The sequence below is a fragment of the Phoenix dactylifera genome, chromosome 5 (genome assembly GCF_051530095.1).
Source record: "Phoenix dactylifera cultivar Ajwa chromosome 5, Ajwa_hap1_PhDact_Kaust_v1.1, whole genome shotgun sequence".
NCBI classification, from domain to species: Eukaryota; Viridiplantae; Streptophyta; class Magnoliopsida; order Arecales; family Arecaceae; genus Phoenix; species Phoenix dactylifera.
Window position 1 is genome coordinate 1,110,693 of NC_143194.1, and position 213,282 is coordinate 1,323,974.

The window sequence follows — 213,282 nt, forward strand, 5'->3', positions numbered from 1 at the left end:
AGATGACTCCCATAGGGAGTCCTATGAGCTTTTCCTCATTTATTTATTTATTTATTTCAAATTCTCTTTCGAGCCAAATAGGTCTTGGGGCCGATTTGAGATTCCTAGGCCTATTTTAGTCTATTCATGCTGATCCAAATCTTCTAGGCTGGCCAATGATCCCGCCATCTGGTTAGGTGGGCCTTTAGGTGAAGCCTTACAATATCGATTATGAATTTCTATTTTTCATAACTATCTTATAGAGATATCTTGGAAAACCAGTTCATGTCTATGTGAGAAAATGGCCAAAATAGAACTACTTCTACAAAAAGTGGCAAAAATTGATCGAAAGGACTGGTGTGAGGTGTAAAAATCCAAACGTTTCAATAGAAAAGCGAAAGAGCATGAAAAAGTCCAAACTTTTTTCAATAAAAATAGTAGAAAAAATAGGAAAAGATTTAATGTTTTGCTCAAAAGCATGAAAAGTCCAAACCTTTTTCAATAAAAACACCAGAAAAATAGAAAGATTCAACGTTTTGCTCAAAATCAAGAAAAGTTCAAACTTTCTTTCATGAAAAACAATAGGAAAAAGCATAGAAAAATCCAAGTTTTTTCAATAAAACTAGCAAAAAATCATCAAAAAATCCTACCTTTAGAGTGTAAACAAAGGAAAAGGGGTAAGAAAATTAGAGGCCATTGGAGATCATACCATAGGCAGCTGGTACCTGTTTCCTGCTTGTTGTGCTCCATGAAGTCAGGGTTCCACTAGATGACACAGTGCATGGCAACGTATCCACTGGTGGTGAAGTCCAAGAGGGGGTTGAGCATCGCCATGCTAGGTAGTAAGCCCCGATCATCCTCTGTGGGTTCAGCATCCATAACTTCTCATCAAACGTGTCGCCATTGATGTTGTCCCCTTGTAGCTCGACAGCTTTTCCGTGTCCTTCTCCTCAAACAACCCCAACCTTAGCTTCGCAAACTACCCACCATCCTCCCCATCTAAAAAAGTGGGAAAAAAGACACCAAATGCATCAATTTTGCTCGATTAGCCTTGGTTTGGGGAGATCGAAGGCTAGGGTTTTAGATCTATGGTTTGGTGTTACCTTGATGACATGCATCTAAATGTCGAACATGAGGATGTCACCCATCTGGAGGAGAAGGATGCGAAAGCTGTCATGGATGTTGTTGGCGTTGAACTCCTTAAAACTCTTGGAACAATCGCCACCCTAGAGGAGAAAGGCCTTGCCAACGGTGGCCTCCATAAGGTGCTTCTCTAAGGGCTCGACCTCATGGACGAACACGATTTGTAGGAAGCTCTCGTTCGTGTGGAGCATGGACCAACACCTTCTTGTTTGGGTACTCCAGCAGCTATAGCACCTTCTTCGTCTGCCGGTTGTCCACCACCCACTTCATCTTGTTCTTCTCTTCTCTCTATGCTCTCTCATCCTCTCTTCTCTCTCCGCTCTCTCCTCTACTACCTCTTGATTAAACTCAACTAGATTGGGAAACCTATTTGGAAAGAAAGAAAGAGGAACGAAAGGAGTCATATGATCACCACGTGCTCTTCTTCTATTCGTGTCAAAACACAACTTCTCTTCTAATCTAACTGACATGGTCGATGCAACCATCCCAAACCATCCGGTTCGAGATGTATCAAACCATACCAGCAGCGGACCAGGACAATTCCGGCAAACAAAACAAGAAACTAGCGACGAAGGGAGGAGAAGGAAAGAGAGGAAACAAGAGAGAATGGGGGAGGGAGGGAGAGGGAGAGGAAAGAGGAGAGAGGAAGGTGGAGGCTAGCCAGTGGAGAGCCGTAGAGGGCTGAAGAGCCATGCGGAGGAGGCGTTGAAGGGGCTCCATCTCCGATTTTCCTGTTTCATTCGAAACAAGGATCCTGAAGGGGCCCTCTTTTTCTTTTTGCAATTTTTAAGTGTAGTCAGAAAGGAGTTTGCCGACTTTACTCAAAAAATTCCAAAAATAAAAGGGGGTGGCGCCCCTCTGAGCCCCTTGTTTCGAATGAAATAGGGGAACTAGAGGCGGAGCCCTTCCCTCGCCGGACTCCACCAACTTCCTTCTCTGTTCCTCCCTCTCTTTTCTTTCTCTCTCTCTTTTTCTCTCTTCCATTCTCCCTCTCCCCTGCCCCCTCTACTGTGTCGGTACAGGCCCGGACAGAGCCGTACCGTCGGGCAACCGATCCGGGCTCCAGTTCTGGTACAACAATCCTTGCTAGCCGATAAGGGTATTGATAGAATGTTGTGTCTAAATATCTCACATGACAATCACGCGTATATGGATCCTCATAGGGATGGGCGACTAGGCCAATTGCAACCAAAACCTAAGTTTTGAGGGCTAACCGAAAAAATTAAAACTTGTCGGGTGTGAGTGTAAATAGCAAAAAGTTAAAGGGTGTCTCCATAATTTTTTCCTTTCTTTAAAGCATGACATATCCATTGGAGTTGAAGAGTGCAAACCAAACAAGGAACATCCACCTTTACCCATGCTATGAGATGATCTTCGTGGAAGCCCAAGCAAAAAGGAATAACCCAGCCTTCAAACCTACTAAGCCCCAAGAAACCACATCGCAGGAATAATTCCAACATTGACCAGGGCAACACAACTTAAGAAAATCCGTCCCTCATGTGGGTATATATAAACCCCATGCATGGCCTCCATCTTCATTCAGAAACAAAGCAAAGGAGGACAACATGGAAACAAGAGCTGCCGCTGCTCAGCGTGTGTATGAAGATTTCGTCCCCTCACATGAGTTGATTCGAGAGGAAGGAGCCAATACCCTCGTCATCGAGCTCCCAGGCATGCCTTCTTCCTCTTCAACTCAATCAGTTGTCATCCTAGGTCCTTCAACGCAGTTAGAAAGTTGTAGAACTATTGCTACTTTTCTCATATAAGGTTGAATAAAGATATAAAGCTTTCATGATCTAGTTTACTTAATTTCTACATACAGTGATTTGGCTTCTAATAAAAATATTGCAAATTTAAAGTAGAAATCCTCATGGAATTCGAATAAGTCATGCCTAATATATAGTTGAAAATCTCCTTTCTGCATTAACTACAGGATTATGAATATGTTGTAACGCATCTTCCTTGTTTACTTGTAGAATTTAACAAAGAGCAAATCAGAGTTCAACTTGATAACTTTGGGAATCTGAGGATTAGTGGGGAGCGTCCTCTTGCAGACAATCGATGGAGTCGATTTCGCAAGAACTTCAAAATCCCAGAGGATTCCAATGCTAGCGAGATCCGAGCCAGGTTTGAGAAAGGGCGTCTCTATGTGAAATTAGCAAGGTTGATCACTGAAGCCAGCGTGAAAGATCAGCCTACACAAGTTCAGAAACCCAAGGAAAACCAGAAACCGATAGGCGAGCCGAAACCGAGTACTGCTGAGCCATATGATGTTCCGAAGAAACAACAAGATGAAACGAGACGCGGACCGACCTACATGAAACAAGATGCAAAGAAGGTGCGAAAGAAAGCGAAGGATCAAACCGAAGAGAAGAAAGGTAAGGAGAAGTTTACAAGTGAAGAGGGTGAGAAAGGTGGTGCAAAGACTGATGTCCCAAAGAAGAAGCATGCAGCTCCCAGCAGTGGCCAAAATAGGCTGGGGAAGTGGAAGCTTAAGGTAGGTGAATTGGGCTTAGGCTTCTACAAGCCTAGGCAGCCCATGGTTACTGTAACTGTGGCTGTTGTAGTCTTGGTAGGGGTGGGGTTGTACGTGATCTACAAACTCAGGAGTCCCATGGTGGAAGATGGCCACTGATCAGCTAACTAAGCTTTGCATGTTTCCACTGGGACATTGCAGGCATTTGTGATTTATTAAATATATATAATACCTGAAAAGAAAATAAAGTGATGAATTGTTGGCATTCTTTCTATTTGAAATGGGCTTGTGTATTCTGGAGAAATTTTGTGCATTGGATGAGATAATCCTAAAAACTTAGGTAGAGAAGGGATGGCATTGCAGATATTACATAAAATAGTTATCTCCTTAATATAAGATAATATGGTTGTGTCCAATCACCAGTAAATTGATAAGTATGATAATAGTCAATATAAGATGAAAAGGAACAACATCTAATTATCTATGAGACGATGAGCATAATCTTGTTAAGACTCCCTCTCAAGTGATCCATCCACAATTGCACGAGGGAGTAAGCATAACGAAGCTACATCCATCATTGATCTTGCCTTGTCAACAAAAAAAAATCTGTTATGTTCTTTTTCTTTGAAAAACGACCATATGGCACCCTCCTAACATAAATATAGTGATTGAGGGTGGGAGCAGGGAGATCTAGTGATTCAGGGTGGAAACAGGTTCAGAGGGGTGGATATATTGATCTAAAGACATCATTTTTTTTTTTTTGATGGAATGGGAGGTCCAACCACCCTTCATTACTTAATAAAATAATATGTACAAAGCTAGGTTCAGTTGCTAGAGAGCAGCAGCATCCAAGGAAGATTATGATAAGGGAAGATAGGGCCAGGGAAGAAGGATGAGAGGGATTTGATGGACTATACAACCACGTAAAAAATCCTTGTCCAGCTGTTTTAGTTTATTAAAATATCAATTTATTAAAATATCGAATTTGGTTTGATGATTACATATCATTATCTCAGTTAAGTTGTCTTAATTTTCATTCATATAATTGCAACTAAAGATTAATGGATGTCTGAAAGACATCAGACATCATTGGATAGCATGGAGATCAGACCAAAAAAAAAAGATCAAAAGGTAATTGAGAAAAGGATGGGATCAAATATCAGAAGGTAACTCTCGCATGTTTCTGCAGAAGAAATCTTCCATCAATTTCATCCTTCACAAAGCCCTCCACTCATTCTATCAAATGGAAAGTCATCTGTAATGAAAAATTTAAAGAGAGCTATCAAGCTGTTGCCAAGCTTCTCAATTACCTTGTGCCAAAACAAGGGACTTAGCTGTAATTATCCTGTTCTTATCTTCTTGTTTCTGAATGTTTTATTGAATCCGCGAAAGTTTGAAACTCTTTCAAAGTTCAAAAATCTGTAACTCTGAAACTTTTGTAATTTTGATTCTAGTAATAAAATCTAGGGGAGGTACTTCCCTTCCTCCATTTTCCCATCAGAAAAAAGCCATAAAATTTGCCAACTCAGAACATTATGGTTGAATTTTAGGAGAGGGCAATTTTTAACAATAGAAAGTTTTATAGGGATATTATGGGACAAGTTCATTTTGAGAATGGGAAAGCTTTTACATAATCATTAATACCCTTATACTACTTTTAGATTTTTTAGATTTTAAGAAATAAAGGACACAGCTATATGTTGTAATACGTATGCAGTTGACTTTTTAAGAAGAAAATTTGTATTTGAATTTTAATTATTATAAGATAAAAACATATAATGCAATGACATATAATGGATTAATATATGACTATCTAAATTCTATATATCAATTAAATTTTCTCCAATCTAAAGTAGTTTTTCTAAATGATGACCAAATGCAATGCATGGTGGGATTGCAATATTGAGAATACAAAGCTAGGCCCTAATTGTTTCATTGTAAATATTAAGTCATTGCTATCTTGACCATTTTATAGACATGGGCACATGGATGCATGCACAAACATATATTGTATGCCTCATCAATATATTCTCCCTTTTTTGTCTTAATCCAACATTTTCGTCCCCGTAATCTAATTTGTATGTTTTTCTAGGGAAAGCCCTAGCTCCAACCTTCTCTCAATATAGTGGAGATAGCGGAGAGACAATAAGTATGGAGGCCCAAGTAGATTGGGATATTCATTCCCATTCTTAATTATATAGTTAGTAGAAAAAATTACCAACTGGACTGTCTTTAATCACGAAACGTTGGCGGCTCATTTTGCAATATCTATACATGTGGTGCGAACCACAAATAATCTCGCATTAATGTGGCTTGTATCATGCATAGAAAACCATGATTTAAGAGATGATGAAAGTGGTCACTGTGTAGTCTCTCTTCACAAGTCCCTGGAAAGTATCTCCATTTTTTAAGAGTCTAAATGGACTCTATTGTGTCAAAATAGCCTTTTTCTTGCACTGTTAATACATTTAAAGCATTTTTTTTATTAAAAAAAATGTTCTTCCATCATGTGCAATGCACGTATCAAGGTCTAATGTTAATAATTTGAACAAATATCACCTAAAAATCTAGGCCTACTTTTTTGGCATCCAGTGCAGTGTAATTACTCTATGAAATCAGGTGGCTATGGGCGTGTCAAGCCAATACGAAGGCCTGTTTCCCTAGCCCTTGCTCCAGTGCAGATTGGTGCCCTAAATTTTGAGAGATAGATTGGACCAAAGTCCAATCCAATTTCTTAAGATAATGAAAAGGATAACAACAATGATGGCCTCCTAACTTTTATTATGCAGAAACTTGATAATTAATCAGTTGAATTTTCTGTAAGGTTTGATATATCTCACTTAATTAATTAGAATATTGCATGGAGATATAGGAGTCCCTCAGCAGTGACAGCATGCTCCAAAAAGAATTCAAATAGACGATCTCCAGAAGAGTGCAAAGAAGCCAAGGTAGTTCCTCCCATAGAAGTTTACAGCAAGCCATCCCCCAAAGAAAGGGACAAGGAATAATTATCCCTAAAGCAAAAGCCAGCTTAAGTGTCCTAGTGAGTCATATTCTGTATATAAGAACTCATGCATGTCCTCCCTTCCATTTGTTCAAGTGCTCCTCATCATTCCTCTCTAAGAAACCAAGATCGGAAGTCATGGAGGCTACATCGGATTCTCGTATTTACACAGAGGTCGATCCCCATTATCAGTGGCTTCAATGGGAGTTGTTCGACACCCTCCTCGTCGATGTCTCAGGCACGATTTCTCTATTCATTTGCATGAAAGATTTGTCACCATGTCTTACCCTTTCTTCAATTATAAATGTAGCATTGTTGAGCCTGTCACATAGAAATGAGGTCTAATTTAATTGCAAAATACATAGGTCTAATTTGACTCTGAAAATTCTACCTTCAAATAAATTAGCTCATTATGGTGTTTTTCCTATGAAGCAAAAACTAATTTTGGGTTATTCATAAGCATATTAAAATAAATTAATCTAGCATTTTATTCTATTAATAGAGAAAATATTAAATGATGATTTTCTATTTATCAAAAGTCATTATCATAAAAATGACCCGGATTATACTTTTACGCGAAGATCTTTTTAATCACAAAACAGACCTTTTAATCCATGGTATATAACTTCTTAACATGCATGACTGCTTCTTTACTTGGGACAAAGGATTCAAGAAGGAGAAATTAAAGGTCCAAGTTCACACATTAAGGAACCTGAGGATCAGTGGTGAGCGCCCGTTGGAAGGCAATCGATGGTGCCGCTTCCTGAAGAGCTTCCAACTCCCAAAGGACTGCAATGTGAGGATGATCGAAGCCATGATCGAAGAAGGAATTCTCAGCGTGGTAGTGCCGAAGCCAATGGCCAAAGACCACTTGTCGCAGCAAAGTTATGGGCATGCATACAAAGAACAAGATGCCAATGAGAGGCATTGGATACGAAATATTCTTGTGGCCATCATTGTTGTAGCAGGACTTGGGACATATGCAGGATATAAATTGAGGTGGTCATAAAAGAGACACATAACAAATGTAGTATGTGTCATAGATGCAAAAGGATGCTGCTAGAACTAAATGTTAAGACCATTGTCAATAAACCAATATTTCAATGATATTGTGTTCCAATGTATATCTAGGAAACAATCTCAGTAGATTAAGAGCAAGCACCAGCATTAGCACTAAGTTCGATGACATGATTATAATTTATATAATGGAAAGCAAAACAAAATGTGGTGTCAAAAATCTACTGAGATTTACTTCTTATTGGTAATTATATTGGTGTCCATATATGTGTTTTGCAACTATGAGTACTTAAATTTTATTTCACAATAAATTCTCATTGAAGGATGGGATTTTTTGTCTGTCAAGAAACAAAGTTGTGACAACCATCTGCTTAAACCTTTCCTTCACAAAATAAAGATAATAGAAATATCTTTTTAACACTCTTAAGAAATCATAGACTTAGGGCCATCAATCAATTTAATCCAACCCTTGTTTAGCGATAATTTGGTTCCCTCTCTTCATGAGACTAAACTTCGCTAGGATTTCCCATACTTCCATTTAGGATGCTTAAATACTCTGGATGCATGTATGTACATATGTATGTACGGATGGTATATACATATCGAGCGAAGAAAAGTTAGCTAAGCATATGTATTCATGAAATGTATTTTAACCTGTGTCTACACATGCATTCACACATGACGGCCAAAGTGAATTGGGTAGATCTTTTTTTTTTCAACCCAAATGACTTGGAGCTTGTTTGATTTGGTGTTGGATATGATCCCATGCAATTGAATCTTTAAAATTTACTCGAAATAAAATCTTGATCAGGCTCCAAAAAATTTACATCCTACTTGAACTCAACATGGACCCATCAAGTGCTGTTGAACATTAGACAATCAGACCCTAAGTCTAGGCTAATCCTCTTCCTCTTCCTCTTCTTCTTCGATCTAAGTTTAGGCTAATCCTCTTCCTCTCCTTCTCCGATCGTTGCCTGCAGTTGCCCTTCTCATCGATTTCCTCTCCCATCGCAGCTGCAACAGCACCGTTCTCCTCCTCTTCATCTATTATTTTTCCTCCAATCAACCACAAACGCCGCCTTCGTCGCCGCCAACTCCCCCTCAACCATAGCTCGCAGCCTGAGATAAGAGAGTTTATAAATTGGGATTAAATTCTAGATATGTTAAAACTCAACAAGATGATCACTGTATAGAAAGATTTTGTTGATGCACAAAGTGTTCGTGGGATTAATGATCAAGCGGAGCTTTTCTTAGATTCTCAAAAATTATTTTCACTACCTAATCATAATAAAACATCTGTCTGTAGACACTTACATAAACTAAAGTTCCTGAGCATTTCAAGCTCAGGAAGCGCAGCTATTCGAGTGAAGATGTTCCACAAAAGGGCATCAGTGTTCCCAAAAACAGCCTCTAAGAGCATTCGGAAATGCAAGATCCTTCTAGGTGTCAGCTGTGCAGGGTTTGCCAGATCTACAGTCTTCAAAATAGCAAGGGAGAGTGAGAAGCTGGACAGCATCTCTGCAACAAATCTTGCGAGGTTCATGAAGCGGTTTAACTCCATCTTCATCGAGCAGTATGTTGCTGCAAGCTCAGAAAAATCCATTGCTGGCAAATTCAGCATTGCGAAAAAAGCACTTGATAATGTGGCTGGGGTCCTCATGTAATTTTTTTCAAGTAGGTTTGACTGATGTTTCCTCTCTTCCTTTCCCGCCTCCCTTTGGTTGTGCAATGATCAGGCTATGTTATGTTGTTTCCGTTTTGATTTTCCTGAGAAGCTGTAAGTTGACTTGCGGGAATGCCGCTGAAGTGTTCCAGTGCAGTAGTTTAACTGTAAGAAGGAAATTTCTGAAATATTAGACATCAGCATTCCATGTTATGACCCACAGAAAGTTGAAAAAGGAGTTTTAATTGTTGAATGAATTCAGCTATAGCTAAAGAATATTTGCTATACAGAATTGAATTAACTTTTAATGTTAAAGTTTGGAACTTCTGAAGAAAAATGGAAGGCTAAAATCATTCAGATGACAGAAAATTAACCAAAAACCAAAAAGGAGGTCCTGATTGTACTTGTTCTCAAACATTTCTCAGGTAGAACTCTCAAGGTATGATTCACCGCTCCAGTTTATGATCACCATTGTGATACCGGTAGGAAACTGAAAGTTCAGATACTAGCAATGCTTGGTAAACAGAGACTACAGGCTCAAAGATTTACATTACTGTTATTTGGGTTGCAGAAGATACCAGCCCTTCATAAAGCTGCTCTCCTATCTCGGAGTCTTAGCGCAACATGTTTTAGGGCATTCCTCTTCGCATTCCAATTATGATGATATAATGGAATTGCCTCCAGGGCTGTCATCGTCCTTGATGCAACAATGATATATGGTATATAAGATAGAATCTCCATTTGAAAAATGCAGCGGTGAAGTATCTCCTACTCAAGATAGGTGAGCCCCCAGGTGGTTGTAGCATCTGAGCTTGATCTTTACTCCTGACAGATGAATATATCTACAAAAGAATTTCTTGACAAACATCGATGGGTGTTAACAGGTATCGTAGCTGCTTTATAAAGCAGGCAACTAAAAGGACATGGCTGCAAACATCCTCAGGTATGCGGAGAATTCAATAATAGAATGAGGAGAAAAAAAAGGGGAAGACTTGGTGCAATTTAAGATAGAATATCACAATAAAAAATCCCAACAAACTGAAAGATTTCAGCATATCACAATAACAAAAATCAGCAAAGACAGCATGAAAATGACCAAAGTCAACAAGTCTCTCAGAAGAATAAGCTTCAATTTATGGATCAGGAGACATGATAATCTTAACACAAGAACAAGAGCTGGGAGAGGGTGGATCTACCTTTGAGGCGTGATGTTTTGGTAAAGACAAAAAATAAGAGGAAGAACGATGATGGGATTCAGATGGAAGGAGTATATGAAAAGGTTAACCTTTATGCAACTCATGAATGATATATCAGCATCTCCAAATTACCAAAATTATCAATAGAAAATAACTTTTTAGGGGCAATACGGCTGATGGTATTTTGAAATATCTCATAAGATATCAGCTTGTTTAAATTACAAAATTTGTCGATAGAAAAATAACTTTTTAGAGGCAACTTGTGTCATTGTGCACAGGGAACAACTAGATAGTCCCTGGGAAAAAATTTGCCACCAATGAACTCAGAGATACTGCTTGTGCCATTTTTGCACTGAGAGAGAATCTGTTTCGCATTTAAGTAACAAACATTGCAGAACTTCAACTGCAACCATGTTGGATGGAGGATAAGGAGAGCTGCAGAGGCATGAGTTATGGGTGGCTTTAGTTTGTAAAGATACGGAGTTCCCAATCCCATACATTTAATTGGCAGCACCAGAGCTGAACCGAAGATAATTTATATCTAGAATAACATTAACTTTCACCAGAAGGTGAACCCATATTTTTTCTTGGAAATGGCTTTAGATTTTTCTTCCTTTCAGTTTCCCGGAGAATAAAGTAGTACATGATATAGGCATACAGCGGCCTCCGAAAGAAATACTAAACAGATAACATCATATCACTCATGAAAGAAATCCAATTTGCCACATTACCAAAATGAACATAACCATAGTTATTAGGAAGTTGGCACAACCTGATCATTCCTCTCAAGGTTAATCGCTGGACAACGCTCTACTTGGCACTAGCCAGCTGCTCCCTGAGGAGCTTGGCAGCAGAAACCATGTTGGTAAGGGCAGGCTTGACCTCAGTGTACTTGCGGGTCTTGAGCCCACAGTCAGGGTTAACCCATAAGATCTTGCTCTCAAGCACTGCCAGCATCTTGTTGATCCGGTCTGCAATCTCCTCTGCGGACGGGATCCTTGGTGAGTGGATGTCATACACCCCTGGGCCGATACCTGCGCCATATTTAACACCCTCACGGAACACCGAGAGGAGCTTCTCATCGGATCGCGAGTTCTCAATGGTGATCACATCAGCATCCATGTCAATGATTGAGTGGATGATATCGTTGAAGTTGGAGTAGCACATGTGGGTGTGAATCTATATAAAGAACAAAAATATTAGTGATTCAACAGCCATAAAATAGTTTGATGGTGCTTTGGCGATGTATTTGATCTTTATGGAAATCAGAACTAATGGAGGAAGAACCTGAGTTGGATCCTTGACACCACAGTTGGTGATCCTAAATGAGTGAACAGCCCAATCAAGATAGAAGGCCTGTTCAGACTTGCGGAGAGGCAACCCCTCCCTCAGAGCCGCTTCATCAATTTGGATGACCTGAACTCATTCAAACAATGGAAAGAAGTTGAGGAGAGAAGTTTCATATTAAAAGAAGTTGAGGAGAGAAGTTTCATATTATAGATATACTTCTTCGTATAGGAAAGAAGAACAAACCTTGATGCCTGCAGCTTCCAAATCTTCAACTTCCTTCTTGATAGCAAGAGCAATCTGATAGCAAGTCTCAGATCTAGTAGATAGCACGAGTTATGTGAGTTATAGTCACATGAGGGGTGGATCGAGCGGCATATAAACAAAGGCCTTGACAAACCATTAAGGGCTTGTGATAGGTATGAAGGTAATTGTACTTACCTTGGTTGGTCATTTCTCACGAAGGACCAGTTGAGGATTGTGACTGGACCAGTGAGCATTCCTTTCATTGGGCGTGAAGTCATGCTCTGGGCCATTGAAGACCAGAACACAGTCATGGGCCTGGGACGGCTCACATCACCATAGATGATGGGTGGCTTAACACATCGTGAACCATAAGACTGCACCCAACCATTAACCGTGAATGCAAAGCCAGATAACTGCTCCCCAAAGTACTCAACCATATCATTCCTCTGCAGAGTAACAACAAAGTTAAGAATTTAAGATGCATGCTTATCGTTCAGAAAATCAATTATAGCAGTTCTCCTAGCTGCATGTGTGTCTATTGGTGATTATATGTGATATAACAATGAGAAACGACAAAAGCTTTGTCTACATATACTATCAGAATATAAGCAATTCAAGCTCACCTCAGGCTCTCCATGGACGAGGACATCAATGTCAAGCTCCTCTTGCAGTTTGACAACCTTGTTTATTTCCTCTTTGATGGCATTCACATACTCCTCTTCAGAGATCCTGTAACAAATTATAATGATTAATTACGGTAAAAGTTATTTAAATGTAAATTCTTATTTAGAAATGACAAGAAATAGTTAGAGAGAGAGAGGGTTCTCTCTCCAAAAGACAAAGTTAGAGAGAACCCACTTGTTTGCCTTGTATTCACGGCGCACTCTTCGGAGATCCATTGTCTGAGGGAATGAACCAATAGTGGTGGTAGGAAGGATTGGAAGGTTAAGCTTCTGTTGTTGAGCATCCAATCTAGCACTAACATCTGTAGCTCGGCGGTGGTCGGATCCCTTCAGAGCAGCAGCCTGAGGATCCAGTGCCATGACCAAAATGGTAAGAAACACCTCTTCTCCAACAGTAGAAGTGAGATGCAGATGATCAGGAACTTACAGCTTTTTGAACTTCCTGGTTGGTCACCCTAGGTGATGATTTTCTGGAAGCCTGAGCAGCAGCATTTGCTGAGAAGAAAGCCTAGAAATTCAAACAAATGTTTAAAATGTTAAAAGAGTAAATAAAACAGCCCATACATGGAAAGAAAGATTAGAGTTATGAAAATGAAACAGGCTGTAGAAGTTCAGCTCCAGATATATCGATCATTTCTCACATTGAAAGGAAAGTGATGGGAGACAATACCTCGTCCTTGTGACCAGCCAATGCTTTAGCCAGTGCATTCACTTCAACCACTTTCTGTGCAGCAAAAGCCAGCCATGACTTGATTTCAGCATCCAACTTAGTCTCATTTACCAGATCAACAGCAGTATGCATGAGAGAGCAAGAAGTAGACACCACAAGTTTGTCTGCAGAAAAAAACAACAAAAAGATCATCAGCTTCATATGTAATGTATGATATTAAAAAATATATATAATTAAACAAAGGGACAGCTACCTTTGCCTACAATAGCCTCCAGATCATTAAGAGTATTGAGGGAGGCAGCTAGATCATTAGCCCAAATGTTCCTCCCATCCACAACTCCAGCAAAAAGATATTTGCCTGTGGGGAAACCTGAACTTTTTATCAAGTCTAGTGTCTTGGTTCCACGGACAAGATCAAAACCAAAACCAGAGATGCCATTCAAGGAAGTGATAGTCCTACAATAGTTAATGGTATTGGTTAAAAGTTTAAAAAAATTTAAAAAAAAATGTTCATTCAACAAAATTATGAGAACAAACTAACTTGTATGCCTCAGCAGGAACATCAGCAAAGTAGGTTTCAATAAGCACATTCAAACCAGAGAATGATGATTCTAGTTCTGAGTAGGCCTTAGTAAATGCTTCCAATTGGTGAGCATCAAGATCCATTACAAGTGTCGGCTCATCAAACTGGATCCATGAAGCACCTGCTGCTTTCAATTCAGCAATAACTTCCCTGGGCAATGATTGTATCATCAGTATAGACTGCTGGACGAAGCAGTAAAGAGCAATAAAAGACTGACACTGCCAGATGCATGTTTTGATCAATACTTATAGACAGGTAGGACATTTCCCAGAAGTGAGAGAGTGGAAAAGGCTTTTTCAACCCCTTTGGCTGGCTTTGAGAGCAACAAATATGTCACAGGTCCTATAAGCACTGGAATTGTATCAATTCCTAGCTGCATCAGAGAGAAAAAACAATAAATATAGGATATTTAACATGTCAAGCACATAAAACTTCTTCATTTTCTGATAGGAACATTCCCAGGAAAAAGAGTAAATGCCACCATACAAAAGCATTAAATCAAGCCATTTTTAGGCAATTTGATAAAAAGTGAGTTGACTGGGCCTAAGTTACCTGAATCTTGAGCAGGTGCGGGAGCAGATTCGGTTGCGGGTGCAAAAAAGCAGATACATCAAAAAAAGTTACAATGAGCGGGCACTTGGGAAGCAGGTCCACAGGCAAGATTATAGAGAGATTTCAAAGCAGGTGTGGTGTCACGAGAAGAAGTCCAGCTATTAAGAATGGATTTGATAGGTCAAAACATAGACACCTAAAAACATCATATATTTTTTAATTGCAGTAGATTGTCACAGGAAACCACATATTCAATCATATCTAATGCATTTTTGGAAGTGGAGCTCCCAAAATGAATATGAATATCTAGTCTCCACTATGATGCAACAAATAAACATAAAAAGGACTGTAATACAATTTTTATATAAGTGTCAATACACCTTGCAATTTATAAAAGCAATTTTCCATTTCTTATCAAATACTGATTTGCCAGCCACTGGAAAATCAGAGATTGCAGTCTTGAGTTTCAATTTCTTACAACAACATGAAGCTCTTAGTGTGAAATATGACGACATTTGGTATAGTTTCGAATAAGAATTGGTCATATCAACCCATACACGGATGAAGCTACGTAAATACACAGAACAAACCACAACAACCACTTTTCAGTGGGCCTTGCCTCATACAAGCAGGACCAACACGTCAAGGGGTTTTCTGTGGTTCATAGAATCATGGGGCACAGGCAGTTTTCAACTACATGCATGTTGTAGTACCATCACTCAGTGTCAAGATGGCTGAATCCAAAATATTTACATCTGGAGATTAAGAAGTATTAAAAAATGTTACATAAGAAAAATGTTGCTAATATATGGCATGTTATTGTGTTATTATTCGTAATTTAAAGTTGGTACAGATTAATATGCTGAATTGAACATATATATATATATATATATATATATATATATATATATGGAGAGCAGAAGTATTTAAAAAAATAGCATTAAAAAAGTTAGATAAGAAAATATTGATAATATATGGCATGTTAATTGTGTTATTGTTTCATAATTTTAAGTTAGTAGAGATTAATGGTCTAATTGAAAAAACTTATTTATTATCAACCAATAATTAGCATTAGCAGTGTAAATATATGGTATACTGGATGTAACTCATTATACGAAGTCAGAAACAGGTACTAGCTATATCTCTATTTCATGAAATTAAAAAAACGTTTCTTCATAAACCATGTTTGCAACAAAAGCACGGAAACAGACTGAACTAAGCCCAACAAAAATTGTTGATTTCCTTTTTCATCAGCTTACTTTGGACAAGTCCTCCCACCCAAAACCCAACAACAACAACTAGAGTTGTTCAAGTCAATGCAAAACCTAAAGATTACCAAGAGAATATTTTTTAATACGAAACAAGTAAAAGAATGGTTGACAGAATGTCATTCAACCTTAACAAGTATCTAAAATTCTAAACCATTAAGAACAGAAATTTATGGGAAGGATTAAAATAACAGCCTATCCAGAAGCATACCGCCTTTGCCTCCTTGTATTCAGACACCGCTTTGTGAGAAGCATAGGTGAACTTCGATACCGGGGACAATTCAGGGACAATAAAATGGCTGGATTAACATAGAACAATAAAAAATAATGCACAAGTTACGAAGAATTGAGGCTATGTGAAATAAAATGATCAACCTGGGACTTAAGATAGGTCAGATGACTTACTAGTTAGTGTCGAACCACTTGGTCATTTCCATGGCAGGTACTGAAGCATTTCCTCTAGCCATAGAAAAGTATGTGTCAAACCCAATCTCTCCACCACTCCATCCATATCTTTGAGGAACAGCACCAAGCATTGCTGTTGTATCAAGCACTTGATCGTAGTATGAAAAAGTGTTGCTCGGGATGTACTTGACCCCAGCATCGGACATCTGCTTCCAAATGGAGCACCTGAGATCTTGAGCAACTTTCTGCAAATCATCAGCACTGCTCTTTCCATCCCAAAAAGATTCCAGAGCAAACTTGAGCTGTCTCTTGGGCCCCATCCGAGGATACCCAACAACGTGTGACGCCATTTTTCTGGTCATGCAAATGGAAACAAAGATCAAATTAATTCTTAAAAGTAAAACACGCTTAGATCCATTAGGTATTATAGATTCTCTTCTACGTTATAAAGTAACTATCATTATAATCAACTGGGCAGTTCAAGCTTGGCATGCCAATGAGTGAATAAGATTGTCTAGGATACAATATCATAATTGAGAAAAGTCTACTTTTAAATGCTAGAAATGCTGTAGCAATGTGTAAACAGAAAGCAGAAAAATAAGAAAAGATGCCATAAAAAACAAAAGATATGTAATATTCAAGTAAGGATTGGCAGTTTCCTGATCGGAATATAGAAGTTTGCTTTACAAGAGTTAGGAAACGAAATGGAGATGAAGCTGAGCCTTTGGTTCAAAATACTCAAGGAAATAAACAAAGCGAGGTTCTTCTATCAGTAAGAAAAGTAAAAAGCAACTATACATGGTTTCTCATCAAATGAAAAAAAAAGCAACAAGTTATCTCCATTAAAGAAATCACAAGAAGTAAAGCTCAGTAGATCAAATCAAGCACAGTAGTGAAACATGAAACAATAGGTGATGCCAAATCCTTTTCAAATCTGAGGGTTAGGAATAAAAGTTATGAATTGAGATGACAAAGGCTAGCACGTAGTGGGATATGTTCCAAATAATAGATCAAACTGCACAGTCCACTAAACATAACGGATCCTCTAATCTATTAGGTACATGAAGTTATCAAGTAAAGTTGCGGAACAGGGTCCTAACAGTTAGATTTGTAGCTCTGAAAGCAACTCTAAATCGTACTCAGTGCCATAGCTACGGGTTACAGAACCTAGATCTATAACCATAAGATAGAATTATCGCATCAAATCCACCAGAAAGATCCAAATCTCTAAATCAATTTAGCAAAATTAATCACACTGAGGGAAGTTTCCAATTTCCTGGTCTCCGGACAAAAGACAATTTGTAATCAAACAAAAAAAGAATATCTACAGAAAAAGAAATAAAGATTATAAAGTAAAGATCAAGATCTATACTAGGATATCACATATCAACATAAAATCACCTCGATTTACACCCAAAAAACACAATTTTTACTTGAACCAAAAAAGTGGAAAACAAAAAAGGCTAAAAGGAAAGCAAAGACAGTATTAGATCAACAGACAGTATTAGATCAACAAAGTAGCACACTAGCCCACAAAAAAAAATTGAGAGAAAAAGCAAGTAAAGATCAGATCCAGCAAGATACGCGCTCCTCGGAGAGAAAAAGAACAACCTTTTTATCGGAGAAAAAACTAGCGAAAAAAAAAGGAGAAAAATTTGGAAATGGAGCAAACAACAGAAATAGATGGCAAACTCACCAACCAAAAAATTAAGAAAAAGAATCGTAAAAATAGTCAAGTTCATCAAAGTAAACCGAGATCCGATCCCTCCAAACACGCACTCAGACAGAGAGAGAGCGACAGAGAAAAGGGAGAGAGCGGTGAGGAGAGCGCAGGAAGTGGGCGTACCTTTGGAGGAGATGAAGCGGTCCCGAAGAGGAGGAGGAGGAGGAGCGGACGAGAAGAGAAAGAGAGCGGCGAGAGGAATGTCCGAAGGACGCGCGACGGCGAGTCGACGAGTTTTGGGGGCATTTATACGCAGAGAGAAGCGATTAATAAAATTGGAATTTCCGATAAATCCGAAACTTAATCAGTTATAACTATAAAATCAAAAATAGTATTATATGGATAAACCAAGCTAATAATATATTGATATAGTTACTTATTTTTAAAAAAAATTATAAATATTATATAGTACCAAATGGGATTATAAATAAAATAGATATTCAAATATTAATTAGATAATTATCTATCCAAATCTATATTTTTTTGTTTATGCAAATATGAATATTAATAAAATACTCATATTTATATTTATATTTAGATAAATTTAAATTAAAAAATATGTATGAATAGATATTTTTGGATCTAAAAAAATATTTATTTTCTCAATTACTGAGCTTAAAAAATTAAGTATAACAAATAGTTAGGTATAGTCTAATCAACAATCAATAAATTAGTGCTTCCATAAAGACTACTTTTTAAATCATTTTTGTTGGTAGATTTGTGGACCCATATTACTTCTTGCACTTAGGAACTCATGTTTTTCTCTTTTTTTTCTTTTTTTTTGTTGTAAATGATGTGAACCATAAAGAAAATTAGTAAGTGCGGACATAGAGAAAGCTAGATAGAAAAGTGAGTGATGGGGAGCAGCTCCAACCTTGGCACTAACTTGGCAAAAGGTTTAGGCCTATCGCTCATTCAACTAGTATTTGGGTACTCCCAATATCACGAATCTCAAAGCCTACAATAGCATAGATCACGATGGTGATCGAATGGTCAGGCACGACATTGAACAACCTGCTTGTCCAATGAGTGTCAGAGCTAAATCACCTTCGTCGCCTGAATGGTTCTATGGTCATCCTACATCTAAGCTACCTTCTCTTATGGTATCGAAAGAAAGAGTTCTAATCTTGTCCAATACATAATGGATTCGACGAAAAATTATACCCTACACTGTGTGCACCTTCAAGCACGGTTTAGAGGATTTAACTCCACCTTAGTATCGGATTAATTCCTTTCACCTACAGAAAAGAAAGAAAAAAAAAAAAATCTAGTTGCCATAAAGCAGTGTGACTCATTAATTGCATCAATTCTCTCTTGCTACATCAAAATGGAACAGATTTAATCATTAGTGACAATATTCTTAGTCACAGAAATGATAAGACTTCTCAAATGTAGATAGTGATACATCACTATCGTGCAAGTATTATCTGATTCACATGCAGTGATTGTGTTAACACTAGCAATTTAAGTGTGCCATTCATGGAGAGTCTGCATTCTTTGAACTATATCATAACTAATTACAATATTTGCATTTCAGCATTTGCTAAGGAAATGGAGTGGGAGTTGATGCATTACAAGTATTTACATTACAAATACAGAACAAACTGAATGGGAACTAATACATTACAAAGATTTACATTACAATATTTGCTAAAGAAACGTATAAATTACAAAAAGATAGAGTTTGGCCTTCATTTTAACCACCGAATAGAGTTTTGAGAACTCAACCAACCATGAGCAGTTCACTATCTTTCTTACATATTTAAAAGGTGGTTAGGCAGAGAGCTGCAATCCGTAGTGAACGGGTCTCCAACTTAAACTGCAGGCACTTTTCCTATGATGGCTCGCCAGTGTTCAACCATTCTTTATTATTTCTAAGATTTAATTGTAGAAGTTAGTAGGTCAATACAAGGATATTTTGGCCATCTCGTCACCTACTCACCTTATATATGAAAACTCCCTGAAATCTCCTCAAATAATTGTAGGGCTCATAAAACTTTATTGCGAGCAACAATAACTTTGCTACCAACTCTAATATCACTCCTACATGAACAAAGAAATGATGGCTTCATTCAATTTACCTGGCTTTGTACATATGGTAAGGGCATTTCCCTTGTTTTGCAGTGATGGAATGGGAACTAAACTTTCTTCTGCACCTTGACAAATTCTGAGATTGCTTAACAAAGATACATGTATAAGCATGCAAATCCTCATATGCTTGATCTTGACCACTCGCATGATGACCTTCGCTCTCTTTCTGATAGGAGGACTTTCTCTTTGGATGCTCAGTATGCTTCAAAAATTCTTTTGTGTAATTTGTTTGTTACATTCTCCTTTGTGCTATTGTTAACCTTCATCAGATAAGAGATTTTGCAAGAAAAAATAGATGCCTTTCTTCCCCGTACTTTCAAATCTTGAAAATTCCTACCAACTTCTTTTATACCATGCACTTCTAATTTTATGCCATGCTCATCTAACTAACATTTTTCTTGGAAGCTAACATGAGTAAAGCTTTCTTCCTCGATATTATAAATTATCTATTTGATATTTCATTCCATGCAATAAAATAAATATAAATTGTTATATTTATTATAAAAACAATAATATTTTGTAATATTATTAAATTTATTATAACATTAATATCATTATGATATAATAATATGATATTATTTTAGTATAAAATTATAACAGTAATATATTATTATTATTATTATTATTATTAATATAATATTTGAATAATATTGCATCATAATATAGCAATATTATATTATTATCATATAATATTGTATTATTATATTGTTATAATTATACTTATTATTATTATTATGATTATTATATAGTATTGTTATATTACATTATGTTGTTATTATTATTATACTATCAAAAAATATTACTATGAAAACTCTAAGTTTATAAATTATTTTTATATTTCAATCGTAGTTCACCAAGGTACCAAATGGCAATAAAATTGTTCATGTATCCCCAATCACAATAGCCAGATAAATGCTCTCCAATATTTCTCAATATCCATGTTACAAGCCCAATATGCTAAATAAGTTTCACAATAAGCATAATATCCACAATGATAATGGCTTGTGCCAATGTGTGGGTAATATGTATCATTTATATTTTTACCTAATTGCCATTATGGAATTTCTTACCACTGCCATTATGAAGAGGTGATGATGAGACTGGCATCATCCAAAGTGAAGGTTCTAGTGGTGGAGGTGGATCATAGCTCTAAAAGAATAGTCGTCTTGTTGAATTTTTTATTGGTAGGTCAACCTAAAGAGAAAGATTTATTTTAAAGCAGCATTAATGCAGGATGTGGCCTATAGTTTGTAGAATGATCCAAACAAAAATCCTGTTAACCATGTTTAAGTTGATTATATATATTATAAATATACTATGCAAGAAAATAAAACATCAAACATCTCGATATGATCAACAAGACATTTCACATAAGATTCGATTGACGATCACATTTAAATTATAATCCATAATCATATTTAAATTTTCAGACAGAAGTGGGGAAATCTGATGATGCGCTTTGAACTGGACCTGAGCTCATGTTGCCCTCCATCTTGCTATGACTACATCTAGGATGTCCTCCTCTAATTAAGCTTGGTTAAAACATGATGGAGCTTAGCTTGAAGCTAGTTTAAAGACTCATGGTTAGTTTCATCCAAGTATAAATAAACCAGAATCATCAAACTCCACTCAGCAAGGATCAAATTTGCAGTGGGCGTGTCTGCACTGTGCAACATATACTCTACATTACATTAACAATTATGTGCATCTCTATTCCTATAAAGACAAAAGAAATATTTACATTCACAAAAGATGTCTATGTCTCCACATATAAGCATATAAACAATTGTTGAATCCATAATCAAGGTTCGCTGGAGCTTGATTCAAGCTAGAGTTCATTTCTATTTGACAAAGATAATAATTGTTTAAGAAGGCTAGAGCTCAAACAAACTAACAATGATCTCAAATTTCAAGATCAAAATTAATTTAAAGTTAAGCTTTGATTAGACCTGGGCTTGATCGAGCTCAGGTTTGCTCCAAAATTCTAACCTTAACAACACCAGCATAATTTATTGTTATTAGCCATAGCAGAATACAAATAAGGCAACTGCATTGCTAATCCACCCTTTGATTAAATCCTTTCAAAAAATGAAGTTTTATTGTTCACGTCGTCATATCATATGTCATAATAAAAGTTTATAAAATATCGAGAAAATAATAATGGTCCCCAATAAAATCTCTATTAGAGGAGCGGCACGACTGCTTTAACATAATAATGAACATTACTCATATCCATGATCTAATTCTATATATACCTAAAAAAAAATAGTATAATGAAAACAAGCCCCAATCGGTCTCTCCCCATCCTTTATACTCCTTTTCCTTAAACACCAACTTCAGTGGATCTGGGTTCTTAAATAAGACACTTCGAAGATGCTCGAGCAGCGAGGAAATACACAAACAATATAGCATAGGGTATAGTGGGGAACAAAAAGCTTAAATCCAAATGCATTTCCCATTTTCAGAAAATATCTGCAACAACAAATTTTCTCCCATCTAGATAGCACTTTCGAACTCCATTGTGTTTCAATGGCATAATTACAAGCAACTCTCGTACAACAAAAAGATAAAACCGTTCCAAGTTTCTTCATCATGGGAAAGCAATATTCAAAGTAGTACAGCACAAGGGGGACTAGGAGACCATCTCATATAGGTACTTCATAGAACATTTGCAGTCTCAAGACAGGTCAATGTATAAATCACTCATGTTTCCTTGGATGGGAGGTTCTGTTGAATATTCTGCTGCCACTGAATTATCTGATGGCTCCCAGTAGATTTGCACCACCAAGCCTAGCTCCCTCCAATTGCTGTTTTGCATAATAAAAGATAATGACAATAAATAAAGCATATGCCAGATCAGCCTGCAATGCAACGGGTCGCTGCTGCTTTCCAACATTGGAACCTAATCAAGCTCATTTCTTCTTTGTTTTCTATTTTAGAGGAAAACGAGAAGAGTTATTTTATCTTTTCCTCCCCTCTGACTGGTTGGAATATATTTATGGTACAAAATTGGATGGAAAATTTTAAGAAACTATGGCTACAATTAATTGAAAGCCATCATTGTTTATCTTCTTCTATTTATTGATATTAATATTTGCAACTAACATTACATGAAAAACAATGAGGAAAAATACAGGATACACGACATATAACATTGATAATTTTAACTGTGACATGTATAAAAGCAACATGGAAAAGAGAATGCTGGGGAAAATGGGTATCATTATGAGATTACAGACGACACAAGCTTGTTACAGAGAGAAACCTATTGAAAATAAGCTGGTGAACTGCCTGCTATTGAATGGAATAGAGATCTAAGATCAAAATAAACAAAGGACCTTAGACATGTAAAGGCTAGGAAGGATGGATGACATTAGATAATTGGATGAAGATTCAGAAGCAAGAATTACAAAGATATGCATTAAAAGAAGGTGACTGTATCCAACAATGAAAAGATAGTTTGTCACCAATTAATCAGCATATATGCTTATTGCTATCTCATAGTGCGCATAGAGAAGTATTACAATAATGATTATCTGAAAGAGGAAAAATCATCTATATAGATCTCTACAATTTAAAGGACTTTTACTTTTTCAAGCCACTCCATGGTGCTATGCTAGGATACTGAGCATAGAATTACAAAATTTGAAGTAAAAGAAGGCTATCAAGGAGGCCCACAAGCATGTTTGTTAAAGAATGTGAACCGAAAGAGCTATGATAAATAGAACCAACATGCTTCGTGTCATTCACATGGGATGTGCATTATGGATCAAGAAATAGACCGCATACATTTCAAAATGTTTCCAACCAAATCTCTACCTGACATCAACCCTCTAAATGAGACTCATAATTTGTGGGCAAGGTAACTTTAGGCAGGATATGAGCCTGTTTTAAAACCTGCAAAGACCAATTACTTGTATGGTTCTCACCATCTTGTGCAGTTCAAAATCATGGTAGTAGGGAGGAACCATAATGTTCTCCTAGACTTGGAAAAAGTTTTAAATGAGCGAAAATGACACAATTTGGTACTTTGGTCATAGTTATATTGAATAAATAAGATTAAATAACTCTGTAAGTACCGAAAAAATGTATTGCATATGAAACTAATCACTGCATACTGAATCATGTATGTTTTCCAAATCAATATTATCATGCATAATTTTCTTGTTGCTAAATGAGAGAATGAAAAACACATTGGGTGCAGCAGCAGAAATGGTACAAGATCCATAGGCAACGGAGATAATTGGCAAATCTAGTGATATGTGCAAGGATTGGTCATGATGAGTTGAGAGAATTAAGCTACACCCGAGTTATCATTAAACGAATGCCTTGTTACTTTTGTTGCATGTGGATGTAGACTGAAAATGTTCAGTTGCTTGTGATAGAATATCTGTAGTTATCTTTGACTAGAAGAAATGCATACAAAATAAAGCAACCGGAAAAAACATCTCTAGAGACGAGTGCAATAATTAACAATGATGAGATCATGAGACTAGTGAGTTTTCAGCTGTAAACTTCAATTAGTGCCGTCATCATGCCTGAATCTCAATATGCTAGTTTGATGCGAAAAAAGGAAGTTGACTGTTAACATTATCAAAATGTCCCTTGAAATTTGTTATCTACAAGAATTGTTAATCAATAAAACAATTAGCAAAGATTAGCCACCACACCAAATTAATGAAGGAATTGGGGTGAATGTCTAAACTGATTAAGTAAATCAGGTATTCTGAAATCTATTTATTTAGTAAGCAATGGACAGAAATGGCAATCAAATGCAATTGACAGATTAAAGAGAAACTGAAGAAATTATTTGTTATATGAATTGCTGTACAAATTAAATTTAAGTACAAAGAGAGTTTTGGCAGCATACAAGCTGGACATATGGAACTTTACTAATTTAACGTATTCCATGTTAGACCATAATGGTTCCCTACATATTAACATAAGAATAGGATCCAATGCACCAGGGAATGTAATAAGTCATGAATTTGAATTACCAGTATAATTGTTTGTTCAAAGGGAAAGACTTCAGAATATCAGCATCATTTTTTTTTGGCATTCAAAACATTTGCAAGAGAAAAAGATACAATTGAACTTGTTGGATAACCTAACCCTAGATGTAATTCCAGAGGAAAGTGGTCGTGTCATCAGATCTCTCTGTCGAACCTAACTTACAGATCCTAATAGCCATGTACCAAAGTGCCAGTCAGCAAAACAAATCAGGTACCGTATATACCATCTCAGTCCCTTACCAGATGCAGCACTGGCACAGTACCAAATCTGTGCCAGTTCATGGCATGCCATGATGCTCGTGCATGCGAAGCACCAGCACAATACGTACCATTTTGCCATGCTGGCATGAAACCAGCACATGGTAATTCAATCCTTCCAAAAAACACAATGAATTAAATATTGGTGACTCAATATGATCGAGCATTTAGATCAAGAATTATAACTTACAGTATCACGTAAATCAACATCCCGCAAGTAAGCCCGTTGAAGATTTGCACCTTGCAAATTTGTACCATTCAGCTTTGCACCCTACAAGTCAGATGAAGATTGAAATATCAACCCATTTTTCATGAGAATCTAAACTACAGATAAGTAGTAATCATTTTGACAATATTTTGTTCTGATTGGTTGGCTTTTAAATTAGCAAAGATTCTCTTTTAGGTAAACAAATAAGTTTCAAAGTCCATGTCTTCCCTTAAAACGTCATGAAACAGTACTTAACAAATAAAGAAGATCATACTGGTAGAAACTCAAGGGCAGGGAGATGAAAACGACATGACAATGCACTGAGAATAACAACACATCTAAAGCCTAAAGGAGTATGTTTTGTCAGAAGATGAAGAACACCGGCAATTGAATTTATTAATTAGACCAAGGAAGCTGTAGTGGAGGCTTTTGCAAAATGGGCCAATTTTGTCATGGAATTTAGGATTAAGAAACAGATCATAAATACATGCTAGTAAAAGATCAGTAGAAGTTCAAACCGTTTAACACCTTTAGATATACCTCCATGAAATGTTCTCAACTGGTCATTGTTGTTCAATGCAGAGAAGGTTGACACGGGCTTTGCAGATATGCAATTGAAGGATTCCCAACTTGCAATTCCAAGGATCATACACAACTTGCTCAAGGAGGAAATGTTTTTTAAGCAAATTGGGAGAAATGTATGAGCAAAATTGAATCAAGGCCCCCTACAAACTATATGCGGCTGCTTTTATGAAGCGTCCCCTTCATTTGTCCCAAATGTCTGCATTCTTGGTCAATGATAGCTTTTCCAAATCTTAGGCTGAATTTCCATAAAGGATACATTAGCCTCCCCCACCACTTTTGTGACCCTTCAATACAAATCTGAGTTGTTATCCTCAGTGGGGCCTCTTCAAACTTTTCTGCTCACATTGATCCAGACTATACCATATAAATATGTTAAACTGACTCAACCCCAACATTAATGCACAAAGTACATTATTGCAAAAAATAAGTTCTCCAGATATAATGGTTTGTTTATATGTGTCATACATGTTTCATTATTTTGTACAACATTTCCTCTCCTTGTGACATGCTCAATGTACATATTAATTTTATGGAAATGCAGATGTTGATCAAATAAAGAACCCATTGGAAGATGCAACATCTCACCAATACACAGAAAAAATTGCACCTAGAATGCTTAGAAAGTCAAAGAAAAGAATTCTAGTATGAATAGAGCATAAATAATTAGGTTCTTTAGAAGAATAATCTTGGTCCCCAGCCATCTCCTTGTGTACATGAACAATAGCAAAATAAAATATTTTACCTTTAGATTGGCTCCTTCCAGATTAGCTCCTTTAAGATTGGCATCCGTAAGCTTTGCACTCTGAAGAATTTCAACAGTCAGATCATTACACTTTTGACAAAATCCAAGTCAGCAAACCACGAAAATTCATAAAGTGCAGATGCTGATAAATATGTAGTGGCAGATAATGGCAATTTAATTTGGGAGCATATTTTGGCTTATCAAGGATTCATTTTATGCTGAATTTTTATGAAGACACAGTTATTACCTAGATTAGATTATCTTGAACTTAGAGGTATATGCTTCATCAGATGATTCCAACTTTCCAAGGAGATAACTTAGTCTTTTAATTCATTTTAGTAAATTTACATGAATTTAAATGTAACTCTCGAAAATGTTTGGGAAGTGTTTGACTTCAGGAATGCTTAACAAGGTTACCATGCCTTTAGCGGTCAAATGACACCCAAGAGATGTAGTTTACTTTTTGGTTTGTTTAAGTTGTTTTATTATGGTTAGCACTTGAGATTATGGTTCACTGTTCTGAACCATACCACCTAGTACTAAGCATACCATACAATACCATACCAGAAGCAAATTGATACTCAATAGGGGGTGTATCGAGCATCAGTACCACGAACTGACCCATGCTGACACTATAGCAGCATGGTGCCGAGTATAGGTACTGACCAAACCATGCTTGGGATTGTTTCAAATTTAAGACAATGATTTAAAGAATTTTAAGAGTTCAATCTTTGTAAAAGCCTATCCACACAAGGTTTGTGCATAGATAATTTTGGTTATTGAAATATATTATTCATCAGTTTAGTTTTCTTATCTTGCTGAGACCAATAGTCCAGTTGGTGAGACTCAAAGAAACCATTTACTTGATAGTGTAACCTCTTTGAGGTCTTGTTCAAGATACGGTGAGGCATTGATTCTTGTCTGTGAAGAAAAGTTTGCATTTACAACTATTTTTTTAGCTATCCCATCGCATCTTCTTTAGCCATCCTTTCTCCCAATGACATAACAAAAAAAAAAAAAACATGCACGTTTTCCTTCTTTCATCCACCCACTTGTCTACAATATGGTTAGCTTTGGTGTTAGAGCTTCTCATTTCCATTGTGTCATACCATAGGCTAGAACATAAGATGAATTTATGATAAATCATCATTTGCTGATATTTTCATTCTTGTCTCACAAGCCTGTGATTTTGAGGAGTTTGATGGAGAGATCAAATTACAGTCCACACGCTGTATCTCACGATTGTCAGCTCAGTGATTCTCACATGAAGTATCCACTTTATGGAGTATGATTCATATCAAAATAGAGCTTAGCTCCTACCATTTCAAATTGTCACAAATGAAGATCTGAAAGTAGGATCAAGTGTTCAAAGCATGTTTGTTATCCAAAACGGATTATTCATGAAGTTTTGTAGGTCAAAAAAATTGTCAATGTTGATTTAGGGAAGAAAATATGGTTTTGTTTAGATCTTTTGGTTATCTCATAGAGATTGTAATGCTCTGATCAAAAGTGATGTTCCAATTGAATGTCCAATTAAAAAGACATCTTTTTGTATGCCAAAATTATACTAAAATGTAATTTTGTTGGTTCTATAATTGGAAGCATATATTACAGATCGCAAGAAGACAAGAAATAAACTCCTTTCCAACTGCAAATAAAAAATAAATAAATAAGGAAAACTTGATTCAAAAAGGAGCCCATGTAATAAGAAATAAATAAATATTGAATTGTTTGCATTCATATGTATGAATGGAAATAATTTTCATTCACCATCACAGTCAGCTAAACATCAAACTAACAGCTAACGTTAAAACCTCATGTTGTGCAATAAAATACAAGAGATCTTACAGAACGAAAAGGAATGATGTTGATCGTTTTGGTTATTATGGAGTCTTTCCATCAACAATTTGAAATACAGTCTAAAGACTCTAAAACAAAAATGCTGTGATAAAGTTCCACATGCCCATTTCTTACAAATATTACATATGCTTTAGGATACCTTAGCAGAATGGTACCTCAGCTGAATGAAATTTTACTGTGTTTTAATCGAATTAGTAAGCCATGAATAGTTTTTCCAGGGCATTAATCTTCACTATGTGACCAGGTTTAATCATATATAAGTTAACTGTTCATATAATTAACTTTCAAGACTTAAGTCCTTCATAAAACCCCACACTAACAGAGTCTATATAACATCAAATAATGTCAGTTTGCGAACAATATTCTTCTTCAGAAGAGTTCTGCAGTATTGGCAAGAGTTCATGAATTTAGTCAGTAATGATTCAAAACGTCTGGTTTTTTGTCTAATACCATCAAAGACTTGTCAAAGAAAGGTGCAATTATGCCTTAATTGTCTTCCTTCTATCTTACTTATCCTTTATCCCACAAAATAATAAGAAAACATCTGTTTACTTCTATGTTATAAGAAATCTCTTAGGCTATTCTAGATCATATTTCCACAGCAGATCTTTCAATGTTATGAAGGGATAACTAAAGCGACAGAACATAATAACCAAGTCTACGTGCCACAATAAAAATTGTACTTTACTGGTAGCAGCGCTGCTAGTGAGCCAAGCTGGACCAAGCAAATCCAAAATTTCAACAGGCCTGGCCATAACCCCAGCCCGAAGTATCAAGCCACATGCTGGCCCAATAGCAGCCCAAGCTGTTACAGACACAGGAAATTGAAGAAGCAATTAAATAATATAAAGAGATGCACTGACCTGTAAATGTGCGGAACGAAGATCAGCTTCACAGAAGCTACACTTTATCAAGCATGCATCTGCAGAATCATGGAACTTTTAGCACATATGCTCCTCCATACTTTCATAAGGTTCAGTCAGTTCTATGTTAAAATAATTGTAGCCAAGTTGGTTAGTAAGAAAACATCTTCACAATTAGAAAATAGCTTACTTTGGGTCTTTCAATATATGTTAATACAAACAAGATTGTAGAATATGTGCCAGAAGGTGCAAAAGCATTTATTTCTTATTTAACGTCCTCTAGCAGCTGATTTAGGCACAGTTTTTACAGATGGCAGTTTGGAAATGTCAAAAGTTAAAAATAGTCAAATACTAGAAAACAGAATAAAGAGCAGGGAGTTACAGACACTAAAATGGTTGTTATGGAAATTTCACCAAAGATATGTTAGTCTTTGGAGCATAACCACTGTAAAGTTATGAGAATGGACGTAAGACAAGCAAATACAAACAATAGACCAAACATGATAAATGGACATAATCAACAAACAAAATTAGCAAAAAGACGAAATAAATACTTAGGAAAATAATCAAAGATGACAAACAACCAACCTTGCAGATTTGCACTCTGAAGATTAGCTCTATCCAACACAACTCCACGAAGATTTGCCCCACTAAGCTCACATCTGTACTAGGAAGAACAAGTTCTTTTCAACAAAAAAGATGGATAATGTTGATCCAAAATAATTTTATATGCAGTATCTGTTTCTTTCAGAAAACTAGCCTCTCACCCTCCCAACCCTCACCCTAGAATCTTCTCTCTTCTACTCCAGGTGGTGGAAAGTGTAGATATGAACCTTAAGACCCTGACAAGCACTGGAGGCATAACATAATCCAAATTGTTGCCTGTGTGTGCCATTGTTTCTATATGTATCACCAAGAATAGAAGTGACCATTAATATCTGGATTGTTTGCATGGACAATGGTGTCATCCATATTTCCAATAAATAGCCAAAGAAATGTTTCTTTGTGTGTGAATAAGCACAAATGTACCATTTTATATACCAAATTACTGACAAAATATAACTTAAGCCCCATTTTCCAGTTGTGAGATATAAGAGCCACAATCAATCTTGTGCATGTCACTTGGAGCATATTAGTAGGACATCGGTGCCTCTTGGCATGTTCTCAGACAGAATCACTTGAAACAAGGGAAACCGTATCTCTGCAACATGCTCAGAACAGGCAAATAGGAAGTGAATGAAGCCCTCATTTTCTTATACAGATGTTTACGTGGGTCTGCCATATGTCAACACCATATAGAGCCTAACCATGATATTTCTAAGTAGCAACTAACTCAGTTATTTGTAAGCATTTTCCTTTTCTCATGCCATTGTATAATTTTTTCATGGAAGCGATGCCTAATGACATTCAATAGACAGTTCCAGGACTAGAGAATTTTGGAATTAGTCAATTCACCAACAAAAGCATATACAAGAGCAATTGAACCATATGCCAATGAATCAGGTTGAGAAACCACAAAAATCCATAAAAGGGACAATATAATAATATAAATAATTGCAGTAGGACACAAATTCACATATATAACATGTTTATATGGTTCATGGATGCAGTAATGAATGTACATACATTAAATATCGGAAAATAATTTTAACGTTAGTATATATAATCTTCTTCTTAAACTAACCATCATCAATGATTGAAAGTCCATCTCAAAAATAGTGGAAGGACTTGGTGGCAACAAGAAACCTACAAGTTGCTAGGTAAGCTAGGTATTGGGTTGGAACTGAGTATGAGAATATACGCCACAAACTTTAAAACTAATGTCCATGTGCTTCGTTTGTTTGTGAAAAAGGTTAATGATTGGAGAAGATGCCAAAGTCAACGAAGAAGCATTGCTGTTTACCTGAAACCTATGCTAAAGTGAGAGACAATTTCACCTGTTTACTCTTCTAGGAAACATGCAAATCTCTTGGAAGATGCAAAAGCAAGTATCAGGAAATGACCAGATCGATTAGAAGCTCAACATTGATATCAGCTTTGAGGTTAAGAGACTAGTTAATAATGAAGAAAAGAGAATAAGTATGGTCACTTGGATGTACCGAGAAGGAGAGTCACATAATGGATAGTTTGAGCACTGACAGTAAGATTCACTACATGAACTGATGCACAAAGATAGATGGTGAGATCATGAGTTCAACATGATCAGTGACCAAGAGGAGAGATCCTAAAAAGGGACATCATCAGTGGGATGAAGTTCAAGGAAGCTACATTAGGGCTGTCAAAAATGAGCCAATAGTTGGAATACGGGTGTACTGTGTGATAGTAGTATCTCATAGAGAGAGCCTTTGAGGCACATAAACAAGCAGAGCGGCCCAAAGTCTTTCGATCTCAAATTAACACCAAATATGCTATTTCTTATAAGAGCATCAGAGTATTATTATATAATTGATATTGAGCAGATGACTATATTTTCTTAAACTGCCCATCATAAAGTATAGAAGTACTGAGAAAGTCAACCATGAAGAGAAACCATGAAACCAGAAACATTTTTATTTTATACCCAACAGTCAAGTCCTCAGACTAATCAAAGTCCCAGGCCAAGGTAAAACCATGGCAATCAAACAAGCTTTGAAGGAGGCCACCAAGTCACCAAAGCATTTCTTGAGTATGAGGACCTATTTCCAATTGATGGGTACCTTCATGCAAGAATGTAAACAAGGTCACAAGTATGAGTCTCTAATTATATTGGTGTTGCTTGGCTAAGCAGACTTCCTGCTCCAGATTTTGAACAGCCGCTTAATACCACATGGCTTCTAAACAAGCAAGAATGGTTGCAGTAAAGGATCAAAACTGTTGGGAGTAGACTAAATCTAAAAAAGTAAGGAAATGCAACGGAAGATGCCTCATAGCTAGATAAGAAATGCTCATTAGTAATTCTAGGATCAACAGTGAGTAAAACGAAGAAGGAATTGGACCGGACTTCAGGGGAACATAAAGCCAATAAGCCAATATGAAGAAGTATCTCAATGTTGAAATCATGGTGTGCCGTACCGTACCGTACCATATCGGTTTGGTACCGGTACCGGTACCGGTACCAGTAGGGGTGGTGTACCAACCCTCGATACGTCAAAAAATCTCATACCATACCGTACCGATACTATGCTAGTGTGGCACCAGTACAGGGTCTGGTACCGATACGGCGAACCTTGGTTGAAATGAACTGGATAGGTACTGATTGAAAACATATCGTGGCCTTTGCACTAAGATATTAAAGTGTCACGCAAAAGACATAAAAATAGCATCCTCATGCTCATACTCATGTTGAAAGAACATGCCAAACAACTAAAGGCACGAGATTAGATACCCACAATGTGGAGAAGAAAGCTATGTACATCTAAAGTGCAAAAATGCACATGAACATAGATACCCACAATGTGGAGAAGAAAGAGCTATGTACATCTAAAGTGCAAAAATGCACATGAACAGGCAAATATGCACGAGCAATCAGGAAAGTCTGTTTCCAGCAGATAGTCATACTTCATGAATATACCATGTCGTGTTGTTCCCCGTTCTTTTTTTAAAATTCTTTTTGAGTTAATGGACATGATGGAATACCTCCGTTCATTATCAAAAGTTGAATGTTAGAATTATGCTCCATATCAGGAAGCTCAGTTATACAAAATTAAACATAAAATAAATATATTGGCAATTTGTTGACAAAGTATCTTACTCACGCAAATTTGCATCTTGAAAAATAGAACCTTCTGCTTCCGCATCCTATTTGGAAGATAAAAGAAGCCACATTAACATATACTAATGTATGATGCATAAAAGTAGATAAAATTATTTGCTAGAAACAAGTAGTTGGATTTTCTTTATCCAGCCACAAAAGTAAGATGAAAAATAGCTAGCCAGAAATGGGATTTGTCCTGAGTTGATTATAAAGACAAAGGTATAAAGCAAGGTTTGCCGTCTCGGTACCAGATCCCGTACCGGTGTCATACTAACACAGTATCTGTATGGTACGGTATGGAGTTTTTTTGGCATACTAAGTATCGGTACGCCACCCGTATTGGATACTGGTACCGACCCGGTACGGTATGCCCCGTACTGCCCAATTCGGGCCAATACGGCATACCATGGTATGAAGGCAGTGAAACAACTTAGTTTAGTACAATTTTTGGACAGCAAGAGAAGCTCGCACTGAAGGCAAAGGCATTTGACCCACAAACCAGGCTATTGAAACATCATTTTGTGGCAAAACTAGTATGTAAACAACCTACCCCAAATCTAGCTTTCCAGAGATTTGCATTTGAAAAGTTGGTATTCTGAATCCGTGCAAAACTGAAGTCAACAAATGATAGGTCCTGCAAAGCACCAAAACAAACAGTCTCATGTACATAAATATAGCTTCCTTTCAGAAGGGAACAGAAGAAAAGCTTGATTAAGCAATCAGCAATAAGAAATCATGGTAGCAGGTAATAGGCACTATTCTTGTTTCGCTATCATTGTATAAAGATTGCCGGAGCTAAAAATGAAAGAAGAAACTACAGCCTTCAAAAAATATATTATACATCTAGCCGCAAGGATTTGCACTCGTATTCAGATAGATAATGCCAAGCATGCAGCAAAGAATTCGAGGAATGCACCCTGACTGCCAGATTTATCAAACATCAGGCAAGTAAAACATCACAACATCCAAACTTGTTTTTCATCTTCGTTCAGAAAAGTATCAAACATTTTCTCGTATCAGGAAGAGGTATATCACCAAATTTGAAGAGTGGCTAGATCCCTATGAAGGGGAAAAAGAAGGTAAAAAGGTAACTATTTAGCTTAACAGTTTAAAGGTGCATCAGCTACCTGCTCAACAGTTTTAATCTTCATAGATCAAGCACAAAGTGTGAAGTCCTGATTCTCATTTTAAATATCTTTTCAAAGTGTAACTAAAACATAAGCTAAACTAGCATTTGGCCTGGTGATTGTCATGCAAATGCTTAACAACTTAGCACGAACATTTTATGTACATGAGTGACATCAGCAAGTAAGCCATTATAAGAAATTGATTAAAATTTGGATGATAACATCATGCTTCTATGCATTTTTAGAGCCTTCAAAATTAACAAGATCAAGTGAAAGCAGCGATGGAAGCAATGAGGAGGCACATACATTCCACAAAGTTGAATAATTATGTAACATTGTAACCAATGTTCGTTAAAATCTTACTAGTTTAGAAAGATTAAGACCAGAAAGATTCACGCCTCGAAATTTCACTCTCTCAGACTGAATGCATTTGATGATCTCTGTACGTGTTAATTCAGGTTCTGAGCCATCTTCATCCTTTTTCTTATTCAAATTTGTGTTTATATGGTCAACCAATCCCTGTAAAAATTTATGATAACACCTGTAAATAATCGAAGAAGGCTTGTTTTAACCACTACAAGCAACAAAGAATGCTGACAACCAGAAGCCAATAACCCACTTTGTCACAAGAAATGGAGAAAAACAGATTATTCCGGATATTTATGAAACATCAACGGACACTGAGCATGGCCTTTCTGATAATCTAATTTGTTAAATTTCAATAACAAATACTGCCACTTATGCATTTTGTCCTTTCAGATTAGGAGGCAGTAAGTGGCAACAGAATAATATAAATGGCATTTTCAAGGCACACAATTGAATCAAATCAATCTTTTCCCTGCTTTCTTAGTAGTAAGTAGTATAGTCCCTCTATTGAATATCAATGCTAGAGAAATTTTTCATAAACTTATACAGTTATATAATTTCTTAACATTCACACATAGTCCTGCTCTTTCCAGGTCAACCCAGGTTCTAGGCTTATGACGCATGCACTCGTTATAAGTTGATATTCCTTGTGTTCTTATTCTTTCACCTTAAGATCCCAAATGGGCAGTATAAAACTCATTATTCATGGCTCTGATACAATGATCTGCAATCAAACTTTTTGAATGCACATGTACGGGTCTGCCTTTCTTGCACACACTTGCACATACTAAAAGGAGGCAATCAGCAGCAATTGAAACTTATCTGCACTTGAGGGTGCATAATTAGTATTGATGGACAGGATTTAACTTGGGGGAAGTGGGATTTTAACATACATTTGGAATCACTCAAACTGATAATGCAACCTGAACATGCTTGTAAATCAAGCTATCGCTGTTAGATAACCCATACAAAGTGGCAGCTTCAAGAAATCATTACACAATAAAAACCTCAAATTGGATAGCTAAATGCCGGATGCCATTGGGAAGCATAGAAATCAAGGCTTGTTCCTTTGACGTAAGTGTGCACCTCACACCAGGGTTGTGAGGAAAAGATGGATCAGGCATCATCTAAGAAAAAGCCAAGGTGAATCAATCCATCTTAATTTTATCTTAAATATAATAACGATGATGTAAGCTAGGATTAATCCCTCTGTGCCGCTCAATGTTAAAGACTGAGGAAAAGATAATGAAACTTCAATCTGGAAGAAGAATTCTATGTAGAAGACTCTTATAGAGAATGATTTCAAAGATGGAATGTCCAAACTTTGCCAAGGTGGCCCTGCACTCTTGCAGTTTTCAATCGCCATCTGGGTTTGCAGAGTTTCTTGTAAAATTATAATGCATCATTTTCTATTTCATGGACGATAAGGAAAGAGTTTGGATAATCCAAAGATTCCCTCAGATCAAGAATTGCTATATGGGGGCACATCCATAAATATACATATATACAAAGAAATCATACAAAAATTGGTGCACAATTCAAATGCCCATCATCTACTAGATAACCTTAGTGCATCTATGTATGGATTCATCCGTGATGATTTCAGCACTGAAAGGACCTTGCTTTCTATTTGCTTTTCCGGATCGATCACGATCCAGCCATGTTCTATGTGTGTGCACATGGTCTTAGAACTCATCCATTTTCCAACAGGATTATGTATGCCATCTGGACTTCAAATCATTATTTTGGGCAACTAATAGAAATCACTTGACAGTAAGATTTCACAGCCTCTGAACTGCAAACCTTTAACCAACTGAAAAAATGGAGAATGTAACTTACAAGTAGCTGATAGTATTCAGCCTCCCGCAACAGCTCTTGATATTCTGAGTCTTTGAGCATGGGAATGACCCCATCTCTCAACCAATTCAGAATATGCCTGAAATGTTTCCCATCCCTATCAACAAATATTGTCCCCTGCAAGAATTCAGTATGATCAAAGAATAAAAGTAGGATTCAAATAATTGATAACATGATAGCAAGCCTGGAATGATTATCAATAAAACAACAAAAAATATATCTCCGAGAAATTAAAACTTTATGAAAGATGCAGCAGTGGATATAATTATAAGCTTACAAAGCCATCACAACTCATCAAACCACTAAAAGATTAATGTTTGCCACTTTTTGAAGCAGATCAAGAAAGTCCTGTAACACCATAATGGATGGATGGCAAAAAATTAACTAAGCAATAACAAGTCTTCATTTTGCAGAATAGCCACCATAAGGCAGAGATGTAAAACCTTAGTGAAGAAAAAGGCACAAAAGATACTTCTATTAGATTTCTAGACAAGAATAAAGAATGGTGTTTAAAATGCTGATCACCAAAATAATATTAATTTTATTTTTGTGGTTACTAATGGTAAAAGGACCAAAAGTAAATAAAAATGTTTATGAATATCAAGAAAAATGCTGCAGGCAGGTGGATGTTATCTACGTTGCTTTGCTTAATTCACCAATTCTCCTTGAATAAGTTAGGAGGATTTTTCGAAAGGCTCCATAATATTCTCCACTATTTCTAAAACATGATCAAGCTCTTTGCTCCATATCCATAATGCAATTACCGACATGAATACAGATCCATTAGATGACTACAAATATCCCCAAACTTTTGCAATCACTTAGGGATATTTATGCCCGGGACACTTAGACACATGGATATATTGTACTAGTATTTGATTGAACTGGTCAAGAAATGTTAGAGTATTTCCTAGTCATGAAAAATAATAGGGGTAATCGATTGTCAAAAATGACCATTATGTCAAGGTCAAATGTATCTTGAGAATTTAAATTAAGGAACCAAACATCATGAAGTGATCTAGGAGAATCATAAGACTCGATATGAACTACCTTGGCCACTATTGGTAGTGCTAGATAGGGTCTAAGAGCGAAATTTGTCACATTGGAAAACCGAATCACACGTCGAACTTCCGGAGGCCATAACTTCATCATACGGCATCCAATTGCGATAATCTTTTTTAAAAAAAATGGATAACTTTTCATGATCTACGATGTAACGCCACCCTCTAAAAGGGTGCGGCACAGCTAGCGATCATGTCTAAATTCCATCATTTGAGCTCCGAGTTGGGCTAGTTAAACCAATTTTTTTATGAGAAAGATTTTGACCGGGTGTATCTTCCAAACCAGGAAGAATTAGGCGGAGCGGCGAAAGCAAAATCAATATAGAAGTTAAGATCTTACTTCTGTAGAATATTAGCTTTTTCATATTTATTTTCACTAGTCATATCTATTTTAGGAAAGCTAGTCATGTTCGAACTAGAAAAGAAATCTAATCTAAATTAGCGAACCTCATTATTATAAATAGAGGCTATATATCTCAGTTTATGAATAATCAAAGAAAGAAAAGGGGACCTAGATCCTACCTTCGCTAAATTTTCTATTTCTTCTAATTTTTTTTTTGAGAGATTCGTTAAGCAAGTTAAGAGAATTCTTCTTTCTTCTCAATCAGATCAAATTGGTATTAGAGCTTTGGTCCTTTATATTTGTTAGGGTCTTAGTTTAAGGTCCAGATGCACGAGCGGTACAAGTAGATAGAAGAATGGCTCTCAGTGCTTGAAGTACATCGAAGGATGAAAGCAAGTATAGATGCTTCTACTTCGATGAATAATGAGATAAAGGAATGTCTCACACAACTAGAAAAAAAGATTTTCCAACTCATCGAAACCGTGTTTCAATTGGCATGCCTTCAACACAAGCACCAGCAACTCCTGTAGCAAAGCTGTCACCCATATCTAGAGACAAAGATCTATTTTCTAGCAAGGAGGATAAATAACCTGCGGGCACTCAGAATCCCCCTTTTCAACCTTTCAAAGTCGAAACTTGAATCAAGATTCATATATATAATGGAGGTGTCGACTTAGAGAAGATGGATAACTAGCTAGACTAATCAGAGATCCACTTTACTAAGTATGGATATACTAGTGTCCAAAAGATAGCTTTTACCCACTTCAAGCTTTCCAGCTATGCCCTTACTTGATGGAATTCGTACATGAGAAACAACGGCATCTCTAATTTGACGTGGAGCAAATCTACCAAATCGGCCATGAGGAGGATCAGTAAGTCAAGTGGCAACACCTGCGGCAGAAGCATAATCAATCTGTCCAAGACTACAATACTAAATTTCACAAGCAACGATGATCATGCAATCTTCATGAAATATGTCAGAGATCTCCACAAGAGCATTTGAAAGGAGCTGAAGCTCTTCAAAATTGAAGATATCGATGAAGGTAGCGCAAAAGCCATGAGAATCGAGTTACAATCGAAAAGGAAGAAGTCGAAGGATGAGGATTCCAAGAAAAAAGGGAAGGCAAACATCAATATGATTGAGGTTAAGGAGCTGCCTAAACTTAAGCAAGTAGATGCAAAATTAAGATTAATGGCGAGAAAACCTGAGACAGCAACCAAGGCAGATCCAAAAGCACAACAGAAATTCTTCCATCTAAATATTCGAGTTAAGCAGGTTAAGGAAATTCTTCCTTCTCCCCAATCAAATCATAACGAAGAAAAAAAAAGAATACTGCGCAACATAGAAAATACTGCTACAGTATATGATATACCTTAGTGCCTGTCATTTAATATCGATGTTAATACTTGTGTTTGGTACCTAAGCTTCATTAGCAGTAAACTTTTATCCTAAAACAATGTCACAGCTTTATATTAGAGGCACTCACCACACTTAATCGCAAGAGATACTTCTCATGGAAAAAAAGAAAAAAAAAAAGAAAAGGATTTCAAAAATTATGCTAGGCTATAGCTACACTATAGGAACCCAAAAAAGTGACAACTCCAGAATGTCATTAAGCGTAACTCAGCAGGCTGGACAATTTTACACCAAGCACTAACTGAATCTATAGAATAATGACATACAGAAGAGCTAAAAGAGATGCAAATAATCTTGTTTCAAAAGATCAAATAGTACCGTTTCAGAATCGCGAGAAACAGTATGTCGACCACTAAACATTGCTGCAATCATGGAATCAGGCTGACGCTGAGTAAGTGTATCAATTGTTGTTGCATATTTCTTCCCCCCTGCGAACGACAAAAAATGATATACTATAGAATATGAGTAAAAAGAAAATGGGGAAAAGAAGATGGCACAATGCAACCATCAAAATCCTGCAGATTTGTACATAACATGCCCAGAAAACAGAAAAAGAAAAGAAAAGAAACTCGATGGAGAGGAGAAAAAAGGAAGAGAAGTTTTTTTTCATTAAAAAATTAATTTACAAACTCATGATTGCTAAGTGCCATATAAGCACATACAAGGGTGTTTCATATCACCTGAACCTACTTCACTGACATGCCAGGTCAGCTTCCACATCCAAATAAACGGATAACAAATAAAGATGTGGGTAGAAATAGCATTAATCATTATGATTTTTGATGAATTATTATATTTGGTACTTCTCTCTGAGAATAAACCAAGCGAACAAGATCTGCATTAGCTTCTCAAGCATTTTTGTTTTAACTGGGTATACAATATTTGTTGCAACCAAGCTGATCTAATACTCGGTTAGGCAAAAAGAGATAAATAGAGAAACTAGAAGAAGGAGCATACCAAAATTTAGGTTCAACTCAAACTTACCTCTTACTCAAACCAATTTCATTTACTGCTTTTATCCTAGTCCTCCAAATAATATGCACTAGATCTACTAGGTATTAAAAGCCAATGGCTTCGAGATATCAACCCCAACTCCATTACTCATTTTAGTAATCTTTATCCTCACCCAACAAATTATTGTAAATTAACTTAAACTATCCACCTCACTACTTCATAAATGAATGGTAGAGAGAACCTCCTCTCATGGATCCGTATTAGAATTTAGAACCCATAAACTATTAGTGCGGAAGCCAGAGTCTGGCAGGTTGTGCCAACAAAATTAGACTGATCATTCAGTGGCCAATGTACCTCCCAGCTGAAGAAGTGAAAATCTTCCCAATTGCATCCTCAATCCAACTACCATTGCATAATCTTTGAATCTCGTCAGAATCGTTCTCAACACAGTCATCAATTTCATAGTTCCCCCAAAACCATTCACACTCATCAATCGTTGCCTCATGCAACCGTGACTTACCCAGAACTCCAAACGATAAATTTTTCCAGAAACAATAATTTTAAAAAAAATAAAGAGCCAAATCAGCTTAACGTCATTCTTATTCAATAGCTTGTATTGAAAAATTAGATTCTTAGGGTTCCCCAGCAACAATTGGTCCATTACAACCAACAAAAATCCAAAAAATATCAGGTAAGATTACACCTTGATTGAGGATTCAAGAAGTAGAACAGACGAATCGAAAGAAATTCATATTTCTCTTCAAAAATACATGATGAACTAATAGATTCTGAGGGCTCGTCTTCAACTTTTCTGGTCCATCAAAACCAAAAAAAATCCATAAAATTCACAAAAAAAAGGGGCAAGATTCTAAATTGGTTCGGTTTATAGGAGAGGAACATATAAATCGAAGAAAGTACAAATTAAATAGGAAAAATTCGAGAGATTCTGACCTATGTTGAGGAGGACCGGGGAGGGAGACCGTGGGAAGCTGGAGCTCATCGACGCCCGTTGCCTTCCCCTTTCCCTCCTCCGTGGACCCGAAGCAACTCACAGTGACCGGCAGTCGCTTTCTAGCTAATGGCTGAAGATTCCTAAACTACCCCGAGGATTTGATGTAAATAACGAAATTGCACCTCGTCGCTCCGGATGATGATGATTTAGGTGGCCCGCACCGTATCTTTTTTTATGCAAGAGACATTTTAGCCGTGGGAACTACATCTCGCGACCATGATGTTTCACAAGCATGGATCCCAGATAAATTCTGAATTAAGATTATTTTTCTAAAGTTTTTTCTATATATATATATATATATATTATATATATATATATATATATATATATATATTATATATATATATATATATATATATATGGATGTTAAAGTGTTAGGCTCCGTTTGAAAATTTAGAATTGAGGAGAAAGAAATAGAATGGAAGGGAAAGTTAAAAATTTTGATATTTGGAAGTTTTTTAGTGGAGGAAAAGAAAAAGAAAAGAAGAGAATAGGAGAAAAAATTTTGGACTCCAATTCTCTCCTTTCTTTCCTCCTATAAATGGAAGGATTTGGAGAGAGAAAAATCGGAACTTAATAAATTTTTTATAATACCTATTTTACCTTTAAATTAAAGAAATACCAAATTAAAAGGACAAATATATTCTAGGGCATCTTTTGTTTTAACCTTTCATATGTCATCTCCATCTCGATATACCCATATGCTGCACCTCTATAGAGCTCCATCTTTTGTTTTTTGGATTTCTTAGTCATATATAAATACCCAAGATTCCTCATCAAATCACCAATGAGGGACTAAAGTACATGCCGCGCAAGTTCTCACATACTCTCCTCGTTTAAGCTCTGAGTCCTCATAAGCTCGTGGAGACTGATCATGGGTCGATTGTAGTACTTATGATTAGATTTAAATAAGTTTGAACCCTCAGTCTAATGAAAACGTCAGGACTTGAACAGAAAAGTATGTGAAAATCCGTGCAGACGCATATTTAGTCCCATATTAGTTATTCGCCAAGACGATCATAAGTGGTTACAGGTATAACATAATCTTGACAAAATCAACCAAATTTAATCTAGCCCAATCCAACCTACAAGGCTAGTTGATGCAGGGCTCTCTATAGCTCGGTCCGAGTAACTCGTAACATATACTTCACAGTGCATGAGTCAAACTGTATCTCGCTATGTATTCTAGAACAACTGGACATGAATAAATACGGGTCTACCTACATTTACATATCCAATATAGAACTTTTAAGAATGGACTTTAAAACTTGAACCATTTTTAGAAAGGCAATAATTAAAATTTCTATTTAAACATTTGATCCTTTTTTAAAATGAAAATTAAAAATTTCCAATGTTTCTCGGATGAAGCTGTTTTTTATTGCTAGCAGTATGATATATGGATATGGTCGACTTCAAAAGAAGCAAGCTGAAATACATCACCATTAAGATGTTTTAAGCGTAGGAAGATGCGATGAATCCAAGATAATTTACTTCCTAGTAATGGGTGTAGTTCAAACCTCATCACACAATATAGTGAGGCTCTCTAATGAACAAGAAACCCAACAATGAAGAGAGGTTGGTCAAGTCAAAAAGGATTTTAAAAAAAGGTAGACAGAAACATTTGAAAGAAAGATGAAATCCAATATAGAAAAAATTAGCACCCAGCATGCATATAATCTTCCACAAAATACACTCAAAATGATTGCCATCATTGTCAAGATGATCATCATATAATAAATCATATTTTTCTGACTCAAACAAATCACCAAAAATTATGCAACGTAACACTGACAACAACTAAAATAGAAGGATTTATTGTTATTCTATTCCAACAAATTCGAGATCCTTAGAAAATCTATATCATGAATTTTAGACTCCAGTTGCTTAATAAGTACCAAGTGCTCTTACTTATTCTCTAGCTCCTGCTAGCAAATTCCAGATCCTTGTAAAATCTATATCATTAATTTCAAATCCAATTGCTTATAAGTACCACATGCTGTTACTTACTCTGTAATTTCTGTTAAAAGATGATCCATTAATGAAGTGGGATGAAGTGATAGATTTGGACGATCCCAAAATCGCCATATTTCAATTGTTTCAATGCTTCCCATCCTCTTTTTCTTTTTTTCCTTCCTCTCATGTGGCATAGTCCAAAATTAATTAATAAAAAAGATGTTATATAGATTTATTAGCCCAAACTAATCTTCTTCTCCACAGCTTAAGGGCTCGTTTGGTTCACGGAAAGCATTTTTCCTCCTATAAATGTGATTCTTAAGAAAAAAATTTTTAGGAAGAGAATGCTTGGGAATGTATTTTTGGCATGTTTGGTTAAACATAGGAAAGTGACAGATTTTCAGAGTGCTTATGTTTGGTTGACCATCCACTTTTCTGAAAAAGTTATATATAATTTCTATTATATCCTTAATAAAAATTAGGTCATTAATGCTTCTTTAATGCTGAACGGTCTTTTTGGGAAAAAATAAAAATGGAGTGATTCCCGCCTCATGGAAAAGTAACTTTTCCATGTTTCATGAAATGTGGCAATCATATTTTCTTGAGAATACAACTTTCTCATCTTTTTTTTTTGAAAACTTCAACCAAACAAGAGGCATCTCATTACTTTTCCGTTGACCATACTTTTCTTCCTTCTTTTTTCACGAACCAAACGAGTCCTAAATTATTAAAATGTGAATCCGGGACAAATTGTATCCACGAGGGATACCAAGGTGGTAGGAGAGATTATCATGAATCATGATCCCATATTAACTAATAATAAAAAAATGTATTTATTGGTCCCAAAGCGAATCTCTTTTTGAGTTTTCCAGCAAAGCAACCAACTCGCCTTGACACGTCACCCGTCTCCGGCAAGCATTTTCCAAGTGGGAGTTGCTGTTCGTGGCGACGCAGCTGATGAGCCGTGCCGGTTTCCGGGCGGATTAGGATCCTGGAGCGAGCAACAGGTGTAACGGGTTTGCCACGTGTCATATTATACAGTGGACACCTCACGCATCGGGGGCGTTTAAAACGGGAGCACTCACCGGCCCTCCGCATTCCAATTCCAAAGCCCCGAACAGAATCGCTCCTGAGAGAGAGAGAGAGAGAGAGATGAGGAAGCATCTATCCTCCATTGCCAACGATCTCCTCCTAAGATGTTCCCAGTAATCACCTCTCTTTCTCCCCCCCTGCATGCATGAATCCATGGGCATGTCTACGTATGATGATATATATGTAACTGATACAAATATGATGTCTCTCCTTATGTATATTGGCATAGCTGATCCAAGGATCTCTCTTACTACAAGCATATTCTCTGGTTATAATTACAGGATACGGATGTGTAAATGTGACCTCTTCTTCTAATATACGTATTTACATGCATGAATGTACGCATGCACAAGCATATGCGGCATGATTAATGATGACTACTGCTGATAAGATATTTGGTTCATGTTTTAGAGCTTTGATTAAATTGTGATGGTGGGGGGGAGCGTGTGAGCTTTATACAAGTAGAATTATGGGGTTCATATATGAATTCTTAGGGTAAAGAGATCGTCAAGGAGAAGAAGATTAACAGGCTACATCAGGTATAAAGGAAAGTTGGTTGTAGAATTGTACTTCATACTTGGTATCAATATGAACGGTACTTGAACTTTCTCATCCCTAACTGTTTTATACCATCCAGAAGGAGAATAAGAGATCAAACAAGCTTCGCTATTATGAAAGAATAAAAAGGAGCACTCCTCCCACCCGACCGGCAGTTTGCTTACTTGAATCAGTCAAATTATATAGAATATCTACAACCATAGTATGTCATACCGCTCTGAATCGGACGGTACAAAACGTACCATACTGACACTCAGTATGCTAAAAAAAAAAAATTGTATCGTACCGTACCGACACTGTGCTAGTGTAGCACCGTTGTAGAGTCCGATATCAAAACGGCGAACCTTGCCTACAACGGCAAGCTCTTTTTCTTGTACAAATTACTTTTTAGAGTGAGGCAACGCCTAGGATAATCATTGAAGCCAGAAAAAGGCAGAACTTCTGATTTTTTTCATCTACTCAAGATAGCTTTGTAAATACCAACAATGTGAATTATATTCAATATTAGCAATTTGTGTCTCTGTGTGTTTATGTTGCACCAAACATTGCATGGTCTGTTATTTTCGACACTTGCCATTTTATCTTGAAGTTGCATTCACTCTAAAGTCTTGTTTAGTTGGAATTCTACCAAATTAACAACTGGGTATCCTTTGGTCAACCAACTTGATTTATAGCTACTAAATTGATAACAATTTTAGAGATACAAGGAAGAGAAGTAGGAAAACTTCAATTCATATGTTAAAGAATGCAGGTCACCCTGAATAAGAAATAGAGGAAGTTCATGAAAAATAAAAATACTTTCTTTAGTGAAACTAGTGTACCAGTCTAGGCTATAACTAATTCAGTCACAGATCTTGTTCCTTGATAACAATTTTACTGCATTGCTGAGTAGATATTCCACATCCATAAAGCCAAAAAAGATTCTCTTTCATCACGTACTACTTTGATAATTGTCCTTTCTTTGTTAAATTGTGACCTCTGCGCTCATTTATAAGTAGATTCATACAATTAAAAGTGTGAACCACCATTATAAATTTTGAATTTCAGGAAATTGGACACTTCCATTGATGCTCTGGTGGAAGAATTTGAGATGGGCGTGAAGCCTGCAATAGATAACTATTCAAGGGGACTAGTCGAGTTCTGCAGCTCAAAGGCACTTGAAAATGAATGTTGTGACTTGGAGGAGAAGATCACTGATGGATCATTAAGCCGATTCACTTATGATATGATGCTGGCATGGGAGAGACCCAGCTCAGCTGATGAGGAGCCTGATTCGGTTTGCATTTTGTCATTTCTATAATTTAAACACTTTAACAACTGTATCGATTCCTCTAGTTGTAAATGCTTTTCATATTAGTCCACTGAAATTTTGCACCATTACTGATTTTTGCAAGAATTTAATACTACTGCTCTTAGTTGAGTTAGTAATATCCTTTTCTCCATCAATACTTGCAGGAGAGCATTGCCAAGGAGAAAGAAGATAGAAAGGAGCCTCTTAGAGGGAATGAGGGGCAGTTAAATGATGATATCCCCCTTTTCTATTCAGACATCATGCCACTCCTTGTAAGTAGTCTGATTAAGTTTCTTTTGCTGCACTTATGCTTATAATGATTTTTTTTTTTGTAATTATTTGCCACTTTAGTATCAATTTGTTTTCACATATTTTAGTTTGGCTTTATTAATTAGGTCAGTGAAGAGCGAAGTGTTGGAGAAGATGCATTCGTATGGTTGGCCTCCTTGCTTCCTTTGGTTGCTGATGTTGTGAATGCACGATTCACTTTTGAAACTCTTACGGCACCGACGGCCTGCCGGCTTCATTTTCCTGCTTATGATAGATTTCTCAAAGAAATGGACAAGTATTTTATTGCTTATAATTATTGTTTATTTTATTGACTCTTGCAACCATGCTAATTAACAGATATCATTTTAAAACCTTCTCTTTGTTGCATATTGTGTGAATTACATGGTTCATGCATACAATAGCTAAATCATATGAGATTCAAGACGTAATTACTCTAATCGCTTCAGCAATTATTAAAATGATTGCTTGAAGCAATGCGCTAAAGGTTTCATCTTATGCAGGTTGTATACCTAGTTATTTTAAGCAAATACATCCAACCATTGGGTTCATCAAGTCTCAACTAAGATTGAAAGCCAACACTATATTAGGAGAGCTCTTTGACACAAAACCTTGTAGAGGCCTGCTTGACTTGCTGATGCAAGTTATGATCCATGAGGTGACCAGCTTTTGGCTGGTCAAGCAAATTCGAGGCAACTTGGACAAGAGAATTGCCTGCATAAAACGTAGAAGATATATGGATGATGATAAACCTATATACATTTTACAAAAAAAAAAAAAAACCTATGTATGAGTTTATTTATTCATTGTTACCCTCTCTCCTTCTTTTGATTGAATATGGGCTCAGTGAATACTCCTGCATCTTGAGGCTGCACTTCCTTTTTTGGGGTAACTGTATGTGTACATGTCTAATTTGGACTGTGTATCATCTTGTACATTTCAGTTCCTATTTACATGTGAGTAAGAGTACATTGGATCCTCATACTCACCCAGAAGATGTTTCTATAGAAAATAAATAAATAAGAAAAGCTAAGCCAACCTTTAGCAGTTTTTTGGTTTAGGCCTATGCAACTAGGAGTAGTCCTTGGAGACTCCCCTAGATTGCAAAATGACTTTAATGGTTGGTGAGGAAGGCAAGCTTTGGTATAGGGATTTGCTTTAATAGTCAATCCCCATCATGTATGTTATTAATGTCCATCCCAAAAGTTTAAGCTAGTACATTGATGAACTCATGAGTAGATGAGACCAACTAGGGTAAAGGGATCTGCTTTAATAGTCAATCCCTATCATGTATGTTATTAATGTCCATCCCAAAAGTTTAAGCTAGTACGTCGATGAACTCATGAGTATATGAGACCAACTAGAGTCCCTTAACCTATCAAATATGAGACTATTCCTCAATGTCTCCTTGCATGTAGAGCCTGATGATAGGGCTACATGCAATTTGGGTTGGATTAAGTATAGGCACAATCCAAACCCAATCCATATTTGAATCAATTAATTGGGGTGAAAGATTGAATTTAGATCTAATCCAATTGCCTTTGGATTGGACTAGATTGGGTTTAATATCACTTTTATGAATCCATCAGATTTTTAGGGTCAAAATGGGTAAAAAGAATAATCCAAACATATATCTAATTACGTTATAAATATATTTGTACAATAAATTGATAATAAGCAATATGTGGAAATTATCAAGATATATTGTCCATAAGATTTGATTGATAATCACATATAATTATAATTAACAAATGAAATTATTAGATAACTATAATATGAAAAAAAATTAATTCTTATATTCAAGGAGGATTCTAAAATATATAGCATAATAGCTTTAGATTGATTTGGGTTGGTTTGGGCTCACATTGAGACCTTAGTGATCTAAATCCAATCCATATTTGAAATGGGTCATGTTTCCAATCCAAGATTGATCAAAAGAATGTCATTTTGGGTTGGACCTGATTAATTTTTGGACCAGTTCTCGATAGGAAATGAGGAAAGCTGGCTCCAATTCTATGTTAGAGTCCAAGACAAAAGCTTAAGCTAGTAGATGGATGGTCTCACGAGTATATGATTATAATCTATTCGATGTGGGACTATTCCTCAAAATACATATGTATATGTACATATACGCACACATATATATACAGTCTTAAAAACATAATTACTCTATCAGTTTGATTATAAGTTGACTATTATCTTTCTTATGCTAATTGATCTTTAGTGGAATATCTTAAAACCTATTTAAACATCAATGTTAGAGTCGATATATGTAAAGAGGCATATCGATAATATAGTAGATAGATGTTTTCTTAAAGTCTTGATTGAGATGTTCATCTTGTGAAGGACAAATGCTTGGATATATAAACTAACAAAACTAGATCATCAGAATATGCTTTTGCCTGCGAATGTTGAGATACTATTAAATTTTTGATCTTGGTGAACTAACTTGGATGCTTCTGCTGTTTTTCATGTATGCCTTCTAAAATTTTTCTAAAGAATCTCAACTATAGCCATGTCATTGTATAAACTCACCAAAAATGAGGCTCAATTATTAAATCATGCTACTATATTCTGATCATTAATAATTTATCTTCAATTTTCCTTGATTTTTAGGTGTATTAAGTATCTGCAGAAACAAACAGCACCAACCGGTTTCGAATTGGCAGAAGATGAATTCATATTGCATGTGGAGGGAACTGCAAGAACACAGAGAGTGGTACGCCATATCGGAGCAACCAGTTGGCCAGGTCACTTCTCATAATTATCAATTTAGCCTATAAGTTATTATCAGCAATTCAATTTGTCCCAATTTCTCCATTTTATCTAGTAAATCTGGTGATATTGAAATTGCCAGATTCACTTGAGCTTGATCTGAATACTTAGTTATAAAGGTGGCTTTGCCAGGTAGGCTCACTCTAACCAATCAAGCACTCTACTTCGAGGCTTCCGGAGTAGTATCATATGAAACTGCCATGAAGGTTGATCTTTCTAAAACTGATGTTGATCATCAAGTGAAAGCAGCATCTACGGGTCCTTGGGGTGCTCCATTGTTTGACAAAGCTATCATTTATGAGTCTTGTCAACTGTAAGATCTTCAACTCTAAATTAAAGCCATCATGCCTTTGTTCCCTCATTAGAGCATATGATTAGTTCTTGAAATATATAGTCACCTTCAGATACCATGCTTTGAGTCTTTCTATAAGAAATTTTACCCTGCATGCTCATACTCTTAGTAACTCTGCAGCTCAGAACCTTTGGTGTTAGAGTTTCCTGAGATGACAAGCTCTACTAGACGTGAGCACTGGCTTACTCTAATAAAGGAAATTATTCTACTTCACCGTTTCATATTAAGAGTTGACATAGAATCCCCTATGCAAGCATTGGAGATGCATGCAAGAACTATTTTGGGAGTCTTGAGGCTCCATGCAGCAAGAGAGATGTTAAGAATATCGCCACCGGTTCCCACTAATTTTTTGATTTTCTCGTTGTATGATGACCTCCCTAAGGGTGATTACGTGTTGGGAGAATTATCTAATAGTTTGAAGCAGAAAAATAGGATGAAACATTGTAATGCTGCCTCTATATTGAAGGGTTTAAACATGTCCCTTCCATTGGACTCGATGGAAATGAAGGAAGGGTTTGAAGAACACCCAAGCAACCAAGCAGAGACACTGGCATCTTTAGAAACAACTATTGGTCAAGTAAGGGAGGAAGCAAAGGAAGCTAGTATTGCCCAAGCTACTATTGAAGATATGAAAGCAGAAGGGATCAGCGATAGCCTTCTTGTTCTAGTGGTAAGCAGTTTTTAGGCTTGTTTTTGCAATTTTATGTTTCATTGAAGTCATTACTATTGTGCAGCATTACGAAATTCTGGTATTGGAGTTGTCTACTTTGCATGCTTATACATTTTATTCAAGCTTCATAGTAGCTAAATACTTTGGGTCATCTGGTGTAGGAGCTACTGAGCCCACTTAAAAATGTGCTACCTTGGTTCCAAAGAATTCTGTCATGGGAGATGCCAACAACCACTTTCTTTGTCCTCGCGATGAGCTTAGTCATCATATACAAGTATGTTGTTAGACTCCTGCTGCAATATATTGGCACTAGTCTTTCTTTTTTTTTATATAAATCCTAACTTTGTTGAAGTATATAGTTCAGTGCTTGTCAAGTGCCTTCAGTAAGCCCCTATTAGATTCATAACCAGAGTTGGACTGACTTCACATATTCTGGTGAAAACAGGGAATGGGTTGGTTATGCCATTGCAGTGTTCATGATGTGTGGAGTTGGAATGATGCTTTGGGCTAGAAGGAAAAGAATGGGAGAAAAATGCAATGACGTGGTTGTTTCCACCTCCTCAGACAAAACTACAATGGAAAGCATAGTTGCAGCCCAACATAGTTTGAAAAATTTACATGAATTGATTAAGACAGTAAACATTGCAATATTGAAAAGTTGGTCGATAATAGTATCAAAGGCCCCCAAGGTATAGCTCATAATAACTCATCCTGAAACTTTCTGTCATCGGTTGTAGATAAAATTAGTTTTTCCTTGGTTACTTTATCTTAGCATTTAGCTGTTTTCTCAAAATGCCAATAAGAATTTTACTCTAACATTGTGTACTGGATAATGCATTATCACTCTACATCAATTTTTTTCCTTCAAAAAAATTTTCAGTTGGTATCTTCAGATTATTTAAAAGAAGATGTGAGACAAGGCAAAGCCTGTTATTATCTAACCTCCTTGATATTTATGTATTTAACTTTGTAGCTGTATTTTCATTCAAATAACATATTAATAGGATGGATATATATTGCTGAAAAGATGTTGCTCGATCTTACAACTTCGATGCAATGCCTACATTCTCTGCTGACTAATTTGATGCAGCTCTTACTTGTCGCAGCATGCTAATTTGGTCATGTGGGCAATGACTGGTGGGGCAGCTCTTCTGGTGGCAGTTCCATTCAAGTTTGTGTTAATGGGTTCGATATTGTACTTCTTCATGACTAATTTAAAGGCAGGAAAATCCATGTCAAGTGCTCAAGGTGACAGGCGACTGAGGGAGTGGTGGGAGTCAATACCTATCATTCCTGTTCGCATTGTGAACAGCCCTCCTTGAGAGTATTGGTATCACATCCTTGCAAAAGTCTCGATATGATTTCTGATATATACCCCACAGACATAGAAAGAACACTTCTCCTCACGGTTGTATTTTTCAAGCTATGCTTGTGCAGTAAACAGTTTGAAGAGATCTTGTGGATGCTATATGCTTTGTAGAAGTGATTGCTCCATAATTTTATCACTTGCCATGGATTGCAAAGCTTGAAGTTTTAGTATAACCATTTTCATTACTTTCTCCATGGATGATATATTTTAGATCTCAATTGATATTATTCTCTCTTGGATCACCTCAAATCTGCTTGATGTAGGTAATCCATCTCTTGATCATCAAGGACTGAGCAGTAGTTGTATTTAATAATAGGGAATGAACAAATTGGTGGGACAGAAGCCAGATATGTAATGTGATAAGAGGATTACAAAACCAGGAGTCTAGATCCTTGTTGAAGAACCCCTTGGAACAAGTCATCTGGGTGGAAATCTGGAATATTACTAGTTCCATGGTGCAGCTTTTATAAGCTAGGATGTTATGGTCGAGCAGCAAAGGCAATGTCTCTATAGGACGAGGAAACCATGGGAGGAGAGAAGGAAGCAAGCAGTGTGTTTGCTGCTGAAAGCCTAACAACACTTGTTAAATGGCTTCAGCATCATTTTAATATTTTGGTAAACACCAATCTCCGATACTTTGGCAGACTCCAGTCTCTGTGCATGATATCCAACAAATCAAACTTGTGTGGTGTATAATTGCATAGCAAAGTTGCAGCAGAACTTGTCAAAGAACTCATTGTTGATCTCCAGAATCTAATCTATCATAGAAGAAGTCTAAATCAAATTTGTTTGCCTGATAATTTTGTCTAAAATCAAGAATGACAACAATTTTGCACTTTTGTTATATATTTCCAAGGGAATCTCCTCGTATTATATTTGCCCAATGGGAGGTTTTGCATGTTTGCGAGAAAGTTGGAGCTATTAGCAGCATAATTCGCACTTAATGGGTTATACTGATGTTGATTGGATAGCAGACTTGTATGAGCGCAAATTAATTTCAAGATATGCATTTTTCTAGTGGCACCATCTCTTGGAGCAGCATGGAGTAATCCCGTATTGCTTTATCTAAGGTTAGAGCTGATCATGGGTTAAGCCTATTTAAAATTTGACATCTTTTGTGCCTAAGCCCGGCCAATGATCATCTCTATTTAATTAGAGGTTGAGTTTGTGGCATATTTAGCTGCAATGCAGGAAGTAGTTTGGTTTACTAGATTCTTGCAAAATTTGATAGTTAGTCGCTAATGCTTGTAAACCAGTGATAATTTATTATGATAGTGAGGCAGATCTTACCTACAAGGATTTTGAATATCATGGTAGGATGAAACATATTGATGTCAGATATAACTTTGTTAGAGACATCATAGCGTAGAAGGACAAAGTCTTGTAGTGTATTTCTATGCAATAGATGGTTGAAAATCCTCTTATCGAATCAATTCCTAGAGATATATATTTGTTACATGTTACGTCTCTGGTATTGTGTAGAATATGATGTATTTTGTTTTGGAATTATTAAGATATTCATACATTGTGTTTGTATTATTAATAAACTCGATGATGATTATTTGGAATAACACCTAGTATGTTCCTATGATATGCATGATTGATAATGCATGCAAAACTAACACACACACAAACATGTAACATGAAAGGTATGCCATATAGATTCATCATTTGTTGTCTCACATAAGCAATCGTCTCTGATGCTTGATGAGCGAGCATAGCTTAAGTAAAAAGTTGTCTTGATAGTTGATCAAGATGAGGAGGCTCTGTGAATAATGAGAATTAGTTGGCACCTGAGGACGACGAGCACTTTAAGGAGTCAGGTTAGGCACTTGGTTGTAATTGAATCAAGATTTGTAAAGTGTACCATATCGTATTCATTCCACATTACTAGACCAATCAACAACCAAAGGAAGCAAGTGAATGGCTCCTTGCATCTTCACTTTGTGAGATCTTTTAGGTACACCTAGCCTCATTTTCTGCCCTATATGATCTTTAATTATTCACAAAGAGGTACATTGGTGAACGCTATTTTAGTGTTACCTATGGTCTTGAGTGATTCAGTTTTATGGGGTATGTCTAGAAAAGCAATTGATTTGAATTCAAGTGGTATGAGCCGAATGGACGATCATTTTATTTTGCATCCAGAGCATGCATGTGTTCCCTCGTCGACCAGTCATCTTGCCTTTATTGTAGCTCAGATGTAATTGTGGATATATGGTGAGGTAAGAGGAGTCAAGTAAACTAGCTCTGTTCAGAGAGATCAAGGATACTTAGACTAATGTAGTGAGACAGACCTAGGCACAATGAGACATATTTCTGGGTTGTAGCTACTATATTATCTATAGTAGGTGGTGCATAGTATTGATCTTCCAAAATGCAGGTGTACTTGCGGTCGCACAACTCATTTGCCATATATGAATGGCTTCTAGACTTGATAGATATCGAAGACCTTCTCCATGCAAAATGGATCTTGTCAAGCCTATCATAAGTGTGAGATGTTGGACTTTTGGTATTGGATCCAAATTAGGATGTCCATGATAGGCTGACCTAACCCAATCCAAGCACTATTCTATAAAAGGATGTTTCTATGTTGAGGAAGTTAAGGCTCTTGTCTCTATAAATAGAGGACTATACCTCGAGGGTATGGAATCATACATTGATCGTGAGCATTGAGAAGATCAAAGATCTAACGAACCAAGCAAAGTGAGCGACTAGCATGTGGAGAAATCCAAAGAAGGTCTCCATCATTGCTCTAGGAAGCTATAGGTCAATTGCACTATTGCAAGCGGGTGCTTTTCACTATCATAGGATCGAGCAAATGATCCAACTTGAGGTCCTAGATGTGATGCATTTGTGCTTCCACAAGGTAGGATCATCTAAATTTATTAATGCTATTTTTTTAATCGATATTATGATCGACAAACAATATCCATTCATACAAATTGCTTTGCTTATTCTTGCCAAGTGTAAAGCTTATAAGCTATTTACAAATTCATATATTTTGAGGTTAACAATGCAGTCAAGATTGCATTGGTTGGTAGGGGGTTCTAAAACTATACATAAATTGAAGTGGAATGGCAAGATTTGGCTCGATAGAATGGGGAGATCTAACTATTAGAGTAAGCCTACAATTCCGATCTAACAATTTTTGTAGGTAAGGCTCTTCAAATATCTATGTTGCAAAAATAATTGAGAAGAAAATGATTTGCTTTATCCTTTTGAAGGAAAGTATTTTCTTCATTTTTGTTAGAATGTTTAACCACTATTTACACCACATTCAGATCGATGATTGTGACTCGAAGATTGATACATCAAGGAAAATATAGACCGATACAATAAGGGTGTAGGCTGGTACACCAAAGGTATAGGTAGATATAGCAAAAGTGCAACCGAGTGACTCTAGTATAGACCGGAAGAGGCGAGAGCTATCATTCCAGGACAACATCTTTTTATGTAGTGGAACCTGAGGGGTAACTAATCGGCAGTTATTACTATTTAGTACATGGAGGAATGGTAGTATTGTTTAGAAAATAGAAGTAGCGGAAGAGAGGTGACTCTCATGCACAACAATAGTAGTTCACATAGCGCAAACTAATAAAATCAAGTGCCAAAACCAACAAGAACATGAGAGAAGTGGTGGCATTACTCAAAATATAATAATGGAGGGAAGATCACTACCATGCATAACAATAGTGGTACAAACCTGCAAAGACAAGTATCAAAAGTTATGTAGTGACACTTAACCCAGCTATTCATATGAGCCACTTAAAAATATCAAACTATAATACCAAGAAGGAAGACCCCATGACCAACCAAACACTTATCTTTGTCCTTATCATTACCTTTAATTTATCGTTGCATTTATCTTTAATTTTCTTACTTAAGTTACCCGGCTTATTCTAGTCTATTTGTGGCTGTAGTGTAGAATTGTAGTACAGGCTGTATCCCACTTTCTCTTTTTTCAGGTAGATGGTATCATGGTAGTGAAAATTTTTGAAGATCTAGGCACTAGGATCCGCACTACCAATCCTTCACCCTATATTCTTTTCAGTTAGCTACACTGATGGCATGCCTGTGCACTCGCATTATGAACCTGCCAAGAGATGGGCAAGCCGTTAATCCCTTAGTAGAGGATTTCACAACAAATATTTACAAAATTTGGATATTGATTATATAAGGGTAAATTATAGAATATATTCGATAAACATATGTTAGTTGGTTGCATTATATTAATATGATATATATATGTCTTCCTTATTGTATATCTTACATATAACATGTTCATATATAATGTATATTTTAAAGATATTTCTAGTTTTCCATTTGTTACTCTTTAATAGAGTATACAATGCTATTGATTTTGGAGAATTTTAAAAATTATGGATGTGAAAAAAGAGCTTATGCCTAAATAGATTTACTTTATTCTTGTCTTGGATGTCTAAAACATGATCAAACAAACAATAATTTCATGATTTCATCCATACAGCATGGCAATTTCACTAAAGTCACACAACAAATCTTTATTATAATTTTTTGGATTACTAGTGTGTCTGTATATATATATATATATATCCAAAATAAGATTTATTATATATTTATTTTTTATTGATGTATACCTCCTACCATGTTTTTGGCATGGACGTCCATCTAATTAAATAAACCATTTTGAATATTATTTGACTCTATCATCATTTTAGGTTAGTATTCTATAAAAAAAAAACATTTGGTGAGCTATATTTTCAATTTTTTTTAAAATTATTAGTCTACAACGGTAATAAAGTTATTTTAAAACGGTCATTTATTAACATATCCAGCCAAAACTCTTTTTTTTTTTTGGTAAATAAAAAGGGGTAGGGGGAGGAAGGAACAAGCCCATCCCCGCGTAGCAGCCCCCACTGGGCCCCCGCCCCGCCAGGAGAATGTTCGATGCGGGCAGAAATGGCCGTGTGTTGGGCACCCCGACCGGTTTTACTCATACCCTCCCCACCCGTGGGCCCGGCTCAGCTACTCCTCTGAGCTCTGGCTCGAGTCCCACGTGTGAGTACGTCACACCCGGCACCACCCCGGCTACTAGCGGTTCAAGAACGGTCCTACACCACAAGTCCAAGCAGTGGCCAAAGTAGTGAGCTCCGGTCCACAATTTAATCGTCGCCGCAGCGATTCGAACTTGGGACCTTATAGTTAGAATTGCTGCCCAGTACCACTAGGCTACCACCTTGGTGGCGGCCAGCCAAAACTCTAATAATATCATATTTATACAAAAACAAAATAATTTAGTATATATATATATATATATGTATATATATTTATATAAATATAATATATATTTTTTTAAAGAAAGAAAACTTAGAAGCCAACAAAAGTTCATGCATACCAAACCATCCAAGGCAACACTTTCTCCCACCGCTTGAAAGGAAACCTCTCTCCGAGCTCTTCTCGCCCATAGCGGACTCAAAACCCTAACCCTAAACTCCCCAAGAAACCCAAGAATAAGAAAAGAGGAGGAAAGCCCTAGCTCTCCAAAATCCTCTCTTTTCTTCTCGTGTCGCTCCATTTCCAGGTTCTGAAATCCCTTCTCCAACCCTGGAAACTGGAGCCGAGGAGAACCGCCCGCCCCTCCTATCGATGGAAGAGGACTCCGCTCCCCCGGAATCGTCTCGGAAGCACAAGGCGGACGCCCTCCAGGCTCTCGTCTCCGGTCCCCTCGCCGCCGCCGCCGGCCGCCTCGCCGGCCGCTCCCGCGGCATTCCCTCTGGCAAGGACTTCCACTTTTACAACAACTTCGACGAGTTCAAGGCCCCGGCCAGGGAGATCGCGGCCAAATCCGAGTCCTCCCTGAAGGGCGTTGCCGCCTCGGGTCCTCTCTGGGGGAGCAAGAAGCCGCCACCATTCCCCGACGATCTTGACGACGCCTTCGACTCGCTCGTCAACCTGAACGACGAGTTTCTTGAGCGGTTCGGCATCTCGATGGATGAATTCAAGAGCTTGAGGGAGAAGGAGGAGGAGAAGGGCAGGAAGATTAGCTCAATGGACTTGGACGGTGGGTTTCAGATGGTTTATGGGAAGAAGAAAAAGGGGAGCAAGCAGGAATCGGAGAAAGATGTTGAGGATCTGGCTTTGAGGTCGGCGGCCGGGGTTAAGGCAGTGTCGAGAGACAAGAAGACTACAGCACCGCGCTCGAGGGTGCCTTTTCATATACCGTCCATTCCCAGGCCGCAAGCTAAGTACAATATCCTGGTAAACAACAAAAATCAGCCATTTGAGCATGTTTGGTTGGAGAAGAGCGAGGATGGGAGTCGGCTCATCCATCCACTGGTTAGTCCTGCAATTGCTTTCCTTCGTCTTCTGTTGGTTCATTTGTTTTTTTTATCACAGTAGTTTAGTCGTTGTATTTGATTTGCTGTGTTAAGAAAGAATCCTCTTGCTGATAACTTGGATGGAAACGTAATTATAAAGAAACCAAATCTTTAAGAACAGATTCCTTTTTGCAGACAAGATTTGTGGATTGTTTTCCTTTTACTCTTCTTTCTTGTTTGTGTGGATAGAGTCTTTCTTGTTTTTTGCGGATAGAGGTGGGTTTGATGAGGTTAACCTTGATCAACAGCAAGGGTCTCCTTCTGCAGATTGTGGGTGCTTGGGGGAGGGTAGGGGTGTCTTAGGGCATGTAAGAGATGAAAGGGTAATGAAAAGACTGAAAATATAGATTTGATTTATCGTGTTAAGAAAGAATCCTCTTGCTGATAACTTGGATGGAAATGTAATTATATAGAAACCAAATCTTTAAGAACAGATTCCTTTTTGCAGACAAGATTTGTGGATTCTTTTCCTCTTGCTCTTCTTTCTTGTTTTTTGTGGATAGAGATCGGTTTGATGTGGTTAACCTTGATTGACAGCAAGCTACATGTCTAAAATCTTGGAATGACTTAAGTCAGTAAGATTTTATATCAATACATTGGTTCCATGTAATTGGGGATTATTTGGCAAAAAAACTTAATCGAAACACCAACCTGGTAGCTTCATATAATTGTTGAATCTTGGTTGTTGTGGTAATTTTAGAAGACATATGGTGTTAATTGTTAGCCTGTATCTGATGCAATCATGGTTATGATATTAGTATTCAGACTATGTGACTCAAAGTTGACCCCAATTTGACTCCCAACTTGGGCAAATGATATAAAATATATTGAAGGCAGTTTAAAGCATCATAATTAGTGGGAAAATGAAGTTAGAGGTCATCAGTCTTTTGGTTGATGGAGATCACACACTCTTTGGAATAAAGAGAGAAATCAGTCTTGACAGGGTTCAATGCAACCAAAATGCTCATCATCACCAATGTTACAGTAGGCAGATGTGCCACAGTTAATTTTCCCTTTAACAAAGCCATCTAAATTATGCTGGTATTGAAATAATTGAAGTAATGGTCCATGGACAAATACATTCTAGGTTATGCTGTTTATGGGGCAGTGGCTTCATAAACTTTGATAATTACTCTTAACAGGTTGCAAAATTATAGGTTATCCTCAACTCTTGCAATGATGATAGTTACTAATTTCTGCTTTTGTGGTTTGTATCTCTCAATAGTTTGACTATTTGTAGCTTATGAAAATATTGTCAATTATAGGGATTATTTATCTTCTAGATGTTTACTTGCGACTGCATTTCTGGACTCAAAACAAATAATCTCTAATATTCCTAGCCTTTTTTCCATCTCTCAGCCATCATTCATTGTTGTAGTTTTAAACTTATCAATAGAAATCTTGTATACACAGGAGAAGCTGTCCGTGTTGGACTTTCTTGATAGAAATGTTGGGGAAGGTGAGCCAGTTAAACCCCTCCCTGTAGAGGGTACCCCATTTAAGCTTGTGGAGGGGGTGAACGAGTTAAAGGAACTAGCTGCCAAGTTGTGGGATTTAAATGAATTTGCGGTTAGTTCTCAGCGAAATTATTTTGCTATTCTATCTGGTTACATTTACTGGCTCTAAGTATTACTCTATCTGCATACCTTGTTGGGGCTTCCTGCCAGTAACAGATAGTGGACATTATTGTGGATCTCATGCGATTTTATTATTTTATCCATTGTTGTTGTATCTATTATTCTCGTTGTGGCTTAAAGTTGTTTAGTTACATCATCTGCATACCTTTTTTTTTTAATTTATATGCCTTCATGCTTTTGATTTATTCTTTGCAGCATGTAATAAAGTGATTCCCTTATTTGTTTTTTCATGCACATAGTGCAAACAATATCAAACATGTGATGTGTCAGGCAAGATCAACAAACTTTGTTCTATTATGTGTATTAAATAATGCAGCTGTCGACTTATTTTGTTAGTTGTAGAACCTTGGATCATATACTTAACTGCATTCTGGTGCCTTGTTGATTAAAATATTTCATGTGACAGTTTATGGTTGTCATTAAATGGTCGTTATTGCTTAAGAATGAATTGCTGTGTAGCATACGGTCGTCTTAGGTGTGTTCATAGTCTTTGAAACCTTCTAATTCTTCTTCAGCCTGAAAGTATGCCTATAGTTGACCTGTAAACCGTTTGTACGCTTTCTTTCCTCTTGTGATATTGCTCGACTAAACAAGAACATTAATGATTACAGCAAAATTTTTTGTTGATATTCCATGATATGTATCCGTTCTTATTAGTGAGGATTTCTTGTTGGGAATTTTTGTATTAATGTTAACTTATTCTGATGTTTCGAGATGATATTTTTACTTGTTAATATTTGTGTTCAGATCTCTAACAGACTTAATTGTTGTCTGCAGAAAATTGTATTCTGAATGAATATTCATTATGTATTTTGAGAGATTGTGCCTTGATCTCTCTCTCTCTCTCTCATTTGTTTGTTTGTTTTTTGCCTGATGTTCATTTTGCAATTGTCCTGATCCTTTTAAAAAAAGGGGAATGTTCAGAATCCCAATGAATTTGGTATTCATGACATCGTTGATTATGTCCTTGAATGTCACATGTTGTTGTATAACATGAGGTGTGTTTTGAGTATTATGTGATCAATCCATATGTTGTCAAATGGAGAATATGGTATGCAGGATTCATTTGGTTCGCAGGAAGAATTTCCCTGCACTGGAATGTTTTTCCTAGGAAGTTCATGCTTGGGAAAGTAGCTTTGCATGTTTGGTTGGCCATGAGAAAGTGGTACATTCTAGAGTGGCTTATGTTTGGTTGAGCATCTACTTTCATGAGAAAGTTATGTAAAATACCTGTTATGCCCTTAATAAAGGGAAAGACCTGACGCCACTCTATCTAAAAGTTTAAGGACCTTTTTGGAAAAAAATTACCCCAAGTTCTAGCCCCTGCGAAAGTGACTTTCTCATGTCCTACTTGAATTTTTCTTTTCCATGAAATGTGGAATCTTGTTCGCATGGGAAATCCAATCTCTCTCCTTTGAAAACTCCAACCAAATATGAGGTCTTTCTCCATTTCTATTGACCACACTTCCGCCCCTCCTCTTCCTGCGAAACAAACAAGTCCGTGGTGTTTTATGTCTTGGAATGTTGGTTACGAGATGTGCCAAGAAAACAAGTTGAGTGCAGTGGAAATGAGAATATTAAAATGGATGTGTGGATGAGCAAGGAAGATTGAATGAGTTGTGAGTACATTAGAGGAGTTATAGGAGTTGCATAAATCCAAAATAGCCTGATGTAGAATTACTTGAGATGGTTTGTGTAGGTAAAATGATATGAGGGGTGTCCAACGAGCAACATTTTAATCATTGTTGAAAGATCTAGGAGAAAGAGGGGAAGTCCCAATGTGATATTGATTGAGGTTATTAGAAAGGATTTATTAAAACATTTATAAACATCAAAGGTAGCCCAAATAGGAATGCTTGGTCAATGATGATCCACAAAGTTGACCTCAAGTAACTGGGAGAAGGCAAGATATTCATCTTTATGGTAATATAGAGCAAGGTTTTAAATTCCATGGGATGGGGGCATCCTGGTCTTTAGATGGAGTGGGATGCCTGCATCCCGCCCCAACCGGCGGTTGTTTCGTTCGAGCATCTTGTTACTTGCTTGAGAGGCCTTTTTTTATATTTTTATTTTTTATTTATCTTAGAAGTTTTGTTCTTTTATTTATTTTTTAAGTATATTTGGACTTCAGAAGTATTGGTTTTTTGGGGTTCATAGGCCCTATTTAGTTTACTCTACGGTCATAAGCTACGTAGATACACATGTATCTTTTTTTGTCTTTATTGATTTTTGTTAAATTTCAATAATAATCTTCAATAAACCTTATTAACTGTGGTAGCTATTAAGTTATATGCTAAATTAGAATGGTGCCTACATGATTGCTAGCCTTGTTCCTCCCTTTTTACATTTAATATATTTTTTAATAAGTTCTAAATAATTTTTGAGAATTAATTTGAAAATCGCAGAAATTCTGAATATAATTTCCTTAAGGTTTTTTTTAGTCACCCCCATGGGTAATTCATATGTTTTTCCTACCTGAACAATAGCATTTTGTTTAGGATAATTTAAAATAATTTTGATTTTGCATGTAGGTTTGGGTGTTATCCAACGGGCCTGAAATTTGTCCAAATCATACAAAAACTAAATAGCATGTGTATAATAATAATCTAAATTATAAAACATGCTACATTTTTTTCTTGCAGATTTTTTTATTATTCTAATAATTTTTTTTTAAACTATTACTATCTTATATAAAATAGTATATACATTGAAAAAATATCATTCTCGTAACTTGATCCTTACCTTGTAACATATTACAATTTCATGCTAGAAATAAATTAGGCATGATTTCCCCACTTTTTGTTACTTTGGCCAAATTAATGGCAAAAAAGAAGAGCTCACCTTTACTAAGAGTTGTCTGGGGTTGATCAATTGACCATGATCAATTGACCATGATCAATTGACCACAATTTTTGAGATCTCAAATCATGTGACCCTCCTTCCTTTCCTCCCTCTTTTCCTTTTCCTCATTCTCTCTTTCTTGGTCTACAATTGATGGGCATCATGGCTTGTGATGGCTCACAAGAGGTAGTGGGAGACAATGAATACCTCGGTGGGACCTAGTCCCACTTTTAATTTGAAAAGAAAAAATCGTATATGGATTTGGTTATTGATGGGCATCAATGAGCCTTAGTCATGCTTAAAAACCTAAAATGGGCTTAGACTGAGACATGCCTTGGGGCTTTGGCCCCGCTTAACTCTAATGGAAAATAAGAAATTCATGAGGGCAGAGGGGACACCCTCTTGGAAACAAGTAGACCTTGGACCAGACTTTGAATGGAAGCTGGGTGCCTTTGTCCTCAATTGACTCAATAAAATTGGATTTGCACTTCGGCAAGTTGCTTGTCCCTTTCCAAGCCTCTTCTGATCTTCCCCCCTTCTTTCATTTCTCTAGGATAGGTTTTCTTTGGACTTATAGAGGATGCAGCAAAGTCCCCTCCCAAAGAAACTTCCTCCATGGGATGGATGGGCAAATCAGCTAGTTTAGGCACCATCCGGTGTAGGTCCACCATGGGACAAGTGGGATGCCCCCTGTGTGAGTGTTTTGAGGTCTCGCCCCTGTTTAGATCCCGTTATCCCACAATTATAGGACAGGAATGGGACGGTACGATTGGGTCACCCTTCGTCCAGGCAGGATTTGAATCACTGATTTAGTGAGCTACAATGGTTTAACATTTTGCTTTCAGATTGTGCACATAAGTAATTAGTTATTAGGTTTTCAGAAGACCTATTGATACTTTGTGAAGTCATCCATGGTAACATGTTTAAATACATTAAGTAGGTTAGTTCATTATGTTGTCCAATCATGCCTGTTAGTGTTGAAAGGCATTACCTCAGCACACTAAACTCAACTCAACTCAAACTCAACTAAGCCTTAATCCCAAACTAGTTGGAGGTGGCTACGCGAATCCTTTTCCTCCATTTTGCTCGATTTAAGGCCATATCTTCCAAGAGATGTTGAGATATCTAGTCTTTTCTTACTGCTTCATTCTATGTGATTTTTTTGGTTTAAACCCTCTTTCCTTCTACATGTATCAAATCACTCTTTCGAATTGGTGCATCTTTTGGCCTACGTTGTACATGTCCAAGCCATCTAAGTTGTCCATGGTTGGTTAATCCTTGGCACACTAAACGTGGGTGAATTATAACTGTATATTAGGTTAAAAGATTTAGAACTTTTTTGAATCTATAATTTTGTTAGAAACTAAGATAGCCATCATGCTATGACATTGATTTTGAATATATGCCTATTAGATTGCCATTCTATCAATAAAACCACATGCCAGGGCATATTAACTCCAAAGTGCCAGATGCAAGAATTCACGGTGCTTAAAAGAATAATGCTAAAATCTCGAAATGTCTATTCATTGTTTCTGATATTTATACAGCATTTTTGTAACTTCAATTAGATGTTTACCACCTTTTTTAAACATTCAAACAATCAACTTACTATAACAGTAAGAAGATTTTCCTGCAGCTACAAGAATGTGGAAATAACCTTTTGGTTCTAGATCATCGGATGGTATTGTTTAATTGAAAAATGAAATTCTGCATGTTATTTGGGCAAGCTTGTTCGAAAATGATTAGCACTTTCCTATTGATATTTACCTTTATTCCCATCAGGAATCTGAAAATTGTACTTTTGTGTGCTTTCTAGGGATTTTTCTTTTCCTAGTTATGCAAAAGAAGCTTGCCTGTATGATTTCGTGCTTGAATTATGCTTTTCTAGAAATTTTGAGCTTCTTGCAACAAAACCGGGTTTTTATTTTGTAAGATTAGGAACTTGGCTCTAAATAAAGGAAATAAGCACCACAAGGACAAAAATCCACTGATTTTATGACCTTGTGTTGATAAGGAATTAACTGAAACCATTCCTTATACTTTTATAGATTGGAATGATCTCCAGGGAAAATTAGACCGGGCTTGTGAGAAAGCTGAAAAGGACACTTTTGTAGGTTTGAGGTGGCCCAAACTTGGAAGAGGAACAACCTTATTTTTCATGTTAGAAAACACCAAATTATTATTTTTAAAATTAATTTATACGAGGAAATTCTGAAAGCCTCTGTTTTTTTTTCATGGATCATGTAGCAACAATCTAAATTTGTTTAGATATTGAGAGTAGATGAAGAAGGCTAGGTTTGATATTACTGGGAGACATATCCTTTTGTGGAATGAACTACAAGGTAAACATTTAAGTCAGAATACAGTTCCAGTGTCAAACAATCAAGTAGTAAAAACAAAAAACTTATTTGCCCAGCTTGAAGGTTTTTTATGAACTAGTTTGCATCAGATTTCAAATCTCATTCTAAAAAATTCTTGTGAAAATGTCTTCTCCTAGTTGGGGAACAAATTAGTAATGAATATGCACTATAGAGAAAATTCTTCCATTTTCTGATTTTGTTTTTAGATGATAATGCACCTGTTACATTTTGATGCTGCAACATTTCCCCATTGTTCAAGTCTTTGATTATTGGGTCGTCTTTAGGGAGAAATAGTCCTTGAGTTTTTCATCACAAGTTTGATTCAAACAATGCTCATAGGTCATTGAAATCTCCATGCAACTAAGCAGAAAATTGTCCATTTGTAATCACTTATTTTTGTTAAAAATGTCTAAAGCCGAGTCTTCTTGTTAATCTCTTTATGCATTTACAACATAGTTTGCTCCTGTAGGTGCACCTTGACTATCTCCTCTCTAAATGATTGATTGAATCCATGCTTGTGCACTCTTTGTACTTATTGTTAGCATAGACTATCTTCACCATTCTCCTTGTAGAAATTTAATATTGATATTGCCTTCCTTTCGGCATTGGTAAAGCCCCCTCCAACCCCCTGACCGCTCTTGGACACAAATGATAGAGAAGAAATTCTTTTGTTCAAGAGCCACTCTGCTTGCACTTAAATATTAGGGCTGGAGAGCACAGAATTGTCTAGGAGCAAGTTTAACTTCCACAACTCAGGAATTAACGCAAACAACATCTCAAAGAGTTAGGACTTCACAAGCAATGTATTTTCTTCATTACTTTGTGCATGACAAAAGATAAAGTAGTGAAGTATACCACTATTTCAAGAGAATTTTTGAGGTCTTATTAAATTTATCTAGTCCTTGTGGGAATGAATTTGAAGCAAGTGGTAGAATCACTGCATTTGCTTCCCATGTCTCTTTACTAGATATACTGCATGCCATTTCTATGCTTGCTTCATTCTTGAATTATGGTTGCGTTATACTTCTTTTGCTTTGTTGTTGGTAAGATGATTCAGGGTGCATTTTTTTACAAGTTAGCTCATGTGGATTTTGTTGCTAATCACTTTCGATGTTTATATATATGTATTCTCGTACTAATTATGAATCTTTTGCCAGGTTGATTTGGAGCACAACCAGTATAGGTCATTTCAAGGACTGACTTGCTTGATGCAAATTTCTACAAGAACGGAGGATTTTATAATAGACACCTTGAAATTGCGCATTCATGTTGGTCCATACCTAAAAGAAATCTTCAAAGACCCCTCAAAGAGAAAGGTGTGATTTTCTTTTTATTCTGTTATGCAGATCTTATTTGATAGCTTATCCATTTTGTTGTTTGTTCTCACATTTTCCTTCAATAGGTCATGCATGGGGCAGACCGTGACATATTATGGCTTCAACGGGACTTTGGCATATACTTGTGCAACCTCTTTGATACAGGGCAGGTACTACCTTGATCTTACTATTCAATACCTCCCCGTTCGTATGTGCCGTTAAGTGAATGCATGGTAGGCTATTAATCGCATCCTTTGTAACCTATTAGCGTTCTTACCACAAACTTTTTCTGTGAATGTTTCTATGTCAATTGATTTTCATTTTCTGGACCAAAAAACTTATTTTAGTGTTTTTTTGGGCTTTAAGAAGGATGTACATAAATGGTGCATTGAAATAATTAAGGACACACACACATACTGGGGCAGTCAAAAGTGTTAGGAGTTGTTGCGGTACGGCAAGTGTTTTTCCATGCACAATAGTTTTACATCAAGGATCAACACTAAGATGTACCATTATGGCTGAAATTCATAGCTAATATTCAAGAAGATGTACCATTATGCTATTAGTAGACGATATAGTATTGACTGATGAAAAAGAAACTAGATTAACTAGTAATCTAGACTTGCGGAGGATAAAGGCTAAAAATTAGGAGAACAAAGATAGAGTATGTTAACTGTTAATCCCATAAGAATAAAATGAAGATGAAATATCAATTAAGATTGATGGACAAGCGATACCATAGTGTGACCAATTTCATTATTTAGGATTTATTATACAAATAATGTTGAGATAGATCAAGATATATCGGATAGAATTAGAGTTGGTTGGATGAGGTGGAGAGGTGCATTTAAAATATTATGTAATAGACACATACCTTGGAAATTCAAAGAAATATTATGTGATAGGTGTATACCTTGGAAACTTGAAGGAAAATATTATGGTAGCAACCATAAGGCTTGGAATGTTCTATGGCACATAGTGTTAATAGAAAAAGGAAGTACAAGAAAATAAATCGAGTGTGATAGGAATGAGAATGTCAAGATGATGTATGGTAAAACTATGAAGGATAGATTGACATGTTAGAGAAGCTGTAGAAGTTGCAAAAATTAAGGACAAAATGATAGAAAATTGATTATGATGGTATGGACATGTACAACAAATATCTGAGGTGGTGAAAGGTACTTTAGCTTGTGTTGAAAGTTATAAGAAAAGAAGAGGAAGGCCTAAATTAACATGGATAGAGATTGTGAGAAATGATATAGAGAAACTTGGAATAACATCAAAGTTGTTCCTTGATAGGAATACCTAGCGAGAGAGGACCGATGAAGCCAAACCTAAATAGTTGAAAAAGGTTAGATGATTGTGATTGTGGTTTCTTTGTTACCCTTTCTTTTCATTCTAATGTTCTATATATTGGCGTTTGCAAATTCTCATCACCCAGGATGACCATGATTGCTGCTATACGATGGTCGATGTATGAGCTTATTTATCTATTACAACAACAACTATGATTATCTATTTACATATTAATAGTTTAGGTTGTACCTTCAGTTGTTATATCTGTATTATTTTCTTTTGTTTGTCTTTTGTGATGTGTATATGATAAAACATGTTGCTGCAGTTACTTTCTTTATCTCCTTCCCTTCTCTTTGGCAACTGAAGGTGGAGTAGGTACCAAGTCTTTTCCATGAGAAAGACTAACCTGAAGGCTAGGATAATAATAGTTCTATGTCAGTTGTACTATTTGATCTATATTACTGTTTATCATAGGTTTATTTGGAATTGCTTCTTGCAAAGTCCAAACTTCTGGAAAGTGAATTTCTTCCCATTTAATCAACCTATTAGTTGCAACATTTGATGTTCTTAGATTTGTTTTAACTATTGTTGTATAATTATTTTTAGGTATTAATTTAACCCTAGGGGCCATTGTATTAAGCACCTTATACTGGATCCTATAGCTTACTGCTATTATCTTTGATCCTGGCATAAATTCATAACCACTTGTGCTTATTTTAAGCTGTAATGCCTCTAATAAGTTTTCATCTGTTAATGATGAACTTAGGTTTGGAGTACAATTAAAGTACACTTGTCCTCGGCATAAGTTGGTTTCTGCTACATCTGCCAAAGATGATTTGAAATCATTATTTCTTCCATCTCTTATTATGGACATAAGACTTGCATTAATTCCTAACAAAGTTAAAGGTTTAAATGCAACTTGAATCATACCTATATGTATAAATTTATACTTTCCACGGTATGGTTTTATGTCTTTTTCACTTAATAATTTAAGTGTCTGAGGTGATCCAGAGATCTGAATAGTCTGTTCAATGGTTTTTATTGCTATTATTGAACTAAAATCAAGCCATCCTTTCTTATATATTTGGCTTGGAGGAACTATTGGAATTGTCCAGTCATTTAACTCATCCAAATATTTTGGATACACTACTAATTGAGCATTTTTAATTAAATTACTATCATTAGTATTAGGTTTCTGGCTTTTTATGGATATTTCCATAATGGGCTAAAACTGATGATGTTCTGTACATGATTTTATAATGTTATGGATGTTACTCTTTTCATTTTGATGACCATGCATATAGTCTAATTAAACTCAAAATTTTGAAGCTTCTGTCCTGTAGATATTTATATTGTCATCGGTGCTTTTCAAACAGCAACCAAGGCGTCGTATACAGCGGAGTCTGTTCTGTCCATTGCGAAGTCTAACTATGTTGGCGCTTTTGCGAAAGACGAAGAATTTTACCTTAATCCTTAAACTCTAGACACTAATTCCATCACGGATAAAGTCTTCAACCTATCAATCTTATTGATTACTACATCATTTATGAGTCAATCGTTAAGTCCCTCATGGATGCAGCCAAAATGCCCTAACTCGCCATCCTAGCATCTACGGGCCACTTGGCACTTTAGACTTTTCTTAGTCTTATCTGGTTTGCCACTTGGCAAAGCCATCCAGACGGACTCCACAATGAATTCGAATCCGATTTTAGTTCTTTGTCTATAAAAGGGAAGGCCCTCACCCTTATTGAGGCAGAATTCGAAAAACCTTAGAAGAAATAAACTAATTGTTTCTTCAACCTCCTCTCACTCCGCTCCCTCTCTTTCTTGATCTACTCCCTTATTGGTATCAAAGCCAAGTTAGTTCATTCAGCTTTGCTCAGTTCATCTAGGGCTCTTAGAAGGGGAGGCTATTAGTAGTACCCTCTGACAGTTTGGACCCAACTATACCATTGTGGGTTCATAGGCCAAGAAGACGTAAATCCTTCGGATATCCCTCGTTGAGCCAACCACAGTGGTATAGGGAACTGGCATAGCCAGAATAGTTGGCTAAGTCTCTGATGATGCTGTGCATGAAGGTATAATGTTCCGATCATACTCTTTTTATTCTATGTTTTTTACATAATCCATAGACTAAGGACATTAACTAAGGTCTTGTATACCGTCTCATATTGATATTATGTCATTCATGAGTGTAAATCATTGGAAAGGCTGTGTTTCCCCATAGATGCTAGGATGGCGAGTTAGGGCATTTTGGCTGCATCCGTGAGGGACTTAACGATTGACTCATAAATTATGTAGTAATCAATAAGATTGATAGGTTGAAGACTGTATCCGTGATGGAATTAGTGTCTAGAGCTTAAGGATTAAGGTAAATGGTCATCAGAATGAAAAGAGTAACATTCATAACATTATAAAATCATGTACAGAATATCATCAGTTTTAGCCTATTATGGAAATATCGATAGAAAGCCAGAACCCCAATACTAATGGTAGTAATTTAATTAGAAATGCTCAATTAGTAGTGTATCCAAAATATTTGGATGAGTTAAATGACTGGACAATTCCAATAGTTCCTCCAAGCCAAATATATGAGAAAGGATGGCTTGATTTTAGTTCAAAAATGGCAATAAAAACCATTGAACAGACTATTCAGATCTTTGGATCACCTCAGACACTTAAATTATTAAGTAAAAAAACATAAAACCAGACCGTGGAAAGTATAAATTTATACATATAGGTATGATTCATGTAGCATTTAAACCTAACTTTGTTAGGAATTAATGCAAGTCTTATGTCCATAATAAGAGATGGAAGAAATAATGATTTCAAATCATCTCTGGCAGCTGTAGTAGAAACCAGCTTATGCCGAGGACCAGTGTACTTTAATTGTACTCCAAACCTAAGTTTATCATTAATAGATGAAAACTTATTAGAGGCATTACAACTTAAAATAAGCACAAGTGGTTATGACTTTATGCCAGGATCAGAGATAATAGCAGTAAGCTATAGGATCCAATATAAGGTGGTTAATACAATGGCCCCTAGGGTTAAATTGAAACCTAAAAATAATTATACAATGATAGTTGAAACAAATCTAAACACATCAAATGTTGCAACTAATAGGTTGATTAAATGGGAAGAAATTCACTTTCCAGAAGTTTGGACTTTGCAAGAAGCAATTCCAAATAAACCTATGATAAACAGGAATATAGATCAAATAGTACAACTGACAAATGGTTCAGTTGAAATTATGTTCAATACTTCAAATAGAAAAATAAAAATACCAAATATTGCAAGATCTGTATCAAGTAGATCTTATGAACAGTATGAAACCCTTCCTCTTACTAGAGCTTCAACTTCTCGAATGAGAAATGAAGAAATAGAACGGTAGAAGGAATAAGAATTAGCAAAAATGATATTCCTTATGGAATATATTCAAAAGAAAAGGGTAAGGAATCACCTACCCCATCTGAAATGAGTTTTCATATTTATTGGTTGTTAAACCAAATAGTATAATCCGAAGAGCTCTTCATCAAGAGTTCCAGTTAGAAGAATATAGAGAATTTAGAAAATGGTATGCTAAAACATTCTCTGCAGCTGAGTTGGAATATTATAAAACTCAGTATTATACGGAATTAGAAGCCAAACAGGACATCAAAATGAAAAGAGTAACATCCATAACATTATAAAATCACGTACAGAACATCATCAGTTTTAGCCCATTATGGAAATATCCATAGAAAGCCAGAACCCCAATACTAATGATAGTAATTTAATTAAAAATGCTCAATTAGTAGCGTATCCAAAATATTTGGATGAGTTAAATGACTGGACAATTCCAATAGTTCCTCCAAGCCAAATATATAAGAAAGGATGGCTTGATTTTAGTTCAAAAATGGCAATAAAAACCATTGAACAGACTATTCAGATCTCTGGATCACCTAAGACACTTAAATTATTAAGTAAAAAAACGTAAAACCAGACCGTGGAAATTATAAATTTATACATATAGGTATGATTCGGGTTGCATTTAAACCTTTAACTTTGTTAGGAATTAATGCAAGTCTTATGTCCATAATAAGAGATGGAAAAAATAATGATTTCAAATCATCTCTGGCAGCTGTAGTAGAAACTAGCTTATGCCGAGGACCAATGTACTTAAATTGTACTCCAAACCTAAGTTTATCATTAACAGATGAAAACTTATTAGAGACATTACAACTTAAAATAAGCACAAGTGGTTACGACTTTATGCCTGGATCGGAGATAATAGCAGTAAGCTATAGGATCCAATATAAGGTGCTTAATACAATGCCCCTAGGTTTAAATTGAAACCTAAAAATAATTATACAATGATAGTTGAAACAAATCTAAGCACATCAAATGTTGCAACTAATAGGTTGATTAAATGGGAAGAAATTCACTTTCCAGAAGTTTGGACTTTGCAAGAAGCAATTCCAAATAAATCTATGATAAACAGCAATATAGATCAAATAGTACAACTGACAAATGGTTCAGTTGAAATTATGTTCAATACTTCAAGTAGAAAAATAAAAATACCAAGTATTGCAAGATCTGTATCAAGTAGATCTTATGAACAGTATGAAACCCTTCCTCTTACTAGAGCTTTAACTTCTCGAATGAGAAATGAAGAAATAGAAACGGTAGAAGGAATAAGAATTAGCAAAAATGATATTCCTTATGGAATATATTCAAAAGAAAAGGTTTAGGAATCACCTACCCCATCTCAAATGAGTTTTCATATTTATTGGATGTTAAACCAAATAGTATAATCCGAAGAGATCTTAATCAAGAGTTCCAGTTAGAAGAATATAGAGAATTTAGAAAAGGGTATGCTAAAACATTCTCTGCAGCTGAGTTGGAATATTACAAAACTCAGTATTATACGGAATTGGAAGCCAAACAGGACAGAGAATATTTTGTCCCATGGTTTGCCAAGTTCTATATAAAAGAACAAGAGAAAAAAATAGAAGTTATACAGAAAAATTGGATAACAATACAAGATGAAACAATAAATTCACCCTTTCCTCCACGACAGTCAATTAAAATACAATCAACCGAGGCAACAGCCTATTTAAATCTAAACAAAATAGAAAGTGCTCATGTAACAATAAGAGAACGTAATGCCTTAATAAAAGCACAAAATTATGCAAATGCATATTTAGTTTGTGTAGGAAACCATTTAATACAATTGGAAGAAAAAATCAGTCAAATGCATAGCTCTTTAAAGAAAGAAATCCAAAGTTTAACAAAACTTAAGGAAAAAACAAGAAGAAAAGCAGGAGATTAAAACTCCAATAATAAAACCTCCAATAGAAGTACAAAGTTTTATATTAGAAAAACGAAACTCTGAATTCATGGAGTTATTGGAAGAAAAACTGAGAAAATTACATCTCAGAGTAGTAGATAAACTTACAGAAAACTTTAATCAAAAGTTAAATTTAAATCCTAAGAATCAGGAACATAATCCTGAAGAAGAGTCAGACTTAGAAAAATTAGAGTCTGAATTAAATCAATATAAGTTTGAATTAAATAAATATGATTCTGATAAACTATCATAAATAAAGGAAACAAAATTTAATATAAACCAGGTTAGGTATGAACCCAAACCGTTGAAAAAATATTATTATAAAGACCAACTCGTCAAGATCTTTTATTTGAGGAAAAAGAACCATTCCAGAACTCTTATTCAGAAAAATACATCTATAAATGGAACATAGATGGAATGAATGATAAACAAATAGTAGATGTCATACATAGAATGATGATGTATGCTACTGTTTGTAAGCAAAATGGTAATTTAGACCATGATATTGCTAAGTTTATTACAACTGGATTTATAGGTCAATTAAAAGGCTGGTGGGAATTCTATCTCAATCCAAGCCAAAGAGAAGAAATTCTAAATCATATTAAAGTAGTAAAAATCGAACCTAATCATCCTAGTAGCAGTATGCTAGGACGAGAAGTTGCTGAACAAGATGCAGTTTATACACTGCCTTGCAATAGCACAAAATTTCATAGCATATGAAATTTCAGTAACAGAAAGAATTAAAGCACTTTTACAAAATTTAAAGTGTCCAACGTTAACACAATTCAGATGGTATAAAGATACCTTTCTGACAAGAGTAATGCAACTCACAAAACAAAATACTGAAATATGGAAATCTAAATTTATAGATGGATTACCATATTTATTTGCTGAAAAAATTAAAAATTTTAAGAGAAAAGAATGATGGAGTCACAATTGACTATCATAATTATACATATGGACAAATAATAAGTATATGTCAAGGAAGGATTAGCGTTATGTAATGATTTAAAGCTAAAAAGACAACTTAAAAAACAAAGAATTACAGAAAAACACCAATTAGGGGAATTCTGTGATCAATTTGCTTATGATATGGGAAAAATACCTATTGAATTACGGAAGAAGAAAAAATATAAAAAATATATTCATAAAACACCGTGTAAAAAGAAGCATAATGATAAATATTATGCTAAGAAGAGGCAACGAAAACAAGAAAAATATGCCCTTAAAAAATATAAGAGAAAACCTCCACCAGGAGAACCTAAATGTTTTAAGTGTGGAAGATTTGGCCATTATGCCAATAAATGTTCGGTAAGAAGAAAAATCAATGAATTAGAAATTGATGAAACATTAAAAAATCAATTAGCAAAATTAATGCTAAATTCTTCTTCTAAAGAAGAAACTGAGTGTGATGATATATCAGAAGAAGGAATTAATGAAATCATCCCTTCTAGTGATTCTTCGTCAGATTCTGACCAATGTCAATGCAATGAAATTCATTGTAAAAAAGACTATTGGAAATCCATAGTAAATATTCTGACAAATAGTCAGGAAGAAATATTTCAAGTATTAGAAAATAGTACTAATACTGATACAAAAAGACAATTATTAGAGTTCTTAATAGAAAGGAACCCTAATAAGCCAGAAATATCTAGACCAGTATTACCGAGTCAAGGATATCAGCTAAGTGAAGTCTTAAACAGATTTCATGCTGCCCAAAGAAAAGAAAAATCTGTTTCAATAAATGATTTAAAACAAAAAGTGGACCAGTTAGAAATAGAAATTATTCTATTAAAAAGAGAAAATAATCAGAATTGGTCTAGAATATTAGATCTAGAAAATCAAAAGATTAATTCAGAAATAGCACAATTAGAGGATCTAAGGAAGAATAAATCTGTTATTCTCTAAGAAACCGACAGTTTACCGGAATATTTAAACATATTAAATCAGGTAACAAAACATATAAACAAAACATCATTATAAACAAAACATATGTTTTGAAGAACATAATTGCACTAACTGATAGTGGTGCAGATTTCAATTGTACCAAGGAATAATTCCAAAAATCTATCTGAAAAAGACTGCACAAATGGTAACAATTGCAGGAGGTAGCAAATTACCTATTTCAAATAGAATATCTGATGCATATATCAGTACAAAAGATGTTTATATCCAAGCATCCTTTGTAATAATTAAAAACTTAAACACAAAGTATTATTCTAGGAACTCCATTCTTAGATAATATAATGCCTATCAATAAGACAGACAAAGCAGGAATTTATATTGAAAAACAAGGAAAATGAATTGTATTTCCCTTTATCATTGATCCTCATACAAAAGTTATTAATGAAGTTAGAAATATTCTAATTAGAAAAGAAAGAGAAGAAAAACTCAATGGTATCAGAGCCAGGTGAGTGGGCTGCCGGTGGCCTCCATGTGCCCCACATAGTGCATGGTTGAGCCCTCCTCTGGCCTCGGGTAGGGTTCCTTGCGTCAGTTACCCTGGTTAGGGGATTGCGGTGGGAGGGATGGGGAGTTTAGTCCCACATCGGCTAGCCAAGGATGCCTACTCAGGCTTATAGGTGTCTTGGGCCCTTCTCTTCACAAAGTCTTTTGGAGGGAAGGAAAACTCAATGGGCCTGTTGGGGGGAAGGATAACTATGGTATCAGAGCCAGCGGTGCCAAGGCCCATGGCTTTTGATGAGTGGGACCCAGGCCTTTCTCTTGCTCGTGGGGGGAATAGTACTCGTTAGCCGAGAGGGCGTGAGGGCAATAGTACCCATAGTGGGAGGAGCGGAGGTTTGGTCCCACATCGACTGGCTCAAGGATCGTGCACAAGCTTATATGGTGTCCTATATATATATATATATATATATATATATATATATATATATATATATATGAAGTGTTTTGTGAGGACTTCGAGATCAAATAGAGAATGTTTCTTTCCATTCCTCTTGAGCCACTTATTCCTCCGAAACAAGAGATCAAAGTGATCTTCCTCCTTTTCTCCAAATAGTCGATGGTCTTACACCATTGGAATACTTTGAATAAACTGGATTACATATAGGAAACACCAGTGCGAAAACCTTTTCTCGAGATATCTTCCAATGTTTTAGGATCGTTGCTCCTGATCTTATTCCCTCGGTGCAATATATCTATATATATATATATATACACATGCATACGAGAGGTGGACTGTACACTTTATATTAACTTCTTGAAAAAGGAGTTAATGATTCAAGATCAATGATGAACTATCCAAATTCAAGATTCAGACTGTTGAACATGAGCTAAATTACAAAAAAAAAGTCTAGAATCAAAAATTCATGTATTTTAATGGTCTCTAACCTATCATATAGGTATTAAAATGAACAATTCTAATAGCATGTTGCTATATTTTACTATGATCTAATGATCAAAATCTATTGAATTTAAATATACTCATGTTTTAAGAAATGTAGATCATGATCTATAAGTTGGATTTTGAATCTATATGCCTGGTCGTGTATTTGGCTACACTAATGCAATTGGTACCGCTCATTTTTTATACCCATTTGATGCATAGGTTTCAGACTGCCAAAATATATGAGTTTTTGTTTCTAGGCATTTTTTGTAGCGCAGATCATATGCAATGATTTTGATCTTTAGTTTAGATGCTCTATCATTGATTTTAAAATTGTTAATCCCTTTTTCAAGAAGTTAACATAAAGTGTGTAGTCTATATATATAACATAAAATGGATATGATGATTTTTTGACAATAAGCAGTTTAGAGATAGTTGATCATATCCAATGGCTTGGATTATCAGTGTCGGGTCCTTGGTCATTCGGTCAAGATCAGCCTTATTAGGGCTATTGTGTGGGCATCCACATTTTGCTCTACTATATGTAATATATATTATCTATGTATGTATATGTATATGTAGATGGACTATGCTTCACTCGAGAGGAATGTGTAATTACTCTTCTCAAGTCCAAAATCAATAATGAGACACCAAAATTGAAGATCAACACCATTTATCATGATCTATACCTCTAGAAATGGATAGAAACCAAAAATCTCATGTTTTCATGGTCTCTAATCTATGCATCAAGTAGGTGCAAAAATGTATGGTTAAAATGATAATTTGCTATGATCTAAGCATGAAAAGCTATTGATTTTCAATCTATGTTTTAACATAGATCATGGTCAATAAGGTATGATAATTTGCTTAGATGATGGTCAATAAGGTAGATTGTCAATTTAAATGCTTTATTATATATTTTAAACAAGGTTCGCCGTTTCGGTACCGGACTCCGTATTGGTGCCACACTACCATAGTGTTGGTATAGTACGGTATCGAACTGGTACGGTACGGTACGTTCGGTATCGAATCGGTACGGTATGGTACGTTATACCATGATTTTAGCACACTAGTACAATGGAAACCATCTATTTTTGTATTAGTTTGATGCAAGAAGGTTAGAGATTACTAAATACATGATTTTTGATTTATTGGCATTTTCAATGGTGTAGATCATTTTTAATGCATAGGTTAGAGATTACTACATTCATTCCTTCATTCATTCTTTTATTAGATTTTGTCTGCGTTTCTTGTTTAGCCTTTGAAAGGTTTAAATATTTGCACAATTTTTTCTTGGGTGATTGATTTTCTTTTTCTTTTTCCCCCTGTACAGGCATTAAGAATTTTGCTTTTGCACAATTTTTTTTTCTTGGGTGATTGATTTTCTTTTTCTTTCCCCTCTGTACAGGCATCAAGAATTTTGCGGTTGGAGAGAAATAGTCTGGAGTATCTCCTGCATTACTTTTGTGGAGTTAATGCAAATAAAGAGTAGTGTCTTTAACCTTGGATGCATTCTTTACAATTATATGTAATATATGTATCTTTTTATTAAGAGATGCGCTTATAGTTTTCTGGTAGTTGTTTCTTTAATTTCAAATTCAATACATTCAGTCAGAGGTTGATAAATTTACCTTGTTTCTTGCAGATATCAGAATGCAGATTGGAGATTGCGCCCACTTCCTGATGAAATGCTCAAGTAATATTGCATTGAAAAGAGAGGCCTATCTATTATAATGAAACTCAGCTGATCATTTTCATTATTTGTACTTTTTATCTGAAAAATGAATGTAATGCTAGCCCATGGAATGTGAACCAATGAGAAGTTCTATGTATGCTTTACCTTTTGCAGGTATGCCAGAGAAGACACACACTATCTCCTGCATATATATGATTTAATGAAAAGTAGGTTGATATCAGCATCTACAAATGAAAATGATCTTCTTTTAGAGGTAAAGCTCTTGGGGTTGATAGATTTTGTTTTATCCTTTTGGATATGTTAAAAGAAGCCTATGCAAGGTGGATGAAAAAATGGGTTACTTTTAAAACTGTGGAGAAGAAACTAGACACCGTCTTTTGTTGTCCACAACCTTTCTTTTAGGTCTTTTATTTAATACTATGAAATCCATAATCTTCCAATTTTTTGGTACTGCTGTTTTATGGACTGACTGCTTGAACAATATTAAATAGTTTGCATTTATTTGTATAATCTGATGTATGTTGTGTAACCATGTGGTCAAAACCTTACTTGATCATCTTCATAATCATTGGTAATTTGTTCTTTGATTTACCTGTACAAAAAACCAGTCATTTTTTCCTATTACTTGCAGGTCTACAAACGTAGCAGTGAAATTTGCATGCAGCTTTATGAAAAAGAACTCTTGACCGGCACATCATATCTCCATATATACGGGTTCGCAGTTTTGCATGCTTATTAGTTTTGTGTAGGGAATCATTTTTCTCAATATGACATTTTGTTGTGCTATTTTTCTTATTAAAATATTGCTTATACCATACTTTGCCATTTGATGCTTCTCTCCTGACCACATTTCTAACTGCATCATTGATAGGTTACAGGAAGCTGATTTCAACTCGAAGCAACTTGCTGTCGCTGCTGTAAGTACATCACAATCTACTTTGAATTGTATCTCACTTTCATTATTGTTTGATTTAGATTTATGATCACTTCTTTTTAGACATTGAGAACTGGAATTGTACTTATCTTCTTATGTTACTAATGATGTGAGGGTTGTGGATTTGGTATGATCAAGTCGATATTTCTTTGTCCAATCAAAATTTTCTTCCCCACTTTTCAGCTTCTCGGTGCCCTCTTTTTGATATCATTGAAAATGAAAAGTTCATACGGTTTTCTATCTGAGTTAGGCTTGTTTCTAGAACATATTTGAAGCTCATGGACTCACTATTGCCAGCTGTCCTGAAAGTTTGTATTCTCGAGAAGATTGCTTGCTGATTATGCTTAAAAGTCTTTTTGGCTGTCCGCTGTTGTAACATAAAATTTCATTCATTTGATTTGCAACCCTTTTCAGAAAGAACATATCTAAAATTTTTGGTAGGAACAAGGTACGTTGTATTGGTCTGAATTGGGCGGTACGGGGTATACCATACCATACCGGTTCGATACTGGTATTCGATACGGGTGGCATACCGACGCTCGGTATGCGAAAAAAATTCGTACCGTACCATACCGATATTGTGCTAGTGTGGCACCGGTACGGGATCTGGTACCGAGACGGCGAACCTTGGGTAGAAACTTCTGAAATTTGTAAAACTATCTCTTATGTATTCATTTGATTGTTCCCCTGCATTCGTAACAGGGGCTATTTCAATGGAGAGATAGTATTGCCCGTGCAGAGGATGAGAGCACTGGCTACATATTGCCAAACAAAACTCTACTTGAGATTGGTAATTTGAATTTTCAGCAGGAACTGCCATCTATTAATATTAATATTTAGGTGTTAGATATGGATTTATTTATTTTGACTCCTTTGATATTCTCCTATCTAAAAGCAAGGCAGATGCCCGTCACTTCTGTAAAAGTACGCCGCTTGGTGAAATCAAAGCACCCATTTGTCGAGCGCTATATTGACACTGTTATAAGCATTATTAGGAGTTCAATTGCAAATGCTGCTGCTTTTGAGAGAATTGCTGTGCAGCTGAAGAAAGGGCGACTGGAAGCTGTAACCTACAAATACCTTTCGGAATAGAGATTATGAAATTCTTAACTTTATTCTTATATATATGGACATGATATTGTGTGTTCTTTTTTTTTTTTTTTGCTTGCAGTCGCCCGTGCAAGATATGGAAGCAGTCAGCTACAATTCTGACTTGGTCACCACCGTTGGTCAAGATGATCATACTGTTGGTACTAGGAACATCGATACCACTAAGAGTGCTGAATTGGCTGCAGGTTCCACAGCTACTGTAGATGATTGTGCCAAACTTGCAGATTCCGGACTTTTCAGTAGACCCATTTCTGCGGTGAGCAAATGTCATCAAGAGGAAAAATCAGATATTATGTCATTGTCAGAAGTTGGGTGTTCACTCAAGCTATCTGACACAGCTGGAACAATGCAGAAGATGGATAATGGAAGCACCGAGCATTTACAACGTGCTAGGAAAGTGCGTAGATGGTTCTGCTAATCGTTTTTAGTCACGTGGTCGAATTTGTTTTGATTCTAAGAACATTTTTTTTTTCAGGCTAGCATTGCTTCAGTCCAAATATTGAAAAAGCCAACTTGCGGTTTTGGAGCGCTGTTAGGAAATTCATCTTCCAGGAGAAAGTTTAATGCTGATAAAGGAGGGAATGCTGAACAGGTGTTTAAAGTATTTATTGTCTACAACTAGTTCTTTTTGAAGCTTTACTTTCCGTTAGTTCTCTTGGTGAAAATAATTATTTGGATTGGCAAAATGATCATGAATCTCCATTAGTCAAGTGCTTATATATGCAATTACTTTATATAATGATCTAGTCTTATTGATTAATTTGTTTGTTAGTGTCATGATCCCAAAGCACACTCCCAGCTACATGGTTGCAATAGAAGTTAAAGCTAACAAGAATGAGACACTTTTTAGAAGCAGTGGCTGAAACTGAATTGCATTAGAATTGCATTAGGATGGTAATGTCTGGGAGCTGGAAATTAATGCATGAAACAAGTCAATGAGCTTTATTTCAGGATACAGGTTTCCCAGTAACTATGATATATCAGAAAAATGGTTAATTGTTTCACATTAATAATGTATATAAATATAATATGAAACAGAAAATAATATCATTCTATGTTTAAATTTTTTTTGTATGCTTGGTTTGGCTCTCCTTAGTTAAAAAAAAATCATATTCTGCAACTTGTGAACATGACTTTTGAAAAGTGGGAGTCCATTGTGGTTTGTGGATGCACAATTACAACGAACCATGCTATCATCTCTTGATCATTTTTCAGTTTACTTTTGCAGGTCAAGAATGAGAACAAAGTAGAGCAGATAAAATCGACAGTAGCCCTTCCATTCCATTATTTTGCAGGTGGAGAAAAACTTTCTGAGGCGAGTCCTGAGGTGAACCTCAACCATCGACAGGTGGAGAATCAGCAGCAGTGTACTGGCTATATCACCGAGACGATGAAATTGGAAGAAGTCATACCATTGGAGAATGAGCCAGACAATTCACTGTCTGCTGCAGATAGCCCGAAGGCTGATGATAGTGGGAAGCACAGGGAATGGTTCCCTCCTCTCCAAGAAAATGGCAGCGGTGGAGGTTTTCAACCAGAATCTGATAATACGGAAGGGCTGGCATCGCCCTTGGATCTTTCGTCCGGTTTTGAGAAATGCTTTCAGTCAATCAATGACAGGAGAAGCTCTCATCAGGACCATAGGCCATCTCCAGAGCCGGATGTTAACCATCAGTTGAAGCCATTCAACTATGCTGCTGCTAGGAAAAATATGAAGGTTGGAGAGGTCGGAGAAAAGGATAGAGCTGAAAGTGATGATCGGCTTCCAACTTTACCAGATTCAGGTGAGCTGCGTAAAGGCTCGATGTTTGGTCAGTCTCGAGGTGAAGAAGTGAAGGGCCTTCAGCATCCTCGGCGGCGCCAGGCTTTTCCACCTTCAGGCAACAGAAGCACAACATATCACTAGCACACTGCCAATGTCTGTACTCATGTATGTTAAAAGTGCCTATTTCAAGCAAAAGAAAAAAAGGTGCTACTTCTAATAGTTTGCAAAAGAAAAAAACAAAAGAATTAAGATGGTATCGGCGGCATCGCTTCCCAACATTTTTCTTGCAACGAGTGCACTTTTGTAAATCAGAAGTTTTATGTGGTGCAGGTGCAACGGCAGTGTATTGCCAATAGCCAGTAGTTATGCACTGTAGAACCTTGCATTGTGAAACAGCTTTGTTGCTGCCTCTGATTTTGTTGTTATCATCGGACTAATCTAAGGATGTTTTTCATTAACTGGATCATGAGAGTTTAGTTTTTTTGGGGCTTCTCCTGCTAGTTGCAGTGTAACTCGTTGCAGTCCTAGTTGATGCCCAGCTAATTTGGCTTGCGGGATCTATGCTGAAGAGCCATTAGAAACCAGTATGGTGCTCATCTAATCAACCTGTTACTGACTGCTGTATTTTCCTTTCTTCCTCTTCTTTTTTTCATTAAATTTTTTGCCACCCTGCAGTTTGCCGCCATCTCGTAGCTGTGCTTTCTTCCATTACTTGTTGACGCTCGGGAATTAAATCATATTTCTGAAAGTTTCCGAGTGGGTACTTGTTTTGCGAAAGGTCTTCAGTCTTTCTTTCTGCCTTGCATGATGGCACGTAATCAAATTTGGAATTGGAGAATCTCTCCATTCATCCTCAAATCTAGTGAGTTTAGCTGAAGTTTTGGCTAAAATTAGAGAAGCAGCGGGTTCCTTCTGATACTCTGAATGAACTGCTGTCTAGCTAGTTCCTCTGATGAGGTGCAACCGTGGCAGCTGAATTTGCGAACGAAGAGAAGCGAAAATGGCTTTCTATCCTCGTGTTTGCCTGCACATTAAAAAAAGGGGAAGTTTTTCACGCTCTGATCTGAAGGCCGAGCTAAGCATGTTGCAGTTAGCTGAACATTGTAAGGGACAAGTCCCACACAAGCTATACATTGGATAGATTTTATATATTTATATAGGGCTAAGAAATTCAAATTATATCTTCTGAGTAGTTTTTTAAAAAAGATTTTGTATTGTTACAAATGGTATCCGAGCAAATTTAGATCATAGTCTTCATGGATTAAGGGGTATTGCAATATGAGCCTATTTGAGCTGATTACGACTTAATCGTGATATTGTGATTGGATTTATGGTACTTTTGATAGAATTTAAATGGATTTGAATTTTTAGTCTGGCAAGAATGCCAGAATTTAAAATAAGGATAATGGAATTTAAATGGCAAGAATGCAGAATTTAAATGGATTTGACCGCTCCACCGCACCAGAGATGCTTAGCTCGCTGCAGTACCTCGGACCTTTTTTTTTTGTTTGTGGAAAAAGGGAGGAAAGCCCACCCTAGCTTCATATTATTGAGATAATGAGCACAAAAGAGACAAATAGTTGACAAAACCATGTCTCAAGCATTGAAGCCTTACGTGGATAACAAAATGGAAAAGAAGAAAGAAAAGATAGCATACCATGTATATACATGTCACTCTTTACAATTAATTTGAGATCCTGCTTTTCATGAAATAGAAATTTAGTCTATTTCATCTTTGACGAGCGTTTCCTTGTATCATCTAGCCTTTTTATTTATTTTTTTTACCTAGAACTATTGGGGCAAACTCATAAAGATATAGAGAGCAAACCATAAAGAGGAGTAACTAAAAAAGCTTTTATTAAGTTTGGCCACACTGTACAAATGAGAACCAAAAATATTTATAGCATTTGCTTTACAAATGATTAGACAAACTTAAAGATAAATATCTAAAAGATAGACTTCATCAACTAGATAAAGACATATTTCATCGACTAGATAAAGATAAGAGATAATGATAGACTTGATCTACTAAACAATCACCCAAGCAAATCCCAATAGATAGATAAACTAGAAATTTGGATTAAGTTCAACAGAACCGGCACCAACGCGCCTCTGAATCTCACATGTAGCGCCCCTTCCTCTCTCTCTCCCTCCCCTCCCTCTCCCTCCCTCCCTATTGATCTCCTTCTTTTTATCTCTCGATTTCCTTCTCTCATTTCCTCACAAAACACACACACACACACACCCCGCCAAAATGTAACCATTTGAACCGACAGCTTGTTCTGACCATAACCTGCATTGAAGATGCCAGTCCCACCATATGCAGAGTTCATGCCACATGGAAACAACTTGTTGCCAACCTTTCAATCCTTGTAAAGAACAGGGGATCCGATTCACAGAAATGAAGCTGCCACACCATCTGGAAACTACAGCTAGTAAAACGTTGTACTAGAATTGCACTTAGACATGCTTTTTGTTCATTAAAGGCATCCGACAGAGTTTTAAAGATACATACATTGGACGTAGAGATAAGAGAACAAACTATATCCTAACATAAGAAAGTTAATTTTGAAAATCTATGAATATAGTAGAGATGTATATAGAGTGATAGTGATAGACTGAGCCATGAGAAACAAGTTAGGTGAAAAGTAGAGATCTTTGCATGATGTAATCTTAGCACTGCCCAAGGGATTACATGAAGAGGAAAAGTGAAAATCATAAGATGGGAAAAGAGGTAGAAACTTTGCCGAGCCAAGAAATAGAACGTTATAAAAATATTTGCGAAGGATACCAATTTAAACTATACTATGATAAAGGAATGCAAATGTTTTTCTAGAAAGAAACAACTTTACTAGAAAAAGCTTAAGAAGGGGGCAAAAGAAAAAGATCAAAGATACTGACTAACATAATCAGTGGGGATTCTTCCGTCAGAGAATCTACCGGCTGGCCTCTTAGGGAACATAATGCCATATGGTTCACACATTGGTGTGTGATCTCCCTCTAAAGTTTCCCAATGTTCCTCATATCGGCATATGAATCACCAATAACAAAAAGCTTCCAATGGTGATGCCCATTGCTTCCACACTTTTCAGTCTGGCTACAACCATAAATCTCGGTTCCTACAATATAATAGACGAAAAAGAACCTAGAAATAAGGGAAGAAGGAAAGCAAATAAGTTTTGATAGAGGTATTTAATACCGAGACTTGCCCATTATGAGAATACCTCCATCAACAAAACACCTCTATCAAAAAAACTCTCCATGGCAAAGAGAGAATTAATCTAGAGAAAAGAGATGGCACTTGGCGGGTGTTTCGGTTGGAGTCTGAGGAGGGAGTATATATAGCCACAGGTACAGCAGGGAGTTAACTGACTCCATTTGAAATGCTTTGATGCTATCTTTGTTTATAAAGTGCTCCAAAGCTTCAATTCTTGTGTTATATCAGTGAAGAGATCCTGGGGATGCTTTTAAGATGTCATGCAAAAATGTGCTTTTATTTGAATGCCTAGTTCTGGCAATGATAAATTGATAATGGTTTTTGTACTCATCCCTTGCTATTATGTAAGAAGAAAGGACGAGAGTTGACTACTTTTAGCAGAAGCTCAGATAAACAGCAACTTTCTAACCAATTTCCTATTGAAGTGGTTCAAGAAATTTTTAAGTTCCATAATTAAAAGGCAATTGGCTTAATTTATTGCATAGGCGAAGAAATAAATCCAGGAAGATCACCTTGAAGGAAGCTTATAATCTCATTACTAAGCAGTCTGAAGGATATCAAAGCAATCATTTTTCACAAATTTGGAACTCTCTTACAGCGCATACAGTCAGATTCTTTTGGTCGAATGTGATTTGGCAAAGTAGACCATGTAAATGATGCTTGTTAACAAAAGTTTGCTGAACCAAAACGTGTCTTTCTGTGAGCTCAGTAATACTCAAAAAACAAAAAAAAACCATTGAGCATGTTCTTCTTAGCTTTCCTTTCGCATATTCTGTATGGACTGCAGCTGCAGAATAATATCAATTTGCCATTGGATTCTTTAGTTCTACTTCTTCACCAGTCAACATCTAAATTGAGAATCTACAGCTATTATGTTATACACTGGCTGATTGCTGTTTCTATCTAGAAATGTAGGGGTTTACGATCATATCTTTAATACGAAAACCGGTGCTGGCTTTCTACATAGGATCAGATGATGGAACCATATCTGTGATGCCTCAAGATCATTATCTTCCTGTACTGGTCCAGAGGTAGAGCTCAGAGCAGCTTGGGAGGGCTTTTGTGTATCCATGTTTACAAGGTTTCCCAGAATTGCATAATAGTTTCACGGCGATGCAATTGATCAATCAAACTCATGGAATGATCATGACTACTGCTTTCCTAACTCACATTATTCTACATTGCTGCCAAATCCTCCCCATAATATAAGTTCCTGAGTGATAGACATCCTTTAATAGAGCTTCTAGTAGAAGCTACTTAATTGCATATTTTCATCTTTTAACATGCTTCTACAATAGCTATGGAAATCTTCTTTAAACCAAGGGCATGTTTGGCTGGGGGAAGTTGGGCTCTGGAATGGTCATGGGAATGAGCGATTCTCATTCCAGACATTTAGTTGGGGGGATTCCCATTCCTATTCAGATTCTAGAGGGAAATGAGAATGCCCCTCCAAAACCGAATCCCGTCTCTCCCCTAGTATTCAAATCCCATTCCGATTCCAATTTCAAACACGAACTAAACGTGTCGTGGAGTTGGCTATTCCGATTCGAATTCCAATCCATTCCAATTTTGATTCCGACCGTGAACCAAACACATCCCAAATTCCATCCACCATTCTCGAGTAACTAGAAAAATATCAAGACAGCCATCAAATCATTCTTGTAAGGAATGTAAAGTATGCAAGTGCAAAATATTTTCTTTCAGCCTAAAATTATCCAAAGTATGCGAGTAATATTTAAATAACTTAATACAGTATAATAATATGAAATAACTTCCCGTGGTATCTGTTTTTATTTTTTGAATTTTTCTGAATTTTTTGACTAGAATTCCAAAGCTTAAAGCAAAAATTTCAAAACTCTTCCAAGGGGATCGGAACTGAAACCAAAATTTAAAACTATACTCAAAACAAATACAACAAAGTTCTGCAAGTCCTACATAAAGGCAACCCACCTAAACTTGGACCTGAAATATCATGAACATTGATCTATTCTTATTTTTCTTTAATATCAGTCCTCTTACTTGAACTCACCATAAAGCAGCTGATTGGATGAGCTCCTAAGTCGAACGGCGATTAGTTGGACCATTGTTCATGTGACAAACATGGTATTGTGGATGATAAAATTCACTAGAAAAAAGTTTAAAAGGGAAAAAATTAAATGTACAAGTTCAGGTGTGATCAGTCATCAGTGGATATTAGATGCATTGGCAGTGGGCCCTAGGAAGAGCTAAGGAGGAGAACAAAATGATTTTAACAAGATTGAAGGGGAGCATTTTACCTGCTTGGTCACCCCCATATTGGGGTTTGGGGAGACTCACTTTTTCTTCATAGACCTCAACCAACCCGGATTTTTTTATAAATTATTTTGTATTCCAAGCTGTAATTTACACTTCTCAATAAAAGCCAGATGGTAAAACATGTCGTTCAATCAAAAAAAAAGGAAGGGGAGCATTTTATGTTACAGGCAAAATTGCAAACTATGCATGCATATCTGATACGTATATTGTCAAGAAGAATGTTAGACATCGAGCACGCGCGCGCCATTTGTGGAAGATGTATATCATTTATTTCTTACAATAAAGGCATGTGCCTGGAGGATACTTATCCACAGCTCCTGGACTGCTAAATGTGCATTGTTCTATTTAACAAATCATAATGTCTTCACATGCTTTGCACATAACTTTGTTTGCATTGTAGAAGAGGTAGATTAAGGATCAACTTGTAAATTCAAAATCTAGCAAAAATATGCTAAAATACAACTAAAGCGAACATGATGTCCTGATATAATTTAGAACATTCCGTGGGCTCAATGTCAGAGGACATTTTGGGAGCTGAGAATGATATATTAATAGCTCAAACAATGATTCGAGACCTGGTACTGGCATCGGTCCCGATTTGGGCAGTGCAGTATTGAGATGCTATGCCCCAATACACAATGGGCTGGCATCCCGATATGGCATTGAGACAACTCCATAACATATTTTTTTAATTTTGGTTTTTTAATTATCTAAGTTTTTTTATTCATTTTAAGATTTTTTAAATTCTTTTAGCCTCTTAAAATGGGCTTTTTGAGTTTCTTAAATAGTTAAGATACTGGGATGATCTTACTGGATGCATGGCAATTCCAAGATAGAGGAGGCAGAGTGCAAGCAAGAAGAGGCCATATTTAGTACCTCTTCTCCCTTCTTTCTGTCATTTTTCTTCTTTTCCTTCCTTCAAGTAATTCTCTCTTTATATCCTTTCCTAAGCTCCCTCTTGCAATAGAACCAAAGAGACAAAATAGAACCATCAGGGGCTCTCTTCTTCTGTAAGTGAGCCCAGCAGGTGCTGAGCAACCTGACTAGCAAACCAGCCTGTCTTGATCGGTACCAACTAGGACAGCCGAGACATCTCACTTCATAAGCAAACCGGTGTCCTAAAAGACTCCTAAACGCGCACACACACACACATATATCTCAAAAAAGGTATGTATTTATCGGTTTCTTTTTCTTTATTGCTTGAAGCGATGAGTGGTGCTGTAGCAACACCCTATGCAGCTTCATAAGGAGCTCTAGTTATATATAGTGATAACACATGTCCATAAAGAGAAGCCATTCAATATTGAACGCAAGACAGCTATTGCGATGCATGAATGACAAGTTGTGTTGTTGGCTTATTTTTGAATTGCTTTTTTTTTTCTTTTCACCCTTTTTTATCATATCTTATATAATTCAGAAAATTAAAATGTTTTAATTGTGAAAAGTTGTCCTCAGCCATGACATAAAATGCATAAAGTTGTGCATACATTCTTGATAATGACAAACATTTGATACTATTTCATGAAAAAAATAATTTAAATATTGCCGAATATAACTATAGAACAGGTAAAATTAGAACAAACATATGAACAAATCTCCTATTTACTTTAGGGGAATTTCAAATCTCCTTTTTGACATATAAAAGTGAGACTGCCAACTCATAGAGTCTAATTAAAAATCAAATAATGTATGCTAGAATACTGCATCAGATCAGAAAAATTATCATTGTTAAGAAATTACAAAGTTTGATTGAAACCTCATGAGCTGCTCCAATGTTTCACGAGTAGCCTGTGTCTCTGGATGGTCCCAACCGTAAATAACCTCTTTGATGCTAACAGCTGTCCTGCAAAGCTGCTCCCCTATGTCATACTGCCCACCTTTCAGCATAAACTTTGCTCTTGTCTCCAAAAGCATCGCTCTCAGATGTGCAAGATCCTGATAAAGTAGTGGATCTGAGTGTATAGATGATTGACCCTTAGGTCTCCTCATGGATGAAGAATTATTTCGAGTATTGTCGACTTCAACGAGGAAAGAGTCCTCCAGAGCTTCTAGTGTTTCAGTACACAGGCGCAGGAGCTCCATAACAGCACTGCTCCATGAATATCTTGTAAAAGTGTGGTAGGCAAGGGGAACAACAAACCGTCTGATAAATGATAACAGATCATGAGTTGAAAGATTGACAGCCACTGGATCTCTGCCAAATTTGAATAGCAGTAAGCATGCTGCCCAAATATGATCTGAGTGCTGCAGGAGAGACCCTTCAGTGCTGATTGCCTGGATCACAGATCTAGCAATTCCACCATCACCTTTTTTATGGGCATAGAGCTTAATAATGTCGTGGAAAGAGATATAACCATTTTTGGTACTTCTCCTTGCTAGTCGAAATCTTACCAGCATAGATGAGGCATCAGCCTTTGAGGTTTGTGCCTTTGACATCATCCAGTTGCAAGAGCTCACAGGTAGGCAGCTCCTCCAAAACTGGCTGCCATGATGCGATCTGGATGTCTCGCATGCAGCACGAACCAACATAGGAATTGGGATCACCGAAGGGGCAAACCAGTAACTGGCCTGCACCATCTTTGTTGCCAATTTGTCAGGCTTCTCTGCTTGATCTAACGTGGCAAAGCAAACATCTAGAAGTTGGACAAGGAAAGGGTTGTGTCTCAGAATAAGATCTTCTCCACTCCATGTATGTTCACCGAATGGTAATCTATTTATCGAGTCTAGAAGTTTGGATGGAGTGGTCGGAAGCTCGGAAAGAATTGCCCCAACTAGGGAGAGACCTAGAGGTAGTCTATCCAGTTTCTCTTCAAAGATCCTCAGAGCATCAGCTTCTTCAGTTTTAAGGTCTCTCAAGCTTCCCTTCATTAGAGACATTGCCTCTGAACCAGACAAGCACGGCAGTCTCAGAGGCTCGATGTTTAGTATCCGAGGCAGCCTGGTGGAGATTAAAACATGGGTCTCCCCACCGAAACGAGGGAGAAGCTCCATCACGTTCCTCCCATCCCACCAGTCTTTCTCGCGTTCCAAGTTATCAATCACTAGAAGGAAAGGTATGTCTCTTATGAGCTCTTTGCGCACTTTGCGGATAGCTTCCTCTTCTATATCCTCAAAGCTCCTTGGCCCGTTTCTTTCTGGAGAAAGCTCATTGTCCATGTGGACATCGACTCCAAGTAAAGGCAGTAATTTCATAAAATTCTGGCGGAGATATCTCGCTTCTCCACCAACCCATAATATCATTTTGTATCTCTGAGAGAATCTATATGCAAACTCGAGCAAGAGCTCAGTCTTCCCGATGCCAGAGTCACCAGATACACATGCAACACCCTTGCCATACAACAAGTGCGTTGCACTACACTTCCTTCCAAGCCTCAGAGGTCTCTCCCCACTCCCAATGCCTTCCATTTCTATATCATTCTCATTTTCTTTCCACACAGATGGTTCCTTACCTTTGCTCCGCGTCTCCTCATTCTCTTTTGCTATTCTATCTCTTCTGCTACTCCCCCCTGTCATCTTCCTTCTATGCCTAGTACGAGTACTTATCTCGATATAATCATCATGATGCTTGCCTTTGACATCTCCAAACAATAGCATCTCAAGTTCCATAAGCTCTCTCTTTCTTCCGACGAAATGAAGATTCCGACAGAAAGGGAGTTCCTTGGCTACCATCTCCCTCCATCTGTTCACCTTCTCTATCACAGACGTCCTTCCTAATCCCTTTCCTAGAAGAAGAAGCACATCCATGATACTGTCCCTATAGTTGCCAGCATTCACTTCCCACTTTAGCTCCGCCCGAGAAAGTCCATTCACCACCTCTTTCCATTCGTTCTCCAAGCCACCATATGCTGTCCAAAGATCACCACCAAACCTCTCCCACAACTCTCCCCTCCGATGAACTATATCCCTCGCTATGCAGTCACCTTGAGAAAGCCCAAAGAAGATTGGCACCAGCTTCTTTCTTTCTAAGAAAATTCTCATCTCCTCCATGCTATAAGCATTCGACAAGGACCTGCAGGTGATAACCACCACTCCGAAGGCCGCTGCCTCCATCGCCTCTCTAGCAATGCTATGCGCACAAGCATCCTTGCATCTGCGCCGGTCCGAGATGAAGCACATCACCCCTTGCATCTCCAGCTCGGCACGGAGCCACTTCACAAGACGAAAGAGCGACACCCTCCGACCGGTGAAGCTGAGATACACATCACAGCTCCGGACTCTAGCAGAGCCAGATAAGGGGTCAAGCTCCCCATCGGCAACATCCTCATCCAAGGCTTCATCGGAGGGGACCCCATGAGGGTCGATCGGCGAACCGCCCGGAAGCCCCTCGGCGAAAGGCCTCAAAGAAAGCGGATGGGATAAAGAGGACGAACCCAAGGATGGTTGAATGGGCAAGAGAGAATTTCCTGATTGGGCAGGAGGCGGGGTCTCGGATACGGGGAATTCGCGGAATAATGACGACGATGGGGACTGGATGGCCGAGCCGGAGACCGATGGGGCGCGAGAAGGGTGTGCCGAGCGGTCCATGGAGCAGCGCGGCGGTGGCAAAGAGAATTTGGGGGAAGGAGAACAAAAATGGGGGAGGACCGGCCATTGCAGCAGAGTATCCAGAGAAAATCTAGTAGAGATTCTAGGTTCTCATTACTTACTATGTTTGGCTAGAGGGGGGAGAAGAAAAAAGGAAACTTGCAAGGGGCATAGGAGGCCATAGATAATGGAAGAAGATTAATGTGCACTGCTTGTTTCAAAACATCTGAATCATACTAACCACAAAAATCCTCCACTCTTGAGTGTTATCCTTCTTGTTAATTGTTCTGAGCATAGGGAATCCTTGAATGATCATACATGAGGAAGGAGGCATTAAAATTCTCTATACCTACGGTTGCTTTCGTGATCTAAGAAATTATTTTCCTCAACTTTCCTCACCCATACATACCATCTATTTCCCAAGTTACCAAAATTTTACGAGTGTATCAGAATCCAATACGGAAGGCACCAAAATAGTTAACATACCTGATTAGGGTTAGGAGAGAGATCTTGGCAGCTTGGACTCCTGAATCATTGTATCTCCTCTTGATGGCTTTTTATGAAATATAAGAAAACAGAAAAAGAAAAAAAAAAGGAAAGAGAAGATGGGAGGACAAGGACTTGGGAGCTGAGAAGACAGGAAGCAGCGCAACTGTGTGAAAAAGAAAAACATATATACATGCAATGGAAGAAGAGATGAAGATCTGCTACATTCTGGAGAGAGACTGGAAGCCATCAGTCTTCTCTCTCTTCTACTTACAGGCAACATCCCAGTTCCATTGGCCATTTTAGGTATATTTTAATATTTTTCAGATTCTTTTTTTTTAAAAAAAATTGTTAACCTCTCTCACGCACGTTTTTCTTAGGATTTTAGGTGTCTACATTGTAATGCGTTTATATAATCAAAACCATATCAAACATTGCCATAAGATTTACTCATCATTGCTTTTATAAATAGATGAAAAAAACCCGGTATGAACTCATGTTAAGAAATTTCCATGCATTATATAATTTACAGCCCAGTAGATGTTCGATTTGTTACCATAAGTAGAATAAAAATAAATTTTATTCTTGGATCGCCCATTGCCTTTCCTCTTGCAGTTGGCTTCAACAGTAGATATCGATTATGGCCTATTTATACGGAAAGATTTGCTCATATTTTAGCCTGGCAGCTTGGTATTAACTAATGAAGTGCCTAATCCAGTTTATTATGGATTGGTTGGATGTCTACCTCATCTTGGGACATGCTAGCTTAAATTACATTTATATATGATGTTAATATTAGCATTCTTATAGTTATTCATCCTACCCCTTAGTAGTCTCATGACACTTTTGATTTAAACTAATTATAATGCATGTGCTGATGAACATGGTTCCTAAAATTATTAAATTTGGAATAGTTTAACTAAATTTTATTCTTAAAAACTTGAAAAATAATATTTTATAATTAATATTTTCCAATATATTAGCTATCACTCTTCCTCTTGCATTGAAGGTTTTTTTAGTCCATATATATGGAAGTATCATTTTTAACAATTTTTAAATTTTTCTTGCTAAATTGGATGTTCTTGTATGTTGTTTTGGAAGTTAGCATGAGTGCCTTTCTTCCAGCAATATTCGGATCCTATCGTTTATAGAAGTCTAATATGGATTTTTAAGTAATAAATTTCTAGACTTTTAAGTAATAAATTTAATTAGAGTTATAAAAGTTTTTTTGAATTTCAATAATCATATGAAGGTTGTTTTTGAAATCCAAAAATTGAAACAATTAAACCACTTTTATACATTGTAAGGATATGGACCATTTAAAAACAAGTGTAGTTTCCAAAACATTTCAACTATAGGATACTTGAGCTGATCCTGCATGACTCTCATAAACTTCTTTGAAATTCGTTGAAAATATAGGCTTCTTCTAAACTAAGTGGGTTCCTTCCACGGACAAATTTTCTACGCATTTTTATGGTAAGCAAGTTGTTACTTTAGAGATATACAGAACTATGATTTGTATAAATAAATGGATTTTCATTATAGTCTTTCTCTTCCTATTTGATGTCCCAATGGTTGTCCAAGGTTTTGAGTTGGTATTGTTGGATGTAGATATTAATAAATCAGCAAAGCTAAAAATAATATGACAAAATTATGAATAAAATCCAAAAACCTGTGGAAAATAGTTCTTAGAAAATAATTTATAACCATGAAATTTGAAAACAAAAGGGGGAATCTAGATGGAGATGTGCTAGACACTGGCTTAAGAACTTTATTGCCCTTCGTGTCTGGTTGGCAACTCTTAACATTCCGAAAGTAGAGCTGATCCTTAAGTCAACCTTGCTCCTCTTTGGTATAGTATAAACACGTGGAAGGCTTGACCTAATTGACTCCCTCAATTGCCCGACATCAATACATTTGAATATATATGAATAGTAGGAAAAACAAATATATAAAAAGAGTACTAAAAGTAGTGAAAAAAGTTGGCAATTGAACAAAGGAAGAGAGAGCAAAAGATGGCTATCACATACAGAGGGGACAATTTATATCCTACGCTACACTGGGCCAATTCTTTTGAGCGCACCACGCCCCCCCCCCCCCCCCCCCCCCCCCCCCCCCCCCCCCCAAGCCTGAATATCCAAGTAGAGCCTACTAGTTTAGGAAGTATCAAATGCACCTTGACTTACAAAAGACCTTCAAATGCGGGACTAAAATTTATCAAACTAGTTGAGAATAAAGTTTTTAACAATTGAACTTTTTCGAACAAAATAGAAAAGTAATAAATAACTAAATATTGTCTAATAGGTGCCCTATAACATAAATAGAGGATGGTTCTAAGAGGTAACTCTGCTCTATTTTTGCAGCATAAAGCAATACTAAATCATTTTGGGTTTTACCATATACTACATCAGCTTTGGGTTAACCTTAGTAGGAGTTCGGTTGACTAAGGCGAAGTTCATGAGTCAAGCCAAGGTATTTTAGAAGGGCAGTCTCTTTTTACATAAATTTATCTAATCATGCCTAATGTTAATGTATGGTGGATTAAGTGGATTGTCTTTGTATATTGTGGTTTCAAGTTCAGTAGAGATTTCATTCATTGATTGTTAATGCTAGAATCATCAGGCATTGGTCGAAAATAACCCAGATGAATAGAAGTTAAAGTTAATTGGATTAGGCCATGGTCAAAAATATGATCATTTAGAATGTAGAACATGAATACCTTGATCTGAACTCAATACAACCCAAAACAAGCCAAAACCATTACACTATATATTGCATATACATCCTCACGTTTAATAAAATAATTTACTCCAAATAACAGTTTTAGTACCAAGTCATCAATTTATGTTGTACATTATAAATTATGTGCTGTTGTGAATCAATTGTTGCGCAAAAAAGATTGTTCATAAAGTTCATTTGTTGTTTAATTAGTATTATTTTGCATAATATATTTATGATGTAAAAAAATGACCAATTTATACATATTTCTATGTTTTGAATTTGAATTTTTCATGATCTGAAAATTTATCAATAAAATAAATCTTAAACACAATCTAGTCTAATCCAAATAGAAGCTTCATTTTTGTCACCCTATCCAAATGGGGACTAGATTTGGCATCTGCTAATCTTTGAATCAAATCGGTCTCACCCATAACTTTAATTGAAATACTTCATGCAATAATCTTAGATAGTCTAATAAAGACAATCTTATCCTATTCATAGTCGTTGATGATGTCTATGTCTCTCCTCCACCATTGCAGCCTGCATCCAAACCAAAGTTCGATCACTAATACCTTTATTCTCAACTAGTTTAATAAATTTTCCACAAAAACTTTAAATTTCATGAAGATAACAAATACATCAGACTTGTATCTCATAGGATACATCCATGTAAATCTAGCGAAATCGTCAACAAAAAGAACATAAAATCGACAACCACCAACTGAAGTTATTAGGGATGTCCAAACATCGGAATAGACAAGTTCAAAGGGAGAGGTGCTTTGTCATGTGGATACTCTAAAGAGAAGCTGTTTTGCTTTTCCTAGTTGACACAAGGGGCAAAAAGCTAATGGCAGGTAATATGGGCCAACCAGTTTGTGTATGATAGGTTGTGATACAGGTTTGGTAGTTCTGTGGAGGTGTACATGTTCGAATCAGGTGAAGGCATTCTAGTTAATTTTTGGATATTGTGTTTGCGGAAGCTTGGAAAAGATCTGGCGCATGCCTTATGTGGCTCTGATACCATATAAAATTACACAGTATCCACGAAAGAAAGCCCGAGAGTTTGAAATGTTTGGCTTATTTACCAAACAGTTTGTATTGCATCAATATTTATAGAATTATACAAGAACTGAATCTCAGAAAGAGCAGGAGCTCAATCACAACTCTAAGGTATATTTCTCACGTTACACAAAAATATACATTCAAATATTTAAATATGCGAGAGACTTCTTTAGAGACAGTTGTGGAACTCTCAACTTCACCAGATTTGACTCTAACAGCGAAAGCAGTCATCCGAAAATGCTGCAGCAGTAAAAACGAGCGAGCCGGGGAGGTGATACTCCTGCAATTCATCCTTGACCTGCATCGAGCAAACTGCTGCTGCCCCAATTTCTTGCTGTCCACCAACGAACCAAGTGTCCAAGCCTAGCAGAAGCAACGGTAAATGCATAATTGGAAGAAAGAAATGGTACAGATGGACAGCAAAGGGAAAGAAGACGCACCAACGAAGGTAGCATTTCACCGGATGGTGCTGTTGCCACATCAGCCATGGCCCATGCAGCTCGTTAATCTTAACTTTCTGATTAATCTAGTAATAGATCTTTGGCTATTTTCTTCTGTGTCTTCTTCCCTTGCTTCGGCTGGCCAGATATTGATGCGTGGGATGCGAGCGATCTTGGGCCAGTCCTTGCCTCTCTCCCGCTCGCATTGCCTCGCCAGCAGCTGGGGGCAGCCCAAGATCGACAGCTTCTGAAGCACTGTGAGGCTCCCTAGCCACTCCGGCAGAGCGGTCAAATTCTCGGGGAAATTTATATCCAGCTGTTGGATGGTCATGAAGAAGGTGGGAGGCTGTTGTTGCTTATCCCTTTCTTCCCCCGATATGGACTCGAGGTTTCTGCACGACAATAGAAACTCTTGGAGGGAGGGCATGCGCAGCTGCAAAATGCCCTCGGGCAAACACATCAGCTTATCGTCGTTGATACACAATCTAGTAAGAGCAGTGAGATCCTGCATCCACTCCCACCGGGACGGCGATGATAGTGCTTCACAGTTCTCAATACGGAGACTTCTCAGTCTGTACAAGCCTCCTGTGGTCACTGCTAATAATAGCCGATCACCCTCGATAGAAACCCTCCACGACTGACGGTGGGACACGTGGTGCTACCCTCAATTTGGGGCATCCGAGTAGAGTAAACTTTTCAAGACGGGGGAATGCCATCACCGATTTACCCGCTGCCGTTGCCTCTGCAGACCATTCCTCCAAATTAGGCAACCAGTACATAGAGAGGTCTCGTAACGAGGGAAATATACCTCCATCCCTATAAAACTCCACTCCGATTCCCTCCATATGGAGTATTTCAAGAAGAGGCAAGCGACCAAGCGCTGGAAGATACTCACATCTGTGGATATGCAGCAGCGTGATGTTAACTACATTGCGGATCGGTGACGTTGCTAGCTCCATTCTTGTCATCCAAGTTGGGAACTTGATACCTGGATACCAAGAAATATATAGGCTCTTTAGATTAGAGTGAGGCTGGAGCCTCTCAAGTACTTCCTCCACCTCTGACACAGGGGATGCTGCCGATTCCATATATGAGTCAATGTTCCACGTCAGAACCAACGATTGCAGGTTTGTCTTCGATGCCAGGTCTGCTTTCGTGGCTTCCAATGGATCCTGCACATTGTCAAGGTTCGTGATTTCAAGGTCACCACCGACCAAATTTAGGTGCTCCAACTCGGAAATAGTACGTCCACGCTTTTTTTTTTTTTTTTTTTTTTTTTTTTGCTAAAGCGGTCATTTCATACAACACGGGTACGAATACACCCTAAGGAGTCAGAATACAAAATGTCCCGAAGGGCACCGGGCATCTCTCTCACCCCAGCCCAAAGGGTGCCTCCTGAGTGGCTCGCTACATACGCAGCCACCCAGTCGGCTGCCCCATTGGCCTCACGATATACATGCCTGGCCTGAAATGTAACCCCCTCTCCCACCATTGTCCAAATGTCGCGAAGCAAAGGATGAACACATGCATGACTACCCGGGCCCCTACGGATCCAGCTAATCACCGTGACCGAATCACCCTCCAGAAAAACCGAGCTCGCTCGGAGTACCCGCCACGCATAAGACAGGCCCATCCATGCCGCTCGCAGCTCTGCCCCTGGAACAGAGATATCAAAAATCTGATGGCCCCCTGCTGCCACCACATCAAAACTCGGGCCCCTAACAACAAATCCGGCCCCTCCCCTCCTGCCGCCATCCATGACAGAGCCATCAAAATTGACCTTGAGGAAGCTCGGGGGTGGGGGCTCCCAGGTAAAGAATACCCTGTGAGGAGCTGCCGAAGCAATATAGGAACCCCAGATGTCCCGAGCTATCAAAGGTCGATGAGCTGGCTCTACCTGAACAATCTCTACAGCCTTTGCCACGCTCTTTGCCAGCGATAAACTTGGCCATTGTTTGGAGGTTAGTCAACCGGCCCAACCAACGGGGCATGCAAATCAAGCTGCTACATCCACGGATGTCTAGGTGTCTCAGGCTGCTCATACTGCTCAATCCCTCGGGCAAACTTTTTAGTTCTCGACAATATCCAAGGTTCAAAGTCCGCAAGTTGTGAAGGACGGTAATCGAGCCAGGTAAAGCTTCAATAGAAGTACCTGACAAATCAAGGAGCCTAAGATGTTTTAATTTCCCTATTGTGCAGGGCAACTCTTTGATGTTAGCTCCAGATAGATCTAATGCACGGAGATGAGTAAGGGATGACATCGCATGGATGGCAAATTCTTGAAGAATACCAATCCACGGCTGATTCAATAAAATAAGTGATCTAAGTTTCTTTGCTTCAAAAGCTGCCTTTAAAGTCGTCGACGACATGGAATAGTGATAAAGAATTGATGAATACCGACATCCATGCGGAATGCTTCTCTTCATGCCCACCTTTGTGATCGAGGACTCATCTCCTGCGATAGAACACGCAAGATCATGTACCAAGTCATGCATCTTACATGTAGTTATGTTGTTACGGTCATCTTTTTCCGCATCCTGAAAAAAGGATCTCCACAACAAGCTATTGAAGTATCGGTTGCCAACTTCCTCTTCAAGCATATCACCGTCCGATGTTTGGATGAAACCTTCAGCAATCCACAGCTGAATCAGTTTCTTCCTTTCAATTTCATAGTCTTTTGGAAATACCGAACAATAAGCAAAACATTGCTTTAAATTAGAAGGCAAATGATCATAACTCAATTGAAGTGCTGGTAATATACTATTCTCGTTTACAGGCAATCTCCATAGTTCGCTATCTCTGACATGCAACCACTCCTCCTCCCCTCTTCCAGAGCTCATTAGACTTCCGAGAGCCTTTGCAGCCAAGGGCAAGCCCTTACATTTTTCAACGATCTCCTTTCCAATATCAACCAACCTTGGAGTCTCTTCCTCTCTTCCTGGCCCAAATGCTCTGTGCTTGAACAGAGTCCAGCAGTCAGCGGATGTCAAGCTTTGCAATCTGTGCGGAGCCACCGTTCCCATGATCCTGGCAACCACATCGCTTCGTGTTGTAGTTATGATCTTGCTTCCATGCTTGCCACATCTCAGTAAGGTCTTCAGTCTCTCCCACTCTGCTTCATCCTCATTCCAGACATCGTCCAGAACAAGCAAGAATCTCCTCCCACCCAGTTTCGTCTGCAGCTGGCGCTGTGCAGCTTCCAAGTTTGATGCTTCACACTCAATAATATTTTTAATAATTGCCTTGATGCTAAAATCATCAGAAACACATACCCACGATGTAAGATCAAAGTGCTCTTTTATGCGCTGATCATTATAAGCTAGCTGGGCAAGTGTGGTCTTCCCAATTCCGCCCAATCCAACTATTGGAAGCACCAAGACATCGCTTTTATCATCTGCACTGACCAAGAAATTTACGATCTTCTCTCTGTCTTCACCTCGTCCATAAACCTCGGACTCAATCACAACTGAGAAGGTCTCTCGATCGAGAGTCCTTCTTGAGGTGGATCCCTCTGCCAGATGGAATTTTGACCTCTCTTCCGCGATCTCGCCCAATCTCTTATTGATCCTTTTTATCTTGTGAGCCATCTTTCGGCGAAAAGCAATTTGGTTGTCAGGAGAGAAGAAGTCGCTTACCTTTCCGACCAGCTGGCTGCGTCTCTGGATCCTTCGTCGCAGGGCTTCGTACCGGAACTCATCCACCACGTCGTCGGCATCGAAAGCTGCATCCTTGAGCTTCCTCAGCCAACCATTCAGAGCTTTGTCGCCGATGGATCTCCTCTCGGCATCATCGAGTACATCGCCGATCGTCGTCAGCACGCTCTGCAGCCTCTCGATGTCAGTGTTGACGCTCCGCGCCAATCCCAGCTCTTCCCAGAATCTAGAACCCAGCTTCTCGATCACGAGTTTCAGAATGGGAGAGGCAACTGCTATTGCTGCTGCTTCTGCCATCGCTAAACCCTTCACGGATAGATTTGCGCAAGAGATTGTAATCGGTGAGCGGAGGATGCTTGGGGATGCGGGTTTCCTGACCACCCCAAACACTGATAAAGAAGTCTTGAGTTGAGAGTTGATGACCTGCTCCGATTTGCCTAAAGGAAGAGGGCTTTCGGCAAGTGGACATATCTTTCGATATTCTTTTGCATCAGTGGGTGGGAGGTAAGGAATCTTTTTCTTTTTTTATCTTTGAGAAAAGCATCTTTGATTAAAGCAAAAAAGAAGACAGGGACGCCCCATGCACCAACCCCGCTCAAAATTATATTCTTAATCCAATAACTATAAATTGTTGACAGGATCATCTAATCACCGATACACTTCCCTGATCATTCTTTCTAATTTTCCATATGCCACCAGTTTTTCATCTCATAGTCTCAATATAAAACAGGACAAAAGGATCCAAGGAGAGGATAGTCCAATCAAAAGGCCTCTTAGTTGAACAGGATGATGACTTGGGACATGTTTGCTTGAGGCTGAAAGATATTGTGACATGTTAATCCATCAAAGATCAATGTCGATTGAAACCTTGGACCAATGTTCCTTGCATTCCTTCTTCCTCTCCATTCATAAGCCAGTTTCTTTAATTCATCATCTTTCATGAATTACTGCAGCAATTGACTGGCTTTCCCTCGTTGCTCCCGAGCCTGCAAGGGAAAGTGTGATACAGCAAAAGATTTCTTCCCTTAGTTGGCCAGAAAACCAACTCAAAGTTGTAAAAGCCAAAATGCCCACAAAAATCATGTATAATATGTGGTTTCCATCAGGCTTGGTGTAATCAAACCCATGCTACTCATTCGTGTACATATACTTCAGTATTCTTCCTGAAATGGCTACATAATTATTTAAAAAGATATGGAGATAATATGATTGAATGGTATTTGACTGGTTTCAGCCAATGGAATGGGCAACTTCTAATACTCAGCCTATCTTCTACTTCAATTCTTTCATAAAATCCCAATGCGCCATGCCGGTGCCAAGCTTCAATTACAGTGCTTAGGACATGCAACCTATGTATAATGGAAATTTCTAAGACAAACTCCAGGATATTGTGTTGGGTTTCTGTCCATCGATAGACAAAGCACAAAATTTACTTGATACATACCTCATAATGGTCAAGAACAACACCGACAAATATATACAAAATTGAAGAAAGGTGGATAGCTAAGTTGGAAGGTGAAAAGGGGAAGCTTGCATGTGATGCCCAGAAGTACTGTTGGATTTCTTGTGGTAGGAATACATACAAGAACATTTTTTTCTTCTTGAGAAATACAGTGCCGATGCCACCTGCTGCGTTTGAATTTGGAAACTCTTCGCAACTCGAGCAAAGGAGAAAGAGGTGCCAACCGGCACTGCCTGGACGATTTGAAGCCATCCTCTCAGTTCGAAGCCTCCCTGTTCGGTCCAACTGATGCCATGCAAAAGGACGTGTTTGCTTCGCATTGTTCCACTCCTGAAACTAAAAGATGGCTTTAAGGGCAAATGCGGCAGACATTGTAGCTGCAATGTAACTTCCATGCACACACATCTAAGAGACACCACCATCCTAGAATGCCAAATATTGCAATTAAGTTATCACAACAAACATTAAGTTACATAAAAAAATAATAGTATATTAAGCCTTACCTGCAATTCAGGCTTTATATGATGTGACCTAAATTTTCAAATATTCAGATGACGAAGTTGCAGTAGCTTTGTAGCATGGCACAATCTGCAACACCATGAAGTCAGAAGGGCGATTATTTGTACTCCAGTCAAAAGATTCAACTTATAAAAATGCAGTATTTCTATTGTTTCTAGGGCTGAAAGTGGGCCGGGCTGGGCCATGCTTCTATTCGAACTCCGTCTAAATTTTTTTTTTTTAGGCTTACGCCCAAATTTTTTTGAATAATCTAGGCCCGAGCCCGGCCCGATTACCTGTTGAGCCAAAAATAGTTTCGGCCTGAATCTAATTGAAGTTTAATATTTTATAAAATTGCTCCACAAGTAAATGAACCTGTTAAAAATTAGGCTCTCTCCTATAACATGAAACATTCTAAATCTATTTAAATTTATTCTTTATTTTCTCTTTTTTTCTTCTGAATAATAATGTACCAAATAAATTGATTCAGACCTAAATATGGGCTCCATTTTAGGGCCTTATTCGGGCTAGGGCTGAGCCCAGGCCAGGCCAACAACATACCCAACTTGGCCCGAAAACAAATAACCAACATTTAAGTCCAAATCTGATTTGAATTTTTTTAGGCCTAGCTCCAAGCTCAGCCTGAAGTCCGCGCGAGCCTATTTCCAGCTCTAATATTTGTTATACTCTGGGTTTAGGAGCTATATAAAGAGCTTACTGAGGAGAAAGTTTCAAGAATGAAAGATATAGCCTCCTAGCCACAGAACCCAAAGTATGACTATTGATGATCCTCCATTTGTTGAGGGGCTCATGGTTTCTGGGTAGATAAAGAACGCACATCACTGGAAAAAAAACCCAAGTATTTCCAAATTAAGCGCCGAATCAATCTATCCTGCACCATATTGATCATGAGGAGCGGCCAAAGGAGCATGGACGAGGAGTTCATGGAGGAGGAGGGTGAAGCGGTCGGCATGGAGGACGAGATTGTAGAGGAGCGAATGGAGGAAGAGGGCAAAGAGGAGTGGCAAAAGGAGCGGCAAAAGGAGCAGGGTCGCGAAGCGGGATTAGAAGGCCAGGAAGGAAGTGGAAATCGAAATGGAAACAGGCGGTGGAACAGCTCACCCATCTAAACGGTAACATGCTGATTGGTTTTCACCATCGCTTTCTGTTTGATACCTACAAGCTGATCGGTCCAAAAATTTACGGTGCCGCTTCCATTCCAAGTGCAAGTGTAACAACCCAGGACCTTATCCAAAATGGCTAGCCGGAAGATATTATTTGGGTTCCTTGATTCTGTATAAGTACCCAAGATCTACCTAGCGAATAACTGATATGGGACTAAACACACGCCCACACGGATTCTCACATACTTCCCCGTTCAAGCCCTGACGTCCTTATCAGGCTAAGGGTTCAAATCCATTCAAATCTAATCACAAACACCATGATTGGCCCGTGGTCAGCCCCAATGGATCCGTGCTGTAGTGTCCCCTAGTCTACATAAGTTATGGGCCGGGTCCGCTCTGATACCATTTGTAACAACCCAGGACCTCACCCAAAATGGCTAGCTGGAAGGTATTATTTGAGTTCCTTGATCTTGTATAAGTATCCAAGATCTACCCAGCGAATAAGCGATATGGGACTAAACACACGCCCGCACGGGTTCTCATAGCACGACCACGAGTGAATTTTATTCTATCATGTCCCTGGCTTGCTATTATTTGATGTGCAATAAGAAGATAACGTTGTCTCATAGAAAAAAAAAGCATATAAGTTAATGGACATAGAAGTCCAGATTAAGACAAAAGGGATAATTTTATTTTATATTATCATAATTTAATAGAAGGAAATTAATGTTCTTAGAACGTGCAGTAGAAAATTAAGCAAAATTATTCCAAGATCAAATAACAGAAACGAGAAAAAGAAAACAATATATATTTTTATATGGAATGAAACATGAGGAAACAAAAAGTTCCTAGTCTTTTCTTTAACATTGTTTTGGAAAAAGGACTATTATTTTTAAAAACTATACAAGAGTTTAATACTCTGCTTCCCACAAATTAATTACGCAATATATTCATCCACATCCACTGATCTCCCTTCATGTATACATCTATTATTATGAAAAGAGATTTTTTGGAGTCAGGCACATGAAGTTGGATTCAAAAGTGCATTTTAAATATTTATGAGCATGCAACAAATAGCTATGGAGCATGAAAAACTGAATCCTATGATGCTTTATTTTTCAAGAAAGATATTCCAGAAATTTGGAGTCCGCAAAGCCACATGTGCGTAGCATTGGATCCTGCATTGTAGTTCAAGCCATCGAGAATGATAGATATGGGTTGAGCCACCTTTTTGGTGTTGGACAGATTTTGGGCCATGATTTCGTCCATGACCAATAATGGCAAAGCTGTAAATATGCAGTATTTTTTTTTTTTTTGCGAGAAAACAAGAATAGGACACCACGGGGTCGGCAACAAGGTGTAGTGTCACCACAGAGGAGCCATATCTGGTCCAGACGGATATATATATATGAACGAGATCGGCAACAGGGAGGAACAGGAGACCGTGCACCACTGAGGCAATAAAGAGAAACAGGAGACCGTGCACCAGTATCACCACTAAGGCGCGTCAGGATGGAGACCATGCCCCCAAGGTGAAGCGCCATGGATCGAGATGGTAGAGGCTCTACTTATATTGTGGGATGCTTGTGGTGACGCCCTTGCTGCTGCTATTGTGGGACGCTTCAGGTGAAGTGCCACTGTGTCGGATTGGAGTCGAGTGGGATTCTCCGAGGTGGACTTTGGGTGGGGAGAGCCAATCCATGTTTCCCCTTTGAATAAGTTACAATGTGCTGATCAATTGTGTTTGATCTCCTATTTGATTTTGATGAGCCCAAAACACTTAAGTATATTCTTTATTGTACTAATATTCTTAAGTGAGTGTTTCAGGAGAAATTACTTAAAAACTTAAGAAGAATTCATTAGAAAAAGGTTCAAAGGATTTAAGATAAGTTGAACACTTAAAATGGATCTTAGTTGCCGATGAACAGTCCACGAAACGTCTCTCACTGTGGACGAGACGTCTCTGGCACATAGAAATTGAACTAGCACATCTTCGAGTCGACACATGACTGAGACGAGCTAACTTCCACTGTAGAACAGAAGATTATATTAAACGTGCCAGAGCGCGAGACGTCTCCAGCTAAGCATGAGTCATCTCGTGAAGTAAGGAACAAGAGCGCGAGTCGACTTCAATATGTTACGAGCCGACTCGTCATAGAAAGATAGAAGAGCAGAACTAGAGCATGAGTCAACTCCAGTATGTTACGAGCTGACTCATCATAGAAAGACAGAAATACAATTTCAAGGAACAAGAGCACAAGTCGACTCCAGTATGTTACGAGCCGACTCGTCACAGAAAGACAAAAATGCAGTTTCAAGGAACAAGAGCACGAGTCGACTCCAATATGTTACGAGCCGACTCGTCACAGAAAGACAGAAGAACAATTTCAAGGAATCAGAGCGCGAGTCGACTCGAGTCTATTACGAGTCAACTCTTCACAGAAAGACAGAGACTCAGTTTCAAAGAGCCAAAACGCGAGTCGACTCAAGTCTGATACGAGCTGACTAGTCACAGAAAGACAGAAGAGAAGTTTCAAAGAACCAGAGCACGAGTCAACTCGAGTCTATTACAAGTCGACTCTTCATAGAAAGACAGAAACTTATTTTCAAAGAGCCAGAACGCGAGTCGACTGAAGTCTGATACGAGCCGACTCCTCGCAGAAAGACAGAAAGTTAGGCAAAAGCGTGAGTCGACTCCAAGGTGTCGCGAACTGTCTCCTGCAAAGAGGACAGAAGGCTACTTTTGAAGAGGCCGACCAAGAGCCGACTCCCCACAGGAGCGAGATATCTCCTACCTTAGACAAGCCGACTCCTAGAATGCTCGAGTCGACTCCAAATCTACTGGGGCACCAATGGCTATATTATCAAAAATTCAGAAAGGGGACAACGGCTAGTTTTCAGTCTCTAACGACTAGTTTTATGAAAATAGGGTATAAGAAGGCACTCTTTACTATTCCTCAACAACCAAGCAAGTCAGCATTAAAGTGCATTAAAAGAGAAAGAATCATTCTTGAGCTTTGTAGTGTGTTTTCAAAGCAAAAGAGAAGAAGTGCTTCTAAGAGAAATCTCAGCGTTCTTCTCAACTTTCAAGGCATTAGATCCTCAAGCTTTTCGACCCATCTGAGGAGGATCAAGGAAGAAAGAAGCAAGCTCTACAGCTGCCTTCATTCCAGGCTTTTTCCTCTCATCTCATATTTATAATTGCCACATTTGCTTAGTCTAAGAAGCTTGTAACTGTTCTTAAACATTCTTTCATTATCTTGTAACTTGATTCAGTCAGAAGATTGAATCAAGGGGTTAAGGCCTTGTCCAAGCCCGTGAATTGGACTGTGTACAACCAAGGTTGGTTGGAGTTGGTTCTAGTTGGTGATCCAAGGAAAACCATCTGGGTTCATTGTGATACCGGACAAAATAACGAGTTAGGTTGTGATCTCGTAAAACAACTGGGCTGTAATCTGAGGATTATAGTAAATTCCCAAGTGAAGCTTGGGGAGTGGATAAATCCTATTGAGAATAAATCCTATTGAAGCTCTATTTTTTGGTTTCTAGCCGTATACCATATATTTTATTTGAGAATAAATCCTATTGTATATTTTTATTATATTCATGATAAAGAAACATTCTCTCATCATAGAACCAAATGCATTTCCTAATAAATACAAGATTATAAATGATATCATATTAATTAATGTATCTAAATTCTTTTCATCTACTAAGATTTTTTTTTACGTATATACTCTTCTAAATATAGAAAATTGTATGAATATCCTTGTAAAGTTACTATTTGCTTGTATACTCTTATAAAAATTTCTATTTATATACCTACCCATGAAGGATATTTTAGTCATTTTAATTTGAAACCGTTAATTTTTTTACGGCATTAGATGGCATGGGTACAAATACAAAAATAAGAATAAAAAATGATAGAATAGCAAAATAATTATTTTACAAGGGTATACATGCAAATATCAATTTGGAAGGGTATTCATGCAAAATCCGATATTTAGAAGGGTATTCATGCAAAAAAATCCAATATTATTTATAGTTTAAATTTTAAATATTTAGATAATTATTCAAGCATGGGTACGAATCTAAGCAATGCAAAATTTTAAATCAATTTATATAGCATGTTTGGTAAAAATACTAGAGGTAGAGGTACTTACAGCTCAACTTATATAGTACTAAAGAATCTCACCAATTAGGTTATGCAAGATCCATATAGAACATATTAAAAATTTGGTTTCTTCCTAAAGCAAATATAGATATCATTTTAAAATCTTGGGCTTATGAATGACTTACAGTTCACCGACGTTCCACAACTTAGGACCCTTCCAAATTAGGAGTTGTGACCTAGATCTGTCGACTAGAAGCCAAGATCTAGGTCCGTACTTTGGATATAATTTGGCTCCCAGGGCTACCATCTATCTCCTAATCTAAGAACAAAGGAGGAGGGGGTTTTCAATTACCTTGGTTGTGACATCTGTCCCTAGAGACAGTTGTGGCTCCAAGATCAAGTGCTCTGCACTTTCCTTAGTCTGTGAGAGTGACAATGCTAAGATTAGAGAGAGATAGAGGGACAGATTGAGAGAGGAATGGGGGTTGGCAAATAAAGATAGAGATAGACAAAGGGAGAGATGGAAAAATGAAAGGAGCCATGACCCTCGACCCTTTTTCCGAGTGGGGTTGAGTGGAAAAATGAAGGAGAGAGCAGTATTCAATAACACTCTCGACAGGCTCGTTTGAAGAAAAATCCCTAGCCAAGATTGGTTGGTAGCTTGAGGTCGTCGAACCTCCTTGGCTGGCTGCCAGAGATGGAAAAATTGATGGAGAAAAGGAAGGAAAGCAGAGGAGAAAACATCTTTCTTTTCTTTCGGTTGTCACAGAAGGTCATTAAAAGACTAAATCATGGTTCCTATCTCTGTGAAGGTGGTACCTGATAGCGAAAATGCTTCAGGATCAAGGTAAAAATTCTTGAAGGTCCTTGAGATCAAATACTTTTTGGCCTACAAAAATTAAAAGAAAAAACTTAAATGCAAGAAACGAAATCATATTCACATACTACCAAGTGTGCAATAGGACAAACTTTTTCCCATTTTCCTTCCAACTCCTTAAATTTTAAAAAAACTAGAAAGATATATCTAGATACGACGAATTGAAACATTCCCTTGTAAACATTTTTAATACATGACCCTTAGATAATTGTTTGTTAAATGGGTCACTCCATTTAACTGAGTTGATATTAAAAGAGAACAGGAGAAATGAACAACTAACTTGTAGATACTCTACTATTCAAAATCTCAAGTCCTTAGTTTCACAACTATGTTTATGTGATATAAAACAAAACTAAAAAGCATATGAAATAAAATGGATCCATTGTCACCTCCTAACTCGAAGAAATGAAAGCACCAACTTTTCATTATTTTTTAATAAGGAAAAAAATATAAAATCTACCTAAATCTGGCCTAATTTATGTCCAAATCCAGACTTAAACTGAACATAACCAAGATCCAGAACCACTTATACTATTATTTTTTGCTAATTAACTTAAACTAGAAGATGCTTGCCAAGCATACAAAATAGTGTTTTTCATTTAATTAATTATGTAAACATATTCTCCGAGAGCTATGTAATAGCTTGTTAAAATTTCAAGCGTATCATAAAATAGTACACTCTTATGCTTCTCATAAATAACACATAATTCTGATATAGAAAATAAATTCTAAAACCAAATATATAGAAAATACTCTCAACTAAACATCTCTTGCAAAAGATACTAATTACCCCTTAAAGACGTACATCATTGACACAAAATTTGTTGGAGGAAAGAACAATGAATCAATATGTCATGGTACAATTTCCCCCAAATCAAAGATGTAATAAGAGCTCAGATTGCTATGGATTATAATGAAGCGCGCACACCTTCAATCACCAGAAGCAACAATTCAATTTTAACGAAAGGGGAAATAACTATAAATAAATACCACTAGATGTGGCAAAGCAGTTAACTCAGTACACTCAATTCATCAAATTGCACACCGTTCACCAATACTCCTAAGAAAGGAGTAGGAACCCAAAAGCACCCAACAAACATTATCATCAGCAAGATGATTTGCCTTCAGCCAATCCCCCTTTCCTCTACGCATCCGCCTCCTTCAAAAACTTGGTACAAAATCCATAATCAAATAAAAATAAAAAATAATAACTCAGAATCCAACCCAGTTGTTGAACAACCCAGTCATGTTAAAGCTGCCTTTGGCTCATCGAGCAGTTTCTTAATTTGCAGGAGGATGCAACGCAATAGCTCCATATCGAGGGCTCGAATTAATACTTCTTATAAACCACCTTCAGCTCACTCTCTACTGCTAAGGAATGAAATATCACTAGATGTTGTGCACAATCCCTATGTCCAGACATGTTGAATTGGTTCAGTTATCGTGCTCAATGCTTTAGATAAAGTCATATTCACATAAAGTTCTGTAAATGTGTTGAAGGTAGTGAATACTTACAGCAACTCTGGCTCTGAGAAACCTGTGTGATGCTTGAGCGTTTCACTCCAAAAGGGAGTCTTCTTAAGAGTGTGCCGTGCAAACATAGCCAATACGTGATCATTGAGTAATGCATCAAAGCCAACTCAGCAAAGAAGAAGACCATATGCTCCATCTATAACAACCACCAAATGAATCATACTATTTATTGTACTACGATTGGCACCACTTTAAGACTACGTAAGTAAAACTGTTCTCACCTCTTTATCGCACATGGCTGCTTTCTGAAAATGCACGAGGAATGGATAGGGTGTGGGCACAGTTAGGTTCCATTCATGCTTGTCCAAAATTCTTTTCTCCATGGTCAATATCTGCTCTCTGCTATATGCCCACTCTAATATGCATATGAAGTCCTTGACCTGCTCTCAGCCAATTTCAACTACTCAGTAATCAATACATGAAAACAAAAGCATTAAAAAAATAATCTTTAACTAATGAACATTTTAATTACTATCTCTGGAGCCTCCACGATCATCTCCTCATACTTGCAGGCGATGAGCATGGCGCTCATACCCACAAGCTGCAACTCTTTCCTTGAGACTGTTTCCCTAAAAAGGTACAGGTCAATTATGTAAAATGTTTGGTAGAGAGTTTCAGGCCTCAGCTTGAACTTATGGTGTTCTTCAAACCAATCAGCCATAATTTCTCTCTTCTTTGCGTTGATCTCCATGTGCTTTTCGGTTCTTTCCATTACCTCCAATGCCAAAAATTGTGCATTTGTCCAAGACCAAAAGTTTTTCATCATAGTTTTTGAGCCATTTACACTATGAGTTATATTTGGTTCATAAAGTGGGTTATATTCATCTCTTGGACACAAGATATAAGCCAAAGAGCCAAATATAAGCTTAATTGGTGAACCAAACCAATACAAAAAAGATATACTTCAATAGGTCACTGCTAAATGTCATGTATGCATGTAACATTAGATAGACCTGTGACGCCACTGGATATAATGAGGTCCCGTATATGGGGTGGCAAAGTTAACGAACCCATCATGGAAAATATTTTCTTGCGAGTGATTGGTTTCCAAATATTAAAAACATTCAATTGTTAAGCACAAAAACCCAAAGCAGTCTGACACCATTAGGTATCAAGTAGTAGTTTGACAAAAAAAAAAGACACTACCAATAGAAAAAAAAAGGGTGGCAGAAGGGTATTGATTCCTATAGTGATTTAAACTTTGTGAAGTCCTTCATGCCCTCCTTCATGATCGAGGACTCATCTCCTGTGATAGAACACGCAAGATCATGCACCAAGTCATGCATCTTACATGTAGCTATGTTGTTACTGTGATAACCGTCCATGTTTCTGAGAGGAATGGGGAGAGGCCATCACACCAAAGGGCGGGCGTTTGTAATCGCCTGATGGTGGGCGGTTACAATAACGCCCTTACTCCTAGATTATTCTTTGTAGATCTAATTTAGCAACTAAATCGCACACAAAAAAAAAAAAGAAGGAAGATGGCAGCGGGCGCCGGCTGCGGTGGCCGCAAGCCACGGCGGCCGCAAGCCGCGGCAGCAAGAGAGGCCGTAAGCCGGCCGGGGAGTCGCCGGCTGCGGCTCGGGCCCTCCCCGAGCCAGATCTCCCGTCCGCGAGAGAAGAAAAAAAAAAAAAAAAAAAGGACTTACCAGTGGGTGATCCGCAACCGCAACCGCGAGCGCCGGCCTCGGCCGCGGGTCGTCGGCCATGGGACGCGGGTCGCCGGCAGCGGGACGCAGACGCGACCGTGGGCCGCCGAAGCGGCCTTGGGCATCGCCACGGGCACGACCGCAGGCGCGGCCGCGGGCGCGACCGTGGGCACCGCAGGCCGGCCGCTGGGCGCCGTCGGCCGCTACCCACTCCTCCCAAGCCGCCCGAGCTCGTCCTCCTCCCTCCATGGGAGAAGAAATGGGAAGAAAGGGGGAAGGAGAAATCGGGAGAAGAGAAGAGGAGGAGAAGAAAAAGAAAGAAAAAAAAAATGGGAGAAGAAGGTTCGGGAAGGAAGAAGGAAGAAAAGAAAAAGAAGAAAAGAAGAAAAAGAAAAAAAAAGGGAAAAAAAAAAAAGAGACCCTTAACGGGTCCGACCTAACAGGTCTGATCCGAGTACGGGTCCGAACCTGTTAGGCCCAAATAAAAGAAAAGAAAAAATGGATTTAGCCAAATTTGACTAAAATCGAGCCCAATCAGATTGGGCTAAGTCCAGACGAACCTAAACTATAAATTGAATATGAATCAAGCCCAATTCAAAACCAGTTTAACTAAATTGAGACCGAATTGACTTTGAGCTGACCCTGACTCAAGCCTAGATGAGCCCAATAACATAATCAGAAGACCAAATTGACCCGATAGGGCTAGACCCAATCAGAAACCGAGCTCAATTCTTTAATTAAAGACCCAATTGACCTATCCAACCTCATCATAATCTAAAGGAGTTGGATGTAAGTCATTATATGGGCATCAGTTTACCCAATTGGATATCAAGGGAGAAGTGGTGGTATCTTCTCTTCCAAATCTTGTTAGGCTCACATTGCAGGGACTCGAGAGGTGTGAATGCCTTCCACCACTTGGTCAATTGCCCTATTTAAAGATTCTCACTATGTCTGAAATGGTTGTTGTGAAGAGAATCGGAGAGGAGTTTTATGGGGATGACGGCAGCAGTGCATTCCCATCGCTACAGGAGTTGTATTTAACTGACATGCCCAATTTGGAGGAATGGCAAATAGAACCAATGTCAGCAGGAAGAAAGATGGCATCCTTCCCTTGCCTTATTGAATTGAGTATAGATTCATGCCCCATATTAATGGTGCATCCAGGTATCCCATGCTTTGTGGAGGATCTTACAATAGTGGAGAGCAATGAGATGCTCTTATCAGCAGGGAACCTTGCAGGGTTGTCCCAACTTAAAATGCTCGAAATTCAGAACTGTGAAGTATCATCATCTTCTGGGTGGTGGGATGGGCTGCAATACCTCACCGCCCTTGAGGAGCTACGAATTTCGGAATGTGATGAGCTCACTTGTCTGCCTGAGGGTATTATGTACCTGCCCTCACTCCATACCCTTGATTTAGACGAAAACAAAAATTTGATGAGTCTAGAGGGGGGAGGAAGGAAGCCACAGCAGCCCACCCCCTTCTTCCCTGCACTACAAGATCTAGAAATACAAGGAACCGACACGTTAGCTGCTTTGCCAGAGTGGGTAGGAGGCCTCACATCCCTCCAAAATCTATTAATTACGGAATGTCCCAACCTTGCAATGCTGCCAGATGGCCTGCAACACCTCACCGCACTCCAAAAGCTGGATATCTCTGACTTGCCCCAGCTGACAATGCTGCCAGATGGCCCGCAACACCTAACCGCACTCCAGAAGCTGGAAATCTACGACTGCCCCCAGCTGGCAATGCTGCCAGATGGCCTGCGACACCTCACCGCACTCCAAGTACTGCATATCTACGACTGCCCCCAGCTGGCAATGCTGCCAGATGGCCTGCGACACCTCACCGCACTCCAAGAGCTGCATATCGCCTCCTGCCCCCAACTGGCAATGCTGCCAGATGGCTTGCAACACCTCTCCGCACTCCGAGATTTGTGTATCACTTCCTGCCCCCAGCTAGTAATGTTGCCAGATGGCCTACAACACCTAACTGCACTCCAATACTTGAGGATTGGAGAATGTCCCCAGCTGGCAAGGCGTTGCAAGAGGGAGATAGGTGAGGACTGGCACAAGATTGCTCATATCCCAAATGTCAAGTTCTGGCCGCTGAAAGAAGATGGAGAAGAAAGCGGTAAACGACGCACCTTCGTTGCGAAATTTCTCAGTCAATTGGGGTGTGCACGCTGCATGGGTCATAGCTAAGGTGCCAACAGCTCCATCTAGAAGTGTACTGCCTTTATTGGTGCATCACCTTCCCTTTTGCCTCTCCTTTCTTTGTTTTTTTTATTTTTTTTCTTTTTTAGATTTTTTTTTTACAATTTTTGCAGTTATTGTTTATTCTCAAACATTGTTATCCAACATGGAGGAGAGAAGTGACAGGTATTCTCCCTTTTGATTATATTAGTTTTCTCTCTCCCTAAAAAAGAATGTCAGGATTTGTCCATTGACTTTTCTCTCATATATTGACTTAATAATTTATTAAATTTCTCTATCTATCCTTTAGATTCTCATAATCCACTCTGAGACACTCATTGTGCAGAGTCTTTTCATAATCATAATTAAATTGAGTTCGACCCTATTTGTTACTTCTTGTTCCTTTTGTTTTCAATTTTTATATGCACGTTTAACTTAAAATCCAATATGACCATTGGCAAGTTGTTGGAAAATTGTTTGATTCATCCAAATATATACCAGCTGGATTGCTTTCTTATTCTCATATATTTCACCATTCTATATGAAATCTGCGTGAGTGATTAGAAAGATTCATATACCTTTACTAAATTATGGAATCTCTAATTTGATTTCTCCTTTTGTTTGGTTCATGGACAGATCTTCCTAGACTGCACTTTGGTTCAAGGAGCTCAGCTGTCATCACCTTTAAGGAGCTTGGTGACCATGCCAATCAATCTTTAAAGCCTCACAGAGCTCTAGAGCTTGCAAATCTTTTGTTACTTCTGGAGAGATGATGCCAAAAGGGAGGAGTCAAAAATTAGCACCGGTGTACTTGCTTTCAATCCATAAACAAAAGATATCCATGTTTGCTTCTGTTTTTATTTATTTGGTCTTCTGTCTTGTGCTGCTTATTGTCATTACTATGAATAATGTCACATTTTCTTTTTTTTTCTCCTCTACTTTTTATTTTTAAAATGCAGCAGGGTTCTATTTGTATATCACTCAAATTATATTGTCAGAACGCCATCTAAGATTTTTGATGTCCCCTTGTTTTTTGCTTTGTTGTTTATCATTTTCTCAAACGGGAATTCCCGCTGTTCCTTTGGATTGTATTCCAAGAACAAAGGGATTCCATAGATTGTTGTCCTTTTACTATTATTGGTGTATTGTTTCATGAACAGCATCACACTCAATTTGCCTTTGTATATATTTATTACATAAATCTGGATTACACCATATCACCTTCAAACCATGTTACGTTAGTAGTTGTTATCATTTCCAAAAATGAATACTTAAAGTTACTTCATTTTCATACTCAGTCACATCTCTTCCAACTTAAGCCCTCTACCTTGCACATTTGCCTTCTTTTCTTGGTGTACAGTCTTTATGAATTATTAGTTAATTTGTGCTAATCATATACAACTTGATCTTGTCACAAAAGGCCAACCACTTCGGTGAATCTAAGACAATTTCTGCGAACAATGGATTCTCTGAAGATTTTTCTCTGGTAGATTCAACTTTGGTCTTTTACTAATCTATCTAATTGGGTCTTGACCCTATGTTAGAATCGACAAATATGATAAATTAAACACTATTCTCCAGTGCAGTTAAAAAAAAAAGGCAGAATTTATAAATGAATGAAGAATTATTTGAAGGGGGTTATATTCATTTGTGATTAGTTATTGTGAGAAACTGACTAGTTAGCTTGAGGTATTATGCAGGATAATGAGCCTTCACTATGAAACGCCAATAGATGGCTCGTGACACCTCACAACTCCCCAAGAACTTATGATCAGGCTGCTATCCCAAGTTGGTGAGATGATAAGAGGGAGAGAAGAGAAGACTGGTACATGATTGTTCACAACCCAGATGTTGGAATCATTCCAAAAGAAATTTGCCCATCAGTAGAAGAGGAAAGAAATATAGACGTTGTAAAACCATCCAAAAACTGTTCTACAGGAATCAAACAGAGAAGAGAGGAGCAGAAGATCTACTGCTGCTTAACCTATCAGACGCTTGGGATTGGCAACCTGCATGTTTGGGTCATGGCTGAAGCAAAAGAACATAACTATCTTTGTTGGTTCTTCATCTTCCCCCTTCCTTTTCTTTCTGCTTTCCCCCTTAAGAAAATGCCAAAACATTTACACTTAGTTATTGCCAAACTTTATGCTTATCTGTTTCATCAATAATCTTATTATCTTGCTTGGCATGCTTGTTTTCAAATTCCAAGAATATTGCCTCTTACTTGATAGATGTATCCTATATTTTTTTTTCTTGGAATCTGCTATCATCTCTTCGCTAATTAACTCTCTTTTTTTGCATACTGTAAGAATTTGTAAAAAGTCTACATTTTCTACCCCTTGCAATCTCAATACCCACTCTAAATCTTGTCGTGCAGTTTTTATTTCCTAAACAAAACCTCAACTTGAATGCTGTTTAGCATGCTCTTTCCTAATATTTAAAATCAGTAGCTACAAGCTGATGCCTAGCGAGGCACCACCATGTATGGCCCTTCTATTTCTCTCTGAAAGTATGTTTCTTGTAATCAGCATCCTGCTGAAAGACTGTCAAATTTCTTAGAGTCTGCATGAATGTTTTTAGAGTCACTAAATTGTCTTATTCTTTCTCTGCAGACATTCTAAGACTAAATTCACTTTGCAACATGCCACCGGTGTTCCAAAGGACTTGCCAACCACGCTTGAAAGCCTTGCATAACTCTGGAATTTGTCAGATTTCCAATTTCTCTTTTCTTCCGGGAAACAATACCAAAAAGGAGAGATGCAATTGTCAGCAACAGAAAACTCACTTCCATTTCCACCAATAAAATATCTATTTATTTTTCTGTCAGATTTATGTTTTTCTGAAATATGTTGCAGAGATGTTCTTATGTAAATCATTTATGTTATACCTGGACAAATCATTCCGAAGATTTTCCCTTATTCTTAGAATCAGTACCATTTGTGATGATTAGTTACATTTTATTTATGCCTACATCCTCCTCCAAAAGAAAGTTAATCTACTATGGAAGCATGAAAATGATAAAGCTTAATCAGCTTCTATCCGTATGTTATCATTTCATGTGTTGCTATCATTTTTTGTATGTGAGCATTATGTGTGTATTGATATTTATAATGAACAATGTTCCGTTTCTAAAAAATAATGAATAATGTTGTAATGTCCGACCCTTTAGTGAACTAGGTCAGGTCCATTTGACCGGCCTAGTTGAAAAGTATTTCTCAGATTCGCACATGCCGTGCACTTGTTAGGAGAGAAGAGGACTCCTGATGAAAGTCTTCTTCCTTCCGAGTTCGTCAGATTCCGGTCATGAGCGAGCTCTATTTAGAGCTTCTCCTGTTGCCCTTCCACACCACCGGAGATCCAACCTTGATCGGGGCTCACCATCGGAGTATTTCTTCAGTTTTTCTCTCTGAATGTCGGCCACCGCTAGTGTCGTTGCAGCTACAAATCATCGCTGAAAGCTAAGTAAAAACTTGGCAACCTTTGATTAACTCTTCCATCCCTCTTTCAAGACCCTTGGAAGCTCAATTTCGGCCGAAGATTGTCGGATTTTTAGCAAAAATGGGGATGCTCTACTTCCCCTGTTTTGGTAGACCGACTACATTTTTTCTTGATGACGACATATTTTGCCACCGGCGCTCGTTGTCGGGGTATCTCTCTGATTCCCCACGAAGGCTTATGGCCTTAGCCGAAGTTCGAACAGTTGAGATGTCTCAGTTCTATGATTTAAGATGTTGGAACCTCTGGTTTTTATCGATTTTACCACTGCCTGCTGCCGCCAACCGCTTGTTGGTCGACCGTGGGTCCCCTGACCCGGGCACCGCCCACAACCATCCTCTTCCTTGGTTCGAGAGAGAAGTTTGTTCTCTCTCTTTCTCTTTCTTCTCCATTCTTTTTCTCTTATTTTTGTCTCTATCTAGACTTTCTCTTTCTACTCTTTCTAGGATTATTTGGATCCAGCAAAGGGCCCTTCTTTATGATTTTAGATTGACTGTGGTTAAAGAGGTCCTGAACCATGACTATTAGGTGGTGTGCCGGTCCCCACCTTAGCCCTTGCCGGACATTGTTAGATTTTTTCACCTCTGATTTCTACCGAACCATTTGCATCCTATTGTAGCCTTGGTTAGATGAAATCACCTTGATTGGACCGACCGGAGTGTCGGGCATTTCCGCTTGATCAGCCTTATGAGGGTATCAAGACTTAGGATTTTTATTTTTAATCATGATTAAATTTTAATAAAAATGCAATTTTGGATATTAGGTTTTGAAGGAGAATTTAGGATTAGTTGAATTGTCTGCTCGTCATTCGTGCAAGATAAGTAATGATCTGCTTTTTCTAGATTTTTTGTTTATATAATATTATTTTTATATCAAATTGATTGTTAATCAATTTATATGTGATTTATGAATTTTATGAGATGGTGTTTTGAATGAAAAATAGATATGTAATTCGGATTAATATTTTTTGGACTATTGTTATACTATTTACTGATCTTATATCGTATATGTATATTTTGATTGGATTAAGATATATATATATATATATTATATTTTATAAAAAGAATTTTGATATGTATCAGATTTGAACTCTCGACCTAACTATGTACTCGATCCTGCCAATTGGGAGTTATGCATTAGTACTCTAACTATTATTGAACTTATTGTTTCTACTTGTAACCTCGCCATAGCGTATAAATATGAAATTTTGGCTCACTCCGCTGGATATAATTATGGTATTCCAGCTCACTCCATAAGGTATAAATACAGTTCTATTTTTGACCTAACCACAAGATATAAAGTGTAGCCATAGTTAAAGTTGTTAAGTTGAATGTGATTTATTTCAAATCAAAATTATGATTATATATATGAATATTTTAAAGATATTAGTTTTACTGAACTTATGCTTGAAACAGAATTGATTAAATAAATTATCTAATTAAGGTATTCATTATTTACTAAGTTGTCGAGCTTATTATCTTTTCTTTTCTTTACTGATTCAGAAATTTTGATGACGGACACTGCAAGGGAGGAGGAGAAGGAGGAAGAAGAAGGGAAGGGGAAGGAAGAAGAGGTGGAGGAAGAAGAAGGGAAGGGAAGGGAAAGGAAGAAGAGGTTATAGAGACGCGGGAAAAAGAGAGGAGAAGAGAAGAAGGAGAGGGAAGAGGGAGGAGAGAAGGAACGTAGGGGGGAGAAATCTTAATTCACTTTCATTGAAACCCTAATCATGATGAGAGTCCCCTATATATAGGGCCCAAACAAGAACAATAAACATAAAACCTCTTACACAAAAAAATAATTCTCAATAAAGCCCAAAATAACACAAATAAAGCCCTACAACAATAAACTAAAATAAAATGTAAATAAGATGGTAGACTAGATGGATAGATGATCAGCTCTGATGTCCCCATCAAATTTAGTTCTGGATGCGAATCCTACTATGGAAGTGAGATTAGAAATGAGATTTGACAATATTTACATAATTTAAATTTAGTGCTATTATAATCTTTTTTATCGGGTTATTATTTGAAGTTTAATTGTTATCAGACTTTTAAACTTTATTTGTCAAATTGATTTGGTATAATTAAATTATAGTTTTTAGTTATTTAAATTTATTTTGCTATGTTTATGATATCGAGATGCCTTGCATGCTCGTAGAAAAGTTATCTATAAATATGCGGCAGTTGCCGCGAATCTGATTCGTGATCTCGGATTGGAGGTAAGACAAATGTTTCTTAATCGTTTGGTAATCCCGATAAACAAAGCATCAACGGCAGCTCCCACCATGATTTACGACCAATCAGATGGGACAATTAGAACAGGGCATTGGGGTTGAATATCAAGAAAGATCGAAGACCATGCTTGTTTTCCATGTCCATTTTCATGTCTGTGCTCCAATTGAAATTACATGGCATTCCTCAGAAAACTGAAAAATTGCAGACCAATTTTCGTTTGAAAAAAAAAAAACTGCATTCTGATCAAAAGTCTCACTAAAAAAATCTCTCGTTTTTTAGCATAAGAAGCACATGCAAAGAACAAGAATTCCGCCGTGCATGCAAAGGCTCACTGATCACAAGAGCATACGGAGTAGGGAAAATATGGCGGGAGCATGTGTAGAGAAGCAGCCAGGCTTCATAGAATCACTACGCTACCAGGTGTTAGAGGAGGCTGGAAAAGATCATTACTCAAAGTCCATTCAATTTGATGAAGCCCAGACCTCCAGGGTTTTCATTCATCTGATGCACAATCCAAACAATCTTAAATGATTCTTGTGCAAATATCTCTCCAAACATTGCTCCGAAGTCTGCTAAAACAATTGTAAGAACAATATTAAATGTTTCTGCTACACCATTTCTAACTCATCCTGATCTTATTAACATAATAATCGTCCAAGTAGTATTCCACCAGCATAAGCTTTGTTTGACATCTGCAGACCTTTTCTTTTCTACTCAAGCAGGTGTAAAAGCTTTAACGACCCAATGTACTTCAGCTCAGCCACTTGTAGCGCACAACTTCTAAATCAACCCTGTGCTACAAGAGTGGCATATTATTCAAAAATATTCCATGAATATGAGCATAAAGCTGCTGAACATGATGGTATTTTTTTTCTAAGCAAAAGGTGGAGAAGGTTTCAGATGTAACCTGATAAAATATTATTGAGACATCCAGACAAAGGGCAAAAATACCAAGTGTCATCAACTGCTGCCATATATAAGACATGAGAATAATAGAACTATGTTGTAAGAGAACATGTTCTTAAAAAAACATCAGAGATTTGGACATAAAAAATGAATAGGTTACACATGAATGTATCCTTGGTACAATAAAATGGCTGTGAGAGCACAGATAAATGGGGATCAATTAAAGCCTGAGGCCAGAACAAAATCAGATGGTGCAAATGTATCCTGCTTGTGATCACAAGGCTACTTCTTGTCTGCTATTATACTGGAAAATATTGGCAATCATTTGGAGTGCCTTTGACAGTCATTCTCTGTTACCAATTATGCTTATAAAAAAACTAGAAGAGAACTAGAAAAACTATATGCCCTGTCCATAAGGTCTTTCAGAAACTCGGACACCAGGACCATAAATTCTACGACAGCGATCGCTGAATGAATCGACCAATCGGGAAACAACCTCCTTGAAGAACATGGATGCCACCTGTCAGTGTAAAACAGTGTGAGATGTAGCCAAAAATTTGAAAACAGGAGCATAAAACAGCTAATATGACTAAACACTGGAACTTCTTGCTAAATATGGACCACAAAAATGAAATCATGAAACTTCTTTAGGTCGGCCAATTAAGCAAGCATGCCCCTCATCCTTGTTTGAATCATAGCAATGAGATTCTTGGCACATCAAAGAGTAGTAATTCTCACATCAACTTTATTAGATAGAATTGCTGCTTCCATATCAAAATAAAACCCTTGCTCAGCTGCAAAGGCAATCCAAAACAATTTTCAAATTGCTGCTCAGTTCCTTCTAAATGCCTGTAACCCCTTTTAGTCCAGACATACACACAGACATATTAGAAAGAGACATAGACAGATGGCTGGGTTCTAATAATCTTTTAAATGACTGCTCCTGCTAATCAAGCCAGAAGAGACTAGAGAACAGGGAATCTAGACCCATCTTTAGATGGAGAATTTTACCCTTTGTTTCAGTTACCTTCTTGCTTTTTTCTCTGATATCTGATGCATCTTGCCCTTTCTTGCCAAACTCTACATTGACAAATACAAGCTAATCTTTGAGTTCGAATACAAAAGCCTAGTCCCTTCTATATGAGATATAGTTTGTCAATTAAGGTATAAACCAACACAATCCAGGGTATTCTGGATGATATATTGCCACAATTTAATTCACATGGAAGCCAGAGTTCATCCAGCAAGATGTTTATACAAATCCCATGAGCGGGAAATTATCCACTCTATAGTCCTCGTTTTGATTAAATTTTTTCCCTGCTTTTCTTTTTCTTCTCCCTCCAGTTGAACTCAAAGAAAGGAGCGGTCATAGTGATGATACGGTAGCAGAGAGCACATATGAGTAATTGCAGAGGGAGGAGGTGGTGGCGGTCCAGCAGCCAAGATGGTAGAAGGAGGCAGCGGCAGTGCTGGCCTCAAGGTGGGAAAGCATGGGGGAAGATAAGGGGGGTGGTTGATTGCACAACAGCTGAGGTGGGATAGGGAGAGGGAGAGGAATAGGGGGTGGGCAATCATAGTGATTGGGCACTGGTCAAGCAATGGGCCAAGGTGGAATAAGGATGGGTAGGAGAAGGTCGAGGTGAAGGGATGGGAGGTGGTCGTCAGTGGGAGGAAGAGGGAGGGGAGAGGCAGATTAGAGAGCAAGGTTTGCCGTACCAGTCCATACCAGTACCGAACTGGTACGCAATCTCATACCGTATTGACACTCGGTATACCTCACCGTCTCGTATCATACCACGTACCGACACTGCAATAGGATGGTACCAGTACGAGGTCCGGTACCGAGATAGCGAACCTTGTGACAGAGATAGAGAGAGAAAGGTTAGGAATATGGTTGTTTTCAGTGGAATGTCAACATCAAGGGTGGGCACCTTGGCGGAAAGGTGCAAGTAGGCTTATGACAGCAAAGAGAATAACCCGAGGTTGGGCAGCACTACAAGAATAGAGCAAGATGAGAAAGAGGGGAAAGAAACAGAGGCATCCAACCAAACAAACCCAATAATCACGAGAAAAAAAGACTTTCTTAGAAAAACTTTTGTTTCTCCCGCAGGATTTGGGCTCACCCACAGTTTGTTGATCTTGTTGATTTATTGTCCAAACTGAGGTTTGCAATCTCGGTAGTAAAACTTGTACCAGTATCATATTCATATAGTATCAGCGTGCCCGGTATGAGGATTGGTCCGATATAGGTACAGTACGGTACCAACCAGTACAGGTTGCTATGAACCAGTTCGACAAACCTTGGTCCAAACAACTTATCCTAACCCCCTAAGGATGTTTAAACCAAAGATAAGACAGCATGACTTTTGTAAACCCTATCATTCACAAACAGGACCTTACGTATGTTTGCAGACCCACATTCAACCAGTTTTCAATTCTCCATGAATTGGTCCAAAACCTAGCAAAACAACTTTGGGACATAGATAGTCCTATCATGAAAATTTTTTTACCAGAAAAAGGAGGGTAACCCGCCAAGATGGTGAGGGTAACTCAGTTTATTAAGGATATCATGAAACTTAGAACATGTGTTGGCAAGTAGGAAGACTACCAAGTTGCTTATGACTACCAGATTAGTTACAAAATGTAAAATCATAAAATCTGGGAGCAACTCTATAGAATTATCCTGGACTAGGATAGACACAAATGAGAAGGTTTCATAAAGTGAGTTATATTCATCTCTTGGACACAAGATATAAGCCAAAGAGCCAAATATAAGCTTAATTGGTGAACCAAACCAATGCAAAAAAGATATACTTCAATAGGTCACTACTAAATGTCATGTATGCATGTAACATTAGATAGACCTGTGATGCCACTGGATATAATGAGGTCTCGTATATGGGGTGGCAAAGTTGACGAACCCAACATGGAAAATATTTTCTTAGCGAGTGATTGGTTTCCAAATATTAAAAACATTCAACTGTTAAGCACAAAAACCCAAAGCAGTCTGACACCATTAGGTATCAAGTAGAAGATTCACAAAAAAAAAAAGGACACTAGAAAAGAAAAAAAAGGGTGGCAGAAGGGTATTTATTCCTATAGTGATTTAAACTTTGTGAAGTCCAGACCATGTATAAGCAAACACTTGAAATACATAACATTGTTGAAAACAATTTCAGTTGAGTCTCGTGCTTTTCTTTGGTTTGATGTTTACAGAATTTCAAATATGGAGAATTTCTTGGCCTTGTTTGGTTGGAAAAAAAATAGGGATCAAATTCAGCACCAATGCATCTCTTTGGCATACTTAACACAAGAAAGAGGTTTTTGCACAATCGAATGAAATATCAATAATAGCCAACTTACCAAAGAAACAAAATAAAAAAAATGTGACAATAGAATGTAACACTACCTGCCGATATAGAGGCGACCGAAACTTGAAGTCCACCAAGAAGTAAAGGTCACAACTTCCCGGAACAGGACCAGGATTAAATTCCCAAATGTTAATCAAATATTCAAAAAGGCCACTTTCTGACGCAGTTGTCTGCAAACAGCACCAAATGTGCCCATGAGTCCAGTGACAGCATAGAAAATAATAAAAGTAAACTCAAGTATATACTTAATTAAAATTGGCCCCACAGCTCAATTACTTGGTTTTGAATTTTTTAATATGAAAGCCATGAAACTAGCCGTAGCTTGTGCAATAAATACAAGGGCTGGGGAAAAAAAAGCAAAAATGAGAGTAATTAGAAGTTGCATATAAAGACCAAAAACCTCAATAACTTACAGTTTGTGGCATATTTCTGGAAACCACAGATGCAAACAATTCGTGTAAGGACATATTACCTTAATACAAATTTTGCCTTCATCATGACTTAATAGCATGAAAATGGCATCGACATCAAACTGACTAGTGTAAACTCTAACAAACATGACTGAAGATAATAATAAAAAGGAAAATAAACATGCCACTACAAGTTCTGGAGTCCAGGAGATCATTATTTAACAAGCTCGAATTGAGTTTGTTCAATGCTCCAGCACCAACATCAGCAGAGCAATGAGATGACCAAAGCTTGGTTGCACCTTGTCAAACAAACCATGTGTGGCAAGTAGAGCAGAAGGCATTATGGGTGGGCACTAGATCTACAACTTACCTTCACATTTATGAAGGGAACTGATCAGGTTTAACCAATAATTCCATGTGGACTCTTTCATCCTTCAGGTGAACAACGATATAGTAGAGGCGGTAAATCATGGTCAGTTTCTAGTACAGCTCAAATACAAAAATTGGTTTCTTGTTCTTATCACTGTTTGATTGCTTCCAAGGAGAAGGGTATCCATTGTATCTAGCAGATCGTATGAATAAAGTGGATCATAAAACTACATCCCAGCCCCCAGCCCAGCTTTAAAGAAAACATACCAATTAAAACAGCTAGTCTAACGCTGAGCTCATTGAACCATTTAAAGACCTGTATTTAAGCTTATTTACCATCATATGGCCTCCATTCCAAGGTGTACCAGGAAGGTCTGAGGTCTAAAGTTGCTTTACTTTAATAGTTTGCCAATGGAACAAAGTTCAACATGCATAGAAAGGAAACAATGGTCGGTGCACTTCTGATGTCATGCATTGATCTTGTTCTTCAAACTATTTAAACCATCATTAAGTGTTTAATCATTAGCATGATATTGAAAGTACAATCATTTTTCCTTCTCCAAATATATACATCTCTCTGTGTATGTATATAGGCCTTTTTAATTGCTTGAATGCTTTAGTGCGCATGTCTTTTATTTATTTAGGGATGTTGACAGAGCAAGGTAAAGCAAAAACAATAAGAAAGTGGTTGCCAAATTGTTGAACATCTACTAAAAAATTGGCAAGCTGCTCGAAGATTCACCAAAAGAGAATCCTTTGGCAAGCTAGTTGACAAAGCATATAGAAACGTAAGATGGATACTGAGATATAATTAGAAGCTGGCAACAATAAGGAAACATATGAATGGAACTTAATCACGAGAATTTGCCAACAGCCCACCAGCATCAAATAGAGCATGTATTTTTCACTTGCAAAGATCAAAAACGATGCATAGAAGATTAGCCACATTTCCCAAGGGGGATACAGCTTTATTGTGGTTACATTTTTTAGATGGCTGTGGAGAACTAAAAGAAGGTAATAAAGAAGGGATGTCATAGACTGCGGCAAAGATGAAAAAGGAACAACAAGGGAAACATAGCGAGGCTCAACAACAATCGACAGTTGCAACTCATAAACTTAAAAATATTGTAAAATCACACCATGTATCAGTCATGTTTCCCTCAAAAGGAATCTTTTAATCATCAAAATGGAAGTCTTACTGTAAAAGGTCGCATTCTCAAAGATGGAAGAAGCAGATACCTGCCCATCAACACTGAACAATAGAAAAGCCATCTTCGCAGAGCAACCTTTATGTTAAAGTCAATTTAAGTGGTACAACTGATAGTGGCTAAGAACAAAATAGATAAGCAGAATATCAGTTTTCCTAACAAATTCTAAGATAAGTTCTACTACTATTCAGAAAATATCCTGTCATACTAGGACTTTCTTTCCCCTCTCTTTTATCTTCTACAGTATATCACTTTACTGGTTGGTTCATCACTATAATGTGAGCAATGCACTGTAATACTAGTATATTATTAAAATATAACAAACATTATTTCTAATCACCAACCAAATAATGTCAAATTCTAGTTTTGGACCATCTATTCACATCAAAGTACTGACTAGGCTACACACAAGGCCATGGAAACAAGAATAATCCGCAATAATGACCACTTCTTAGAATAATGAGGCAAGCAAGTGAGTTAAAAGAAGATTAGATCCTAAAAGAAGTAGAAATTTAAAGCAAGTCCTAAAAGTTGGAGAAATTAAAAGCTAAACTTATTAGCACCAAACACTGAGGTATTGTTCAAGCCAGAAAAAATGTGATCAGGTCATCACAAGATTTTGATAGCACCATAATACTGCCTTTTACATTGATAAATAGGATTTCCGTTCATAACAGAACCTCCATGAAATTTAATATCTAGCAGAGCATAAAAATTAACTTACTTGTATATGTTTGTCATTACAAGGAATATAAAAGTGCATTTTTAGCAAAATCAGAAGAAAATCTTGAAGCTTATACAAAATGCAAATCAGAAAGGTTGATTTTTTTAAACTATGGTTTAAAGGTTAGCTCTAGTTCACAATGAAAATATCTCTGATGTTAAATATTAAAGACATGGTCAGGTTATGCATAAACTGTAATTTTAAGTTTCAGCCATCAAATATAGAGATAAGCTGACCATCCAACTTGCTGGCGTGTTAGAGCAAAAAAAAAAAAAACCTTTTGTTCATCCACAGATTTTGAGATAATTAAGGTTAGATACGTTTTCTTTTAATAGTCTTTATGATAATTAAGGTTATGCATGAAATTGTAGTTATAAGGTTTAACCCACAAAGATAAATTCAGCAACCAACTCACTCCTATGGTAGAGCACGAAGCGAGCTATTGATCATCCATATCTTTTATGATAATTAAGGTTAGAGTCATACTCTGTTAGGGTTGATCTGATATTTGGGATATCAATGTTCAGTAATTCAGCTTTTATCTGAATTATGATTCCCCATAGATCTTGGTCATGCAATCAGTTGCCCTCCTGGTCCTCCTAATGCTCCCTTCCTCTATCTCATCTCCTCATCTAATTCCAACTCATGTTGGAAATGTCACATACATACAGTAGTGGGCATCTACAAAACGATTTATCATATCTATTCATGTTTTAATTCTTAGCTAATCCAAATATCAAGGTAGAAAATAACAAGAAAAAAACAAATATTTAGAATATGAAACTAATCCAAGTACCAATTTACAATACCCAACTTTAGTAAAATATTTAAAGGTCAATGTACATAAATAAGCAACAGTAATGACCTTAATAGATTTTGGCTTCTCCAGTTCTACATGAGAGACATAGCTCTCAACCAAAAACTTGAAACCAATCTCCAGCTCAGCATCAAAGGACCTGTCATTATTCCGTCTAACAATCCTAGAACGCTGACACCACGGAACAAAATCTTCATACAAGTCAACAGCTGCCACCACTCCAAACAACTGTTCTGGTGAGTACCTGATTATTGAATAATGTGTTAAAATATAAGGTACAGAATACAATGATCCTATGTAACTTAGACAGGATCAGCAACTGCGAAAGCAACAAAATGCTTCATACTCATGTGAAAATATAAGTCAGATATGTTGGTTTGTGATAAGATTATCTCAAACTGGATAAGTTTAGGATGACTCTAAACAATGGTGAATTTTAGTGTTTAAAGATAACAGAAAGATTTTGATGATCATGTAGACATCAATTCAAAACAGCTTGGCACAAAAAGTTGTGTGCACTAATAACTACAATTGAATAAGATAGTTTTCCATGAGTGAACCTTATAGCTGCATAGACCACCTGAGGTTGCAAATCCACACCATCCTCTAAGTTATGTGTTGAAGGAAAGTTAGCAACTATTAACACCAGAGGTTGCAAATTCACACCATCCTCTAACTTATATGTTGAAGGAAACTTAGCATCTATTAACACAACTAAACAGCAATTTTACTCTTTTCTATAAAATTTGAAAAGAATTACATCAATTGCCTCTTCAAATATTAAGCAGAAAAAGACGATGAAAAGAAATACTGCAGACTTATTAAACGAGGACGTAAGCCTCATTGTTCTGAATAAAACAAAACTGAGCAAATCATGATAGGAACATGTAAATTAGCATTTTGGCTATTGGAAAGCTAATCAAAAGAGGCACAATAAAGCACAAAACATACCCCACCACACGCCTCTCTTCGTGAGTTTTTGAAAGGACATTTCCTTCTTCCCCATCTCCACATCCAAGAAACCACCTGGTCTGAGTGCCATTGTAAGAATCCCGGAAAGAATTGTGAAACTCTTTATCAGCATCGACCAATTTATCGATGCATGGATTACCCAATCGACCCACACTTCTCAGGCTTCGAGTTTGAGCAAATCGCTCCAACTTCCTCCCACTCTCCGGGCATCTCTTCCACGATGCCAATTCATATTTCGTAAGCCCCAAACCACGCTGTCCACGCGATTGTAACCTTGCCAAAGCCTTCAAAGGCGAAAGAACAGGCGGCATCGTGTTTTAACCAGAGACCGATTCAGAACAAGAGGAAGATTTCAAGAATCAATCGAAAACCTTAACAACAGATGGTAAAATGCAGTCTTTCTTCGATTTTGAGCTCCAAGCCCTAGTTTTCCACGGGAGTGTCGATCTCTCTGGAAGAAACGGGCATGAGAGGAGCCTTTAATGATCTTGAAGCCCTACGATCGGCATAATACGGCAAAAGAGCACCTGCTCGGAATTCAAACCCGGAAGGCACTCAGAAATCAATATGGAAACGTCGCCCTTGGACCTAGTTTGGAAAAGTCACGCGTTTGGACGATTTGAGACCAAGCAATCGCTATCGGAGATGGGGAAACGAGCGATCAATCCCGCGATTCTGCAAACCCTAATAAATCCGCCATCAGAGAATTGGGGGTTGGAGACATTGGCGTAATTTGAGAGGGCGACAGCGGTTGGAGACCCTGAATTGGATCGTTCGGCCGGCGTCCCTAAATATCTCTGCCGAGGCGAAGAGAAGAAATAGAATAACGTTTCATGTGCCCGGCCTGGAACCGGTCAAGTCCTTGGGGTGGGAAAAACCTGAGCCGGTCTGCCCTCGGGATTGGATCGGGTCATGTTGAGCCGGGTCGGTATCTCCTCGCAAGAATTTTTAACAAACTTTAGCCTCTTTTTAATAAGAAAGTATACTTTGCACTGCATGCTGGCAAACAATCACAACCGCTCAATATTCTAAAATTCATTTATTAAACACCCATCTCAGTGCACGACCATAGAAATGAGCTATTATGTTTGGCTGCATACACAGCCATATGGTGTACGAAATGTAGGGTATCAATTCTCATTTTTAATGTCGGTAAATTAACTTGTATTAGAAACAAGTCTCGGCATCATATAGTTGGTCAACCAGGATAGGTTAGGTTAGGTCAATGAGGCATTCGGTCATGCAATAACAGATTAAACAAGTATAGTCTGGTTTTGGAGGCTGATAATATCATATGGTTGGTCAATCAGGATAGGTTAGGTCAATGAGGCATTTGGTCATGCAATAACAGATTAAAGTGTTGGGGGAAAAATAGACCACCCCGCAAATATAATTAAAGCGCCCAAATCCGACCAGAAGGCCGAGCACGGAAGCGGCTGAGCTCATTCAGGCAGGCCGAGAGCAGAAGGCGACCGAGCGCCCCTCCGAGCAGGAGGCGACCGACCGCCCCTCCGAGCAGGAGGCCACCGAGCGCCCCTCCGACCAGAAGGCGACCGAGCGCCCCTCCGAGCACCAGGTGACCGAGACCAGAAGGCTGAGACCAGAAGGCTGCCGAGCACAAAAGACAGAGACCAGAAGGCCGAGCCGACCTCAAAAGGCCGACCTCGGCGTCCACGTGCCGCGGCCATGCCCTGCAACAGCCTTACCGCACCATGCTTTGCTTGCAGGCCATGCCATGGCATATCAACTAGGGACCATACCCTGCTACGACCGTCAACAATCATCACGCGTGGCCTCTCCAGACCTCCAACTTACTCCACAATTAATGCGCACGTCGCCTGCTGCCTACGGATCTCCAGTTCTCCACGGCAAATCAGCACAGCAGTGTTCAATCAGCCGGGACAATTCCCTGACTCCGACGTGGTCTCCCACTACAGCATTAATTCGCCTGATCGTGCAGCATGCTCAAACTGTACGACGACCTCGCTCCATCATCTCACAGGTAATCCAGCACCTCTACAAAAGGAGACCACTCCATTTTAGAGGGGGCTGGCTGGTTGGTAGGCAGGTAAAAAACTCTGATACATACTATTTCCTCCAAGAACATATTGGCCCCCTCTGACTTAGGCATCGGAGGGCCGGCGCCGGAAAGCCCGGCCACCGGCTTCTTGCAGGTTCCTCCAGAAGGAGCCGCATGCCGACGATCCACCGCCCGCCGTTCTCGCTCACAGGTCCTCCCCCCCCCCCCCCGGAGGACGCCGCCAGACAACGAACCGCCGTCCGCCGATTCTCCCACCGGAGCTCCTCTTCCTCCTCAGCCGACGGCCGCCCCCGGGTCCCATTTCCAGCAACATAAACAACTGTGGTCTGGTTTTGGAGGTTGATAATTTATTTAGTTTAGGCATGCATACGGTAAGAATAGATCATTTATATAGCTTAAATTATATTCTCTACTAATTAAACTTTATTTCCAACTTTTTCTCCAATCAAATTTGGATCTTTCTTGATCTATTTAATGAGAGAATCCTCAATTTCAATCTAATCCCAAGCGAATAGATGACATATGGCACATGCTACATGTAAACGGCATCTTCTCAAGTAGGCAACACTGTACCATAACACTAAATAGAAATTATGAATAAAAAACTTTTTCTAGCCCCTTGAAATTTTGTTTAAATATTTGTACTTTTAATGTTTGAATTTTAGGAGGGAGAAAGGATTGGAATAACATATCTCAACATTTTTCTTCTTCATATTTTACAATGAATTCATGTAGGGCTGACCTCCTATTTTCTAAAAAAGGGTTATGTATATGAATTTAATTGACTCGTATATGATGAGGGGTGAAGACATAATTACGATTTTAAATTTACAAAAGGATAAAAATAAGAAGCTTCTCAATGGTGAGGACATCCTCTGAAGTTAGAAAGGTTATAAAGGGAAAAGTATATGAATAAAGAGATGTTCCAAAGACAGATAACATGTCCCAAATAAAGGTTATACCAATAGATCATGACATCAAGGTGTATGACTAAAATTTAATGATCTTGAAATGAAAAAAAAAAAAGTAATGAAGTGATGTAGGTTTTCTAGATTGACTAAAGCTTTAAAAGACTAAGTAAATAGTGTTGATGAGAGTGGTACAAGATCAAATAGGTAAAAGGTGGCATAGCAAAAAATTGAAGCAAGGTCAAATAGAAGTATGATAAAGTAATACAAAGGTGGTTGGTACCATGCTAAATGGAAATGATAAGCTATCATTTTGCTCACATGAGAGAGAAAGTGAGAATTTAAGGAGCCAATGTAACTTTTTAAGTTTTAGTAAGAAATATATATTCTCATCTTCCATCTTTTATTTTTTTCCTTAAAAAATTCAAAGCTTCTAACATGTGCTAAAACATGAGCTTTATTAATCAAATTGCATTCAGCCTAAATTCATTTTAAACCGACTTCACGTGTGCAATTTTTTAAAGAAACATGGTGGTTATATGCCGCCACTCAAGTTTCAAATATGTAATTTGACTTTGCAATCCAACCTAACTATGTCATTATATTAGTACTCTTATGTTAAATGTCTGAAGCATTTTACTGGAAATCTAATATGTAATTATGTTTTAGATTTCGATTAGGACTCGTTTGGTCCACAAGGTTATGAGATGCAAGATCCAAGGCTTTGGTTAGGGATGGATCTAAGTTGGATTTAGCATAGGCATGCCCAAAGCTCAGCTGAACTCACTCACACTTTTATCAAATGGACTTTGAATCTTCATCAATGCTCTCTCTAGCTAGGACTTCTTATCAAATCACCTATCATTATACGTCAACAAACTGAAAAATGGGATGCATCCAATTCATATAATGACATATTAAATTAACAACCATTAATTATTAGGATATGCTAGAATGTATAGGACTAACTTATCTAGAAAATTTGCAAGAAACACAAAGCAGAGAGGATATAATTTCAGCTAAAATTATTGTTTAACTATATCCTGGAAGGATTTATTGCTAACATTAGGCATGTACAAGTTAAAAATAATGAATAGCACATTACACACTTAAGCTATTCTTTTGTCTATTTATTTCTTCTAGAGCCATGAGATGTTTTTAGGACCTCATGTGGACCTCGTACTTGACTGATGATTTGGGACTTTGTTCATGAATCAAGGAACTGTTACGGATATTACGATCTATTAGATATGCTATCATTCCAAATACATAATCAAATTTATATATTTTATGAGTGTACATGTTTTAAACACATTTTTATTATGTTAGAGAAATTGTGTAAATTTGTTGGCAGTGCTTTGCACAAGGAGGGAAGATTCATTGGCTCACAGATTTTTCAGTAAAATTTTGTCTATATTATTTAGTTGTATATGTAATTATAAATGAGTAGAGCTTGTAGATTTGTTCCTTCTCATATACTTTTTCTAAAATTGAAATTCTATAATAAAATTCTATCTATTTTTTAAAATTAGATAAAATGCTAAATTTAAATCTTTTTCAACATAACCTCTTCTTACCATCAAATGGCTTGTTTGTCTTGCCATCTTGAAGTCTCTTCGGTCCATTTTGAGTTATCAAAATTTTGGTTAAATTCTATTGTCAACTTGCTTGCCATCTTGAATTCTCTTCGGTCCATTTCGAGTTATCAAACTTTGGTTAAATTCTATTGTCAACTTGAAATAAGTATCAATCTAGCAAACCATACTAGTCAAGTAAATAATTAACTTGGCAAGATAGGATAGCCCCACCATCTAAAAATAAACTTAAAATATTGAAATCAGGCCAGAAAAAAATAACAGAGTTGGGTTCGTCCAACCAGAGTCTTCAAACCATATCAGATGGGGTTTGTTGCTCTTCAAAATGATTGATATATTTACAGTCATTCTCTCTTAATTACCTATCTTCTATAAGTAAAATATCAGTAGTATTTTGGAAAAAATATAGTCACACCCCTTCAAGTTTGGGTGAGAAATATATTGGCCCTTAAAGGTCATAGTTTTCAATTAACCCCTAAGACTTATTTTTGGTGTCAATGTGGCTCAGTCATCCATCTCCTTTAGGAAGCATTATCACATGATCATCATGTGACAACTTCATACTCCTAAAATGCCTTTCTCTCTAATTACGACTAGACTTGCATTTTGATGCAAAGTTCGCTGTTCCAGAAGCGTTTCAAGACACAATTGATGAGGGTGGGGGGCCAAGCATTGGAGGAGATGTGGGAGAGGGATCTAGTGAGTGTTTGGAGGTCGTCATCACCGGAGTGGCTGAGGACGATACCGACGATGAGGACAAAGAGGCCATCTTCTTAGGGTGGTGAGGATTGGGTGATGGGATCAATTGAGGAGTGTTTTCTAAAAGGAGAGATTTGAGGAGGCAGTAGGGTTTGGAATTTGGAGGAGGAGAAAAAGTTTGGAGATTGGAGGCATGACATTGTTGACAAAGCCTGAAACTGCATAGTACTCTATTTTCTAGTAGATTATTTTTTTCTTTTTAGATTAAGAGGAGCTGCACCAAACTTCAATTCTAATGGCATCAGTCTTTCTCATAAGCTAGACAAGTAGCTTTCAACCCTTTTTAGCCGTACAAGTCAAAATGAGGATTAATCTGTTACAGAGTCAAACCCCTAACCTTATCTAACGCGACAAGAATTCATACCTTCTAAATTAAAATTTAATCAATTTTCTAATAAGAAATCAACAAAAATATATTATTTTGTATAAGCAACACAACACAAGAACTACCAATTGATGCTATAATAATTGGGGGTGTTGGATTGCTCGCAAATTGTTGCAAGTGTAGGAGTACACATATTAATTTACATATGGATTTATTTCTTCAAAGAAAACGTATGTGCATGTCTGCAAAAAATTCTATCTTAGGTAATCATCCTATACCCATATTTATTTGCATGTGAATTTAGCATGGCAAAGCCCCTTGCTTTCCAAAAAGTTGAACAGAACCACACCCACTAGTCCACCATAGTCTGCATCAATAACCTTGCTCCCACATTAATCTAGCATTTCCATGCCAACCTAGATCATGGAGATGCAAGCCAAGAAGCAATGTTGATTGCTAAAGGATCAACAAGAGAGCATTAAAGGAGAGTTTTGCAAACACCTATAGCTACTTCATCAAACATTTGGGCATAGGTGCCTTTGAGGATGATGATGCTAAGATCCATGGGAGGTAGAATGGCATTTTCAGAGAGCTTTTTGATCCTTAAAAAAAAAAAGGGAGGCAGGATATCTTTTGCCCCATGTAAGGGTGTCATTTTGATTGAGATTCTGGAGCTTAGGAGACAGCTCTTGGATACCCATGCTGCCACCTTGCGTTGCGTCTAAATTTGCTATTCTTTTAATAATTTTTTATTTAAGAAGAAGGTAGGAAATTAAGGATTGAGAGATTTTAATTTGTAGAAAATGAGCATGTGATGTTGCAATGAGTGACGACGAGGTCTACGAAATTGCCCATGAGACGCTCAAGCCGACAAGCTGTTGAGTCGGAGCCTTCTTTCTCTCTTCCTTCCTTTGACCCGGTCGCGGAAGAGTTCAAAGGGAGGAGGGAAACCAGAGTAAGATAAATATATAAATTTTAGAGTCAATTAAAAGTTTCTAAATTTTCTTGCCTCAAAATGGTATGTCACGATCAGGTTACGCGGCCTAAAAATACCAGTAATTTTCATACTTCTTGTTTCTCTCGTAGAAAAATGCGAGGCCCAAATCTTTACCAATTTCTCGGAGAACTACTTTCGACGTGGCAGTGGATTGGTTTCCTGTTTTACAAATCATCCGAGCAGCAAACTTCGCCGTTTGCATTACGCTACGTGTCACTAAAAATCGAAGGTCTGGTTAAGAAAATATTTGGGCCTCGTAGCGTTTACTTATTTTATCCTCTTCTTTTCGTCCGTTTAAGTTTAAAATAAAACCGTTGCCATAAAAAAATCTGCCCCACTCTACAACCAGAGCGAATTCGAAAACGAGTGAGGCCGAGAACAAGAAAGGGCGAGAACCCTAACCCCAATTCCCTCGATCGAATCGATACCCAAGGGGATCTCCTCTGGTCCGTCAGATCCCTGCCGGATTCTCCCCTCCCCTCCTCCGATCCCATTCCGCCGCCGCCCCCAAGCGCCGTCGTCGGGCATCGCCTTTGCCGCTCCGGATCCTTTCATGAGAAGCAATTCGTGGTCGGAATGATGCCGGAGATCGTTGTTCCGCCGGAGAAGGACATCTTTATCCCGCCGACGAGCTCCCGTTCGGTGACGGAGACCGTGAACGGCTCCCACAAGTTCGTGATCCAGGGGTACTCCCTCGCCAAGGGGATGGGGGTCGGGAAGCACATAGCGAGCGATACCTTCACGGTGGGAGGGTTCCAGTGGGCGATCTACTTCTACCCAGATGGGAAGAACCCGGAGGACAATTCGACCTATGTCTCGGTCTTCATCGCTCTGGCGAGCGAGGGCACCGACGTGAGGGCCCTCTTCGAGCTGACCCTCATGGATCAGAGCGGGAAGGAGAAGCACAAGGTCCATAGCCACTTTGATCGGTCTCTGGAGAGCGGGCCGTATACGCTCAAGTACCGGGGGAGCATGTGGTAAGGGTTGCAGAAAATTTTCTCGTTCGTTCTTTCAAAGAATTTAGGTTTTCTTAAACATTAGTATGATTCAATTTTTGGTATCTTTAATTGATTGCTGAGAGCGTATGGTGAGGGATTCTGATTTAGATCCCGACTTGACTACAATTTTGTGAATTGCTGTTGATGTTTAGCATTGATCTCTTTGCATTTCATGGCCATGCTCTTTATTCTTGGAATCTATGTGGCATTTGAGCACTTTTCTTTTTTTTTAACGAAATATTTATTTTTGTTTAAGCTTTGATGAATTGATGAATAAATAGCGAGTTCTTTCAGTTCTGGTGAAATGAACTTAGTTCTGATTTTGAACTTTCTGATGACCTGTTGTCAAAGTAGGAAAATATTCAAGATACCATAAGAGCATGAGCTCCTTCCTGATGGAATTGCGTTGTGTTGGCTAAGTGTAGATACTGAACTCATTTGAATGCTGATTTTTGGAGGATTTTAGATATTTGGCTGAGAACCTCGAGCACTCTTGGTCTTACAAAGAAGGATGCAACGATTTCTCCTACTTCAAGGAAAATGGGATAGATTTTAATGTCACTGAGAACCTTCCTCTAATAATGTTTGATAATTCAACAAGATTCAAGCCTTCGTCTGATAATGGTTATAATTTAGTAGCTTCGCATGCATTGGCATGGGTGCTTATCTCTCAAGTCACAAATTCGAATTATAGGAGGCTAAATGGAAGAACATCCATACCCTATTTTATACTGTAAAAGTTTTTGATTAGTTTCTAATAATATATTATTTTTAACACTTAGAAATTATGATAGTTTAGTTGGATTAAAGGCATAGTTGTACAATAGTAGTAGAGAAATGCATGTGCTCATTAGACTAAGTTTTGATCGATTAGTTACAGATTTGACAATGACTAATTCTTTGTCCCAAGAGGAAAGAAAGTGAGAGGTTTGCATCATGCTGACTGTCCTCTTGTCCTCTAGTATCCTCTGTGGTTAAGGAAACTTTTTGTATGTTTGCCACATGTAAAATGTAAAGATTTCATTTGCTACATACTTTATATAGCTCTAAGCTTTCAAGCAGTAAAGATATATTGTTATCATGCCTTATCATGTGGCTACTAAGAAATTGTATCTTAACTGGATACAAGACAGATGGGAAATATAAAACATTATGAGTAAAATGCACACTTTCATAGGTGAAAATTTGATTCATTAGTTGCATGGTACGCTGCACCGTCCTGAACTGGGCGGTACGGGATGTACTATATCATAATGGTTTGGTATCGGTATCCGGTACGGGTGGGTGTACCGACACTTAATATGTCAAAAAAAACTCCGTACTGTAACGTACTGATACTATGCTAGCATGACAACGGTACGGAGTCTGGTACGGAGACAACGAACCTTGATTAGTTGTAGCTTTAACAATCATGACTCCCACCCCCAGAGAGAGAGAAAGAAAATTGAATTGCTGTCAAGCTGACTGCATCTAGACATCTGGCATCCTCCATGGTCAATGGAACATTTTTGTTCTTTTGTTATTTTTACGTGAACAGTGTCAATATCTCATTTTTTATAACTTTTGGTAATTTGAATATTATACGACTAAGAGGAGTATGATTTGATATTGGTAACCTGGATTTTTTTTGGAAAAATCTTGTCAAGATGAACATGCATGGATCATGTGTGCATCTTAGCATCCGTTTAACCTGCTATTCTAATAGATTTTTATTAAGATCTTGGCAATGCATTTGTATTTCCCTTCCTGATAAATACATGCTTTGATGATGTTGGTTTACATGTTCTCTCCAGGGGTTATAAGCGCTTTTTCAGACGAACTGCACTTGAGACATCAGATTACCTCAAGGATGATTGCTTGAAAATCAATTGCACTGTTGGTGTTGTGTTGTCAGTTATGGATTCGCCCAGATTACACTCGATACAGGTTCCAGAATCTGATATAGGAATGCATTTTGGTATGCTTCTGGATAAGCAGGAAGGATCTGATGTTGTTTTTGATGTTGCGGGTGAGAAATTTCATGCTCATAAGTTGGTGTTAGCTGCTCGATCCCCTGTGTTTAGAGCTCAGTTTTTTGATGAATTGGATTGTGAAAAGAATGAGATCGTTGTTACAGATATGGAGCCTAAGGTATTTGAGGTAGGGAGTTTCTATCCTCTTCTTTTGTTTTGACTTGTTGCAGCTAATAGTTGTTGTACATTCCTTGATTTTTCAAACAATAATTCATTTTGCTCTCTGCCCTGCCAGGCAATGCTCCACTTCATATATAGAGATACATTTGTTGAAGATGATGCATTGATGGCTTCAAGTTCTCCTGCATCTTCTGTGTCTGACACTTTACCTGGAAAATTATTAGCTGCAGCAGATAAGTATGGCTTGGAAAGGCTTCAATTGATGTGCGAGTCTTATCTGTGCAAAGATATATCTGTGAATTCAGTTGCTAGCACCCTTGCATTGGCTGATCAACATCATGCTATGGAACTTAAGGCTGCTTGTCTTAAATTTGCAGCAGAAAACCTTGCAGGTACTCCCCTTATCTTCCTTCCTGCTCATGTATCCATTTTTTTTTAAAGGAATTGTCGAATAATGCTTTCTTCAGGTTTCGTTTTCCCCCGCATAGAGCAATTCTACCTTACACCATGCTTATGTCTCATGTAAACATATAAGCATGAACCCCCACTCCCTCCACGCCACCAAAATATTCTATTGGCTAGCTGTACCTTTTCCTCTTGTCATTGCATAGGTTTGGCTGTGGTCGAACTGCATCTCTGAGGATCAGCCAAATGGGACTAATTTCAGTTTTGAGCGTTTGTTGTCCTATATTCAGGGCTATGTCTATAAGACTCCATGTTTTAGGCATCTGTTCAACCTGTATCTGACAAGGACCCAGATTTTTGCCATGCCTAAGTGGGAATCGGGTAGTACCTATGCCTCAGTGGGAATTGGTTAGTACCCTGCCTGCCTAATGTGATAATCAGAATGTTGGTTACAGTAAGAGGACAGAATGGTGATGCAAAGAACACAGGAACTTTACACAAAAGAAGAGACTTCAGCCTGTTTAATTAAATCATTTGCATTAATTATGTCTGACATGGGTTGGAGATCAAGATCATTTAGATGTAGAATTTGTCTGAACTCTTTATTTTAGGCAATTTACCACTTAACTTGCTGGCAAAGCTTGTTAGAAGAAACATCAGATCCCTGGCCAAACCTGATCCATTGTTTATTGACACTTTAAGTTGAAGATGATGAACTTGGCTAGGAATTATATTAATCTTATTTTTTTAATTATTCCTCCAATTATGAAAATGAAAATTTTGTCTTCATATTAAAAGTAATTGACCTAAGGGAACCCTGATGTTTACCATCATATTGGATAGAAGCTAGAAAGGTTTCTTACATTTCTAAGATTGGATAAATATACCATCTTGAGTTTGATCCTTGGTAGCATGAACGTCTATATAGAATCTCATTGGAAACTTACTCCAACCCCTTTATACACATTCCCATATTCTTTTTTTTTTCCAGGAGAAATCTGCTTCCCTACACCAGCACCTGAATGTGCTCTCACTCCCATTCTTGCAGTTGCACCTACTTCTAATTAAAATTGTCAAAAGCAAAAGGCACACTTAAGGTGACAGGACCCCCATATTACTCGAGGTTCTAGGCACAAAGATGGGCGCTCACCTAAAGAAAGCAAGACACAAATTTATGAGAAGTTTAATATTTGTTTCAAAAATAGATATAATTTATATCTGAAAATAATATAAATATTATAAGATTAATTATTCAATTTCCAACATCTTGAACATTAGATACCATGTTTCAAATATTTTAAAATATCACATCAAAATACCACTTCCTGTAATATATTTTTAAAAAATCTTTAAAATGCAATCATGACCGCAAAGTATCACTTCCTAAAATATGTTTAAGTTTCTAAATAACACATAATGCAAAAGACTAAATCACAGAACATCCTTGAGTAGGCCTTATTTATAAGGGCTCAAAACAAAGCTGACAAAGCTTTTAAAGAATGGCCAAAAAAGGACAAGAAGATTAATGCTAGACATTAGAGAGGTGCTCACCCAAATAGTTCTTGCTTTCTTCCAGGCACTTAAGTAGGCATCGTCTTAGTTAAGATTCGCAGAACCAATATTAGGTGCAGAACCGGTATCAGGTGTTGTACCGGTCACCAACGAGTAAGGTATGATACCTATTTGGTACTATACTGACACATGGTGCATGGTGGCGTACCAATCATTTGACTGGTGCTGCATTTTCTTTATTTTCGTTATTTTTTATTTTTTATTTTTTTGTTTTTCAATCTATTTTTGCTTTTAGCTATTATTTTAATAGTTATGATTGTTTAGTTGATGATTTTGATGTTGTTTTGGCATATTCTTGGTCATGAAGTGGACTTGAAGTACAATTAAAATACTTATATTTGTGTGTATATATATATAGATAACAAGTGGAGTCCATTTAATGCATTTAAAGTACAAAATTCGTACTGACTTCTAAAATTTTGTGGAGTGTCTATGTCCGTCATAGATGTCGGGATTGTGATCATAGTCCATCTAGGATATTACCCCAAATTTCTAGAAAATTTGCCTCATTCTTGCATCCCACAATGTACGCCTGCTGGATAGTTGCCCTGCTACTGATCCTCTATCTGATATTGCACTGGCTATGCGAAAATTATGGCAGCAAAATCCGACCTATAAGAAGCTTGAGGCTGTGGTGGTAGTACCCACTAGCACAATGCTTTAGATGAAGGATATTCATGTGGGTCATAGATTGTTTATATGGAATAGGACCTAATGTACGACTCGGATCTAAATACATCTAGGGACCCTACTCCACATGCGAGGCCATCTGCAGCAGTAGCACCTATTTTCTACTGATCTCGAGGGGTCTATCTCTTGTAGAAAATGATATTCTCATGGGCTCTACTAGGTTGTGTACTCTAGTCCATATGACGTGAGTGTATTGAGACTCACAAGTGAGTCAAAGACCATGGGTCTGAGTCATGCAGTGTATCATATCCACTGCTACCTTCCTAGCCATCAAATGCATTGCCGGTTGAATTGTTGTTGTCTTTCAGGGTTTTACTGGTCTCTGAATTAGAGTGAACAAACTCTTTATCGACTCTCTCCCATGGAATTATAGTTTTCTTTTTTGCTGAGAATTCTTTATTGGATGCTCCTGTTTGCCTAACTTTGTTGGGTGGTTCGACTGCAGCCACCACCCTGAGTAGACCGGATTTCGTGGTTGCCTCTTCTCTACATCTCTCTATCAAATCTCTAGGAGGATGTCTTGCATGTAAAGTCCTGCGATGATCAGCTCCCTTGACCTTTGTGGCTACTCGATTTGATGTGAGCACAGCATGTGTCCATTATTTTGCATTTACCTTTAGCCTTCCGTGCTAAAAAACTGGCCGGTGAAGTGATCCTGGCTCATCTAGCTTTGGCTATTGTTGCTAGTCCTTAAGTTATTGAATCATCGGATCCTCTTCATTATATACAAAGTTATTGTGAAATAGATCATCGTACTTTAGCTCCACTTTCTCTTCAATACACTTCAATTTGAGGTGCAGATTGTAATGGACATACATGAGATTGTTCCAGCACTTCTGCGTGAGACTATTCCTTTGTTTGTATTGAATAAAGGCGAAGGTAGACCAGTTTAGGCTTACAAGCATTAAAGGAGACCGCTTGTATGAGGAACCGGATCTCCAACCTTCTTAGGTTTCTAGATGACTGTTCATAGTGGAACCACCAATTAGCTGCAAATGCAATCAAGAAAATTGCATATCAAACACTACTAATCATAAAACATTAAACCAGTTATAGTCAGTGCCTGAAAATACCTGGATTCATATTTTTTTGTTTGCCACAGTTAAATTAAGGCAGGTTTTCTTCTAGCCCTAAAGAATATCTTAATGTTATTTTTTGGGGGGCTTCTCCTGGTTATGTCCCTTAAAGACATATCCAAGCCCTTTTGTTGAAGTAAGGCCACCTTTATTCCTCTTTGCATATGCTCAAATGATCTTTAATTTGTATGCCAATCGCTCATTCATATCCCCTATCACTTTCTCTTCTCTAACTCAAAGCTCAATTTTTCTAGATGCATACCTCATTTTCATTTCTTGTGAAAGTCATCACATGCATTTGGATATTTTTGGTTAACTATCGACAAAACATGTTGTGTCATCTTTTTGTCATACAAAGGGTTACTTAATAGCGACATAACGGTAATAGTACTTCTCAACTGTAACTGTATTAGACATGTTCCTCTCCTTTCTTTTGTGAATATTCATGAGAGCAAAATGAGTCACGGTTGCACTTTGGTCTTGGCCACCTTGTTTGAATGAAGTTAATTCATTTATTACATGCCAAAACTATACAAGTTTATAGATCATTTTTTTTAGTTTCTCCCCATTCCAACTTGATTCTCAAATTTATCCTAGTTCCACTTATTCCAACAAATAATTTGCACCACATACCCTGGTTTGCTCACCAATTTTTATTGACGAGCTAGAAGATAAGGGCTTAGGGTTGACCCTTGGTCTAGGCTCATCACAATCTAGATCTTAGTACCTCTTAGAGAAGAAATTGTAGCTTGCAAAATCATGTTTGTAATTATTGCAGGAGTCCATAACTCTTTTGTGCATTTTATATGCCAAACTTTAGCAATCTTTAATGCATCCTTCGGCCATTGGTGTTATTTTTCATTCTTAGCTACACTGGACCAGTAGGGAAAGTATAAAAGCTTGATGAAATTTATGTTCCCCACTTGATCTTTTACCTTTTGCTTAATAATTTTGATTCAATACATAGAAAAGGGGAGCAAAAGTTGTAGTCATATAGAGATTGTAAGCTCGAAGGACTTCAAGGAAGAGTATTTTTTAATTTATTTGGATTTGAAGGCTAACAATTTTACTTGATGCAAAACTAGCAAGTGAAAAATAAGAATATGAGAGAGATTTGAAGATGTTTCCGTGGATGCTCATTCTTATGCTTACTTTTTGAAACTCCAACTATTTGACATATTAAGCTTCTCCTCACATTGTACCTCAATTCTAGTGCAGAAAGCCTTGATCTTTGATACCAAATAATGTAAAGAATGATAGAAAAGAAGCAAAAGAAGAGAAGAGGTTGTGGAACTAGGGAGGGTGCGGGACTCTTCAACAATGAAGATGTAAAGAAAATCCACCAAAACCACCAATCTTTGTAATCTCAAATCTTAATAATGCAATTCTACTCTAGAGACTAAATACAAGGATATTTCTGAAAAAACAAGCAAATCCTATGGTAACTCTATGAGCTATTGTAAAATTTCCATTTTCAAGATTTTGTTAACCACAAATCACCTGCATGAACCTTATCCCTTGTTAGGGACATGGACTCAGAAACGCTAAAAATAACAGTAGCAGTCAGTCTAGAACTCCAATCTTAGCGGAATAGAAACTGATTGTACTAAAATTAGCACCAATGGTACTACTACTCAGGTGGCATCTATAAACATACACTTGAAAAAGACTGACCAAAATGGGTTTACTAGGGTTGAGAGTACCTTGTGGAGTATAATGGCAGAACCATAAGTTTCTGCTGAATTGATGGTCTCTCAGAGAAATACTGTATCTCCTTCATCTAGGTTTTGATTTCTGTGATTCCTGATGTATCAGAAAAGGCTTTTTAATGTTCCCCATGAACAAATATGGATTTTATTTGTTAAGGGAATCTTTCAGGGGCCTTGGTGGAGGATGGCCTGCATCTTGTTTTCTTGTCTGTCTTCTCACATGCCATTTTCATTTTCATAATGCCTTCGCTGATGTGTGCGCTAATTTGCATCTTATAATTCTGCAATAAATTAAGAGCTGAATATGTTTTAGTTGGATTTGACAATTCTTAATGGAGATAGAGGACATAAAATAGGTAGTGATATATGCTTGAAATAGCTTCCAGGATCAGATGATGAAGATAAATAAGGGTCTGAACAAGCTGAAGGAAGTTTAAAAGAATTTAACATTACCCCTTGTTGGGGGAGGGGGGGAATTGTGCGCGGGGGAGAACTTAAAAGCCTCACCCAGGGGTTATATGTGGTCACAGAATACCATGAGTTCAGGATTTGAGGGAAAAGAAATCATTCTAGAAGAGAAGAGTTGGTGACCTGCAGGAGATTTTCTACTACTGATCCTTTAAAAGTTTTGGATTTGAAATGCAGAATCATGCGGAATAGATTGTGTCATGTCATATGGTATTAGTTTTCATTGAACAATCATATGCTTGTTAAAAAAATCTCTACTGGAATAATGGAGCTGCAGAGGACCACAGAGAAGAACGATTGGAAAGTTTCAATGTCCTCCAATAAAGAAGCTCGCATTGGAATTTTGTTTGAGGACCCTCCCAACTGTAGACTTGCAAATTGTTGATTAGGTGAAAAGGATTTTTGAACACATCTATCTTGAATCAAATATACCAATAAGCTTGTTTATTTATCTGTTTCTTTATTTATCCTTTAATAATACTTGCGTGTTGCTGAAAATTAATTCATGATATTGAGCAGGTAGATATGATGGATGGAAATAATCTTTTTGGGAGGGCAGGTCGTTTGGGAGTATCAGGTCCTATTGTGGAGGGATGGGCAAATCACCATAGAAGGCCGACTTGGAGGTGCTATGTTACTAACACAGGCAGTTTCAGAGTGCAAAGACATAGTTTTTGACAGCTAGATGCCTTCATTATTAGATGTTTTTGAGAGCCTCCATGTGTAAGTGGAAGCTTGCTGTGGCAGGATTGTTGTGTCATGTGGGATTGTCTTTTATTCCCCTTATTGGAAATAACATAAATGCCGAGCAATATAAGCATCGTTCAAAAATCTAAAATCATAATTCCAAATTGAAATGTGAGACTTGCCAATGAGCGCATTATTTGCTGCCGCAAACTTTACATCCTCACTCAATTCTAACTCTACTGATTTCCTTCGAGCTATCATAGTTTGATATTTTCTAAATTTGGTTATAGGAGATGTTATGGCACTGGAGGTAGTCACTTACTGGAGTTATTGACAAGGAAGTTTCTTCTTCTTGTTAGCTTTATTCTTAGTTTTATTAGTTGATGCCAATTTCATTTTTTTCTGCCAAAAAAATTCAAATAGTTGGGAATTCTAAACCAATGTTTTGAATCCCAAGGAATCTGTGTTTTCTTCCAGCGCCTATCATTTGTTTGACGACTGCTATTATCTGTACATGCAGCTGTGATGCGCTCAAATGGATTCCAGTATCTTCAGGACAATTGCCCATCACTGCAGTCCGAACTTCTGAAGATTATTGCAGGTTGTGAAGAGGAATGCAGCAGCGGTGGAAAGAGCCGGAGTGTGTGGGCCCAGCTCTCGGATGATGGGGATTCCAATGGCCGGAGGGTAAGGCCTAGGACTTGATCCCGAATAAATGCTCAGCTAGTGATTTGTAAATGACAGCAATATGTGTCGAGAAAAGGGGATAGAAATGACATCAGCTCTGTCGTATCTCTTTTAGTATGTTGCATGGATAATTGTTTAATGGCATGAATTGTAGGTCTTTTAGTGGCAGGAGGACATTTAAAGATAGAATTATTCGGTAGTGCATTACCGAACAGAGGCGTGCCGTCTATCTGACAAGAAGCAAGGTAAACCAAAGGAAACTCTCCTGAGCGTGACCCGCACTCATTTATTTGACGTTTTCTTTGCTTGTTTCTTTGGAGCAAAGTTGGCCGTGGTCTTCTCATGAATTTGGCAACCCCCTCCCCACTCCCCACCCTCCCCCCCGCGGCGCGCGCTTATATATATCTTGCAAATTTCTGTCCTGCTTATTGTTTTATGCTTGAATCTTCCAGGAACTTGATTAATTTGTAAAAACCTTTTACTGACGGGAGATTACCTGAAGAAAGGTGGATTTATGTATATCTGAAGAAAGCCGGCCGCTGTCTTGTAGTTCCTGCATGGTCTAATATATATATATAAAGAGAGAATTAGATTTGGTTATACTTGAATGTAGCCAAGCTTGGAACCGGCCGCCACCAAACTACCGTTAATGGTAGCTAGGTTTTTTGGGTCCAAAAAATAGGGAAGCATTAACTAATAGAAGGGGATGTCCTTCCCAGGCTCATGTCCGTCCCGAGTCCTTTGGGATCCGCTGCTTCGATGTACAGTGGCAATGCACAGAAATGGTGCTTCATGTACACGTTAGACTTGTAGGTTTGACCCTTATTTATGGGATTTGTAAAAAAAAGCATGAATCTGATCAAACTGCCTATACAGCCAGATTTCAGTCTACTATTTAGAGTTCTTGGTTTGCTGAAATCAATATATGATGACTTTTTTTTTTCTTTATTTGTTTTATTCAGACATGGTAGGATGCACGAGGCTGGAGGAAGAAGTGTTGAGATCTCTTGATGCTCAAAAAGAATTCACTGTCACTCTCTAAGATCATTTGGTCGCTGATATTACAAAGCATTAACGGCTTATGTTTTGCATGTTTGTAGGATTGTATCATTATTTTTTATTGTCAGATGTCTTTGGATAAAATTATAATGAAACTTTCATGTCTGTTTCTTGCAATAAGACTGCAGAAATGGAACTGCAAGAATGCAAATGAGCACATATGAGATCAGCAACTACCTAGTTTTTTGCTGCTCGCAGTTTTGCCATCGCCCTGCTTGTCTGGGCTGGAGACACCTAAAGTATGCCAACTCTTCATACGATCCTTTGAAGACATCTAAAGGCCATAAGCACTCCAACAAAAAGCAACGACGGAGTAGAAATGGAAGATGATTTATAATGTATATTGGATGACGTGGATCAACTGATGTAAATCATAGATTGTGATGTATATGGATGATAATTAATTTACAATGGGATGTTTTGTTATTTTACATTTGGTATTTGTTTTAATTTTGTTTTGGATAAGATGGAGGGGATATTTTATCTTCATAACTTCGATGAAAGGCTTCTATTTTTCAACTCAAATTGTTCAGTAGTTCATTGTGTGAAATGAAATTAATTTTTCTTTTTTTATAATGAGAAAATGAAAATAATTTTCTTACACCACCAAAAAGATGTCTTTTGAACAATATCAGAGTCTTGATCTTAAACTTAGTAGAGAGCAACCTTACAAACCTGGTAGAGAGTCATGATCTCAGTGTTTATGCATGAGCACTCAGTGTTTATTCCCTCTTGACTTTCTATTTATCCTTCTCGGTTGCTTACCACAATGCAACCCTCATTTGACGGAGTGTGGTTAGAACTTTTTTCATATATTTCTACGATATTTATGTTCATTCATGCAGACTAGGTGTTTATCATCTGGTGTTAAGTATTTATTGTAGATATGCTAGTGTTTGTTCCTGTAATATTAGTATTTACCATCATGGGGAAGGCAGAAGATAAAGAGCAATCTCAAAGTTTTCTATTTATCGTTTACACATTTTATGTTTACTCCTGACCATTTAGTGTTTATTCTTGAGCACTTAGTATTATTCACTTTGGACTTTCCAGTTTATCTTTCTATGTTATTGCTCACAACAAGGCAACCTCCTCCTGACAGAGCATGGACAAAACTTTTTCTATTTATTTCTACAATGTTTATATTTATTTCCACAGACTAGGTGTGTATGATACAAGGTTAAGTGTTCATCCTAAATATGTTAATGTCTATTCTTGTAGTATTAATATTTAGCATCAAGGGGAAGGCAGGAAGGCATAGAGCAATCATATAGTTTTCTATTTATCGTTTACAAAGTTTGTATTTACTCCCAGTCCGTCAGTGTTTATTTTTGAGTTTTTAGTGTTTATTTTCTCCAAACATCCTGCATCCTTCTCCATTGTTGTTTACTATGAGGCAGGCCTTAATCAACCAAGTGTGGTCAAAATTTTTCTATTTATTCCTATGATATTTTTATTTATTGCCGTATACTAAGTGTTTACATTTGGAGTTGAATGTTTATTGTTTTTAGTTTTTCTCATCGTGGGGAATGTAGGAAAGCAGATAGCAGAAATCAATTTTCTATTTATCGCTTATACTATTAATATTGATTCCAAGCCTATTAGAATTTATTCATGAGTATTTAGCATTTATTTTCTTTGAATTATCTCCTAATATTTCTCCATTGCACTACTACATGCTAAATACTTACCTAGTAGTGGTAATCAACAAGACAACAAATGAATTCATAACTTAAGAAGAAACATCATGCGTGGACTATCCAAGATGAGACCTAACAAAATTACATTATACCGATTGCTATACAAGATCCAAAAATATTAGGACAAGATTTAGAATTACAAAGTGTCGAAGTGGATAATATCCAAATAAATTATATGCATTTCATCGTATATAACTCTTATAGGCTTATGATTCAAATCAAGATTTATAAGGCGTCGGCTCTGGGCTTGCCTTTCCAAGCCCCGAGGGATGAACAACAGTTTGATGACTTCACAAATATGTGCCAATCGAATGGTGGTAGATCAGGAGGAAGTCCATAACAAACCCTTTGTACGGGTCCGTCACATAAAGTGGCGTGTAGCCACTCAAGCTCAATTGAGCCCCATCTAAATCAAAAATGCCATTCATGCTGCATTGTAAGACACCTCTCAACCAAAGCTCTTCAACCACCCATCAACTAGATATAAGTCCAAGCACTGAGGGAATACCCATGAACTAAGCATGGTCAGGACGCGTTTAACAGCTAACAAGGACCAAAGCTCATTTATCTTGCCTTTTTTATTTCCCAAAACCACCAACAATGTTCATTTTTGAGTTTTTTCCAGAAGCTAGTTTTCAGGTTTGAATTGTCGAGACTGATTTCTCACTTCCCAGGAATATCAACAGAAACCCCCACCCCTGATGCAAGAAAAGCTGTAGCAAACTACAAATCAAATTCAACATATTAAGTTACAAATCCACTGCTAGTAGTGCTTTACAAACACTACGGCACAGTCCCTAAACTGTAGTGTAACCATGTGGCAGGACGCATCATCCCAGAAATCTTCCTGTCTATAGCTTGAAGAAACTCATAGCAAACCCGCATCCTTCAGTGCAGATTCGAAGTCCTCTTCACTCCTCCAGTTGGGCACCTGAAAAGCAGAACGCACATTTGTCCCACCAGCGGTTTGAGTTAATGCATAGAGCGATTATTGAATTGGGAAAAAAAAAAGAGAGGATAACCTCCACATCATTACCTCAGGAATGTAGTGGTTGAAGTGACGCTCAATCTTCTCCATCAGTAATCTATCCCTGTCAGTACATAATAAGTTGAATACAGCACCTGTAGCCAGACAGACGGCCAACACAAAATTAGATGATTGCAACAATCCTGGACATTTTAATCAGTGGTAGCAAACAGAAATAAAATCTTAGCAAATGTCAGACTTGTAGAAACCACCTGATTAGATGTGAATAGGTAACAGTTGCAGCTAAAAACATCAAGTTAACAAGGGAAGCCAGATCAGACATTTAAAAATTTTGAAGTGCTAAAGATGTTGGACAATCAAGCAACAAACGGGAGCATGTGACATGATGCAAAAATACAGATTTATCCCTTCTTATAATTCCATTTTCTGCTAATAATCTTTCCCCCCTTTTAGTTACAAACATCTGGTGCTGTAAAAAATAATATATAAGTGATTCTGTCAATCTGAATTTCGATTGCACAAACTATGTTGGACAAGCTGCAGACTCTGTGGCATTCAATGCATAACTGAATCGCAGTTGGGCATATCAACTTCTAGATTCCAAACACAGCGAACCATGGATTTCACGATGACAGATATCATTTAACAAAATTGGACAAATTGCACAATATAAAAGATTTCACATGGTCCAGACTTAAGAAAACTATGACAGCATTCCAAAGACTGACATATTTTCCATCATTTAGAAGGACAATCGGGAAGCATTCACAGTCCAATAATAGAAAATGAAACCCTCTCAGTTGATACTAAAGAATATGCGCAAAAGATGAGGGATAAAAAATAATAATATGTCCTTCAAAAGATAGAAATAAGCGATATATCCAGTTGGAGCAAAACTTCCAGTACAGCCACTACTTTTTCCATTGGCTAATGATCCACCAATCCCCCTTCCCTCTTGTATTCCAATCATAACCAATGGTCAAGATTTCCAAGCCGGTGGACGAAAATCCAACAGGGAGCAAAATAGGTGGACTGAAGTTCTGGCCTCGGGTGAACCATATCATTTCGTTGCAAGAAAACTTCTTGACATTAGTGCATGTCGCCCTAAAAGATAATCAGGACACTTATCTTGGGCTTTCTCTTTCTTTCCTGGTCTCCTCTCTTTACTTAAAGCTAAGGCCCCTCTCAGTGAACTTGACAAAGGATGAAGCATGAAAACTAACACAAAACGGAGAACTTTCTCTTTATTTCCTTGTCTCCTCTCTTTACTTAAAGCTACGGGCCCCTCTCATTGAACCTCACAAAGGATGATACATGAAAACTAACACAACACGGAGAGGTTCCTCCTTATCACATCCCCTACATTACGTCCCCCACAGCCCCATTAATTAAACAGCAACCTGAAGTCAGGATAAAACTTTCCGTTTCCACTTCAGCATTTCTACTTGTAATAACCAAATTGAACTCGAATATGATTGCAATGGCAATCAGCTGTAAGGAAATTATCCAAAAATCCCCCTCAACTTGTGCTCTGCCCTACCGTCTTGATATTCTCTCAGTAGTCTTCATGGCATCAAAACCAAACCCAACTACCTTCCACCCCCCACAAAGAAAAAGATAAAGATAAAAAGCCCTGGCGCATGTTAAAAAACCAACTTTATGCCTTCCCAAACATTATAATGAAGTTCCGCCTCTCATGTCCACCATGAATGAGAACATGCATTCCCACTGTCATGGCGGCATGCCGTCAAATAATTTTCCATCCACCTTGACAACAAACTACACTATCACCAAAACTCCAACACTCAAACAACATGCACAAATCATGTTGCAATAAAACACCTGTTACTTGTGCTACTCTACCTTAAGGGGAAGACTCACTACCTTTATTGCAATTACCAAGCTTGGGCTTGTATCACTAGTTCTCATTCTTATAATGTCAAAAACTAGACAAATCAAAATAGCATCAAACAATGGCTTACAACTAGCTGAGCTATGTCCATGGTATAGAGACACTAACAAATCCACCATATCAAAAAAATAAAATTTGATACTCTTTATGATCCATTTAAAAAGAAGTCTCTTATCTGAATAGTTGTCCCCAAAATCACAAAAGGCTGTCACAATCATATCTAAGCAAGAGAGAAGCCCACCATGAAAGCTAAAAGAAAAGACGGTAGACCAACCTCATTGGCCATTCATTTTAATCTTATACATAATATACACAAAAGAATATAAGATAATATATTTGGTTGGCTTCCAAGTGTGCCACAAGCAGTACCCAGAGGGTGTCAACTACCAAAGGCAAAATAAGAATCAGTTATAAAATGTGAGAATAAATAAGAAGATTAAAGAGATGATCTAGAACATCCCGGAAACCTCTCTCTCTCTCTCTCTCTCTCTCTACCTCCTCATGCCCATCTTCCCTTTCCTTCAAGATCAATATATCTCTAGCTTGTCTCTTGCCAAATTAATGAACGAGAATATCCTACAATATGGAGAAATCCCTTTCTTCTCACTTTTATTTCCAGAACTGGAAAGCTCTATTGCTACTTGCCAGAAGCAACTAATATGCTAACTAGAAAATGCAAAATAACATTCAGGATTATATAAAAACAAGATTCCTTGGCAATAATTTTCAGTCAATCTGCTCTAAAGTGATATGGACCTTTTTTCATTGAAACCAAGAATATGATTGACCAACATTGAGGTACTAAATGACTAGGTTGGTTAGAGCTCTTTGGTGCATCAGCCTGTTAATCTGCACATACATTCCGATCTGTCAAGTAGGCAGCTATTTGCATGGAAGAGTTGATGACATATTAAACAAAGTTGGAGTTGATAGGCCAGTGGTTCAAAGGTGCTTCTTGCAGGAAGCATTTCTTGGCCATTGAATCAGCTAGCCAGCTGGTACAAATAGATTTCGCTATTGCCACTCCCACAAGCGGCCCCTCTAGATGCCACTAGGAAAGACAGATTCCTATATGTGTTACTAGTTCTAACTGGGTCAGGAAGAAGAGGTCAGCCTATTTCACAGCAGTATAATGAGACAGCCTGACGAGCATAACAGTACAACGTAATTAATAAAACTTTCACAGAATTCAATTCCTCAATAGAGTATATACCTATTTTTTTCTTGATTTATTTATAGTTTGTGTATGCCAATAACCTTCATCCAATACCAAAATAAGCACCACTTTGTAAAGAGCACTGAGAACAGCTGAGAATGAGATGAACAATGCCTTGAAAATGTTTAACAGCAAAATTCTACCAACTGCATGTAAGAATGTAACTGCAAGTACAGATCTAGAAAATTTGGTGCTGTTTACTGGTGAAATAAAAATCCTCATTTACATAGTTCACCAGAAAATGCATAAAGAAGATATCAATGTATTCAAGTTTATTGCAGCTGTAATTCTTACTTTTGCTGAGCAGCACTAGATAATCATTTATGATCCTGAATAATTAACTAAAATTTCTTGAACTTGCGTGTAATAGGACTACGAACAAATTAATTTACATTCAGCAAATCTAGGAAAAAGAATATAAGCACCAGTAACATAGTCATTGCAACAAGTATTGATGAATATAGCTCTTTACAAGCTGAATTATTCGAGAAAAGAAATCCCAGAACTTCCAATCATTTATTTGCAGACAAAATGAATGTGAAGAAACAATAATGCATTATTGAATTTGAACAAAGGTTAATTGGAAGCAGATCCAAGGGTCAAAATGTTGTTAGAAATTACCCTTGCGTCCAAAACGTCCAGCTCTACCAATCCTATGCAGGTAGACTTCATAATCAGGTTCCCATGTCTCATATTTTACAGGAAGATCGAAGTTGATAACCAGATTAACCTTTCAAAGTAATAATAACAACAATAATGCATTAGAACTTAAAACCATAGTATGATAGGACTAAGGAAAACAAAACACGATATGAAATTAGTACCTGTTCTTGATCAAAACCTCGAGCAAGAAGATCAGTAGTTATAAGGACACGGGTTAGTCCAACTTTAAATTCCTGTATAATTTTGTCCCTATCTTCCTGCTTGAGTGCACCTTGAATTGATGTGCATTCATAACCATCCTTAAGTAATGACGTATGTAACATGGTGGCACTGTTCCTTGTCCGGACAAATATAATAGTCTGCCCCACCCTTTGTCCAAATTCAAAAATTTTATCCCTTATCACTTCCAATTTTGCAAGTTCATCTGGACATTTAACCTTGTATTGCTTCACTTTTTCCAATGTGAGCTCTTCTTTCTTCACGAAGATCTGATTTGCATCCTTAACCACCCTTGATACAAATGACTTGACAGTTTCATTAAAGGTAGCAGAGAAGAGTAGCACCTGGTGCCAATATTAGCAAGAAAAGAACAACTATTTCAGCTTTATAAACTTGGACATTTTTATATTATCTTTATAGCAGATAATAAATAAAAAAGAACAATTTCAGAAAGAAGTAAAGATGTCTTCAATGTCCTAAGCCATTAAATAAAACACTCAATTGATACCTACCAATACATATGCTTGTTGCATCTAAAGCAACAAATCAGGTTCAGAAAGCTACTTTTCACTGCAACAAGAACTAATAAAAAAGTTTGCGATGACAATTCTTATTGACAGCACTTCTGAGGAAAAGCACAGGCAAGAGCTTTGAATAAAAGGAAAAACACACACTTTTGGGCACACCAGATATGACATACTCATTGGGCTGAGAACCTGCTTGCAATCCCACCCTCATTTTATGTGGCCATTTTCAATATATTTCATTAATAGGTCTCAAAAGATTAAAAAAGGAATAAAAGACTCGGAAAACATCAGCTGCTTCAATATGCCTTCTTTGCTTCCTTCGAATAGTCAATGAAGAAAAGAAGGAAGAGAGGTGCAGCTTATCACATGAATAAAGAAAAGCCCAATATCAGTGACATAATGAACCACTCCTCTCTTAAGAAATAAATGGACTTCCAAGGAGAGAACCAAGATAATTGACCCTACCTTGAATTGCTTTTTATGCAGCAGATATCATTGCACAGACCCCCCCCCCCCCCCCTCCTCTTCCCTTATCCTATATTTTCAGTCCCCCCCTCCCCAACAGGCTAAGCAATGCTTTCTTACTCTTTTAAGGAATAGTAGGAAAAGTGAAAAGAGCCAATCAGGAAAAGAGACTATGAAAAGATATAGAGCTTATCAGGAGAAGAGCTCTAAATAAACTGTAAAGATTGTACAGATATTCCAACAAAACATTTGACAATTATGCACAAGTTATCGAATTATATGCAATGGAAGCAAGACTACACTGAATCAATATATTGGTGTTCACAAAAACCTTCTGAAGTTCAGAATCTTTAACAAAAGTAAGGGGAAAAGGGGGAAGGAGAAAAAGGGAAACAATGAAGACCGACCCAGACAAATCACCTGACCTAAAATGAATCACACAAAGAAACTCAACCAGAGATCCAGACCACCAGCACTTATAGCATCATTTCCAAGAACAGATGGAATAGATCCCTGCATATTCATGCAACCGGTGCTTTCATTTATAGAACATGTAAAGCACAACTAGATCAGTTGCAATCACACACTACTCTTGGTTCAAGATAGCATAGTAATATCAACATCAAGGGAATATATCTTGGTGCTGATGATATTCTTGAAGTATGCCTTACGTCTATGACTATTATAAACTAAAAACACATAAGAAATATTTAAGAAGGTCATAAATTGTTTAACATGCACATGCATGTGCCATCCATCTATAACATGATATTCCGCCTATTTTGGCTTGATTCTATTAATTAGCCATTGATCACTAGAATTATTTATCAACAGCCAAATCCTGAGTCATTATCAGAGTTGTTCCAATATGTCTATTAAAATTTTTATTTGTTTCTCTCACCCTGGCTCTTACATGTTCTTATCTCAATGAAGTAGTCGTGTCTGAGATGGGACAATGGTGGCATTTTGCTTTGTTTCTTAACTTCAACTGCAGAGAAACTTCTAGATTAGGACAAGGCATCAGCCCCCCACCTTCACTGGAAAATTCAGTATCACAGCATGAGTTCAAGTTATTTTAATAGGAAGGAGTCGAACTTCTTCCATATGGCTAGATTTTTGTAGCAAAACAATGCAAAACAAACTTACCACAACCAAGACTTCAAGACTCAGCCAAAATCTATTTGCTTCGGTTCTGGCACATAAATTCATCCTGAAACCAGTCTAATTTCAGGTTCCAGCCTGCTTCAGTTGATTATGGTCCAGTATTGCTCACAACTGATTGGAACAAATCATTGATGCAATGTCAATTCATTACATGGCTTCGAGTCACTAATCACATGATTCTGTATCGTTAATTAGAGCCCGTTTCGTGTCCTTTTTATAGTTAAATGAAAAGGTCCCAACAGATATAAAATTATTTTTATTTGCAGGCATATCCAAGGAAATAAATGAAAAGATATGTACCCTCCTAAGAATGTAAAAAAAGACAACTACTACTTCAACACATTCTAGGGCCAATTCATTGGACACACCAACACGATACAAAGAAAAAAATCGATCTCTCCATATAATTCATTCTTCAGAATTCTCTGAACAAATTAATTTACCTTTTTATTCATCATTTGCACAATAAATCACCAAGCAGTGATAACATGCCTACTCATAATCAATAAGCAAGAAAATTTTTACAATGGTACTATCTCAAGTAAATATTCATAATTTTGCAGTTGTATACCTACTGTAAAAGATATGTGCATATTTATGTACTATAGAGCTATGTTATATTGGACAACTAGATCAATAATATAAAAATAACATTTTAAGTTGAGGCATAGCATGATGGTGTAACATTTTCTAGCAGGCTACAAATACGATCTTTTTTGTACTTTTAAGAATTTCAATCCAGGGAATTGAGGCTAAATATTTAGGTACTGTTTGGAAATCAAATTTCCATCGTATTTCACAGGAACTAGGCTCTTTATAGGAACCATTAACCGCAAACGAAAATTTGTTTGAATGAGTTTTTGCAAGTGTAATACCACAAAATTTCGTTGGTTCCATGGGGAAAAAAATGAGCCATACTTGATTTTTTTTCTCATGTGCGCAAAATAGTGCCTCACTCCGATTGTCTCAACATCCCAATGCTAAGAGTTATCCCATTGCTACAAGTTCCTCTCTCTCTCTAACTCTACTACACATTACCAAATCCCAACCCCACCACCATCTCTACAGTAGACAAAAAATGCCCCATCAATGTTTCATCTCCATGCGCCCCTCGCACCATATCTTCTCTTCTCTTCCACTTCTACATTCCACTTTTTCTCTCCTAGACAATTCCCTTCCTCCTTTTCTCTTCCCCTTCCTCCTTTTCCCTCAGTTGTGATACAAGTAGAAAAAGGATGGGGCAACAGGGAGTAACAACTCCAAAGTGATCTACATGTAGTGGAAGAGATGGAGGAAAGGGAGGGTTTGCTTTTGGAAAAGACGGATAGTTGTAGATAGCTGTGTAAAATCATCATGTTGTCTCTCTTATAATTTTTTTCTACTATTGTCCAAACAGTACACAGTGTAAAGAAACCAGAATAATTTTTTTGGGTGGAATTCCGTTATTGCCTGTGCATCCAAACAGGTCCTTAATGATTCCAAAAAACATGTATCAAAATTTTATTATATATATGTTCTTTTAGCTTATTTTGGTTCTCAATTATTTTTATTTTTCAGGTTTTTTTGGGACAAGAGTAATGAAAGATGGAAAAAAACTATCAAAACTTGGCAGGCCCAACCAAAGAGAAGAAATCGAGCACTTTGAATCTTGAACATAACCCGACTCTCCAAGGATTCGTAAATGTGGTAATATTTTAAAGAACAAGCCTAAAGGCATTCAGTCTTTACCGGAAACCTAATAGATACGGAAATGTTGGCCATCATAAATGACAAAATGAACATCAAATAAGGATCTGAAGGCCAAACTGAAACAAGAACACCAGGTCTCTCTATCTCTCAAATATAGATGCACACACGCACGCACTCAAATGCGTACAACCAAATGTTGGTCCTAAGTTGTGCAACCAAGCCAATCCCAGTTTGTCGTGAAACGACATTGACTATCAAAATCAAAAACGGCCCTGTAAGTGATGGATCTAAGTTGAATATTCAAACAAAGAAAACGGAAGGAAGGACATACAGAAGTAATGAGAAGGCAAATGTGACGATCTGACCTTAGGTAGGCAAAAGTTTCAAAGTAGGATTGACAGTACTAACCTACACGTATAAGGATGAGCCTAGCATAGGATTGACAGTACTAACCTACATGTATAAGGATGAGCCTAGCTGCTCTTTTTTATACTAATACATTTGTTTCATGGTGTTGATGGCTAATTTTGTTTTAGTGATATACATTTATGCTGTTCCAAAAAACTGTCATGATATATAACTAAAGGTTATCTAAAAGTTAAAACATCCAAGCGTGAACTGATAACAACACAATACTGAAAACAGACCTGGCAGCTGCCACTGCTCCTTCGAATCTCCTTCATGATTCTCTCAGAATCATCTTTAAAGCCATCCTGCACCAAAATAATATTTAATCTTAATGTTACAGATCCACTCAATTCAACCTGCAAAGTGTTGATATGTCTATAATATGAAGTGAACATATTGACATAACAAACTAAAGTTAAAAAATCCTTCGCCAGGAAACGGAAACCATATGTCCAATGTCATAACCTTCTTCGTAGATGATAACAGTTGGTGAGCGCACACCAATATCTCCATGAGCACCACTACATGTTAAGTTCTTCTGGATATTTTAACATGAAACTTGGTTTTACAGAAGGTATCTTGAAATCATACATACCAAATCTTAAAAAGAATTGCCCCTTGTACATACATATTCTGATGTTACAGAATAACAAATTAGTAAAACAAGCTTGAGAGGCACAGACAAAGATTCACTAACATTAGTTAAAAGACACTATACCTTCATCAACTTATTGTCCTCATAGATATATTGCAAAAGGAGCAATTGCATCTACAAAACATTCTTTATCCATAGCTGAGGTTTGTAATTTTTGGCATAATTAAATAACCAATGTCGCATCGGTTCATATGCAATTTGTTAGTGATAAAAATGCATTGATAAATGCAAATATGAATCACTTTATGTTATAAAGTAACAACAAATGTTACACATGCTGGTGAATAGATCATGTCACTAACCATTTAAACTAAGAAGATAGAGAAAACCCACCTCAGCTAGCATGTGGTCAGCCTCATCAAAGACAAGGATCATCACATCCCGCGTGGCCAACTTCCTTGCTGAGGTCCACTTTTTAATTGTACCAGGAGTGCCGATCACTACTTGATCGGTTACTGGCGGACGTCTTGAGATCGGGATATAATTTGCCGAATCTGATGGTATAGCACACATTGAAGTTATGCCAGTATACTTTCCCATCTTCAAAAGCACATTCTGATTCTGTAAAACCGTACATCAAGTCAGAAGATGCAATGACATAATAAATGTCGGGCATGATAAAATGCAACAAGTTAACAAACCTGGATCGCCAGCTCTCTGGTAGGGCATATGCAGATTGCTTGTGGTATCTTTTTACTCGGATCGACTCGGCTGAGCATGCCAAGCACGAAACACGTAGTTTTTCCGGAGCCATTGTGGGCTTGAGCCACCAGATCTTTGAAGGGGGGAGTAAGAATCATCGGTAGGGTTACTGCCTGAATCTTGCTAGGCCTGCTAAACTTCATCTCGAGTTTCAAACCCTTAAGAAGCTCCTGTGACAGGGGTAGGTCCTCAAATTTAACAGCCGATTCATAAACTGTCTCCCCCGACGTCACCTGCGCAAATCATGATGAATCATATCAAGAAAGAATGGGTAGCCAGGTAGACTGAACTATCGAATCAAATTTTCTTGGAGAAACAGGAAGACAAACAAAGATTCGCATATTGGCATCCCAAATAGCAAAAGTGATCAAAAAGGTTTTCTTAATTTAAAAAACATGAAAAAAGAGAAAACCCAATGGCCCGAACTAATATCAATAAGAACAAAATAGAAAGAAATTTATGATTTCGAGTCCAATCAACATCCGTGAGAGCCAGTAATTCCAACGGGAAAACCAAAATCTAAACCCTAGACTAGGTCGTAAAGAAAGGATCAAACTAAAGACGTTAAACCCTTAGAAGAGGCAAGAAACTCCTTACGGTCTTTATATCTAATTCATCCGGATCCTCGAGGCCCTCTGAAATGCTGAGCTCCTCGATCTTCTTGAGCTCAGCGGTCTCAGCCTCCGCTCCGCTGCTACTGGTGGTGGGCGGCGGAGGGGGGGCGGTCGCCTCCTCCTCGGGCTCTTCATCCGCCCAGGATCTCTTCTCCTCGACCTTTTTCTCCACCGCCGCCGCCGGCGCCCGCTCCGCCGCCGGCGCCCGCTCCGCCGCCTCCGCGGCCGGGGAGGGCGTGCCGTTCTCCGCCATGAGAGAGAAGGACAGAGTGATGGTAGGTCGCCGAGAAGAGAGAGATGCAGATGATAAGCGAAGAGTTTCGGTCGGGCTTCGAGCCTTGGACCGAGCGTCGACCGCTTTGTATTATTATATAATATATAGCAAACTCGGTGCGTAGTCTTGACGCGAGCCGCCTCAGGAGCCTTTTACTTGTACAAATTATATTGGGAATTTATGACTGATTTATTTTAATTTTAATTTTTATTTTTATTTTTATTAAAAATATTTATTTTTAAAAATATGTTTTTAGAATCTAAAGCTTCGTATATTTGAGTTTCTTTCCCGATTGAAATAGAAAACTATCCTAAAAAAGTAGAAATAATAAAGATTGGTTCCATAAATAATAACCTATCAAGAAAAAGACCAAAAACTATACTCAATTCATTTATGATCAACCTGATCTTAGCAAATTCAAGCACAATTTGATTTAGTCTCTCACGCTAACTCGTTTATTTTGGACTAATCTTTTTTGATACATCCAGCTACGATGAATTCTTAATTGGTGAAAAACAATCCAAAAGTAGCGGACACAAACAGAACAAAAAACCGTCATTGCTGATAACCAATGCCATACCCATCTACTTGTGAAATTGGGATCAAATCGGAATGGAGTGCATCACCCGGTTGCAGCAAGAAATCACCCTTAAGCACTTGGCCAGCCAACTAACCCGCTGCTTTGCTGCTAGTTAAGGGGCCTTGGAGAGTATAGGTCAAAAATGCCCACCCTTGTTGAACCAACTAGATAATTATAATTGAATATTGAAATATAGTACAAACGAAGAAGATCTCATTTAAGGTTCGCTATCTCGATATCGGATTCTATACTGGTGCCATGCTAGCACAATGTCAGTACGATATCGTAGAGATTTTTTTTAGCATACCGAGTGTCGATATACCATTCATATTAAGTACCGATACCGAACTGGTATGATATGGTACATCCTACACTGTCCGATTTGGACCGATATGGCATACAATGATCTCATTCATTTCTTTATTTTGTAAGAAGTTCAGTGTATATACAACACCATTAGCTTATAGAGTTACTAATTGATATAACTATATAGGGTTGTAGTTGTATGATAATATTGAATGTCTTAGGATCATTTGTCACTGCACGTTACCTTTATTGTGCACCATAATAAAAAAAAAAGGAAAAAGAAAAACACATACATATTGCCCAACCTTTTGAATTTTATCATGTACACCAATAGATGGTTGGGATCAAAAATTGTTGAGTTTCAACATCCTAGATATTTTATCATATTACATGCAACTTGGTGCGATACATAGAAAGCATTGGATCTTGTTTCACCGCTCCTATCTAACCATCCAACTCAAAATACAATCACAACAGGGGTTGTCTCTTTCACGCGAAAGAATAATTGATCTTCCTTCACGAAATCAATTGTTGGATTGCTACCTGCACAAGTCAAAGCATTCCAAACTATTCTATTCATCCGCATGCACAGATCTAGAAGTAGCAATTGCACGATCCAAAGAAGGTGAATCCTTCTTTCACACCAAAGATACTGCAAGCCAAGTCTCTTTTTCCTTTGAAACACAAGTGATTTGCCTTCCTTGTCTTTGTTGCAAGAAATGAGGCATGTCATAACTCTGGCTTTAATAGAATATCTATGGAGGGAAACTCAATACTACTTATGTCTACCCATGCTATGTATTTTATGGAAAGACATAAAATCTCTATCAAGGGAAATAGAATACCTATCTCTTATTCCAAGAGAAAGGCTTCGATTATGGCCCAAAGCTTGCTTTGAAGAGGCAATGGGCTTTATGGTGCTTGTTAATGTTTGTGATGAGGTCCTCCTATTAATCCTTTTGCAAAGATGTATATTGCTATTTCCTTCATGGATCATGGTAGGTTAGCAAGTGTAGGAATTGTCTGCAAAATTCGAATTCCTTAGCCTCTTTGTATTTGAGCCCAAGCTTTGCATGCTTCCTCATCCCCTCAGTATGCAGATTCGGCAGGCGTTGCTGCTAACCACTGCAAAGTCATGGAGTTATATTGTCATCGAAAAATTCTACAGCTCTTCATCGCCTAAAATATCCTTGTAAAGGGTATGTTTTAGTTCATAACATAGACATTAGTAAGTGACCATGAGATCGAAGCTTTGAAGCTGATTTTTATCACTTCACCTCTAGTTGTAAGCTTCTTAAGCCTCGAGACCAGATTTCTAAAACCATAATTGCTTATGTTGGGTGAACATGGGACAGGGTAGGGGGAGGAGGGGTTGTATAGATGCAGGATAATTAACATGCTCTTAGCTATGGATGTAAACAACACTTATATCATTGTTTGGTGGAATGTATTTTGACCTTAAATATCAAAAGAAAAACCTCCCTTTCTTTCTTTTTTTTTTGCAAAAGAAAAAGGGCTCTAAAAAGTAGCAAGAGCAACAATAAACATGGAAGCCCTAAGGAACCACTTGGATCCTGGTATTAAATTGTACTAAATCATATTTTTTTGTTGCTGTAAAAATATTGTTATACAAAGAAGTGATTTTGCATTTTATGGATTTGAATGCTTACAGGAGATAAGAAGTGTTGCTTGGATGTTATTTGAGGATAGGTGGATGAAAAAAAATATTTTTTCATAAAATAGAACATGTTTCCATTTCAAAACCCAATTATTGTGTAACTAAAAAATATATCATATAATACAATAACAACATGATAACATTATACAATATATTATATAATATCATATTATGATATTATATATTATGCTATGATATGATAATAATAATATATAATATTATTATATAATATTATATTATATACTATATTGTATAATAGGATTATAATAACATTTAATAGTATGCTAATATGGTGTTTTTTATTGTATAGTAGAGTTACAATTATATTTAATATTATATGATATTATATTAAAATAATATTGTTTTCTAGATTAATTATTGTTGTTACCTACATTAATTCCATGTCTTGATATTGTGATCTTTGACTTGGCCAAGAAGAAGAAAACAAACCTTTTAATCCTGTTATTTCTTGGAGCTGGTAGAAGATTCATCTGGACTCAGTCCCTTGGTATATCGCCATTGAGGTTTTCACATAAAAATCTTGGCCTCTAATAATTTTGTTGCACTGCAGTATTTGTTGCTGCTTTATCTTTGTGATCCTATTGTTCTCTCACTGAGGGAAAGAGATTTCTTCTGTTGTTGCCGGTTTTGGGTATACATGCACCAGTATGCTGTAGTATGATGCATACTGTTATTTGCTTCTGTCGGTTTTCAAATATAGTATTATCTTTAAAACGATTGAGCCAATTAATCCCAAACCAGATGGTATTAGATTCTATCCAGATGACCGAAAAGATGCGACTGTTCCGTCTCTGTGATATAAAGGAACTTCCCATGAAGAACTATAACATGTGTCAGCATTCTATAATTGACTGGCCAAACATATGCAATCATAATTACACTATGAAATATAACAAGTAAATTTATGATTTTTGCATGTTTTTCAAAACATCATCAATAGGAATTTTAAAACAACTAATAATATGCAAAATTTTTAAAGCATCAGTAATTTTTGCATAATTTTTAAAGATGTAGAAAATTTCTGCATAGATTTTAAAGATGCAGAAAATCAAATTGAAGAGAATTTAAAGCTGTGGAAAACTTCTGTATGAATTAAAGGTGCAGTAACTTTCTGCACAGATTTTTTTTTAATCTGTAAAAAATTTCTGCGTAGATTTTGAAGATGCAGAAAATTTTCTGCACAGATTTCAAAGATGCAAAAAATCAATTTATGTAGAATTTAAAACTGTAGAAAACTTGCAGAAATTTAAAGCTATAGAATTTTTTGCATGGACTTTAAAGTTACAGAAAAAAAATCTGTAAATATTTTAATTTTGCAGAAAATTTCTGCACTATTTTTAAAGTTGCAAAAAATATGTTTGCACAATTTTCAGAGCAATATGACTTTCTAAAAAAACTGATTTTTCTTAAAAAAAAATTAAAGCTTTCTAATTCTGACAATTAGACCAAAATTAGTCCTATGCAACTGAATTAAATTTGATAAACAATCAAATAACAATTTCTAGTATAATCAAGATACACGTTCTTAGACTATTAGAAATCAAAGTATCATACACCTAGAAAGTTCTATTTGTAATATGAAATAATAAATCCAAATTAAAACTTAATATCTATAAGGAATAAGAAAAAAAAATTAAATCTTTTTTAAAATTAAAACTCCAACCCCTTAATCCCCTGGTCTCCTTCAACCACCTGCTCCTTCTTCATCCCGCAAAACTGGATAACAAAAGTAATTCCCATGCACCGAGCACTGGCCAGCAAGGTCACCAACCGTTGGAGATTGGACTGTCAGCATATGACACCATGATAGTGAAACTGTGCTGGGATTCTCTACTCCATATCTTGTATCGCATCTCTTCAAAAAAAATTTAGCTGTAGTTTCTTGTGGTATAATAATATGTTAATTAATTCTACAAGTCTGAATCTAACACCCTACCAAATGCCAACACAATGTTTGAAAAAAAAAATCCTGATTAGATTTTATAGTGAAGTTAATTTACTAATATTTAAATGGGTTTTAGTCCTATGTGGGAGCTTTCTGATAAGAGAACTTGAAGCCTTCTAGCTCTCAACAACCCTTTCTCTAACAAGTGTAGGAACGCAAGGTCACCCACAGGTCCATGACCTAATACAGAGAGCAAAATGGGAGAAATAGATCCTCACAATAATAAATCAAATCACAACGAGCAAATACTTCATTTAAGTCCAACTAAATAGAGACGACAAGAATAGGGCAAAATAAGAGCTTCATAGGCCATAAACCACCACCACCTGATGCAAGCTTAAGAGGAACAATTTTTTTATTTTTTATTTTGATGAAAAGGGAGGGAGGACCAAGCATTGCTAATATTGTGGTTCTAGTTCTCAAAAAACTTTAATTTTCAGTTTTATTATCAAAATGTGGTGGACAATATGCGTGTGCCTATGCATGCATGCATGTACAAGACACATACACATACAGAAGGAAGGAGGAAGAGAGAGAGAACAAAGAAGATAGACCTAGGCAAGATTGTTCAACTTCATTGAGCTATCATAGTTTGGATTTTGTTAAGCTTGTATTTCCTATGTCAAGTTGGGTTTGTGTAGACAAACCTCATTAATCCAATTTAGAATTAGGTTTGACTTGAGTTACAACTCTCGTCATATTTATTCCAACTCTAATAAACACTACATCTTAACTTGATGCACCAAAGGATAGAGGTAATAAAATTAAGAAAAGAGGATTATGACTAGAGTTTCACAAACACTTGGATCCAATAGTCATGGTTATGTAGTAGAAGAGATGTCAATCCTAAAGAGATGTTTACTAGCCCCTCAAGACAAAGCCATAATTCCAAGAAATGATGCCAAGCACAAAAATCTTGCACGAAAAGTAGCACGGCTTATGTAGCTGTCTTGTTGCCCCAATTTTTTTAGTTAGATTTCATGTAGAGTGTAGAGAAAGAAGCATGGGGATGGTTAGACAACAGCCTCTTAACTGTTTTGTATGATATCTCCATTTTCCTGCACTAAAGTAGAAATATCGTCAATTCTAATACAAGCAAGGTTAGTATATATATCGTACATATACTAAATAAAATGAATGTGTGCTTGCAAATTGCCTTGCAAAGATTGACAGGAATCAACTTTCTAGCGTCTGTTGGGAGGAGAAAATTAGCCACATATGCTACATAATTTAGTAGCATGTAATACAACTATCAGGTTGCATGCTTGCAACGTTTTTAAAAAAAAAAAAAATAAGAAATAGGTTTCATGCAACTTGTTCCTTTCTACGGTCTGTATACTGAATGTAGTATTTCTAAGGGACTTCTTATATGTATATGTCTTAGCTATATGCTGACCTAACCAAAAGAGAAATCAGAAAACGAAAGGTATGTGATTTAGGCTTCAAGCATCTTGGAATGAGGCCGAAGTCCATTGCCAATTCAATAGAAGAACTTCTTTTGCAAGAATAATTGTTTGGGTCTTTTCATTCCAATGCTCATTGGTTCCTTAATATAGTGGTCACCATTTTCTCTTGTGCATTTCAGGTAGAAGTGCTTGAATCTGGTAGATATGAAAACCACCCATTCCCAACTAGATTTGCACATAATCCAGCTCAAGAATAATAGTCTCATAACTAGAGTGCGTCTTGGATGAAGTATCAACTTTTTTATAGCATATACTAGCTCACAAGCCAAAATGTTCAGTTTGGCCTATAATATCCAAAACTAAGGCTAACGTACCTAAAGACGACAGTTGTCGTTGTCTAAGGTCCAAATCCCAAACTCGACCGTTGGAATTGCATCCAAATCCTGCCCAATCCGCATAAATAATTTCACCAAAAATTTATGGGCAAGAAAGCTAGCTAGTCCATGACTTTCTATAAAGAACAAGAAGGTAAAAACAAAAAAGGGAAAAAGATGAAAGCTAGGCTAACGAATTTGAGGTCTTGAGCGGCATGGCCAGCACAGTGACCCCTCTATGGAGCCTAGGATTAGAATATCCTTGTCCCAGACTCCTTGTTACAATCCATGTGCCCTAAAGGAAGTTTCAATCCGGCTTCCAATCCCTATCCCTCCCACTGACTCTTTTCTTCCTTCATTACAAATTTCTTCCTCCAATTTAATTTCAGGTGTCCCATACCCCCATATCCTCTTCACGAGACTCAGAACGTTTTATAAAAGTGCCGCATGGGACATGACCATCAGGACTGCTCAGACTCACCCAAGCTATGGAAGACCATTCTCTCTACTAACCCTATACCGGAAACACCATCACCCTCAAACCGTAGACTAACACATGTCCTCTCTTCTTGTATTTTCCGGATCCCGATGTGAAGTATGGTTTGCACTAGGAGAGGTTTGCTGTTTCAGTGTACCATGGGGAACTGGTGAGCCCAATGCACTCATTTACCCAAATATATTACCCAGAGCATTTTGCATTTATCACAGTCCAAGGCTAAACGGCCCTATTCCCAAGGGCCATCCGATCGACCACTAAGGCGTTATAAGCCTCATAGAATCCAAGGAACACCACCACCAAAAGCCCTATCATGGTGATATACCCTCTCTCCCTCTCTTTATCCACACTCCTCTCGATTACCTCTCTCTTCACCTCCATTCAACAAACAAATATCTTTTGAGTCAATTCACCACTACCAAACTCTCTCTGTTCTATTCATGTCTTTTTGAACATTCCTGTCTCTCTTTGTTGGTTGGTTCTAACAAGAGTGTGTGAGAGAGAGAGCGCTTTTGATATGGCTTTTGTGTTCTCCAGCAAGTTCAAGGCCATGATAAACACTACATTCCTTCTATTATTGTGTTTCTTCTTCACCACCCACATAAGGTCTCCTTCACCCTCTTTCAACCTCACAACCCTTAAGGCTCCTAAGGGAGATGGCTGCGTAGGCCTCCAAAAGCATAAAGATCATCACTCCAGGTGCCTATACCTCAAGACCCACATCCCATGCGTCTCTCAAGGTTATGTCAACTATCTCAATATCTTCTATTGTATTTGTGGGCGATACCCTCCTTTAGGATATACCCTCCTGGCCCTTTGGCTACTGGTCTTGTTCTACCTCTTAGGAAACACAGCTTCTCACTACTTCTGCACCTCTGTGGAGAGCCTGTCGAGGGAGCTGAGACTATCACCAACGATAGCTGGGGTTACGCTCCTGTCGCTGGGTAATGGCTCGCCTGACGTGTTTGCGAGCATCATCTCGTTCCGGTCAGGCTCGGGGGAGGTGGGCCTGAGCAGTGTCCTCGGTGGTGCTTTCTTCGTGTCATGCGTGGTGGTAGGCATCATCCATGTTTGCGCCGCGAGCTCGGGCTCGAGGGCGGCGCGCATCGACCGGCCGTGCTTCGTGCGCGACGTCTGCTTCTTCGTGCTCGTGCTCTCCTCCCTCCTTGCCATCCTCCTCGTCGGCCGCGTCAACATATGGGGAGCCATGGCCTTCACCTCCCTTTACTTTGTCTACGTCTCCATCGTGTCCGCCACCCACTTCTGCCGCGAGAAGTATGAGGACCTCGTCGTCCCGATCCTCGACCACGAGGAGCTCCATGAGCCCGTATCGATCACCAAAGAGTCTCATCCAGATGCCAACCAGCAACAGAATCCATCAGGGTACTCCAAGTTTAGAGAATCTGCGTCCTACTACGTGGGTTGGTTTCTGTACCTCATCGACATGCCCTTATACCTTCCAAGGAGGCTGACGATACCCGATGTCTCCGAGGAGAGGTGGTGCAGGCCATTTGCAGTGGCCTCAGCCACATTTGCACCACTTCTAGTGGCAGCACTCTGGAATTCAAAGAGAGGAGGAATGGGCACGAAGGAAGGGCTGACCATATACCTGTATGCTGGACTGGTGGGCTTGGTGTTGGGGATCATTGCACTCCACACAACAAAGAAGAGTTGCCCACCAAAGAAGGTATTATTCCCATGGTTAGCAGGAGGGTTCCTGATGAGTGTGTTATGGACTTACATCATAGCTGAGGAGTTGGTGGGGCTTCTGGTCTCTTTGGGATACATCTTTGGGATAAGTCCTGCCATACTGGGGCTAACGGTGCTTGCATGGGGGAACTCCATAGGGGACCTGATAGCAAATGTGGCCATGGCCATGAATGGGGGACAGGATGGGGCCCAGATTGCCATCACTGGGTGCTATGCAGGACCCATCTTCAATACTTTGGCCGGGCTAGGGCTGTCGCTTGTGGTCTCGGCCTGGACAGTGCACCCTGAGCCATTTGTGATTCCCCTGGGGCCAGCACTGTTTGAGATTTTAGGGTTTATGATAGGGGGGCTGCTGTGGGCTCTGGTCATACTGCCAAGGAAGGACATGAAGCTGGACAGTGTGTTGGGCGTTGGGCTCTTGGCTATCTACTTGTGCTTTCTGTGTTTGAGGCTGTCTCAGAGCCTAGGGCTGGTGCAAGTTTGAGGACCACTTTATCTCTTTTTCTTTTCTTTTTTTTTATCTTTCCTCTTTCGGTTATGATCTTAAGAAGAGTTTTGTATGTCCTTGAGAGGGAATTTTACTCAACTCTCTTGGATATATAAATAACTGCATGCATATATCCCTGTTTTCAATTTGCACTACCATATTTTTGGATCTTGTTGCCAATTCCAAGCAAAGTGCATGACGGGCTTAACTTTTTTCTCAGGAGTCAAAGCTTTATTAAACATACAATGCTTCCAGCTATTCAGCACCTTTTCTTTTCTTGACGTAAATCCAAATACTAAGCAACTTGAGCAAAAGTCCACAATATATTTAAGTTGAAGCATTTCATACAAACTCTTTAAATGAGCTTATATTCTTTTGAGCAAACTTGGCCTGTGTCATGGAGGGGGATTCTTTTCTTTACTCCCTGGGTGTATATAGATAATTCCATATAGCCTTCTCTTTCTACCGCAGATTACTTGGTTCTTGCTGCAAATCCCAAGCAAAGAGTCAAATAAGTAATTAAATTGCAATGGTTTCATATGTTAAGCACCATGCCTTGAGTATGAAAAGTTCAAAGTTCATACTTTTAGTTAAACTACAAATTTACAGTCAGAGGTTGATTCAGCAATAACTGGCATCAGGCTATTGTAGTTCCACCGATGGAGATGAAACTTCCCATGGTACTGAGCATTGGGTTCTTGGTCATATAACTTTATGCCTTTTGCCTTCGAGGCTTTCCCAGGAACTCAAGCTAGTGCAATATTAAACTTATTATTTATTCTTTATCATGGAGGTCCTCGTGGTTTTATAAGTTATTGAGAGGATGAACTCGTACATCCGCGGATATCAACGTAAATAATTATAGACTATCCCCTCATTTTACATGCATCTTCATAAGAATTCTTCTCCTTGCACACCCAACCAAATTGCATGACAGAAGTTGTTTTCTCTGAAGAATTAATTCAACAACATACTACAATAATTTTAAATAATTAATGTCCTTTGCACATGTTGATCTAAAATGCGAACTGCATGATGCAATTTGTTCATCTATTAGATAGATTCATGCACTACATAGCTTGTGCTCTATTCCTTACAAACTGTAATTTCAAAACTACATACTAATCTATAGTTAATGATAGACAAGATATGCAACATAATTGCACCACATGTTACAAATTGGATGACTTGCAACTGAAAGGATATAACTCAATTCAAGTATTGTGGGACATAATTGATCCATCACCATCACAATATTTCATGCAGTTCAATTAATAATTCAGAGGATTTTGCACTAGCCTGGTGTAAACTAAGAATGCATGATATATAAGATTGGCGTACTATACAACAAAGGATTTGATCTTGCACTCACATGAGAATTGCCTATAGGCATTGAACTAAGCAGGCATACATTCTATGAACTAAAGTTGATTTTATATGTTAACATATATAAAACATTACTCACTTAGAAATGAAACCTCTGGAGTGTTGGATATGAATTTCGACTTTTTGGGTTGTGAGCATATACGATGGGTGTCACCTACATATAATAATTTGATATTACATGAGGTACTAATTAGTAAGGATTTATTGTTTTAGCATTTGCCTATATTGGAGCAATGACTGTTATTGGGACAAACTATCTTGCACCCCAAAAAATGGGACAAATTAACTATAAGATACAAATTCATGTAAGGTTCTTGTTTGTTTTACCACTGATGCCAAGATCATGCCGGTAATCATCAGCTGCAATCTTGGAATATATGTCATTGGAAAGAAAAATAAGAAGGTGAAAATCCAAAGAATGAAGGGAAAGCATACATAATGACAAATTGCTTTGTTTTTATCTCCCTCCAATTTCGCCTGTTATTGTGAAATTATAACTTTTTTCTCTCTCTTTTTTTTTGTGCCGCTAAGGATAAGTTAAATAACTAGCAGTACTGGACTGTTGATGGCAGTTCTCGTCTTTTACCTCAACCAAAAAAACGAAACTATTAGTGCCAGTTGTAATCTAGAATTGTACATTAACTTTTCTTATTTTTCTTGCTTATTTGTATTTCTTTTCATCCAGCTAAAAAGAAAATCAAGACATAATTTCTGATAGGTTCCAAAAACTTAGATGCTTAATGTGAAGAAAGGAAATTACATAATAATCGTAGAAGTGTATTACAAGTTTGATTTTTATTTCGTCAATAGTATTGTTTACAGATCAAAGTGCAAATGCATGTTCAAATTAATAATCAACTTAAAAGTATCAATTCACAAGTTAGTATGTCTACGAGAGCCACTTTTTGACATGTCAATTGTCTACCCAAATGTTCTTATCAACAAATTACTTTTAGGAGTATTGTAGCTAGAAGAGCAACCAAGTAGCCATATATAGTTACTCCTACATCTAAACAAAAGGTATGATAATTAACAATTATGTGACCAAAGTTCTTTATATGATTTTTAAGCTACTGCTGCTACCTAATGAAAGAGCTTACTTTGCCTGAAAAAACAAAAAAAATACTTAAATATTTATGCAATTTCATTAAATTAGTTTCACATCAATTGATTTCAATGAGACTTTAAATAGCATGCCAATGTATATGTCATTATATCGGAGTAATTCATAATAGAAGAATCAAACCTAGACACATAAAGAGAGCTCAAACTTATCATACTAAGTATCAATCTTACCCAAACTTTTGTTGGTCAAAGCTTAGCTGCACAAGCCGATAAAACATGCTGTCCAAATTTTTTTTGGAGCTGCTCACTTATCCAAAGCCAAGATATTGGGGGCATTAAAAACTTTGGCTCCATCTCTTTGATATTTTATTGCCATACTTATAATCTATCACTAACTTTGCCCACCAACAACCATTTTTGGCAGATGAAGGACTGTGCAAGCAAAAACAATAGCAAAAATTCTTGCACCTTTTCCATTCGGGCAGATAGAGGTAGTTAGCCCAAGGACAGGAGTCCCAAACTTAGGGTAAGGATGTGATCTTGGGGTAGGGCCCCACTGCTCATGTGAACCGGTTGCCTTGGTTGGGCCGCCTAATAGGACACCTAAAAATTGAGTTCGTCGACCGTGATGCTTTGGACCGGCTTGGCCCGTGTCAGACCGGACCTGACCCCAATTCCATGCAGTCAGGGATTAGTCGTACGGCAACTTTGGAGTCATCCCAAGTGTGGGCAGTTCCCACGCACTGTTTGTCCTGTGGTTGGTCCAAAAAATTTAAACAAACAAAGTGGGAATGTAGAAGTTCTGAGAAAATAGTTCAAAGTCACATGACTAGTCTTAGCTTCTACTTTCTAGCAGTTGGAGCGCATGACATAATTCATTGGTTAGTTCTAAGTGGCTACAAGTCCAAATGATAGAAATGATTTATAAAGAAAAGATCCATTGGATTCTTAAACCAAATCTATGGAAGAACCAATGAGAATTTATAAGAGAACAAATAGAGTTGGTTGGTTCTTCTTTTTGAGATCAGTAGATTTGGTTACTTGTATAGAAATCCTCGTGATAGGAAGGAGTTCTGTTGCTACCGATTTCCATATATCAAAGTGGATCATCTCTATTGATCTGCAAAATAATAGGTAGAGAGTGAAAGGCTCGCCGAATTGACTCTGACCAAACTTTCCGATGTTTAAGTCGGTAAAGATTTTATGAATAAAAAATGAATGAGAAAAAAAAATAGAGAGATGAGAGATAGAGTCTCGCGTAGCCAAGTTAATTTTTTGTTCTCTCTTTTAGAAAACCATTCGAATCTATTTATAGCTGGAGTCCGAATCTTATGGAATTTCAAACTAACAAACTTGAAGTACTTCGATGGATTGTTGATGTGGTGTAATAATTCTAAGGATGTGCTGCAAAAACGTAGCGAGTGGTGAGATCAGACACGCTATTGGAAAGGTGGAAGCCGAATTGCCCTCCCACAAAGAAGTTTTGCTCTACACGAGTAAACAATCAAGCTCCACCCAACCCAAATTCTGTGGGAAGAATAAAAGATCTCCATGGTTCTTTTTTCTTTTCTTCCTGCAGCCCAAAAGATAAGATCTAGGTTGGATTTAGACAGGCTGTTAAAAAATATAAACTAGATAGGCCAATATGTCCGATTTCTATAAAATTTTCAGCTCAAATCTAGAGAAATATCCAAATAAGCCTTAAATAAAATAATAAAATTATGGATATCAAGTTCAAAATTCTACATCATAAACCAATTCAGATTTCAGACCAGCTCGAAGCATCTGGACCAATTGAGGAAAGGGATGTTGGTTTGGACCATTAGGACCAAGGACTATATCCAGAGACAAGCCAATAAAAAACCATTCTTTAGGTATGGGACCACCCATCGGTCTGATTGGAGAGGAGCAAGCCGATTCCTTGGGCCTGTTATTCGGGGTCCTAAGCTTATCTTCGGTCGCCATCGAGAACACGAAAACATGTCATCAAAGATAGCTTTTCTTCGGTTGGATAGGACATTCAGCTTTTCTTCAGTGACACGTGGAAAAACTTAAGAATGATTTCCTATTAGCCAATCCACATAATTTCTACTAATTACATGGCTAAAAAGTGGATTGTGTATTTGCGTAGAATTAAAGGAAACAGTGGGAAAAAAAAAAAAAAGAAGCTGCCATTAGCCACTCACAACTTTTCTTAACTTGTTTTTCTTAAAAAAAATCCATATATTTTTGTTACGAAAAGCAGCATGGGATAACAAATCAAGTTTGTTTCTAAGATTTCAAATAGCTATCCGAAATTCAAGTTGATTATATTTTCCTTCTTTCTCGAAGAACAATAGAACAATTCTCAATCATGATCCTTGCGGATCAGATTATCTGTATAGGATTAAAAAAAAAGGAACCCTAGATATTTGCTATCTTTCTTTTTTAAATGAGACCTCCATTTCAGCTACGATTTTATTAGATATCTTACAACTGGAATATCTCATTTTTTTAATTCGGTTCTTCCACCACCATAAACTCTGATCAGATTCAGGCACATTATATTTTTTATTTATTGGGAGAACCCATGTACTCTCTTGAGGATCCATAAAACAACTCTCACAAGTCTTTCTCTTTTGGAAGATATAGGAGCAAAATAATTAACCTATTGATATTGGAAGATCAAAAAGATACTTCCAATGTCTTATATCTGGATTGATGTTTTTCTTTAGTTAAATTGACCATTACATTTCTTTTAATAGTGTTTGAGAAAAAGCGTGGAAGACTCACAGTCACTCTAACTAGTCGTTAGTTGGGAATTCATGCCTAGGTTTAAACTCAGAATCTCTAGTTGGTGAATAGAGAGCTAAGACTGCTAAAACAAATATTAATATAACGGTATTTTGAAAGGAAAAAACTGGTTCAATCACAAATATGAATTGGGTATAGTTCATATGACTTCAGAACCAACAACATGGATTTTCTCTTCTTTTTAGATGCTTTTGAAATTTAAGATATTTGATGTGTTATTAGTGATATTTTTGTGTAATTAAGTATTAATTATGTTGGTAGTGATAGCTTATATCTATTTGTTAATTGATCTTTTACGGCCATAGAGTATGTTGTTGTTGATAAAGTTTTTCTTTGTAAGAAAATAGTGGATGCACCACCTAGTAAATTTAGGTGGTCACATACTTGGAAAACAACATCACCTCCTCACCTGCGAAGGAAAGGTGCAACCACTAGGTTTATCCCAAATTCTGTTTGTCATCAATTCTAGTTCCAGTTTTTTATTTTTTATTTTCAAAACATAAAAATCGAGATAGAAATGGAATTTGGTAACGTAGTTTTTGTTTTTAGTTTTTTGAAAATTCTATTAGCTTCTAGAAATTATGAAACTAAAAAGGTCAGATTCCTCAAATTTTTGAAAGCAAAAAATACAACCATCCTACCTTTGGCCCACCGTCAACTCTATTATTGACAACAACCACCATCGGCCACAACCGCTCTACCATTAAATACAATCCAAATGACTATCTTGCAGGTTTGAAATTTTAGTTGAAAAAATAGAAACTAATTTTTATTTTATATAAAAATTGGAAATTGGAAATAATGCTAAACACTGTCCTAGTTAATATTTAATTAACCAAATACATAGATGTTCCTTGTTTTGCTCATCATCTAAGTTCAATTTGGACCTAAAGCGCGGAAGCAAGTAATTCTATTAAAAAAACTAGGTTGAGCTAGATCAAATAAACAAAAAACTGAAAGGTTTCTATTACGGAGTATTTATATTTTTGTTTATCTTTATCTGAACTATTGCTATCTAATCCATCAACAAGTAGATGACTTAGATGTTTTCCAACTTGACCGGGCAATCAACAGTTTCATGCTCTCATTCGAATGACAAGTATGGTATAAATGTCAAGATGAGCTTAAAAAAAAAAAGAAAGAATGAAAGCCTAAATTGAAAGCGAACTTAAACCTGACTTGAGAAACCACTGAATAATTCTTAACCTCTAAATCAAAAATCCTAGAGCTGGCCACTATAAAGTTCGAGGATAAGTCTTGCTGGACGATGACGTGAGATGATCAATTTGGAGTACTTTCAAGCATAGAGTTCACCAAAATCCAACAAAGAACTAATCCAAATCCAATTCTGAATCCAGGTGTCCTCTCAAAATCTTGACTCCCGATTCTCTTATACAGTAAGGTAGTGGTGTAGCAAAACTTATGCCTTATATATCTAAACCAATCAACAGTAATTTAAATAGTAAATTACAAAAATTCTTATGAAATTAAGGGTAAAGACTTATACCCAATAGTTTGAAAAATCAATATATAGTTACCCTCTTGATGTTTATTTTTATCTAACACTTTAAATCATAACTTAACAGAATGTTGGTAAAACAGTTAACCTTAAATAAGATCCAAATGTCATATCATACAAATTTCAAAAATGACCAAAATAATTTTGAAGTGACATAATAGCCATCTAAGGATACAAAAAAAATGTGTATATCATCATCTCTATTCAAGAGCATTTTTGATCTTTTATATGAGATAAACACAAACCTCAGGACAATTTTTATAATTTACTCTAACTTAAAACATCAATCCAACTGAAAAAAAAATTTCTCTTTTTTTTGGAGGAAACAATCCAACTCAAAATCAACCATAAGTTTGGTCATGCTCATGCTAAACCTAACAAACTAATGGATCGCCGGCCATATGCTATATTCGAATCATGCAGCTCTAGAAACACCTCCTTAATCTCTAGAACAACCATGCTCAAAGAAACATGATCATCTCAGATTTCTTCTGTAATGCACCTTGGACTGTCACGACTGCAAAGCTATTTATCTTTCTACATTTGCTATTAAGCATTAGTGATTTTTTTGCAGTACAGTTCCATGCCAGTTGCCAGAACCCAGCTTTTCTATTTGAAAGGAAACTGTGTTAAACTGTTTTCTAAAGACTGTTGGATAGATTTTGTCTGCTTACATCCTTCCAAAAACCTCAAAACTGTTCTTAAAGCATCAAAACATTTCCACATAAGATACATGTCACCCAGATCTGTAGGCTGTTGTTTTGCGTACATAGGGTCCAGTCCAAAGCTTGCAGAAAGTTCATGGATGGTGCAAAACACGCGGTTTTGTGCATGATCTGCTACTGATGGATTCTGTGCACCCATCCATCTGCAGAATGAGTACAAAATTCCACTGTTGCCTGTCTGTACACTTGAAAGAAGTGAGATATGATGCCAACTTGATATCGTACACGCCTCAGAAGGGACACCTTATTCCTTCCTACAAATAATTTTTTATCAACTCTGTTTTCTCTTTTCTAGAAAGCTGATATCTTTCACTTATTCACTCATTTGTTCTTAAGTTATTCATTGGGTTCACCCATTTCTATATCATCCTTCATGCAGTAGCTTTCCTTGATATTAGATGCTAATGTTTGATTTTATTATTCTTACAAACCACCTCCCGAGGGATGCTTATGTCCTGAGTTTCAAGCACATATAAGAATATTTTCTTTTTAAATTATCAAATCCCTTATACATTTTGATTTATAGAACGTGTGGATTTTATATGAAATTAGACCTCAACGTTATGCTTTTGTAGCTTCCACGCTCCATGCAGTGGTGAAACAACTTATCACCAAGGGCTAATGGTACGTACAAAGAATTTTATGGTGTGTTCATTTTTGTTGTTGGCCTCGCATGAAGAACACCGAGCTAATAATGGCTGCAGAGCCATGTAAATGTAACATTCCTCCGAATAGAATCCAATCAAAGCCATAGCCAATTGAACCTTTAAGGAATAGAAAGTAGTTAGGTCGATGATGTATATCAAGCTTTAATGTTCTCTATATGCAGCTTAGCCTATCACATTAGCTAACCATTGATTCCAAAATCTTAAGCCATTAGAGAATGACCAATCTAAATTAAAGATAAACCATAAAATCAAGTAAAATATTTAAGTTTTCAAAAAAAGTTATACTAATTAAACTCTAAAAACATTTAAACATCGGCATAGAACTACTCTACCAGGCAATTAATTAGCCACAGCCAAGCAAAGACGCACCTTGTTATAGGGTTTGCGCATTGTTACAAATCTTGGGCTAGCACAAACATATTCATTTTCTAGATACCAACTATAGACCAATTAATATCGGATACTTGTCAGCAAGGCTACATTTAATTCTTCTGTGATATATTTGACACGCATCCTTATGGTTTTTCACTTTCATTCTTAGTCAAGACATGACTCACTTTGGTGATCTTTGCTAAAGAAAATGCACTCAATCCAATTTACACTAACATGGCATCTTGTGGATTGTCCATGTATCTGCAAATTATTCTTGTCGAAGAAAAATACTACGTATCCATTATGACACCCATGAGTCGCCCAAACATCTGCTAATTAATCTATCCTCTCCTGAATCACATCACCATCTTTTTACCATGCCTGAAAAAGTAATTGACCGAGTAATATGTAAGCAGTATGCAGCATTGTGCTTCATCTAACAACAATGGTGTGATAAGCTCAGCAAATCCCCATTGAAGCAGCATCTTGTGGTTGAAATGAGGTGCAACTATTACCCAGTTAAATTATGAGTTATCAAAAATTACGGCACCAGTGGTCTAGTGGTAGAATAGTACCCTGCCACGGTACAGACCCGGGTTCGATTCCCGGCTGGTGCAATCATAATGCGATATTATTATTTTTTTGCCCTTTTTGTTCAAACTTTCTTTTTTTTTTTTCAATCAATTCCATTTTGTTTACAACTTTTTGATGCCTGCTTAATGTACACTACAGGCATTTTGTCTTGCCCATTCCCATTCCATGCTAATGTTCCTTGAACATTTGGGGGCTCACAATTCTCATCAAAAGGACCTCTATAGATCATTCATCAACTTCCATTTACTTGTAGAATTGACATTGTATTCACACTTACGAACTTAGTTTTCATCCTCCATATCATGAAAAGCCCACACAAAGTATCTTAGTTGGCTAGAGGCCACCTTTGGTACCCGTATGGATCATTATTTTAGTAAAATCCACATCCCATAAAGACATTTTTTGATTAAGTTGGAGTGGTGGTGCCACCCAATTCATCGAGATAATGTATCAGAAGCTACAACTTCCCATAAAAGACATGTTCTTCATTGCCATATCCAGTTCCAAATCTCCAATCTCCTTTGCCTCTTTGTTTTGGAGACCTACAAGTTTTGTGGAGATCCCACTAATTTGGCCTGAGACCACAATTGCTTGGAGTTAGTGGGGACACATTAGATCCTACTGCCCTCCTGCAAAATAGTTTGAAAAAAATGTAAGAGTGGCGAAACTATCAGCAAAATTGATATTACTCCAACACTACAGACTACCAATTATTTCCGCTTCCTAAAACTGGTACAGAGCTTGGGCTACTAATCCGGGTTTTGTTTGTTTTCTAGCTCTTGGTTGATTCAGGTTGAGGAATCTATACCAGGCTAGAAATTCGCTTGTTGCTTTCAAAGATATCGGGTCCTGGTTTTATCTTTCGGGCAGAAGAAGAATTCACTTTTCTTCACACAAATCTGTATTGGATCCTAGATCTCAAAGCACTCTAAACTCTGCCATTCGCTGTCTGCACTGCTCTCAAAGTGACCGGTAGATCATTCAACAATGGATTCATGCAAAAGGAAGGTGATGCTTCCTAGAAGATATTGGACATGCAAGATGGAAAATGTCATCTATATGGTACTCGCATCATAGTCAAATGTTCATGCCTTTCCAAGTCAATGGTGTTCATCGTTTGATATAGTACTATACAACTAGCTAGATCAGTAGCTTGTTGCTATACTTTTTTTTTTGGCAAATTAAATAGTTTTATAAAAGCAACATTTTGTTTGAAAATTTGTCATCATGAATGACAAAATGGGCCCAATAACTGATGATGCTATAGTGTCATACATTTCATAGCCATTTGACTTATATAAAAATTACGTCACTTCTATCAAAATTATTCGTATTTTTGTAAGCCACAAGCTAAATTTCTGGTAGTCAGTTTCTCGCTAACAACTTAAAATCTCTATAATACTTAATAACTGAGCTCGGTCCACTTGACCGGCCCGGAGGATTCGGTCCAAAAGAAAGAAAAAAATTGCACACATGCCGCACACGTGTGAGGAGAGAAGAGGACTCCCAATGGAAGTCTTGTTCCTCTCGAGTTCATCGGACGAAATCTGGCTCCGTGCCAAATTCCGATCATGGCCGGGTTATATTTAGAGCACCCCCCATCCCTCTTCTACCACTTCGGAGAACCCAGGCTCCGATCAAAGCTCGTCATCGGATTTCTTCGATTTTCGCTCCGAACGCTAGTTGCCATTCGCACTGTCACACGGCCAATCGCCGCTGAAAACTAGCTAAGGATTCAGCCTTCCTCAAGCTACTCTTTTTCTCTTTCTTCTGGGTCTTTAGAGCTCCAATTTCAATTGATGATCACCAGATTTTTGGTGGAAAGGACAACGCCCTATTTCCCTATTTCAGTAGGCCGACACTATTTATACTTATTTCTGGCATATTTTGCCATCGGTGTTTGTCACCAGGGTCTTCCTCCGATCCTGCACGATGGCTAGTGGCCATGACCGGAGCTCCGACCGCCGGAATGCCCTGATTTTCATCGTTTAAGGGGTTGAAACCTTTGTTTTGAGGCTGGTTTGGCATTGTCAACCGCTTGTTGGCCAACTATGGGTCCCTTGAACCTAGGCACGACCTGCAACCATTCTCTCTCCCCCCTTCTTCCTTGGTTAGAGAGAAAAGCTTATTTTCTCTCTTTCTTGATCTTTACTCTCTCTACTCCATTCTTTTTCTCTTTTGTTTTTCTGTCTACCTTGACTTTTTCTCTCTACTCTCTCTTTAGAGTTGTTAGATCCAGTAAGGGACTCCTCGCAGTGATTTTGGATCAACCCTGATGAAGGGCTTTGATCCATAGTAGTCGAACAGCATGCCAGCCCCCACCTTGGCTCTTCTCAGACATTGTTAGATTTGATCACTCTCAATCTTTATTGAACCACCTATATACTAGTCCAAGAATGATCATATAAAGTTTGCCTTGATCGGACCGATCAGGTATCAGACACTCCTGCTTAGTCAGCCTTATTAGGATGCTGGAATTAAAGTTTTATTTTTAAGTAATTATGATGAAATTTTAATAAAAATATAATTTTTGAATATTAAGCTTTGGGAGGGATCTTTAGAATTAATTGAATCTCTTAATTGGATTACTCTTGCAAAATAAGTAATGTAACTCTTTTTCTAGATTTATCGGCAAATTATAAATATTTTCTGAATCAAATTATTCCTAATTTATAAACTTGATACACTGTGTTTTATTATTATATATGTATTTTCTAAAATATTATATAATTCTTGATCAAACATATTGACTATGCTCGATTGATTTCAATGTCGTATGGTTTTATATATATTGCAATTTGGAACACTAAAGATGTTTTTGAGAAAAAGAGTTTTAATTCAAAACAGATTTGAATTCGCAGCCAGACTATAACCTACCGGTAGGGTTGTATATTAGTACTTCGATACCTTGCCAGTAGAGATTGTATATTGGCACTTCGATATACTGCCAATGAGGATTGTACGTTGGCACTTTGATATCCCAGTAAGGATTGTACGCTAGCACTTAGATATCCTATCGGTGGGAGTTGTGTGTTGGCATTTCGATACCCTGCTAGTGAGGATTATTGCATTGGCACTTTGATACCCTGCTATTGGGGGTTATGCGGTGGCACTTTGATGCTATCATAGTTTTTGGTTGTCAAAATAAACTTGATATTTGAAAAATATAATTTATGAATAAAATAAAATTCTACTTTTTGGTTTTATATTGATATGCTTTGCATGTTGAGTTTCAACATATTATTATTATTATATTGAATGAATTATCTAGCTAAAATATTCATTGCTTACTAAGTTGTCTAGCTCATTATTCTATATTCTACTACTTTTACAGGTTCAGAGAATTAGTTTAATTCAGAGATTTATTATAAGAGAGAGATTAGAGACAAGATTTATCTAGACTAAATCTTTGTTAAAATTGATGCAAAATTTTAAAACATTATTAATTTTATAAGACATTCAATTTTTGATTTAATTATTTAATTAAATTTAAATATCAATTGTTTAAATTTATTTTATTGCTTGATTATGTCTTGCATGCTCATAGAAATAGTTTTCTATAAATGCGCAAGCTGGTGTCTTTTTTCTATAAATGCGCAAGCTGGTAGACACGCCCTAGCTCGTAATTTTAAGTGTGCAAGTAGAAAGTGGAATCTGCCATTTCTGAAAATAAAAATAGACCAACGGTGATTATAATTTTAGCATCCATTTAAAACATTCAAGATTATAGTTTTAGCTTCCATTCAAAATAGGTAAAATGGATAAAGATATAAACTATTTATTATTCTTTACTTTTCCAACATACGATTACGTTGAGTCCTTTTTAAACTACGAAGCCGCCCGCAGTAACCTTCAATGTTGTAATGGCTTTAAAATTTATGCTCCACTTAAAGCAGTCAACTAAGATAAAACTCATAAAATGCAAGAACCCTAGTATGGGAAATTGCACATAGATGGAGCGAATAATCATGCAGCTTACTGCTGCGAGAGGTCTTCACCTGCCGAACAGACCCCTCTAGGGTATGTACTTAATTACGACGGAGGTGAACAACAATACAACAGAAGAGAAGCTGACACAACTTCCCATCGTCATCTCTGGTGCTCTTACGCCTTTATCTATAGCACACGAAAATTTTTGTTTCCCATTCACATGAAAACAAGACTTCCTAAAACCTGAATAATTCTTCGACGCACCTTACAAAATTCATGATGCGATCCACCCTTTCAGTTCAGCGAAATTAGGCACTACAAATTGAATAAAACAGACACTGTTGATCATGTAGTGAAACTATTTATCAATATACAAATGTTTCGTACAAGTACCTAGAACAACCCTCACTATGCAAAAGTATATTACATTAACTGCAATGAAGTGCCCCGAGACAACCAGAATATCTGTTAATACTATGATAAGTCTAACTACACAAAAAGAAGGCTCCATTCATTCTCCAGCCCTTCAGAGAAGAGAAACAAACTCCAAAATAGGGATCAGGAGAAGACATCAACTTGGAAGCAAAACGCCATATAAGAGAATATGGACAGAGTGCAACAATTTTATCATATACAAATGGTGTTAGTAGAAGAAAGAAGACAGCTAACGCTTACCACCATTCCCTGAGAGCAGGCAAATGAGACAAGTTCAAATGCAGAGATGGATATCCATGTCAATCTGGCATCATTTAAACCCAACAAAACAAGGATGAAGCCCCATGTTATGGTATTTCAGTAACCCTGGTTATACTCATCATCTTGCAGATCAATGCACGGGATTCCCATTCTTCTAGTGTGGTCCTTACCTTATCCTTCACTGTAGTAGCTTCTTGTCCTATCAAACTGCTTGTGAACAGCATTATAAAGTCCATGTCCATTCCTCTTCGGCTCCCTGCTAGAGTACTGATGCTGTCTTCGATTTGGTGAGTCATCTGGGTGCAAAAACCTTCACTTGTAAATGTGATCACCAAAGATTTTAGTAACATAACAAGGTTATATTAGTTATTGGTTCATCACCATCTGATACATCTGCAAGCTTTCCGATTGCTTCCAGAAGCGCTCTTTCTTGATCCTACTCCAGAATTACATAATGAAGTATTATTAGGATCCGAAAGCCGAGTCTGAATTGAACATGCAGGCCAGTAAGGAAAATACGAAATGACATGTTGGAATTGTTTTCAACTTACTCTGAGCATTACTTTTGCCTTCTCTACCTGAGCTGGATCAGGGTTCTCTACTCCACAAACCCTCTCAACCTATGAAACAAAAAGGTAGAATGAAAGAAAACACCAGCACTTTCAAACAAGTTAATACAACATGCTTGGAAGCATTTTCACACATACTGCATATATGCAGTCACTAAATTAAAGTGCAGAATCCATTTTGGAAAATGTAAATGATACCCCTAACGCAAGTACGCCCTCTTCCCCAGGAAAACACCTAATCCTTCAAACTCTATTCATGCTGGAAAACTTTCCATGTTAAGTTCACTATTATGTTGGATATCATTCACTCACCTCATGTATAAGCTTGTCCGTTGCACGAATCTCGATTGTCTCTGATCCAGGTTTTAAATTTTCAGCCCCTGAGTGAACAAAACCCTTCTTGGATGTCTGAACGATCAGAGACCCTCTTGCTTTCCCAGTGTTTGGAGCATGCTTGTTTTGATGAACAGGCATTGGAGGTTGTCCGGCATGCCCTTGAGAGGAAAAAACGGATGCTTTGTTGCTCCACTGATCTTCTCTAGCATGTGTCTGGTCATAAAGATGTAGGAGTTCAGCACGCAATATTTTCTAAAACATCACTCTAGAATTTCTAAAAACATTTTAAAGATATATGAGAATATGAATACAAAAGATAATAAAGAGAACTTATTCATCGCAATTGCATAACTGAAACATGAAGTATTTTTTAAAAAATATCACTCTTTAATTTCTCAAAACATTTTAGAAGATATACGAGAATATGAATACAAAAGATAATAACGAGAACTCGTTCATCGCAACTGCATAACTGTCCCAAGACATAAAAGACAATTTCAAACACCTCACTTGGTGCTTCTATTAAATAGAACTTCCTATGAAGCCAAAAATTTAACTAAATGAGTTCAGACAACAGAACAGCACAGGTAAATCCTGAAAATGATATGTTGAAACTGCATTTAGATCTAAAAGATACTGAATTTGTTAGGAAGTTTCCCAGTCCACTTAAAAAACAAGTATGGTGGGATATATTACTGTAGACTCCAGGTTTAGGCAAATATGAAGATAGAAAACAAACCCGAACAAAGAATTTTCGACAAAATATCTCTTTGGATAACACAATTTTTTTATCCTACTCTAATATAGTTTTTTTTAGAGCAGAAAAGTTACACAGGCCAAGAACAGACACAACCAGAGGAATCTGAGAACAAATTATCACGGAGAGGCATAGGTATGGAAGCAAAAGAGTTCCAAGTCACATCACCTGAATGGGTTGGCCACAATGATGCCACGCAATCTGCCATGCTATTTGATTCCCAAAAGATATGTTTAACTTCGAAGGTCACCAAGGATGTGATAATCTTCTGAATATCCGCTAAGCGTAGAAGAGTACCAACAGACCGAGCAGTACAGCCCATGATCCAACTAACAAACGGTCTTAAATTCTCCCTCGAGAATAGCCTTCCTTGCCCCTAGGGCAGATGTGGCATAGACAAGCCCTTCCTATGCTCCTCTCAACTCAGCCAATGGTACGGAGATGTCAAATAGCTGCGACACTCCCATGGCAATCAATAGAGTTTGGCCCTTTGATGACAAAACCTACACTCCCACTGACACCCTCACTCACCACACTACCGTCAAAGTTGGTCTTAATGAAACAAGGGGGTGGGGGCTCCCAAGTGAAATGAAACACTCTATAAGGTGCTGAAGCAGCAAGGATAGGAGCCCCAGATTTCCCCTACCATCACAAATCCCCCAGGTGACTGTGCACGAGTGAGTTCATCTGCTTGTGTAGATGCTTTCAAAAGGATCATCACTGGACCAAGCCTAATAGAGTTCACTATAGTCACTAAATCCAAGCACAGTACAAGCACAGGACAATTAAACTTCACAATGTTCTTTTCTTTTCTCTGAAAATATCTTCCATACACTCAAGTGAAAATGCCTTGGCTTACACTGCTACTTCTGTAAGCACGCCCTTAAATATATTAGTAAAAAATCAACTTATAATCTTATCACAACTCTCTAGAGTCAGCGACTAAACCATATGGAGCTTTCATGCCTTACTCCTGATATGGCAGCCTCAGTCCATAATCTGATGTCGTATCCTTTCACAGCTTTTTCATGAAGTTTCCATGTAAATTAAATCTTCCCCTCCTCACCTCCTCTGTCCCAACCCGCCAGACACAAAGCCCTTTTCCCTAATAAGCCACCTCAAATATTTGGTGCATGCAACCCCACCCTCCAGACACAAAGCCCCTTTCCCTAACAAGCCACCTCAAATATTTGGTGCATGCAACCCCACCATCCATGCTAGCCCTATGTTCATAAGATAAACGTTGACACTACAAGTGCATGATATAAAATTTAAGTTCAAGAAACATCACAAGAATTCAAAGGCATTTTGCTGCAACGATCAGAAACAAGCATCAGCATATTCAATACAAGCTTAACATACTGATGCAGGAAACATAGAACCCAATAGATAAAACATAAAGGCACTGAGAAAAGGTCATTTCACAAGATGATTGAAACACATATAGCAAGTTCTAGTAGATTCTGATCATGACATTAGATGGATTTCTGCAATCAGAATACATGAAAGTCAAACAAGATTTTAAAATTTCCAACTTACACATTGAAACAGAGAGATCATATATAAAAGAGTGTCTCCCAAAGTAGGATTTAAACTTCAACTTCACCTCTGCTATGTATTTTTGATAACAACGCATGCAAAACCTGAATGCATAATCACCAAACCCCAAAGGAGGAACTAAAATCAATATACATTGAATTTTTGGGGAAGGGGATCCTCAGCTATGAAATCATGTGAATGAATCAAATAGACTAGAATTAAGCCCATGAAATGCATGTGCCAGGGTGGAATAAGATAGAAAAAATGAAATGGGATGGAGTCTCTTGGAAAAACAATAACATAATTATAAAAAAAAGGGTTGTAGGTGTGGAGGGGCGGCGTGCATCTATAACAGCATTATGAAACATAAAAACAACCTCTTTGCATGTGAGAATAAGGCTGCATACATCTAACTTTGGACCCCACAATGGCAGAAGCCTTGTGCACTGGGTCACCCTTATTTTAGGTGTGGAAGGGCTAGAGCCCGGAGTTGAGTATTCTGGTAAAAAAATTGACAGAAACTTAAAGGTTTGAAATTTATAAACACAAACACACATAAATAAATAAATAAATAAAAGCTAGAGCTGACAAGAGTGTTGGCCCATGTGAAGTGGTACTTGATAGGATGGGATGCAACCCCAGAAGCTCCATTTATAGTAGATAAAAGGTATAAAAAAATTCAAATTTCCTTGGATGACAATAAACCATGACTTTTTTTCAAAATAATTCACAAACAGGAAGCAAAAAAGCAATCTATTTGACTTAGCCTTGGTGGTTCTTCTCTGCCTTTGATTTCATACATGATTTCTACCAAAGTCTCCATAGGAATACCCTTGTATGTTTATGTTCTAAACATACATACATCTATGCATGATTGCATGCATACACATGAACATACAACATCCGAACACACTTACGTACATATAATCTTGTATTTGCATCTAATTCTAATCTGTTGTAAACATGACTACAACTCTGCCATTCCAAATTTCACCAGGAATCCTGCTCAGTATTTGATTGCTGTTAATGAAATAAAAAATACAAAGGATTAACATCTTGCACATATTATACAAGGTATATAAAATTTTATACTTTATCAGAAAATTGCACTCAACTAAGAATCAAGGTAAAATAGACATAAAGAGAATCATAAAGTCTAAAAACAATTCAGAAGTCTAACAAATGCACTAGTACTCACCAGTGAAGGAATAGCTGTTGGCGAGGGTTGAGCGCGGGGTGGGTATTTTGGGGATAGTGAAACAGCCATATGCCCAGGTTTCAACTTTTTACGAGATACATGACTGATGGAATTCGGATCAAAACCAGAAGGATTCATTGCTGTCATTTCAGCATCAGTATTCTTATGCCATTCCCTGGTTCAGTTCAATTGAAAATTTCAACCAATAAACCAACATGGAGAAGCCATCATTACTCAGAAGTCCATAAATCAGTCATATAGATGGAACAATGAAACATAATAAAAATAACCCACCTTATGGACTTAATTGAATCATCTGAATTGATTTTCCCCAAAATTTCTCTGTGCTCAGCATCAGAAACCCTAAGTTCCTTCCTTAGATCTGATATTAGTCCTTCCTTACCCTACAAAGAGATATGCAGGAAATAAATCGAGAAAGAAAAACAATAATGGGAAAATCATACAGAAACCATAATCAAACATTTAACTGAAACGTAAGGAAGAGATTTTAGCAACAATCATGTAAATATCTCTATTTATGTATAAGGATTAAGGAACTTTTAAAAGTATGATGTTAAAGAAGCATATCAAGGTGGTGGGAAGTACCCATGACAGAACATCAGATTGAGCAATAAAGGCTCTTAAAACAGCATCATATGCCTCAGTTTCTATGCAGTGAATTTGAACTTCCATGTCTGCTAGATCTGTCTCATGAGATACTGGTCCAGAAGAAGTCCTCATAGGTCCTGAATAAACAACCCCCCTAGAATCCCGAATGATGCAGTGATTGGGAAGATCATCATCAGTTCCTGTTACATATATGGAAAAAATGATGAGGTTGTGCACATAAGTTGTCTTTAATATGGTGGCACTGGAAACCAAAAGGATCACAAGATAGAATCTGACCGTAAACATCCAAACTTCAAATGCATACAAAAGGTTGAACTGATGAGAGTTGAAGATGCAAGAATTTTATAATAACATAGAAGGTCATCCACAAATCCCAAGGCATGATGTCTGATAAATGGGTAACCACATAGTCATTGCTTGAGAAGACTCCACACTGATAATTTTCAAAACAAGGCATATGCATAGCCACTATTGCAACCATCAGAACATGTTTAAACATAAAAACAACTCAACATGTAAATGGCATCCCAGAATTGCAATTAAATTTCTTTATCACTTAACATAAAGAACAATGATCTTTTTTTCCATGAACATGTTGCAACAAATTGGAGCATACCACTGCAAGAAGATTTCCTAAAAATTCAAGTAACAATTTGAAAAACCAAACTATTGCGAGCAAGTTTCCAGAGAAACCTTATTTTGCACGAGGTTTTTAAGTGTCACAAAGAAGTTATTATGAAGTCAGCCACCTGTCTGACATGCTAATGGAAAGCAAGGTTCCCCACAAGAAGAAAAGGCCAACTCAGGTAGTTAGCGAGCAAGTTTCCAGAGAAACCTTATTTTGCACGAGGTTTTTTAAGCGTCACAAAGAAGTTATTATGAAGTCAGCCATCTATCTGACATGCTAATGGAAAGCAAGGTTCCCCACAAGAAGAAAAAGCCAACTCAGGTAGTTCTCCACAAGCTCTATTGGCAATCCAATAAGTAGCCTTTGCACTACTAACAATAGTCAATAACTCAAAACAAATTAAGCATCTTATGTTAGAAATATTCTTTTGTTATCCAAATTCTCTTAAATGCTATCAAGAGAGAGTCAACCCGAGCGGTGGGGGGATGACATGAACGAGCGCTTCCTCGATATACGCACCTTTTATGTGGAAATAGCAAAGGAATTCTCCTAATAGAACATGTAGAAATAGTAAGACCCATTGTTTGTTACCTTTCTTTCATAAGCAAAAGATGTCATCCAAACTTTTGCTAAATTTGCAAGATATTTTCCCAACTCCAAATGTTTCCCACCAGCCAAATTTTCGGGAGCACCAATCTTGTGAGTACAGTCAACCTTGACTATGTTACTCCTTGGACTGCCCAGTGAAGAATTTATAATTAGTTAAAATCAACATGTTCCACAAAAGCCTTCCCATCGAGGCGATGACAAGTTATCAAATGAAGAAGCCTAAATCCTAATCCTTAGGTGGCTACAATAAAAAATTTCAGTTTTTCAAGGCTTTACATAAACAAGCTGGTAGGCTCATAAGAATATTCAGTATGAGTAAACACAGTTTATATCTTTAATAGCATGAAATCTTTTTGGCTTATGAAATGAAAAATGAGTGAAAAATGTTCAAGCCCCAGCTCAAAATTGTAGGATGAAATTAATCCAATTTCAATGGGAAGACATGGTTTCAGAAATCAATTTACTAATTGTGAGTTAATTTTAATTTACTACCACCATATTTACAAATCCGTGTATCGATGATCAGCAATTAACTGGATTTTAACTTCTTTAAATTAAGATTGAATTTCAATATACACATGTCAAGTATTTCATCAAGACCCATTTTTCAAAATTTTAGGGTATATATAACTTGATAGACATAACTAAAGCAACTTATTTTTGCAGATCATTTTTAAGATATATTTAGTATGTTATAATCTAATGTTGAGTCACTGATGTGGCTTTTCATAATCATGTGAACAGCAAGTGAGCCATGCACGTACTTTAGCTCCAATACGGTTACAGTTTTTCTTTTAAGTAGGAAATTCCAGAGGAAGATTAGTTTAATAACTAAGTTTATATTTATTGTAAGAGACTGTATCAATATATAAATATATGCAAACACAATCAGGGTGATGGATTTGTTTCAGATTTGCAATCGAACTTTTAAATATTAGACCCTCTGTCTCTCGATGGTGTGGCGTCATAACTTAGGTGCTGGTTCCATCAACACCAGGGATGATTTCTTAGGCCCTTTATGGCCCACAAATATAACCTACTTTACACTTTCACACATTATATGCTGTTAAGTTCTTTTCCGTCCCCTCCTTCCCCTCAAAACTAGATTCATACAAAATCCTAGCTAACCATCAATCTAGATTCTAGGATCACCTTACCTGACTCATTGACTAAAATTACAAACAACTTCCTGCAAACTACTTGCTTGTCACACATTTAAACAGAATTTCAGCTTTCCCAGAAAACAGAATCAAAAACCCCCTCTGCACATCAATAAGATAAGAAGGACCCTTTTCTAAATAAAAGAAGGACTAAAATGCCCCGCCATATTTTGATAGACTTCACCTTTATCATTATCATTATAAAAGAAGAGATAGGGCTTTAGACAAATTTCTGGTTCTTTTTATTTTTTTCACTTAATGCAAAGGTAGACTCTACACCTCATATTTCGGAACTCAAGCTTAAGGATCTGCCATCATGATCACTTATTTTGACCCCGATCTGCGCTAGTTCTTTTCTCCAAACCTGACATGATAGCAGATTTTTCCACTTAACATTCAGTCATTAAGATCACAACTCAATACTTAACTTATTTGCAATTTACTTTTATCTATGAGAAATGTGCCGTTGATCAGATGTAATATATTAGTCTGTCTGTTTCCACTATCATAACTTTACAACACAAACATTATCACTTAACATTCTTAACTATCAATAAAATTCAAAACTACATTCAGTCATGAAGATCATATCTCAATAGTCAACTTATTAATCATTTACTTTTATCTATGGCAAATGTGCCATTGACCATATGTAGTATATCAGTCTGTTTCCACTACCATAACTTTACAACACAAACATCGTCACTTAACATTCCCAATGAAAACTCAAAACTACATACATACAGGTCAATACACATCCAGACATAAATGAAAAAGTCAGACAATCCTAGGTTTAGGAACTCAATTAATATAACACCACTTACCATATTTGAGATAACAACTCATACCATGCCAAATCAAAATATGTCTGCTCCCCCCCATATGGATTTCCATGTGTCAATATCACTATTACAATTTACATGCAAGAAACATACCATCAAAACGTGAATCTACCACTTATGAATTACTTGTATCTCCACAAGTTCACTACATAATTATCAGGAGTTCATGAAAGGAAAGACGATCCATCTCAAACCATAAATTATGAAGTAAACACCATCATGAAAGATCTTTGCAGAAATGGGCGGTAAGCTAGGGGGAGAAAAGAAAATAATTACACTGGAAATCTTTGGATGAGAAAAACAAAGAATGTTTGCTGAAAAAATATTACACAATGTCCATGAAGGTACCAATAAGAGTCCAAGTCAAAAATACAAACATAAACTGGTATCCATACACATATATGGGAATAATTAACAACCCCGAACAACCTTTGAATAGTGAAAAAAACAAAATACAATCATAGTGCAATATAGCATATGGATGAACTATCGTCTTAAAATAATTTGATCAAGCTTTTGAGGACTGGTCTAGATAAAACCATCAATCCAGTCAAACTTGCATTTGGTGCATGAGTTGCGCTAAGGTCCAACTTCATGAAGATATATTATCCATCGAAATGATATGATTGCTACTCTGATGATTAATTTTAACAGAAAAACTAAATAGAACGTAGCTACAAAGTCCAGTTCGATGCATCCAAACCTTCAGTTTCGATTTATTCACACTTTTGTATAAATCACGAAAACCAGTACCACATCTTCCAAACCCTAGAACTCCTGTATCAAGATATAATAAAATGCAAACATAATGACATTCTCATCCTTTCCAGCTCGCTTACGATTCAAGAAACCCAAAGATACCTCCAAATCTTGATAACCATATCTCGAACCCTCCTCCATCATTAAAACCCTAACCCTTCAATCCCATCGAGAATGCATCAAAAAATCCTACTTCGACTTTAAAGGATCCCAAAACCGAAAAACCCTAAAAACAAACAAAATCATGCAAAAACCCCAAAAAAGACAAATGAGTCCAACAAAAGACGAAGAAATCCACGGAAAAAAGGATAAAAAAGAAAAATCCTCAAGACTTGAAGACGAGAGATACCGCTGCTGTCGTCCTTCAAATACTCCATCAAGCGAAGAAAGACGAAGAGCGGCCGGAAATCCGATCATGAAGGAAGGCTCCAACCGGAGGAGACGTCAGAAATCTCGTTCCGGCGAGATTCTCCGCCCGTCAGTCCCCGGAAAAGTAGAACGGAAATCGAAAAGAAAACCCTAATGCCGTCGCCGTTGCGCCAGAGGAAGATACCGTCGTCGAGAAGAAATGAACCGAACCGAAAGAAGATGGTATGTTGCCCCTCGGCCTTCATTTAAGATAACATAGCTTCCTACAAAGTAGTTTGACGGCGTTTCTCTCGTTTTCTTTTTTTTTCTCGTTTCCCCACAACTCGTTTCTCGGACACTGGGCTGGACCGACGAAGGCCCAAGCCACCAAGGTTGGGCTTCGGGTAAAGAGTTGGTCCTTAGCCCAGGTTGTATTTAACTCGGAGTCTTGGCTTAATTTACTTTAACACGTGATAAAACGAGGCTGGACGGTTGTGATTGCTAGGTTCAAGATCATTTATTTTACGGTGGATGATAAATCTACCCTTCTTGTTTGTGTTTTTTTGTATGAATAGTTTCCTAAATATCAAATTTTATATAGATATTCTTCTAAAATTAATATTTGCATGTATACCCTCGTAAAATATTTGTTTTGCTATTCTACCTTTTTTATCCTAATTTTTGCATATATACCCACTTTATGTAATGTCGTTACAAAAATAACGGTTTCAAATTAAAATGACTAAAATATTTTTAATGGGTAGATGCACAAAAATAAATATTTATAAAATGGGGGATAAAATTGTAATTTCAAAATTTTATTTTATTTTTAATTAAAATAAATATGGTTTTTATTAATAGTGTTAGAAGAACCATTATATTAGGGGCATTTATTAAAAAATAGTATTTTATGATAATACAGAAATAAATATATATTTGAAGAGGGTATTTACGTAAATTTAAATTTTTATAAGAGTATTCATGCAAAAAAAAAACTCTTTTCGGATTCGTATGCAAATATATTTGTTCGTGGTCTTTTAAGCAATAGGATGAGATACAGCAAACACATATTTATTCAGAGCTTTAATCTAACTTGGATATGAATAAAGTTTTATGTGGGCTGAAATAATGGAGATCGAGTATCTTGAGCTGTTGATCTTTTTTTCTTGATTTTAGTTGTTATATTATTTTGAAAACAAATTGTAACAATTGTAAGGATTAGAGTTGATACGTTTGATTAGATCTATAAAGAATTGAGTTTTGCAAAATATATTACGTTAGGGTCAAATAGCTAACTCAAAATAACTCATGGATGGGTATGGATTGAGAGGTGTTGACCTGATGTTGGGTTAGCTCAAAGTGCTAGCTTGATTAATTTTGGACTCATGATGGAAAACTGAGAATTGGCCTGCCTACTCCTAGCAAAGAAGATTTTTTTTTCTTTATAGAAGAAAATATTGTTTTTTTTCTTTTTGAAAACAATATCCCAATTTGAATTCTAGATCTTTAAAGGAAAGCTGTTAAGGGAGAGATGTCGACCAACAAGAGTGCTAATCCTGTACTCTAATTGGGCTAAAAATGGATATGATACAAATTATATATTGGTATATTCATATCCATATCTATATTTTTTTAGGAGTAAGATTGTGAATATTAATTCGATCTCAAATTTAAGATCCATGTTTAACTTAAAAGATACGAATCAAATGTTAACCATGTCCATATTTGTATTAAATGAAAATAGATACAAATTAGATATTAGTCATATCCATATTTTCTCTATTCAAATATGAATATAAGTGGATATTATTCATATATAAATCAGACTTTCTTAGCAAATTTCAATAATAAAAATCTAAATAAATAATATAGGCATAAAGAATGGAAATAGAATCCGCTATCAAAATTGCATATGACATCTAAATAATTAAGGGTCTAAATTTATAATTATTCAACTCATATAGAGATCGACCCAATCAAGAGTTGGGCCAACGGTCCAACTAGATTTGTATTAATTTTAAAAATATATAATATAAAAATAATCAAGAATTATCTATGTTATAAAGAATTTATAAATTCTAAATCAAACAACGTAGTTTTGAAATGTCATAAAGAATAAACTAAGACATTTCATTTTTTATTAGTGAAAAGATTGATTTTTGTAATAAAATAATCAATAAATAACGTATGCAATATGTTATTTTTATGAGATAAATAAGTTTTAAATAAGTGTGATAAAATATGACTAAAGAATAGAAATTAATATTGTCAATGGGTGGTAGGTTGGTAACTTGATGGACAAAATTTGTTAATATGCATTGGGATAAGGATCGGATCAAATTCAAAAATTTCTATCCAAATCTAATCCAAACCAAATATGGATGTGGATACAACTCGATATTATTCGACCTATTTTTCAACCCTAACTTTGTAGCATTTAGATGCCACACTATCTCGACTTCCTTCATCACCCTCACATGGCCATACTTAAACACCATCCACTTCTAGATTAACTTTCTTGAGCGAGTGATAAGTAACAATGGTGAGAGGCTTGTGGTATTGTCATATGCAGCACAAAGTCATGGGAGTCAATAGTAGGAGCCACCAAAGATAAGAAGGTGGCAGGTAGGGGAGGCAGCCTACTTGAGATCTCTATAGGCGAAGGTTCACTTCGAGGGGGTCCAGTAGGTGCTGTTGATGAAGATCTTTAGGAAGGGCCAATGAGAAAAAGAGATGATCTGCTGAAAGTGAATCAGGTTTCCAAAAGAGATTTCCTCAGTCTGTGAACTTCTTGAGAAAAGAAGAGAGGAAGTAATGATCAAGAGCATTAATTAAGAAGCCCTCACCCTCTACCACCAAAATAAAGTGATGGGGATGGAGGGGCTTTATGAGGAAAGGGAGCATTCATGGCAAGCAAGGATAGAGGATGGAGAGAGGAGACAGAAAGTGTTTAAGAGATTTGATCACGAGGATCATCTACCCACCATGAATCAATCAGGCCACTCTGGAAACGTCTAGACTCTAAACAAGCTTCAGAAGCAAAATCTTCCATATTTTAAAATTATTCAGCACAGAACCTTGAGAAACTTATGACTTCTAATCTAGAAGAATTTGGTGTAAATAATCGAATATAAAATTAATGTAGAGGTTAAGATCTAGCTTATGCTCAAATTTAATTTTTTTAAAAAATATTTTTAATATTTTTAAGTTGCATTCACTTTTAAATAGGAGAGGAATCTAACCTAATTTGTTATAAGCTTTACTAGAATAAAAGGAGAAAATTTTCATTCTCTTTTAGCTAGAAGAGGAATCCAATTAGAATCAAAAAACTGGATCGTTATATATTAGTAGAGAAATTGCACAGCGGATAGACCGGGCCGGATTCGGCCTAAAGTACCCTTTTCATTTATGTAGATCCGGGCTTGGCCCAACCTAGCCTTCACACCTACTTGCCAGGCCCAAGCCTGCTACTTATGAAGCTTTTGAGCCAGGCCACGGGCTTTGTCAAAATATCTCCCTCTCTTTCTCCAAAAAAAAAAAAGAAGAAGAAATGCACTCAATTGAACCTCACATACCTCTCGCCGATTCCCTAATAGGCATAGAGGACATCCTTGATGAGGAACGCGGGCCAAATCCGAGACCTCTGTCTCTTCCATGACCAAACTGCATGCTCTTAGAGCGCGATCTCGTAGATGTTCTCTAGATCCTCTGAGACGAGGAAGATATCGCTAGAGGGGGCTAGGGTTTTCTTGGCAGCGCAGGTCGAGGCGAAGGGCGAGGAGACCGTTGTTGGCAAGGGCCTAGGGAGGGGGTGGCAACAGTCATTTAAGAGGGACTTGAGGAGGGAGAGGAGGGCCCAACAATTGCAGATCGAGCAGGGGCCAAAGCGAGTGGCAAGGAGAGGACTCTTTTTGTTAGACTGGTGGAGAGATGAGATGAGAGGACTTTTTTTTTCTTCAGGTCTATGGTCAGATCTTCCTGGATTGCTGCTTTGGTTCGAGGAACTCAGTTGTCATCAACTTTAACGATCTCCAGAGCTTTTAAATCTTTTATTGCCAATCCACCTTTAAAGCCTCACAAATCTCCAGAGCGTCAAACTCTGGAGAGATAATGTCAAAAGGGTGGAGTCAGAATTTAGTACTAGAGTGCTTGCTTTCCGTTTCTAAACAAAAGTTATCCATGTTTGCTTCTGTTTTTATTTATTTGGTCTTCTGTCTTATGCTGCTTATTGTCATTACTATGAATAATGTCACATTTTCTTTTTTTCTCCTTTACTTTTTATTTTTAAAATACAGCATGGTTCTATTTGTATATATCACTCAAGTTATCCTGTCAGAACGCCATCTAAGATTTTTGATGTCCCCTTGTTTTTGGCTCTATCATTTATCATTTTCTCAAACGGGAATTCCCGCTGTTCTTTTGGATTGTATCCCAAGAGCAAAGAAATTCAAAAGATTGTTGATCGTTTACCATTATTGGTGTGTAGTTTCATAAACAGCATAGCACTCAATTTGCTTTTGTATATATTTATTGCATAACATCCGGATTATACTGTATCCCCTTCAAACCATGTTGCATTATTAGTTGGTATCATTTTCAGAAATGAACATTTAAAGTTGCCTTATTTTTATACTCACTGCTTGTTCAGCTTGGAAGCCTTGCATAACTCCAAGAGCACTGCCAATAAGATCTTCAATTTTTTTTTCCTCTGTCGCTATTTATGTTTTTCTGAATTATGTTGGTATGATGTTCTCATGTAAATCATTTATGTTATACCCGGACAAAATCATCCTGAAGATTTTCCCTTACTCTCAGAATCAGCCCCACCGTGATGATTAGTTACATATTACTTGATACTTATTCTTAGAATCTACCATAGATGGTTGAAAATGATAAAGCATAATCAGCTTCCATCCGTACGTTACTATTTCATGTATTGCTATCATTTTTTCGTAAGCGAGCTTTACGTGCGTATTTTTATGATCAACTCAACCAAACTCACCATCGCTGAATATGTTCATTTCAGCATAACTAGAAGAAGCAATGGAAGCAGATTTATCCATTTACCAGCATTTGTAGTAGTCAGTATCTTCTTTTGGATTGTGCTCCATGCATTCGATTTGCCTTCTTTTGAGTGGGTGCAGAGAGCTTGCTCTAGTGGAACTGGAAGTGGGGTAACTAGGTTGGATCTCATTGCCATGTATGTCTTAGCCTGGCCAACTAAAACACATACTTCTTCCTGGTCTCAGATTTTCCAAAAGATCTGCCATCAGGACTCGAACCTGTAACTTGTCGTGCCATTCCTACAGAAGAACTTTATCACGCCATTCCTGCTATTTAAATTCTAGAAACACAGTTGCAGATAATAATTGCCTTCATTCTATTCAGAACTTTCGAGCGGTTGTGCTTTTTAAAGTTAGCGTCTACATACAAGAAACTGGGCTCTCAATCAGGAGTAGGCTTCTCTGTTTGTATAGCCATTCAGACCACCAAATTAAAATTTGTAAACCAGCATTATTTCAAGATTTCCAGATTAATAAGATGGTTGCATCTGCACAAGTCCATTCCAAAAGAAATTTGAATAAATGGGAGCTCATCATACAGAGAATCAAGAATATCCGAGCTAGTAGGGATCAAATCCCCAACAAATAAACCCACTTCAACCACTGTTTCCACCCTAATAGAACACTTGGACCTTCCATTTTACACCCATCCTTTGACACACCTAAAACTGGAAGGGATTATCATTCTCCCTGCCAGAATACGTGCACACAGGCAAAATCAAGCTAATTTTGAAGATGGAAACCTTGTATATCATAATGACTACCTACCTAGAGGCCGTAGCATTTGCCTTGCCTGATTTACTTCTTGTTTGAGGATCTCTGGTTGGCCTTGAAGCTCCATCAATAGCAATATTCCCCAATCCCACTGCCATTTCCTCCCTTTCATCTTTCTCCTTCCTCTGCTTCTCAGAAATGCCATCATCTGATGGCTGGCTTCGATCCCTAGGTGGCAAGCATGGTTCACGCCGTAAAGGTCCTGCATCAATCCATGGGTGCTGAAGCAATTGGGCAGCTGTGGGACGCTTTTCTGGTACGAAGTCAAGTATAGGGATAAGGAAGTCAGCCACGTCATTTGCATCTCGTTCGTTGAAGTCATACTTCTCGACGAGCACTCTATGGAGGGGCCAAAACTTCAAGCGGCGGATGTGCCTCAAGTCCCCATACCTATTAAAGAACTCACGAGAGTATCGGCCACCCAAGGCGATCTGGCAGCAGGCATTGAGTGAATATTTGAACCAAAAGAACTTTTAGAGACGAACTTAACTGGGGGAAAGATGGCTTTACCTTGCGTGGCATCATACCTAGTAGCTCCATCATCAGTGCCAAGTGATCCTGCAAATTACAAGAAATGGAAAAACAATTATAGCTCAAGTATTACCAGTAAAGATTTCTCCCTTATTACAACATCATAGCAGTCAATCTAGATCATCCAAATTACAGATGTTTCAGAAAGCCTATAAGAAAGGAAATACCATATCCGTGTATTAGCAGAAGCTGGCACACCCAGTGTACAAAAAAGCAGCAAAGATATAACTCTTAATTTAGGAGAAGGTTATTTCTATTAGACCTGTGCATAAGAACATGCAGTCGTCCAACTCATGAAATTCTGTACATGGCAATGTGTTTGCAGGCAACATTAATGCAGGACAGTAGAATGAGTGTCTGCACAGAAATTTCTATAATAAATGACATGAAAATAGCATAGAAATTTCTATGCTAGCAATGCAAGATGGAGCAGGTTGCAGAATTTGTTGCTATGTATGCTCAGGGGAGCACCTATCTGCTCCTCTCTAGGGGGCTTTGTATTTTCCGTGCATAACTCGGAATGTCAGGAGTGGATTTTATCCTGATCTGGATGGGCTGCAAATTTAGTTTGCAAGCCCAAGCATCATGCAGTACAAAAGGCATATTTAATGAACCTGTTTCATATCAGGTTTGGTGTTTGGAGACGCACGTTGAAGTTTATGAAACATGGTAAATATCAGGTTTGTAGTCCGAACATCCTACCATACGAGTACATATCTAATGCACGTTGGAAATACAAAGAACACAACACGACACCAAAAATTCAAGCAAACCTAGCATTATGTTTCTTCTTCTTAAATAAATCATATGGGACATCAAAACAATAAAAAACCAACATTAGCAGCCACTGGTATATATATTGGCAAGTGGAAATTATGGCAGACATCTAGATTGGTCAAAAACAAAACAAAAATCAAAATATTTGTTACTTATGCAAGCACAAACTACTGGCAATGGCATAGCAAGTGCCAAAGTGAACAATTAATTGCCACTGCTAGCTCAAGAAAATTTGTTTAAGTCGCTTTATAACAACTCAAGCAAACTAATTAAGCCTGCTAGGTCATCTCTTTGGAGCATTTACCTTACATGTAGTCCCTAACGAGCAACTGGGTGATCGCATGTGGATTGAACTCTAACAAAAAATAGTGGGTGACATGATAACAATGACCCTCAACCAAAAACTGGAAGGATGACATAAGAATGAGACAAATATGAGCTAAATGATTGTGCTCCAGAAAAGGTAAAGAAGACGGCCCGGCAAAAGCAGTATTAGCATAAAGCAAGACTTTAGTTCAGTCATAAAAATAAGTGCAGAAGCGCAGGCAAGAAAGGGACCAATTGATATTGTAGCAGTCATTCTAGAGCTCTATCACTTTTATGTTGATTGTTCCCTCTTATGCATCTTTTCCAGGCTACCTACCTGAAAGTGGAAATATTATGAAAATTTTGGGCTTCTCAACCCCGGCACTAATGCACGCAAGAATTTTCTCTGGTTCACCTCCTACCCAGGCTTCAACAAGACATTAATGGATCAAAGGTTAGTGTTCTTCATGCATTTAATTCATGCGGTGGCATAATCAAAACCACAGCCTCACATAATTTCTTTGCTAGGAAAATATATGTTCTGAAATTTCACTCAGCATCCACAAGATTGACTAAGGCCAATGCCCTATTGCAATATGCAACACAGGCTCTGCTAAAACTAGCTCCTAAGAGCAGTTTACACTTTACACCAATACCTAAGGGGGCGTTTGGTAACCCCAACAAGATCACCACCGTGATCTAAGATCCCCGGTGATCCGAATACTGGGATGATTTGATCCCCGGTGATCTAAGATCAATGTGTTTGGTAGGTTATGGTCCAGTGATTAAAAATCTCCGGATATCCATGAGTAACTTGTTTGGTATGGTACGAAGATCTAAGATCACTGACCACATAATACCACATAATACCACATAAATTATTAATCTTATAAAAATATGTTATTTTTCATTATAGAATTAATATTTTTATTCATACTTATAATAGATTTTTTAATACTAATAATTATTTTGATTAGAAAAATAAGATAAATAGAAGTAATATAGTAATATATTAAATATTTTCATTATATAAATATATAAATAATAATATATTTCTACTAGAATTTAAAATTATCCTTCAATAATAATAGGATAATAATATAATTAGTAATATATTATCATATAATATATATCATTAATATAATATATAATATCAACATAATATATATATATATATAATATTGACATAATATATTGATGGTATATTAATATGTCAATTTTTCTGCTAACTTGAGGGGTATTTTTGTCTTTAACTTTCAACCCAGGATCATTGCCCTGGGGTAATCTTGGATTCCCGACCTCAAGGACGAGTATCCCATCACCAAGTTGGGGGGTGATTTGAGGAGTGGAGGTGATTTAAGATCACCGCCACGTAGGATCACTATGGTGCAACCAAACGCGGTGATCTCATCACCTCCACCCACATCACCCTTGATCCTAGAAAGATCACCCCATACCAAACGCCCCCTAAGTGTGTATATTTTCACGACAAATATATTTCACCTCTGATGCTCACTTACAGTTGAAAAGTAAAATGAAACATAAATATTCAAATTTATATGTAAAATATATTTGGGTAAGGCTTAAGGATTAATTTTGATTTATACCAGCATTTCATGCAAAATAAACTATATGAGTAAGAATAGACAAAGGGATCTATGCTTTGGGCTATCCCCAAACCACTCGACTCTCATAAAATATTTCAAACCCTCCCAACCCACTACCAATCACCTCCCCTAGGGCTTGGGGGGGGGGGGGACAAACAAACTCGCTCTTTCTTTCCATCCTTACAAATGAGCTGCAGGGAAAGAAACTAGAATGAAGCAGCCAAGAAACAAGGTTGCTATTGTCTCTCTGTCTTTCTTTAAGGGACTCTTCTGAAAGGTTAAAATGAAAAAAGCAGCAGGTAGTCCTTTTTTCCCCCTCCATAAGCACCAGAACCATATCCTCCCCCTGACTCCATCTCTTCCCTTCCAACAATCTCATTTTCTCTAATATCCTTCAAGAATGGTGATGATGCCACAGGCCCCGCCTCACCTACTTGCTTCCTCAGATCCTGTCAACCCAAGAACTCTCACCACAAAAACCTGCTCAGATCTCTAATGACATGTTGGGATTGGACTAGATAAGCACTTCATATTGAAATACATGTGCAGAGCTAGATTTTAGGAAAACACGTAACTGTTAGGATTTTTGCTCATTTATTGAATTTTATATCATAAATGCCAATCGATAGACTTATAAACCATTTCTCCGACAACAAATCTCAACAGCATTATGTATGGAGACCTGGTTGTAGGCTTGTAGCTATTGTAATTTTTTCCCTCTTTTTAGTTTATGCATGTCAGTTCAGAGAGAACAAAATTTATTCAATAAAAAAAGTTTCAAAGTAAATCCCTTATTTCCTGATCTTCACAGTTTCGAATTAGATCCCTTCTTTGCTTACATATGAGTTCAACATAACAGGCGCATAAGATAGCTTGAAATCATTTCTGATCTTCATGGTTGCCTATTTAACAGAACAGAACCGGAAATACATATTTTTCTGTAACTTGTGATATGTATGCTTATTTCCATAAGTGATATGCACTCTAAACATTCAGTGCTATGCAAACTTGCATACTACTTTGGTGCTAAAACTACTATTGTCTGTAAAATTACAGAAAAATTCCTACCTAGTAGTTTTCTTGATGGTTACACATATTTTTAGTTCTTGATGGTGGTTAGAGGACAGATAAAATTTTGTAAATAATATCACATGTGGACTTCCACGCTAACTTTCTACGTTGCTAACTTTTCCTGTTCAGAGAATATGCAGAAACTGAGTGCTGTTTATCAGAGATTCTGCATACATAACCTCACCTATTCGTGCTCCTCACCTTTCCATCATGCTTGGTAATCTCTATATATAATGGGAAATTCTTTGAGGATGGCCTCATGGGCCGGGACCAGAGCATGAAGCCACACCTCATTTTAACTGTGCCATTCCTCTGTATCCCATGCCCCAATGTGGGCCCCACCATGTAACCCCCTGCACATCTCCTCACCCCACCTCCATCGCCCATAAATTATTTTTTTCAAAAGGCATGCATGCTGGACTCTAGTTTTTAATATTGTAATTGTTGTTTATATGCTGATATTAAATTCAAATGATCTACAAATGATGATACTTATTTTGCATTAGTGTTTGTATGTATATAGATGTCATATGTGAGTTGGGTCAAGCCTTAGAACATTTTGGTACTGCTGCTTCTTTTTCAGAAGACTCTTTTATGAAAAGCTTTAACTGAAGTACTTTAGAAAGAAACACTTTTTCACCTATCCAGCTTAAGGTAAATGCATCATGTGAAATCATCTGCTTTAAATTTATTTGGTTTCAAGTTTCAACAGAGTCAGTCTAATTCTATCAGGCATAAATCAATCTTTCTTGAGAATAAGTTAAGCAATTAAAAAACAAATGGAAAAAGACCATATGTTTGGTTTGTGTTGTGTCCATATGAGAAGATTAAACTTAAGTTTACCTAATTCATGTGCACCTGCAATATGACTTTTCTTAAGTGAGGCAACTCATATTTTTATGGGAATACAGTTGGTACTTTCTATATGCATAAGCCAAAAACAAGATTTTCTAACATTTCCTAAAGCAGCTTTTTGACTTCTGTTTATGTTAGTAGCAATTTTTATTGAAGATTACCAAGCACATCTGCATCCCAAGTAGCACTTGTGTCCCACGTAGCACTTTTTAAATGGAGTCGCAGAAATGCTTTTGTTAACAACAGCAAACACACCCTGATCAGGTTAAGCTAGATTAGGTGAAATAATTGTAATTTTTTTCTTGAGAAAATGAGAAAATCCATGGTAAAACCATTTGACACCTAAAAATGGATTTGTGTTTAGACCCCATGTATTCGATGCCGAAAAATCTATAGATCAGCAGATTCCAAAAAAGCCAGCTATTTATAGGAAGAAAATCATTTATTTGAAAGACTGAAATAGAAAGACCAAAAAAAGAGAACCCATCTCACATAACTGAATTTCGATTTCATCCTTGCTTCCTCCAACTAGTAGATAAGACCTCAAATTACAAATAAGTACCTTTTGGCAGATAGATCTATTTTGGACCTTCCAACAAACAATAGACACACTTAAAATGGTCAAGCTAGGTTCCATATACAAATTCATTGATAACTTTATATATGTTGCTATATGCAGCACCTCTACATTGCTTTACAGGTAGTACTTGTGCACAACTATAAATCTTCATCATATGGATGCCTCAACAGGAAATACTTCTGTACTTGCAAAATACAAGACAAGACAAACCCATACATCCATCTTTAAATACAGCTTGACAACTTTACCCTCAACCAACAAAGACTGACTTGCACTCAATTACATTCAAGAACATATAACACTTATCCCCTATGATTTGTGCATGACTCAATTGCATGACTCAATACAGCGATGTAAGTTACATGGCATGATATTAAAAATCCACATTACTTGCACATAGCATGCCTTGATGAGAAAAGATTCTTGCAACAGCACTTAAAAGCAAGGTATGCTAAACTGTGTTGAACCAGCCGGTTGGTACGTACCGAACCAGACCAGTCGATTATCGGCACAATTCGAGGCATCCGTTTGAAACATAAGTGCGGTAAGACATTTGGAGTGAGAGGGAGAGGAGAGAGATGAAAATAGAGAGAGGGAGGGAGAGCGAGAGGGTGGGAGGGGGAGAGAGGGGGGGAGAGGAAGGGGGAGAGAAGCCGAGAGAGAGAGAGAGAGAGAGAGAGGTCTCAAAAGCTCTCTCAACTCGTTGACAGGGGTTGCCCCTGTTTCGAAAGGAGGGGAAGAGAGAGAGAGAGAGAGAAAGAGAGAGCGAGCTCGAAAGCCCTCTCGGCTTGTCTTTTTTTTTTTTTTTTTTTGCTAGTTTCAATTCAAAATCAGCTAAAAATTGAAATTAACAAATGGTTTATCGACTTCACTAAGTGAAATCAACAAACCTTTTGCCAATTTCAATTTGAAATCGGCAAAAAAAAATTTGGTACATCCCAAAATAGCATGATACAGATCCGTACCATACTGTGCCAGTCACCGACAGATATTAGGCCTCAGTATCGGTTTGAAGAACCTTGCTTAAAAGCTTCACATGGTAACATAAAAACAAACAAAGTAATAAATAACTTAGGCCATACCCTCAAGATATCCAACAATCCTTGTACACCCTCCGAAACACAAACTTGAGCCAACAAGCATCAAAATGTTGGTTTGTTCCACTTCTGGTCTTGAGGACTCATATGTCCCGGACCAACCAGGTCCTGCTAAACTATAAAATGAGACTTTAAGGGAGGAATATTGCCTTCAGAGATTTTACCATTGATGGAAAATATGGCTTGTTCCTTCTCTTATTCCTAGAATTATTTATTGAAAGCTTTTTTTCTTTGATTGTCGTAAGGCGATAACTACACAATGTTGACATCAGCAAAAGGATCATCTAAGGATTGAGGTGAAAATCTTTTTAAGAACTTGAAATTTCAAGACCACTTGAAATGTTAACATGTTCCTCCTTCAAAAATGATGTGCAAATTGTCGTGATTCTAAATGCTAATGAGGAATGTTCCACCTATCGATTTTACGATGACCTAGGTTTTAATTGTTGGTCCTGCAACTTCTAGGATTCTCTTATAAAACTATAAAAAGCTGATTGCATGTTCAAATTATAAACTTGAATGTACAGGATTATAAACAACACATTATTACGATTGCTGCATTTTATAAATAAGCATAAGCATTATGCAAGATTGTCGCCCTTCTTCAAATAAATAGATTATTTGACTTTTCTAACTACCACAGCATGCAAGAAATAAATATTTACTATTTATTCCATACATCTGGTTTTCATGGGTCATGATTCTCCATAAGAGGGGATATCAACAGCTACTCCTAGGGCAATACTAAGATATGCTAATAACCTGAAATTTTAAAAGTTAAAAAATTGAATTAAAAAATGAAAACCTTGTATAAGGGGCTAGCTATCTGCTAGTCAGAATTGCTTCAAGGTGGTCTTGTGACATGGAAACAATTGAGACAAGAGTTGGTAGTCGGTACAAAGAACTGAGAAGCATAATAACTAAGAAGTTTTTAGCCCCTACAGACTGCTCGTCACCAAATCACATTGCCTTTAGAACTGATCAAACACCAAGCTAGGTCACCAAGCTGGGTCAGGCTCAGGCTAGGCTCAGGCCTGGGTGGGCTTAGGCTGGGCTCGAGCTCGGGCCGGGCTTGGGTTGGGCTCGAGCTCGGGCCGGGCTCTACAGTGGAAGTTAGGCCCGATGCCTATGCCAGACCCGGCCCAGCCCAAAAATCAAGCTTGCAATTTTTACCCAAGCCTGGCCCAAAAATTGAGCTTACATTTTTGCCCAAGCCCGAACCAATCTTGAAGAGCCAATCCCAAGCCCGCCCATCAGTTTGATTTCCTCTTCCCCCCACCCCCCACTATTATAGGCTAAGTGCAATATAATGTTCATTATAATATATAACTAGTTTAAAAAAATTAATATATAAAATATATATGCTTATATAATCTCAGGCCGGGCTAGGCTATTTTTTCAATTTTTCCAAGCCTAGCCCGATTTTTAAATCAGGCCTCCTTTTTTGCCCATGCTCGTCCCACGGGGCTATTTTTGATGCCCAAGGCTACTAAATTTCGAGCCGGGCTGAGCAGGCTACTTGGCTCATGATCAACTCTAATTGACTCTCTCTTAACCAATTTTCTCCATTATGCCTGTGAAGCAACACATAAAGAGAGAAGTTGTAAAAGGGAAAATGAAGGGAAGGTACCATTGCTCTACTATGGATCATTTGATGCTTACTAAGTCTACACATTTTGACTTATTGGTTGCCAGATCTCCCAATTTAATATTTCAAATTTTATGGAATTAACTATGAAAAAGAAAAAAAAGAGTAGCATATGGCATACTGAATGAAAGTTTAGAGAACTACAAGAGATAATCACTCATAGGCAACTGTAGAATCCTTATACAATCCCTTTAGCCATGCCAACAGAAATTTAGCAACTGAATTCAGGTTACATCCATGTATGGTAGAAACAAGGGGCATAGAGCATATAAAAAATACTTCCTCAAAAAGAAAGAATAGAAATTAAGAGGCTGACCATGAAGGAGTCAAGGAGAGAGAGCTTTTATGGTGAAAACTGATTTAAGGAGAGGAAAAAGAAATTTCAAATTCAGGTAGACTTTTTTGTTTGGATATATAATGTCAAATTATTAAATTTCCTTGCCAAATATTTGGAAAATTAGATTTAAAAAGATATTGATGTAAATGAGTGTTTACGCACAGTTAGTAGTCTTTTGGCAATCTAAGACTAGACAGTGTCAAGAAGATAATGGAAATATATCTTATTTGACAAGATATTATTTGTAGACATATATGCCTATGAGGTAACAACCTGCAAATTCCATTAATAGAAAAAGGGAGAACTGGAAGGCTACAGAAAATCATTTTCCATATGTAAACCTTTCACTGTAGTTATTAACAATGAAATTCACAGACTTCCAATTTCACAAGGTGGTGAAGGATATCAAGGCAAAAGATAGTTTCAAATCTCAACTCCTATAAAGTAAGTTATCGATAGTATCATGCATCTGGGATGAAAACAAGACACCTATTCACATGCAAATTTGCTTAACTATAAACAAGCAAAAGAAGCAATGCAAAAAACTAAAACAGGTCTCAACTATTGAAATATGCATATGATGCCAGAAATTTGATTTGAAACTACATGAGACAGCTAAATTGTAAATAAAGGCTTTTAAGTTTCCATCTTTAAGTAAAAAAGAATTAAATATATCTTTTGTTTGATAAACTAGCCTTCACAATATCCAATATGTAATCCAGTTTAATAATAAACAAGTATTTTATGATAAACCATTTACTTTATTAACTCTTTCCACTATAAGTTTTTAGATTTTCCCATTGCCTGCTTCTGGGAAAAATAGAGAAGCAACATTCATTTTTCTAAAGAAGTTTCCCGAGAAACACCAAAAAGAGTGAGAGGTAAGTTTTGTTGAATTTACACTCAAGATTGAGTTATAAAATATTCTGAACTAGTCACGTGTTTCTGTATGATCTTGCCTCTGTTTGATGATACCAGAAATGCAGCTCATAGCAGAAAACCTTTACAATACAAGGATACTTTATATTTATATATGTTCTTGATATTCGAGGGAGTATAGGAAAATAAAGTTATATCGCAATTATTGGCAGGAATAATGTGGTGAAAATATGTGCAAAAAAGGCTATGATTAAATTATAGGTCGACAAAGCTTTGTCTTGGAACCTATGTTGCCTCATCACCATATGACAACCACAGGTACGTGATATGGCTGCTCCTACCAAAAATTGCATGTATGTCACACACTAACAGCAGATAAAGCCTAGAAGAAACTTCATTACCATAATCTACAAGTATGTGTTAATCACCATACTACTACCACCATCCGCAACAGAACAAATGTTGGCAACAGAAAGATAAGTTGCCTAGGTTGTTTCAGTTTTGGTTGCACAGATTATGCAATTTATTTCATAGACGATAAAATGGTGCAATATGAATGACAAAAATCTGTTTTCATATATATCACGCTTAAGAAAGATTTAACACAACTGTGAGTACAGGCAAAAGGCACTTCAGGTATCAGAATTGACAAGCGAGCAGTTTCTGAGTAGTGTTAATTTAAACACCATCAAATTTCATGAGGATCGAATATGATTTAACACCATTGATTAGAAAAAATAAATCTTAAGGTATCAGAATTGACAGGTGAGCAGTTTCTGGTAGTACTAATTTAAGCACCATCAAATTTCATGAGTATCGAAAATGATTTAAAACCATTGATTAGAAAAAATAAATAAATAAGGAAATGAAAAGCTGTAAATGTAAGGGTAACAATTTAATGTTGTTTACCTCATCTCGATCGAAATTGTCCCCACTATGTGGGTCGAAAAGCACATCACCTGTCGCAAGCTCAAAGCAAATGCAGGCAAACGACCACATATCAGCAGGCGTGGAATACTTGGACCCAAGAAGCACCTCAGGGCAGCGATACTGCCTTGTCTGTATATCACTTGTGAACTGCTTATATGTCCAACAAGCATTCCCAAAGTCCACCAGCTTGCACCGTAGGTCAGCCTCCATGGCCAGCCTCTTCCTTGTGTTCCTGCTCCCCCTCCTATGCGCATGAAATGCCCCATTGTGCACTCCAACACTACTATCACCATCATCGTCAGGCGCAGATGAATCCTGTGCCCCATCAGCATCCACAGTAGCTGGGGCCACAGCACTCCCTGATGTGGCAGCAGCTGCTCGTTTTGCCTTCCGCTTGATCTTCTTCTTCTGGTTCCGTGTAAGGTCCCCATTGACAGGGGTTGGAGGCTCGGGTAACCGGTCGTCGGACTTGACAGCAGGCATAAGGGGAGGAATGCCAGACTGACGCGGGTCCTTGGCAGGGTCAATGCTGGATACCAGGAGAATGTTCTCAGGCTTGAGGTCAGTGTGGATGATCTGCAGGTCACGGTGGAGGTAGTCAAGCCCCACAAGAATGTGGCGGCATACCTCTTTCACCATGGAAAGGGGAACCCCCCGGTAGTCAGTGTACTTAATGAGGGTGAGGAGGTTATCCCCGAGAAACTCAAACACCATGCACACATGGTGCCCATTAGGTCCCGAATGCTTGAAGTGATCGAGCAGCTTCACTACACACCGCTTGTCATCTGGGTCCCCCTCAGCGATCTGCTTCAGGATCTTTATCTCATCCATTGCTGCCTCCGTGTAGTGCTGCGCACTTTTCTGCACCTTCAGGGCTACATACCGCTGCAACACCCAAGCAAAATCAGATTTTGATGCTATTTCCTCCATGTTTAACCAGCATATGAGACAGGTTTTACTTTTCCAGGAACAACGATCAGGTTTTTATCAAGCAAATCAGATTCCACGTAAAAATGAGCTGCAGCCGTGAATCAAGATCGAATTTTTTAAGCCATTTCCTCAATTCTTGAGCAAGGAAAAAAAGGCCTCCGTTTTATCAATTCTCAACAGCTCTTATAGCAAAAGAGCTGAAAAATCGAAAACGAGAACAAATCTTGAAGCCATTTCTTGTTCGACACTTCAGAAAAAGGATTTAAAACGAAAAAAAGAAGAAACTTCCTTTCTTTCGGAGAAAAAGAACGGATCACTGAGACTCTGCTAAAAAAAAAAAAAAAAGCGATGGATTGAGCTTCTACGGAAAGAAACCGAGGGTTTTAGGGATCCTACGGAGTGGACGGTGTCCCAAGCGAGCCAGACGGTGGAGAAGTGGCCCCAGCCGAGCTTGGAGTGGACGATATAGGCCCCCTGCTTGAAGGAATCGCCGACGCGGACGGCGTGGTAGCCACCACGCCGGTAGTCTTCGGTGCCCTCGTCCTCCGACGTGTAGTTGCTGCTCTCGCTCCGCCCGTCCTCCTCCGCCATCCGATCCGCCGCCAAGATCCGATCCCACGGCCCTCACTTTCCCTCCGGTCGATCTCCCGCTTCCTCGCCGCCCTCCGTCGCCGTACTCGGGAATCAGGGCTTGCTCGCCCCCTTCTCTCTCTCTTCCCCTCTCTCCCACCCTCGCACGCCGTCAGAGATTAAAAAAAATAAATTGTATGATAACAGCGAAGGGGAAATATATAGTGAACCTTAGGGACCAATTGAACTAAACTAAACCATAGGTATTCCCAAGGAGAATTCCAAGTCTTAGATGACGTGGCCGGACTGAAAGATAGTGGCTTTAGTTAATTAAAAATAATAGTGGGTGCACCTGATGCTAAGGTGTAAGAGGAGATGATTACCAGGAATTAATGCAAGGGCTGAGTGGTAATTTTAGATGGGGAAATCACCGGGAGAGGTGAATGGGAAGGAAACGAGTCTGCTTTGCGTTGAGGGGAAGGGTGATGGGGGAAAATTTTAAAAATTTATATAAAATATAAAATATGTAACCCAACTAAATAATATGTATCTAATAAAATAATTATTAAATATCTCAATATATATCTTCAGATAAATTAATATATAATTTTAGAAATATAATATTCACCAATACAAGTACATGGTCAGATAATACATTTTTACTAAAATAGTCATCTAATATTGCAAGGCAGTCTCTAGATAAATTGATATATAATTTGTAGAATATTGTATTCACCAGTACATACTAGATGGTCGAATAATACATATCTAGCAAAATAGTCATCCAAAATTCTAATATGCACCTTTAAGTAAATTAATACATAATTTTCAGAGCATGGTGTTCGCTATTATACAGTATACAGACGGTTGATACATACTAATCGACTTCCTGATATATACTATAAGCTTTTTTGATACACACACCAGCAACCAAATATATACCTCTTGGTAAATTGATATGTAGTTTCCAAAATATAGTATTTACCAATGCATAGTACATAGTAGTGATACACATTTAGCAAAATAATCATTTTAACATCTCAAGAGAAATTTTTTTGATAAATCGATGTATAATTTTCAGGATACGGTGTTCACCATTACACGCTACATAGCCAAGTAATAAACAGCTAGTAAAAATAGTCATTCCGCATTCCAATATGCACCTCTAGGTAAACCGATACATAGTTTCTAGAACATTGTGTTATGCCATGCTAATTTTCTCGCTTGACCATCATAAATTGATTAGTCTCACATTTTTATGTCTTTTATTTTGATCATAAGTTATTATAACTTTTTTTGTTTGAGCTATTTAATATATGATATTCTTTTTTCTCCTTGGTTAATTTTATATAATTTTAAGAATAACTTAAATCTTCCAGTAGATATCAAATTAGCTATTTAAAGACATAGATATCATAGCAATCTCTTTTTATTGTGGCTAAATAATGCTTGCTCACCGCTTAAACCCTCTTTCTTGATATCATTTTTTAATTTAAAACCGGAGCCAACACCTTTTTTTTTCTTTATTTTTTAGACTTCTATATGTTGATTTGACTAGTATTGACCCGACCCTCTTAGTCACCTATAAGAATCTATTCTATTTTTTGTGTTTTTGTTGGAAAACCATAAGACTACAAAAGTAAGCATAATGATCAAATCCACCATTTTCATTGCACGGCATTTCTTTGCTAGTTAGCTTTCTTGTATACTCTCAATCATATATCATGTCTTATTTGTTACTAAATTTCTCCTAAGTTGGCATATTGTTATTATTTCGTTACGCTAGTGAAAAACCTCATCTTGTAGATTGTTAGCATGTTTTATTTTATTTGTGTCAAGAACTTCTTCATGTATTTCAGAATGCAACCATTTTTATAACCCCATATTACATGGTTATTAGAGGGGAAAATTTGTTCAACCTCTTAATAAATGAATGCTTGTTAAGAAATCTATAAATGCAATAACTTTATATATAATGCCATTAATAAAAAAATCAAGAATATGCCCATTAAATTATGAATATAATGAATGCTAGTATTGTATCCATTGAAAAAAATAAAAAATATCATTTTAAAAAAATAGATAGAATTTATATTTTGTGATTGTCCTGTGGTACTCTATATATTAGACTTGATGATTACATCAAAAAAACTTTTGACTGCTTAAAAACAAATAACAAGAAGAATTGAAGTCAAAGAATACAAACGTGACGATGAAGTAAGGAGATGGTTAGAGGGTAGATTTAGAACCCAAAGTAAATGAGTAAGCATGCTAAATTAGGACTATGTCCGACGATACTCTAATTTCTACTTCTTCTTTTTTACTTTGTCAAATAAACTATTTTTTTTTTTTACAAATAACTCACTTTTGTCTTGCACAAGCAAAGCTAGTCTAAGTTTCTTCATAGCAAATAACACCATCATATTGCCGGAAACTTTGGATTAAGGTAATAACAATACTGTTAGTTGAGCTTAGAACCACCTTTGGCCTAGGCAAACCATAACAATCTATTATCTATGAGAAAAAATCTATATACCTAGTTGAATACAATCTAACTGCAGACTCGTAAAATTTATATCAAAGCAAAACAGAAAACCCTAAACCTCAACTTATCCATGGACCTTAGTGCATCCAAACTAGTATAAAGAACACATCTATATCCCTTTGGCCTTTTCATATCATGTGTATTCAACTGTGCTAACTAAGAGAGAAAAAAAAACTAGCACTCAAACCATTCAAGATTGATGTAGTGGTGGTCCAAACCTTGTCCCAAGCCTTTCCCCACTACCACCTAAGAGTTCATTAGTTCCCCATCACGAAGAAAAATCCTTTGATGCACCTACAAGTAGGTATTGTATGGGGCAAGGTTCCTATTTTGCCATATTTTCTCTAGCATGTCATCTTAAAGAGAAAAACTAAAAGTCAAATCGGAATATGACTCGTATTATTTATGGAGTGTCAATCCCATAATTTAAAATAAATAAATAAAAAAGAAATGAAATTATGCATGTGAAGAGAGGCCACCACCCACATCCTCTCTTCTTTCTTGTCAAGCTTCTCTCCATCCATCCTCTTCCTTGTCAAGCCATTTCTTCCTTTCATGAGGCCTTCTTTCTCCTCAATTTCTTTCTCCTCCTTCAAATCCTTCTGTCTTTTTCACGATCAAAGAAGCTTAAGGTATGTATCAAAAAGCTAACGAGTATGCATCACTAGGCTATATTATGGGTAAAACACTCTTTAGAATAACTATAGAAAACTCGAAGAGAGTGAAAGTTCTATCACGGCGCAATGGTCATGTCCTCATACTTGTTTTTCCTTAATTTTTACTAGCCTATCTAGAAGAGCAAAATGAAAGAGAGGCAAATAATCCTGACCACCACTTTTTGAATTTACTAAATATTTAAGCATCATTTTATTCAACATACAATCATTTACATGCTCGTGATTTATGCAGCCACACAAGTTGACAATATGGTAATGAAAATTAATTGCATGATTTTTTGGACTACTATCAAGCATTTGCTAATACGTTGTCACCTTTTACCACTTAAGCTAAGGATAGGGGTTTGAGTCTTGTTGGGGTCAATCCCTATATAATGCCTTTCTTGTCTAACCGTGTCTCTATATAAAAAACTCCCATATGAAGATGCTTATAAGTATAACTTTTCTATTGTTTTATATTTATCTTTGATTACTTTATTTTAAATAAAATACCATTTTTAGTATAAAAGTTATACCATTTTTAGTATTCCATTTTGGAATGAAATTTATCAATTAAAATATTAAAAAAATATTTTGAACTAGATAACCTACAACC

At 37.3% G+C, this 213,282-nt stretch overlaps 13 protein-coding genes, 2 long non-coding RNA genes, 1 other non-coding gene and 2 pseudogenes across 36 annotated transcripts; 7 read left to right on the plus strand and 11 right to left on the minus strand.

The window, feature by feature from the left end:
• The first annotated feature begins 2,640 nt into the window (after positions 1-2,640).
• On the plus strand, positions 2,641-3,872 carry LOC108510670 (uncharacterized). Its single transcript, XM_017842695.3, has 2 exons — positions 2,641-2,793; positions 3,099-3,872. Exons 1-2 carry the CDS (start codon positions 2,688-2,690, stop codon positions 3,755-3,757), a joined length of 765 nt encoding a protein of 254 aa, XP_017698184.3. The 5' UTR covers positions 2,641-2,687; the 3' UTR covers positions 3,758-3,872.
• A 4,491-nt stretch (positions 3,873-8,363) lies between these two features.
• Positions 8,364-9,822, minus strand: LOC103707062 (uncharacterized). Its single transcript, XR_015986819.1, has 3 exons — positions 9,687-9,822; positions 8,934-9,447; positions 8,364-8,738 (listed from the first exon to the last, which is right to left on the minus strand). It is a non-coding gene; the product is annotated as an uncharacterized LOC103707062 (long non-coding RNA).
• Positions 9,823-11,182: 1,360 nt separating this feature from the next.
• LOC103707070 (5-methyltetrahydropteroyltriglutamate--homocysteine methyltransferase 1-like) lies at positions 11,183-18,174 on the minus strand. The gene is made up of 14 exons (XM_008791428.4): positions 18,019-18,174; positions 16,173-16,526; positions 15,979-16,066; positions 14,193-14,320; positions 13,906-14,097; positions 13,618-13,820; positions 13,365-13,528; positions 13,122-13,202; positions 12,870-13,036; positions 12,635-12,740; positions 12,207-12,457; positions 12,012-12,084; positions 11,766-11,894; positions 11,183-11,657 (listed from the first exon to the last, which is right to left on the minus strand). Exons 2-14 carry the CDS (start codon positions 16,520-16,522, stop codon positions 11,289-11,291), a joined length of 2,301 nt encoding a protein of 766 aa, XP_008789650.3. The 5' UTR covers positions 16,523-16,526; positions 18,019-18,174; the 3' UTR covers positions 11,183-11,288.
• A 4,248-nt stretch (positions 18,175-22,422) lies between these two features.
• Positions 22,423-41,459, minus strand: LOC103707040 (potassium channel tetramerization domain-containing protein / pentapeptide repeat-containing protein). 5 transcript variants are annotated; one of them, XM_008791379.5, is made up of 11 exons: positions 41,324-41,459; positions 39,737-39,846; positions 36,580-36,714; positions 34,738-34,893; positions 33,798-33,881; positions 33,245-33,291; positions 30,103-30,176; positions 29,515-29,573; positions 26,792-26,851; positions 25,447-25,527; positions 22,423-22,793 (listed from the first exon to the last, which is right to left on the minus strand). In XM_008791379.5, exons 1-11 carry the CDS (start codon positions 41,370-41,372, stop codon positions 22,740-22,742), a joined length of 909 nt encoding a protein of 302 aa, XP_008789601.3. In that variant the 5' UTR covers positions 41,373-41,459; the 3' UTR covers positions 22,423-22,739. The 5 variants fall into 5 exon arrangements, with proteins under 5 accessions (XP_008789601.3, XP_008789619.3, XP_038985483.2 ...); XM_088721264.1 differs by having other exon boundaries at positions 22,552-22,916; XM_008791397.5 differs by lacking the exon at positions 34,738-34,893.
• A 2,955-nt stretch (positions 41,460-44,414) lies between these two features.
• Positions 44,415-51,831, plus strand: LOC103708232 (ArgH (DUF639)). 3 transcript variants are annotated; one of them, XM_039129655.2, is made up of 10 exons: positions 44,415-44,542; positions 46,035-46,263; positions 46,443-46,550; positions 46,674-46,843; positions 49,183-49,316; positions 49,474-49,654; positions 49,814-50,363; positions 50,525-50,637; positions 50,809-51,052; positions 51,470-51,831. In XM_039129655.2, exons 1-10 carry the CDS (start codon positions 44,490-44,492, stop codon positions 51,683-51,685), a joined length of 1,998 nt encoding a protein of 665 aa, XP_038985583.1. In that variant the 5' UTR covers positions 44,415-44,489; the 3' UTR covers positions 51,686-51,831. The 3 variants fall into 3 exon arrangements, with proteins under 3 accessions (XP_038985583.1, XP_088577392.1, XP_088577393.1); XM_088721266.1 differs by having other exon boundaries at positions 51,454-51,612; XM_088721267.1 differs by lacking the exon at positions 44,415-44,542 and having other exon boundaries at positions 46,125-46,263; positions 46,679-46,843.
• A 5,249-nt stretch (positions 51,832-57,080) lies between these two features.
• Positions 57,081-82,182, plus strand: LOC103707035 (protein RRP6-like 2). Its single transcript, XM_008791365.5, has 14 exons — positions 57,081-58,050; positions 59,505-59,660; positions 66,087-66,245; positions 66,332-66,415; positions 77,628-77,707; positions 77,865-77,915; positions 78,069-78,168; positions 78,547-78,629; positions 78,787-78,832; positions 79,552-79,639; positions 79,745-79,914; positions 80,021-80,356; positions 80,435-80,551; positions 81,188-82,182. Exons 1-14 carry the CDS (start codon positions 57,361-57,363, stop codon positions 81,863-81,865), a joined length of 2,838 nt encoding a protein of 945 aa, XP_008789587.3. The 5' UTR covers positions 57,081-57,360; the 3' UTR covers positions 81,866-82,182.
• A 6,576-nt stretch (positions 82,183-88,758) lies between these two features.
• LOC103708224 (uncharacterized) lies at positions 88,759-92,887 on the minus strand. The gene has a single exon (XM_008793049.5). The coding sequence runs from the start codon at positions 91,758-91,760 to the stop codon at positions 88,965-88,967; it is 2,796 nt and encodes a 931-aa protein (XP_008791271.4). The 5' UTR covers positions 91,761-92,887; the 3' UTR covers positions 88,759-88,964.
• Positions 92,888-95,734: 2,847 nt separating this feature from the next.
• Positions 95,735-100,601, minus strand: LOC103707028 (disease resistance protein RGA2-like; annotated as a pseudogene). The gene is made up of 3 exons (XR_015986820.2): positions 98,397-100,601; positions 96,470-97,724; positions 95,735-96,392 (listed from the first exon to the last, which is right to left on the minus strand). The product of XR_015986820.2 is annotated as a disease resistance protein RGA2-like (transcript).
• A 935-nt stretch (positions 100,602-101,536) lies between these two features.
• LOC148703297 (uncharacterized) lies at positions 101,537-102,799 on the minus strand. Its single transcript, XR_015986821.2, has 2 exons — positions 102,088-102,799; positions 101,537-102,007 (listed from the first exon to the last, which is right to left on the minus strand). It is a non-coding gene; the product is annotated as an uncharacterized LOC148703297 (long non-coding RNA).
• A 6,353-nt stretch (positions 102,800-109,152) lies between these two features.
• On the minus strand, positions 109,153-111,730 carry LOC103699076 (cyclin-B1-1-like). The gene is made up of 4 exons (XM_088721268.2): positions 111,380-111,730; positions 109,952-110,110; positions 109,713-109,866; positions 109,153-109,606 (listed from the first exon to the last, which is right to left on the minus strand). The coding sequence occupies exons 1-4, from the start codon at positions 111,626-111,628 to the stop codon at positions 109,587-109,589; spliced, it is 582 nt and encodes a 193-aa protein (XP_088577394.1). The 5' UTR covers positions 111,629-111,730; the 3' UTR covers positions 109,153-109,586.
• Positions 111,731-112,326: 596 nt separating this feature from the next.
• Positions 112,327-116,504, plus strand: LOC103706964 (uncharacterized). The gene is made up of 3 exons (XM_088722921.1): positions 112,327-113,512; positions 114,211-115,629; positions 116,187-116,504. The coding sequence occupies exons 1-2, from the start codon at positions 112,327-112,329 to the stop codon at positions 114,345-114,347; spliced, it is 1,323 nt and encodes a 440-aa protein (XP_088579047.1). The 3' UTR covers positions 114,348-115,629; positions 116,187-116,504.
• A 3,747-nt stretch (positions 116,505-120,251) lies between these two features.
• LOC103706956 (Polyketide cyclase / dehydrase and lipid transport protein) lies at positions 120,252-128,920 on the minus strand. The gene is made up of 4 exons (XM_008791246.5): positions 128,060-128,920; positions 127,157-127,352; positions 123,619-123,750; positions 120,252-120,729 (listed from the first exon to the last, which is right to left on the minus strand). The coding sequence occupies exons 1-4, from the start codon at positions 128,389-128,391 to the stop codon at positions 120,607-120,609; spliced, it is 783 nt and encodes a 260-aa protein (XP_008789468.3). The 5' UTR covers positions 128,392-128,920; the 3' UTR covers positions 120,252-120,606.
• Positions 128,921-135,006: 6,086 nt separating this feature from the next.
• On the plus strand, positions 135,007-146,619 carry LOC103706933 (BTB/POZ and MATH domain-containing protein 4-like). 8 transcript variants are annotated; one of them, XR_015986822.1, is made up of 6 exons: positions 135,025-135,682; positions 137,497-137,842; positions 137,951-138,227; positions 144,963-145,129; positions 145,284-145,374; positions 146,092-146,619. XR_015986822.1 is itself a non-coding variant. In XM_039129552.2 (5 exons), exons 1-5 carry the CDS (start codon positions 135,282-135,284, stop codon positions 146,098-146,100), a joined length of 1,200 nt encoding a protein of 399 aa, XP_038985480.2. In that variant the 5' UTR covers positions 135,007-135,281; the 3' UTR covers positions 146,101-146,619. The 8 variants fall into 8 exon arrangements, 4 of the variants coding, with proteins under 4 accessions (XP_038985480.2, XP_088577398.1, XP_088577396.1 ...); XR_015986824.1 differs by adding an exon at positions 144,275-144,478 and having other exon boundaries at positions 145,284-146,302; XM_039129552.2 differs by lacking the exon at positions 145,284-145,374 and having other exon boundaries at positions 135,007-135,682.
• A 1,820-nt stretch (positions 146,620-148,439) lies between these two features.
• On the minus strand, positions 148,440-159,457 carry LOS4 (P-loop containing nucleoside triphosphate hydrolases superfamily protein). The gene is made up of 8 exons (XM_088721269.1): positions 159,094-159,457; positions 158,436-158,729; positions 158,128-158,355; positions 157,379-157,444; positions 152,829-153,230; positions 152,626-152,734; positions 148,925-149,010; positions 148,440-148,819 (listed from the first exon to the last, which is right to left on the minus strand). The coding sequence occupies exons 1-8, from the start codon at positions 159,361-159,363 to the stop codon at positions 148,757-148,759; spliced, it is 1,518 nt and encodes a 505-aa protein (XP_088577395.1). The 5' UTR covers positions 159,364-159,457; the 3' UTR covers positions 148,440-148,756.
• A 6,476-nt stretch (positions 159,458-165,933) lies between these two features.
• On the plus strand, positions 165,934-168,431 carry LOC103708179 (cation/calcium exchanger 1 pseudogene; annotated as a pseudogene).
• Positions 168,432-177,461: 9,030 nt separating this feature from the next.
• On the plus strand, positions 177,462-177,532 carry TRNAG-GCC (transfer RNA glycine (anticodon GCC)). The gene has a single exon. It is a non-coding gene; the product is annotated as a tRNA-Gly (tRNA).
• Positions 177,533-181,761: 4,229 nt separating this feature from the next.
• On the minus strand, positions 181,762-191,767 carry LOC103706914 (protein EMSY-LIKE 3-like). 7 transcript variants are annotated; one of them, XM_088721274.1, is made up of 10 exons: positions 191,512-191,700; positions 190,386-190,467; positions 187,141-187,343; positions 186,829-186,938; positions 186,535-186,709; positions 183,017-183,253; positions 182,687-182,755; positions 182,517-182,571; positions 182,306-182,431; positions 181,762-182,178 (listed from the first exon to the last, which is right to left on the minus strand). In XM_088721274.1, the coding sequence occupies exons 2-9, from the start codon at positions 190,453-190,455 to the stop codon at positions 182,307-182,309; spliced, it is 1,044 nt and encodes a 347-aa protein (XP_088577400.1). In that variant the 5' UTR covers positions 190,456-190,467; positions 191,512-191,700; the 3' UTR covers positions 181,762-182,178; position 182,306. The 7 variants fall into 7 exon arrangements, 5 of the variants coding, with proteins under 5 accessions (XP_088577400.1, XP_008789412.1, XP_008789421.1 ...); XM_008791190.5 differs by lacking the exon at positions 190,386-190,467 and having other exon boundaries at positions 191,512-191,767; XM_008791199.5 differs by lacking the exon at positions 190,386-190,467 and adding an exon at positions 187,441-187,551 and having other exon boundaries at positions 181,762-182,431; positions 191,512-191,757.
• A 5,295-nt stretch (positions 191,768-197,062) lies between these two features.
• Positions 197,063-209,658, minus strand: LOC103706906 (uncharacterized). The gene is made up of 4 exons (XM_008791175.4): positions 209,292-209,658; positions 207,945-208,850; positions 197,858-197,905; positions 197,063-197,778 (listed from the first exon to the last, which is right to left on the minus strand). The coding sequence occupies exons 1-4, from the start codon at positions 209,484-209,486 to the stop codon at positions 197,338-197,340; spliced, it is 1,590 nt and encodes a 529-aa protein (XP_008789397.2). The 5' UTR covers positions 209,487-209,658; the 3' UTR covers positions 197,063-197,337.
• Between the last annotated feature and the right edge of the window lie 3,624 nt (positions 209,659-213,282).

Bases quoted from the DNA above. Each gene is read 5' to 3' on its own strand.
- LOC103706956 (XM_008791246.5), bottom strand. From the start codon at position 128,391: ATGCCGCCTGTTCTTTCGCCTTTGAAGGCTTTGGCAAGGTTACAATCG. The intron at 127,353-128,059 runs GTATGTTTTGTG...TTCAATAATCAG, and splicing joins GAAGAGAGGCGTGTGGTGGG to GTACTCACCAGAACAGTTGT. The intron at 123,751-127,156 runs GTCATTACTGTT...TGCTGTTTGCAG, and splicing joins AGAAGCCAAAATCTATTAAG to ACAACTGCGTCAGAAAGTGG.
- LOC103706964 (XM_088722921.1), top strand. From the start codon at position 112,327: ATGTCTGAAATGGTTGTTGTGAAGAGAATCGGAGAGGAGTTTTATGGG. The intron at 113,513-114,210 runs GTAAACGACGCA...GTTCATGGACAG, and splicing joins AGAAGATGGAGAAGAAAGCG to ATCTTCCTAGACTGCACTTT.
- LOC103707035 (XM_008791365.5), top strand. From the start codon at position 57,361: ATGGAAGAGGACTCCGCTCCCCCGGAATCGTCTCGGAAGCACAAGGCG. The intron at 77,916-78,068 runs GTAATATTGCAT...TACCTTTTGCAG, and splicing joins CTTCCTGATGAAATGCTCAA to GTATGCCAGAGAAGACACAC. The intron at 79,915-80,020 runs GTAACCTACAAA...TTTTGCTTGCAG, and splicing joins AGAAAGGGCGACTGGAAGCT to TCGCCCGTGCAAGATATGGA.
- LOC108510670 (XM_017842695.3), top strand. From the start codon at position 2,688: ATGGAAACAAGAGCTGCCGCTGCTCAGCGTGTGTATGAAGATTTCGTC. The intron at 2,794-3,098 runs GCATGCCTTCTT...GTTTACTTGTAG, and splicing joins CCTCGTCATCGAGCTCCCAG to AATTTAACAAAGAGCAAATC.
- LOC103707040 (XM_008791379.5), bottom strand. From the start codon at position 41,372: ATGAGCTCCAGCTTCCCACGGTCTCCCTCCCCGGTCCTCCTCAACATA. The intron at 33,292-33,797 runs GTAGGTTGTTTA...TCTTCCAAATAG, and splicing joins TCTGGAAAGCTAGATTTGGG to GATGCGGAAGCAGAAGGTTC. The intron at 25,528-26,791 runs GTAAAATATTTT...TCTGACTTGTAG, and splicing joins TGGAAGGAGCCAATCTAAAG to GGTGCAAAGCTGAATGGTAC.
- LOC103708232 (XM_039129655.2), top strand. From the start codon at position 44,490: ATGAGGAAGCATCTATCCTCCATTGCCAACGATCTCCTCCTAAGATGT. The intron at 46,264-46,442 runs GTTTGCATTTTG...CAATACTTGCAG, and splicing joins CTGATGAGGAGCCTGATTCG to GAGAGCATTGCCAAGGAGAA. The intron at 50,638-50,808 runs GTATGTTGTTAG...TGGTGAAAACAG, and splicing joins AGCTTAGTCATCATATACAA to GGAATGGGTTGGTTATGCCA.
- LOS4 (XM_088721269.1), bottom strand. From the start codon at position 159,363: ATGGCGGAGAACGGCACGCCCTCCCCGGCCGCGGAGGCGGCGGAGCGG. The intron at 149,011-152,625 runs GTAATTTCTAAC...GTCTGGCTACAG, and splicing joins TGGACGTTTTGGACGCAAGG to GTGCTGTATTCAACTTATTA. The intron at 148,820-148,924 runs GTAATGATGTGG...TCTGCTTTTCAG, and splicing joins TCAACCACTACATTCCTGAG to GTGCCCAACTGGAGGAGTGA.
- LOC103706933 (XM_088721270.1), top strand. From the start codon at position 135,282: ATGATGCCGGAGATCGTTGTTCCGCCGGAGAAGGACATCTTTATCCCG. The intron at 135,683-137,496 runs GTAAGGGTTGCA...TGTTCTCTCCAG, and splicing joins AAGTACCGGGGGAGCATGTG to GGGTTATAAGCGCTTTTTCA. The intron at 145,130-146,316 runs GTAAGGCCTAGG...ATAAGACTGCAG, and splicing joins GGGATTCCAATGGCCGGAGG to AAATGGAACTGCAAGAATGC.
- LOC103707070 (XM_008791428.4), bottom strand. From the start codon at position 16,522: ATGGCGTCACACGTTGTTGGGTATCCTCGGATGGGGCCCAAGAGACAG. The intron at 14,321-15,978 runs GTATGCTTCTGG...TCTCTGATGCAG, and splicing joins AATACAAGGAGGCAAAGGCG to CTAGGAATTGATACAATTCC. The intron at 11,658-11,765 runs GTTCTTCCTCCA...TTCTTTATATAG, and splicing joins GTGTCAAGGATCCAACTCAG to ATTCACACCCACATGTGCTA.
- LOC103706914 (XM_088721274.1), bottom strand. From the start codon at position 190,455: ATGGAAATCCATATGGGGGGGAGCAGACATATTTTGATTTGGCATGGT. The intron at 182,756-183,016 runs GTGAGTGAATGA...TTTGTTTCATAG, and splicing joins CGGACAAGCTTATACATGAG to GTTGAGAGGGTTTGTGGAGT. The intron at 182,432-182,516 runs GTGATGAACCAA...TTTTGCACCCAG, and splicing joins GCTTGCAGATGTATCAGATG to ATGACTCACCAAATCGAAGA.
- LOC103706906 (XM_008791175.4), bottom strand. From the start codon at position 209,486: ATGGCGGAGGAGGACGGGCGGAGCGAGAGCAGCAACTACACGTCGGAG. The intron at 197,906-207,944 runs GTAAACAACATT...TGTAATTTGCAG, and splicing joins ACAATTTCGATCGAGATGAG to GATCACTTGGCACTGATGAT. The intron at 197,779-197,857 runs GTAAAGCCATCT...GCCTGCTGCCAG, and splicing joins TAGGTATGATGCCACGCAAG to ATCGCCTTGGGTGGCCGATA.
- LOC103708224 (XM_008793049.5), bottom strand. From the start codon at position 91,760: ATGGACCGCTCGGCACACCCTTCTCGCGCCCCATCGGTCTCCGGCTCG.
- LOC103699076 (XM_088721268.2), bottom strand. From the start codon at position 111,628: ATGGAGGGAGGAGGACGAGCTCGGGCGGCTTGGGAGGAGTGGGTAGCG. The intron at 110,111-111,379 runs GTAAGTCCTTTT...GGCTGAGAGCAG, and splicing joins CGGTTGCGGATCACCCACTG to GTCAAGGACTTCATATGCAT. The intron at 109,867-109,951 runs GTGAGAACAGTT...TGGTTGTTATAG, and splicing joins CAGCCATGTGCGATAAAGAG to ATGGAGCATATGGTCTTCTT.